General features: G+C 43.4%; 6 protein-coding genes and 1 long non-coding RNA gene across 31 annotated transcripts in view; 5 read left to right on the top strand and 2 right to left on the bottom strand.

The window, feature by feature from the left end:
• Positions 1-15,630, top strand: part of LANCL1 (LanC like glutathione S-transferase 1) — a 17,920-nt gene extending 2,290 nt beyond the window's left edge. The window contains exons 3-9 of the mRNA XM_035536728.2: positions 6,291-6,498; positions 10,221-10,356; positions 10,724-10,870; positions 12,778-12,960; positions 13,441-13,617; positions 13,906-13,978; positions 14,852-15,630. Coding sequence (XP_035392621.1) covers positions 6,291-6,498; positions 10,221-10,356; positions 10,724-10,870; positions 12,778-12,960; positions 13,441-13,617; positions 13,906-13,978; positions 14,852-14,928 — 1,001 coding nt within the window. The 3' untranslated portion in view covers positions 14,929-15,630. The remainder of the gene's footprint in view (positions 1-6,290; positions 6,499-10,220; positions 10,357-10,723; positions 10,871-12,777; positions 12,961-13,440; positions 13,618-13,905; positions 13,979-14,851) is intronic.
• Positions 15,631-35,790: 20,160 nt separating this feature from the next.
• MYL1 (myosin light chain 1) lies at positions 35,791-53,160 on the top strand. The gene is made up of 6 exons (XM_035571411.1): positions 35,791-35,922; positions 46,990-47,017; positions 50,163-50,306; positions 51,868-52,041; positions 52,536-52,613; positions 53,132-53,160. The coding sequence occupies exons 1-6, from the start codon at positions 35,791-35,793 to the stop codon at positions 53,158-53,160; spliced, it is 585 nt and encodes a 194-aa protein (XP_035427304.1).
• A 14,039-nt stretch (positions 53,161-67,199) lies between these two features.
• ACADL (acyl-CoA dehydrogenase long chain) lies at positions 67,200-83,616 on the top strand. The gene is made up of 11 exons (XM_035566056.1): positions 67,200-67,514; positions 69,445-69,606; positions 71,911-72,048; positions 72,470-72,634; positions 73,586-73,652; positions 74,728-74,892; positions 75,460-75,561; positions 76,820-76,933; positions 78,977-79,104; positions 81,344-81,430; positions 83,142-83,616. Exons 1-11 carry the CDS (start codon positions 67,441-67,443, stop codon positions 83,233-83,235), a joined length of 1,296 nt encoding a protein of 431 aa, XP_035421949.1. The 5' UTR covers positions 67,200-67,440; the 3' UTR covers positions 83,236-83,616.
• A 124-nt stretch (positions 83,617-83,740) lies between these two features.
• Positions 83,741-147,135, top strand: KANSL1L (KAT8 regulatory NSL complex subunit 1 like). 23 transcript variants are annotated; one of them, XR_007708450.1, is made up of 16 exons: positions 83,741-83,852; positions 88,819-89,936; positions 104,153-104,294; positions 108,016-108,213; positions 110,915-111,036; positions 115,770-115,971; positions 127,578-127,740; positions 131,816-131,926; positions 132,404-132,463; positions 134,883-135,007; positions 136,360-136,484; positions 137,384-137,438; positions 142,962-143,074; positions 144,533-144,713; positions 145,340-145,642; positions 145,738-147,135. XR_007708450.1 is itself a non-coding variant. In XM_050711431.1 (15 exons), the coding sequence occupies exons 2-15, from the start codon at positions 88,849-88,851 to the stop codon at positions 145,586-145,588; spliced, it is 2,931 nt and encodes a 976-aa protein (XP_050567388.1). In that variant the 5' UTR covers positions 83,741-83,852; positions 88,819-88,848; the 3' UTR covers positions 145,589-147,135. The 23 variants fall into 23 exon arrangements, 11 of the variants coding, with proteins under 11 accessions (XP_050567388.1, XP_050567387.1, XP_050567385.1 ...); XR_007708448.1 differs by having other exon boundaries at positions 132,326-132,463; XR_007708453.1 differs by having other exon boundaries at positions 83,747-83,852; positions 88,920-89,936.
• A 4,163-nt stretch (positions 147,136-151,298) lies between these two features.
• Positions 151,299-153,682, bottom strand: RPE (ribulose-5-phosphate-3-epimerase). 2 transcript variants are annotated; one of them, XM_035566044.2, is made up of 6 exons: positions 153,240-153,394; positions 153,092-153,171; positions 152,855-152,994; positions 152,528-152,662; positions 152,295-152,381; positions 151,299-151,861 (listed from the first exon to the last, which is right to left on the bottom strand). In XM_035566044.2, the coding sequence occupies exons 1-6, from the start codon at positions 153,377-153,379 to the stop codon at positions 151,739-151,741; spliced, it is 705 nt and encodes a 234-aa protein (XP_035421937.2). In that variant the 5' UTR covers positions 153,380-153,394; the 3' UTR covers positions 151,299-151,738. The 2 variants fall into 2 exon arrangements, with proteins under 2 accessions (XP_035421937.2, XP_050567397.1); XM_050711440.1 differs by lacking the exon at positions 153,240-153,394 and adding an exon at positions 153,650-153,682 and having other exon boundaries at positions 151,303-151,861.
• Positions 153,683-155,959: 2,277 nt separating this feature from the next.
• Positions 155,960-286,443, bottom strand: UNC80 (unc-80 homolog, NALCN channel complex subunit). Of its 2 annotated transcripts, XM_035565879.2 has the most exons (65): positions 286,352-286,443; positions 285,024-285,072; positions 277,312-277,468; positions 276,369-276,667; positions 273,882-274,005; positions 272,008-272,081; positions 271,432-271,571; positions 267,632-267,893; positions 262,401-262,535; positions 261,519-261,741; positions 260,492-260,632; positions 257,225-257,493; positions 256,227-256,595; positions 255,319-255,465; positions 253,209-253,356; positions 251,698-251,846; positions 250,731-250,897; positions 249,919-250,020; positions 248,800-249,008; positions 248,163-248,269; positions 246,760-246,859; positions 242,051-242,223; positions 234,589-234,801; positions 231,621-231,756; positions 228,772-228,905; positions 225,794-225,959; positions 222,069-222,272; positions 220,479-220,579; positions 217,279-217,476; positions 215,103-215,210; positions 214,173-214,311; positions 209,161-209,342; positions 208,656-208,787; positions 207,438-207,624; positions 206,206-206,337; positions 205,561-205,704; positions 203,771-203,871; positions 202,816-202,902; positions 201,833-202,016; positions 201,059-201,153; positions 200,065-200,154; positions 199,586-199,687; positions 198,427-198,607; positions 196,602-196,870; positions 194,813-194,947; positions 193,949-194,087; positions 192,425-192,521; positions 191,593-191,763; positions 191,287-191,379; positions 189,505-189,540; positions 187,476-187,694; positions 183,747-183,947; positions 181,258-181,381; positions 178,814-178,939; positions 176,815-176,938; positions 175,864-176,070; positions 174,144-174,328; positions 173,076-173,241; positions 172,002-172,181; positions 167,983-168,121; positions 165,894-165,950; positions 159,813-159,894; positions 159,217-159,328; positions 157,735-157,946; positions 155,960-156,921 (listed from the first exon to the last, which is right to left on the bottom strand). In XM_035565879.2, the coding sequence occupies exons 1-65, from the start codon at positions 286,441-286,443 to the stop codon at positions 156,652-156,654; spliced, it is 9,996 nt and encodes a 3,331-aa protein (XP_035421772.1). In that variant the 3' UTR covers positions 155,960-156,651. The 2 variants fall into 2 exon arrangements, with proteins under 2 accessions (XP_035421772.1, XP_035421781.1); XM_035565888.2 differs by lacking the exon at positions 222,069-222,272 and having other exon boundaries at positions 248,794-249,008.
• On the top strand, positions 217,146-218,847 carry LOC126913339 (uncharacterized). The gene is made up of 3 exons (XR_007708460.1): positions 217,146-217,195; positions 217,305-217,431; positions 218,733-218,847. It is a non-coding gene; the product is annotated as an uncharacterized LOC126913339 (long non-coding RNA).
• Positions 286,444-288,358: the final 1,915 nt, after the last annotated feature.

Genomic DNA, 288,358 nt, shown 5'->3' with positions numbered 1-288,358 from the left:
CAGGCACTAAGAGCACTCCAACACAGTTCATAAGAAATGCTACCATGCCACTGTTGAATTCCAGCGTGGGAGAAGACTATTGTGTGTTGTTTTTTTTTTTTTTTTCTTTTCAATTGCTGCCTGGCAGCACTTTGATGCTGCTGCGTGTGAATTTCTGTTCAGTACTGGCTGAGTTCATCCTGGGAGAGAGGGGTTCAGCCTTCCCTCAGCTCCCTTCATGTGAAAAGTGCTCTGGATGTGGTGATGGCCTTCAGGTGTGATGACACTGCTTGGCTTGGCAGTAGAGTCTACCTCTGGCCAGAGGAATTCAGGAGGTAAAGCAGGAGGACAGCTAGCTGATGTTAGGTGTACTCTGAAAGTCTGCAGGGAGAAGGTAAACACTTTCCTTTCCGTAGGGTGGCCTTAAGGAGTTTCATGTTGGAAAGTGACAGTGGCTGTGAGCTCCGGTAGGATTTCTGCTTTCTTTTTTTTTTATTAATTTTTATTATTTTAGAAAGCGATTTCTTGAGAGGCATTTCTCTTTTCTTTTCCTCCCTGGGATCATTCCTCTTCGGGCATACAACCTTCTTGCCTTGGCTAATAGGATTAGAAAAAGCCTGTGGACAGATTTCCTGCAGGTCACAGCCGGAGAAGTGAAGTTTGCAGATATTACACTGTATGCGAGTCATCCTCCTTTCTTTTCTAATCCTAGCTATATTAATTTATTCAGTGCTGGTTTCCAGAGAGCAAATTAATTGGGCCAAGACAGCAGCTTTTTCCCTTAATTGCTTAAGTAGAAGAGGCTTGTTGAGTATCTTCTCATGTAAATCATTGCCCAGCAGCCTGAAATCAACTCGCACTCTTGTGACCGCTAATAAGAGAGATTTGAAATGTGCCTCTCTTAGCATAAACTCTGCGTGAAATGTAACATACTTGAGCGTACTACATTACACCCTGTAATATGCAGCATATGCTGGCATTTTACTTTGGTGCCTGTTTCTTTCCCAACACACTTGAGAGCCCTGCTCCCCCACACAGCCACAGCTTCTTGGCACGTGAAGTTGGAGCAGAGGGAAGGTAGGACTTGCATTTTCAGCTCAGAGGCAGTGACAGTGCACTTCGGATCCAGATTATCCAGTGTACAGCTGAATGCCCTCAAAACACGTTTGAATCTGCTAGTTACGGTTTCATTCAGTTCCCCATAGGGATCAGGGCCCTGTAGGCAAAGCCTGGTACGTGCCTGGCTGTAGATCAGGCTCAGCTGTTGTGTTCCATTTTGTCTTATAATCAGTTTAGCTAGACTGCTGCAAAAGCTTTTGCAGTCTTCATCTGTTTCACTAGTATCAAAGTATTGACTGAGGAAAGGTAAACTGCCCTAAGTTAATTTTGAGTCAGAAGCAGTTCAAATCCTTGCAGAAGTACGACGCTCTTGCCTGTTTTCAAACATGAGGATGCCTAAGAGTTACCAGTATGTGTTGGTCTTTCTTGTAGCGCAGGAAGCTGTGCTTGAAAGACTACCTAGACTGGAAGGACAGATGGTGGAAAAGAAATAGAACAAGTCAGACTTCACTGTTGTCACCTCTTTGCTGACAATCAAAGCTAGGAAGCTCCTGAGTCTGCTCCCTGTTGGCTGTTGATGTCCCAAGATGATGGGGTGGTCTGCCCTCTGAAATGTTGTAAAAGGGGGAGATTCTCCTGCCTGCATATTTTGGCAGTGCTTTTGGGATTTGTTTCCCATGCAAGCATTCCCTTCCCTAGCAGCATACTAGTCATGGCTTTTAGTGCTTGAGGGCTTCTGAACCAAACCAGTGAGTCCAGGTGGCTTGCCCCTGCTGCAGCTTTTGGCTGGCCTCTAGGCAAGTGGAGAAGAGAAGGGCTGAGCTGCCTTTTGAAAGGACTCTTCAAAGGACACGCTAGATGAAAGAAAAGTGACTTAAGAACGAGTAGAAATTCTGACAGTACCAGTTCAAGAAAGGTTCTGGAAAAATGCCTTTCGTTCACTTCAATGTAATATCCCAGTTTTAACCTCATAACCCAGAGAACTTGCATCCCCTTACAGCTCTGTTCAGAAAAACAGAAACGCTCAGATAATCCCTACAGAGTAAGATGCAGTGGGGCTGCGTTTGAAGAGAGAGAAGAGAATGGTTTGTGTCACCCACATCCTGCCAGGTGCCTGGTGGGTAGTTTGTGTGAAATCTCCATTCTTGGAGATGCTCAGTATTAGACTGGACAAGGCTCTGAGCAATGAGGTGTAATTTTGAAGTTGGCTGTAATTCCAGGTGTTAGATCAGATGACCTCTGTATGTCCCTTCTAACCCATCCTCTTCTAGGATTCGGTGATGAGGTAAAGGGTTGTTGGTTTTTGTTTTTTTTTCCTGGAAGGAGAAAAGTAAGTTTTACAAAAGTGTTATTACCAGGTTTTCTTGTCGGAGATGCTGAGGGATCCTGAGAGACACCCCATATCCCACAACACACTAGGAAGGCAAGCTGCAGTAAAATGCACCTGGGAGCCCCCAGGCAGTTTCAAACACAGGACTATAGACCCTCTATAGAAGACAGCTCATTTTCCCATTCAGCACGCCTTTGGCATGCATTTGTGAGTGTGAGATAACATCCCACACCTCTGCACCAGAAAAGTTGCTCATTATCCTTTGAGCTGGGCAGTAGAGCTTTTCCACCCCCTCTGTAACTTTTACCCCATGCCTAACTCATTAAAATGTCATCAGGTTTCACACTAAAAACCATCAGGCTTTCTTGCTATGTGCAGAGATCAGTTTCTGCTGCTTCCCTCTAAATTTGACATCCTGCTTTAAGGGTGCTGGCTGGCTGAGTGACCCAGAAAATCTCCTCCTGTGGCAACCTGGGGAAATCTGTGAAAGGACCACGCTAGGTCAGCTGCTGGTGTTGTCCAGCACCTGAACTGGAGTCAGCTGTCAGGCACCAGCAGCTGAACCAGCGTGGTCCTTTCACAAAGGAAAGCAGGCGCATTCAGAGCAGTCTCGTGGGTGTCCCTGCTGTGTTGTCAACAAGGGGGCTGCAGCAGAGCTGACACCAAGCAGTGCTTCCTCTCGTCTTCATCCAGCACGAGGAGGAAGCTTTGTCTCACTGCTGTCTCCCGCCAGCAAAACTGTTGGCAGTGGTAGTGCAACCCAACAGAAGGAACCTGGGGGGAAGTCCATACACAGCTTTACTTCTGTTTGACCAACAGAATGGTCATATGATTGAGGTTTTTTTTCAGCCTGTTGCAGTGCTTTAGCTCTTCAGCAAGAACTTGTCTTCTGTCTACAGCAATGTCTGCTCTGTTGGAGGTAATGGCTTCTAAAATCAGGACCATCAGCGTTAGCCGATTGATGCAAACACATCTGTTCCCAGTGCATGCATTTAAGTGTCCTCCTGTGCCTCCCCAAAAGAAGTCTTTAACACAAAGCAACCCTCTACATCTGCTCATATAGGATGGCAAGAGGAGAGAGATGCTGCTCACCATCCTAATGAAGATGTTAAATAAACAGGCTTTGATGTGAGATACACAGACCTGATTTTTGCCTCGTGATTCTCTGCAGCTAGCAGGTGTCTCGGTCATTCTCTCTCCAGTGCATTGGCTCCCTGCACCCTAGGGACGGCAGTTTTGGTTATCAGAGCCCTACTAAAAGGATGTGCTGTCAATAGCTCACATGTTCACCACTGTCCCGCACCACCAAGTGATGTCTGATGCATTCTCTGCCACATGTGGGTGTGCAGCAAGGTCTTACACTGCAAGGAGAAAAAAAAATGAAGTCTGGAGAAAGTATAGAGAGGAAAGACCAATAATAACTGATAAACAGAACAAAGCCCCTAAAATTCTGGCAGTAGCAGATGACAGCTGCAGTGTGGCAGTTCTGCTGGGAACAATCAGGAGTCTCAGAGGTCACCAAAGCAGGTCACAGACATTTCCAGCTGTGACACTGAACACAGACCTCCAGGGTGCATGGCAGTGGAGCCGATCCACTGTCTACAGGGTCCCATTTGATCAAGGATGCGATGTTTGTATGGCATGGAAAGCATACCAAAAACCCACCATGTCAGCCTGCAAACCCTACAAACCTCACAGCTGGGGTGAGGAAGGTATTGGAGAGGGATTGAGGCAGAGTTGTGGGTTAACTTCTGCAGAGTAGCACAGCTTACTTGAGCCAAGGCCATTGGGGGAACTCTTGTCTGCAAACTGCATTGCCTCTGAAATGACCATCTGCATCTTGGCAGGCAGGTCAGTATGCAACATTTCCCACGCAGGTGACTGCGTTTTATATCCTTCTACATACATCTGTAAACACCGCGGTTTTGTGCATGCTTCTGCTCTCCTCTGCTGATTTTCCCTACTTCTGGGTTCACAGGCAGCAACAGAGCAAGCTGCAGGCAGCACTGCCCCATGCCCTGCTGATCGACCTGGGAGCTTGAGTTCCTTGAGGCATGAGTTGAGAAAATTGTCTTTAGATGCAGTTTGACAGCTTTTCTTTTTCAAAGAAGAAGGAAAGACAAATGATTTGGGCAAGCAAAGGTTTTACTCCTATCCCTTAATACAGGTTAACGTTTTTTGGAGTCTTCTCCAAAAGAGCGATTGTTGGAGAATGCTTGGGCTGGGAGGGAAGGATGGTGAGAAATGTTTAAAAGAGGAGAGGCAACAAAGTCAGAGGAAAACAATGGTGAGACATTTACTTTCTTGGAATTCGGTCCTAGCAGCTTTCTTGGTGTGGTAGTTATGTACATAATTAGGGTGGTATGATGGCAGTGGGAATAGAAGCTACTTAGAAAGCAAAAAGTTGTATATTAAAGCAGATAACTCAAGAGTGCAAGTTGTGCGCAGACAGCTATCAGGCTTATTAAGAGCCTAGAGGCTGTGCTAGGTGCTAAATAAATCAAGGAGAGTCGCTTTGCATTTGCTGGCTGGAAGAGGAGGGTTCTCTTTAAAGAAGGGCTTCATGTCCATGTCCTTATAAACCTGAGTGATGGTACCATGCAGCTGGGCTTCTCTCCCTGGAAATACTGACACTAAACTGCTTTGAGAGAGGACAAGGTTATTAACTTCAGTGGGAAATGGAAATTTGCCCTTAATATACATGTGAAATTGAATTGTCTGTAGCACGAAGCTTTGGAGATTACCCATGCAAAATGAGAAAGTGATCTAAATTTAAAATTGTCCTCGGTACCTTATAAAGTAATTTTGCAGCATGTTTCTTCCTACCCTACCCGCCTTGCAACACCAAAATCTGCGGAGGTTGGCTCAATTAATTTAGGCTTAAACACAGAACCCATGGCTTCACAGAAATGGTTGCTGGTGAGGAGAGAAAGGAGCCTTTCTCAGGGGGATACAGACCAGTAGCTTTCTCCAATGCATGTTCGAGGATGCTTTCCAGATCAGAAGGATGTTTGAACGTGGCAGACCTTTCAAATACAGTTACATACTAAAAGCTTCAAGAGCTGGATGGAGGCAGGGCAGACAGAGTCCAGGGATAGCAATTGATGCGACTTCTTAGTAGCAGAGCTGTTTCTGTAACTGCCCACCCCACTGAAAACATCCAGGGAAGACCATGCAGCTGTTTCCAGCATTCCAGGTAGCTTATCTTTTTCCAGCCAGGGCTACTCTCAACAACAATGTGCAGCTTCTTTCCTTTAGTAGGATGCACTAGCCCCTCTAGGAGGGCTCGGGACCTGCTCATCAGCAGCTGGTGTCCACAGAGTTGTAGCAGTCCTGCTGATACTTCCCAGTGGGAAGGGTAAAAATAAAAAAAAATAGAGCCAGGTAGGATGCTTCTCAGTGCTGATGATCTGTCACTTTAATCAAATCCAAGCTAAGGGACCCAGCCCTTCACCTCCTGGCATGGGAAAGAGCAGTTGAGACAGGGAAACACCTCAGCACCACTCTGCCACAAGTTCTGTCTTGCCTGATGTTTTCTGCTGTTTTGGTGGTTTGTTTTTTTTTAATTCCACTGTTTTGCAACACAGTCCCAGGTGCAGTTCGTAGGTTTAGATGGGTTTGTCTAGGTCTCCTCTTTTGCTCCCAACTACCAAAATAGCGTGTAACCTGTGTATCAGGGGCTCTGCTGTCCTCCAGGCCTTCCTGGGTCAGACACTGCTGTTTGTCTCCACTTGCAGCCCACTCAGGAGCAGCATGAGGCACAAAGAGGTCACAAAGCAGGAAAAGCAGCTGTGGATGCTGCAGCAGGGGGTTACACCTGAGATGAGGCTGAGGGCCAGACTTTTAGGGTTGTTAAAGTAGCCAAGGTGCAACCAAGATGCAAACTTTTCTGGGGGTTACAATCTTAGTGTTCCTTTTGCAGGCATTGCCTTGCTGTACTTGCACCTCTATGATGTGTACGGAGACCCAGCCTACCTCCACGTGGCCCAGGAGTACGTGAAGAAGAGCTTGAGCTGTCTGACGAGACGATCCATCACTTTCTTGTGCGGAGACGCTGGGCCTCTGGCAGTGGCTGCTGTCGTCTACCACAAACTGCAGAACCAGAAGCAGTCAGAAGACTGCATCACTCGGTAAAACGCGTGGTTATGTCTTCGACCTGACGTTCATCCTGCACTTGCTTGTAGAACTGGTCTGGGCTTGTTCCAGGCCCTCTCCTCCAAGCCTGAGTAGATTTTGGCACAGTCTTAGAGGCAGGGAATCCATTAACATAGCAAGGCAACGCAAACTTCTGCCCTGAAGTAGCTTGCCTGGCTGGGGCTGCAGGTAGGGGAGCAAGGATATTGCTTAGCTGTCATTGCCACTTTAGAAATAATTCAGGTAACACAGGGAAGAAATTGCCCAAATTAAAGAATAAATAAATAAAAATAATGGGAGGTTTGGGATTTTTTCGGAACCCTTAAATTTAGCTTCACAGCCATTTTGATAAAAAGGAGAAGCGTGTCACTTGCTTCCACTTGGTATTTGTTAGTTGGCTTTGACTTAGACCTATGATTGACAGCATCCTTTTCAATTGCTGAATGCAGCTGGTTATGATTCATTTATTTCTATTTCCTGCCTTTCTTCAACTGTTTTCAAATGTATTTTTGTTGGATACTTCAGAAAAAACAGGACATACAAGCAGTCCTACAATCAGATCAGCAAATAGCAAAGGAAGGAAAAAAAAAAGAGAGGAGTAGATTGCAGTTGCAAGCTTTTCTTGCTTAAGGGAGATAAGTTTAAGAGGGTGAGAAACAGCCCTGCGTAGAGATGCTGTTTATGAGCGGTCAGCACACAAACAAGACAAAACCCAGGCACTTCAGAATGACGCTGAATGTCCTTAAAACAGCCATGAGCACGTCATGCATGATATGGATTAAAAACACCATGGATGGCTATCTGAGGGTCTGGTATAACTTGGACACCCAGTTCCCACTCCTTCAACTAAGAATAGCTCCTCATTACATAGATATGGTCAGTGTGAAGACAGATCTCCCTTTTTTATTCTTAAAATACTCTGTGGTTTGGGTTTTGCTTAAGATGGTGTCAAAGTGGTGAATCTCACTATGATTAATATATTTGCTAACAAGGCAACCGATCTGTCAAGCATTACCAGCCAGTTGTGGTCAGTACATAAGCCCCAAGTTATGGAAAATCCATGATTTTTCTTGCTGTAGATCTTCCCCTCACGTATCCCTGTTCTGCTTACAATGTTGTGGCAGAATGGAAACTCGTGATTAATCCTGCACTGCCATCTAATGGCATAATGAGGGAAGAGCCTTGGAAATGGGTTTCTTCATACATCTGAGAGGAAGAAAGAGAAAATTGTGTCATTTTTGAAGGAACATTTACACTGTCCTTGCTCTACCACCAATTCCCAGAGCAGTTAGCCTGACCATGCTACCTTTAAAAAGAGAGTATTTCTCTTTGAGAAATAGTTCCCTTGGTCAAAGCTCTTAAGTGGGTTTTGAATATGCTGTTTAGTTCCAGAAGGGTTGCTAAGTTATGCAGTGTCTGGAAGGTGCACTTCTGTTACAGCTGTGGAGAAGGAGAGCCTCTCTCCATTTTGTTCTGCCTTTTAAAGCACCTCATCTTCAGGTACTGAGGAGAGAATTCATCAGCCAGGTTCTCCCTGCAGTGGGAAAGACAGGAGCTTACTTCTCTTCTCCCCTTGCTCTCGCCTAAATGAGTTCATGACCAAGAAATGTGCTTTTATGCTCTGGAGAGTAACATTTCAGGGCAGCCCATTTTCCGAGACCATGTGAAAATCTGAGCTTTGTTCCAGGAGCTCTTTTCCCTGCTGTGTCGCACCATTTCAGCAGGTCAGAGGTGTGCTTTTAGAGCCAGTGGTGTACAACCCCCCCCCCCTTGCTTTGCAGCGGCCTCACTTTCCCTCTGACCAGAAACTAGTGATTTTTGGCAGTTCAGATAACAGGCTGATTTGCGAGCAGTGGCTCTTTCTTTCAGGGCCCTTGATTTACCCCCTCACACCTGAGAAACACATTCGGATTGTAGTCTGTACAGCAGCACCCTGGGTGTCTCTCACTGCACACATGCTGTGCAGCCCTGCCCCATGTATCTAAAGGACAGAAACTGCTGGTAAGCTTCTCCCCTGATGGCCCTGGCTGGGAAGGCAGCTAGAAGCAGAAGCAGTAATGTGAAGGGAGCAAGAATAGTAGCTGCTCCAGATTCCTCAGTAAGAGAAGATTTGACATGCACACTGCTGAAAATCCCTAGCATGGGTGTTACTGTTTATGCAGCCACCCATTCCTGCTATTGCACCTGACATTTTCCTGACATCCTCAGAGCTGAGCATCGTCACCAGACAGCATCTGTTCCTACCAGCCTGCCGCTGGGCACAGCCCGTCTGCTGAAGCGCTGCGTTCCTCCTTGGAAGCCCTCCTTGTCATCTGCTTTCCTTGGACATGGGGACAGGGGACATAGGGAAGCAGAGGGGCTTTCCCTTCAGCCCATGCAGCTAGGAGCAGGATCCCTGCCAGATAGGCTTGCCAGGACCCTGATTATTCCTAGTCCTGTGTGCAAAAGCTGTCTCTTGGGTTTAGTCTGTGAGAAACCTCCCCAGGGAGCGATGCAAGAGGAGACGGGGCCAATCCACCTCGAGATGTTGTTCTCTCCTTTCTCCTCTGATATCTCTGCTCGCTTTGAGTCCAGTGCCAAGGGAGACTCTCCTGCCAAAAGGAGTCAGAGCCCAGCATCTTCTCTGTGCTCTGGGGGACATTTGCTTGCCTCTTTCCCTTGCAGCACCTAGTTCTGCCTGGCAGCAAGGGCTGCCAAAGCACCTCTTCTGTTCCTCACACTGCTGTGATGGGGAAGCCCTGCACACAGTGCTCTCGTGTTTTAGCCCTTTCCCTCTTGTAGCCACAGCAGGAATCAGCTGAAGAAACAGCCTTGAAGCTGCTTATGGTGGTGTTTCAAAAGTGATGGCATTTTTCAGAGTGCCATCATTTCTTGGAGATGAACAGGAAAATAAAGCTAGAACCAGGCACAGCCCTGCCTGCTGCTCTGACATGGAAGGACATCCAGCCGTGAGGGTGGTGTGGAGAGGGGCAAAAAGGAAGAGTTGCACTGAGAGTGAATTGGACTATGGAGTACCATCCTGGAGAGCTCTGTCACCATTAGCACAACAGAAATATCACCAACTTTGCAACATGATAATAGACAGAAAAATGGCTCAGAAAGTTTCCGACTCCAGCAGACCTCCCACTCTGCAGCTGTGGGCTAAAGTCTGGTGCCAGCCCAGCAGTTGTCATTGTGGGGCTGCCCCACAGGCAGCCCACAGCACTCATATTCTCCTGAGCGGTCCACTGTTGTTTAACTCTTCCTAGAGAAGGTTTCTTCTATGTCCTACAGAAGCTTGATGTTAAACAACGTATCCAGGTGCTTCTCCCCACCTCTTACCTAGATTTCTAGCTCACGCAAGCACCTCTCCCTCCACTGACAGCATAGCTCTGGACACCTGCAGGCATAGCAGTAAAGGGGCTTTGCTATCAAGACTTTGGAGAATAAGGGGTGAGCTTTTTTCACATATGTGCAGCACTAGCTTGACTTTCTAGCATGCAGCATTGCAGGGAGCTAAACAGACTAAAGCAATAAGCCAAACAAAAAGCAGAGAAGGAGAGATTTTGCACCGTGCGTAACTGGGACGCTGAGACACAGGGACTTGTCTGACAGATCTCAGGGCGTGGGCAGGACTGGGGGACAAACTGTTTTGTGTTTTTTTTTTAGCTCTGGTCTCACTGCCTGTGTACACGGCTTTGACTGTCCTCTGATCTCCCTCATGAATTTTTCTTTATAGTTTGCTCCACCTACACAAGGTTGACCCTCGAGTGCCAGACGAACTGCTGTATGGCCGCATGGGCTACCTCTATGCACTGCTCTTTGTGAACAAGCACTTTGGAGAGGAAAAGATCCCTCAAAGTCACATTCAGCAGGTACTATGGCTTCTCAACAGTGGAGGCTGAAGTAGCCACCTGCTGATTTGTTAGCTGTCTCTTCCCATCCCGCTCGCCTTTGAGCAGGTAAAAAATCAGTGCCAGATGCAGACAATTCTGGCAACAAGTGAGAAACCACACTGAGGCTTCCCTGCTGCTGTTCTTTTTAAGAGAAGCAGCAGTACATCCCCTCCTCCCCCCCTTACTCTATATAAATGCCCAGACTGAATTGACATCACTTTCACTCCACCCACGCTCCCCACTGCACGAGGGGAGTTAACAGCAGCTTTGTTCTTTATCAGGATACCCACTGTGCTGGCTCCAAGACAGCAGCATTTCCCTCATCCACATCTCCTCCCACCCACAGGTCTGTGAAGCAGTTGTGGCCTCTGGAGAGAGCTTGGCCAAAAGGAGGAATTTTACAACCAAGAGCCCACTGATGTACGAGTGGTACCAGGAGTACTACGTCGGGGCGGCCCATGGCTTGGCTGGGATTTATTACTATCTCATGCAGGTAAGAGGCACCTGGAGGGAAGAGGCTGGTAGCACTTGTTTCACTTTCCTACAAGGAGGGGCATCTGAATAGGCTCATGGTGGTGTCAGGCTAGGCAAGACCCCTTGCCTGAGAGGCTTACTCCTGTGTTTGATCTTGTATCACCAGTTTTGATGGTTTTCTCCAAGTATGTGAGATTGTTTTTTCCACCTCCATGGAAATCTGTAGGATCTGTGTTATACCAGCACTTTCACATAGTGAAGGCCTGTGAGTCAGCAGGGTCTGAGCATCCCTACCTTGTATTAATTACTTATAATGTATTTCCCTTTGTTGGTATCTGGAGGCTTTCTGCATTATTTGGTTGAGTTGGTTACTTGGAGCAATCTCAGATCATTACAGAACAATAATCTGTAAGAAAAACATGGTGAAAGAGATTATATGCATAGGAGAAAAGTGGGAAATGCCTTCCAAAATCAGGCCTTCTATCTAAACGTTAAAGTGGTGGGACTTTTTACTTCCATAAAGCAGCTGGGAGCTGCAGTGCCTTTTTGCTTTGATGCTGTCTTTCTTACAGTTTTGTGCGACTCAGTGGAGTTCTAGGAATCTTCCCTTCCCTAGCTCTGAAATCAGCGTGATAATTCCCCTGTGTGGGTCACCTTGTGCATAAATTTACAGTGCTTAAGCTCTGTAATAACAGCAATAAACAACATTGCATCTTCAAAGCATTAAGCGTGCCCACTGAGCGATGCAAATTATTTTAACATAGCAAGGTTCATAGATATAGGTGTGGGTTTTTGGGGTATTTTTTTTTTTTTAGACCTAACTCACAGCAGGTGGAAAAAATTCACCAGGTTTCAAGGGCTTGAGCTTTTTTTCAGGTCTGAAGTAGGAGCCTCAAAGTTAATGCCTATATACAGGAGCGGAGTTCCTGTGAATTTAACTCCCTTATATGACTCAGAGAGTAAGGGGTGGTTGGTGCTTTTGAAGCAGAAGGAGATTTGCAGAAGAGGATGGCAGGTGATTATTGCCCAGGAGTAAAGAACAGTTGACTGGGGGCAAGGAAGACAGCAGTGTGCTGTGAGCTCAAATTTGCACTGAGTTTTAGGCTGTTTAATTTTTTTTTTTTAAGTCTGAGTCTCCCATAAAATGCCATGCTGTGTGAAGCACAAAGAGCATAGATGAGCTGAACATAACGTACAAAAACCCTTGGGGGAAGCAGACAAGGGGAACACAGAGAGGAGGATGTTGGACTCCTATCTCCAGTGCTTTTACAGCACAAGTACTGACTTTTTAATTTCCAAGTTATCAGCCTGGGAACTGCGTGATACCTAGATTGGAGTCCTCCTTGCAGCCTGCCACAGGAGGTCAGAGCTGTGCAGTTTTCATTTGGAGAGGACACTGAAGCCTCTCCCTTGCTCTCATCTGAGGTCAGTGGTGAAGTCACTGCCTTGCAATTACCTAGAAACATCTGTGAAAACGCAACATCACAGCCTGCCAGAGGGGCTGGCCCAGCAGCTCCGAGCTGAGGCGCTCTAGGTGCTAGGAATCATTCCTGGTATTCACCCTTAATGCTGTTTTTATACAATTTAGCTCTTTACTCCAAAGCCGGGTACCTGAGACTATTCTTACTTTTCTTCAGGAAAAGACTTTTTTCTTCTCTTGCTTTGAGGGCTGCATCACACTCTTGGGGAAGTCTTTGTTTTTGGGGATACATTAGGTATCTGGGAACGAGTCCCTGCTGAAGGGCAGCCTGGGGCCAAGCAGGTACTTGGGACACGTGAAAGCCTGGACTAAAGAAAACACTTCATTTACAAGGAGCAAGAAGGGACATAGCCATAGGTGGCTTTGTTTCTACCTTTCAGGTGGATTTTGGACCTTTTAGGGAGGGACAGAACGGTCTCCCGGATTTAACACTTTCTCTCTTTTAGCCTGGCCTGGGAGTGAGCCAAGTAAAGCTGCACAACGCAGTCAAACCCAGCGTGGATTACGTCTGCCAGCTCAAGTTCCCATCGGGCAATTACCCTCCCTGCATCGATGATACCAGAGACCTACTCGTCCATTGGTGCCATGGGGCACCAGGTGTTATCTACATGCTTCTCCAGGCATACAAGGTACCGGAGATCTTGTAAAGATCCTTTGGGGGCCCCTAAATGTGGAATTTCATCATGCAGAAAACATATGAGACCCCCCCCGACTGAAGGCAGGATGGCTTCTTACAAAGAAGTAACATCATCACCCTGCAGGGCCCACTGACTGAAGCAGATCATGTTTTAAAGACTTCATTTTCTTAATGATTTTTATAATTATATTGTTTTCTAAATTATTAAATTATGTTTTTTAATTTATTCCTGAAAATAACCCATCAGCCTTGCAGGGTGTCCCATTGCAGGTGGCTGATGGTGATAGCTAGTAGTATGGTAAGTAACGGTCACACAGCCCCATTCATCACATCAAAACATCCTCCAAAACAGGCAGCAAAGTCGTACCGTTAAGCAGGAGAGGAGCTAATTAACCCAGGCCTCCTGACAGGGATGCTCTCTCTGTGTGGAGGAAATTGGCTCAGTGTGGAGGAATATTTCTTGTCTCTACAGGTGTTTGGGGAACAGCAGTACCTAAATGATGCCCTGCAGTGCGCAGAAGTGATCTGGCAGTACGGGTTACTGAAGAAAGGCTACGGGCTCTGTCATGGGACGGCTGGCAATGCCTACGGTTTCCTAGCACTGTACAACCTCACTCAGAACATGAAATACTTGTACAGGGCCTGCAAGGTGAGAGCCTGCGTGAGGAAGGGAGAGAGGATTATTCACTTTTGCATATTTTACATCACGGCCCTTTCCTTTGAAGCCTCATTTCTAGCATGGCAGAAGTGCAGCTAGCTCTGACCAGCTCCACCAGCATAGTCCTTGAGCAGCGCAGTCATTGCCTGACAGCCTGCACAGAAGGAATATCCTGCAGAAGCCTTGTTCTGCAAAGGGATAATGTGAAGATGAGGGTGGTATTTGTTTTAAGACACATCTCCAAGAAAATTTAGATGCTTTTTGTTCCTCTTTTCCCAGTTTGCCGAGTGGTGTTTAAGCTATGGTCAACACGGGTGTCGGACTCCAGATACGCCGTTCTCGCTCTTTGAAGGTAACCTCCATTTCTAAGCTTGTGTTTTGCTCCTGGGCCTGAGCCAGTCCAGCACTGAAAAAAAATGAATACATGTTCCACTGAGGTCTTTGCAAAACTCAGCATAAAGAATGGGAGGGAAATTGTGTTCACTGATTTTACCCTTTCACAGAAGCAGATTCTTGTAAGACAGGCTGGTAGCTCCAGCTGGAGGGAGCAGCTTGTCCTCTTGGGCCTCCTGCACAGATTCCGCAGGGGAATTCGTTAATGGGTGTGGGCCAAAGTCTGCCATATGGTAACTCATAGCCTGGTTTCTCAGGCAGTCTCTCCTCTGTGCCTTTTTAAGGATTAAAATCCTCCATGGGCTTTCCAGTTCTATTTCAAACATGAGTGAAGAACAAGTGGGGCCGCTTTTGTAGGCCGTTTTGGCTCCCGTAGAACTTTGTCACTCTTGCTAAAGGCTCCCCAAAAGTCTGCCATCAGCAGGTGTTGCTGAAAGAACTGGCTCCTCAGGTAACCTGAGTCTCCCTAGTTCTGCTGCAGGCCAACAAACAAGGGCAGATGCATCAGTGAGGATCTGAGGCAACAGTATCACGGGGTCCAAAGTTTTGCAGACGTTCAGATTCTTAAGCCAGGTAAAGCCGGACGAGGGGAGACCCATCGTGTTTTCCCAGGTGTTTTTCAACATTTAATTAACTTCAAAATGCTCTCCCTGCAGAAGTACCTAAGCTGCTTGGGAAACCTAGGCTCAGACTTTGGAAATTATCTTAGGTCCTTCTGAAAACGTTTTCCTGTCTTCTGTCTTCCTGACTCATTCGCACCCTAGATAACCAATAGCATTGGTGCTCATACAGAATCTCCTGAAGCACATTGCCTGTTTTTTCTTGTTCTCAGGAATGGCTGGAACCATTTACTTTCTTGCTGACCTGCTGGTGCCAACCAAGGCCAAGTTCCCGGCATTTGAACTCTAAACCTGAGCTTGGCAGCTCCTTGCCTGAATCCTTCTGCACTAGGAAGAGCAGTACAAAGCTGCTTTCTCCTCCTTCCAAACTCATCGTTGTTTACCTAACTGAACATACATCCATCCCTTGGAGGGCACGCTAAGTTCTCTAATATTTCTAGTCATCTCATTGCGTTGTTTCAGTTTAAAACACAGAATGCAGGGTTTGCTGGTGTCTCTTGAAAATGTGGGGCTGCAGTTGGGAGCTGGGGAAAAATGTACAGTATTTTGTTGGCTAGAAAGTTTTGCTATTTTCTGTATCCCATTTTCTGGGAGAAAGACTTATATTGAATGTAACTTTGCCTATTTAATTTAATTTTTTTTTCTTTTGTGCTGACAAATAGTTCCAGGAAGTTGCCTTTGGAAAACAAAAGATGAAATACTGAGACCGTTGCCCTGCAATGCGCTTTTAAGTGTTTTCTTTCTGACCATCCATGGAGTAGGTAGTTTAGGAGCTGGGCTGCTCCATAAGAAGTGAATATGAGGGGCTGTGGAGTCTTTATATATGCTTTTTTAATGTCAGATTGCAAGTGGTGCAGCTGGAACTGACAAGCCAAAACTTCGTTCAGAATTTACACCTGTCTGCTTTATAGGCAAAGGCTCTTATGTATAGCTCTTTTGTGCATTTTTTCCAGTGACAGACGAATAAATAATCCACTAGTTTTTGTGCTTACTTGCTGCCGTGCAAGTCCATTGATCATTTAATGGAAAACTCCAATTTAAGTAAGCTAAGACTGCTTGCTGGTGTGGTTGCTGCTGTTTAGCTTTGAAAACTTACTTTGCAATCTTTCTTTAAAACTGTATATGTATATTACAGGTGGCTGCCAGCAGCAGCATAGGAAAAGAAATGTATTCCACTGAGTTCTGTCAGTGTTTAGCCTGTTACCTGTGTAGCTGTTGTTTAAAGGCTTTGTTTTAATAAGCTTTCCTGAACCTGGTTAATTTGAGTCACTTGTTACTGCTTCCTGGAGTTTGGTATGCAAAATGTACCCATCCAGCTGGAAAATCTGTCCTAGGTTAAATAGGTTTGGCCTGTCAGCACACTAGCAAGGGATAAATATGTTTTGTTGTCCTTTGCTGATGCTACGCTAATTTGCGGCAGTTGGGGACCTGACCCCTTCAACCACTTTCTTAGCACCAAGCATGACCCAAGTGCTGAGTACAGCGGACCTTACTGACTCCACTTTACTCCCTTGTGCTGTTTGATGGCAGCTCCATGGCCCGCACAGGGGTGGACGTGGGTTTGGTCTTTAAAGGGCGCAGCTGATGATTGCCCGAGGCCACCTACAAGCAGGTGAGCAGCTACAGGGCGGCATGGGCAGCCTCCAAGCCAGCAGCGTGAAGCAGCAGCAGCAGCCCGAGCCCTCTCCAGCCAGCGTAGCGCTTGTCCTGAGGACCAAAGCTGGCATGCTCACAGCTAGCTCGTGTGTGTCTGAAGACAGGGCAGTCTCTTCTTTAACAGTGGAGTAGGCAGACCTGAAAGAATCTCCGAAAAGGGTAGAAAGCATTCCCTGCAGGCTGCCACACCTTCTTCAAATCCCAGCCTTTTGCAGAGGAGGTGGTTCATGCAGCCTGATGTTGTGGCAGCATTGCATCCCAGGGTTCATACATGGGTCAGGTAAATCACCAGGGCTGATATACAACTGACAAATGGAGCGCTGTTCAGTAAAATACTAAAATGACCAAGCTTTGGGTTATTTTTTCCCTCCGCTTTGTGACAAGGATTTATTTCTGAAGAGATCAGGATACGCAACAACCACCACGCTGGTGAAGTTGCTGAAATGTTCCCAGGTGCATCCATGAGCTGGACAGTGCCTGTGGATTACAGGAACGCTGTTAGCAGCTAAATGCTGCTGGGACACTAGACAGTTTTGACCCTGTCATTGCAGCAGTCCAAAGCAGCTTTATCACAGGTGCTTTCTCTTTTCAACAAGCTGAGACCGTAGTTGCATAGACTTCATAGTCAGAAGCTTACACATTTAACCACCGACTAAGAACTACACGTTATGTTACTCATGGTGCTGTTTTGGTTTAAAAACCTAGTGCTGCATACTCCCAAGAAATAAATGAAAACCACAGCTTGAAGGCACTGCCACACAGCTCCATTTGTGCTACCAATAAGATGAAAAACGTCCCAGATGCTGCTAGCCAAACAGCATCTGCAGGTGTGCATTCCCCCCACAAAACCTTCCTGTGGTTTCAGCTCTCAAGAAATGACAGTAGGCTCAGTGATGTATGATGTATGAGGTGACAAAGGCAGAGACAGTGTGAGCAAACAGATCTGTTACTGTTCCTTCTGCCCAACTTTCTTTATCTCCCGTTCCCACACTCAGTTTGGGTACAGGGCAGGCTTGGGGCCCCAAAAAGCTGCTGCTGAAGAAGCAGCCACACAGGGCAGAAAATTACTGGCACAGGGCTTCTTTTACATGAGTTACCCAGCCAGACTCCGCTTTTCTCCAGCATCCCCACCATAATCTCACCTTTCCCCTTCCCCTCTTAATTTAGTTACTTTTTTCATCCAAAGGACAACAACTTGGCCAAATTTGAGTGGGGTTTTCTTACCGTAGCAACCAAGGGAACATGGTTAGTCCCAGTGAGACCACAAATCCTGCTCCAAGCCCAACGTACAGCAACATAGGTTGCTTGGATCTTCCTGCCCACAGCAGCCAAGCCCTTTAGCCGAAGTGTTGCCCCGGTCCCCGCAGCCGCACCCAGGAAGGAAGCCCTGACCTGAAGGCCAGCAACCAGACTGAACCCCCAGGAGTTACAGCTCACAACACTATCAAGTGCCCGAAGATAAAATCCAGCTGAGCACAAGGCAGCAGATTGCAAATGCAGGAGGGGGAGAGCAGATCTGACTGAACTGCATGCCGCAGGGAATGAGCTGGAGCCCAGCTAGGCTTGCTCCTGGCATGGGAGTGGGCTTCGAAGCTGCCCTCATCTAAGCTTGGGTGGAGGTGGCCTCGGAATGGGTCTGTCCCCACCAGCAGGTGGCAATGCAGCCAGACCGCTGCTGCACTCCTGCTGTCACATACCCACAGCCAGGGTGGCCCTGAGCTGGGGTGCAGCTGTGGTGCGTGCTTCCTCAGCATCTTCTGCATTTATACACACCAGTTCCTTCTGTCCTCCTCCCAGGATGCCAGGAGCTGGCAAGTCTGTGCCAACGCCCTACCTGGGTCCAGTTGCCTGTGGCTTGCACAGAAGCTTTGCACACACTTAGCTTAAGGCAGCCAAGCCCAGCAGCTAGGCAGCCGCATCCCTAGGGCTGCTACGAGCAGGGCAGAACCCCGCAACGTTCCTGCAGCACCCCAAGGGCTCTGCCTCTCCCTTGCAGCCACCTCTTTATGCTTTCCAGGCAAGCACAAGCTTGCTGGAGCCACCCTGAGCCCCAGGAGCTCTCAGTATGCAGGGGGCAGAGTGGGATTTTCACAGCTATACCCTGCAAGGGCCTGCCTGCTCATCCCAGGGCTTCTCATTTGACCTGTAGCTGTGATAATGCAACAAGCAGGAGCAGATTAAGTCTTTTCATGAGGCAGCTCTTAAAACAGCTTAAACACACAGAAATGTCTGATCTGGAACCAATAGGGGCCATGAAAAGGGTAAGTTACTCCAAGCTAGCCCCTCCCGATTTGGCCAAGGAAGGCTGTGACCAAGATTGTGCTCACAAGGAAGACACCACCACCCCAAAACATCCAGACAGAGCCTCCAGTAAAGAGTTACTCTGAGGTAACTGATTTTAAAAGCAACAGGAATTCTTTTTAACAGGATACAGGCAGTGCGTCCCACCTCCAGTGGAGCAGTGTGTCAGGGCATGGAGAATCTGAGGTGACAGTAGGGCTGAGGGGGGCACAGCCCCTTCTCTCCTCCTTTGCTACCAGGAACGAACACTTCTCAAAGACTGCAGCCTTAGAAAGAAAGAAAAAGAAGAAAAGCCCATCCAAAGCAGAATTCCCAAATAAAATCTTTTTACCCTGATCTAAACTTAAACCTCCGATGACACGACCTTATCCAAGCACACAGCAAGCTTCACAGAGACATGTAGCTTAGTGCAAATATCTGGCCATTTACTGATAGGTGCAACGTACTCTCCAGGTATAAGAGGAAATGTCATGCTGGATAGAATGGGCTAATTCAGCAGGCTGCTAAAACACCAGGAATATTGCAGGAAACCTAGCAAGAAAGGAGAGGCTTGTAGTTCAGTTGCTACATCATGCCTGAAAGAGCTGGGATTCAGTTCGTGTAGAGCCCTGGGAAAGTCACAGAAACCAAAAAGCCCATGTGGATGAGGTTGTATTCGTACAGTGTGAGGAGTGAGAGGGAGCTGAGAAATGTGGATGCCCCTCAGAAGTGCACAGCCTCAAAATGAGGCTTGAAAAAAACACATCTTAAAAAAAAAAAAGGCAAAACAAATGCATCTTTCCCAATCCTACCTGCAGCTGCCCATACTCCTCCACAAGCTCCAGCAGGGGAGGACAACTCATTTCCTTTCGCCATGCAGACAGGATTTCAAGAAAATGCTTCACATCACGTGGAAGTGCTCTGTGCCTCCCCAGTTTTCCAGATGTTACACAAATATTTCCCCCATCCCTACAGGCTGCCCCGGGCTCTGAGAGGTCCTCCTGCACCAAACCTGCCTCCCCAGGACCCTCATGTGGCTTGGAGGCATCCCACAATGGCAAGAGCTTCAAGAAAACCCAACTCATCATGTGGAAGGACGTCAAGGCTCACCATGGAAATATTTGCAGTGAGCTTCCAAATACGTTAGCTTCCAAACTCATTGTCAAGCCAGGAGGAAGCATACCTAGCGTCTTCAGAGCTGGGCTTTTTAACGTACGAAGCTCGTTAACCTTGGCAACAGGGCTAAGCATGGATTTTCAGATTACAGCTGAATCTGAGAAGGTTGCTTCATTGACTGTTTTCTTCCTGAATCAATCAAAATAACACATTTACTACCTTCTCCTTTTTTTTTTTTTTGGTAATATTTTTATTTTTCTCCTTACTACCTTTGTTTTTCTCAGTAGCAGTGATGCTGTGGAAAAATCATCTCTGTGGGTCAGATCTGGAGCCAGTGCCTGAGCTGAGTAAAGCCCATGGAATTAAGCTGGTTTAGAGCAGTTTAGGACCCAGCCCGTCTGCAACAGCTGAGTGTAGGAGTCAGGGGGAGTTTAGTATACTTTGAATGGTTGATCACATTTCAGGCCTACCTAATAAACATGTTTGTGCCTGACCTTAAAAGCAAGTCTTGTTATATTAACTAAAGGACCCCAGTGACAAAGACATGACAGGCATGGTTTGGTTTTGTGTTTGTTTTTCTTTTTCCCTTTTGGAAAGAACAGGTGAACTCTCCCATCATTGACACAGCAGCAGAATGGCCCCCAAATACCCCTTTTCAATAAGCTGGAAAAAAGACAACACTCTCCCTTTAACACAAACACGTTTATATCCCATGTGTACACTCTGAAGCCCTTTGGCAAAGGCAGGGAGCTTCTTTGTGGCTCTGGAGTGAGAATTATGGATGCTGCCACTGCAGAAGTAACATTGCTTGGCTTGGGTGATGCTTTGCAAGCCCACAGGGGAAATGAAGAGTAAGGGGCTTGCTGCATGGGTGGTCATGCTGGCACCACTGTGAATATGTTGTTTGGTGTCTGGAGACAAGCATCATCCACCATCCTGGTACCAACCCAAGGGTGTAACTGACCTGTGAAAGCAGAGGGTGAGCACCAAGACCTGGGCAGCTGCTCTGAGACCTGGAGAGGACCATCACGTCATCGCATCCTCAGGGGTTTCTGCTGCTTCAGAATCAAAACCGCTCCGTTGGAAGCTGTTGGAGAGAAAACAGGACAAAGTGGCTGTCAATACAGCTTCTGCTTTAAGGCAGAGCCTGCTTTTGCATCACCCACAAAGCTCAGTATTCCCAACTGCTGCTCAAGCCACCCTTCACTCCCAGTGTAGCGGTCCTTGCCATTTTCTTCTGTAGCAGAGCTGTCTGAAGACAATTCTGTTTCACCTCTCTCCCCACTTCACCCTCGCCCACTTATTCCTGCCTCCATGCAGCCCTTTTGGGGGAAGAAGTTGGTAGTTTTTACTCTGGACCATTTCAGAACTCCAGTTCACAGCACTGCAGCAAGGGAAAGGCAAGATGCAGTGTGGGATAAAGGCTTAACCCAAGGAAACCTGTGTGCTCCCTGCTGCTCATGGGGAACAGCACCCCCAGGAGCACCCAAAAGAGACTTCATACTCAATATTTGGGTAATCTAGATGCTAAGAGGTTCCAGCAGAAGGGGAGAAGATGAATAAACTCTCTCTCATGTAGCCCTCAAATCCGGGGGGGGCATTTCTTTTTAACACCCCGTGCCAGACACGACACCTTGCAGCCAGCCCTGCACCCTCAGATGCTATGCATCCCCTCTGCTCTTTCCAGAGGGGAAAATTCAGCAAATTTGCCCCAAAAGTCGAACAGACACTGTAGTGAATGGCCACCTTTCATTCATACACAGTCACTTGTGTGGATGATAGGGCACAACTTGGCTTCCTCGTGGTGAGGAAGACAATCAGCGATAGAGAAGGCCCTGAGGTGCTCCAAATGGTGCTCTGAAAGCCTTAAGGAGAGAAAGCCACACCTGGGGGGAGCCATTTCACTCCATCTCCTCATGGCCGGGGAATTTCTCACCAGCAGGACCCGCGTCAGCCAGCCCACACTTTGCGGCCGTTGCAGTTTGCTGCAGCATTTGCAGAGATCTCAGCCGGTAATCGAATCTGCTGGTAGGGCTTCATCCTCCATAAATCCCATTGGAGCCTGGCCCATAAATAGTTACACTACGGCATGCAGCTGCGTACGGGGCAGCAAATGTTCCACATAATGGCTGTTGGCTCTAATCGGATTAATTGAGGGGTCGATCATATTTCCACCACTTGGCCGAGTTTTATTATAGCTGCTCCCTCCTTAAAGCATGCTCCTGCCAGCGAGGGGGAGACCACGGCACCAGCAAGCAGCTTCGTTGCAGGAGACCCCCAGAGCACCTCTTAGCTGCAGGGGTTTCCCCATTCCCCGGGTTTATTTGGGGCCGTTTTTTTAGCACTTTCTCTGCCACTGAGATGTTGCCACCTCTGTGGCCTCAGTGATGCTCCTCCTGGTGGCAGAGAGGAAGGAATTGGTAAGATTTTACAGGTGGCTGAAAAAAATGAGTGAGACTGCAGAAGACAAAGCCTAAAAGACCATAAGAAAATCACAGACTTTGTCTGAGAGCACATCCCACATCCAGGATATCCTCATTAGGGATTCGTAGCTCCTTTCTCCCTCTGGGAAAGAGGACAAAGCCCATCTCCCAGAGCAGGGCTCACCTCCCCACCAGACCACAGCCCAGAGCATTTACAAGCCTGACAAATTCATCTGCAAGAAGCTGGTCTCTGCATAGAGAGCAGGGAGTTGCCAGTGGAGGCGTTTGGGAACCCCTGGTGTTCAACAGCACAGAGGGTGAACTCCAGGGGGTTCACACCCCCCAGAGCTGGGGAATATCCCTTTCCAGCAAGGCTGACTCTGTGTTTTAGGAACATACAGGAAAGACCGAGCCTGATGTAGGGATCCCAAATGAGTACTAACAACTGTGGGTTTCGGAAGCACACAGATCTGATATCTGGGATCCTGTTTAAAATAAGACAAGCATCTTTCCCCCTCTCATTATTTTCACAATAGCAATAGTTCCAGTTCCCTGGTTTTCATCAGCAATAATCTAATTCATTCATACCAACAGCCACCCAGCCTTCCTCTGAGAAGTTTATGAATCCAGGTATTGAGTTACTGCCTTGTAAAATGGAGGAGCAAAGTTGTTAGCACTCACTGTCCTGATTTGTGACAGGAGGTAGCAGTGAGGGGGAAACAAATAGACATTCCGCATAGCGAGAAAAGAAGTGGCCCAGTATCCTCTCCTTGCTTTTCTCACTTTAAGATTTAATGAGGTGCTTTATAATAAGATATATTATTTGATCACAGGTTGGCTCACTTCTAAAGCCAGGACACATGAATTTCCATGCTTTTGTGCCTTCCTTCCCTAATTCTGCCTTATTCTGAGTAATCTCAGATCCTCTGCATCTCTAACAGGAGCCGCTGCAGGACACAGGCAGTAGAAATAGGGGCTGTACCGAAGCTATGCACTGACTGGGACACACTTTTTACTGTAAAAGGTTCATGCTGTGTCCATGCAGACAAAGCTGAAGCCTTGAATAGTTGCAAATAGCCAAAGTTTCACATGCCATCCTGCTATGGCTCCTGAGCTGCTAGGAGAGGCAGCAGGAATCCCACACCACTTCTGAAGTGGTTTGGGGAGCTCCGTTAGGAACTGGGAGAAAACCTCTGTCTTCTTGGGTCCACCTAGGAAGGTCAGGCCAAAGGGTTGGACTCAAGCCTACGAAGCCTCTATGTGATGCCCTGACAATTCTATAATCTTCATTTCAACCAAAAGGAGGAAACTTAAAGAGCAGGGGCTGGAGGAGATGTCTGAGAGCTGCTCCTGAGAGCACGTTCCCATAAACATGCCTCACCTTGGACTGGGGCTCAGCAGACAAATCTCTGTCCTCTGTCTGCAAATGCCAAGCTGGGGCTCCTCCAGCAAGTCATTTGGCCACTCTCTGCTTCAGTTTTCTCGTATTTCCTTTAGTTTAATTTACAGCATCTCTGAGGAAGGGATTCTCACTATTTCTTGGTGTGGTATGTAACATAAGGACCCCAATCAGAGCTTAGAATCTGGCAATACTTCCTTTGCATTTGTCCTAGGAAAAGTAGTAACTTTTGTATAGCATTTTCCAAGTGCTTAAAAGCTGCTGAGGAAGAAGTAACAACCTTGTAAGCCAAACGTACAAATAAAACTGAAAGTCATGCAAAATTAATAGCACGTCTCCAACATTACACCTTCCAAACTTTGTGAGATAATATCTGGGGGAAAAAAAGTTTATAGAAGTGCTTCATTTCCCCATTGAAGGAACATCTGAATCATTTCTCCTCTGGTTGATCTGTTCTCACCACACACTGCCACCGATTTCTCCCTGTACTTTGTAGCTGAGGCACAGCCGTGGCAATGGGGTGTTTGACAGATTTGCAGTAGCCATGCAGAGAAAAAGAGAGCAGCATCCCACGTCTCACAGCCCCCCACTACTGCAGAACTCCCCTCTCCCTCTCTGACCATGCCTACCAGTGCAGCTAGATGGGGAAAGCTGAGCAGGCAACCCTGCATGGCCCAGCCCTGGAGGCCTGCAGGAGATGTGCACTGTGAAGGCAGGTCCCAGGGACTTGGGATTTGTTATGATGTGGATCACACAACCCCGTCCTCTGCCCACGTGCAAGCCCGTGCCCTGGATGAACCCCAGGGAGTGCACAGCCCTGCAGCAAGGAAGCTGCCACCAGCTCTTTAAAAGGACTGTGAAAGTTGACGGTGAGAGGTGCTTTGCTTAACCGCTGCAAAGGTCACCTGCCTGCATGAAAACCAAGTTATAATGAAATGTGCCACATTTGCTGGCCAAGACTGTCAGAGAGCTATTAAAAACAGTGGGGATGTCTTGGCCATCTATTCCACAGCAGGCCAGGCACCCCAGCTAGCTGCTGGGCATGCTTGCTTCAGCTCCAGTTAAATCACTGGACGTAACCTTTAGAGATGACACAGGGCTGGGAGTCTTGCATGGGCATGAAATTAGGGATGGGAGAAAAGACAACACAGAGAAATCCAACTGGCAGTTTGTAGTGGCCCTGGGAAGGTGAAAAGCTTCATCTGTCAGGAACATATAGAAGGTGGAAACACATGAATGAATGCCAAAAAAAAAAAAAAAAATAGAAGTCGTACCAGGAGTCTCCTCTGACCCTGAAGCAGAACCACACTGAATCGTGTTCTTCCCAAACTGCACTGGAAATAAAATAAAAAAAAATCCCCATCTTTGCTTTCCAAAGGGGTTGAGCACTTGTTTGTCTCATGACAGCACTGGGATGGGAATTCAGGCCCCACGACATGGTCACCCTGTTCCCCAGAGCTCAGAGGGGAAAGGTGTGCCAGAGCCCAGTTAAACCGTTCCCATCAGTGCAACATCCAAGTCTTTGCAAGTGACACCACTTCAGTGAGCTGGGTACCACAACCCTGTTCAAACATTTTTCGAGCTCTCCCCTGTTCCTTGAACCCACCTGCCAGACTGCTCAACCCTTTGCTTTCATCCTCCCTGCATGGAGGTTTCCCATTAGGTTGTCTCCTTAATTTGAACCCTTATCATGCAGCATACATGTACAGCACACTACACGATCTTGTGGCCCCAGAGACCTTGTTAGGAGCAGAGTTGGCTGCTGCTTGCTCTTCAGAAACCCATCCACAGTAACACAGTTTCAAAGTGAAGTGATTTGAGACACCTTGATTTGGAAGATGCTCAACTTAAAAATCCATGAAAGGAGGCTGCTTTTTTAAATTTTTTTTTTAATGGGGGAAAATATTCATCACTTTCTGAAAAAGACAAAATTGGTCTCAGAAAATCACTTGTGACTGCTGAAATCCTTGGCCAATAAATAACAATTACCATCCTCATTACTTAGCAAAGGGTGACAGGGAAAGCAGGTCTGCACCAGAGTGCACAGAGAAGAGCAGCCCTCAGCTGCCAACAACACATTCCTCCTGGCAGATGTCTTCTTGTCCCAAGAGCTACCATTATCACTTCTTGCTGGACTCTTTTCTTCAGCTGTCTAACCCCCAGCTGCAGCAGCTCTCCTCCCAGTGAACAGGGTGCGGGAACAGGCGCTCACAGCCATGCTGCAGCTTTGGGTTTCTCCTTCGCTTTGAAGGGACAGGACCGTGGGACAAAATGCACTTGTTAAGTTAATTAGGAACTGCGGAAACGTCAGATATTAGCTCTAGTATGCAGGCAGAAGATCTGCTAAGCCAGATACGCTTTTCAGTGTTCAGCACCCTCAGGTAGAGGAGCAAACGTGCAGTCAAGAACAAGCAGCACGCTTGCAGTAAACTTTAAAGCCCACAGCAGGCTGAGAGTTATCATTGTAACAATATTTAAAGAATAACAACACTACACAAAACTCCTTGTGGAAATTGAACCTTTCAGAAAGGGAGATAAAAAACTCACATCCATAATGACAACAAAAGGGGAACCGGAAGAGGTTGACAAAATAAAATGAAAGGTGATGCCAAGTAAAGCCAGCAGGGACTGCATCCCTGCTGGAAGCTTTCTTGGGGACATCTCCACAGTGATGCTCCACAAGAGCATAAGCCCCAGCTAACGTTTTAAGATGGCTTAGAGTCTCAATTGATTTAAGATCACAAAAAGCACAAAGGGAAGAGAGATACTCCCCAACTCTAACTCCTATCAAACACAGCAGGCACAAACATGACACTCCAGCCTCGCACCTCTCAGGATAGTAACTATGGCGGTATTAAAAATACAGGTGTCCCCCCCGATATTAAGCTATCTTGTAAAAGCTGTGTGAAAATGGCATTCAACATGGGAAGAGAGAGAAGGGAGGAACAGGCAGGAGGTTGCTAACATTACAGCGCTTCCCATCCCTTGGGAGATGCATCTGACAACACGAAGGTTGGATCCAAGTTCCAGCCCTAGCAATAGACAGATTTCCAGATGTCTTGATTTTCAGAACCCTTAATTATTTCAACAGAATTTTATCATAATAAGAAATCCTGTACACTCATTGCAGGGAACAAAGCAGAAGTTAGGAGAACACATCTTTTTACATGGCCATTATACAAATACTAAGTTTTCCAAAGCTTGTGATTTGTGGCTTGTGAAAGCCATCTCCTTTGCCCCTGCCAATTTACGTAAACACAATAAGAGAAGAATTAATCAAGTGCCTCTAATCATCATCTGTACGTAATGTTCACAATGGCAAATCAAACAAAATGATTTCATAATATTTTCTGAAAGAGAAGCACTGGCTTGAGTTCACTGCAGCACATATGGCTTCATGTTATTACTAGTTAAAAGTATTCAAACATTATCTAAATTGTTTATTTTAGACATCTACCAGGAAACAGACCCAACTCCACTTGCCACAGGGAATCGGCAACAAAACATGTCACAGATAAAGGGGAGCCAATACCCACCAGCCAGAAACACTGCATGCAACGCCTGGAGACAAAAAGGTTACACGATCCCACGTCCCAGAGCACAAAGCCAGCACAGGATCATCCTATCTTCCTCCTGGGGAGGCTAAAGCCACAAGGCATCTGAGATTGCAACGGTAGAGGAAGCTCCTTTATGTTGAAACTAACTTTATTTCATTTCATCACGTTAGTTGCAAAACATTCCTGCTCCTTTGAGACGGTACAGGTACCCTAGATTATTGCTGGAAAAGCAGATAAATACCAGAAACCAGCATTTCATCTCTACACAATAGATGGAAGCTTGTTTGAATTTTGCAAAACCCACTAAATTCCTTCCTTAATGGACAATGTTGTTGTATGAATATGAAAAAAAGTACTACAAAATAGTCACTTGAATTTCTAAATTGCTTCAGTTTAGTTGAAATGTCTTATATTCTTTGGCAAAAGTCTTTACCAAGTCTATTCACCTTACACAATTTTTTTCACAATATTTGCTGAAAACTAATGATGAATCTGCAGGAAATGAATTACTACGTAGTCTACTGGTTAATCAAAATGGCCCAGAGTTTACATTGAGAATAGTTACCATTACCCATCCTTGACAAATCCCAAAACTAAAACTCATTTGCCAAAATGAGCAGATAAATAATTTCAATGTGACCACTGCTAAACAAAAAGGGTGGCACAACCCATTTTAAGAAGTTGTGGGGCTGGAGTTTGTGTCAGGGAACTCTCGTGTGGCAGCATCACCTTCCATGATCTGATCTCTCACATTTACTTTGGAGGCCCCAAAACTAGAAAAGCAATAACTTCTATGCTGCACTTACCACTGTCATTTCAAACTGTTCTTTCTGCAACATTCATCCAAATCAGTGTTAGCACTCATTGCACTTGTTGTTTCCACTTCTTTGGTCTGAAATTTCTCTAGGAAAAAAGAAGATATAAGCTCATAAGAGAAAGGGTTAAAAATAGAAGTTGCACCTGCACACATGCAAACAGCACCCGGCAGCAAACTGTTGCAACCCTATTGAGTTAATGGAGCTGCTTGAGAGAGATGAGTTTGGGACAAAAGTATGTAATAAAAATAACAGGCATTCCTGAACTACCTTTGGGGGTAACAGTCTTCATAAAGTATGTCATCAGCCGCTCGCTGGCAGCTCTGAAGCCATCTCATGTTGCAAAGCGACTGACTTTGACAGAAGTTTAACAAGCAGGAAAAACCACCTCGGGGCCAGCTATTCAAGCACAAGGGGCTCAGGTTGAAACTTTGCTCGTATCACACCCTGCAGGTGGACTGCCAGAGCCCTGAATACCTGTATCGGAGAGGAGACAGCAGCTTTCACTGTAATGCTTGAGGGCTCTAGGTGGAGGCAGAGGCAGCTTGCACTGGCTGCCAAGCCCTGTCACACGAAGATTTCGTCGTCATTGAGGTGCTCCCCACGGCCAGAGGGTCCCCCTGGTCCTTCAGCACCCGTGCGCTGACACCTTGCCTCACCCCGCTGGGTTTCTAGGTCCCGCATCCAGCTGCACTTTCGGGGAGGGTCACCGTACATCTCCCACTAACAACCTCTGATCTCATCGGTCACACCAGAAGCAAAATGACATTCTTGAGCATCACCATGTCACTCGTCTCCCTACAGCTAAATAAGGGGTGCAGAACCAACAGGCTATTTAAAGAAAGCCAGCATAGCGACTTGACATCCTGAAGAAGAGGCATTGCACGCATATGCATTCTCGCTCCCCAAAAAGCTCGCAGCTCCAATGTGATGATTTCAGAGCCTTACTGAGGTCAGTTTTCACACGCAGAAGGAATGCGGAGGTGCTACATGCACAATACAAAAGGCCAAGCTCCATCACAGACAGTTTTAAGTGACCTGGACGGGTTTGCCCAGGGAATCAGTGGCAGTGCTGAGACAAAGACCTCCCTGCTGCCCATCAGAAGCACCCAGCAGCTCGCTGCATGCTCTGTCCCCCCACGTGGCAGCACGAGGGGTTGCTGAGTCTCCCCTCTCGCACTGAGAGCGCTAAGGGACCCACACCGTCCTCCCATGACGTTTCTGAAGGGAGGCTACTTTACCTGCTGGCTGGAGGATGCCTCTCCAGTTATGGCCAGACAGTGGGAATGAAAATCCCAGCAGGGTAAGAGGTGCCATGAGACAGCACCTGCTGATGCTATGGGAGAAAGCAAGTCCATAGACACCAGACTGACAATGATGGTGGCCAGAAGACTGGACCAAAAGGCATAGTGTCAACTGTACGGGGCTGCTACAGCCGGGGTGCCAGCAGGCAATGGCCTGCCACCAGACACAAAATAATAGCCTCGAATCTCAAAAGCTCCCAAGCAAAATGTCAGCTCCATGTCTCCATGCTGATTCTCTGCCACAGCTACTTTACAGGCAGCAACAGACACGTTAAGAAGGCACACAGGATGCTCAGAAATGCTACGAGTGATTTGTGAGAAAGGAGCTGCTCCCCAGGTGCTGCACTTGTGTCCAGTCTGACAACCATGGCACAGATTATGTCCACAATACTTCCATGGATCTCTGTCAAGGCTTATTAAGCCATGACAATGCAGTTAGACCCTTAAAAGGACTTTCTGAGATACGTACAATACAATCCATCACCTGGTAGCATAGTTCTATAACCTTCTCTCCCAGAAGAGCATCATCTTCAGGGATATGATCCAAAATGCGTAAGTATTATCTGAAACCCATATAGATCCCATAAATCTGAAGTCTTTACTGCAAGACATGGAAATAACTGAAAACTTTGAGTTCCTACAGCTTCGTTCTTGCTGGGCCATCTCAACTCTAAAACTCACGCATACAGTTAGAAAATGGGGCGTTCTGGTGTACCCAGCACATTTTGGAGAGCCTGAACATTTGGCAATATTTAAGCAAATGCAGACTGCATGCTTGGCAGAGACAGGATGTCAATGATGAGGACAGCATGTGTATGATCAAAGAGTGATGCTCGCATCTCTAAGCTGCAGACCTTGAAGGCTGTCCATACCTCCAGTCATTGAGAAGCTTATTAATAGCCAAAGAAAGATCAAGATTCCAACACTAGATTTCCCCAAAATCAAATTATGTCCAAAAGGAGAGGGAGAAAAAAGGGAAAGAAAAGAGGTTGTTGCCCCATAAGTCACTTTGAGACTTTCCAGGCAATGCAGGTACACAGGGACTCTGTGCCCTATATCAGCTATCTTTCAGTGCCCTTTCCAAGGCTGAAGCCATTCCATCTCCTAGTAGATTATTGAAAGGGGATCTGAGAAAGGCACGGTTCATTTAAATGAGCAGTAATGTGACTCCTCTGCTGCACGTCCTGAGGAAGAGGGAATAAGGGAAAGGCAGTGAGATCTGCACCTCGGACACAGGTTTCAGGACCAGGAATCCTGATTGCCCAAAGCAGCACCAGCATGTTTTTATCGTATGTTGTGTGAGAGAGTGTGCCAGGATTAGTGTCTCACGCAGTGCTTAATCTCCACATCTAAAACCACACAGCACTCCTCAGGGCCTGCGGTAAGGAGTCCTGCCTGGCAGAATTTGATATACACGTCCTGCCTCTGCCCAGCAGGAGCCAGGCACAGTGCTGCTCACACAGTGTGGCTGAGTTTAGCCAAGGTGCTTGCACTTCAGAGCTGCTGTATGATCTACAAACAGATCCTTGTACAGCCACGGAGGCCAAAAATAACAGAGTTTTATGGGACAGTGAAAAGCAAACTGCAAAGAGCTCTTGGGCAACTCAAATTCTTCCCCCGAGAACAGCAGTGTCGGGAAGGTTTCTACAAGGCTGAACGTGAGCCAGAGGTGGCCCCAAGTAGCCCAGCACCTCCTTCAGGGAACTGCTTCTCCCCAGTCAGCCCTCCTTGTGGGCACAGAGATGCTCTCGAGCTCTGTGAGGAATGCCTTGTATGTCTCGCTGCCGCTTGCTGGGGGACGCTGACATCGTCTGGGACAGAATTAGAAAACCTTGAGCGGGAGGGAGGGCGACTGGGCACAAGTGCTAAGTCAGCCGCAGGCTATATGTGGTACACCAGCTGGTGCCTCCCCTCCCTCCTGACCCGGGGCACATGCACGCTTCCCCCAACCCTTCTCAAGCATCCCCCGTGCAGGTAAAGGGCAAATGCACTCTCTCAGGCTGCCCATAACCAAATCCACCACAGCAGGCTTGTATTTTCAGATATCCATTCCCTTGCCTACTCCTTTGAAGCTGTTTGACTTCAGCCTGCACCACTGATAGCCTAGGCACAGCCTAGGGTATCAGTGCCTTACACAGCACTTGGAGGAGCCAAAAGGCAAATCCTCCTTCCTTCGGCACGCCCATTGCCTCCCTTGAGCCAGCAGAGCCCTTCACTTGTGCCCGTAACCCAATCTTCGTGCCATTCACACATCACTGCCTTATTTCCCACCACCTGCAAGTCCTGTGATGCCGGCACTGTTCACTGGTCACGTTCCTGCGGTCACCTCCCTGTCCGAGGACAGGAAAATGTGCTGTCCCAAAGGGTTTTGGGGAAGACTCACCCGTTATGGTGCCTTAGACAAAATCCAGCAGAATGCACAGCCACGTGCCCATAAACACACGTGCATAGAAGACCTCATTTGACCAAGACAGCTCCGAACACGCTGACCCAACCATTTATTGAGCAAGACTCTTCCCCTAAAGTTTCCCCAGCTGGCCAGGGTGCCATGTAGCTGCAAGTGCCTCAGGTAGGAATAGGCTTCACTTTTATGTGTTGAAAGGACCTTGCACTGACAAAGCCAAATCACTGGTAGAATAATTTGGTGCCTTGTTGCATGCTGTCAGCATTGTAGCCTGAAGCTGCGATCGAGAGAATTTGCTGGCAGCAGATCCCCAGCTTGTTACTTTAAACCTGTGGTGAAACATGGGAGAATCAAAGCAGACAAGCAGTCTGGCCAAGGCAGGAATCTCTCTTACAACCCCAAATCCCACGTTTAAGAGAGCCCAAGAACCTCTGCAGCATCTTGACATGGAAAGATGCAACTAGCCTCTATCACCTCATGAACAGCTTATTGTGGTGAAATGGATTATATATTCCTTTCAAACTTGTTACAAATTAGAGTAACTCCGATAACTGCCTAAATGTTTGGTTCCTTTCTGCATCTTGTTATGTTCTTGGCCTTAAGTAGTCCCCCGGCAACAAGTTTCACAGCCTCACTAGTGCAGGAAAAACCACCATACTCACATATTGATTCTGTAGCTCACTGAACCTCCTTTGTTTGGTTTCAACAAGCTTCTCCATGGAATTCCCTGTGCATCTTGTGACTTTGGATAATAGGATCACTTCCCACTTATCAGCTAAACAAAGTAGGTGGCTGTACCAGGGCACAGCTCCAAGCCATTGCAATCTTTCTCAAAGCTCAGCGCTTGCCAAATGGCGCACACACGCTTACAGCTTTTCCTGCTGACACTGCAGCCACCCAACCTTCAGCAGAGAAACACTGCAAATGCTCAACAGCAACAGGTGTCAGACAGGAGTTTATCACAGGAAACGAAGGACATGTCAGACAGCTGAAATGATGAAGATGAGTAGGTATGGGACAGCAGAAATGCTCCAGGAAGAGACCAAAATAGGTAATTGTAAATACTGCTTGTATGCTGAGTGCTGCACACCTTGCCTGAAAGCAAGCTCCCCCCGGGCCCTCCCAATGACTGCTATCTCAAGCAGCCTAAGGCACCCAGAGGGAAACCACTGGCCTGAGCCCTTCTGAGCAAACCTGCACTGGAAGAAGCAGGCTTTACCTTCTGATCCCTGTGCAACATGCTGCAGGTACACTGGGAGCAGCAAAAGTGTTTCTTGGGCACTCGTTATAGTGTGTGGGGCTTGGTGGACATACCAGAAGCATAAGAGGAAAATGAAGGTCCTTCCTAGACAATCAAAAACCCAAGTAGATATATTTTTTAATTACTAGGAAAACGGGAAACAAGGTAATTGCATCTTTAGTCATTTTAGACAGCAAAAGGCAAAAGTCTCAAAGGGAGCACACTGTGAGACAGAGCAGAAGCAGTGGTGCTCACCCTTGCATCCGACAGCTCCATAGCTTGCTCATTCCCTTAGCATATGGGAGATCATCTCCTTCAGTGCCTGGATTTAAACCAGCATCTCCCTCCTCCAAAAGGAGCACCTGGCTCCCTGGGCTATAGTAAACCCTCAGGCATAGGCATCTTGGTAAAGACTAGACCAGAAAGGCAGAGACTTAAAAGCAACTGCAGAGGGATGGCAGCAATCAGCACCATCTCTGTGACCCTAGCTTGAAAAAGCCACATACTTCATTTCGGAAGTGTCAGAATTAATCGTATCAGTGCTTCAGAAGGAAGAACACACCTCCCTTTATTAAACCAACCAAATTTGGCCCAAATGCATAAAGTTTTGCATTGGCCAATACTGCATCTTCATCAAACTTTGGGAAAAAAATTAAAAAAATAGAAATAAAAAAGCAGACCCAAACCTGTTTCTGCAAGTGACAGGACTAACAGAGCACGGCGCCAAACAAACAACATCCCCCCTGTTGCATTTTCCGGGGCCTGGTGAAACCCGAAGCCCCTTCCCCACTGACGCTGCCTCCCCCTGCTGCGGGATTCTCCTGCGGGATGGAGGTGCCAACGCACCCCCCGGGAGCCGCACAACCAGCAGGACAGATGCCAGCGATACCTTGCATCCTCAGCTGCTGCCGCTTTCCCTTAGAAGTGGATCTGGGCAAATCCCAGCGAGCGTGAGGCTGGGGGTTTGCTCGAGTGCTGGCGGGAAGCAGCTGCTAACAGCACAGGAGGAGCCCTCCTGCTGTGGCACCTGGCCCCAGAGCACAGGGACACATCTCCTCCACGTCGCCTGGGGCTTCGCTCCCTGGGGACAGGCAGGGGCACACCACACGCGCTCCCAGGGATGCCTTGGGACACATCCAAGCTCACCCACGGCACCCTGTCCCAAGAAACATGACAGGATCCAAATCCTTAACCTGGCTGATAAAATAAGGACCTGCCACCCACTGCCTTCTTTGCGCTTGTTCATCTTCCCACCTGATCAATATACAATTATTTTGTGGCAGCTCCTCACACAGTCTCCTTTTCTGGTGGCCATCTCCCATCTTAGGCCACAGCGTGCAGAGCCAGCAGTAAGTTCATGCTTCATTTCTGGGAGCCTATCTTCCTTAGTTTAACAAATATTTGATGGTGGCTTTCAGGATTATTTCATTGCAAACCTCAGGTGACCGCAGAAATTACTGGACTGTCACTGTTTTTTGCAATTAAGGTTCTAATAGGTGTAGAGATGCATTAAAAAAAAATAATCAGATTTCCAACTAAGTTACATCTCCAGGATCCATTTCTGCTGGTGGATTTTGCAAAAGTTTGGTTTGTGCAGTGTAGGACCACAGCATCACACAAAGGCCTTTGAGCTCTGAATTTCTAAACACTTGCAGAGCACAGTTCACAAAACTAATAATGGCCTCACCAAAAGCCTCGCACTCAGGAGGCTGAAGAGACACTGCTGGACAAGGGAAGAGTAAAGAGCAGCCCTGCATTTCTCTGCAGAAGGTCTCAACCATACAGACCAGAGAAACCAGGTTTGAAAGTCAGAAGCTGCTTTGTTGTGCTGAGAAGAGCCTGGTGAAAACAAAGCCACCTCCTGCTGAAAGCTGCATCTTCCAACGAGACCTGGAGAGCACGGGGAGCAGGGAGGCCCATCAGGAGACTGTGGAGTAGGAGAAACAGACATAGGATGGGCAACCAAACAAGGTGACAACAGAAATGCCTCCTGTGCCTGACGGCTAGTTTCTGATTATAACTACTTTATGAAAAGGAAACCTTTTGTGGGGGAAAACACAGCATCCAGCTGATCTCCAGTCTATTGTGGGCTCAGCTTATCCAAAGGAACGGGAAAAAAAGATCAAAGGAAAAAATTAAAGGAAGCAATTCTCAATTTTAAACAGGGTCTTAATGTGATAGAAAGGAAGTCAGAGCAGCTGAGAAATGCCCAGGGTTTGGAGAGACGCCTTGGTTGAAGGCACTGCGGTGTTTTCCATATTTGTCTGCTATATTTTTAAACACCCAGAGCCTTTGCTTGATCAACACTTCCTTGTAAAAGAAGGAAGCAGAGGAGGAGTGCAGGGCTTTGGGGAGAGAGGCAAACGAAGCTGGAAATTGATGATCTTCCCAGCCATGAAAGTCAAAATTCCTGCTTGAAAACAAACCCTCCTGGAGCACTACGCAGGCATGGGGGAGAAGGGGAGGGGAGGGAAGGAGAGAATATTTATTACTTCAGCAGAACTGAAGTTCTGATGAGAAAAAAGGATCGCTCAACCCATGTCCAAATGTCAACAGCAGATCTGAAGCTGGGTTTGTCATGTATCCCCTCCAATTTCCACACATTCAAAAAAAAAATGCAGGGAAGGTGGCTGGGGTTTTTTAAGAGGGGTGGGGGGAAGCCACTGAGGTCCCTTGATCTTATGAAGCCCTGAACTCTTATATTCCATTTATAGCCCGAGCTGGAATGACATCCCCCTCGATTAGCAAGCTGTCCAATCCAGCTGCATGTGTCAGGACTGTACAAGGCACTAAGTGAAATATATATATGCCCTTTTAGATTTTAGCACATTGGGTCCACCCCCAGGGCACAGGCTGTAGCTCATTCTGACCACTGCTTCTCTCCCAGGAATCACTTTTAAGGGGTTTTTAAACTTTTTTGGGGGGTTACCTTTACTCTCAAGTTTAAGCAACACAAAATGGCACCAAAGAAGGACGTAAAGAAACCAGCAGCAGCCGCAGCACCAGCACCAGCACCCGCACCCGCGCCAGCACCGGCACCGGCGCCCGCTAAACCCAAAGAGCCAGCAATTGATCTCAAGAGCATCAAGGTAAATGGATGAACGTGTGCTGATCGCTGACCCCGAGCGCTCCCAAAGGGGAAAGTTAGCAGAGTCCTTGCTGAAACCAGCAGGGAAACGTTGCGTGTGTTTGTTTCCTGCTTGGGGACTGTGGTGAAATGAATGAGTAACCCCCCCGGTGATGGATTTCTTGATCTGCCTGAGCTTTCAGTTTTTTTAATAGCTGGAGGGATGTGAGGCATGGCGCATGATTTAACACAAGAATGAAGCCTGGTGATTTCAAACATATTGTAGGTGGCCCTTAGAACTTTTTACCAAAACAATATCAGTCTGACCTGTTTTGTAAAGCTGAATTTTAAAGTTCCACCAAAAAAATCCTCAACTCCAAAACCCTGACCTAAGTGCATGAGAGCTGGAAAGGGTTACTGAAACGTGAAATGAAATTTTTTCCCATAGCATGGTACTAATACCAGATGTTATTTTGCAGTTTCCCCTCAAATCTATTTCCAAATTTTTGCAAATACCTGATAACCCTTTGGCCATGTGTTCTGAGATCAGCACTCCGTATCTTTAAAAGCAAAGATGAAAAGGATTTGCCAATTTCATCTATTTTCATTCTCTTTGCACAAAAAACATTGAGAGAGACCCATGAGCTAGAAAGCCACGAAGGGAAGCATTTCAAGTGATTTCCCCTCATCTTTTCATGTTTACTTAAAATTTGAAATTTGCTTCATATTGAAAGTAACCAAGAAAAGATTTGCAGAGGTTTCCCTTGACCGCACGTCCATTGGAACTTGCACTGAATCGAGACTTTGCATGCCATCCGACATCACCAATCGCTGCCTTGACCCTTGAAAGAGAATTCCTCAAATTTCCTTCAAAGGAAAATTCTCTATTTAGAAAGAGCAGAGGGAGGTTAAGCAGTTAAAGAGATGAAGGGACAGACCCACTTCTCTGGGCATGACTATACATAGTTATTCTCCACCTACCTGACAAGCTCATTGGTCCCAGGACCAGTTTGCTGAATGCTGCATAAGGAATCATGCCTACTAGGAAGAAAAGAAGGAGTACAAGGTCTCCTAATAGGACCTACTCATTTTAATTTCATGATGAACTCTGCTTCAGGTACCTTAGTACATACAGTCTGTCACCCATACAGTCCCAGGATTGTGACCCATTTTGTACAATTTCTTGAAGTTTTATCTTTCACCACAAGTAGCCAGTCCCTTGCTGAAAGAGCACATAGTTTCTCATAAGACTGAAGCTGAACTCACTGGCAAAGCAAAACCAAGAGCAAGAGGGGGTGGAAAAAGACACTGAAATATTTAAGAGTGATCTTAGTCAAGGCTACAAAGAAAGCCAACTGTTTTTGAGAATACCGTCTGAAAATTAGATTAGACCTCACATTTCACCCATCTCCAGAGATGAAGGGGAACACAAGCTAGATTACCTACTAAATAATTTAATATGATTTGATAGCTCTCTGTGTCCAGTTCATTAGGAGAAAATAGAATTTTCAACTCCAGTGACCCCAGCTAATCTATCTTTACATAAATAGACTTAACAGTATATTACCCACTGAAAAATGGCCGGCTGCAGTCTGAGGCATCTCCGTGGTTCAGTACAACCCACTCCTTTACCCAGACAGCTCTCTGTCACAGCAGGATATATATACAGGTAGCCAAGAGAACGCTCTGGGTTTTTCATGTTGGGACTGAGAAAAGATAGCCTTCCTAAATTCTTCCTTTTGAAAGATAACATCAGACACTATTCTTCCTCTGTGAAGTGCAGAAAAACCTGGGCTGAGTAAGACAAAACTATTCTCTTACCATTAGCAGAAGCATATAAGCATTACCATTTTTATTTGCATATGAGTAAAGCTATGAGCAGCACGATGGATGGTGCAGGGCTGCCCTGCAATGTGCTGGGTGGCACAGCCCCTGCCCCACATGCTTGTCAGCGTTGTACATCCCTCTATGAGCATCCCCTCTGCTCTTCATCCTAACCTCACAAAGCAAGGGCCAGGAAGCCTCGAGGCACTGCAAGGAGGGACGGAGTCCCCTGGCAGTGAGGGGTCCACCCAACCACACAGCAGTCACCACAGGATGATGTAGGAGCCCATGGTGCCTGTGAGGGTGACATGTCCCCTCTGTCCCCACCCTTCCCCTCTTACCTAAGCCTCCACAGCAGGCCAGGGCTGCCCAGGTAGACCGTGGCACCTCCAGGGCTGGCTCTTTGGGAAGACACCAGGAACAACCACAGCATCTTTGACACAGCCTTGGAACAGGAGCAGGGGCTGGAAAACCTCCTGAGGTCCCAACCAGCCACCCTGGGCTACCCACCTGCATTCTTTGAGACCTCAGGCAGTGATGGGAAATAGCATCCTCCTCTAAACAATTTGCTTGGGAGATGTACGTGGCAGAGTCAGGAATCAAAATTCACATTTTCTGAGTTTTAGCTCAATCCCTTCTTTAGCATTAATTAATCCTGAATCCTTCCATTTGGCCAGGAAAGCATCAGCACAAGAAAAAGCAGAGCACCATTTCCAGCAAAAATCTGAAGCCAAAGAGTACTTAAAGCTAAGCTTCTGACCAGGACTCTCAGTAAACAATCCAAGTCCTGGGGCTCTTTGCACTGATCTACCAGTCAAAGCCTCCAGCCCTCCCAACAAGTCCCTTTCCAAACAGACTCCCCTGTGCTCACCAGGGGAATTAGCAGCCATACTGCAGCTTGCTGCTAACAAAGGATTCCTGGGAACACCAAGCTGTGGGGCCGGTGATAATCTGGGGAGTCACAGCACAGGCAGATGCACAGAAAAGCTTCCGTAATTTTTACAAAAGTTCCCCCAAGCTCCTTCCGTCTCTTACAGCTGGAGCAGGTAAGAGTAGAGCTGCCTAATCAGGGTACAGCAGCTAACTAAGCCAAATTTGGCAGTGCACTTCATTTCAATTGGCATCCGAGATAATATTCTCCAGAACAAACAAGAATGAGGTTTAGCAATATGACGGGGGATTCTTTTGGGGGCACCCCTCCCCTTGGATGCCCTGCTTGGTCTGCCTTCAAGGAATATGGTTTTGGGCCTCTTAGGGCGTATGCTTTGAAAGCCAGCCCTATTTACGAAGTTTCAAGCTGGGTTCTTGCAAAAGCAGGCACCCCAAAATCATCTGGCATCCTCAGAAGTGATAGGCCTTTCACACTCTCTCATCAATATTGTCTGTTCTTTCTCCCCCCTCCACTCTAAATTAACCAAATTAAAGCAAATCTTTGGTGATTTCCTAGCAGCTAGTACAAGATTTTCTATTTTTGAGCACCACCTATTGACTCCAGTGCTGAGTAACAGGAATACCAGAGTGCTAAAGACTCAAATCTAAACTCAGCCCTTTATCACCTCACCTCACCGTAACCAGGACAGGAAGGGAATCAAGGCAAAGACTGGGAGGAGGAGGAATTTGTTTTGGTGTGGAAAATTAAGAGACTCTTTTTCCTCCTACTCAAGAAAACAAAACTCAGAAGTTACCTTGTACAAACCTTTCCAGTCTTAATTTATATTTCCAATTTTCCTTATCACTTTTGCATCCTGGGACTTGAATGTCAGGTACACAGGTCAATAGTTAAATCATAACTGACAGGAGAAGAACAGGGTGATGGACACAATGGAGTGTTACCAACTGGACTTTAACAGGAACCAACAACAATTAAGAGAGAAATGAACAAAATGACCCAAATGGTAAGAGACCTCTGGATTTTTTTATTTTTTTACTTAAAACTGTAGGAAGGGCATTTTCACAAAAGGTAGCTCATTTGTTTTGTCAGCTTTTTTCTCCCATGCACACCTAAGCAAGAAACTCTGAGCTGATGAACAGCACTACTATGGGACACTTATGATGAGGATTTCTCATGCGTTGGGTTTTGCAGCAGAGGCAGGGAGAAATGCCTAAACTTCATACTGTCCAAATCAGAAGCAGGTAGAGAGGGTTTGTTGTGTTCAACTTTGTCCATATCACCAACACAAAGAGTGTGCTTTTGTTGTTTTTTTACTGGAAATCTAAGGGCCCTGCCCAGCACATGCAACACGTCATTGGACCAAGCCCAGCCTCACAGCATTGGCCATAAGGCTTTGGGATCCGGAGATGCTGAGCTCAGTGCTTTGTAGGCTCCTGCTCTGCAGAAAGTGACCTGAACACACAGTGTTACACCAGGCCCTTTGCTTAAAAGGGTACACCTGAGGGTCCTTGCAAATACCCGTGGTATAAGTGACGCTTGTTTGGTACATGAGGCTTCCCACACTGCTGCTTTCAAGATGAAATTCCATGGACAGGGACCAATTATGCTAAGGCCTGTTGCAGATAAGCTACCTATATCTGCAGGGGAAAGTAATTCAGAGCTATCCACTAGTAAAGACTTGCTAAGGCCTTGTGCAACTGCGTGATGCATGATGGAGCCTGCTGCACAGAAAACAAACCTGTGTGATTGTTTTGCTTTTAAATATGGAGCTCTTAAGGCTGTAAAAAGTTTCTTAAAATGTCCTAACTCTTATTACGTTTACTACTCAAGGAGGTCACCTCTGAACAGGCATTGCGTTGGATATAACCAGAGAGAGGTAATGTCCCTAAATGCACTGACAGAAAGCTGCTGGGCTGGAGGGCAAGCAGGACTGCAAATGTCAGCTGAAGTGCCCAGAGCGACTACACTGCAGACAAACTCCTTGTGAACCAGCACAGTGAGAACAGGAAGGTTAGCAGGAGCTGTGCTCATAGCACTAAAGGCTTTCTTGGGAACTGGCAGGTTCTTGGCTGAAGTTTTTGGCGCAGGCCTCTAGGTTATGCCTGATCCAACCCCAGTGATGACTCCAGAAAGATTCTTTAGGACGGACATACCTGCTGGACAAGGTCACCAGTCCCAAGCGCCCTTCAGGCAGGACAGAGACGAACACAAATATGACTTTGCCTGGAGAGATGTGCAAGTGCCTACCTGACCATCCAGGCCAGCTTCCTCCTATCACTTTGACTGCTGAGACACAGCAGCATTCGGGATCCACTCCAGAGCAGCCCCAGCCACCACTCAGGAAGTTTTCTTTACAAATTCTTCAGAACTTTGCCTCCTTTTTTTTTTCCTCCTTTTCCTCCTAAAGCGCTAAGCAAGGAGTCCCTCAGAAGTAGAAGTTTCCCCATATATTTTAGCAGACACTTTCTTACATCTGCTAAAGTGAAAAATGGTTTGAAAAGCAATGATTTTTGACAGGACCAATTCTTAGTAATTCACAGCTTTGACAGTATTTAAAAGATACCTATAGCCTTTGAAGGGTCTGGAGAGTGACAAAATTTGGTAGAAACAATGGAATTCAGAGAAAATTACAGAGAGAGTAGCATCTCAAAAGCTCACTTAGAGTACTTTCTAGTGCTAACATGGTACAGACTTTCTCCCATCACCAGATAAACTGAAAGAACCTAACAGTATTTCTAAAACAGTTTTAAACCCCTCAGTGCACAGAGAGATCATTACAGATAGCAACAAGATATTTGAGTTTATCTTACATAAGGTAAGAAGAAGGTGACTAATTTAGCCAGTGACAAGTAAAGAAAGAAGTTGCCTGTAAGGAGATATGAAACAGACAAAATAGAAATTTGCCCCTGGTTCCTTGAGGCTTTATTACATCTTACACCCACTGCCAAAAAGTGCTTTCAGCTGGCTGCTTTACTGCATAGCATTTAAATGTCAAGTAGCAAGAGTTTAAAATAACGTTAATACTCTACCACTGCCACTGGGAGGCATGTTAAAACAAGGGATCCCTCGAAGAGCAGAGCTCCAGAGCCTCACATTTCCTTGCACATCCCCTCACTGAGGCACATTCATGCAAAACTAAATGCAATTAGAAAAGGGACACGCTAACAAATGAGCACATCTGAGTGTCCTTTCCCCTATAAAGCCAATACAATCTGTGCAAAATTGTATTATCAGCAGCTGCAGCACATTTCACTCCCAGGCATTTCAGAAGGGCACATTTAATTGACTGCCAAGGTTCATCTAAAAGTTTTTGCTTAACTGTAAAGTTGCAAACTAAAGTCAGCAAACCAGGAAGTTACCCAGAGTACTTGGAAAGGGAAAAAATAATCCAATTCATGTGTGTTAAGTCCATTAAACTAAGAGATTTTGAACTATTCTTCCAAACCTCATAGTATCTTGTTTCTTTCCCATATATTAGCAGTGTTCATCTTTATTCTTTCTTCTATTATATTTTCAGGCAGTTTCATTCTCGAAACCTGCATTTAGCGTTTCTTTGCCTTCTAAAAGACATGAGGCTAAATCCATCAGGCTGCTGATTCTTACTTAAACGAGAAGCAGCCTCTATGAAATCTGCAGCATTGATTGCACCAGTTACTGAACCAGGGTGAGGGTCAGCACAACAACTGCCTGCTTTCCAGCGGGGTTTGAGAGCTCTGCAATCCTGCCCTCGGTCATGTCTGCTAGAAAATACATGCATCTGTATTAATCAAGGAGCAGGCAGTAGTGGTGAGCAGACACTACATGAACTACAGTAGGCACAATCCTAGCTATATCCACCCAGAATTAAAGGAAATCCTTTAAGACCTGTATAAACTGCTAAACATATAACAGGCATCCTCAGGGACTCTCTGATATTCCCCCCTCTGATTTTCCAAGACATCCAATGAATTCTCAGTCTCTTCTATGGAGACAGCACCTTGAACTATCTGGGGGCTCTCTAATCAAATCCCAGCTAAAATGATTCTCTTCTCTGTAACTCACCCAAAGGGTACCAAGCAGATGGAGCATCTTTAGCTTCCAGCAGCATCCTTTCCTGGGACTTTTCACCCTGCCCAGACACATAAAATGAGCACAAAGTGACTGTGGCTCAGCACAGCTGTGCTTACTTGTGCCCACCAGCCCAAACTGGTGAGAACAGCACCACACAACGAAGACCTGGACCAGAGGTCTAGGAACCAGTGATTTTTTGAGAGAAAAGTTAGGAACTACTAAGAATTTGGAAGTGAAGGTTTGGATGGATTGGGTCTTCTGCTTATCTGGTGATAAGGAGTTGCATATAACCCTGTCCACCCTACCCTACATAACTAGGTTCTGGTCAAAACACTTCTAATTTGCAATGAGAGGAATAGAAGGCAGTCACAAGCTATACCTGGAAAAGCATTAACTGAAAAATAAACAGCACTTTTCCTTGGTATAGATATCCTCCTGGATAATAACTTAGTCCATAAGTAAGAGCTGAATCGAGTTAGAGAAATCCAGTTCCTCCTGGTTTTTCCCCTATCTTACAACACGTTCCAACAGAACAAAGGTTACATCATTGGAAGATCTTCCTTTCTACCTTGGGAAATTTTTGAAAGCTTCTTACAGAATCGCAAGTCTTACCTTTGACAATTTTTTTTAAAGGAATGATTGTTGCATTTGCTTTACTGAGGGCATTGACAGATGCACTTACTCAAAGCGAGTAGCATTTTAAGCCCCCAACAGACCCTTAAACAGGCTTAAAACCCCCAACAGGCTTAAAACAGGGTGATTCTTAATTCAATTGTATGTGATGTTCCCATGCTAGAAAATTTCTCCCCAGCAAAATTCTGTCTAGGACACTTATTTGACAAGTAATGAAATGAAGGGCTGATGTGGTGCACAAGTATTTCCCCATCTAAAACCTGAGCCAAAGTCTCATACAGTCAAGAGTTCAGTTGGCTTGTATGGAGACCCCTCTCCATTTATACACACTTGATAAACCATTCAAGCCAGATACTTAATCCAGGTATCAGTTTTCTATATTCAAGACAAATGTGCCCCAATTATTTTCTGGTTGTCATCTAACATGTTTTGGGATAGGTTTTTTTGTAGCCAACCATAGAGCTGACCAGGAAGTGAAGGTATCAAGGAATGTTTTCTTTGAACCAAAATTCAATCATGTTCCAGGGGAACATTTTCTAGTTGCCAGCACTGGACAGCAAGAGGCTGAGGGCAGGAGGAAAATTCCACAAAAGGCAACACACCGCTTTGACCCAGGCAACATTTCAGCTCTGCCAAAGTCTTTAGAAAGCTTCTCTATTAATGCATGAGGACTGATGGCCAAGATCCATATTAGCTTTCTCACTGCCTGTGCTCCAGCCCCAGGCAGTATTTAATTAGGAGGTCTGAACTGTGCTAAGTCTACGTTGGATAAGTCAGACAAAAAACATCAAACCTCTTTCCTACACAGCCCCATAGCCATGCTCTGTTCCGAATATGGTTCTGCTCCCACATGATAATAGTAGCAGATACAAATAGCAGAGGAATCAAAAGTGAAGAACTGGCAGCAGAGCATTTTTCATGCTCAGTATGTGTTCCACATATTCCCCAAAAATGCAAACAATAATCTGTTTGGACACAGTGTTTTCCAACTAAAATGACTAGCTTGAAAACTTCTTTGCGGTTGTATCTTTAGTTTTTAAGAGGGGAAGTAGGAGGTTAAAGTCTCAAATCTAACTAAATATTTTGATTTATTTTGATTGTTTGTTTTTTTAAAAATGTTAACAGTCTGCTTGGATTGGATTATTTTTTTCAGACCACTCAACATACTGAAAAACGCCAAATATTCAAAAAGATTATGCTTATCTTCAGGGTAACTACGTGAACTACAGCAGAAAGTTTCTTACTAATCACATTTTATCATTAGAAAAAGAGCGGCGAGTGCACAGCAAAGGAAAAAAAAATTATAGAGGGGATGTGTTTGTAACATGGAGTCTGTTGCTGTCAAAACCATTTCCACCCCAGCTTCATGACCCTTCTTACCCATTTGAGGTGACAGGGAGCAAGGTTTGAAGCAGTTTTTCTCCCTCTTTTACCACTCGTAGCACCTGTTTGGAGATTGTGATGTAGGCTTAGGAGATGGTACATAATAGGAATTGGTCTTTGCTACTGAAGAAACTGCAGCACCTCCTTCCTCAAACCTATCCTGAAACTCTCCACTTGTAGTCCCAACAGGACACCGTCTGCAACCCAAAAAGCAAGTGCTGCCTTTCCCCACCATGAATAGTCACCCTTCCAATACCCAAAGCTTTCTGGAGGCCCTTGCTTCCATCACGGCTTCTTCCACATGCCTGTATAACAAAAACCTCTCCAATTCTGACCCCAGCAGCTGCTCTCCTTGCCACACCAGTGAGCTCTGAAGCTGGCACGCTAGTATCCTAACCCAAACACTAGAAGGAGGGTATCCTAAGTGTCCCACTGCCCTGCAAGGTACTTGCACATCAGCTGCAAACCTAGTAATAATATAGCTGGGTCCAAGACACTTGCATAATTTTTCCCTTAGAATCATCCAAAATTTGGAAAACACAACCATCAGAGGAAGACCTTCAGGGGGGCACTTCAGCAGGTGAATCTTCCGCTCAGTGCCAACACCTGGATTGCACCAAACAGACAAGCAGCAATGCCACTCATCTAATGCAGAGCACCACATTATCCAAAAAAGGGATCGAGAACAGCCCAGCGAAGGTACAAGGAATATGAGTGGTTTCATGGGCTTTGAAACAAGCCCAAAGCACGCCATCCACCTACACCTAACATGCAACGTGCAGGCTACATGGAAAAACAGCCAGCTGGGCAAAAATGTTGCACCTCTTGCCCCAAGTGCTCCTCAGTTGCTAACTGTATAGCTTATTGGAAAAATAGGAGCCTTCCCTAAAGGGAACTCTTGGTAGGCTTGGACAGGGAATATCCCCACTTGACGGTCCGGACCCAGAAATTGCTGACATGATTCAAACTTACTGCTTGCTACTCCCCTGTCCCTCTCCAGTCTCCTAAAAATAGCCGTTGTAAGATGCCCATTGAGGCACGGAGCCTCCTGTCACTTTGCCCTAAGAAAGCTAAAGAACTCACCGAGGGGAGGGGCAGCTTCCTTCTGACACCTAATCCAGGCAATGCCGTCAGCGCCACCAGATAAATAAGAGGAAGAAAGGCCAAGAAAGCAGGACCACTCTCAGAGACATCTCAGCTAATCCCTCCTGCCCGTCCGCCGCTCTACTTTTCCAACTTTCAATCATGGTGGGTCCACTGGAAAGCTAAAATAGTTAGCAGCAAGCCAGTGTATTTTACATGATTAAATCCAGCTTCTCGCTCAATTTAGTTCTAAGTGGGGAAGACAGACCAAAAGACGACAGCTTAGGTTTGCTTGATTTTCCTCCTCAAGCCTAAAGGACTGTGGGGGGCTTTCCAGTCAGCCTCAAGTTCTGCTCCAGGCAGTGGTAGACGTGTGGCTCCTGCAGCTTCAGACAGAAGGGTTACAGTTTGCTGGTGCTATAAGCATTTTTCTTAATCTAATGCAAAAGTGGCAAAGGAGAATAGTAATATTTTTGATATAAGAAAGTATCATAGTTTAATACTTTATGAAACAATGTACTGTCAAAAGCTAATTGGAAACAAACTTTAAGGGCACGGTTTATTTTCTTTGTTAACATATAAAAAGCTGCTTGTTAAGCGATATTACTTCAAATGGTCATAATAAAGCAGGTCTACACTAAAACTGTAAGTGACCTGATGGTACATTAACAACTTATATGTTAGTTAAGAGACTTTAGATTGTTATTGCTTCTAGCCACAACCTTGGCTTTCCCCGGGATGCAGATTTTAACAAAACCTTTAAAAATAGACCTGGTGATTCATTTTTATAAGGCAGGTTGCTAGTTTAGGTTGCCAGTTTAGGTTGCCAAGGCCTAATTAGGCAAGACAGAAGTGAGACCACTCAGCTACCTTGTGCTATTTGCTTTCTCTCAGTGCATTTTCAGCAGTACTAGCTGTCTCTTTTTTTTCTCTCTCTCTTCCCAACTGCAGTCCTTCACTCCTGACCAAATTAATGGTAAGTGAAACAAAAATTAAACTTTACCAGGGAGCAGGAGGGGGAACATAATGGCTACTGAATGCTAAGTATTCACCAGTCTTAACAGCACTTTTGCTATCTGCATTACTTCTGCGCATCTGACAGGCCATATTTTTGCTGTTTTGGAAGATACTCATGGATTGAGCTGGATGCTTTAGAAAACAAGCAGGTTCTCCCCCAGCCCCCCCTTCCTAAGCTATTTTTTGTGATTGATTTCCTTCCAACAGATCGAGTTCTCCAAGGAGCAACAGGATGGTAAGTTACAAGACAGCCAATGTGTTTTACATGTATGTGAGTTCAGAGAGGAGCTACAGGTTTGAACGTTTAACCTTTACCAAAAGATGAGCTAGGACTTTGGCCAGCACAAGTCACCACACACTTGACTTCAGAAAAACTGTGCTGACTTAAACTGAACAGGAACATGGCGTCAGATTTACATGCAATTTATCCACGTGCTTACTGTGCAACCCCAACCCAAGCTGAGAAGTTTATGAGCTTGTTTGAGTGGAAATACTGTGGTGTTACCAGCTCTACCTGCTGGACATTTTTCAGCTGTGCTGGCTGTTCAAAAGGATGCTGAAAAGTGGTCTTTATTTATAAGCCATGAGTGAAAGAGGCAGATGAAATACAACAGGAGAAAGTGAGTTGAAAATTTACTTTAGCTGTGACTTTATATGAACAGAAGTAGGGGATTCTGCCAACGGCCCACTTGTCACTTTTGCTGAGAGATGCTATGGAAGGGGAAGCAAAGAGGCTGTTTTATTGTAAATATATTTATGAAGCATGGGAATGTTTGGCAAATAAGTGACTTGTGTAAATTGTTGCATATAATGTAATAGGCTGGATATTATGCTGCAATTCTCAAGGACCTTGCTGTATTTCCTGCTGGGGATTTGTTGAGCACCAAGTTGCAAATGTTTTTTTCAATCTATTAGACATGCTGATAAAAAAAATCCTGACATGAGCAGTCCCCCCTGAAGCCCTGGAAATTTAAGCTGAAGCGTTTTAAATACCTTAAAAGATGCAGTTGGGTTATATTAAATGATGTACTTTGTAAAGACAACGTCAAAAATTCCATATCAAATATAGCAGACCTCACTGTGAACAATGTATTTAGAACAGAAGATACAGGGATTTACTAGAAATCTAGAGGAAGAGGAACAGCTTGAAGTAGCTCTTAAGAGAGCTCTAAACTTCCTGAACATGTCTTCTCTGGGTTACACCATCAAAATCAACAGGGAGAGGTACCGTTCAGCAAGTAGGCACAGAAACCTTCTTCTGGCAGTCCAAACAGTCCTGGTCACAAAGGAAATTAACTCTTCCTTACTTTGTAATTCTGAAAATTTTACAGAAGGGTAGGGAGGGTTTAATAGAGAAATGTCATCAATTCAAAACTATTGGCACATACAACAAAGATTTTTTTTTCCAGCTTCGCTTCATATGCTATATCTAATGCTATTACACTTTATTAAAGCAAGCAGAGTAGCAATTAATAACCACTTGAGAGAAGGAGGATTTCCCTGGAATAGAGATGTCCCACCCTCAGTAGCTATTTCCATCCACACCAGCTGCTGGGCATTGCCCCCCTTAGAGAGGAATTTTAGATTTGCTTATTCCAGAGGTATAAACTCAGACTGGCTATTAAAAAAAATAAAAAATAGATACTGCAGTGAAGTGCATGCTTGAGACAAAAGTAAATTTTTTTTTTCTGAGCTGAGGAGCTGTGTTCAGAGCCCAATGAACATAAACCTCCATGGGATTTACAAAGAAAGAGAAACTCTCTCGCTGACTTTGCTAATAACACACTGGAACTGTTTTATATCTTGCTCTGGCTAAATGTCATGCATGCACCAGATGGAAGATCTGATTGTATGGTATAAATCAGCACAGCTCCATCGACCTCGTCTGCTAGAGCAGGGGCTGATATGAAGCTGGAATATTGTAAGGGGAAGCTCTACACAGATCCAGAAGGCCTTGATTTTATCGTGTGCAATAAAAGCTGTAAGGGGAGAGGGTTAGCAGTGAAGGGTTATAGGTCTCACACATCAAACAGTAAGAAGATTAGTTTCAGATGTATTAGATTACAGCCTAGCAGGCTGACATCCTGTATCAGCAGTTTTACTGGGTGCCAGCAACTCCTCCACTAACGCAGTGTATGGATGGCTAGAGCAAGAACCTAAGTACCTCTGTATCACACGTCCCCAGCATAAGATGAATGAGGACATGACTTGATGTGGTTTATTGCTTCTAAATCTGCCCTGAGGCACAATGGACATTCCACCTACATGCACTGCAGGACACAAAGGCTCTCCCTAGCTGCTGGGAGAGCATCACAGCCGAGAGAAGGGCAATCGGCTGCTTTACTCGAAGTTAAAACACAGCACTATTAGACACTGCAGTGCAGGAAAAGATCAATACAACAGCACAGACCAAAATGCCCTGGACATATGAGGTTTGAAGATGGCCTTTTAGATAAAAAAAGAACAAGTCATAGGCTTAAGATATCTTTACTCATTGCAATAAACAGCTTAAAAGGCTTGAAGAATACAGTAAGATGATTAACATGGAGTTTTGTAGCAGAAAATGAAGACAGGCGATGTGTTGATGGCAACTGCTTGCACTGATTTGTATAGGACAAGTGTCAATACCCCAAAGTCCTTTGTCAGAAGCAAGGGGGAGATAATTGAACTGAAAGCAGCACTGAAAGAAGCAAAAGTCTCAAAGTTGTATGCACTGGGAACGTGCCAGAATAAAGCAACACAAAAGTGTTGCCACTGGAAAAAGCTGGACATTCACCCATCTGTAAGAAGCGGGGACAGACAGGAGAAGGAATAAAGTAGAAGGGTCACTGTAAGGCAGCTCTAAGGAAAAGCAAGAGTAGCAGCATTTGAAATCTACCTTCAAGTTTCCCATTAGTACTGTGTGGTTGAGATGCTGGAATTGCAGGCAGGACCAATAGAAGCAGGCAGATGTTTTCCACTCCTATGTGCTTTGGCAGAAGAGTCCCAGTCCTTGGGCACGATAAAATGGAGTGGATTATTCAATAACATTTTTACCTTCTACTACCATGTCCTGTAAAGAAACCTGTTCTTGAATGGCAAAGTCTGTAGAAAGCTTATCTCCCTCTGTGCTTGAAATAACTACAGGGTCAATCACAAAGCTACTGATGGTTATTAAAGCCAGGAAAGCTACAAAAGGTAGATATAAAAGTTTAAAAATAGTGAAACCAAAATGTCAGAGGGGAAGAGTTTTTCTTGGGACCATGGGTCAAAGATTTCCCTGCTAACTCCCTGGGAGTCGGTGGAACGGTGCCAGGAGACAACAGGCCCACATCTTTGTCCATACAACTTGTCAACGCAGAGCTGTCTGGCTTGACTTAACCACTGTTCTTCCCTTGCAGACTTCAAGGAGGCCTTCCTCCTCTTTGACAGGACTGGTGATGCCAAGATCACCCTGAGCCAGGTCGGTGACATCATCCGGGCACTGGGGCAGAACCCCACAAATGCTGAGATCAATAAGATCCTGGGCAACCCCAGCAAAGAGGGTGAGTGCCCTGCAGTCTCTTACAGGCCCTTTTTCAAACTGAGGAACTGTAATTAGGCACAGTAGGAGGGAGAAGATTTTTTGCTCCAATAGGGAAGTCAGGTGGGATCTCAAGCAGGAACACATGGAATTTCACCAGTTCCTTTTGAAGGGGACAGTGGTAGCAGGGACTACAGTGCTCAGAAGAAGGAAAGCCATCTCCTTAGGCTACAGGGAAGTCTCTTTTAAGATCACTTTGTTGTCAGCTTGGTGTACATCTAGCATCCACTCATAACTGCTCACAGTCTATCTGTGTCCCAGACCCCTGCTCCTCAGCTGGGGCTATTTCTAGCAGCAGTCCCTTGCATTAGCCAAGACATGCCCCAAGACTGGCAGCCCATGTGTATATTTCAGCTGAATGGGGTGGTCTGCTTAAAACTGGTACAAGCCTAGATATATTAGGTGTAGGCTGGATGTCTGTTAGTGGCCTTTTACTAGCTGCCACTTTCTATTTCCTTTCCTCCCCCTTTTAGAAATAAAAGTAGTAAGTACTATGGTAATCTTTTAACAAGAGCTTAGGTACGGGACATCCCTGAGTTCACCGAAGCAGTCGCATATTAACATGGGCTAAATCATATCCAAACCCTCACATTTGGCAAAAGAGGCTCTAAGGAACGACTCAGAAGTCCTGAGTTCAGTATTAGCACCAGTGGGAGCACTAAGCAGAGGACTGACACTGAGGTGAGACCATCAAGGTGCTTTAAGTGACTAGAGCCATAACTGTCAGGGGTTTTTATGTAGTTGGGTAGCAAAATACTTTCAGTAACAACTCTACATTCAAAAATCTCTTATGTTTCCATCTATTATATTTCATTCCTGCCCAAATGAAAACTGCTCTTTGCAAAGATACAGGTAAGAAAAAAAAAGTGATCCTTCTGGCAGCATTGCTCTAATAAAAACCACATGGCGAAGGCCTCACTGGAAACCACAGCTTCTGGCTCACAGAAAGAAAGGGGCTAGATGCACTAAGCTTGTGAGACCTTCAGTGTCCATACTGAATATGTGGAATATTCATATTCCTCTGGACATTCTTATTCTTAATTAGCTTATTCTTTTGCTAATAGCCTCTGCTTCCACATCCAAGAGAACCCAAAGAGGTCAGTAACATGATGTTGGCAACCCCAGGGGCTTGCCTAAGTCTCAACATCCCACTCTTGTCTTTCCCCACTGCTTGGGGTTCAAGATCCATTTTACCATATTCTGTAGCTCCCACCCATCAAAATCTTTTCAAAGATCAACTCACGCAGCAAGTTTCATTTCTGAAAAAAACACGTGTAAACTTATAAAACCGTGTGAAAAGAAGGCAGGAGCAAGTATGTGAAAAAACATATGGATGTGAAAATTAACTCCCATGGTAAGAGGGAAGCCAGATTCCATGGCAAATCCCATGGGAAAGGCTGGAGTAAGCTGGAGAAAGAGACGTGCAAGTGAGGTGGGAGGCTTCCCTGCATGCGGTGGTGAATATCCCAAGTGAACACACATTGAAGTGTGTAGTAGCATAGCAACTGGTGCTGTCTTTCCAGAGCTGAATGCCAAGAAAATTACTTTTGAAGAGTTCCTGCCCATGCTGCAAGCAGCTGCTAACAACAAGGACCAGGGTACCTATGAAGACTTCGTTGAAGGTCTGCGTGTTTTCGACAAGGAAGGCAATGGCACAGTCATGGGGGCTGAACTCCGTCACGTACTGGCTACGCTGGGTAAGGGATTGTCACCTCTGAACATTAAATTGTTGCTGTTTGAAGGCATGAGAGAAAGGAAAGATGTTCTAACTAGCTTGGAGAGACAAGAAGCTACAAGGCCAGACAAGACTGGGTTTCTGACCTGGGAATCCAAAGGGAAAGGTGATATAAAACACATTAGAAAGCTTAAAAGAAAGGCTTTATTACTTCTAAACTCAAACCAGGTACTAGGAGTCCCTCTTGAGTGATAGAGAGAACAGGCTGTAAACTTCAGTGAAGTAAAGCGCACAAAGAGGATTTGCTGTGTAGTTTCTTCACTCTGTAGACACAGCAATCGTAGTTATTTCTATGTGCATGTACAGAACTTCTAAAGAAAGTTAAAATGAATAAATCTCAGTTCAGCTGTAGGCCTTTGTTAATAACCCAGAAAACAAAGGAAACATTTGGAAGAGCTGTAGGATCCAGCATCATGTGTCTGTGTAAGAATTAACCAGGATGTATCTGTTCTCCAGGCGAGAAGATGACAGAAGAGGAAGTAGATGAACTGATGAAAGGTCAGGAAGACTCCAATGGCTGCATCAACTACGAGGGTAGGTGTGGGGGTTCACCACCCTCTTGTCCTACATTTCAGTGCTGAGTCTCATTGCACTTGGCTTTTAACTTCTCCAGCAAATCAGTTCGACAGAGCTACAGCTGAGTTATGTTGAAAGGTTTATGCATGAAAACAAGCATTGCAACACACTTAGCCTGCAGTCACACTGCTGAAAAGGCTAGCTTTGGTCACAGCAGAGGCTACTGCTGTCAGCCCTGGGTCTCTAGACTCTGACTTTCTGTAGAAGAGCTGTAGTGGGGGGAAGTAAACTAACCCGCTGCAAATGGCTTTGGCAAAGCGCTCAGTTTGTCATTTGTCTCATCACACCCAGGCAGAAAGAGAATATGGTTTGTACAATATTAAATTCTTCAAGCTTTCTATCACATTACCAAATCAAATCCGATCAGAAGTGTCTTTTCGACACCATCAGCTCCTGAACAGCTCTTGCTTTTAAGAGTATTTCCCAAATTAGTATTTACTGCTCCTTCTAACCACCACATTCGTATTTTTCCACAGCATTTGTAAAGCACATCTTGTCTGTCTAAGTGGACATCCCCAGATATCAAATGGTAGGTTTTTCTCATTTGCCGTCTTAACCTTGTCTCTTTGCTATGCTTAAAGGCTCCTACAAGTCCATGGTAATAGGCACAGGTTATGAAATCAACATGACACCATCTCCCCAGTGATACAATAAAATTAAACGGTTTTCCAAGAGCAAAGAAAACAGGAGAGCAGATTCCTGGGCCTTAATCCCAGCTCCACAACTGGCTGGAAACTGAGGCAGTGTTCAGTGCGTTTTTTCAAATATCTGTACCATGAAAAAACATTCAGTTTACCCATGATCAAAAACACAAGCTTAAATATCATCTTAGATTTCTGTTGTCATACAAAATTAGAGTTTACGCTGTGCAAATTGACAGCTTAAGACATTTATCCTATAATCACAGAGAACTTTTGTTTAAAGAAAAAACAAGTCTAAGCAACACCTTATAATATATAGATTACTGTAGAGAGTAGCCTTAATACAGTTGTGAACTACAACAGCTCTTCAAATAAAATGAAGTAATCACCTGAAAAAAGTATTTTAAGTCACGATCAATAGCCAAAAGAAGGCTTCAGAAGTATTCGAGCATTTAGCAGTATTTTTACAAACAGAGGGAAAAACCCCATAACCTTGACATGATTCTCTTTTGTCAACAGAAAAGGCCAGCAGCTCTCTTTAAAGTGCAAAAACAAATACTGTGGGTCTATGGGCTCCTTTGGACTGTTATTCTATCCTGGGAAAGACAGTCTCAACTTTCATATGAAACAGACACCTCAAGATAGAAATCAAGGGCTCAGTTTGTTATTTTGCAAGTGTTTTTTCAGCCAAAGGTGACTTCAAGTTCAACTCTCTCATTCCTTCCTAGAACAAGTCAAATTTGGAAAGACCAGATGGCACCTAAGATCTGCCTGAGTGAAATTCGTGCTCTGGCAGGCACCATCAACATGGAAACTGCAGAGGACTGGACAATGTGCCTCTAAGCCCGCTAATTTCTACCAGTGCATCCATAGGTATTGCCTCTGGGTCACTACACTTCCAAAAACTGAACTTTCATCAAGGCAAGCTACATGGAAAAACTGCTACCATCCAGCATTCATCTATCCCAAGCATCTCTTTCCATGTTGCTTCCCATGAAACAATGTAATCCATTGGAAAAATAAAGCATCAATAAAACCCTGTGGTCACTTTGAGGCTATAAAGTCTTTTTTTCCCCACCTAAAGTAGTTCAAACCTACTCAAAGCAGAACTCAGCACTTAATTTATTTCTGTATATTGTATTCCACAAAATAAAGTTTTATGAAAAAACATATTTAAACTTTTTCCAGAGGTCACTCTACTTAGTTTGGATGAAAAGGGTTTTCTTGGGGAACTGGCAGAAGGAACAATTAGGGAGCCACCACCTACATCAGCACTTGAATGTTTTGGGGAGAAGGACACCTGCTAGCTGGCATCAGAACAGCTCCTGGGGTAGCACCTGCCCTGAGACCCCAGGCAAGACCAACCATGGTGACCCTAAATCGGGGAGCCATGCAGAGCCACCCTTCCTGGCAAAATCTCCTCCTTAATACTACGACAGCGGGTCCACATCACAATTTGGAAGGGATCCTAGCTACCTGCGGTATTTGTAGTCTTACGGACAAGTGGAACAGCAGCCGCCCATACAGGTTGTGTACTGGGGGGAACCAACCCCATGGCTGTAACCCCCCAGGCCTGGGGAGCCCAATAACCATGGGAGTAACCAGCTCTCAGGGCTGTATTGTTACCCACACCTCCCCGCCCTAAGCATAGCTCCTTGCTCCTTTCCTTGAGTGTTCCCAAAACTGCCTTACCCTCCTTTCTGAGGGTCAGCTTGTTCTATAAAAATCCGGCTTAGCCTTATTAAGTTACCCAAGAACCATAATTCAAGAGCCAACAGGTGCTGCAAGGGCAGCTGGCATGAGAATAAGCCACAGCACAACCAGTGAAGCAGCAGCTGCATCTTTTCCAAGGCTTCCCAAAAAAAGTCTCCCACTTAAACCCTCAACATGCTGGCGGATGGGGCCAAGAGAGACCCAGAGATAAGCCCTGCCCAGAGACCTATGCCAACAGGTAGTTTACAGGTGGTTGCTACGTGCACAGTGGGAAAAACCCTTGATAGAAAGGAAAAAAAAAAAAGGAGGTGGTTGCTTAGCCTGTCCTAAAAAGGTAAGGAAAAAGGCATGAGATGCATTAACCAAACTATTTATAGGGCCTCAGCCTGAAGGATGTTTCTCAAGGGACTGCTGGACACCCTTCTGTTTTTGAACATATTGCATACACACATGTCCTGTATGCTTCCTCCTTCCAAGAAAACCGTAGATCTCAATTGCTGGGAAAGCAAATAAAAAACAAAACAACATTTCACCATTTACACTGTCAGTCTCCTTCTGATGCTTCCCTGCTACACTACCCCAACATGCAGTCACATAGCCAGCCCAGTCCAGGGTTGGACACAGCCTGAAGAACCAGAATTCCCATCATTCATTCCTCTCTGAATTGCAAGTTCATTTAACTTTTCGGATACTTGGGGCCCAACCCCAGACTAGTAGCAGAATGGGATGACTTTTCATTTGTGGAGAAATAGGCTGGATTAAGCCACCCATTTAAAAAAAACGTTTCATATTTTTAAAACAGTCCCATGTTATGAGACATAACCAGCTTGACAGTATTTCTCTGAACTCTAATTGCAAGCAATCAAGACAATGTCACCTACATTACTCCACTACAGTAAGATCAGAGCAGAAATAATTTTCAGATAAAACAGATGAAAATAAAGAGAATACTCCTTTCCCACTAAACAGTCTGAGTGTTAAGGTATTTCATTGAGCTACACAAGGAATGGATTTTTATGATAGAGTTTTGGCAGTTAAAAGTTCCCCATCCCAAACATAAACAATTATTTGTAAAAAAAAAAAAAAAAAGTTCATATTCTGATAAGACAACATTTGGGGGTTATCTTCATTCAGCCATTTATAAAGAAAGACCCACTCCTTAAATAGTAGCCTCTTCCAGCTAATGACAGCTTCAACCAGCCACTCTCATTCAACCATAATGACAACAACAAGAAAATTGTTACTACAACTTCAAATGAAAACAAGATGTTTTGACAATTTAAGGAAAAAAAATTTTTGAGAGAAAGAACAAACCCAGACCACTCAGTTTTAATTCCATTGATAAACCCCATCCCAAAAGGTACCCAACCTGAAAGCACAACTTGGAAATGCATAAAAAGCTCTGGTGTGTTTTTTTATGAGCTGCTGAACCTTCTGCTTTGCCTCAAAACCATTTATAAAGTTAAACTTCTTGATTCGACCTACTGCCCACGTGCTAGTAACCCCTGCATTGCTCAGAGCTCTAATCCTGGGGGATGCTCCTGAAAAAAGGCCTCCTCTCCTTATTTTTTGCTCCCTGAGGAAAGATGTGCCCAGCACAAACAGCACCATGCTGCACTCCCATATAGCACATGCTTGCACAGTGCCGAGCTCCTCAGCTCCTCCTTGCCCCACAGAGAGAGACCGGAGACCCCAGCAGCTGGGGAAGACTGCCCTGCATCTGCTCAGGCTCCAAATGGAAAGAATAATTCTCAGTCCTGGTCATCTGACACCTCTTGCTATCATTGCATTTGCTTTGTATTTTAAATAGAACATTGTTAATGAACATACTTTCCATTACTCAAAGCAATCGAGTTTAACTCCTCAGGAGCAGGGCTAGATCCCAAGGGAAAGGTCAAGCTGCAAAATGCTGGTCCTTGATACGCAGCACTACACAGGGTGACCGACACTGCAGAGCTGGCACCATACAAAACCAAGGCAGAAAGGGCAGAACAACTGAGGAAAGGTAGCTCCAACACATGCCACCATGGAAAACCCAGTGAGGAAGCTTGGCAAAGGCATCCTCCTTCTGGCAGAAAAATTTGGCTGTCCACATCACTGAGCCCACCCAGCTTTCACACCCACCCTCTCTACATTACTGTTAAGAAGCCACAGCATGTACAAGGCTCCTGACTGAACAAAGTCCTCTAACGTAACCCACCCAGTGATGTAAACCTGCTCCCCCACAGCAATATTTTCCTTTTTCCACACAGCTCCCCTTTTACAGTATTTCATACCATTATTACAAGGTCATTCCACTTCAGCGGGTTTTCAAACTAATCTCAGTTTTTAAACTGAACAGGTTCAGTCTTTTTCCAAGCAGTATCTTGTTGTCCATGTAGCCCTGATGTATCTTAAACCTGCATCCTTCTTACAGCAGGGAGACTGACTTTTATAGGGGTACAAGGAAGGGCTTAAGTGTGTCATGAAAAAAGAACAGTTCCTTAGTAACCTATTATTTCTCATTTATTTTATCATGAAGAATGCCACGCTTCCTCATCTACCCAGGTACTTACACTTACTTCAGAATGAAGACTGAAACACTGCTGAAGATACAGGATTTCACTCTCACATCTACCTTCTAGATTAATTGGCACAGCATATATCAGACCACAGTTTATTAGAGCATTAAACTGAACTTTCCATTACCAAACTCTATGGTTTGGGAGGATGGTATAGATTAGCCCATAAACAATTCATTTCTTCACCAATGTAGTGATGATAGGCAGTAGCACTCCTAAATCAAACTGTTTGTTGTAAAAGAAAGGCTATTGCCAATCCTCTGGAAAGGATTTGCACTAAGAAATGTACAAGGGAGATTGATAGAAAGCAATAAAAACATGTGCACGTATTTCCTTAGCAGCATGAAAAGTATTACAAGATGGATAGTTCATGCTGATTAAAAGAAACAGCCATGATAATTGGTATTCATAATTATACTCTAAAGTATACACAAAAATGCAAAGTGGTTTAGAGACTCACTTCCCAAAGCAAGCAAGGTTTCCAGACTGTTTTCCAGACTTCCTGGTGCTCCATAATAATAAAATGTCTCTTTTCTTTGAGGAGAAGATCCTCTTCCCAAGCTCTCAGCCCCCATTAAACTCTTCCCCCCCCCCACCCAGGGCTTGGGCAGACACAAGCCCTGTTGAATCTCAAAAACCCTAACAAAAGTAACAGAAAATTCTCTCTCTTTCCAGGTAAAAGGAATTTATTGCTTCCTACACTGTAGTAACAGAGGACATGCATACCCTAAACCGCACATCACTCCATAAACAGCATATATGTTAACACGCACCATACACCTGGTACCCCACGGGAGACCAGGGATGTGTGTTTTAGGCTCTGTCCTTTAGTTGTTACGCTTCTTAGGTCTACCAAACTGAAGTCAGAAAAACAAAATAAGTTTTATCTTGTCTTCCCAAGTATCAGCCCTCCAGATTGCTTGCTCAAGAAAGAGTTTTCTTTAGGTCTTTGAGAAACAAAAAAGGACTCATTTTTTACTCCATGCTATACCAGACACTATCATTTTTCAAGCTGTTCTCTACACAAATGACAGCGCTTATTTACCACCTCATTAATTTAAAAAGTGGTTTCAGTTCAAAATTTGTCATCTGTAATGCTCCTGCATATACGAAAAGTTAAGTCTGGTTTTAATCAACAACAAACATTTCTGCCTTTGTTTAACTTACAAGGCTTCTTCTGCTCTATTCCTTCATAATTCAGGACCATCACTGATCTTCTGAGTGAGGGCTGATGCTATTATTGTATCTTTTGCACCTCCCTGATAAAATAAAAACCAGCAATTAGATGAACCATATAGTCACATCACATATATCAAGAACAATTTAAAAAGAGCAGGAGTTATCTACCTTTTGACAAGTTCGCTAAGGTTCTGTAACAAGCCAAACAAATAACAGAGATCAATACTTACACAAGCTCAGATTACAGCCCTACAATCATAAAAATAACCCTACTAACCACTCCAGGGCAATGCAACCATCCCATTATACCTTTCTGCAATCTCTAAACCCAACACCTATACCTGTGTGAGACTGGTGCTCAGCTGATTGAGGTTCTTGAAAGCTGTGAAACATCTTTTAAAGAAATCCTTTGTTCCCCAGTGTATGTTAAAGTGACAACATTAATTTGCCCAGGTCTGTAGGAGCTTCCATCACCCCAGTTCTGACAGGTTCTGCACTACTCCATTAAACACAGACCGACCCTCTCCCAGCCCCTTGCTACACTGGGGATAAGAAAACTTACTTTTCTATTTGCCTGCACTAATAGGTACAGCCTCAGCTGATCAATGGCTCCTAGCCTCTGTGTCTAACACAATTAGCACAAAGCAGGGGAATGAATTCATAGCACAAGCTGAAACTGAGACCTCTCAAGCTCATTTTACACCACTAACACTGAATTGGTGAGAACATTTTTGGTTAATGCTTCAGTTAGGCTGGATTTCAGCTGAAGACCCTGAAGGAGATGGAGGAAACACTGAGTATCTTGTTAGCGCTACAGCATCCAAAACCTCAGAGATGGTTAATTGAAAAAAAAGAAATGTTGCAATGTATTATGCGAATAAAATATCTACGTTAAAAAAGCAGAAAAGCTACATAATTTGGAATCAGGAGACCTTAGCATCATAGTTACTTGGCACTTATAAAGAAACAGTTAATGGGACTGATCTCAGCATTAACTTTATCATTTGAGCACTATTAAAGCAGTCGAATGGAACGGCTTTCCCTCAAATACCAAACAAATAATGAATGTGAAGTCTGAGGCTGTAAGCATTGATATTGCTTGAGGAAAGACAGATTAAAATGCTATTGGAAGTGCTTGTTGCCAGCACACAGGATGCCACTCATCTTGATTCTGATATAATAGAAAGCAAAGAAGTACATTTTCATCCTTATATAAATACACCATTGATTACATACGCAGGCAGTAAACCAGTTCTGGGAGATGAGGCCATATGTGCACAGCCCTGTTTCAGACAACAACAATACTTTCAACCTCCAGCAACATAGATTTCACATATTAACATCCATTGTGTTCAGTAAATGCCATTGTGTGCCTTTTATATTCAGAAACTGCAGCTCTGATCTGTGTCACTTGAAAAATAAGTAAATTTTAAATGGTCTGTGACTGATGTACATAGGCTGACAGATCTGAGTAAGAGACAAACTTTGTTGAATTTTTGAATTCTTCACAGCCATCTTTGAGAACTTTTATCCCATGCCATGTGCTAAAGCGAACATAGACTGATGAACATCTCATTAGCTGAAGTTTCCTTCTATGGTGACAGACATAATAAATTCTCCCTACAGTTGAAACCCCTCCAACTTCTTCACTGGGAGTGCTGCTGTTCTTGAGCTCTGATGGAAATGATTTTGAAAAAAATTTCTGAGTAACTCACATAATCCTGCTCCAAATCAGTACCGGCACATGTTGAAAACTGCTGACAGCTGCCCAGCTACTAGAAGAAGACGTGCTGGCACATGTATGCATAAGAAGCCTTCACAGACTCAAGACCAGCGCCCTAGATTGGCAACTCCATTTTAAACATGATGGTTTGAAGTTTCTCATAAAAAGACATGAGGAAAAAAATCTTGTCCCTTGGATGGACATCATCTCCATCATCTTCAGGCCAAGCCATGTTCTCTGCTCATGAGACTCACACACTTGATTCCCACATCCCTCTTCATGCTGATACCCAGCTGACTGAATTCCCATAAAGGTCTTGGAGGGCTGTGGTGTCTCTCCAGTGAGAAGGCGCTGTATCTCCTGGTAGCGGTGTGTCTATATGCTACATGTGGTCAGAGAGTGAGAGCCTGACCGTGGTGCTCTGTCAGGATGGAGGAAGGTTACCAGCGCCCCAAAGGAGGCCCACCACTCATCAGCCACAGCCTGTCTCTCTGTCACATCACCTCGCACATGCATATTAATACCGTGTAACCCCAGGCAAAGGCTCACTAAGGACAGTCACATATCAGAGAAGTAAGTTGAGAGCCTGCATCTTGTTCAAGCTTGCCCTGCACTATAATGCCAACATAGAAAAGTTGGACGAAGATCATGCAGGTCCCCTGATGGCCAGACGTGCTAAACTGGCACCTGGGCTCTTCTTGAAAGAAGACAGCACATAAGCTTTAAATAACCTACTCAGAAACCAAAGCTCTAGGGTATTCATATCAGACATGAATAGTTGGGCACTCTCTTTGCAAGAGACTGAAAGTCTAAAAAGGGAATAAAGAGCTTTGTGAGAGGGCTCGGTGCTGTCCCTTACTGTATTTTCAAAGCTTCTGTTTTTTCCTGCAGCTTGACTTTACAAACAGCAGCACCACCACATGTAGCAAGACAGAGGAATACACAGAACCATAGGTCTTTTAAAAGGAGTCTCTATTACCCAAATATGCAGACAGCCGAGGCCCTCTGGCAGAAGTCACCTTCAGGGCTTGTATCCACTGTTTACCTGCTGTCTGAGGGCCTCTGCTCTATGACTGATCAGCTGTGAAAAACGTGCCTGCAGGTGGGTCCTGCACTTCAAACTGGATATCAAAAATGATTGGAAAGCCACATACATGCCAATCGCACAGGAAAAGCTCTAAGAAAAACTAGGACATTTGCATTCAAGGCCTGCAGTTACTTGTAGTTTCCCGCATAAAATCATCCGTTGTCAAAACTAAATCCAACACACCTATTCCTGGAGGAGAATTGCACAGCAATAGCTGCTGCTGCAGATGTCATAGGACTAATGATGTCCTAGTCCAGGAACACAAGTGGAAGCTTGTAGATGGCTTGTTTGACAGAAAAAAAATGCATGTAATGGGATTTGTTTGCTCAATTCCTTTATAATTATTTACCTGCAGTGGAAATAAAAGGCAGCAAAGAATAAGTCTTGGAAAAAAAAGAAGAGAAATCCTGACAAAGAACTGTTCAGACCTGGATAGACTTGCACAGTCTTTGTATCTGGAGAAGATATATTCCTCAGATGAAAAATAGGAACATTTTGACAAAAACGAGAACAAATTTCATTTAACCTGTCTTACCCACAGATCTCCACTTGAACACTTTTTCTCCAGGTAACTTACAACTTCCCTGTTTATAAGTTTTGCATTTTGCTAGGCCCCATGCACTTTTTCAGCATTATAATGCTTTAAATTACATTCCTTTTAGTAAACACATTTGACGTTGTTCCCAAAAAAGGAGGCACTGAAGAGACTATGGGTCCTTTCCAACTGTAGCAATGACCTATAAATGCAGAAAATCGTAAAAAAAGAACATAAACAGTGACCCAAAAGAGGGGTTCAGCCAAACCAAATTGCAACAAAGCCCAGATGTCACAGTGTCCTCAGATCAGGGTAGTAATGCACTGTGTTAGAGCCCACTGAATCGGTGCCTTTATGGCATGCTGGCAGCACTCATGGTATGAGAAAGGTGGTGATACTAATGCTGGGTATGACTGGGGACAGTAGTGCTTACTGGTATAACACAGATTGCTCTAGCAGTTTGGAGTCTTAAAGGAAAAAGTCTGGCACTAGCCACACAATATGAGAGCAGGAGAGCTAACTAGTTCAAGAGAATTTACGACTATGAATGTATGGCAATCTGTATCGCTCCCCTGAGACGTCTGTACTACAGGTCAGGACAGACAGACAGGCCACTTACTGGTATGGCAGATGACCATAAAAAAGAGAAAGATTCACCATGAAGAGGGGGAAAATCAAAATCATAGACTCACCCTGTGACCATGTCCACATGAGGAATGAAGATGAAAAGACCAGAAGGAAGGTGTACACCACTGTCACTTAACACAGTTCTGTGTCTCTGCAAACATGCAGAAGGCTGTGATAATGAAAGCACTATCCCAGACTGGAAACAGCACCTAGAAGAAGGCCGGCGATGTGTCTGCGCTTTCTGCTCTGCTGTGGTAACTATTTCTGTCCTGTTTTCTGCAAGCAGAAAATAAGTAAATAAATAAAAAGAAAATCATTGTTCTTAATGTCCATTTTTTCACAACCACCCTTATTGCCCCCCCCAAAATATGAAAAATATCAGTCTGCTTGCCACTCTCTGAGGCATTTCCTGACCTCAGGAACTGATATAGGAAGCCTAGGCAAAGCTTGTTTTTCTGTGGCTTAGGGCAGCATCTACCATCTCATAGCTCTTTTATAATTTTATCCTGTGTGTGGGCAGTGGGATTTGTCCTGCCAGATCTCCTCACTGCAACAAAGCCACCAACTCTGTGAGCAGGGTGACCAGGGCACCCCCAAGAACGTGAATCTCCTTCTCAGCCTCAACAGACCCAGGACCAAGGTGCTAGGCTCACCCTGGAGCCAGTCCATGGAGAGCACTCCATGCATGATGGGACCTCACAGGCAGGCTCAAATCTTACCTCTGGGCACCCAGATTCAGCAATTCCCACCAGTTTGTTTTATTCATTTCCTTTTGACACCCCTCTGCATTAACACTTTCCCGTGCATGCTTCTCTCCTGCCTAATCCGATATAATACAGGATCAGGCTCCTGAATGAAAAAATGGTGTGTATTTTCAGGCTACAGTTAGTTTTCCGGTAAGGGTGCTTCTGGTAGCACAAACTGCATTGCCAGAATATCAGACCAAAACCAGGAGAAGCAACACTCCCTTCCTGACGCAGCTGGTCAGTGAACCCACCAGGGGTGGTGCCCCGCTAGACCTTCTCTTCACAAACAGAGAAGGACTGGTGGGAGATGTGGTGGTTGGAAACTGTCTTGGACAGAGTGACCACGAAATGGTAGAGTTCTCTATTCTTGGCGAGGCCAGGAAGGGGACCAGTAAAACTGCTGTCTTGGACTTCCGGAGGGCTGACTTTGAGCTGCTCAGGACGCTGGTTGGCCGAGTCCCTTGGGAGGCGGTTCTGAAGGGCAGAGGAGTCCAGGAAGGCTGGGCGCTCCTCAAGAAGGAAATCTTAACGGCACAGGAGCGGTCCGTCCCCACATGCCCAAAGACGAGCCGGCGTGGAAGAAGACCGGCCTGGCTCAACAGAGAGTTGCGGCTTGTGCTTAGCAGAAAAAAGAGGGTTTATAATCTTTGGAAAAAAGGGCGGGCCGCTGAGGAGGACTACAAGGATGTAGCGAGGCTGTGCAGGGAGAAAATTAGAAAGGCCAAAGCTCATCTGGAGCTCAACCTGGCTACTGCCGTTAAAGACAACAAAAAATCCTTTTACAAATATATCAATGCGAAACGGAGTACTAAGGAGAATCTCCATCCTTTACTGGATGCGAGGGGAAACCTAGTTACTAAGGATGAAGAAAAGGCTGAGGTGCTTAATGCCGCCTTTGCCTCAGTCTTTAGCGGCAATACCGGTTGTTCTCTGGATATCCAGTGCCCTGAGCTGGCGGAAGGGGATGGGGAGCAGGATGTGGCCTTTGCTATTCATGAGGAAATGGTTGGCGACCTGCTAAGGAGCTTGGATGTGCGCAAGTCGATGGGGCCGGATGGGATGCACCCGAGGGTACTGAAAGAACTGGCGGAGGAGCTGGCCGAGCCGCTTTCCATCATTTATCGGCAGTCCTGGCTATCGGGGGAGGTCCCAGTTGACTGGCGGCTAGCCAATGTGACGCCCATCTATAAGAAGGGCCGGAGGGCAGACCCGGGGAACTATAGGCCTGTCAGTTTGACCTCAGTGCCAGGAAAGCTCATGGAGCAGATTATCTTGAGGGTCATCACGCGGCACTTGCAGGGCAAGCAGGCGATCAGGCCCAGTCAGCATGGGTTTATGAAAGGCAGGTCCTGCTTGACGAACCTGATCTCCTTCCATGACAAAGTGACGCGCTTGGTGGATGAGGGAAGGGCTGTGGATGTGGTTTACCTTGACCTCAGTAAGGCTTTTGACACCGTTCCCCACAACATTCTCCTCAAGAAACTGGCTGCTCGGGGCTTGGACTGGCGTACGCTTCGCTGGGTTAGAAACTGGCTGGATAGCCGGGCCCAGAGAGTTGTGGTGAATGGAGCCAAATCTGGCTGGAGGCTGGTCACAAGTGGTGTCCCCCAGGGCTCGGTACTGGGGCCGGTCCTCTTTAATATCTTTATCGATGATCTGGATGAGGGCGTCCAGTGCACCCTCAGTAAGTTTGCAGATGACACCAAGCTAAGTGCGTGTGTCGATCTGCTCGAGGGCAGGAAGGCTCTGCAGGAGGATCTGGATAGGCTGGACCGATGGGCTGAGGTCAACTGTATGAAGTTCAACAAGGCCAAGTGCCGGGTCCTGCACCTGGGGCGCAACAACCCCAAGCAGAGCTACAGGCTGGGAGATGAGTGGTTGGAAAGCTGCCTGGCCGAGAAGGACCTGGGAGTATTGGTTGATAGTCGGCTGAATATGAGCCAGCAGCGTGCTCAGGTGGCCAAGAAGGCCAACAGCATCCTGGCCTGTATAAGAAGCAGTGTGGCCAGCAGGTCTAGGGAGGTGATTGTCCCGCTGTACTCGGCTCTGGTGAGGCCACACCTCGAGTACTGTGTTCAGTTTTGGGCCCCTCACTACAGGAAGGACATGGAGGTGCTCGAGCGAGTCCAGAGAAGGGCGACCAAGCTGGTGAGGGGTCTGGAGAACAAGTCTTACGAGGAGCGGCTGAGGGAGCTGGGCTTGTTCAGCCTGGAGAAGAGGAGGCTCAGGGGCGACCTTATCGCTCTCTACAGTTACCTTAAAGGAAGCTGTAGTGAGGTGGGGATTGGTCTGTTCTCCCACGTGCCTGGTGACAGGACGAGGGGGAATGGGCGAAAGTTGCACCAGGGGAGTTTTAGGTTGGATGTTAGGAAGTACTTCTTTACCGAAAGGGTTATTAAGCATTGGAACGGGCTGCCCAGGGAGGTGGTGGAGTCACCATCCCTGGAGGTCTTTAAAAGACGTTTAGATGTAGAGCTTAGTGATATGGTTTAGTGGAGTGCTTAGTGTTAGGTCGGAGGTTGGACTCGATGATCTTGAGGTCTCTTCCAACCTAGAAATCTGTGTCTGTGTCTGTGTCTGTGTGTCCCTTCAGGAGGCCCATCAGTAGCAATAGCAATGCCTCTGGCGCCATCTTGTGGCTTAGGCACAACATTGCTGACCAAAAATGAGGAATTTTTGTCTGTTGAAAAGAATCACAACAGGTTTAGACTATGGCCTGATGTACAAAAACACCCAGATCATGGGAATTCTCTCAGAAGATTATGTTCTGTTCACCTCCTTGTAAATTACTAGCTTTAAAATGACGACTTTGAAAGCTATCTTCTGTGTTGCTCTGCTTTTGAGTTTTGAGCCATTACAATCTTGTTTTTGTTTTGTTTCTCAACAAATATGAGTGTTTGAAACCTACTTTTTGCTTACAAATTTGTGCCACCTCATGACTCCAGGAGATAATGCCTGAAGTTTCCCCTCCACCATGTGGGGAGTGAGGAAAGCATATAAAATCTCACTGCCTGGGGCTATATATTGTTTTAACCCAATCCTCATCACAACAACCGTTAATCGACAATATTTAATTTCTAGGCAGTTTGTATTTCAGGGCTTCTTTGTTATTGTTAAAGGAAGCAGGTAGGAGCTCCTTTCTGAGTGGAAAGATGCTCATTGATAGCTCAAAACTTTCCCAGATGGCTGACCCAGGAGAGAGGGGATGCCACCAACAAAGCCTTGGGAGAAAGGGCATAACAGGGATGTGGTCGTGAGGTAAAAATAAGAACGCCAAAAATTTTGGCACACTTGTTCTGTAAGTTAAAACCCACCTGGGGCCTGTGGAGCTGTCTGGCTGCTGAGAAGGACCGTGAAGGGTGCTGCTGGGTCTGGCTGTGGCTCCTCTTGGGCACAACCCTGAGGGACAGCCCCATCCCTGAGGGGACATTGCCTCAGAGGAGGCAGGACACAGCTGAGTTAAAGGCCTCCCAGAGGTTGGGAAGGGTTCATGCCCAGTGAAATCACTCAAATAACCCCCTAAATAACTCCCTGAGTACACAGCCCCCTTCACCCCAGTACCCACTCCCCTCCTCACCCTGCTGTGGGGTGCCTGAGCCATGATTGTTTCTGCTTCCTCGCTTCCTTCCATAACGTGATTTCCAAACTACACTTAAAAAACGCAGATATTTCATCGTAATCCTATTGTAAACACGGATGGATTAGAAGGAATTTATAAATCAAGGTAGGCAGAAGCGTGCTTGATCACACAGGCGTGTATTTCATGACAGACTTCAGGGAGCAGAAATCCTTCCCTTTACAACACAGGGCAAGGAGGGGAGCAACGCCTCCCTGACTGAAAGCTACCTCTGAACAAACTGAGGGATTATATATTATACATATAAATATAAAATCAACTCCCGGGGAGGCGCCCCAGCAGCCGGGATCGGCGGTCGGGGCCTGGCGCTGCCCCACCGCCACGCCCCGGCGCAAAATGGCGGCGCGGCTGCTCCGCTTGCGTGGGCTCTTGCGGGCTGCCGGTCCCCGGCCCTTCTCTACCCAGGCCAGGTAGGGGGCGTCGGGCCGCGGCGTGGGCACGGTGCCGGGGTCCCTGGGGGGCTTTGAGGAGTGGGGAGGCGGCGTGGACGGGTGTGGGGGGGTTATCCGGGCGGCTGTGTTTGGGGCTGGAAGGGGGAAGAAGGAGCTCATCAAGGGAGGCACTGAGGGGAGGGGGGTGTCCGTTCGTTGGGCGTTATGTGGGGGCACAGATGTCTAGGCAAATGTACAATGTGCATGTTTAGTCACAAATGTGTTGTGCTCCCCTGTCTATGTGGGAGTGGGTGTGTAAGTGCTCGTGGGGTTACTCACAGTGTATGTACCCATGTATGTACATGTATATGGTCGTACATGTGAGTGGTGTACATGCCTGTATGTATCTGGAGGGGTTATAGGCATGTGCTCATGTGGCAGGAAGCTTTTAGGCACAGATACAAATCTCTAGCTATATAAGTGTGTATACACATCTATAGGTGTCTATCTATATGCGTATGTCTGTGCCCTGCTTGCAGGAGGGCAGCCAGGATCCGGGCGAGCCCCCTGAGCATCCTGGGCCCAACAGCTTTGGGAGCGTCCTCGCAGGGACGAGGCTGACCTTTGCTCCACTTCTGGTCACGCTCAGGGACACGGAGTCCCAGTGGTGACAGCAGGTGACAGGGAGGACGTGTCCTTGCCCTTGTGAGACAGGCTATCCCACTGCAGGAGAGGTTATAGGGGGAGCAGCAGGGCCCTGGTGGCCTTGGGCAGCCTCTAAATTTTGAGCTGTGCCGCTGTGGGGTGGTGGAAGGTGGTGGAAGAGCCCTTGTCTGCGTGCCAAGTGGGCTGTGCGCCCCGAGACAACAAAAGAGACATCTTAAATGTAGCTCAGTGTTGTCATAAGTAGCTTTAAAAATAAGCTACAGCTTTTGGGAAAGTCGTTGTATACCTAGCGTGGGAAGCCTGCGTCTGAAAGCACAAAATATTAGCAAGCAAGTTGCAATACTGCATAGTTTGGGCAAGGATTGGAGAATGTCTTTTCCATTATAATATAGCTCAGCTCTGTGGATATGATTTCTGATGTTTTGTGGCAATAAAGTAAAAGCAAGTCAAAGAACCCAACGCACAAAGGTGAGAAATGAAATCTCAATTCAGCCATAAAGTGGTATGTCATCCTTTACACTGTAAGCTCCTGGAAAAGTTTTAAACCGTACTTACTGATTTTATTTACGCTTTCCTCATGCGATTTCCACTACTGAAATCTATTGCTGTTTCAGTTTTCCTTTTTTCTTTTTTTAAAAAAAAAAGCTTATTTTTGCAGATGTTAGTGTCGAGTTCTGGGATGATTGACCTTCCTGTGCTAACTTTTTAATGTATGCAAAAATAATAAAAGCTAGGAGATGTTAGTATTATTTTCAAGGTTAAAACTTTGCAGAAGTTTATGATAATGCAGGGTCTAATACAGCGGTAAGAGTGTGCAAATCCATGTTGTACTTTTATTTTGGAGAGTTTAAGTTTTTGCCATTATGGATTTCAAGTTTTGGGGCTTTGGGGACCGTGTATGGGATGAATTAAATATCACTGAAGGATCACAACCCACAAAAAAACTTTGCTCAATCAAAAAGTTTGTTATTTCAACTGAATTGCTTTTGGGGGTTGTGCCATGGGGGGATGAGGAGGTGGTGATTTTTAGCATCTCTAAGGATGAGAAATTTTATCCCCTTACTTATATATGTATTGTTATTGTTTTTAATGTATTTGAAGTGTTAAGGACAAAATGTTCTTGCTTTACTGTCTCTCAAAGCCCAACAAAGTACGGTATTTATTGTGAGTATCCTTTGGATGTAATAGCAGGCTAGACTTGTGATATGAACTAAGTTTAGCAGGCAGATGTTTCCTTTCTTATAAAAAGGTTACGTAAATAGGGGTGCCTGTGTTCAAACGGATGTTCGCTTTTCTTTTTTAGCCCTGCACATGCTGAACAGCATGGCACAAAGCGCCAAGAACCTTCTTCGGCTAAAAGTTTAACCGATATAGGAACTCGGAGGATCTTCACATCCGATCATGATATCTTCAGGGAGAGTGCCAGGAAATTCTTTCAGGAAGAAGTGCTGCCTTTTCATGCAGAGTAAGATACCTTTCAAACATTCTGGTTTGCCAAATAATTTGCTTTTATTCCAAATACGCTTTTTTGGGTGTTACTTAATATGACAAGGTAAACAGGATATTTGTTTTCTTTTACCTTTTATTTTCAAATTGACTTGATTAAAACAAATCTGCCTATAAAACTCACATGTGGATGAGGTGCACACAATCAAAATTCACTGAATGCTGAGTTGGCACCATCATTTTAGGCATTTAAGCAGGACAAATGCAGTTTGTAGAGTTTCAGCCGAAGTATCCCTATTAACTCTGACACTGGTGTCTTGATGGTAAAGTTAAGGAGACAGTTACCATGTTGTCATCCAAAAAGCATTAACATTGTGTCTAGATTAGTGCAATGGATATTGCAGATACAGTCCATGCAGGATGGTAAGCTGGAGTATGCATTACCCAGAAAATTGCACAAAACATTGTGGTTTAAATTCGCATGTTTTTTGCTTCTGTGGAAGTGTGCGTGCTCTCTTCTACACAGTAGAGGTGTCGTTCTTCCACTGAAGTGGAGCTGGAGTTTTTTTCCCCTTATTTTAGTTGTATAATATTATAGCTGGGGGGGGTGAGGTGGGAAGGAACCGAGAACATTTTTTTTGAAGGGAATGAACTGAGAACATGTTTTTTTGAAGCATTAAGCTGCAGTACTGTCTTGAGCAATTTCACTTTACTTGAAAAAACATGCCTGTAGAAGCAGTGGGGGGGATAACGAAGGGCTTATTCTTCAGTCATGCTGCAGGACAAATTTCCTGATGCAGTTCAGAGTGTATCTACAAACAATCGAGATGGCACAACTGAGTGGGTGAGGTGTTGTGGCTCTGGGGCAGAAATGAACAGCAGGAGGCAAAGGAAACTGCTTATATCAGGATTGTTGCCAGGTTTTTGTTTTTTTACCCTCTAACCAGGACCTCAAAGTCATGGAAAAGTGGATTTTCCACTATATAATCATATTCTGTGCACAAAAACAGATAGTTTCCTTCATCTTTTGTTAGCATGACTTCTGTTTACAAAGCTGCACCAGATACTGGATCTGCTTGAGGTTAATTATGATCTATTCACTAGCTTGCTGACACCACTATTTACTAGGTAGATTGGAACAAGTCAGACTTCTGTTCTTGCATCACTTCAGCGACCTCTGAAACATTTTATTCTCACACCTTTGAAGTAAACAAGCAGGCTTCAGGCACAGAATATCAATTGGCTGAGCCAACATGAAGAGACTGGCATGGCATCAATGAACGTGGATGGTTGTGAGAAGGAAAAGTTTTAGTGATGGGTGACATAGAGACAGGAATAGCCCTGAAAATGGGGGGACAAAAAAAGCAAGTATGGTCATTAGAGGGATTTAAGGTTTCCAGTGCAGGAGCAAAAGCTCTGGGAATAAGCTTAAGTGTATAGGATAAGATACATTATTAACTGTGGATGAAGTGCTGTGGTATAGCTCTAACACACGTGAGTGTGTTGGAGGAGTCTCTCTCATCCAATTTATCTACCATATTATTTCAAAAATGTGGTTTAAAAAAAAAAAAGCTGTTCTGTGCCATTAATAGCCATCCAGCTTCCTAACACGTTGGCAAACTCGGTTAAAAGGTAATATTTTTCTGAGAACAAGTGATTCCTGTAGTTTTAAATGTGCAGACTGTCAGCAGATGAGCCTTAACTGTCTATTTGTGGACTTGAAACCACCGTACAGCGTTAATTTACCAAAGTACAGTGCAAAGTACACAGACTTTTTTTTTTTTTTACGTATATATAAAGGTTGCTAATGTGTTGACAGTTCTTTCTTAAAAAGCAGTTCTCATTGATGCATTTGAAATCTTTCACAAACTGATGTGTTTATATGCGTTTTGTATGTGGGAAAAATAGTGTGTCTGGAAGACAAAGACCTGCTTGTAATTATCCAGATGGTTGTGGCTAAATCTCCTAAATCCTGGTCTAGTGCTCAGACCAATAGGCAGCACAGCCTTTCATAACAAGGCTTAAAGAGATGTCAGGTTATATATTGGAAACAGGAGTTCAAACGTGTTATATAGTTGGTGTCTGTGGAATGCCAGTGGTGTTTGTGGGCTTGGAGAATGGAAAACCTGTTATTAAGCCATCACTTCTTAGCTGGGAAATGTAGTTGTCTCTTCACCCCACTTGTGTGTTGCTGAGACTGAAAGTCTCTCTCCTGAGCAGTGAAACCTGCCTGAAGGTGCTCTAGTGTGAAGTGGCAGCCATGACAAATGGGAGAGAGTACGGGGGAATTTAATGGATGACTCTGTTGTTGTGCTGTTTGCAGATGGGAGAAGGATGGCCAGGTGAGCAGGGAGCTCTGGGAAAAAGCTGGACAGCAGGGCTTGCTGGGTGTTGCTATTGCTGAAAAGCATGGAGGCATTGGAGCGGATATTCTCTCTTCTGCCGTGGTCTGGGAGGAGCAGTAAGTACTAGACACTTCAGGAACAGTTTCAATCATATTACCAATAAACTGTTTTTGTCATAAGATTTCCTCTACGGTTACAGAAAATAGTGTTTCTCATGAGAAGGATACTTTAGACCTATATAAGTCTCTCCTGCTTCAAGTATTCCAGATAATTGTTTAAGTAATAAATGTCATTGTGCTCTACTGCTAGGACTTCGTGGCCGAGGGAAGCACTTTCATTAGTCTTCTAGGTTATACAACAATTTGGCTGTGAACATACATTCTGTAAATAACAGTACAAATGCCACATGTTCAGGTTATGCCTGAGACTTCTGTGGGGTCGAGCTTTTTTTCAGTGTTGGGGCCGTGTTGTAAAGTTGTCAAGTTCACTGGTTAAATTTCTGCCTGAACTGTTTTGTTTTTTTCCCCACTTTCCAAGGATGTATGTTAACTGTACTGGCCCAGGCTTCAGCCTTCATTCAGATATAGTCATGCCTTACATTGCAAACTATGGCTCTGAAGAACAGATTAAACGCTTTATCCCTGAAATGGCTGCAGGCAAGTGTATTGGTGCCATTGCCATGACAGAACCTGGGGCTGGCAGGTAAGCTAAAAACAAAGACAGATGGTCATAATGTTATGTGCAGTCTACTGATTTCTCAGTGGAAAAAAAGTCACGAGTATCCTGGTTATATGGTCATCTTAGTAACTACACAATAACCCAGTATAGGTAGGACTTCAGACTTACAGATTACAGCTTTGTCATTTCAATATTCTTGCTTAGAAGGCATTTCCTTATTGTATTGCCATTGGCAAATACGCTTCGCATTTGCTTTTATAATATGAATTTATAGTTAATAATCTGCTTGTCATGTGAATATAATTTTAATATGAAATGTAATAAGGAGAAAATTACATACATCAGCAAAGAAGGTTTGACTTCTTTGGTATTAGATTTGTTGTGAAACAGAGCGTTGTATTGTTTTTTTCCCCTCTGAATCCTTTCAAAACAGAAGTGTCCCTCCTTTACTGTCATTATTGAAGGACAGACAGCACATGTTTTGGGTAGACACAGCTGATCTGGCCAGTTTCCAAAACAGAGGAACAGGTGAAGAGCAAAAGCTTTTGGTGTCACACTTCTCCAGCTGGTAGACATTGCCAATGGCTTTTTGCAGAGCCTCCTCGCTAGGACTGAGCCTGCTTGGAAGATGTCCTTTTGTCTGGCATTTGTCTTCTGAAGCATATCAGCATAAGGGGAGGCTGACCCATTACTGATACATCGGTGTCAGTTCTTGATTATTACCACCTCCCAAAAGCCAGTACATTAAAATAGGACCTCATGCTCTTGTACAATGGCGTAGATTTACATCCCTTTCTGCAGTAGGCTTTTGGTTTGTTACACTCCAAACCATTTCACCATGTTCCGTTATCCTGTGCATTTTCACTGACTGTGTGTAGGGATGGTATGAAGTCTACTTTATATTGGATAGAATTTAAGATACAAATTGCAACTTCTGGAACAGTTTCTTGAAGGACGTTTTGAATTTCATTCTAGTGATTTGCAAGGAGTACGAACATATGCAAAAAAAGATGGAAGTGACTGGATTCTTAACGGGAGTAAGGTAAGTGAGCAGACATGTATGCCACTTGAAGCCTTTGGTAGCTGAATGCACACAGTGAGGGATGTACACTGGAATCAGTGTTTCCTCCTAGTCCTTCCACTTTTTTTTTCCAGTTGCCTTTTTTTTTGTAAGACTTATTATACTTTTGCTATTGGCAATTTATGGACCAATTTATGGAAGGGTTTGAGCAGGTAGCTTTGTAGCTTTTAAATAATCATATGTAAAGTTTTTCTTTTTCCTTGAACTGGAAGAAGTCCTGCATAGTATAAGCAGAACCAGGGTTATTTCTCAGTGCTGAGGTTGAACAACAAAATATATGTGCTACCAATGTGAAATCTTCTGTGGTCTGAGTGGCTTGTTAAAATGCAAGCTGTGGAATCTTTATTCAGGAACCTGCTGCTCATATTAGAAAGACAAAACCACTGCATTAGATTCCAAGTATATGCTGTCAAGCTGTTACAAAGCTGGCAGCATTAACCTCATCTTTTGTTCCCATAATAAGAAAGCGAGAGGGCAGAAGTAAAGTGTTGAAATAGAAGTGTGGGTTCAACAGATGTGTGGTAGGGTTGTTTTTGTTTTTTTAAAGCTTCATCCTTCTGTCCCCTTATTTTGTAACCCTGTTGGAATCATAGTACTGACAGAGACTTAAGGCCTTAGCAGAATTTCAGGTGGTGAGAATGCATGCAAGCAATTTTTTTACAGTAGGTGTTTAAAAGAATACTCATTTGTTCTGTGTAGCTGAAGTCAAGACTGCGTTTCTTTTGGTGGAGTTAGGATGAGTCATTATGGCAGGTGGATGGATAATTCTGCAGAACTGTAGCAAGCAGTTGTTAGTAGAAACCATCAATAGTTTTTGTATTTTATACCTTGCTAAATCATATTTTTTAAAAGAGAACCTCTCTTTTAATTTGATGTATACAGTTGATAGCACTTTCTGTCTTTATCATGGGACAGACAAACGAAACAGGTTTGTGTTCTTTAACTTAAATTCTGATCCAAACCATGCCTCTCAAACTAATTCCTCCCTTTGACAGACCTTGTTCTAAAGCAAGTTTGTTTTTTTTTCCTTATACAGGTATTCATCACCAATGGTTGGATGAGTGATGTAGTGATTGTGGTTGCAGTTACAAACCGAGAAGCCCGATCTCCTGCCCATGGAATCAGCCTTTTTCTGGTGGAAAATGGAACAAAAGGTTTCATCAAAGGACGCAAGCTGAACAAGATTGGCCTGAAAGCTCAAGTAAGTTCATACAACCTCTAACCCATAGTAGACTTGGAGGAATTCTAAAACTGGTTAATTCCTGGCACTAGCTAAATAAAGATAGAATGGAATTGTGGTGTTATCCTAACTCTTAGGCTTTAGAGCACAAAAAATATGCATCCAAAGTACGTATGCTGAGTTTGCATATGGACGTCTGAAGCACATGACGTGCAAGGAGAGGTTACAAAGCTGGATTTCTTCACTCTGAAGAAGCTTGGAAGGGATGGGATCATGTTGCTGTCTTTAGCTTTGCGTAAACGGTGTCTGTAGAGATGGAGGAGAACAGTGAAAGGGTAGCAAGGCACACGGGTTACGCTGAGGAAATTTCTACTTTGGCGCTTCAGGAAGTGTAACTGTACAAGGCCCTCAGCTGTCTGCGTTGCTGAAGCTGCTTCGAGTAGGATATGGGTGACCTCAGGAGGACCCTTCCAACCTAATTTTTTCTATGACTTAATGCAATAGCATGAAAAAATGGGACACAAAAAAAAGTGAAATGAAGAGATGAGAATGTCAGACTAAAAACCCTTGCACTTAAAATCCTCTTAGGACACAGCAGAGCTGTTTTTCGAAGATGTGCGGTTGCCAGCAAGTGCCTTGCTTGGAAAAGAAAACAAAGGCTTCTATTATTTGATGGCAGAGCTCCCTCAGGTAAGAGGAATGAAAGTGTTTGTTGTCTTTAGGAAGAATACAGAGACCCAACATTTGTCATTGCAAGAATCTGCTTTAATCTTGGAGATGATCAATCTTGGAGAGCCACATCTGTCTCAGAATTGGGATGTCTGTAAGCAGTGTCCTGTTGATACTACTGTTTTCTACCTGAGTTATGCAGTTTCTAGTGCTAAAATGCTCAGTTCTTTGGGCATTAGTAACAGTGTTGACATCCCACCAGCTCAAAGCCAGAGCTCTGAATCCCAGTTATTGAAGAACCTGAACGTAGGGTATTATATTAAAGAACGTGTCAGTTTCCTTGTGCACTTCTAGTATGGAACCATTTTGCTCAGTAGACTACATACACCTTGGAGCTCTCATGCATTTGGCATTCTCTAACGAAAGACCAAGCGTTGCTGTTCTAACTTTTCTAATTGTAGAAGCATATTAAAGATATAAGATTTTTTTTTTCTTTATTCATATAGCAAAGTAAAGAAGTTGTTACCAAAATGTCTTGCTAGTGAAAATAACACAGTTTGACTTACTGAAGCTTTGGAATGATTTGGGAGGACAAAGAGGCAATGTGATTTTTTTTCAAAACACAACTGTGCTTTGTCAAAACTGACTGTTTGCCTCATCTGGTAAAGGTCATGTTTATTTAATTTTATACTGTGAGTAAATATGAAACCTGATTAAAGGAAATGTACTGCTTTAAAAAAATAGATGCACTCATAGACAGGTTCAATGGAATGCATAAGATGACTTCACCTGTGCAAGAAGCAATCGTTCTGTACTTTGTTTTTCAACAATTTATGAGAGGAAGGAAAAACAGGCAGTGTTCTTGTAGGTTTTGTTTTTTCAAGGGTTGTCCTATTGAAATAGGTAAATACTGTGTGTTGTTTGTTTTGTGTTTTTTTTTTTTTTAAATGAGCTGTGAAAACTAATAAGCAGAAATTGATGTGAAGCTTTCAGTCAGTAGGAATCCTATGATTGACATGTAGCTATTTTTCTGGGGTGATGTTCTATCAGAAAAATGACCAACAAGCCTTAAAAGCGAACTTCAAGCATCAAGACATTTGTCCCGCTCATTAATTTCAGTAACGTAGTGTCTGGTTTGATCCCTAGTGTGACTTCTGCCCCCCTTTCTCAATGAACATCACTGAACATCTGTTTCCCAGTTGTGCATTTACGTGTGTGTGTCTGATGCACAGAAATGTAGGACTAATTCCCCTGGATTCTGTAATTTGTGTTTCTAAAGGAGAGACTGTTAATTGCTGATATGGCTCTTGCTGGTTGTGAGTTCATGTTTGAAGAAACAAGGAATTACGTGAAGCAAAGAAAAGCCTTTGGGAAGACGATTGCACACTTGCAGGTGAGTTTAAATTGTAAGACTTGTAAAGCCAGATGCACAATGGAATTTGTATACATTTGTACCTGTAATGTTGAGCAAGTGAAAATCACCGGACTGTTACCAAAGGATTGCTTGCAGAGACTTCACTCTTGGGCTGTGGCTGTTCCTTTATGCCCAACGTTTTTAAAAACCACTAAAAGGCAACGCGTGTATTTTAAGTCAATAAGGTACACTACAGCAGTACCGCTTTTGGAAGTGAAATATGCTGTAGAAACTATACTGGCTTTTTGCTGGTGATGAAGTAAAAACATTTTATTGCTCTTAGGCTTGCATTTTACCATCAGAGGTCCTAATCACTGGGTGTATTACACCTGCTTGGATTCCTGTATGTGCCTGGAATCCTACAGACTGCAGAAGAGCTTGGTGCATGTGCAGGTACTGCAAAACTCTGCACATAATGCATTGCAGCAACATGATCTTTGTGAGAGTGATGCTCAGGGTCCCCAAGCAGTGACCTTGCTGCCTGAATGCCTGCAAAGGTGTTTGTATTCAGCTTTATGGGTGTAGTAACAAGATTCCTCAACTACCAGGTAGCTGGATATTCAAGTGATAGCATTGTAAAACTGTTGGATTTATTGCTGGAGTATAGCTCACTTTTGACAGTGCTAATTAAGTTATATTTTGAGGCATGCTTGTGCTATTTAGCTGCTGTCATAAAACCCAATAACATGGAAAGCAACGTTTGATGTTGTAATTTTCCTGAAAACTTCATCATCTTTTAGGGCTGAAACAGACCAAGTTCCTGTATGTTTCATCTGTAGGATAGGAGTGACTCCTATGCATTGGAGGATGTTAGCTTCTTTTGATATACTTAGAGATAATTGGAGCTGGAGTATTTTTATTTTTGTCTTGACTTCCTTTGTCAAAATCAAATATTTAATTGTGAATAGCAGCAGAACTGAGCTCTTCAGAAGCTGGAATACGAGGTATGTATCTTTCAGGAAATTATGATCTTCTTTTCTTTTTGAACTTAGTATTCAGAAATACTGGAATTTAGTATGTGCTAGGAGCAGTTTTAACACAAATGTATTTTAAAGTTTATGTAGGTGTAGAATGCTTTCTGATTGTAGTAGTTCACTGTGCAGAGACCTCCAAAATAACGTTTTCTACGGTAAACCGTTGCCAATCACCAGGAGGCCAAATTTGAGTCAAAAAAAAAATAATTAATTCTTGCATACTTTTTCAGTTTCCTTTTTGCACTTAAATGTGCATGGAATCAAAAATCCTTTCTAATTAGAGCTTTGACTTGCCTAATTCTTTGAGTTCTGCTATAGTACGGTATTAAAAACCGGTTATGTTAATTGTCTGGGGAAGCAAGAAGGCTTTTTCTATAAAAGTTTAAAACTGTGAGATTGGGCAAAACTTCTGTTCCTGTTTGGTGCTTTGATCCAATTCCTACCAGAATTGCTCCAAGACGGTGACATACTTGCCTTACTGGATTTTAGGTATCCTTAGCAATGGATTTTACCTTTTCCATCTAGAAAGTCTTTTCCAATGTGGCAGAACTCAGTGTCAGAAAGCTTTCTGATAGTTGGTCTAAAAATTCCTTTGTTTTTGCATATTTCTTGGCATCGCTTAAACTCCGAAAAACTGAATGCTCAGGAAGTGCATCCAATGTATGATGAAATAAATGTTACAGCTAGAGTGAAAGTACACTCTCCCACAAGAGGGAGCAGAGAGTAACAGAGCTCCCACTACCTCTTAACTCTGTGCTGTCTAGGAACTTGTTTTCAGGCTTTTGGGGGGTTTTCCCCATAATGCCACGTTTTGAGTTGGTCTAGAGGATTAAAGGGCAGTAATTGTCTCTAATAAGATTGGTAAAGATGTAATTGTATTGAAAACAAGCTACATGTAGATATAAAGAGCCCAAACTGTTTTGAAACAGTGATATCTAATAGAAATGCTTCTAGAAAATGCTTCCCTTTCTACTTCAAATGTAACTTAAAAACAGTACTACTGCTGCTCTTTCTTTCCTCTGCCTTGTCCATCCACTACCAAAATAAGACTGTACAGCACAAGTTGGCAGAAATGAAAACGCAGATTTGTGTGGGACGAGCCTTTTTGGACAACTGTTTGCAGCTGCATGCAGATAAACGCCTGGACTCCTCCACAGCTTCTATGGCTAAGTATTGGTATGTGGTTAAAGTAATTTGGAAATGTTATTTGTATAATCTTAACAGGCGTCTAATAATAAAAATGCTGAACTGCTCAGATTTGAACAAAAGATAAAATTACTGTCTGATTAATAACATTGTCAGTTTCTAGTAGAGGCCATTAGCTTTAACTTAAATTAAGTAGTCAAAAACAGTCAGTTATGTTGAAAACCAGGGCTGCTAAAACAAATCAATTTCAAAGTAATAGCATGCTTTTAAAACAGGCTTCCATTAATACTAAGACTAGGACTCAGCCTCAATTAAAAGTGAGCATTTCATTGGTATTCAAATTGTTACATTTTTCTATAACAAATCATTTATTTTTTCTTTTTTCTTAACCACAAGTTAATTTGAAGCTCATATGATATAGAATACTTTTCAGTTAGCATTACTTAGCAATAGTTGTTTGGCCCAGCTACTTTTCGAAGCTGTTTGGTTTTGGGAAGAAATAGTTGGCTACAGCCATTGCTGCAATTGAGACTAAACAGTTCTTTCTTTTATTAGCCAGAACTTCTCCTCCCTCTCCCTGTATTTGATGGTGTTATCTGTTAACTTAGGCTTAACCAGAGAAATCTGGATGAGTACAAGCATCTAAGATAAGGCACATGAATTTGTAATAGCTTTATCTTGACAAAAAAAGATAGGAGGAAAAAAGCATGCCAGGCATTAACAAATAAGGTTATAGAAAATAGAGATTTAAAGGTTCTAGACCTTCAAAAGTAAGTGTAGAGTTAATAAGCAGAAAATGCTGATGGAATCCAGTGAGAACACCTACTACGAAAGTAAGGATTTTGTTTGAATGCTATTCCTAGCACTGTTTACCTAGAAATAACGGGTATGTAAGCAGACGCGTTCAGTTCTGAGGAGGAGGAAACAGCTAGTGCCAGCTCAGATGCAGACTTACTTCCTCAACAGATTTTTCCAAAGCAAGGAATTTGAAACTCCTCTATCCACTCACGTGTTAGTGCCACAGTTTGTCATGGGTTTCCCCATTCCCTAATAGAGTTCCTGTGTCTCCTTTCCATAGCACTCTTAGATGGTCTAGAAACTGTTTGAAAGTAGAATTGCTTCATTCCCTAATATTTCAGGAGACTATCTCCCATTAATTTTGCGTATTAACTTTTGCCCAGTCAATGACTTGATTTAGAGGTTGGGTGAATTTTGAAGTGTAGCTTGTGTCTCTCTCCTGATACCTGGTGAAAGGTGTGTAGACTTTGTGGTGACCAGTTGTACTATATAGCTAAATTTGGAGATATACTTAAAGAAGGCAGTTGGCAGTAACTCACTGTTGCAGATTTAAAATTGGTATAACAAACTGTAAGAACCTAGCTGGAGGGTTGGTTTGGAGAAAGGACTCCTCTTACATTCTTCCATGAAAAGCAATTGACTCCAATGGTCATTGTCTTTACTTCTGTTATCACTCTGAAACTGTTTTGCTTTTTTTATTTGTTTGTTTTTTCCCAGGTCATTTAACTTTAGCTTGAACTTCTAGTGCAGTTAAAATCCTAGGGGTTCTTATGTCTGATTTTCATTGATTGTTTGAAATAACATGAAGTATGCAGCTTGCCAGAAGCTGAGAGATGCAGGACATCAACTTCAAAGGGCATGTTATCCCTCACATTCTAGAGGGAAGGTTTACAAAACTGAATGCTTTAAGAAAATTATTTTAGATCATAAAATTATTGAATATTTTGCAGTGAGCAATCCTGTTTAAGAATTAAAGTATTCGTAAGAATTTAAATCTATAGGTTTTTTTGGGGAAAATAAAGTATTCCCTAATAGTGGTTATATTTAAAGAGCATCATGGTGGGGGGGGGGGGGGGGGGAGGGGCAGAAAGCCTGCAGTGTTCTTGAATTTTATGATTCAACTGAAGGATTTGATAAGAACAGAGAATATACCAACCTGCTTTACAAAAGAAGTCTCTTGGCCTGTGAGAAAGGTAAACAGGTTTGTTTGTCTTGAAAGCTTTCCTTCTCTGAAAGCTCTTCTGTAAGGGGAGCAGATCTTAAATGCTTTTCAATTCAATGTATGCGTTCCTCATCACGCAGGAAGAAAATAGCCCTCACAATCTAAAGTATTTTAATGGCCAACGCTTTAGATCAGTTATATGAAATAAAAAGGTTGGCTATATTTTTGTCTTGGTAACTTATCTGTGTCTCTGGTAATGTGTCCCAGCATACATCCTTCTAACAACCAATTTCTTTTTCATTATTTAAGGTCGTCTGATCTCCAGAACAGCGTAGCTACTCAGTGTGTGCAACTGCACGGAGGCTGGGGGTACATGTGGGAGTATCCAATTGCAAAGTAAGCGTAAGATTTCAGACTTGAATGATGAAGGATTCCTAGCAAAGTAAAATGAGGCACTTTTACATCTACTTGTCAGTTGTTTTGTGTTAGTACTGATTTACTGTTCCTTTTCTCGTCATGTTTATTGAAAGGCAATCCTCTGTACAGGTGTCTACAGGAAAGCTTTGTTTTGATCCTCCAAATAATTCATAACCTGTTGAGCAATTGCCTGTTTTTCACAAAACAGAAGTTCTCCTTGTAGGAGTAATAGGGGGGAAAAAAGGTATTTAAAAAAAGAAAATGAGCTAGTGTACATAATTTATCTGGAATTAAATATATATGCATGAAGGAAAGAAAATGTTGGTCAGCCTAAAGCTTCCTAATACTGTAAAATAACAAGTTGCCTAATCAAGAGCATGAGTGGTTATGTTCAGCTTTTCGTACCTTTTTAAATGATAAAGCTGAGGGATTTACATGTAGAGGGAGATTTGTCATTCCCAATTTCTTGCTTGCTTTATGTATTTTGGAACAGTTACAGAGTTTTTACTATTTCCTTATATTATCTAGGAAGACTTTTGGTTTTATTTTTCTGTATATTCCATTGCCACAATAATGTATGTAGAGCTTCTGTTTAAAAAAAAAAAAAAAGTTAGAAGGGTTAAATTGAAGTTGAAAGAAAAGTAGAAAGGTTAACCCCAGTTGTTATAAGCAGATACCTAGAGTTCATTTTTTTTAAAGTGAGCAGGTTTAGATTCGTTATTCTAAATATACTTAGAGTATGAAAAGTTACTTTAAAACAACTGTTTAACGTGTGTTTTTAATGCTCAGACACTTTTTTTTTCTTTTGAGTGTCCTGCATGCTATCTCATTAAATAGGGAGGTCAGCAAGCCCCGCTCAGGGTGTCTTTGAAGTGTTGCTTATCTGTGTGTGCAGCGGCTGTCCGTATGGGGATGGTGATTCCTGTAGTTCAGCAGCTGAGCTACAGGGATCAGGGATCTACAGGGATTGAGTGGGCTGCACTCCCTGTATAATGACGCAGAATTAGGATGGAAAAGCACACTGTCACCCTGTGTGCTGTCACCAGCCATGCATGTCCTGGGGCCAGTTCCAGCACAGAGATGGAAATGCTCTGGCTGCATGCAGCTTTTCAGCTGCTGGCCCACATGGAGCTGGAGCTGGTACCAGCGGAAAGCTGTAGCCAGGCTGACGAGAAGAAAATTGGCACTTTTCCTCCCAAGGTGTTTAAGGCCCACGGGAAAGAAAGAACTGACAGCGCTGGTAGCAGTCCTGTTGACAGGATTAGACAGGCCAGGGCATTAGAGCAGATTACCATGATAACTATCAGGTTGGCTCTGCGGGAGTTGTTTTTTCACAACAAGGAGGCACCTGGCTCTCGGAGTTTATGCAGGCGTGCTGTTGTCGAACAGGATGTGGGCGGGGCCGAGTGGGGTTTTGGTGGCCGGAGCTGAGAGAGCTGAGTTAATGCACTGGGGATGTGAGGGAAAGAGGGAACAAGAAGTGAGGGGGGAAAAAAGCGGTAGGAGTCTGGTTTTGTAGAGCCTTTAAAACACCTTGATGTATGTGAATCTTTTTAAAAATGGGAAGAATAGCTTACTGTGAAAAGTGGGATCTTCAAAGATAAAAGTTGGTACTTTTCTATTTTTATTGTATATGCAGTTCAAGGAATCTTTATTTAAATAATCTTTTTTCTTTTTTTCCCACCCTCAGAGCTTTTGTGGACGCCCGTGTTCAACCGATCTACGGCGGCACCAATGAAATAATGAAAGAGCTGATTGCTAGAGACATTGTCAGTGACAAGTAGGGCGGATGCTTGCTCCTCTGAGAACCTCCCCCACCCCTTTTATAGTAATATATGGCATAAAATCAGACACCAGAATGTAAGTAAAAGAGATTTATGTAGCACACCGAGCTCCTTCAAGGAGGCGAAACCTAGTGAAGTGAGGTGGTAGCAGCAGGAAGGTGCAGGAGGTGAAGGAGTTGAGTTTAAAGGAGGCATGTTGGGGTAGGAGTGGTGGGGAGGAGGACTGGCCGCAGTCCTTGCTCAGGACAAGAAGCCCCCCGTTCAATGGAAGCCGTCTGCTGGCGCCGCCCTGGCTCTGCTGCACTGCCCCGTGTTTACAGCCGCCCCGTGCCTTACCCCCGTTCCCCTCGGGCTCATTGAAATAAAGCATTTCTATGCACACCCCGCCTCCCTCACTCCCAGCGCCGAGCGCGCCGCCGCGCCCACGGGAGCGCGCGGGAGGGGCGGAGCGGCGCAGGCCCCGCCCTCGAGCGGCCTGGCCCCGCCCCCTGCTGGCCCCGCCCCCGGGGCGCGGCGCGCTTTAGCTGGGCGCGGACTGTTCAACCGCGGCACTGCGGCCGCGCCGCGCGGGCCGGAGGCGGCGGCGCCGCTGCTGCTGGAGGAGCCGGCGGGCGGAGGCAAGCTCGGGGCGGCGGGGAGCGGCGCGGGAGGGGAGGGGAGGGGAGGGGGAGCAGGGCGAGGGGAGGGGGGACGGGGCGCGGGGGAGGGGGGGAGCGGGGAGAGGGGACGGGGGCAACCGCGGCCCGGCGGCGGTTGGGTCCCGCGGCGCTGGCGCGCATGCGCGAGGAGGGCTGGGTGGGGGCGGGGCGGGAGGGGGTAACGGTTCGGGAGGGGGCGGGGGTTGGCGCGAGGCTTGGGCGGGAGGGGCCCCGCCTCAGCCCTCTCAGGGCTGTGCCTCAGCCCCGTCGCGGTGTTAATCCGTTCCTCCCCGTCTGTGTTGGGGACCTTAGCTCCCCGTCAGTGACACCCTGTCTGCGTTGGGGACCTTAGTTCCCCGTCAGTGACACCCCCTCAGTGCTGGAGACCTTAACTCCCCGTCGATGACACCCCCTCTGTGTTGGGGGCCTTAACTCCCCGTCAGTGATACCCCCTCAGCGGTGGGGACCTTAACTCCCATCACCATACCTTGTGTCTAAGAGTGGCACCGGTCTCGTCTAAGCCCATTTTTTATGTCCCTCCCCAAAGCCACAACTTCACAGGACGGCTGGGCTGTCGGTATGGACCTTGCAGTGGATCTAAAAGTAATACGAATGTTATCTCTATTAGCAGTATACATTAAAAATGACTTCAGATGCTATGCTCCGAATATATGGTACTGCAGACTGAGCAGGAATTAGTTGATGGCGCGGTAATAAACTTGGAAATTATCCTCTGTGCAGCAGCACTGGTGAGCAGGGAGAAAAACAACCCTGTGAGGAGATTTTGAGTCATGGGTTTTATCATAAATGAATACTAATGAGTTCCACTTGAAGTATGTCCTTTTTGATGTTTTTTATGATTAGAACTGTTTGGGTGGTCTGTCCTAAATTGCATTCTTGCTGTTCAAAGAGAGATCCTTTGTAGGTGTGTGGCGGTGTTTCGTTTTTTTTTTTTCCACAGAGGAGAGATTTATGCTTGTATCTCCTGGGGAGTGCAAAACCCCAGGGTTTGTAGTTTTGTCTCTATGGTACGGACTGCACGGTGAGCGCTGCTGAAAGCTGAGACTCCCCGCATAATCCCGTTGGTTTGTTTTTTCAATCTATTAATAGAACAAAATACTAAAATGCTTAAATACTCGTCATGAGTAACGGGGCTGCTCTTGAACTGAAAACAAAGGCTGCCTATCGAGACGATTTCTTTTCTGAAAGAACAGCCCCAGGCATGCTAAATATGGACTTCTTCCCTTTTTCTTTCATACTCCTAACCAGGACATACCCGGTGGGACCTGTACCTCCTTTGTGGCCATTGCTGCCAACTGTTCTATCAGAAAGGGCAGACTATGCTGTGAGCTGTTCCCTCTATTCTTAGTAATCATTATGATCCCGTTCCTCTGGTGAAAATCAGGAGGGCGAGGTAACGTAGACCCGCGTGGATGGATGCCGTGGAGAAGCTGCCCGCGCTTCGCTCAGTGGCGGCTGGCGGTCCCAGCCAGCCAAGAAGCGCCGCAGTAGCGCCTGTCTGCCAGAGCAGCGCTTTATTTTTGTCTGGTGATAATCGGAGAGGCGGGCTGAGAGCAACTAGGGGTTATGGGACAAACAGCTCAACACTGTAGGAAACCAGGTATTGCCAGTTCTGTTGCAGGTGGTATCTAAGGGGCTGTAACGCAGCTCTTGTCAGTTGGAAATAGAATATTTTTGTACACTCTTACTGAACAATGTGGGGTATTTCAGCAGATGCTGTCATCTGCTGGTGGCTTTGCTTTGCTTTCGGAATGTTTTCTAAAGGAGTAAACATTGGAAGTTCCTCTATCTAAAATACAGTTAATCTGTAAATAAACCGGAGACAAGTTAGTTATATTTGTTTGAAATGTAATTTGTGGGCAGAGTAGACACCTAAATTTGAAAGCCAAAAAAATAATACAGAGGAGCCTTACAAACCCTCCCACAAGTGGAAGTTTTAAAAAAGATGACAAAAATCACGAAGAGACAAACCAACACCCCTCCCAAGCAAAAGTCCCCCAGCATATTGTCTGTAGTGTTGTGTAACGTAAGTGATATTGTTATGCAAGGGGGGAAAGAGTCAAAAAGCGAGAGGAGTATAAACAAGCTGCAGGCTGGGAAGGGAATGCCAGCTTGCATGCAGCCGGGCTTGCTCTTGTTGTTTTTTAATAGGGTGCTACTGCTGGCCTACATGAAGACATTAGATTCAGCAGTCGGACAAATTATAGTGAGGTAAGGTGGGTAGAGAAGGGTGTAAGAGCGAAACGTCCGGTAAGGAGTAAGAAGAGCTGGCACGGTGGAGGGCAGCAGCAGAAAAACAGGGGTAGCTGCGGGATTAGGGGTTGGTAGTTGTCATGCTCAGTGGTGAGAGAAGGCAGCAGGGTGTGGGTCAGGGCAAACTGCAATCCCAGGCTATATCCTGCTGGGTAATTAAGGCATTACGGAGGATAAGCATAAAGTCACTTGAAACATCAGTTGCTATCCTGTGCGTGTCTGGTACTGGTTTCTTCCCTTCCCCTTATTTTACATCAGCTTTCCTTTTTACAATACTTTTTAGTCTTTCAAGTGAAATATATATTACACAGTCAAAAAGCAAAACATTTGCCAGTTTAGTGTGGAGGTTTCAACATCAGCACAGCAGAAATGCAAGTAGAACACAATGGAAAAAATCCTTGAAATGGTTTACCTGTGACAAAAAAGCTTTTTCCAGAATGACAACACAGACTTTTCCTCAGTACTGTATTACACTACTTGCCCTCCCTCCCCTTGCTTTTTTTTTTTTTTTTTTCTCCCAGAAGGTAATAGGTTTGGCTCTGAAAACTCAGTTCCAATAAGGGTGGAGTGAGATTATTTTTTGCTGCTTTCTGCCAAAATGAAATAAAATGTGTCAACATGAAAATTGTACAATTTCTGTGCAGCCAAGTGCTTGTACTAAAGTTTGTTTTTAATTTTTTTTGCAGCTCGTAGTTAGTTTTGCTGGTGTGTCAATGACATTTTGTGTGTTTGTGTGTGAACTTCTTGGAGAAACGCCAGGGGCTGAAGTCTGGGATAGTACCAGCTTTTATAAAGTCTTTGATGTTGCTGAAATTAGAGGAACACACGTGAAGCGTCTCACACAGCTGTCTTCAGGGCAGAAACGTTGTGTGAAGTTTGTAAGTTCCTGGGTGAGGGGTTAGGTGGGAGATTTTTCTCTTTGAAAGCATTTACTTTTTAGTTGTGTTTTAGCTTAACCATCTTTTGTCAGAAACTGATAATTGGTGGCTTGTCTGGTGCTCTTTAGTTCAATGTTAGGGGTTTAATTTGAAGCTACTTCAATTTTCCTTTTCTTTCCATCTTTCCCCTAAAGGAGGAAAAAAAAAAAAGCCCCCCAAGCTAAAATAATTGTGCCTGTTAGTTCCTACAGGGGTAGAAGGACACAGAGCTGTCAGCCAGCCTGATCCAGAGAGCATCTCAGCATCACAGGAGTGTCCTTGTCAGGTCCCAGTCACGGGGCTCTTACTCTGAACAGCTCACTGCTAGGGAGAGTGAAAGTTAAAATCCTGTGGGTGGGTTTTTTTAGTACTGTTGTTTAGGGTTAGCGTGAGGGCTGCTGAACCTGGTCCCGGTGATGCTGAGTAGGAGCTGTACAGAGGTGAAAACGGCTGAGCTCCTAACTGCTTTTCAGGTTAATCAGAGAATTTACGGTGAAGTTACTGCGCTACACTCACTTTTGCCACCCTCCTCTTGTTTCTGGTTTTGCCTCTAGTTTCTTAACGAAGAACAGACAGTAGCTTGCTGTCCAGGCTTCTGCGGGCCAGGCTCAGTTCAACCTTCCTTTGTGTTTATTTAACCATCTCCTAAACAGAGTTGAAAGTAGGGTATAAGACAATGATTCCTGCACTGCAGGCTGTGGAATGATAAAATGGGGCATGTCGGAATAGCCGGTAACAAGAAGTGGTGAAGGTTTACCCTGGTCTTTCCATCCCAAAAGTTTGGGAACCCTTGATCTAAGCTATGACAAGCCACAGGCAAAAGAGTTGTTGTAGGAGAGCTGATTGTTTTTACTCCAGGGGATATCGAGGAGTGTTGGGTTTGTATTAAACAAACAGTGCCTGATGAGTAAAAAATGGGATACAAAGGCAGGGGAAGGATTTTAGGAAACATTCAGAACTCACACTTCCCTGTTTTTAGAGCACTAGCCTTGATGACTAGTTCCTTAAGTGTTCTGTGAGTGTATATAATTAAATAATCAAATACTTGCTATACGTAAATTGACTTTGAATACGTTTCTCCTAGTAGTGTCTCTGAGTTTATTTCAGAGTATTTCATCATGTGGTAGGTGTTCTGCTTAGCTGCACTTGTAATAGGTAGCTGCATATCTCCCATTCTCCTGTTTCTGTCATACTGTTGTTGACTCATTTAAAATATAAAAAAAACCCACCTTGAATGAAGACCAAATGCAACTTAAAGTACTTATCTCCAGAGCAGATTAAAACAAAATCCCACCAGAGTTCTGGGTTGGGAATATGTAGATGTGCATCTGTGTCTGCGTTTGTGCATCTACATACACACACGCGTGCTCATTTTAAAATGCATCCTTCTAGCCCTACGGCTTTTGGTCATGTTTTGAGTTTAACCAAGGTTAGATGACAGTCATGAACTCTGAGAGGCTTATTTCTAAGACTGATAGGATCAGAAATGCGATGAGGTGTGAACACTTACTCCCCTGCGAGGTGGAGGCTTTTATTGCACATGGGACAACCTCTGCGTGAAATAAATTAAAACTCGAGTGTGCTTGTTTGCCTCATGGGAGGGCGTAGTCTGTGCATGTTCTTTAGATAACGTCCTTTTTATGACATATTTAAATAATGTTTAAGTGTTGAAAGACTGAAGTGCCTGACCGAGTTGTTGTATTTGTATCGTGTCATGAAAATGAGAAAATTTACATGGCCCGTGTTGTTTTCAGGTTTGCTGTAAACTACCTACAGTAGCTATAATGACACCAGCCCTCAGAGAGGCAGCAACAAAAGGTCATGGTATCCACTTGTCACCTTCTTTGTCCTCTAGAGCTATGGAGTCTGATACAACTTTGTGCATGGAAAATTCCAGAGCAGTGGAAGAGAAGATAAGAGAGGACTCCATCGCACGGATTACTTGCTCAGTCCTGGGGTTCCCCACTGCTGAGCCCAGCCTCAGGAATGATATCTTCAGCATGCAGCATTTCGCTTCTCCGCCGTCCTCCAAGCGCTATCAGTCTGTCTTGTTAATGAGCACAAATTCTGCATTTAGCAACAAAACTGGTAAGCCAATGAAATCGGGAGAGCCTGACCGCTCCAGGATGAGAAGCGCATTACATAATGGTGCTGACACATCGCTCGGTCAGATCAGTCATTCAGGAGCTGAGGAGCAGGTCAAAGGGATCGCTTTTCCAGACACCGCATCTCCAAATCTGGCAGAAACGCCAAGACTTTTGGATTCAAATGTGACCGAATCCAGTAATGCAGAAGAAATGCAGCTCTTAAATGGTAAATGGTACAAGAAGAATGGGTTTTGGGGTAGGGCTTTGGGAGTCTGTGCTGAAACAATAAAAGGGGATTTATTACACCAAATTCTTCACGGGCCTTCAGAAGGGATTTTGAGCTGCACCCCGGAGGAGGTGTATGCTCGCTTACTCCAGTGTGTCACTAAGCAACAAAAGGAAATCAGCCGCGCCAAAAGGACTCAGAAACGTTTACAAATGCTCCTGGCAAAGCACGTTATCAAACACTGTGATCAGCAGCTGAAATGCTTCGTAAAACATCAGTTACAAAGAATGAAGGTTTTCCATGAGCCAACCAGGTTTTCGAGCAGTAGCTCCCTCAGGTGTGTGGAAGGTTGGCCAGAAAGCAGCGCAACTACTTTGGAAAGTAGTTCCAATGCGGATGTGCAGAACGGAGTTTGTGTTGCACCGGGGGAAATGCGGGGCTTTGCACTTTCTGCCGGAGGGCTGCTGTCTCGTGTGGAGAAGGACCTGGACTCGGATGCAACGTGTAGCAGCTCAGATGAAGACTGCGACGAACAGACTGTAAGAACAACTGTGGAAGCGTAAGTGTTAAATTCCTGCTAGACTCATGTGCTTGATGCTTATAAATCAAGCTGGAGGGGGCTAGACCTGCAAATTCCTTCTGGTGTGAGTAACCTCACTCAGTAGGTAGGCCTCCTGCAGGAGGACTGCCGACGTGAGCCAGGTTTGGCAGGGTCCAGCCAGAAGTAGGAGCATGGAACTGTGCAGCATCTACGGAGCAGTAACTTCAGCAGGCTGTAGAGCTAGACTTTGTACTGCATCCTGTCAGTTTGCATTGCATTAGCACTGCTAATTATTCAACACTCCGATGATGCTGTAAATCAAAACAAATAGCGATACCAGTGCAGTAAAGGATCCTTTAGGCCAGTAAAAAAAAAATCATTTTATTCGTGTTCTGAGTTATTAAGTATTAGTCAACATTAGGATCTTGAAGTCCACTATTACATGGTAAAGACTAAATATGATCATCAATGCAGATGTCGAGCCATCCAGAATTTGGGGGGTGCACATTGAAAAAGTTTGGTTCTTTGAATTATAATTAAAAATGTTAATTTACTTAATGAGGTTGTTCTGTTAATTTGAAGCTGGCAAGATTGTTTTTGTTGTTGCTGGTATCTTTTTCAAGAAGTACTAGAGTGAAATTAATGTAATTAACTAATTCTGCAGTTCTCTGGGTCTATTAAATTGACGAGTAACCTGTCAATACAAATTATTGTAGCTTTGGAAATCGGTGATGGGGAAGAGAAGTGGATGGTTAAATTGTTTTAGCCTGTTTTTTCTTTTTTTCTTACCTTACTACAATGTTAACTCACTATCTGCTGTTGAGAAATTGTAGAAAGCAGTGAGAAGACAGCTTCTTTCCCCTTCTGACAGGTGAAGAGAACAGAGCACGTCTTAAGATCTGGTAGGATGTGATGGTGAGAGTAGATAGGTAGGAACTTTCTGCTGCCTACATTTGTAGCACTTGAACTCAGGACCGTTTTTGTATTTGCTGATCTCCTATTACAGGAGACGACTTTTAGGGAGTTTCTGGAAAGCACTAAGAGTGACACTGGTGTTGAAGGAAAATCAGGTATTAAAAAAAAAAAATCTTAGTTTTTTCAAAAGCTTAATGTTCAGAAAAAATCAAGGAAACTTCATCTTCCTTTGGAAGAGAGCTGTGTCCTATTGTGTGGTTATAGCTTCAGCAATGAAAGCTTTGATACGGTGTAGTTGTATCAAATCCCTGCTGCATTTTGTTAAACTCTGTAGATCTCAAAAACAGTAGAAGAACTGCAACATAAACATGAGTTTTCATTTTCTTTTACATATTGTCAGTGGTAAATACAGTATTAAAAAGACCAAAGCGTAATGAGTTGCCAGCTGAGCTATGATCGCCTTAAATGTTTTGAGTCTGCACAGAATTATTCTTTTGAAATACTTCAGTGCAAACACAGCATCGTTGGCTCCTGGTGCTGGAGAATCAGCATTCTTCTCTTAGCTGATACGTTTGAACTTCTGAGTACCAGCTCTGCCTCTGGGGTTCTTATCTGGTGATTACATGAGCTGAATAGGGAGAACTGATGAGAAATGCTGATTCTCAGAGGGTTGTGAATAGTCTAAAACTTGGACTGAAGTTCTGTGCAAGGGCTTTCTTTTTTATTCTTGCCAGGGACAGTCCGATTTCTCATTCTGCCAGTCCTTTAACTTTATTTCTTTTAGCTTTCAAATTCCTTAAGTTATCTTTCCACTTAAGGCTTATTCAGTTTGTTTTGTTGCACTGACAAAAAAATGCAGAGGCTTATTAAATACACAGACACCACCTTTGGCTCAGGACATCCCCAACCTGCAGCTGCTGGAAGCTGAGGGAGTATTCTTGAGAAGTGCTGCTCTGCGCTGCCCCGTTTCAAGGCTGTTATCTGGCCACTGCTTAGAGGCAGGAGACTTGGTAGATCATCTATAGGCTGACTTAGTGCAACCTCTTTTTTTTTTTTTTTTTTTTTTTCTTTTTCGTCTTCTTTTTATGTTCCTCCGGTAAAGCAGCAGGGATGCTATGGTTAGCAGTGTGCGTTGGCAAAGGCTTTGCTGTGTTGTCAGCGCGAAAATCGCCGGTGTTTGAACTGTGCTGCTGGACCCGCAAGCTCAGAGTTAAAGCACTGGCTAATTTAAGTTGAAGACTTTTGTCTGTGTGCACAGGTTGAGCCAATGGTTGAATTAACATTGCAGCAAGGACAGGCTGTCTCTCATCTGAATTTATCACTATCTTAAGCTTGGAATGGTTTTCTTCCTTCTCCACCTTTCCCAAGATGTATCTGCCTGGCTAAAAGGCTGCACTTTTCCTCTGGGGTGCCAAAGGTACATCAGTTTTGCAGCAGTGCGGCTGCTGAGCCTTGCTTTTCTCCTGAGCTTTACCACTTGGAAGTTTCTTTGGGCTGTCTTTGAGCAGGACAAAAACCTAAAAGTTAGCATCCATTTTTACTTCCACTTAGTGGATTTATGTTGCTTTGGAATGCCTTTCTCTCCTAGGGAATTGGTTCTTAGAGCTTTCCAGAAATATTGTGATTATGTGGGTGAGGGAATGCTCGCTGCCTCGCTTTTTGACTTTTATTTCTCACCTGGAAAGACTCCTCCTCTCTGTTACATTCTAGATGTTATGAGGTTCTACTAATGTAGTGACAAATGGGGAAAATGTTTGTGGTTTGCCTGTATCACCTTATACTGATTGCATTTAACTTTCACAAATAATCATGCTAGTCGGAGGCTATTTGCAATAGGTCATTGCTACATTCTTGTTTTGTGTGGGGGGGAGGGGATATCAATTCAAAGCGTAAGGGGAGAGAGAGGACCTTCTCCTTCCGTGTTTACCTGAGACCAGGCTGTTTCCCATCAGCACGGAGAAGTTCCGATTCCAGCCCAAATTTTTCATGGCAGGAAAAAAAATGGATCTATTTTTAACTTTTTGAACCTGTTCATTCTCGTTACCCTGAAAAGGGTTTTGCCCAGTGAGTGTTGACATAAGCTCTTCTGAGCTGTGTCTCGATGCTTGGTGTCTCAAGTAAGATTGTCTCTATCCATCTATTTCAATACCCATGTTGGTCAGTTGCAAATAGCCCCTACAAGGCACTTAGACTGTCGCTCATCCCATGGGCCTTGCATTGGTGCTGTCCTCACACAAGAGGTTCTCGGTCTGCTGGTGAGCGCAGTTCTTTTAGTTGACAGTTTACAGTGCTTCTCTGGTTTCTAGAGGGACTGGAAAATCTTGTCCCATTTCAGAAACTTTATCAAAACATATTTGGGCTTTTGAGTATTTGTCAATGTGAAGAAACAGTTGGCTCATCTCAGGAATATTTGCGTTTTGCTGCTGGTGTCAGCTCTTTAACTTGTCACATCTTTCATGGAAGGTTTCTTAGGCACTGCACCAAACTTTAATCAGTAGCTTGTCATTTCCTAGTACTGTTCTGGCCTTGGGGCAAGAAATTCCCTGCGACACTGCGTAGGGGATATGGTAGTGCTTCTCTGTGCTTTCTTAAAGACAGATGTTAGGTGCTAGCTCCATGTTCAGTGCGTTAACCAAAGCGGATGGAGTGCCCAGGAAGGCCATCAGAAAGCTGAGCATAGGCAGTTCCCTCAGGAAGTCACAGCTCACAGCAGCCAGCTAAAATGCAGCATAGACAACGCTGCGCCAGCCGAGTTTACTTGGAACTTTTTGATCTTTGTTTATGGTTCATGAACATGGAAGATTTACCGTAGAAAATGATCCCAGATTGCAAACAAGGTGACCGGGGGGAGGATGTGAGTTTGCAGTGTTTTCAAGAGCATCTCTCTGCTCAGGGAGCTGCCTATCGTACCTTCCTGGGCTAACTCTGTATCAGTCAGGTGTTTTGTGTGATCCTGATGTGACTGGAGGTTCTGGTTGTTTGCAGTGTACTTCCAAATGCCCTGAGTGATCTTCCAGAATCAAAAGATCCATCCCTGGGGTTCTTTGAAGGCACAGCTGCTCACCCCATCAAACAGTAATGTCTGTACCTAATTGATTAGAGGGAAAAGCTTCTTACAATAGGTTTTTCTGTGAAACAAGTAGCTGTCTGTCTACTTGGGAAAAGTCCCGTGTCCTCTTCCCCCATCTGAATACAATCCCTTTGCATCATGTGGTGGGATTTTTTCCTTCTGAAATATTTTCATGCTTTTCCTCTGATTTTGAAAGACATGTTTTACTGATTATCTTCCAGCAACCTCAAGCCTGACGAAGTAGCACTGTTGTACTTTTCCATGCCCACAGGGTTCATTGCGCCTGGAAACTTTTCTAATGAATGTGCAGAGATAGTAAATCTTCCCCCACCCCCTGCTTTTTCTTTGTTTCCTTTAATTTCTAGTTGGAAAGAGAAAAGATTGGAAATCTACTTTTAGTACAAATACTTGGCGGGGAGGGGAGCGGTAAGGCAGAGAGAATACAGGAAGGAAGAAAATATTATGACTGCTATCTCCAGATCTCATCTGTTTGTTCTAGATTATTTTCCATTTTTGCTAGCATTTTTCTCATGGCTAATTGAGGAACATCAGTGCACTTCTGCAGGCCTCACGACAGAATGCACTGCTTAAGGGCTGGGGCTCATTGCCCATCTTTGAGCCATGTTACAAGGGGAAGCTATTTGTTTTTGCAAGATCAGGTCCTAATTTTCCACTCTGAGCTGTAATTTCACTTCAAACCTGATAAGAGAACTGGATTCTGGTTTTTGGAAGGGGAGGAAGACAGTCTGCCAGCACTAAATGCTGTTCTCCGTTTCTCTTAAGCACAAAACCCCAATTGTTTCCAGTTTTTAAGACCTTTTTAGTTTACAAGTCAGGGAAATGTCTTATTTGCATAAAAGATTAATGTGAGGGCTTTTGAATACATATAAATTCATAGGTGCTAATAATAAGCTGATTTCAAAATGTTTTACACATTGCTTTTTCACGAATTCCATTCTCTTAATTCTTGGCTCCTGTCACTAGGATGTGGGAGGAGAGTTGTTACCAGGGAATGAAAGAAAAACTAGCTTTCTATTACCTTCTGTTTTCTTTCTAGGGGCACAGGTATTATTTCAGAATATATTTTAACCTCACTTGGTTGGATTTCCATACGAGGGATTTACAACTTTAGGGTCGCCCGTGCATTTACTGTTTTTCTTTAGAAATCTGATGTACGGCAATAGCAACTTGGTTTTGTGCAAGACTTCCTTCTTGCAATACCAGAGTAATGCTCTTGTGAATGAGGATCCTGATTTCGAACCTGTAATTACCTTAATATTTCTGCAGCTGCTGAAAGCAGGCTGAATGGTTGTAATGAAAGGCAGCAAGTTTGACAAGCTGTAACGTGCAAGGGAATCTCAGGGCTGGGAATGTCAAAGCTTTTTAGCTAAATAAGTGCTGAATGCATATTAAATAAAAACTTGGCAGTGCTCTTCTGAATGACAACTTAATACACAGTCAACACAGCATAGTAGAGCAGAGACTCTAATAAGCAGACACATGTATGTACATGATATCCTCACGCACTTAATTAAATGGTAGATCAAGAAGAGTTTGGTGCTCTATGTGAACTGCTGATTAATCAGGGTTTTACAGTGAGCATTTCTTCTGTTGCTAAACTGTGAAGTGTGCTTGTTTTAATGGCAAGATTTGTTTACGATCAACGGTGAACTGTCTCTGTTACATCTTATGGAGCGAGGGCATTGTGATTTCAGTTTGCAGATAACGTTGATTTCAGAAGAATCGACTTCAAAGGGATACATCCAGCGCCTTTGAAAATCAGTGTTTGTGGGCCCCGATACAGGAAATCTTTTAAATGCTTTCCGTTTCACATGAAATAAAAAGTGTGCATAAAGGCTTCCCAAAATAGGAATGCTCTCCTGTAACAGGGTTTCATTCATACTGCTAAATATGGGTTAGGAATGTAACTTTAGGTCTCAGATTTAAATGTATTGACCTATGCTCTTTTTTATTGAAACTGAAATCGCTGTAAATTATTTTATTTTCATCCCAACATTCTACCTAGCTGCTGTGGGCCTTGTGTTGGGGAATTTAAATTAATGACTTCCCAATTAACAAACTTCTAATTATCAACTCTGGCATTAAAAGAAATGCGAACTGAAGCACGTGCATCGTAACCTGCGCTTCCTCCCAGCCAGCAGGGGCACACAGTGTAACCATGAAATTCAGTAGGCCTCCACCCCAGGATCCTACCAAACCCACAGACCAAGAAGGTTGCAACTGTCCAAACACAGATTCGTCCTTCTGTCCGTCCCTTGCCCCTGCAGCCCCTGGCGCTCCGTACAGCCAGAGTGAGGCCAGTTGGAAGCTGGAGTGAGATGTCACGGCACTGCCACACCTGCCTCCAGAAGAATATAAGTGCAGATTTGGGGACAAACTTCTGAGGTTGCAAAGGAGCATTGATACTCTGCCTGCATGCTGCAATAATGTGCCAATGTACTTGTCTTTAAAGGATTATATTGTAAGCTCTATCTTATTTTATGTTGATCGTGGGATGCAAACGTAGCACTGCTTCCTTGATGTCTTTTTTCAAGGGCAGTTGTGTAATACTTACAGGGAATTTCTAGGCTTGTGTTCCTGGTGTGTTGTTGTTAGCCTATTGATGTTGTGCCATTTCAAAGATGAGAAAAAAAGCCTGATTCCAGGCAGCCCTGGTGTTCCTGAGTTGTTTTTTTTTTTAATTTTATTTTTTCCTATGCATGTTAGCACTACCTGCTTCTATGCTCTGTTGATCTGATCTGCACCATGCAAAAGTTAAGTGGAAGAAGCTGGCGTGCTGGAGCAGCCCATGGAAACTTAAAAACTCATTCCGAAATATTTTGAGCAAATGACATTCATGGCTAAGCATTTTGCAGGTGTTTTTATTTTATTTTATTTTATTAAAAGGTGAAATGGTGCTGGCTGTTTACCTTTTGCAGGTTTTTACTTCTCGGGTGGTTAATATTCTAACTGACCCTACCTCCACCAGCCAGTTTGGCCTTTTATCATTAACATCTGTGAAGAATTACGTAAAGAGAACTGAAGGTGAAAAGCACCTACCAGTTCATGAAGTCAGCTGTCGGAGTTCAGCACTGTAACAGATAACTGTTTTAAGAAGCTGAATGTATTTCTTTCGTTCAGCCCTAAACTAACAGTTCAGTGCAAGTGTGACGATTCAGTCTCTGTATAAGAGCTATAGTAATCGTATGATTCGGTGCAGGAGCCCTGTAGCTGGAAAATACTGGCTGTAGCATCTCCTTGGATTAGAAGATGTAATTTCTCCTATTCTAGGATATCCGTGCACAGAAACTCCTTTTTTCTCTTTATATTTTCAGTTATCCTACAGTTGTTTTTTTCCCCAAATACTGATTTCTCCCTTTGCTTTTCCCCTTCTCACTTTCCCTTCTAAACTTATTTGTGGAAAACGTAAAAATCTTACTGTGTTGCCGCTTATTTTTTTCCCCACTCTAACTCTGTATCATGAATTTTCTTTTCTAGGGAAACCCACAGCTATGGTTGATAATTTGAGGTATTAATGCCTAAATTCCTCAGGCCTGCTGGCTAAGCACAAATATTCAGCTGGATAAAGTTTGCCAGTTTGGGAAGACAAGAGATGGTGGGCGCCAGGAATTGTTGCGATAAGCAGTTGCTGATGTCTGTAGACGATAGGGAGAGCTGTAACCCATCTGCTGGGAGGCCGGGTAGTGTTTCGGAGGGAAATCTCTGCCAGGTAAAAACTCCTGGTGAATGCCAAAGAAGACAGCAAGCCCGACTGCAGACCTTTGCTGAGGTCTCAGCATAACTCTGTGTACCAGAGAGCCTCTCTCAACCCATGAGGGGTTTTTAAGTGTGTAGTTTGGTTTGGTGCCCGTTAGCGCAAAACGGTGGCATATTGCTCTCCGTGTTTGGTCTGTGGTGACTGTCAGAGTAAATAAGCAGTGTTCTGTTGTGTGGTGCGATGCCAGAGGATGATACTAGCTGCAGTTTGTTTTAATCTTGTTTTCACTCTGGGATGCATGGAAGAGGTTGAGCTCATGAGGCAGCGCTCTGATTTTTCTTTCATGTCCTTATTATGGATTTAACAGTTAACCAGTCCAGGGGAATTAATACTTCAACAGCAACTGAAGTTAGTTAATTCTGAAAACAAACACTGAGTAGGCGTGCTGGAAGAATTAGTCCTTGAGAAAGCATTTACGGGTCATTTCATAGTTGGACATGTTTGTTTAGCCATTACGAGGATTGGAAGTTTTTGGTGGGAGTGGGCATTTTTATCTCATGAGTAAAATCTAGATAAGATTGTCTAGAGTACATTCACTACATGTCTGAATTCACCTAATTTAAGCATTTTTTTTATATGATACCATCTCCTGGTTTTCACAGGTTAACTCTTGTTGACTGGCAGTGTCTGGAGAGAGAAGAAAAGTAGCCCTGATGAATTTCACTGCTGTGCTGTCAGAAGCCCCGTGCTCACCTTAATGCCTTGCAAAAATGCTCGTATCCAAGCCAGCTGCTTTCTGAGCATTGCCACGTGTAGTCCCAGGCAAGCTGCCTGTAATGCTGGTGTAAAATTAGGGCCAGTTCAGGACGTTCACAGGCTCGTGGCTCCGCTCCTGTGGGACCACACAGAGCTAGCGTGCTGTTAAGCTGGGGTGAGACAGTGCCACGGGGTGGATGTGAACTCTTTGGTGTTTTCATACGATTGAGTGAGCTTCCTGAGACAACCGGGGGATGTGTGATTTTTATTTATTTTTTTTTTCCAGCGTGTGTTAAGTCTCATGAATTTCAGTATGAGTCATACCATGTCTGGATAGGATTTAAAGATCGGGAGAGTTTTCTGATTATACACTTTTCAATTTCCAGACTCGAGTCCTTCATCAGAATAGTAAAGTTCTGCTGTTGTTTACAGTGACTCCTCACAAGACAGGTGATGAGCTTTTTATCCTGAGAGTAATTAGTCTGTAGTTTATGAGCTGATCCTTGCTCCCAAATACTTCATTGTCACACAGTTGGCAATAGGCCTCTGGTAGCACAGGAGATCCCAGCAAGAGGAGGAGATGAACCAGCAGAGCTGGCCGCGGTCAGGATCACTGCATCGCTTTGGGACTAAATCATCTGAAAACTGGATACCAGAAATATGTGGGATTAAATGGAAGGGGACCCAGCACGGCAGAGAGAGCAAAAACCACAGGGTTAGGAAACTGAGGTGGGCATGTAAGTGTGAGAGGATGTCAGGAGCAGCTGCCGTTCTTACATTTCCTGTGGAATTTTGGAGTTTTTCCCATCCACCCAACGTGAATGCCTTCCTTCCCTGCTCGTCCTCGTTGAAGAATGTCGTAACTTGACAATTTTGACGTTCTTTGAAACAAAGCTTTTGGGAGGAGCCTGTGTTTTGAGTTGGCAAACCTGTGTTCTGGAGTCTTGCTGTGGGTCTGCTGCAAGCATCCTCCTTTCCTGTGCGGTAGGAAGCATCCTGTCATTGTCCCTGCAGGCATGTCATGGTAGGGGCATGCTAAGTGTTCCCTCTTGAAATTAGGAGGCTGGAAGGCTTTGCTTTCCTTTTAATTTTCACAGCTTAAGATAAGTGTGGAGAACCTTGCTTTGCATTCAGCTGTATGCTCTGAAGTATTGGCTTTCCAGAGCACCTGTGCAAGACCCAAACAGCAATGTGTGCCTAGCACAGCAGTTGTTATTTTGGCTAGCAGTTCCTCTTTGCACTTGGTTAAGTAGCCTGGGGTTGTTCTTTGGGACAGGCTGATCTTAACTATTGGAAAACATAAATCTCACTCTCAACTTAAGGGAGGCCCTGGGAGGAGAAGACGCTTCCCAAAGTCCTCTTGCTTTCTTCAGTGTTGGTCTGATTACATAAATGCATGGTCTGTTCTTGTTTCTCTGTTTTGGGAGAAAGGTAGGAGTGCTGTGGGGTTGTAGGGAGCTGGGAGGACAGATTTGTAGCCTGGAGTATTCCTCCTTACATTCTGTCCACAGATCATGGCTAAAAACTTCCAGATCAAGTAATAGTACCAGCTGTAACATCAGTGCATTATCAGTGCTCATCAGTTGCCTGTTCAGCCTCAGCAGAAGAGAGTAGCTTTGAAATACTCATACTGCCTGTGCTGGTGTCAATCCCAGTTTGAATCCTTTCCCATACTTCAGGGCCATGCAGTACAGCTCCCTAGTTACATTTTCATCGCACTTAGTCTGCATTCTGTGCTCTTTGTGGCTTGTTTGTTCTTTTGCATTTCTTTTTTCTCTTTCCTCTTGCAAGTCATGCAGGACTGACCTCCTGCAGTTCAGCCAAAACAGTAGAAATGCCAGCCAGCATCTCAGCGGAAAACAGATTTTGCCTCTGCTGCAATTCCAACATGTTTTTCTAGGGAGATTCAAATGGTTTGTTTGTGCAAAATGAATATTCTTCCCATTCTTGTGGCCCTGAAGTAGTGCAGGAGATCACCTGCAGATCTAGAGTCAGCTCAAGAGCAATCAGTTTATCTGCTGATAAATGTTTCACTGTACTGTAGCACCGACCATTAGTAACTGTTGGAAATACAACATGGTTTGTATGGATGTGCCAGCAGAATTTGAAATTCCTGTGGAGGAGGTAGGAGGGGGAAAGCACGGAAACCAAGTAGAGATGCTCTGCAAAAGGAGCCCAGAGGAGGCAGGACAGACAGCTGCTTCTTTTCTTGTCTCCTTCCCAGCAGAGAACCAGAGCTGGGAGCTTTTGCTGTAGCACCTGATCTGACTTCTTCCGTCAGTCCTGGTTCTTTTTGTAACCTTGGTGGGTGCTTTTTTGTGTTTTTATTTTTATTTTTTTCCCCTCTCTGGATCTGTAGAAGTAATGAGTTTCACATTGAAACAGCTTTCTTTATCCACCTAAACCAACAAAGCGAAAGAAAGAGGGACACCAGAGTTACTAATTATCCTAGTGTTAAAAGTGTTCAGTCATCTACTCCTGTTCATCAAAAACTGCCCCGCAAATTCTTGTTGTCTCATTTCTTTGCTGAGTGAATGTTAGACTGTACACTCCAACATACCAGGAATATGATATACATCAATTACATTTTATTGTTTTATTGGGATAGCGGCTTGTTATTCTTCATTGCTTGGGTTACTGTAATATTTGCTTACTGTAATATTTGCTTGCATGCAGCTCACTGTAAGAGCATAAAGGTAGCTTATAAAGATTTTATCATTTGCTGAGGTGTTACAGGATTTACTAAATAGGTTGTAGAGAAACACATTTGGAGGCAAAGATGGTAAATAAATAATGTGAGCTCAAACAAAGGGCGAGGGACCGAGATAGGAACAGAATTTTGCAGCTTGGTACTTGGCTTGCACCTCCAGCACCTTCCCTTGTGCACCAGTCTGTCTGTCTGCAGGGCATCAGAACTAGGGAAGGGATCGAGCCTTTAACTTGCTTCATTCACCTTCCTCCTGAGGTTAAAATTAACCATGAGCAATTCTGCGCCCGTGTCACCGTGTGGCTGCCCAGCTGCTTGTGCTAACACCAACACGGGACAGCCAGGGCTGGCAGGGAAGAAAAGCTGAAGTTGCTTCCTTTGGCGTGAGCCTGGTCTTGGAACTGGAGGAAACTTCCTCACAGGGGAGCCTCAGGACATTGTTATTACAGTGTAATTAAACTAACAGGATTTAATTGCATACCACTCTTACTTTAAGGCTTTAAGAAATACCTACATAGTATTTTAGAAGTGAACATCTACATAATAGATTTAACACCAAATGCAGTGAATTCAAGACTGAATTCTGTGTTTAAGGAAAAAAAAAAACTGTGCAAACACGTTTTTGAAAAATAACTGGTGATGCAACTTTGGAGCGGATTTGTTTGAGATGAAAGGCAGTAATATACAGATAGGATTTGTTTATCTTAAGGTTACAAAATTTAATTGCTCTTCTGTTATCTGTTGCGGTTAGCTATCTGAGCATGGATTCCCTTACTGACACACTGGTTTCATACGTAAGACCAGCTGTGGCCCTTGCCATTCCTCTTTTTTTGTTTTCCAGCTGTATAGGCTTTTTTTTTTTTTTTTCTCTCCCCTCTTCTGCTCTGCTCCTCCCTCGGTGGTCTGCTTTAGAGCAGCAGTGTTCTCCCAGAACTGCAGCATCTGGCTTGGGCTGTATTTCTGGCAGTGTGCTCCACCTTCTTTCACCTGGCCTTTCTTGGGGTATTGTCCTGCTTCTGTGGAGTTTTTTTGCACCTATCATCTCTATTCCTATTTAACTTCCTGTGTTAAAATTAACTAAGGGAAATGTTACAGCCTCAGTAAGCAGCTTTTTCCTTAGGGCTAGCATTTTGCTATCCTTAGGACCCAAGACAAGTGCTCTCTTCCAGCCACCACACTTGCTCAAACAGCCGATTTCATTGAACTCCACCTTGGGCCAACTGGGAATTCAGATCCTTCCCCCCAAGTTATTTTATGCCTTCCAGAAGCACAAACATGCAAAATCTGTCAATCCCAGAGAAAAGTTCTCCCTGTCTAAAGCAGAATTCACCAGGGTTATTTACTGAGGGCTAGTAGTAATGGGAGAGCAAAGAGAAAGAAGAAGGGATCATCAGAAAAAGGGGTATTCATTCACAAGATGGTTTCCTTCTTCCCTACTTCCTACTTTTTTCCTAGGATAAAATCAGTAACAATTTACATTTATTACCATACATATTTATGAAGTTTTTGAATTTTCTGTTTGATGGTAATCTTTATGTGGTTGCACCCACAATCTGGACTTCAACAGGATGTTTCAATCTCCTGTCTAATTTCCCATGTTCATTTTGTCTGTGCAGCAGAGAGTTTAAGTTGGTTGTAAAATATGTTGGCAGAAACGGGGAGATAATTCCTGGTAAAAATGGGAGATGGTGTATTTTAGAGGTAACCTACCAGAGACTGTGTCTAGTTTTCCTTTTATGATAGTTAAAGTAGACAGAACGTTCTGAGATTTTGAGTTATGTTTTATAATCTTTTCCTTAAAAAATAACAGGATTCTCAAATTTGGTGATTGTTCATGCCAGGAAATGTCTAGCATCTTCTACAGAGTGCTGTGTTACCTTTTCTTTCCTTGTTGAGATTGTTGAGGTAGTTGGCACACAGTTCTGCATGAAACAGCAGTTTGTGTGCAGTGTTCCTATGCCGGTTTGCTTCCAAGTGCTGGTGTCTGTCTTTTCTTTTTTCTCTTGTGATACTTTGGTATTCTTCATTGCCAGGGGAACGAGGGATCACAAATTCTGCCCGTGTAAAACTGACGGTGCAGTGTTATCCAGGGTTGTTCCGATCCAGTAGTTTCTCCCAATAACTTGTTGGAACAAAAGCACTTCTTTTCCAGAAGTTTGGTTTTATTTTATTTATTTATTTTTATTTTTACTATTATTTTAAATTAGTTGTGGCAAACTATTTGACAACCTCGGTAGGGAAAAAAAAGTCAGTCATTTTCTTAAAATAAATGAGCTTGGTTAATGGTAGGGTAGTGGTGGAAGATGCATGTAGAAATACTGTTGTATTATCTCTGTTCCTTAAATTTATCCGACCGTTAAAATGATTTGTTGAGTGGTACCATATGCCATTCATTTGCTTAATATGTAGGTTGAGTAAAGCTTGCTGATTGCAGTAACAAATTTAGCATAATGAAGTTAAGCTAATCATAATGTCAAGTACCTGGAGACATATCCTTTGTTAAAAATACGCCTATTTGTAAACTGCAGCAAGAGCCTTTATTTTGACCTATCTATACTATACTTACCCAGCTATGTTTATAAAACAACTTGAATGAAAGAAAGCTAAACTACTTGGTAGCATTCTTGGCCAGTGACTTGATAGCTCACTGGTCATTGCTGGATGATGTCTTAGTAGATTGCAGTTGTTAGCAACTGATATTCATGGAAGTTTGTGGGAGGAAGTGTGCTGGAAGAATTTGGATGCTGGCTGGTGGAGTGGCTGGAATTCTTCACAAATCTGTAATCTGCATTAACTAACATAGTTGGGTAGTTTCTCCAGCTCTGGGTTTGTAATATCGAACAGAAAAGTAGCCTAGCCTGGGAATAGTTAGCGAATGTTGATGGTACTGGTTTGGGCAAGTTCTGTAGTTACAGAAATAAGCTGATGTGAAACTGGATGGGTATAATCAGATATTTTCTGAAAGCAACTGAGATGCTTGCAACATGAGGCACAGCAGCTGTCAAAAATGTTCTTGTGCAAATGTGGTTATCTTTATTTTTGGACTAACCAGCATTTTGTCTTCACAGCAGCTATACTTCTGAATGGAAGTGGCTTGCAGACAGAGCTAGAATTGGCAGCCGTTGGACATGGCTTCAAGCCCAGATTTCAGAACTAGAATACAAAATCCAACAACTAACTGACCTTCACAGGCAAATACGTGCCACCAAGGTATTGTCTGTAAGCTCATAACTGGGCTTTTCCAATCTTTTTTTTTTTGACAGTGTTTCTTGTAATATTTCTTTGGTTCCTCGTTGTTGTTGTTGTTTGTTTTGCCCTGGAGTTCTTGTATCTGAGTGGACTGTTGCACACAAAGGTTAATGACAAAGACATCAGGAGTTGAAAAGTGTTGTACCCTAGAGGCATCAGTACAGGTCTGGGAGTCAGGAACCTTCCTATCTGTGATAGTCAGAGACTTTGTTAGTGACTTTGAGGATCCTGGCACAAGGTACTTCATTTATCACACTATTTTCCACTCAGTAGAGAGGCAAGATTTAGCTTTTAGGAGGGGTGGTTGGCTATTCATTTTCATGTTGTGAGGTTTGGGGGGCTTTTTTTGTTATTTACAGTGCGTGTTTATTCTGAGGATTAGTTAGTTAATGTTTGTACAGCACTTTGAACAGGTCAAGGATTAATTATTACTAAAATTCCAAAGTGTATAACTCATGTACTGGCCTTTGTAAATCGAACTGGCTAGACAGTGGTAAAGTCACATTCCTAAAACATTATTAATCTATCTATCTATCAATTTAATGGCTTGTCCAGGTCAGTCTCCTGAGCAAGAAGCCTAAGCCTGTGATCATTCTGTTGGTGTGATCGTAGCAGGTTTTGGAGAAGGGCTCGTTGACAAACCTCATGTAAGTTGTGTGATGTGTCCTGGGGTCAGATAAGCACAGGTGGAGAGGAGCCAGGAGATGCTTTACGTTTTACGTGGCTGAACATGGGACTTGGAGGGAGGAAAAAGGAGAGGGAAATCATGCTAGAGAGTGTTTCCTTCTGATCACATAAAGAAGAATTATTCCCTCTGCCATAGCCCTCAAAGGCCTTCTTTTCATATCCAGCTTTGTCTCTCCCGGTCACAACTTTTCCCCAGTTAGGTTTTTCTTTAAAATAGAAGTGAAAAGGAGATTTTGTATTTTGCTGAATGCTGAGAATGTCCCTATTTTAATGTTGTCCTAAATACCAGATATGTGCTAGATATGCTAAATACCAGATACGTGACAGATACATGCAGCCTGATATGCCCCAAACCTATCACACTTTCAGGTGGCATAGATCTCATGAGCTGCAGAACAGGGAGAAAGAAATAGCAGAGAAATGAGGGAAAGAGCATTCTTTTAGTCATGCATTTTCTTCGCATTAGGTGGCATGTTGGCTCGCAGCCTAGTCATCTTCCTTGTGGAGATCTTTAGTGACGTTCCTTTTTGCAAACTTCATGCCCCTTTCACCAGCTGTGGTGTTCAGCGTTTGGCTTTGTGTCCCACGGTGAAGGTGGATGTGTATTTTCTTTGGCTCTGGTCGTTCTGTATGCGCGTTTGTAGCATACCAGTGCAGCGGCTATGGAAGGACGTGCGGGCTGATAGAAGAGCTCTTTGTTTTCATTTAGTGGCTGCAGAGTAGTTACACAATATTGTTCGAGCTTGTATGCTTTTTAGTGGTTTCAAAGTGCTTTCTGTATGTTTTGAGTGGAAAAAAAATGTGATTCATAGCCAGTGAACAATGACTTCAGGCACAACAGGAAGGGAGATGGTTAACTTGTGGGCAGTTTTTTGGCCTGATGCATTGTGTCTTCTGCATCCCCGTGCACACAGCAGTAGAAGCTTTTGGATCTTTGAGAGTTGGTCCATTTAAAAACTGCTTATCTGCCAAACAAAAGAATTTGATTTAATTTTGGGGGAAGGGGGCAGGGGAAGTTGATTGCCAAAACATACTGGTTGTAACCAGTTTGACTTGTAATTCCTCTATAATCAAGGTTAGTCTTCTAATCCTTTTGTCTTCCTCTTTTATGCCTATTCTGTCTATTCCTTTTCATATTTTTCAATTTACTCCTCCTTCCTTTTCCACTTCCCTCTTTCCATGCTTGTCAGCAGGATTCCACAACTTCAAAAAATAAAATTTCAATGGAAAGAGGTGGGTGTGGGGGGTTCCCTCTTTTGAGTGCTTTTCCTGTGAGCTTCTGATTTCAGAATTTGTTTTAGACATTTATGGATTGTTTTTAGCCTCTTCCCATGATCAAGACCTGGGATCTTTTTGCTGCCTTACTTTCTAAAGCTGTTGAGCTGGCTTGTCCTCCTGTTGTGGCACATAAAAATTAGAACTATACTTGAACTTCCTTGAACGTACTGCCCACTTTGTAACTGCTGTGGCCTACGGATTAGAGTATGATACTGTCTGGCTTCATTTCCATCTGCCAGAAATTGAAAAGCACCAATGGTGAGCTACTGCCTAATAGCAAATGTGGAAAATCTTGTGTTGACCTGGTGGAAATCCAGAATCTCTGTGGGCCTTTTGGACACGGAAGCAAGTTTTGAAGCACCTGAGTTTGTTTTTGAAGTATTTTGTTGTCAAGTTGAAGTTACAGCTTGAAGTTACAGCTTAAACAGAGGAATAAGTTAGAGGCACGAGGAGGACTGGACAATTTATTGTTTTCTCCTGGTCTCATCTTTGAAGCCTCTTTGAGAATTGCTTTCGTGTTTTAGGGCAAGCTGCTGCTGAGGCAGAAGGCAAGGCACAAGTAAAACTACAGGACCCTTGATTTTCCACAACCTAGGTGAAGTCTGTCCCACCATCTTACAGGGGTTCCTTGTGTTCACATAGTGACAGTTTTCCCTTGCTTTTAGTAGAATATTCCCACTAGAAAGAAAAATTTGAGGCAGAGCAATTGAATGATCCCATTCTTTCAATATCTGGTTGATATCTGAGTAACAGTGAGTAAGTCCTTTCTCTTTGGAATATGTCTGTAGAGGCTTGGTAGCCTTTTCTGAGTATTACCTGTATTTGCTTAAGATAATGACAAATTTAAGAGGACATTTGAGGAACTGTTTCCAAGTTTTTTTTTAATGTATTTTGTTTAATGTTTTAAGTTTGCTAAATCAACTGAGATGTTACCTGGAAATGTATTTTACACTTCCGTTTTCCTTATCTGTGAAGTGGAAAGCAAAATGGGGTGTTCTTTTCCTACTTTCATTTCTGAAACTGTTATTTCCCTACCATGTAAAGCTGTATTTATCTTATTAGGTGACGTACTTTAGATGATAGATCATGTCTCATACCGTGTTTGTGCAGAATGTCTTGAAAAGTAATGAGATTGCTAGAATATGTAGGGTAGTTGCCTCTGTAATTATGAAACTCTAAAAATGCTCACCTTAAAAATCAATTATTAAATTGTAAAAGGCTTTTGTTTTGACTTGTAGCAGTCTGTACTACATAAAACAACAACCTTGATGCGTTTCGTTTAGAACATGGATAAGAATAAGAAAAATAGAGTGCTTTAAAATGCCTCAGAGAAATCCATTGGCTGCAGACTGTAACCAACTTCAAATCAAAGGGTGGCTGTTTCTTACAGAAAAACCTCTTCTTAAACCAGCAGGCAAATGATCGTGTAGTTGCTCTAATAAGTATGAATTTCTGATTTGAATTTTGGCACAGATGTTTAAGCAGTGGTTTAACACTGTAGTGATTGCTATTACAGGGAGTAGCATGAGCGATGCAGCTTTTCATTAATAAAAATACCTGCTATTTCTATATTTTGTGTATTTAAAATCTGGGCTAAGTGCTCCAGAGAGTTGCTGGGAGGATTTAAGGGGGATGTGCCAGGTTCAGCTGCCCCTTAAACATGATTTAGGAGGGTTAATTCATTGTCAACCAACTGTGTTCAATTGCTGTTGTCTAGGGGATGGTGATCTTAGAAGAATTCCCATTTCCAAAAGACATTTTGAAGAAGCAAATACAATTGACAGACCAAGAAGCTTTATTAAACGCCACAGGGAATTCGCAAGCTGCCATTGAGAGACAGGATTCTTTGCCGGAGCATGACTTTGAAATGTCACCCAGCAGTCCTACCCTGCTTTTACGAAACATAGAAAAACAGGTAAAGTAAAATAAGAACTGAATGGTCAATGGAGCCAAATGATTTACTTCAGAAGCAGGGCAGGTTCCATGGTGATGCCATCCGAAAAGGAAGGTATTTTGCACTCCTGAGAGTGGGTGCTGTTGGATTCAAGGGCTTAAATAATACATTGTACACAGGTTTACAAATTAACCTTTTATTTCTGACGCGTCTGTGTTACTGCATTGTCTCCATCAAAGTGGCCACATAACCGCTTCTAAAAGCTATCCCCAAACCTGCCTCTCCCCTGTAGTTAGGTTTCGTGTAGAGTTGCCACAGGTTATTTCAGGAAATACTTGTGTGAGATGAAAGAGTGCAGCTGAGGATGGAGGTATGCTGCATTTTATGAAAGCCCCAGCTGGATATAATTGTTGGGCTGGCTTTTCAAGTGTTGCAGGAGCAATCCGGTTAGGAGCTGAGGAATTCAAGGTACTTCCCAGGCAGAGCCATGAGCAGAGTTTTGGTTCATGGTGTTCAAAACAGTCATTTCCAAGATTAATTCCAGGAAATACGATAGAGACTCCAGCAGGGTTTTCTTTTGCTAGAAAGTACGTAAGGAATATGGTAGGATCACATTGCTGGAGGAGATACAGGAAATTTGTTTTCTGAATGAGTTTATGGGGTTAGCGTAAAGCAAACCTAACAAAAGCAGTATGGTGCATTAATTACCTTGCTGCTGTCCCTAAATTCTTGGTCATATGCACGTTGTTTAAATGGGGTAAAAGCAGCTTTAGATACCATGTCTGTTCCTGAATCTCTGTGCCAATTTTTCTTATTTGATAGTCATACTTTCCTGTTCTTAAAATGCTTCCCCTGTTTGATGGATCTTAACCACAACAGACAGGAGCGTGGAAGTGATGAAACAGGAAACTTATATGCACAGTGCTGGCAATTGCACAAGTTAAACGAAAGAGCATTTTTAGAACGTAGTGAATGTCCCCTCTTAAGTGATTATTTGGAGAATTAAGTACAATTTTCTTTTAGTTAGACACTTAACAATGAGGTACTAGGACTGTGTTTGCTGGTACCAAAGCATTTACAAACAGAGGTCCAAAAACTGCGATGACTTGAAAGTAAAGGTGTTCTTTTAATGCATCTCTCAGATTACACCAGATTTCTTCCTTTTTGACCACACAAAGATTTGGGGTTCGATTTTGATTTTTTTTTTTTTTTTTTTGACTATTGGTTCTATAAATCAGCCTGGACCCTGAGTTTCTTCTTGTTCACCGTCAAGAGTAGCGATGCTGTAGGCTGAAGTATATCCGCACATGTTCCCACATAATTCTTCAGTCCTATGTTAGAGCATTGCTTTGTTAAAAATAAGTAATTTTACGTGTGAACAAAAAAAATGAAACAAAATACAAAATGACTCAGCCTCTCTTTTTTAATACTGTTTTCAAGTTCCTTTCAAAGCTATGCAACGTTTTAAAAACATGTAATTTTTTCCTTGCAGTTGGACGTCTGCCATTGTTGCGGTGTTTTGACATTGAGTAGTCTTTGCTCCTTACGGATTGAATGCTGTTGAGATTTTGAAATCAATCTGCTAAATATTTTACTGACAGCATGTTTGCTTTGTCCAGACCCTTTATAATTGACTTGCTATTTCTGTGCTTTAATATCCATCCCTGAATATTTTATTCTGACGTGAAATTTCTACCTGATTACCCAACTGCATCACTTAAACATTAACAGAAAAGACGTGACTTGTAATAAAACGGAAAATAATTTTTTCAGCCTCTTTCTACATAAATGGTAGCGCCTGAAAACGTAAGCCAAACGTATGGAGTAACCTTTAGTAATTCTTGTTTTAAGCAATCATAGTCCTGAATGATAAACCCACAAAAATTTTAGAAGTTTAAGAAAACGTACTCCATTTCAGATACATTTCATTTATGTTTAGTATGCAGCAGACAGTTTCCTCTAAGTAAACTTGTGGCTACGTTTACTGTTGGGAATAACCATTAAGGTTTGACATTTAAAACAAAAACATTGTGAAATGTTATCTGGAGTCAGTCCACAGCTGCATTGCTTTACAGGGAGTAATTCTTAATTTTAACAAACAACCTGCATTTGTTTTGGGACAACATTAAAAGTCTGGGATTCTGAGGGGTGGGCACTTGTTGCTAGTTTTGAGGACATCAGAAGATTTTAGCCGTTCTGTCTGTAGTTACTCTTGTAGATTTCTTTTTAACTACAGTGAGCAATGAGGAGTATTCTTTTAACAAGAAGAAATACTCTGGGTGAACAAAATGTACAATGAATAGCAGACTCTTTTTTTTCCTGTTGAAATGCTTTCTGGACAGCCACTTAGCTCTGAGCTGCAGCTGTTGTAATGTCAGCTGTAAAGTGTTCTGGTTTCTTCTACCTTTCAAAAAATGTTGGGCTAAAATACTGAAATCACTAATGTATTTTGTATATTATGTATTCAATGTCCGTGGCTGGGAGTTCAGAATTGGTTTTCTTGTTTGTTTGTTTGTTTTTGTTCTGTTTTGTATAGCTGAATATGATAATTGTGAAAGAAAAAAAAAAAACCCTCTTGATTATTCAACATGAAGAAACTAAATATGTTTGTTCCATGATGTATGAGACTGGGACCCTAAGCAGGAAAACAACAAAAGCCCAGGACCTTTGTGCTGTTGAGTATGGATAAGGGTCTGACTGCCTTCCATTTTCTATTTTCCAGAGTGCGCAACTGAGTGAAATCATCAGTAGCCTAATTGCTCCACTCAACCTGTCTCCAGCCTCTTCTTCTCTCTCATCCAAAGCTTGTAGGCACAGGCAGCTGGTCAACGGCATCTCCTTCAGGTAGGTGACAGCGTGGTAGTGTTTTGGTTGAGACCAACTGGTAAAGTGAGGTAAATGGAACGTATAATCCTTATGGTAACAAATTAGGAAAAGAGAACTGCTTTATGTAAATTTCAGGAGAGACAAAGTCTTGCTTGTAAAGTTGAGTGTAGTAAGTTTCTGTTTGGTTCTTAAAGGCATCATAAAATAATGCCGTCACTGTAATTGCACTTACATACTGGGTTGGAGAATGTGTCTGTGTAGTAGTGAAAGGATACAGTAAATATCATGCTACTTTTGATTATTTTAGTCTTAATATATTCAGTCAGCATGAATTCAACTTGAATTACTTGAAAACTGACAAACTAGACTTCACTAGGTTAGTAGAAATCACAAGCAATGCCAGCTGTGGCACTGCGGGTCAGGGTCTGTTTATTTGTGACAGTTTCATTAGTTTGCTCTTCTTCATTTTGAGGCCAAATTTATCTTTGCCAGCTGCTTTTTCAGGAATTTGAGAGAATATTTTTTTAGTTTGTGGTCTTTTGTTCTGGATGGATTTACTTTCCATGTATGTAGCAGCTTGAAATTAATACTGTAGACAAATGTTTCTCAGTACTATCCGTACATTGTAATAATACCATTCATTATTCATGAATTTTCTAATAAGCTAGAGGTACTAATCGGTATTATTCTCAAAACGATACTAAGATAATTATCTACAGTCCTGTCTTACAAAAGACCTAGGTATGTAGGGTATTTCTCTTGAGATACTGGTAATGTGATTTGGGGGGATGGAGGAGCTGCTGAGTTATTCACAGGTCTTGATTAAAATGAAGTGGGTGAAGAAGGTGTTCCCTATCAGAGCTGGGGCCTTCCTGGCAGTGTCTGCAGCAAAACCTAAGTCCCTGGCTCCCAGCTCTGCGTGGGGCTGGCTACACCGTCTGTTTCTGCAGCTTTGCTGCAGAAGCTTGAGCTTCCCCCGAGGAGATTATAATGAGCAGCTTGGATGGGCAGCTTCTTTAACCACCGTCTGTTACCAAAGCGGTCGAGGACTGTGCCCTAAATTTAAGGATGAAGGGGTCCCATCACATAGCATTCGTATTCCTGACGTGTCAGTTGTTTGCAAATAACGCAGGGAAAAATCAGAAGGTTCTGCTGAGCTTTGGAGTAGAAGTAGCCCTGAAACAGAGTTGCTATTAGAGTTGGGGATATGGAAGAAGAGAGGAATTTATGCTCTTGGAAACCCATGTCTTGAATCAGTGATTTCCTCGTGGAACAGATGAGGAAGGGTTCCTGCTTTTAAAAGTGTTTTTAGATGTGTATGAAGTTGACTTCATGACGAGGGGGACTAATGGTGTAACTTCAAGTCACTTTTCTGCATTTTACTTGCCATCAGACGTTTATAAGGAACTCTCCAAAATCAGTCCTCTTTTGGCTTTATGAGCATCACACTGGTTTGAGCAGCTCAGGGAGTGCTCGCTCTAAGGCTATTTTTTTTTTTGTTTTAATGATGATCTCTAACAGCCCAAAGAAGAATGGGAAGACTTAGAAGATTTTCTCAGTGCTGTAGCTCTGAACTGAGAGGCGTGTGACCTTTCTATTTATCATCTTGGAAAATCAGTTAAATTAGTTTAATTTTTCACTTCTTGTGAAGTGTTTTGAAATCTGTAAAAAAAAAAAAAAAAAAAAAAAAAAATGCAGTTCATTAAAGATGGTAATTAAGCACAGGGTAGTGGTTACCATAAGAATCCTGCAGGGAAATTTCACTGACTCCTACTTGTGGTTTTGAGTATATTTCAGGTTTTCATTGTATTTTGTTGTTGTTGTTTAGTGTGCAATTAATTCAGGGAGTTACCTACTGGAGTTAATTTATTGGCGGCTTCTCCCCTCACTCTTCCCAGAGCATTGTGACTGAGTTATGTACTTGAGAAAGTAAAAGTCAAAGTCAATTGAAAAGTAGGGTGATTCGAAAGACAAAATAGAAGGGATGATACCTATTTTTACTTAGGTAAATTGTTGAAATTAGTTGTAGGCTCCTGATTTGGAAGATATGGTTGGCCATGTTTAACGTAGGTCAGCATGTGAGGTGCTTTGAGGTTGGTAATCATGGGTTTGCAGTATGGTTGGTTACTTGGGCTGTTCCCCCTGGAATTGGTGATGCATGCGTGCACCTTCTGGTTGATTAAATGCGGGTAACCTTGAACTGCCATTTGTCAAGGTCTAATTCCATTAGTGGCTTCCTTTTTCCATGTAGCTTTTCTTCCGTCAGTTGAATCTGGATCCCAGTATCAGCCAGGAGCATTGTATGAAGTTAAATGTTTGTAGCAGCAGTTCCTTAAGCTAGTGAAAACCACTTTCTTAGCAGGAGAGAGGAGAGAAAAAATTCCTTAGTTGAGAACAGATAGTCTGTTCTGTGGCTTCTGGTGCGTATGTGTGTCTGTAAGGTCTTGCTCTTCACCTACGCTAGTGCCAGAAAAGCCAACCTGCAAGCTTTGAAAGGAGTGCTTCAGCAAACTCGTGAATTTTACATGTGGGGATAGTTTGCCTCTGTTCTTCTGTAGAATCTTGTTTTGAAAACCATCCTCAATTAAGATCTAAATAAACAGATAACTTCAGCCTTGACTGGGAAGCCTATTTGCACCAGGGGCAGGAAAACCATACTGCTGTGTATTGGAGCTGCAAGCTACAGAACTGACAATTCTGCTTGCTCTGAAAATGGAGCTGAACATTCCTGGAAGGCACAGGAGGGTAAATAGAGCAGCTGGAAGTATTGCAGAGAGATTATCAAAGACCTAGGCAGACCACCAGAACAAAGGCAGGGATTGCAGAAATTGAGGAGTGAGATTTTGGAGCTTTTTGTGCTAATATTCTTGTCCAAGTTGTCTTGTACATAACAGGGAGGTAGTGTAAGTCCAGAAATTGGTCTTGACACTGTCTGACATGAAGGGAGGTAATGAGAGAGAAATCGGGTTTTGAGAATTCTGAGAAAGTATTTTAAGGAAACTTTTGCGTGGACTTTAAATATTTAATTTCTTTCTCAAGCCTTAGAAGTTCAGCATTAGCATTGAGAATGTCATGCTTCAGTATTTTGGGCTGTTTCTTGGCACTTAACATGTCCCTCTAAATAAATTACACCCTTCTTCTTTTGATTAGCACATTTTTTCATTGAGTGTGTGTTGCTTGCTGGGATGGTTTTGATATATTAAAAGGCTGGTTCAAATTCAAGCCAATCAAGCATTATTACCACACCAGTACAACGTGGGACAGTGTTTAATCAAGCTTTCATAGCAAGTGCTTCTGTTTAATAAAATGTTCTATTAGCAGATAGTTACTTGTCAAAAAAGATTGATAAATGGCCTCATAATAAATTCATTTTCAGATTGTATTAAGTTTTTTAATGAATCTGTATCTTGCCAGATGAAGTTCCTGAGAGAAAATAATCATTGGTTCAGAGAAAATAATGCTTGGTGCAGATAGATGACATGTTAGGAACCAAGGCTGAAATATCCTGTGTACTTGCACTTCTCGGGTAGTTCAGAGTTGTAGTCCAGGTCTTCAGTATCATAAAAAACAAATGCACGCTTGAGTGTTTTTCGCAGTAAGTCGTTTTCTTTGCAGGCAGGTGTTGCTACAGCAACAAAATAAAATTGGGACACGTATAAAAGAGAAGCGCATTCTTCCCATTGAATCATTCCTACCCAAATGGAGGGTATTTTGAATTCTCACCTTGTAGCCTACCTTGTTCGGATGAGCAGGCAGGCTGCAGTTAGGTGAGAGTGATCCAGGTGTGTTAAACGAAGGCAGTTGTTACTGTTCTTGGCCCTGTGCTGGCACATGGCTTTTTTGCTCATGTTCTGTATAATAAATATTATTATATACATTCTGTATATAATAAAAGTGAAAATAAAAAAAATACCATATGGTTGTAATAGCCCTCGCTCAGTCCCGCATGCTACTCCAGCAGTTATTACTCTTTTCTCCAGCCAGATTTGCTGCTGTCATCTTATCTCTTTGAGGTTATGTATGAGGTAGGTACTGTTTGGTGATAATGAGTGAATAGATAAACAGGCTGATGCAATTTGATTGTTCTTAGTGGCTTCACTGTAATAATTCTTAAAGGAAGTGTCAAATACCTTTCCCAAGCAAGGCAGTTCCCATCATTTCCCTGAAAGTGAGGTTTAATGGCCTTGTGTTGGACAAAGTAAACGTGCAGAATTCCTGATTCTGATACAAAAGTTTCACAGTGAGTTGCAGCCCCTACAGGAATGGACTCTGGTTTGTAAGACATTAGTAAAGCTTCAGTCCTTGAGCAAAACTACACAAGCTGAAAGTATTCTGGCAGGACTCTAGGTCTTCTTTATGTTAGCATGACTGTTGCTTTGAGTGGAATGTAAGTTTATAGGGAATTATTAATTGTAATTTAACGTTCATAGGTATTAGAAGTGTCGGAGAGAATTCTTGATTTGGAAAACCCAAGAACTGTTACATGCTCAAAATTTTAACTTTATTTCAACATTGGCTTCTGCGACCAGAAAAGTGAGCAAGAATGATAAACTTCCTTTTGTAACGTAACACAGAATTAATCAAAGAGCAAACAAAGCACGTACATGGTTTCCTGAAACAGTAAACTAAAACACTTCAGTATGTCTTAAAATTAGATGGCTAATGCTAATCAGAGCTTGAAATCTTGACCTGTGTACATGGAGCGTATTTAACTTTATGGTTTTCCTCCCTTATTAATTATGAAATTGCAGAGCTTCAGACAACAGAGAAGTATCCTCTTCGAGCAGCTGGTTGCTTGATCATCAGCACATCAAGAAAAGAAGAAGAGACAGGACAAGACTAAGATCTCTCTCTGTAACCAATGTCAGCACATCTGCCCGAACGAGGCCACTACACAGTTTCCAGAAGAGAAAACTCTACAGAATGCGTGGTGCCTGTTACTGGAATCAGCAGGTAGGCCCTTGCCTCTCTCTCCAGGAGACAAAACCAAAGAATCCGGCTGCTAGAGTCAGTGTGTGTCTGTCTGGTATGTCAGAAGCATAGTGCATGCTGTGTTGGTTATTTGTTACGTTCGGGGAGCATATAGTGTGTGTGGTGGGAGTACTGGCTGTGTCAGCAGGAGCTCAGAGTTAATGAGTCAAACATAAAAATTAAAGATCTTGCAGAATCCTGCTTTTTAAACCAATTTGTTGCATGGCTATCTGTAAAGTCTTTGTACAGTCTAAGGACAGCTCAAGAGCTTCTTTGGTAGGCTTGACTGCTGAGGAAACATGCTATGGTGTAAATCAGCTGCCTGCTTGTTTTCAGAGTATTTGGTTTAACTACAAGAAAGTTTACACAGCTGGTGGCACATTATTTTCTAGGAAATTAAATTGCAATATCTTAATCTCGTTTCCGTTTTTACTGTTCTTGATTAGCTACATTGCCTCTTTCATGACTTTTTATGAGTGCTTTAAAACTCCTAAAATTTTCTGCATTACAAAGATATTAATACTTTAAAATGGGAAAAAAAACTGTAGTGCAAGACAAGGCGTATCTGTTCATAGCTGATATTAATAGCATATTGCTGTTAGGAATGTATAATGAATGTAGCTGTGGCACTTAAAGCAATAGTAGCTAATTTGGGAGCAGAGACAGTATGAACTCATTCTTTAGAGCAGTGTTAGTCCCAAGTGATTTTAATTTCTTGATTACTTTGCCTTTTAGAAACAGCATTACAGTGACAGAAATCTTCATGTCTCCTGTTAACTATCTAGAAAATACAAAGTGTACCAATGGTCTGGGGGGAGAAATTTTCCCCGCAAGGATGTTCTGTGTGAGTGTGCTGATTCAGCACGCTCTACAAAATTGCAGTAAGTGTCCTAGTTTTAGCTAAAGACGAGCAGAAAGCAAGAATTTTTTTCGAAAAGCTGTCTGGTTTCTTATTAGCTTGACTTCCCAGCTTCCTGGCCGTGGGGCATAAAGACTTGGCAGTCTGCCTGGAGGGTTGACAGTGGGGGTTACAGTTTGGGAGCTATAGCTCCTAGTCACTTAGGCATCTCCTCTTGCATTAGCCAAGGAGACTGTTGCTGACCTGGGCTTGTTTCCCATTCAGTCCAGTCCATGTCCTGATAAAGAGCTTAGAGGCCTCGATCCCAGGCCGAGGCCTGACCAGTGCTTCTTGTTGCTCCTCAGCAGGAGACTCCAGGACCTTCCCTTCTCCTTAAACATGCTGGGTTTCCGTTCCAGATGCAGCTTCTAAATAGCAAGCTCTTTTGGAAGCCTGCATCCTGCAGGTTCAAAAATCTCAAATACACACCTAGGCATGCAGGCAGAAGTTTCTACAATTGCCACTTATGTGTCTCTGTCTTTTAAAAGCTGGTCTAGAGCAACTACAGTCCAGAAAATAGCAGTAGAAGCTTGTGAATAGAAACTTCATTTCTGCAGACCAGCAGTGGGAGCACAAAGCAGAGTTTGTCTTTATCTTCAACCAGCTGGAGAGCTGAGCTGCTTTGGGTGCTCAGTAGTTTACCACGACTGCAATCAGCAGGCGTGTTTTATGTTATCAGTTAAGGCTTCAAATATTGGAGCTGGGTAACTGTGCGTCTGCTCCATGCTTTTTACATTTCTAGTGCTGGGTTTCTGTGGTCTAAGCCACCTCATGTCTCTGTACTGAAAGCACAGAGATGGCCAAAGATGGTGTGGTAAAGACCTGTGCAGGGAATGCTGTGTCAGAGAGGCCTCCCAGAGCTCGATGAACATAATCTCTTGCTGCCTTCCTTTTAAAAATGACCACTCCCACTCTCCCTCTAAAAAAAAAATAAGCATTCCCATTCTTCCCACAGAGGAGCCTTTAGCATTAGTGAAATGGAAGCAAAAATGTCCTCCATGTTAAAGGAATTCCAGTCTAAATTCCTGGAATTTTAAGGCATATGAAGTGTTTTTATATTTCTTCTGCAGTGATGTGATCCCAAATCAAATTGGTTTGGAATCTCTAGGCTGCTTTCCAAATACCTAAAACACAGTCTTATCATTGTTGAGTTTTAGTAATGGATCTCACGGGTGAAGGGGAGAGATCTGTTCATTTGCATCTCTTGCCTAGTGATCTCTTTATTGACGCTGAATCTCAGCATCTTCAGGGTGTTTGAAGGCCACATATCTTGGATGCCATTGATAGCTGCTGGAAACGTGTGCACCAAGACTGCAGGTCAAATGTATCTTCTATTTTACAATCAGGTACTTGCTTGGAAGGGTTTGTAAAATCGTTGCTAGCCTTAGCAATAGATGGTTGACTGTATGTGTTGTGATGATGAGTTAATGCTTACCGCAGCACTCAGCTCAGAAATCTGTGGTTATGCTGTGGTTTCTACCTGGGGAGTTAACCAAGGGGCTGCATGGAGAGCTGTGTTGTGTGCTACAGAGGGATTCTGCTCATGTTCCTGGAGAAAATAAGAGGTGGTGGCAGCAATCAAGCTGTCAGCTTCAGGCTTGATGCAAGTGCCAAACTCAATTAAAGTTTTCAAAATTGAGGTAAAGATTTAACAGAGGCGCATACAGTGTTGGTTAAAAACAGAGATCCTGCTGGGGAAGTAAGTGATAAAATTGAAGTAGACAATTTCAGCATGTTCTGACAATCAAACCTGAATGCTTATCAAGTCTTAAGAGTTAAGAGCCATCAACAGTGTACAGTTTCATTCAAGAAGTTTGATTCTAACAGGCACTGGCACTGTCTGACTCGTGCACTCGCTACGCTTGGTCACCCAGCTGTTGATGAGATTGCTCAGCTTGAAATGGAAGAACACTGGATATCAGCCCAGGCTGAGCTGTAGATTAGGCAGATGTCTAAGGGTAAGGATGCAAAATGTGGAGTGGCCTCTGGGACTGATACCTATTTTTCTTAGAAAATGCATTTATTTTCCAATTAGTAATCCAGCAAATTTCCTCTGGCCTTTCATAGAAAAATTAGTTATTCCTTAGCAACATGGAAAACAGTTGGATTTTTAATGTAATGTTACTGTGCTGCCTCTGGCAGGTGGTTCCCCCTCATTTCTTTGAGTTTTAAATATTTTTATAGCCCATGGTACCATGGTTTGTGAGGATCCCCCTTTCTTTAAGGACATTGGCCTGAAAGCACGCTGCAGCTAGAGTAGACTTGCTGCTACCTCCCTGCAGCAGTGATGGAGTTAACAGAGAGCAGCTTGCCAAAGTCTGAAGGAAAAGATGGGATCTTCTGAACGCTGCAGCTCCTCTGCCAGCTTCTGGTTCACACAGCCAGCGAGTGCCTGGCGGTGCTGATGGACGATGCAATCTGAGCAAATGAGGACTACTAGAGGAATCACAGCAAATGCAGACTTCCCGTGCGTAGGATGTAAGAAATGCTGGCATAGCTTTGAGGAATTTGTTTTTTCAGGAGGGCAGATGACCGACTATATGCCCTTTTGTTTATTGAATGGCATTCAGAGCGTTGTCCTTCGCATCTTTTCAAATTCTTTTGGGAAGCTTGTTTTCCCTGTGCAACCCCCAACATCCATGTTAGGAAAAGGAAAGTATGAAACTGTGAGCTGCTATCCCATCTGCCAGTTCATAAGGTCACTTGGAAGAGAGCCACATTTTTTCTCTATCTGCTGCCATGCTGCATACATTTGCAATGCTGTCAAAAGTTTGAGTCTTCAGTGACCTAGTAGCCTCCCAGTGCTTGCTGAGAGATGCCCTGCATTGTCCTCTGCTTTGATGTATTTCTCTTCTGAAGAAGAGTATACCTTGCCCTACTCCAGTATTTTAGGTAATGGTTATACTGTCTACAAGAAAGCAAAGAACTCATGCAAGAAGCAGTGCAAAACTAGATGAATCCTTGAAATTGCCCTGGAAGTGCAGAAGACCTGCCAGATGAACAAGATAGCTAGGCTGCAGTGGGATAAATAAAACAGGATGCGGGGTGTTTGCCTTATCCGTCACCATCCAGTATCCTCAGGAACTTAAAACATCCTTTGGGTCCAGATTCGCTTGTCCACTAATTCAGAATGAGTAAGTACCCCAGACAATCTGTTTGTCATTTTTTGGCCGTGGAATCTGTTTTGCATCTCTCTTCTTTCATTATCTAAATATCTCAGTAAGAACTTAGGCCATCTCTGGGTTGCGAGTCAGTGCACAAGCCACTCAGAACAATCCCCTTGCACAGTGAACCCTGGAACTACGGTTTGTTTTGGAGTAGAGGACGTGATTGTAGTGATGATTTCTTCAGCCTGAGTTTTCAATGAGTGTTAAGAACTTGCATGCGAGGTAAAACTATGGAGCAGCTGCAGGCATGCTCTAGTAGGAGGGACACGTGCTCCTGAACGGGGGCTGGAGTCCTGAGATGTCTTCATTTGAAGCACTGAGCTGCAATTGAATCTTTTCCTGGTGTTTGTGGCATTTATAACTTTATATTTATAACATTTCCACCCGCACCCACTGTGGATTCTCCAATGTCTGGGTGCTCCCACAAATACTTTTCCTGCAGCAGGGACCTGGAGTATCTCTGGCTATTTTTTGCCTAAACTTGGAGGAACTGAATTTATCTTTGAGATTTCAAAAGCTCTATAAAATTTATTTAACAGCGGCCAACAAGTGTTACTACTACTCTGGTAGTCTCAGCGAGGTCTTTGCTTAGCTCACATGTCCTAGTGTTTACTAGAATGTATTTCATCTGTGTGCCTTGTTGCAGGGTTTGTGTTTTGCTGTTGTTTTTTTGTTGTAACAAGGAATTTGTTTTGCCCAGGTCATTTTGTTAGTTTTTCGTGTCATTAGCTAGGATGTTACGTTAGTTTCACCTCTTTTGGTTAAGTGTTGCTTCACCAAGAGGTGTCACTGGGGCTAGGTAGTTAAAACATTATACAGAGATGCCTAAAGGTAATAGGCCAAAGAGGAGTGAGATCTGCCTACTATCAAATTTGGTCCTCTCAAGTTTTTGCGGGGTTCTGGAGCATGTTTTTTTTTTTTTTTTTTAAATCAGAAAATTCTCATTGTATTCTGTATCTCCACCTGCTGGAGGAAGGCATGGTTGTGTGGACTGAGGCACATGTGGGGAAAACTGCAATTTAAATTTGCAGAGGTGCCAACACCTTGAAAGTCAGGAGCTGAGGTGCAAAAGCTTGCATTTTAGATACCATGAGCAAACAATTGGTATAATGTTGCCATCTCTTGCGGTTGAGTATTGCTATGTTTTTCTCTTCAGTCTCAATCCGGAGTTCAGTGAGAGCATAAGAATATCTGCTTTCATTTAGTGGCTTAAAAAAATATTCCTGCTAGTCTCAAAAAATAAAAATAAAAAAGTGAGTGCTTATTCAGAAGGCTCAAAATCGGGGGGGGGGGGGGGGAAGTATTTGGGTTTCATCTTTTAATCTGCTTCTCACACCAGTTCTATGATTTTTGCATCCCATTGCTTTCCCAGTGCATACTTAGTGCTAGTGATACTTTTTGTAGATGTCACTTGATAAATGCATAAGGATCTGTGACCAAGTCTTGTTAGTATATGTATTTTATATATATGTATAATCTGTATGATAACTAGCATGCAGAGCCTTTTCCTTAATTGCTGAGCATGTGCTATCTACAAGTGGTCTGTAGCAAGCACCAAAAATCACAGGAAGGGAGAATATGGGACAGGGCATGTGTGCAGGCGGGCAGCTTCCCAGGGTACTAAACATACTGTGGAAGCTGGACCCTCTTTTCTGCCAGGCGTACGCCTGTCTGGGGATGAGAGTTTTATCAACCTGCTTCCTAGAATACCATCCCATTTCCCCTGCCAGATTGTCCCATGTTGTGGTTTATTTGCTTTTAAGGAGATTGAGGAGATACAGGTGAGTTCTTTGTGGCTGTTATCAGTTGATGGTTTCTCTAGCTCACTCAGTCTGCAAATCAGGAAAAAAAAAAAAAAAGGCACTGATAGTAACTATCTAACGTACCATTCAGTAGCCAGCCAGCAATTCTGCCCTCAGGCAGAGAAGCAGCCATTTCCCCATAGTTGCACTGAAAGAAGCCTACTGGTTGTCATTCCCCTCGATGTGTCGCTAGGTTTTGTCTCCACCACCCGCTTCTGCATAGCACACTGGCACTGCTGGATTCTCAAGCTGTGAGTACAAGGAGTGGTGCTGTCTTGCCAAGTCTCCTGCAAACTGTTTTCAAGAAGAGGATGCACCCGGCATTAGTGAAAGTGGTGGAGTGCCTCTGTGGATGTGTCAGTCTTCTGGTCTCGGGGTAGAATCCATTGGTTCTGGTTTACCAAGTTTGTAAGTGAAAGTAATAGTTGATAAAGTTACTGTTCTAACTCTGGAAGCTTTAAAAAGAAACTCACCTATATGTAAAATCAGGAGAAAAAACAACTCATCTGGAAAAAAAAGGTATTTCTATGCATTCAACTATTCTGAATGTATGATAAGACTTATCTATTGAGGAGGAAGGAGGGGAGAACACCTTTTGCTTTGTAATGCTGTGATATGAGTAGAACTAAATCCCTCTTGGTAAGGTTTATGTTAAGCCAGTCAATCTGTAAATTCGCTTTTCTAGAACAAAAAACTCGAAGTGTTCTTTTCACAGTGTTGCAACTTTAGCTTATTAAAATGTTTGAGTGTTCTACTGATTACATCTACTCTTAATGTCTATATGGCATTTTTACAAAACATATCTACATGGGTTAAAATATCTTTCCTTCTTTGGATTTATGTGATTGGTCAAAGATTAATCACTAACTTTGAATTTTTTCAATTGATTTGCTTCTTCAACAAAAGGGTTTTGTTTCAGAATGTTGAAGACAGCATACATGTCCACAGAGCAGATGGAAATCCATCTCCCATTGGCTTAAAACTGGATTAAGGAAACCAAACTACATTTGTACTTGTGAGGGGTGGGTGGTCTGTGAGAAAGGTACAAGCTACCAGTTCTTTTATGACACTGACCAAAGATCTGAATTTGAGACGGGCTGGATGCTGAGTAAGTTGTCACTAGGCTTTATGAAAGTCAGTTTCTTTCAGTTCTCTCCCTGGAAAAACTAACCTCTGCCACAGGCTCTGCCTTACTGACAGCTTCAGCGGGGCCAGAGGCAGACTGACTGTTGTACATCCTAGGGCAGCTCGCTCTGCTGCACCTGCTGCACCTATGTATAGATGGCAGGCAAGTGCATGGGAAAGGTCATCTATAGAAACCGGAGCTGGCAGGGAGGCTCTGCAACGCATCGTGCATCTCTGGCACCATCTGTTAGGCACCTTCCCGTGTAGGGCTGTCTGAGATGCTTCGCCCATCTTCCCCCCGCACCACAAGTTGGTAAGGGAGGAAGTCTTTGGGGCTTTCAGAGTTACCTTTCACTATCCCCATGTTGTGTGTTTCCTAAAGGTATTCTTTTGTTAAGCTCTCTCTAGGGAGCCCCAGAGGGTTAGCATATGAAATAAGAAATGTCACTTAAGTGCATGTTCTGCCAGTGGGACATACCTCTGCTCAGAGCAGTTCGTTGTGTATGGAAGAGGGAGGCCATGGAGAAGTGGACTGGCCTCTAAGGTGGGTGCTAAAGCACAGAAGCAAGTGGGTAACACGGTGCTCTGTTGGTTTGAGTTACACGTAGCACTGCTAGAGGATTAAAAGTGAGTAGTGTGTTTGTTCAGAGAGGGGTCATCAGCCGTCCATATGGTGGTTCTCTCCTGTCCGACAGGTAAGCCTCTGCAATGCAGTTGGCTGCTCTTTTACTGAAGAACAGCCTTTAATATTTATGGAGGTAGCTCCTCTTTGATATTGCTGTAAAGTTGTGTGTGTGTGTGTGGGGAGAATAAATACATTTTCAGGCTTATAAGAGTAATCAAAAGCAGACGTGACAGGTATTCAGCAGAGTGTATTCGAGCTGACTTAATTAACTTAGTGGATTCATACACATTGGTGTAATTGAACTGGGGCTCTCTTGTACTGTTACACTTATACCGTTTTTGGAAACGTGCCTGAGTTTCAGTAATCAGTAGCTGAAACCATGAGGTGAGTATTCAGAAGTCTCAACTGGGAGCACAAAACATTTTTCTTTTCAGTTGTGGCACACTTCACAAACTCTTTTCTCACTGCAGGATGATGGTTGGCTGGCGCTGCTAGGCTTTCTGATCTTTCTAGAATAATGGCGTGACCCCATCGTGCTTTGGCTAATGCATCAATTTATCACAAGCAAGTGCAAAAATTGTTTTGAATATCAAAATTAATTGCTCACTGCATTGTCTGTGACCCAGTAAGACAGTACTAAGAAAAAAAAAGTCCAAGAAGATTAAAATTCATAATATTCTGGAAAATTAGATTCTGTTGGTGATACCACTCCTTAGGAAGTTTAAAACAGAGCTACTATTTTAGCTTAGGATTTAAAGGTCACACACTTCTAATTTCCTCATAAGTACAGCATATTTTCTTCTCCATAATAGAATTAACCAAATGTAATGCTATTCTTCATATCTACTTACACTTAGGAAGCATGAGGTTTTGTATTGCAGTGCTGAAGAAAAATGTTTCAGTAGATGCGTAAGGTATTGTATATCAGGAGAAAAATGATACGCGTTGAGTAATATCTTTCTTGCCTTCTGAAGGGAAGGTTGGCATTGTAGCCAGGCTTGTAGACACCTGTCTTCTGAGAGCTCAGTGCCTCGGTTTTCATGAAACCACTTGTCTTTTCTGTGGCTGAGTGTCTGTGTTAGTGGGGTTGTTTTGTTCAGTTGTTTTTGGTGGTTGGTGGGGTATGTTTTTGGTTGGTTGGTTTGGGGTTTCTTTTTTTGATGTATTGCAAAATCAGTAACTAACGGCTGTAAAAGTCAAGCTGTAGACTCTGATGCTGAATTGGAAGGGGGGAGAGTTTTGTTCTCCAATAACGAGTTCTTCAGTTTTATTTCATTAAGGTTGAAGTGCTTTCTTTGAGCAGCATGCTTCCATTCCAGAATGAAGGGCTTCACAAATTGTTTCATCAAGAGTTGATTAAATCAACATTCCTGACGAACATCGTGATTTCACTAATTCAGCGTTTTCCAGTGGAAAACTACTGCATTAGAAATTTAAACCAGATCTAGTAACTGGGAACACAGACACTGCCAGGCCTTTTTTTTTTTTTAAGCTTTTTTCTAGTAACTTCAGAGGGTTTAACTAAAATTGCTCGTTACTATATAAGTCCTTATTTTCTTTTGAATTATGGACTGACTTAATGAAAGATGGAATTATTTAGGTGTTGATGCCAGAGCATTGAAGGAAATAATGCACAAACTCAGGCATAAGCATTGGAAACTCCAACCACAGAGAAGATGAGGAAAAGAATTGGGCACTTGCCAATGTTGGCAATTTGATTTCATTACTATTTCAAAATAGACTGTGGAGGTTATTTGACCATTTTATGCATGTTTTTCAGCAGGCTTAGCTTTAAGCTGTATTGTAAACGTGTTCGCAAATGAAGTGCATTAAAGCAAGTCAGGACTAAGGGACTGGCTGTCAGCATGTGTTGGTCTTATCTATGTCTTTTCTAGGTAATTTTACTGATTACCATTTGGGGATTTATTTTTTTTAAATTATTTACTGTACTGTGGATTCATTTTTGAAAAAAACGAGGCAGAGGGAGTGCAGTAGCAATTTAGTGGACATTCAGGAAACTGGTTCATTTCTAAAAAATATCTCTGGAAACAGCTTTTTGTGCAATTTTGAAAAGCAAAATTTTGAAATTGCATTGAAGGCAAAAGCTCTTCAGGCTTTAGCTTAATGGTCCATATAATGGGAGACATTAAGTTTGCTTTAGCACTTACTGCTTGCTATATATTGGCTTCTATGCCAGCACTTCGTGGGTATTTAAAGTTTAACAGAAGAAGCATGCCATATGTCTGCCACGGGAAATGACAGACAGTGTTTTGAAGGAGTCCTGGGCTGGAGAAGAATTGTTTCCAAAGTACGCCAAAAGTGCTTCTGTGTAAACGTGTGTATGGAGATCACGGTGGCTCAGGGACTGTTAAAGTTTTCGTTTGTGAAAACTGGGAAATAAAACAAACAGCCCTCACTACCAAGGGGTCTCCTCTGCTCCAACATCCTAACAGGCAGCTTCCGTGATTTTAAGAGATCCTGCAGTTTGTTGATGGGGAAAGGAAGAAATAGAAAGGGGAATTTTTCATGGGATATTTTCAGGCTTAGCGTGGGTTGCAAAACCTGATGCCACCTGACAGAAGTACTGATTTCAGCAAGGGGAGGGATTGTTTCTGTGGTGGATACAAGCACTGCATCGCTAACAGATGAGTGATGCTTCTAGAATACAGCCTGGAGTACCCCAGGCAGAAGGAGGCAGCTAAAGAGATTTCTTTAAGCAGAAGTACTTAGAAATACAAGTGATGTTTGTTTGATTGTCTTTCCTCTGATGCAGCTGCTAGATGTTTTCCTCTTATTCCATAAAAAGTCATAAGAAAATCAAGACAACCACTGTTAAATCCATTCTTACAGTTTATTAAGTTGAAATCCTTTTCCAGGAGATGATAGATGTGGCTGTTTGCATGGTGTTAGGCTGAGAACCTCGAAGTACCTCAGTTGTCCCCATTTTAGGATTCTGCAGCATTTGGCAAAGTAACAAAAACCTCATTTTCTGCATAGCAATGGAAGCCCTTAATGTCAGTACCTTTGGGGTTACTACCGCTAGTATCCAGAAAGACTGAAAGTGGCATCAGCAGCACTATTTCCCTGTAGTAGTTTTGTAGCATATTCTGAAGCATGGACTTGAGTTGCTTATTGCTTAGTAGTACCTTGTTCAACTCTTTCCTTCTGTCTTTGAGAGCTTAGCATATTGCGTGCACCTCCTACTTATTTCTGCCCATTTTCACCCTGCGTTTTGCCTTACTGTCTTGCTACTTTGCACCCACCAGTTCTGTGCAACCCATCATTTAACTCACTGTGCTCTAACAAGCCTCGCAAAGAAGCAGCTAAATTGATCTTTCTCAGCTCTCCTCCTAGTAGTAACTCCTCTTACTACCTATTAATGAATTGTTAGTGCGTCCCTCTCCTGCGTTTATTGTTCTATATCTTTTGTTTCTGTTGCTTATCTGACATTTAAGTTATAACAAGACAAGGGCTTTGCCCTCTTGCTTTGTGTAAATATGCTGCATGCACAAAATATTTAATGTTGTATCTTGCATTAAAATGTACAAGCTGTCTAGAGATGTAGTTACTAAGAATCATACTAAAGGGATAAATTGAGGAGACCCCTATGCGTAGTTCAGTGTTAGTATTGTTTGTGCATCCATGTTGTGCCTATTGTGCTGGAATGGCATTGTAAGCGGTGGTGGTTGGTCACAGGACATATCAGAATAATGATTGGAAACAGCTACGTTTTGCTCTGGAAACCCTGACAACTGTTTCCTGGTCCTAATTAAAGGGTATTTTTATATTCTTTGTATTGTGCACCGTAGTTCATAAGAAGTGGGGTTAGTCATGTTTAGACTAAGTTTGTAGGAATATTTTTTTCCATTCACACATCAAGGAGTCACTCTAAGTTTTTTCTTTTCTTCTGGTCCAGTTTGAGAGAAGTGAGTAAAGGAGAAGTTAACCTTTCTTTCTGTGCATCCATGCAGACTTCGCCATCTAGAGATGCCTCCTGTCCGTACAAAACTCAATTACCATGCATGGTGCCAGCCTCAGCGTTGATCAGCAGTGAGTACAGAACAGAATCTAGAATACTGGATTATGTGCAAGAGCTGGACTCTTCCTTCCATCCCGTCTTATCATTCCCTTCAGGTAAGTAACTCAAACCCCGTGCCTCTAACAGGGTTGGGCTTGTGAAAGCTGTAGAGCTTGTGGACTACTTTTCCTTACGAGTTATTTTTTTTTTAGAATTTAGTTTTCTTACAGAAAACTTCACGCCGGCAGAACATGAGTTTAGACTAAATGAAAGCCTTAGCTTCCTCCTGACATATGAAAAACACACTGTCTAGGTGTCCCATGCCAGTAAGACAGTTGCAATTCAGAAAGACTGACCCAGGAAAAATATGGGGATAATCTGTGGCTTGTTTCACAGTGTGGCTGATAAGTCAGTGCTAGTCACTTCAGTGATGCTTTTGCCCACGCACTGCTCCATCTTGGTTCTCTCGTTTTCATGAGCCACTTTCAGTTCAGGCCCTTTGCACTAGGCAAGAAAGCTTTTTTTTTTTTTCTTTTCAGTTTTTGTAATCGTTCTTGTAATAGCCTTTTTGGTGATCTTGTTTAAACCATGTTTATGGTTTCTGTCATCTGATTCTTTAAATTTTTGAACAATAATGCAGATGTTTCTGACTCTTCTTGGCCCTGAAACTAGTGCAGGTGCAACTTGGCAGCACTTAGGGCTTCAAAATTGCACGTTTGGTGTTGCTGTCTGCAGGAAGGATTTGTACTGTTAGATTTTTTGATGTTTTTGAGGTATTTGTTGACCAGTACAGCAATACTGCTGTTCTGGGTGTTGTCTTTGCCACAAAATAATACTGAACATGAAGCTTGGACTTCCATGGAACTGTGTGAGCCTTTAATCACACCCCCTGGCTTCCCAGAATGACAGAGTTTATGCTTCATCCTGCCACTGGGAAGTCAGGGATTCAAGGAAGTGTTGGGTTTGGTGAACGCATCGCTGGCCAGTGGAGAAGAGCCAGGTGTGGATGTGGAACCCTGAGGAGGTCTCAGCTCCTGCAAGTTTACATCCCACTTGTGGGATACAGAGGAGATTACCTCGAGGAGCAGACGGGGAAGAAAACACTCCAGGAGTGCAACAGCAAAAATCCCAATCAGCAGTATTCCTCTGGGGAGAGGAGAGAGAAGCAAAGCAGCTCTTAAATCTTTGTTCTTTCCAGACCCTTTCCCTCACTTACCCCGTGTCTCTGGCTGCCCAGCTGGACAGGAGCCAGGGGGATAGGCAGTTCCCAAATCCCTACAGAGGAGAGCTGTCCCCACACGCTGCTGCTTGGGTGGCTGCCAGTTTGTCTAACTCATCAGATTGTTTCCTTGCTTCCGCTTCTGTGCGAGCTTCACTGTACTACAGTGTATATGTTTTGGGTGGCTTTTTTCAGTGTTTCTTAAGACATCTGTTCAAGGATAGTCATGTAAGGCTATGCCCCTTGCTTTCATTTTTGCCTTAATCTCAAGGGAGACTAGGAAGTTCAACAAGAATGTTGGAAATCTCTTTTCTTAGAAAAGACGGCTCTAATCATCATGAAAATGAAAGAGTCTGAAAGGCTTTTGATTGCCTTGTGGCTGCTGTTGGTCGCTTTGCCAGGAGGGAGGAAGAAAAATATTATTTTAGCTTCATTCTGATACCAAGGACATCTTTCTTTTGAGGAATATTTATTCTCTTTTCCAGGAACCTTAGCCTTGCTACTAATAGATGAGACAGGAAGAGCGCTACGCTACTATCTCCTGCTCAGATGCAGTCCTTGCTTTTGAGGACTGTGCTGTGTATTCCACCGTTTCTTCCTCCTCACGAGGACTGCTAGTCTTTTTGTCATTTTATTTTATATGAACAAATTATGAAGAAGTGCATGCTAGAAATTTTCCAGTTTGGTCAGGTGGTCTGATTCACTTTCAACTTTTATTTGCAGCTTCCTTTGTTATCCTTTTCCAGAGGGACAACTTCTCTTAAAATGCCGCTTGTGGCGTGCCCACATCTTTTATCATTTTCTTTTGAATAAGGAAAGTTTGTCAACACAGTAGAAGAAAAGTTTTTTTTTGTTGTTTTTTTTTTTAAATTTCCTCTGTGTGGTAGAAAATATTATTGGTATTTGTCTTATTTCAAAACTCTGTGAATTCGATTCTTCAGTGTGTGAGGAGGGATTCAGATTGAAGATTCAGATGTTGTTCTCTGTATTTTTTTATTTTTATTTTTACTTCCAAAGAAGAATCATAATTTGCAGACAATTTAATTGTATAGTGCAATTGGACTGGCTCACAGCGTACTTGTATCTGGAAGTATAATGCTCGTTACAGATCTAAGTCCTGCCCTTAAATATTTCCATATTACCAAGGGTCTTTACCAAAAATATGTGAGTGGTTGCATTATACCTTGAGCATAGAAGTGCCTTTTCAAACTTGCACCTTGACAGCTGGAAAATTGTAGTTTGCTTCTGATGTTTGGGTCTGGTATTTGTGCATCTAGCTTGTGGATAATCTGGGACAAATACTCCTGCCCTTTTAATTAAGGCACAGGAGTGCATAATAAACAACCTCTGAAACATCAAGGTGGTTCCCCAGGAAAAAAAAAAAAAAGGCAGGAGAAGCATTTGTTGTTGTTGTTTGCATAAATGTCATGACCAATAAACCTTTCAGACCTTATCTATGCTTTACTCAGAGGTAGAATAAAAAACATGCTAAAAAGCTTTTGCAGGTCGCCTTTAGTCTTGTGACAAAATACCTGCTTAGATCAGTATCAAATTGAAATAATTTGTCGTTTTTAGTTAGCAAAATACGTTGAAAGCTTCTGTCCTGGCAAGTCCTCAAGGCTAAGATTGTATGTAAATAAAAATACTTCAGTGCCCACCCGGTGGCCCTGTGCTCAGCCCTCTTCTCATTGTGAATGTAATAGTTGTCAAGCGTGCTGCTTACGATGACATATTTCTTTCTACTTAATTTCTTTCATTTAATTTTGTTTCCGGAAAGGCTTTTCAAACAGAGACCAATTTTTCTTAAGCCTTCCTGTCCTAACAACAGTGGCTGAATTCCTTACCACTTGAGATGTTTTGCAGACTAATTCTTGGTTAGAGCTCCCTCGGGAAATGAATTGCATGTCCCTGCTGTAGCCTTTGCCAGGGAGAGAAAGAAGGAATGTACCTTGAAATTACCTCTAGGCTCCCAGCAGTAGTAATTTTCAAAAGCGTTAATTACTTGTACCCAGAAGGATGAACCGAAGGCTTTACAGAATACAGGGGAAGTGCACTGTGTGCTCTCCACCGTGCTGGGTTTTGTGCAGGAGTTAGTCAAGAGGGGAAGACCCCGGTCCTGCTCCCACCATACCCTCCAGAGCTTGTTTTCAGTCATGGGGTCGCTACAGGTACAGACATCGTTTATTCCAGAATAAGACAATCCTGCGCTTTCTTACTTTGGCTTTGAAGACTAAAAAAATGCTGTTAATCTACGAAGTGCCTACACTGAGATTTGTTGAGGAGCATCACTTAGGTTTGAGTCTTACTTTGATCTTAGTTGTCTTGTCAGCCCTTAGAGCTCATAGTGGTAGAGAGTTTGGAACCGCTTCAGCATACTGCCTTGGTCAGGACGTGTGGCTGCGTAGCTTCACAGCTAAAAATGGATTTGTTTTTACCCTGGCATAGCTCTCACTTTCCAGTAGCAGAAAGAAAGGTACCTTCAGTTCTTACCTCCCTGCAATTACAGGACATTATCTTGTGTAGTACTTGTCTTGGAGAACAGATAGAAAAGGCTACGGATCTTCGCCTGCGGTGCAGGATGCCACACGTGCAATAATTGTCTTGCTGAGAATTACCTTGCCTCAAGTTTTTTACTTATGTATGCAAAACTCACACCTCTGAAGTGTCTGGTTGGGCTTTTTTTGATCGTTGTCATCAGATTTTCCTTTTGCCAGTCTCAGGTGCTTCCCGATATTGTGTCCAGCTTGACTGTGTCAAGATACTGCACCCATGTAGCAGTTAGTCCTCATGGCATTGATGTTCTGTATGAACTGAAGGACTCAAAGCAGTATTGCTCATAGATTATATTACGTAGCATTGTGTAAATCCACTCCTAGACCTTCAGTGATGATGCAAAATTCATTATGTCATAGGTTGCCATCTTCCCAATACAGACTCCATTCACTTTGTGTTTTTTTTTTTTTCTCCTTCAGATATTCCTCTTCACATATACTTTGAAACATTATTAAGGAAGGATGACATCAAAGGAGAACCTGTTGATGCCTCATCTCTGGGAGTGGAGTTTAAAATATCTCCAGACAATGGTATGTAAGGCAAGACATTTTAATATTTCCAAGACTGTTTTTCATTAGTTCGCCCTGAAAATGTTCCATGTGTAAATTTACCACAAAGCAGGTTATCAGAGAAGGTAACGGGCTAGGGATGTAGGTGGAAGAGGAATCTCTTCGCCAAACACAATGTCAGGTACTCTGCTGTTACACTGAAGCAATCCCTTCAGAGCTGCAGGGTGGCACCAGTACAAGTGCAGGGAGTTTGGACCATGAGGTCTCTGCAAACGCAGGTGCCTGACTGCAGTATTCCCTACTACCTGGATTCCTATCAGAAGTCTTTTTTTTTTTCTATATTAAGTAGTTCACCGAGACTGCCTGTAAATCGCAGCAATGGAAAATAAGTTTACAACGTGATACATGTTTCTGTTGTAGACTACAATCAACATAATGTTTCTCTCAAACAATGGAGCAGTGACTTTTTATCTAATTCCAAATCTCAATCAATGTCAGGGACGTCTGACCAGCTGTCGGAGGGAAGAAAGAAAAGACATCTAAGTGAGACAGCAGTAGGTAAGAGACAAATTGTGTTAAGACAGTACTATTTTTTAAAACATATGTACTGTAGAAATGAGTTTATCACTGGGCTTTTGAGAATGAATTTTAAGGTATCTCCAATAAGGATACTACTATGAAACGTTACAGGAGCAAAGAAATGGATTTAGGATTCCATGAAAATAACGTGCTATTTTAAAGCATCTCTTTCTTCATCGGTGTGTATTACAAAAGGAGACAAGCTTCTGTATTTTATTTTTGGAATACTCTAAGGAAGCTGCTCAGCAAGTCCCACTGTGTTTTGCTGTGTCATTATTTTCACTATGAATTTTTTATAGTAGTGTAGTGAAACAGATGAAATGCAAATTTATCTGTCAAATCATGCACGCAACCAAACGTTTACTATTCCTAGCAGCTTTGGTCAGCTATGTTTCATTTGTGTACTGTCATTTGTGGTTCTGGCTTCCTTCCAGACAGTTAAGAGGACTTGTGGGCTACCAGTGCTTATAATTAGTGTTTTCACTCTTCTTATCTTTATATTTTAAGCCCTTGAATCTGTACTTCAGCAGTAGGTAAATTAATAGAAACTGCCCTGCAAGTTCTGTAGAGCTACATAGAATAATGTGGTAATTTAGGGACAAAAATTCAGCATGCCCTTGTAGAGATATATAGCATCTTACTTCTGCAGGCCAGTAGGATGTAAAACTTAACAGATTCTGTTAGAGATTGATTTATGTGAACCTTTAGAAAACGCTTAGCAAAGTTCCCCCCAAGGTATTTGAGGAAAATGACTAATTATATTATTCTAAAATTTCCCCTAAGAACGAACGAAAACATATAAATCATCAGTTAATGTTATGGAAAAACACACTTCCAGTGCATATCCAGGTAAAATTGCTGGTGTAACCTTGCAAGAGAGGTGGGAGAATGGGAATTGCTGCAGATGATTTAACCAAAACTTATGACCTGTTTAAAAGCAGAACAGCAACAACAACGAAAAGCAACGTATTGGTTAGGAAGTTGCAGGAGGGGCTGAAAGATGTGTTTAGGCAGACTAAAAACTCTCTGATTTAGATGAGTTTGTGGGTTTGGGTTGGCTTTTTTTGTTTGTTTTCTTTGTTTTGCTCGTGTGGTTTTTTTTGTTTTGTTTTTTGTCCTTCCCTTCCCTTTGCCATGCACTCTTCCCATGTGCTTTGTGCCTCTCTCCTCCTGGAGGGTGCTTTCCCCTGTCCCCTCTCGCCAGCAGCAATCTTCTTTGTCCATGCCACCTGCTGCCCTAACCAGTCACCGGCCCCCAAAAGGAAGGTGCTGGCCCAGTGCTCCTGGAACCACACTGTTTCCCTAAGTGAACAACTGGAATTACTTGGGAGCACTAGTAAGAGAGAAAACTTCGTGGTATAAACCTTTTGAACTTACAGTTAGGCTTCTGCCAATAGTATTTGGCTATTTGAGGTAACAGAAGGAAAAAAACAAAAACAACATCTTTTATCATAAGGATCATTTCCCAATGCCAGAAAACTGCAATGTGGTATAGTTGTGAGTAGTAGCAGCAGTTCTAGCTTATTAGTGCTGGGGGTGTAGTACTACATATTTATTCCTAATTTGGGCTCTGTCTAGGAGAAATTATCCATGGGGAAGGTCAGCCTGATGAACAAGGCCAAAAATAAAAGCTGTGTGCCAGGGAGCTGCAGAGCTGCTGGGGAGATGAGAGTTCACGTACTTGACCCAGCTTGTGCAATTCAGGATTTAGGATCTGTCTTATCTCTTCTTTTCATGTTGGAATCCACCGACCCTTTTTATTAGTCGCTATTTTAAGTTTGAGTTCTCGTTGTCTACTGGAAATTTAGGTAGAAGAAAAGCAGAATACTGGTGGTTAACTTCTGAATCCCCCTCAGCTTTGCTTACACTGGGACCGAGTAAGAGTAAACAAGAATTATGATTTGTCTGGGGCAGTGGACCACTGCTAAAAGAAACCACACATGGAGATCGAGAAACTAATTTTGTTTGTTACCCTTACTGCCACTTTTATTTTATCATTTTATCATTTATCCAGGAGGAATCTGTCAGTTAGGGATCAGTACGTCAGTGGGATGAAGCGCTGTGCGGGGACACTTGGAGCATTCCTCTAGGCCCAATTGTATTTGCTGTGTGTGTAGTCTAGGGCAGCTTCTGTAAAAAGAAGCAGGATTTGCCCATATGAAGCTGGTTCCAGCAGAAGAAATCCTTTGTAGAAAGAGAGGGATGAGTTGTGTGGAACAGCAATGACAGGATGAGTAACAAGTGTTTATTTAGACAGCTTTTTTTAGTATTTGTTAAATCTCAAGTGGTTAGCTGTGGGCTTCTAGAAATGACTGTACTCTTACTGTATGGAAAAATATCCTTAGTCTAACAGACAACAGTCAGTGTTCAATATTGTTTATTACTGTTTTTGTGACAGGCGAACGTAACACTAGGTTTGAGACGTTCTCCTTTCAACATGCAGAACCAGAATCCCCAAGCAGTTTTGCTGCCGTGACCAATGTCAATGCGATGTCTAGGCCCGCTCACAGCACTTCATCACAGGTAAACTAAAAGTGTGTCCCTGTCTTAACTGAAATGTTAACAGTTATGCAAACTAATAATCCGCAAATTAATAATCCACAAATATGGGTTCTTTATATAGAAGCTAATGTTAAGTTACAGTAAAGAACATTTTAGAGTGAATTAAGTGAATTACATAAAGAAATTTATTCCAGATTTAGTATGTGGTGCCCCTAAACCAGATAATTGGTTGTTAAGAGTTTTACAGATAACAGAACTGAAATGGATGCTTCATTTAGTGGCATTGGGCCTTTCATTTTACTTTTTTTCCCCCTTAAATTTCATTAAATATACTGTGATATATGCTCCCAGTTTTACACAAGAGCTCTTGCTCTTGGTGCAGCTATGTCAAATGGCATCACTGTGCAAATATAGTCACAGCACTTGTTAAGTCTCAGCTTTGCTATTTAAAACCTCTTGTGCAGCACTACTGGCAAAGTCTCTGGTATATAAATTTGCTGAGGAGCAGCAGAGTTCTGATTCAGCGAAGTCCTTGCAGAAACACACTTTGTTTTAATTCTATTGGAATTAATTGAGAAATTCATAATAATACTCAAATTTCCGGGCCCACAGTTCTGTTAAGCCTGGTGGTATGCTGGTGCTCAGTAAGTCGTCGTTTTAATCTGGCGATGATGACTGGAGAACTGAATTAAGATCTGCATCCTCCAAGCAGTTTTGATAATGCTCACTTACATTCTTGAGGCCAGCTTTAAAGAATGCCTAAATGAGCATTTTAGAACAGACTGCTTCCATTAACTATCAGCTAAAAACTGGGATCTTGCAATATGGAGTATATGATTTAAACTAAACTTTCTCCTGTAATCTAGAAAATTCAGTTTTTGACACTTGTAAGTTCCATGAACTATTGAGCAGAGAACACCGGGAATCTAGTATGATCGTTCAGTTTCTGTCTTTTGTGTGTCTTTTAGAAAAATATTTCCACGTAGGTTGTTCTTCACTGCTAAATGTAGATTCGTTCTCTTGGAATTAATTGTGTCACGCTGAAAAAACCACTCGGGTTACGTGTCAGTAGATAGGTTACAGAAGGTCTTACTTATAGGCTGAATGTTAGGAAGAACACAGCATTAAAGTTCTCTTAAGTATTCAAAATTAACTGTACGTGAAGTTAGAGAAGCATCCTTTGATATCAGTAAGAGCTATGCAAGCAAGGAGTAAGTCTTAGAGGCAAGATAGTTTTAAGATTTGTTGAAATTCCTTTTTTAAAAAAATAATAATTTGGCCTCTAGAAAATCCGTTACAGAATATCTCAACTGACATGGATTTCCTGTCCTATAAGCTGATAAATCTCCTCTTTTATTGGTTCTGTTACACAGCATAACTCAAGGAGGAGGTTGAGAAGTGAGAGCTCATATGACATAGACAACATTGTTATTCCAATGTCGCTGGTGGCACCATCCAAGCTGGAGAAACTACAGTACAAAGAAATCCTTACACCGAGGTTTGTTCTTGACCTCCTTAGTTGCAAAATGAACACGAGAATGCTATTAAAGATATCGTTAACATCTAGTTAGATGTCGTAATACTAATACGATCTTTTCATGTGCTTGTGGGGTTTTGTTTGTTTTTGGTTTTGTTTTTTACTGTGCACATCAGTTTGTGTATAGGAGTGGATGGAAGATCAGTGGTGGGAAGACTGGACAGCTGATAGCACAAGGGAAATAACGTGATAGGTGCAGAGTGGTGGCAGATGCACAGACTGGCTAAAAATAGAAGTGGTTTTATATCATCCTAATTGTAGTGATACTCATGGGCTTAAAAGTGCTATTGGGCTGACATGCTCTCAGTTATTTGGAGATTGCCATCTTTTGTGTTACGGTTCACTAAAAAAGTAGCTAACGGCAAATGAAACAGAATTGTTTTTAGCATATATTTTTTAAAATTTCCATTTTGATACTATGGATTAAGCTGAACTTTTTCCATATAGTGTAAACACATTATTTGTAATCCACAATTCTAGAGATGTAATAAACAAATACATCGATAAAAGAACATCTTTAGGTTGCTAGAGCAGAGTAATTGATCTCCTGTGCTGTAATTCAGTGTCTTTTAAGTACTGCAAGTTGCCTGAAATACTGTAGCTGTTGCATATTTCAATCTCTAATTTGTATTTGTTTTTATATTGTCTCTAAAGATAAAGCACTCTGAGTAACTTAAAGAGTTTGTTGGGGAAAGGAAAGGTTAAATGTTGGGTTAAGAAAGGAGAATTACATTGTGAGCATCTGCTATTGGCACCTGAAATTTGAAATTATTTTATCTGTAGAAAAAGAAGTCTTTACAGCTGAACCAATGAAGCAGCATGTAGGTAAACTAATTTGACTTGTCTTGTTTCATTTCTAGTTGGAGAGTTGTTGAATTTCAACCTTTGGAAAGATCTCATACAGATGATGAAGAGGTAAGCTGTATTTTAATTAAACCAACAGTTTAGTTAAATTAGATACATAATTGGGATAATCAGTATCTGTTTTTCAAAGTCATTGACTTCATGCAAATCCTGGTAAGTTTCAGATTTCAAAAATAAACTATTAGGTATCAGGCTGTGGCAATGTGTCCTACCCCAACCTACTTGACCCTGGAGATAATTCACATTTCTGTCATCCACTACATTAATTAAGACTTGCTGTTCGCTTGTTCTGCCCCTTGCTGTCAGCACAGTCAGAGCTCCTGGAGGATCCCTTTGAGGCCTCAGCTCCCCCATGCTCCTGGCCACTCTGATGCTGGGTTCCCCTAGTGTGACTCTCTCTTTGGGGCTCTCTCTGCTATAATGCCTGTCCTCCTCTCTCATCCTTTTCTTTCATGGCCAGTTCCCGTGGCCTCTTGTTCTTGAGGAGGTAATTTGGCATTTTGCTTGCAGGTTTCCTCAGTTTTCTTCTCAGTGTTCCTGCAACCCTCCTGTTGGAAGCAAGCTTTTCTGTTTTCTGCTTTGTCAGGGACAACGTAACCATCAGCATTTCCCACTCACCTTTTTCGTTAGGTGTGCACACTGTGTGCTACTCTTGCTTCCTCCAGATGTAAGAATCCACCTTTTTCTTTCAGAGTATGCCCATAGACTTTGGGGCTGGGAGATTTCTTTATCCCCCCAATGGTGGGTTTGAGGTGTTTCCTAACCCCAGTGTGAACATAGCAGTGTGTCTGGTCTCTGGGCTGGCTTTCTACTCTTCCTGTCTTATTGTGGCTCCTTTTCCAGAGTCAGAAGAGGAACCTGCCAGTTTTGCTGTCCTTTGGACATCTGTAGCCTCCCTCTAGTCCCTGCTGTAGGCCCCTACCAGCTGTTGTAGCTGTAGGACTTGCGTTTTACCTTCATCCACAATATCCATTTTAGAGCTCGTTTTACAGAGAACCCCTACATCCAGGATTAGAGACCTTAGTAGGAGACAAAGACTGCATTTATGTAGCAGTACAGCAGGGTATGCTGAGCATCCTAGACAAGTGAAATTACTGTGCCACTCCCTTGGGGTAGAAAATACACCCTCTACAAAGGCCAAGCTTCCTCAGGAGAGATTTACAAGGCCTGTAGCTTCTTCCTATCTGGAAATTGATGCTTGCAGAGGGCATCACAGCCTCACCTGCCTACCTGGCATAGTTGCAGTCATTTAACATGGTACTCCTGGCTCTGAAGCAAGGGAACAACTTCCTCTGACCCTGCCTTTTTCGTGCACTTGTGAAATTCTTGGTGGTGGTCAGATTTTGTCACGTCCATCACTGCCTGTTAGCTTGGTACTCTCTCTGCTAGCAGGAAACCTGCCTGATCTTCTTTAGGAGTGAGAAGGTCAAACTATAATACACAAGAGAACTCTCCTGCGAGGATATTTAATTAAACTATGTGGAGAATTACTAATGAGGCAGCAAGGGCGTAGTGTCCCTTGAGCCTGCTATTCATTATGCTCTCCTCATCCTGGTATTGGGGGGGGGGGGGGGAGGTTGTAGAAAAAGAATTTCGACAGTGATTTGCCTTTCTTCAGGGCGTCAAGGGACTTGCTTGGAGCACTCGGTGGATTTCTCTTCTAGACCCCAGATCCTATACAGACTACTTATCTTGCATACTTTTAGCTCATTTTTGCTGAATGGACTTCAAGGAGCCTGTGAAGTTTGTGCACTTACTGCTTGTTTAATAGCCCTCCCAGTCCATTTGTATCTGGCATTACTAGTTCGTGTATGATTCATCATTTGGCCAGGAAATACTTGAGTACAATAAAGCAGCCTAGCCTCCTGCTGTGGTCCACTGCTTCAATATTGTCTGTCAGCTGCTGGGTATAACAAGAGAGGAGAGATGTCAGATGAGAAAAATGCTAAAGATCTTACTCATCTAAATCATCCTTTGCCAATTTTCTCCCTTTCTGTTGGGATCATATTAATTGGTTTGGATGTTCTTCTGAGGACTGAGAAAAGGTGGCTGTTTGATCTTAATTCTTTCGCTGCCTTGCTTCAGGTTTTAGGCTGAGTTAATTTGTTACTGTGTAAGCTTGAGGAAAAAAACCATCAGAAAACAGGAGCGTTACATTTTCTTTTCTTTGCTCACATTCTGCCACACGAAATTGTTCCATATGCTGAAATCAAGACAAGCTTCATCTAGCAGATCATTTGGGAAGGAGAAGAGAGAAGGCAAAATGTACTGTCTGCTTTTATACAAAAGCTTTTTCTTTGCTTTCCACTGCATAGCAGTCTGTGGTGGTACTGTGTAATACTTTCTGCCTGCCTGCCTTATGTGTGGCCAAATTTAAAACTCCTGGAGTTGTCCTTGCATTGTCCAGCACTTAAGGATTTCTCTCACTTCATGCAGTGGGCTCACACCAGAGTTTCCACAAGTTACAAACAAATCTGGTGTTCCAAATTTGTCAGGTTCTACAGGAGCTGCACTTCCAAGGATGGGAGCTCAGCACTTTCTGAAAATCAGGCCCATTCACGGTACTTTATTAGAGTCCAAAAAGCTTTTTATGGGGTGTCACAGTTTCGTTTCTGGAAATTTTGCCTTACAAGGACAAACACATAAAAGTTGGACAATCTAAAAGTTAATCTACTATCTATGTCTGCTCCACTGCTCACTCTAAAAATACTTAGTTTTGGGACATTACAGCGTTTGCATTTCCTGGTTTGCATGTTTGAATTTGCAGTCTGTTGTTGCTTTAGTGCAGGGGAGGGTGCGGAATGGGCTTTCCTGTTTTGTTTGCAATTTGTTTTGTCCAGGTTAAAGTTTCTGGCAAGGCATGGATATAAAGTAGTGTTAAAGTTTATTTTGTAGTTGTTTTAGCAATTGCAAATACTTCAGAATAATTCTTTGTGTAATTAGTTTTGCATAAGTGTTTTTATGGCGTATGACTCAGCGTTTCCCATGGAGCTGATGACTGAAGCACTGACTTTGTTGTTTTGAGAACATTTCAGAAATATTCCTGCCTGTTTTTTCCTGGTATTATTCCTGACTATTCAACATTAATGCATAGCGTCTCGTAGCTTAACTAGATGAGATAGGAGGGATTCAAATCTTAGTTTGCTTTAAGTCTTTCTTTGAATGAAACCATTAGACATGCCTCACAAACACACCTTCTGAATAGTCTTTTCTCTCCACGTCATTGCTAGATCCTTCTGGCAAGCAATGACAGCTCTTTGGCCTTTTTCAAACTACCCTTGGTGGAAAAAAATTCAGTTTTCTCTAGTTATAGTAACTATAAATTAATGTAAAGTTGTTTGAGGATATATAAAATCTTAGAAAGATGAGGAAGGGCAGAGGTCTTTTACCCTGAGGTAATGTGATTTTTATCTGTAGAACAAAGAATAATTTTGAAGTAAGAAACTGTATTAATGGTTGGTCTTCAGTGGAATAGGGTAAAACTCAAGTAGTTAAATCTCTGCTATCAGCTGTGGAAAAGGTACAGTAAGGCTTACTTTTAATATTTTTCAAAACTTGTAGAGAAATGTGGGGTTGGGTTTTGAAAGGAAGCTTGTTAAAAATAAAGTTTCTTCCCAGCATGAAAAGTTTTGGCAATTTGCTAAGAAAAGTAATTTCAAAGTCTAAGTTTTTCTTTGAAAATTATCTTTTGTTTGCACTTCAAAGGAAATTGAGCACACAGAAAAATCCTGCATTTTCCCTGAGGGAATAACACTTTTGTAGTCCATAAAATTCTCGCTTTCACACTGTACATCATTGACCTTGGAAAGGCAGAATGCGAACTGAGATTTAGCCCCAGACCCATGCCATCCAGGTGACAAGAGCTGGTGAATTCCAGAGAGGAAGAGACCCATTTGGTTGAGTTACGTGAAGGGAAGCAAGCAGCTAACAAAGTAGTTTGTGTTCAACATAAATAAAAGCAAGGAGGAGTCTTTAAAAAGAAATCTTGAGCTGAGCAAACAAAGCAGGTCTGTTTGTGTGAGGGTTCCTCTTGAGTACTGGGCTGAGGAGAAACCAGGCAGCACCAGTTCTGGCAAATGGGTCCCGTGGCTGGTTCAGATCACACAGAAATCTTTGAGATCCTTTTCAATGACCCAGCTAAATTTGGTTGTGGGGCTGTAGCTTGTGGCCAGCAGCCTAGGTTGGAGGTGTGTGCTCTGGCAGGCTGAGGAATGCCGCTGTCAGGTATGTTTGCAGCGGCATCGGTGCGTTGTATTTTGCATTCGTACCCATAATGGTCATGCACTGCTTTGGTGCTGCAAGTCCTCGTACAGAGAACGGCTCCTGCAGCAACCTCAGGGCGGATAGCTGTCTGCTGCAGAGTGAATCCTGCTGACAAGATAAGTCTCTCTGGTGGTGCAGCTAGGACTCTGCATTTAGTTCTCTATTTTATCAAACTAAATCAGATGAACCGTGTTGCTTGTGTAGCAGCCGTGAGAACTTTGTTTCATGGAAAATCAATTTAATTTTCTATAACCTCCCAATTCTTCATATAGTTCTTGTCCAGGACTGATCTAGCAGTGCAGCTTCACAGCTCCTACAAGCAGGAATTTTCTTTCCTAGAATTTCTCTGCTTTGAAGGTGAGAGTGGCTGGCATAAAAATCCATGGCTGCAGCACTCCTGTGTTCTTGCCAACCACAGCTTTTTAGATGAACTTTGAGGCTGAATGGTTTGGAGCACTTTGAAGTAATGCTGAGCTGTGCTGGAGTGGTACACCCTGCAGTCTGGGGAGAGGGAAGGGCAGCGCTGTGCTCCTCATCCAGCTGCGTACACACAGCAGACTTAGACACAGGAAAAACGACGATGGCTCTTCCTAAGTGAAGGTCAGATGTAAGAGCTGCATCTGAGGGGCTTTGCATAAAAAGCTGGCTCGTTTGACTCTGCGAGCGGTTAAAGTATATTCACATTAGGTTAGGTTAGGTTGTGCTGGGCTCATGCAGCTAAGAAATGCTCTCTTCACAGCAGAAACCATTTTCTGCTTGGTTTCATAGCAGGAATGCGGCACCTCAGGTTTGCTGCATGCCTCTCCATGTGGAGCTATCGCAAGCCCCAGTGATGTCAGACCTGCTTCTCTGTGCTTAAAGAGCACCTGGCAAATCTTGCTGCCTCCCAGCCTCCTCCTAAATCAGTCTCTAAAAACTCCTCGGATTTTTGCTTGTCTTCACTTTGTGCTTTTAATGCTGCCTTGATTTTACAAATGAATACTTGTCTTTTTAATTTTCTGTAGGGAAAACACATTTCACCGTAGGGAGAAATGTGCTAGTTGCATAGGGGTGTAACTTCTGTATCCCTTCAGATCAACCACAGACACACAAAGAAATGAACAGAAGGTGACAGCGTCCCATAAACTGTGGCTCTAAGTGAGAGTGCCAGCTGACTGCATTATTTTGATGTACCCTTGTACAGCTAGCACACACTGCCTTGTTTGTTTGTGCTTGGTTAAAAAACCTTCACAGAACTACATATATTAGCACCTGTCTTTGTTTCTAGTGATGTTCATAATTACAGCAGCTATCCCTCATTTTTCATTACAGATAGAAGATCTCTCAGATGAAGTCTTTTCCTTACGTCATGCAAAGTATGAAGAAAGAGAGCGAGCAAGGTGGTCACTGTGGGAGCAGAGCCGCTGGCCCAGAAGGAATAGCAGGCAGGTGTATTGACTTTGATAAGAGCGTTCCCGTGGGACCGGGGTGGGTTGGTTGGTGCAGCAGTTTCAGAAATGCTGCCACAGAGAACTGCTTATTTATCAGCTCGTTAGAGACACTACCAGGCATAAATCGTTTTTGCAGTTGAAAAGGGAAGGCCAGGCAGTTCTGAAGCATGTAGAACTTACAGAAAGTTGGCACGTTAGTGATCTGGCACCACTAAGATTGTAGTGCTATACACAACACACAGCTCTGTTGGTTTGTGCCACTCCCCGTTATCATGACTTTAGCCACCCCGCGTAACACGAGCCTTTCTTCACTGACCTGGCTCAGCTGAACGCCTGCTGCATTCAGAGATGTGTTACTGAATGTTCCTTACGCTTAAAAAGTCATTGCTGATATGAAAAGGTTAATTCTCACAAACTTGCTGTCTGGTGCAAAACTCATCTGAATCAAGTATAATCCCTGTAAGTCTTGGAAAAAATAGTGTATATATGGCCAAACATCATACTGCGGCTGTATCTACAATTTTGGTCTGGGAAAATGATTCCCATAAATTGCTTCAGAATCTGCCACAACAAAAAGCATCCTATAAATGTTAGGATAATTGTTCCTGCTATTTACCATATATATGCCTGTGTCTGCTCCTGGCTGAAATTGAATCGTGACACTATGAATAAATATGCAAAGGTAGCTTTTATACTGCAGAATAAAATTAGAGGTAAAATATATTCAGGAATTAATTCGGAGCACTTTTGAACATAAAGTGACTTTAGAAGCTATACTGAAAAAAGACTAAATCTTATGAAAAATACGGTCTTTATACGTACCTTTAATTTTGAAAATCTGTGAGCTCTTTGGTGAAATCTTAGTGTAATTTGAAGTCTGAAGTAAAACTGCCATTTTAGGAAGGTCAAACTTCTACATGACATTTGAAATGTGTGGCAGTATTTTAGATATTTTAGTTCAAATTTACAATAAAGGTGAGGTCAAAATTTCTAATCTTATTACACAAACTATTTTGCCTGCTTTGGAGATTGTGGGTACCTTACCCTATGGGCTAGAGGAGCCCAGAGGAGAGGTGGGAAAGGGCAGTGAGGACCTGCTGTTCCTTCTCGAGTTCCGTTGGCACAGCCGGGTGGCAGTGCAGTTTGGACACCTGTGCGTGACGCTGCGCTCCTGAGTGGGCCCAGCCACCCGCTGTTTTGCAGCCAGGGTGTGCCCGTTCCAGCCCCATTGCAGCTGGTTAGCTCCTCCACACAGCACTCTTTGCTTTGGCTTGCAGCAGCAGGGTTGTTAAGAACCACGTGTGTTTTTGTTCCTTTAGTTTAAGTAAGCAGAACACAGGTAGCACTTGCAGAGACACTGAACACTTTGAAAAGAAAACCTAAACGACTCCTGGTGATGTGAAAAGGCAGGGAGTAGGTCTTACGACTCTCGTCTCTTTTATTCTGCACTAGATCTTACAGCAAAAATGCGGACGGACGACACAGCCAAGAGGCGGTGCACAAAGACCACCACAGCAGCTCCTGTGCCTCGCTGCATTGCGCTGCTGAACCTGTCCCCGACCTGACTTCGGAAGCCCACGGCTCTGTTTGTTCAGGGATTGCACAGCTCTGCAGGGAGAGCCAGGAAGCCAAGGTGGGTGCTCCTGATGGCCTCCGGGGTCTGCTCAGGGCCTCAGTGACCATTGGCCCTTAACAGAACAGGGAACTCAAACGTAGCCGCATCCTTCCCTGCTCAGAATGTTGCCCTAGTTTATGTGGACTGAATGTAGCCCTCCTGTTTAGAAGTAGACACAGGTTTTTTATGAATGAAACCTAACATTTGTCAACAGGCTCACTGCTCAGTGAACACGGTGCATGTTTTAGAGGCAAGTGTGGCAGGCTTGGGTTCAGGGACTGCGGAATCTTTCCTCGGGGATGCTGGCCAGGGTTCCACAGGCCTGATATGATCGTTTTGGGGCCAGGTAACCTGCTTGCCTGGCAGTGTGGAAAAGAGCCCTCCCCCTTCCTGTGCTGTGCCTGCACAGTTGCAGCTCTGTTACGGGTTCAAACCCACATGAAGCCGGCGTACACTGACAGCTGGTGCCTAGCAGTGTCATATTCTTTATCTGAAGAGCCCTGCAAACATTGTGAAGAATGACACTCATTTGTTACTTGATAGCAGAGCATTCTGCACACAGCTAATCAGACTCAGCTGAAACCTCTTTTTTCCCCTCTTTTCTCTTTTTCCACCCTCACTCCTACCCTTCTGATTCCTTTCAGTCGGGGCTGTGGGAACTTCGAGTTTTTCCACTAAAAGATGAAGAGGTAGAAGCTTTACTGTGCCAAGATCAAGTAACGAATCAGACTGAAATGTCAAGTGCAGCTTTCCCCAGCGACTCGCTCTGTACTTCATGTACGCCCATTGGTTTGCCAGACAATGGCTATCCACCAAGAAAACAATCTACAGAAGAGTCAGAAGACTGTGAAAATGTTTGCCTGGGAATCAACAATATGAGAAAACAAAGGTGACAGGGAATAATGTGGTTCATTAAGAAAGCCAATTAAGGTGGAGAAAAGTGTAAGGTAAAATCTCTCTTGTTCACACAGCATATGACAGCACAATTCAAAACCTGTATGTTAGCTGCATATAATATATTTTCTTTCTTGCTTTGTAACAGGCAGGATAAATCCCAAAGACAACACTTTCTTCTTCCTGAACCCCAAGAGAAAGTAATTATTTCAAGCTGGAAGTCTAATATTCCCAGTGTCGGGAGTGGGCGCACATAAATTGCTGGCACCATTCACTGCTTTCTGTTGTCATATTGCCACATTCGTTAATAATCATCCTTTTTTGTTTTGTTTGTTTTCAAATGCGTTTCTGGTTCTAGTGGATTCTGGTGCAGCAGGATATGCTGTCTACCTTAAACCAACAACTTCAACTGAACACAGAAAAACTACTTGAAAAAACAGTGGTGAGAAGCGATAACCACAGATTATTTTCCTGTGTGGCATGAATGTGTGGCAGAAAATCCACCTCTCTTTAAATGCATGTGTGCAACCCACACGTGAGAGAAGGGCAGGTGAGAACCAGCAGTCTGAAAGCAGGCGTTGTTGAAGCCTTGCATCTAGCTTAAAATCTGTACTCAGCTCTCAGTAGTGCCAGAGCATGTTTCATATAGATGTCCTCGAGCAGTAAGATAGACATAGACCACTGCATTTCAATAGTCCGTGTATCTGCTACTCAGAGTAGGGTTCCTGTTTGTTGTGTGGGTGTAGAGAAAGGGAAGAGAAGAGGAGGCGCATCAAGTCTCTGATGCAGCTCTCTGGATGTTGCGTTTTGGGTCATCTTACTTCCTTAGTCCTTCAGTAGCAAATGAGGCTCGTAATATTTTGCTTTAATATGTTAAAGATGAAGTCTAGTTCAAATTTCTGTACAGTGCCTTGCAAGAGTCTCGTAAGTATGCCAACATTTGGTGACTAGCTGAAAAGGAAAAGATGACTGATGTCTAGAAGACCAATAAAGAAAAAAGCCCCAGAGCTCTCCATTGTGATTCCAGATAGATTTTTAATTGCCCAGCAAGTTCACGGTGAGGAAACAAAAGCAAGTTGCTGAAACTTGCATTTAATAGCATAGTTTGGAATGTATCTGCAATCTCAAGAGGTATTAACAAAGATTAAACATTGAATGTAGGTATAATTCACCAACGGGAAGTTTTTCTGTGTAGGACAGTTGAAGGCAACTTTATAGGAGTCTCTGTTTTTGTGCAAAATTTCCTTCCATGTGTAATATCTGGAACTGAATGGCACTGGACAGATGACCCAGTTTTAATGTCAATTCTTTTTCTTTTGTCAAAATAACAGGAAATACACACTGGACATCTGAAAACAGTTCAGTAAAGTTTCAACACTACAACCTATTGCTACATTGTAGTTTATTGCACATTCTGATTATTTTTTTAAACACTTTTTTAACACTGGTTTGTCTTAAACTTGAATCTTGCCTCAATGTCTGATACAATAATCTTTGATGCAAGGTTGGTTTTTTTAATTAAAAGTTATTTCTATATATATAGATACATATGTGTGTTGTATATAGTCTGAATTGGATGGCCTTTTAGAAGTGGAGAACTAGCTTTAATGCTTTCTCTTGGCACAGAGACCTGCTCGGCCCAAGCGTGGCTTTGCACACACAGCGGCCTGGCAGTGGCACTAAGCTTTGCTGTCGTACTCATGTTGCACTGGTGCTGGGAGACTTACAGTTCCCTCCAGCACCTGAAGTCAGAGGTGAGCTGTTCCACCTCTCATCCTGCATGTGCAGCTACTGCTGGGTGAAGCTTTCTGAATTCAAATGCCTCAGATGCCTCCAGACGTGTCACCCTTCATGAAGAGGGCTGACCCGACCAGCTCTCACCCGGCTTGTTGTAAGGTCAGGGCTTCCTGCCGGCTGATCCCTGGGGCAGCGCGAGATGTTTCTGCGATGTAGGGTGGGGCAGGCGCAGTACGGCAGCCAGCTAGCTGCCTGACGTGTCTGAAGACGCTGTCAGGAAGCGGAAACGCATTCCAGTGTTGTATGGGAAGAAGGCAAAAGGGGGGGGTGGTGTCTAAATTCATTTGGGGGGTGGGGGCGGGGTGAAGAGAACATTAAAATGCGAGCAAGGAGACATGAACCAAATTTGGTCAGTCTCAGAAACTGTAAAGCTGCTCCTGCACAGCTGTTGAGTTCCCAGCTGTGGGCTCCTGTTGAACCATCGTGTAGTTTTTGGGTCGGTCCCCAGTGTGCTGCTCCAAAGCAGCTGTTGGTTACCTTGCCAGCTGCAGGGGCTGCACAGGCAGTTGCTGATGAGAGCAAGGGTAAGCACACTTTGCCCTCTGTTTAGATGCTTTTGCTCAGCCCTTGTGGGAAACAGCTAGTGCATGGCAATGCAGCAATAAAAAGGCTAGGCAAAGAAAGCTAGAATACTATGGGAAAAAAGAAGCTTGTTGAAACTATAACAATGTCTATTGGGCCATACCCCCCCACCCACCCACCCAGCCCTGTCAGCTTCTCTTAAAATCTGCCTCTCAGCTGGCTGGACCTGCAACAGCAGCCTGCAACTGTCTCTGCACAGAGCTGCCTGAGTGACCGCGAGGCTGGAGAACCGCGCCAGGGCACTGCTTCCTCCTCATGCCTCCGCCCTGGGGCTGCTCCCAAAGCCTTGCTGGTGTGCAGCTTGTGCGATCAGGTGAGAAGCACACATGAGCACGGTGGGCAAAGGCTGGTGGCTGCAGTTACTGCTTTTCTGCCTGCCTCTGGCAGGGGCAGCTTGGAGCAGGCAGGGTGTGCACGTGCGCTGCCTCACCTACAGCACCCATACTTGCTGCCTTCTTGCAGGAAGTAGACCACGCACTGCGCCCTGCTCTCTCTCCACTGATATGTCATTAGCCTCATTGCGCTGCTGCGACAAGGTTAGAGAACTTGGTCACAAGACCACCACCCCCTTCCCTTCCTCTTCTCTCCCTGCGCTGCATGCATCTGCAGTTGGCACTAGTGCTCTATTTCACTGCCTGCAGCCCTTTTCCCCTGCAGAGCTGGACCCCCCCACCTTGGGTCAGGTTTTGCGTGAATCCTGGTGTCTTGAGGATGGCACCAGTGGTGGGAGTGGGCTGAGAGCTCAGAGCCAGGATCATGCTTGAGGCCATGAAATGGGCAAGAATCCCCCCCGCTTGTTTTCTTTTTGAAAAGTTAAACAACAGGGAAAAAAAAAATGCTGTTTGTCTTTGGGCTGTTAAGCTGTAAGAACAGCTGTCAGCACTGCTTCCAGTGACGGTACTACAAAGGCTGACTGTTAAATACCAGCTCAAACATGCGGTAAGGCCCCCCCCCCCCCGAAACTGGGGTGTTGCAGCATCACAAAGAAAGAAAGCCATTTCCCTTGCACTTCATTTACCATTCTCAATAGAGAACTTTCTAAGGCCACTTTCATTCTGCTCCCTGCTGCTGCAAAGGTTTAAATGCTTCATCTCTGCATCCAGGACCCTGATGGACTGTAAGCACAAATACACCCTTCTGAGTCCCGTTACAGTTAAGCCATGCACGCCTCCTGCATTTTTCCTCCTGCTCAGGGATGGGCGCTGTTCTGCCCTGCGCAGCGCACACCCAGCCTCACTCGGGACGTACCCAAGTGCCTTTTATCCTGCTTTCCAGTGTGGACAGTGCCCGTGCTCTGTCAGCGCACCCTGGACTGGTATAGCCCATGTGACTCAGCGTCACCATTGCCTCCCTGCTGCTTCGTTGCTGAAACTTTATCAGAGCATTGCAACATGTAACGGCTCTGGGGTTTGTTGGCCCTGTCGATATGCAAACACCTCTTCTGGTTTCAAGTCCTGCAGCTGGGGTGCTTCCACTGTGGCGCTGCATTACTGCGCATAGAAGGACAAGCCTAAACACAGCCTAACAGATTACTCCAGTTTATGTATCGAGGCACAAAACTGGACAAGTCCTAAGCAGTAAAGGAACACCTATTGTTGCTGTTATTTTCCTGGATTCTTCAGCTGTGTGGTCACAAATAGTTTTAACCTTAGGTGTGTAAAGGGCCACTGCCATAGCAACCACCTGCACAGATCCACCTGGGTGGGATTTACACAGAAAGAAGCAACTGAGCCATTTTCCTGTGTGTCTAATTCTCTTCTCCCACAACAGTGCTAAGGTAAGGCTCAATGGAAGTAGAACTACGACATTTAAACAAGGACAAAGTAACTAAAACCTCTGAAAGAAAACATACTGCATGATTCTGTGCTCAGAACACAATGTAAAGCTCTCAATCAAGTGGCATGACTTTGGGCCTTTTTTTTTTCCAAATTAATGAGAAAAAGTAATGGAAATGGTTTGAATACCCTTCAAACCAGCTTGAGATCAACTGTAGGAGGCAAATACTGCTTACAACAGCACGAAAAGTCATACTTCCAAATCCTGAACTAAACTTCTGATAGCTGTTTTTTACTGCTTAGCCCTGCATTTTAACTACCAAAGCCTTGATTTTTTTTTTTCTATGTGCACAGTGTTTTATACTCTACACAGCTGCTTTCCAGCTTTAATGTGTCTAATGGGCACATGGACCGTTACCTTTTTCCTAGCCAAGCTTTTTTTGGCTTCTTCTGAGATGCTTTCAGAGCAGTAGCTCCAGAAGACTCCATTTTTCTCTTGCTAGCTCTCATCTGGGGTTGCAAATGGAAACAGGAAGCGAAGACATTTGTTCACCTAAACCACAACAAACCACACAGGAAAAGGAAGCAGCTTAGCCATTTCAGAGACCTGCCTGGATTGTCTGAACACCCCCTCCTCCTGAGTGGTGGCAGCAACCCGCACTATCACAGCACCCCGTGTCTCCCTGCCCAGCACCGAGCATTTCACCCTCCTGCACTGTTCCGCTGCTGTGGGATCGAGTGCTGCTTCCACAGCAGGTAGGTGACACATGCCCAGCTTTGCTGTGAGAACAAATTTGACTGCGGTCTTCTTGAACTGACCTGGATGCAATTGTTGAGCCTTCGGGCCTGGTCCCTTGAACCAGCAGACTACTTGCAGCCCTTCTGTAACTTACAGGAAAAAATGCCACACAGAATACAATAAAATATTAAAGGAGTGAGCACTACTGATTAGAGCCATGGGAGGCAGGTCTATCTAAAATGACCTGCTCACGTCTTCCTCTAGTGGGTTTTAACTCCCCTATTCCACATGTCCAAACAGGACAGGCTAAGAAGTTAGAGCAAATAAAGAGAAGGTATGAGAACTATTTGGCTTTCCAACTATGAGAACTGAGCTATTTAACAGTTGAAGAACCACATCCACCTACTGTATATATCTCAAGCTACATACAGTGAAATCACTTCAGTACACAACGTGCCTGTATGTCACTATCCTAACCGTTCACTTGGACATACGCACAAATTAAGGAGGTTGGGGTCAAGATACTGCATTTTAACATTCCCCCATGGAGTCCTGTCACTTCCAGGACTTTCAGAGCTGTCTTACCTGGCTATTTGAAAGGTGAACAAGAAAATATTTCCCAGTTTGTAACCTGGTAAAGTTGTTTAACAGACTTGTGTGGTGTTTAAACAACTTAGGTGGGTCAAGTATTTCTAAACAATAAAAGCAAAACAAAAATATTTCTATCATCCACAGGTTTACCCAGCCCTAATAAACTGCATTTTCCCCAAACTTACTATTCCAACTACTCATTTTGACAGTCAATTTAAAGGAGACTTACCACACCAGAAGAAGTGTGTTTAATGCAGACATTGGAAAAGTTTTGTAGGAATGCACAGATCAAGTGACAAAATACAGACAGCAGAAGGCAGGTTCATTAGAGTCTTCCACAAGAGAGATTGCATGTGGTGATGCTACACTCTTCTAGCAAGCAAAAACTGACCGAATTTTAGTTCAATCCACTCAGCATTAAAGGTTGGTGCATAAAATTAGCCTCCACAGAATCAAGAAATAGGTTCAAACCATTGCATTTCCAACCCTGAAAGACAGCCAGAATGTTTTTCACTGCTGCTTGCTTCATTGCAGTGAAGGAATGATTCCGCTGTTCAGCAGCAACAAATTTCCGTAATTAATGTTCATCCAGCCCTCCCTTACGCATGAAAAACAAAGGTTCTCCTGCACGCACAGAGCCTTCTTGAACACTGTTCGAGTAGGTCTCATCGATCCAGACACCGCTTTTGAGCAGCTTCTGAACACACATTCCTTAGAAGATTGATCACAGATCTTGGATCTGCGCTCCTCATAATAGCACTGCCAGATACAATCATATTCGCACCTGCCTGGAAGACATTAAACACCCACTCAGTAACACAGAACAGACCCATTTCTTAAGACTTTTCTCACTGTAAAACACACAAGGAGATAGCAATTTGTAGGCTGAGGAACAAACGAGCACTACCTGCAAGACACAAGTAACATGCCTCTAACTACACCTGTAAATCAACTTTGGAAAAGACGGCACCTCCCCACACAGCTAACTGCTTCATTGCTGCTCCTGCTTAGCTGAGTGTACAACAAACAACTTAGGAAGGGCTTCGCTAGCCTAGCCACTATTAAAAAAAGGCACAAATGATTTTGATACTATGTCAGCTTTACTCTTCCTTCTGAAAATGACTGCTCAAAAAGGCTCATCCTCCTACGCTTTATTTTCCGAGGGATGACTAAGTCTCTTAACACACTGACCAAGAGTGCTGTGCTATTTCAGCCTCTTACCTCTGCACACTTGTGGATGGTGTCAGGCCCAACTCCTCCATCCACTTCAATATCCAGTGATGGAAACTGCGTCCTCAGCCACTGAACCTGAGAGACAGCGTTAAAAGGTTGTCATTGAAAGCCATGCTCAGCTGCACGCAGCCTCTCACACACCCAGGAAAGGTTTATTCAGTTCCCCACTACTCTCTATACAGTTAACTTTACGCTCAATAGATAGGAGATGTTTGGTTCACCTTTGGCATCATGTCTTCCATAAATTTCTGCCCTCCAAATCCCGGTTCCACTGTCATCACCAGCGCCATGTCTATCTGGTTGGCCCAGGGTGCCAAGTGTTCGACCGTCGTGCCGGGTTTGATAGCCAAGCCCACCTGCGGGAGAGGACAGACAGACCCAGCTGCACACAGACACAGCAGGACAGCCCTGGGGCGGGCAGAGTCACAGAAGGACGGTGTGCGCGGTACGGGCAGGCTGCGTTACATGGAGTGCCGCTTGTTCGCGCCGAGGGCTACGCACGGAGCGCGAGGGCACAGCCGCCCCCTGCCCCCGGCCCGGCCCCTCACCTTCATGCCGTTCTCCCGGATGTCCTTGATGAGCGCCCCGGGGTTGTCCGCGGCCTCCAGGTGGAAGGTGTACTGGTTGGCGCCGGCGACGGCCATCGGCTTCACCCACTGCTCCGGCCTGGCCACCATCATGTGCATATCTGCGGGACGGGACGGGACGGGGACGGGCACGGGCGGCGGCGCCGTCAGGGCTGCGGAGAGCCGGGCCCGGCCCCGCGGCGCCCCCCGGCCGCTTACCGAAGAAGGGCTCCTGGCCCAGCCGGCGGCGCAGGCTCTCCACCACGGGGTGCCCGAAGGTGATGTTGGGCACGAAGTGCCTTGGGGCCGAACACACAGGTTACTCCGCGCCGCGCGGCCCCGCCGCCCCGCCCCCCCCGGCCGTTACCCGTCCATCACGTCGAGGTGCAGGTAGTCGGCGCCGCACTCCAGCAGCCGCCCGCACTCGGCGCCCAGCGCCGCCAGGTCGCCGTTGAGGACGGACGGCCCGACCCGGCACCCCGACGCCATCGCCGCCGCCCCGCGCATGCGCCAGCGCCGCGCGGGCACACGGGATGGCCGCCCCGACACGGCCGCGAGCGCCCCGCCGCGACCGGCGCCATCTTGGCGGCTCCGCGCGCTTCGGTTTTGGGTGCCCGGCGGCCTCCCCGTAGCCGGCCGCCCCTCAGACACCTCCCTGGAACCGGCCCCCCCTCAGCCGGCCTCCCTTTAACCGTGCTCCCCTCAGCCGGCCTCCCTTCGGCCGCCCTCCCCTCAGCCCCTCTTCCTCACGGCCCCCCGCGGCGGCCCCGTACACACACAGCTCCGGCCCTTTGCCGCCAGGCTCCTCTGTATTTAGTCGGCGAAATAACAACGTCTGCGTAAAATGCTGAGGCAACGGGACTGGCTGAAACACTGACACGACTCGTACAGCCCGGACGCTGGTTGAACACGACATGCACTTAAGGCCTCTAACACTAATTAAGCAGCATCTTTTGTCTTCACAGAGATACACCAGTTCTGTTACAGACAAGAAAGCACAAAACCAGCTCAGTACAGGTGTGTGCACCTCATGGCACAGCGCTGAGTGCAACCGATATGACAGTACGACACGAGGAAACAGACCGGCCGTCTGCCCGCCTGCTCCATCTCTCCACAACCACCTAACGAAACCAAAGCCATCCGCCAGGCCACCTGAATAATAAAACTGAATTACAGATTACATCATTCATAGGCTGCACTGTTTTCTAACAGGGTAGAACATTAAAAAGAGGCATTTCAGTCCTTGCTATGGCTTACTACTGTGAATTCACCGGTGACAGTGGGAGACCTTAATGGCAACATTTATCACATACGCTGAATTAAATGAAGTAAATCACAGTTATTTTCTCAGCGTTAGAGCGGAGTACCACGGTGAGGTTATCCACTTTTCATTACCGTAGATCCTCCCTTCTCCTTTTCAGCAGAAAAGGTCACTCTATAAAATGCACCATGAATTCTGCATGTGTAGCGTCCCAGCTGTTTACTCAGCTTGCATCTAAGCTCTCCTCCTCCCTGCCCGCCTGCAACCCAGCCTACCTTGGGATTTGAAAGCGAAGCTGTGTTTTTTTCTCATTTGTGTGTCACTGTTAATAATAAAACTTAGCATCTGGAATTTAGCAATTCTTTGAGCGACCTCCAAGCTAGGAGATAATCCAGAGCAGTCTGCCATAGGTAGCTGGCGCTGGCTCCAGCATGCTGAGGAGATAAGAAGCAGTACAGCACATTTTGGTCAGCAAAGCAAGCAGTTTGTCACTCAGGACACCCATTGAGCAGGAGAGCTGAGATGCTGCCACCCAGTCAGCTCTCTTACAAAGCCACGTACACTTTAAAGTTGCATTAGTGCACCACCTATGGATTGATGGATGGATGGATGGATGGATGGATGGATGGGTAGATAGACAGATACAGACAGAGACACAGAATTTGCCTCCAATGCAGAGGACTCAGCACATGCTCAACACCCCTGAGCCTGGGAGAAGGATGGCTTTTGCTATCATCTGCAGATGTTTGATGTGCATGAGTTCCCTCCTCAGACTGGTATGCACAGCTCCCATCAAATGTGAGCGTTTGACAAATACCGGGCCATGCAGCCCAAGGGCTCCATGGGTTTGAACAGGCTGAAACCTGCTGCCAGGTATACAGTTAGTTTTCCACACAACAGCAAAACCTGCATGCTGCACCACAGCAGTGAGACTATCATTTGTACGGCAGTACTTTAAACAGCTATTTTGGAGTTGTTGATGAGGGATGCAAGTCCTTTCTTTGGAGATGGATAGGATATTGTTCTATCTCCGCAGTAAGGCTGGTTTATGACGCATACGTTCAAATTACAAGCCCCAGGGGCCAAACTGGTAATTAGCACATTTTGCAAACTCTCAGGGTGATCTAAGACATTTTCCTCTGCACAATAATGCCACGATTACAAACCGCAGTATCTAGCTCTTCTAATGTAAGCTGAAAAAGGCTTTATGTGAATCCCAAAGCACAGGGTAACTTTGGGTGTTGCTTATGATTTCATGGTTTGATTCACAGCTGTTTTGCAGTTTGTCTGTAAGCAGCTAATGGATAAATTCACATTTCAGTGTAATTCCATGATGCTGCAGCGTAGCCCATAACTCAGCTGTGACTTCAGCTGATCCCCCACAGGGATCGCCTCCTAGGTATAAATGTAACATGTATATATCTAATACTTGCAGCCATCAGCATTACGTACATAAAATGGAACCTTTGTAAATACAATCTCAGCATGCCAAAAATAGATTCTTTCATCAAGTTTCTGCCCTGCAATATGCATCTTTTGTTTACAATGTACATATATATTTATATTTTTATATATAGGAACATGAAAATACCATATATAAATATTTACTTTAAATCCCTATATATCTAAGGACGTAAGACAGCATCAGTGGAGCAGTTGCTAGGTACTGGAAGGTCCACGCATTCCAGATGCGGTTTCTTGCTTTTTTTTTAACCTATGGGGATGAATTACTCAGTACATTAAAGCAGGACGGAGTGGATTATTTATACCATCTGCAGACCACTCACCCCCTGCCCATCTATATCTGTGCACAGCACGTGCATTCCTTCTTATGGTATGTACTGTATTTAGCTTTACAGAGCAAATATTTTTGTAGCACAAGGGCAGTATCTTACAAAGTGGAATGAAACCAACAGACAAACGTAAACTCAACTAAAGGCTGCAGTGCCAGAAAAAAAAAAAAAAAAGGGTGGGGTATCTAATTGCTCCATGGCGCTTATCATTGCTCGGCAAGTTAGAAACAGTAGTCCCAGGCTTGTGAAAATCGAGCTTTAGATTGGTACTTTTTGTCAGCATTTTCACTGTCAGTACCAAACTGTAAGAGCCTTGGACACAGCTGCTATATAGCCCTCCTCTCAAAAAAGCTACAAAAATAAATCTTGGGCACAGTCTCAAAAGAGGTTTCTCCTTCCTGTCTTGTACAGTACAACAGCCTGCTTACCCAAAGAGGCTGCTGATCAAAGTACATGGCTGCCAGATCAAGGCTTTGTGAACCACACATACTTGCCCACACCTCCTACCCTGAGAATTTTTTAAAAATTCTCTGCTCCTACAGTCTTGCCCTGAACAGAAATAGATTTCGCAAACAGAAATTAGCTGGTCTACAGCAATAGGCTGTTAGCTATATTCTGCTTTTGGATAATAAAGTGCTCATTTGAATTAGTTACTAGTTACCAGGGAACTCAAAGGAGAAGGTACAGTTTCTCTTCCTCCTCCCACTACTGCACTTTCCCAAGAGTTAAACGTGAGATTCATCTAGATCGACGTCGGTCTCCCCAAGCTCCACGTGCGTGAAGCTGAAATGAGTGGCCAGCAAGGGGTTCTCCATCCCATTGTCCTCACTGATGTGAAGGACCGTGTCCCCGTGCTGCAGTAAGCTGGTGGTCTCAAGGCCAGCGTAGTCCTCGGTGTCAGAGAGCTGGGTGGGTGGGGTGCTTTGTGCTGTGGCTGGCCGGGACTCCAAACCCTCCTCTTTCTCTTTCTCCTTCTCAGTAGAAAGTGCCTCACTCTGCAATTGAGGAGAGCCAGTGGTCATGTTGAGAGAAAAAGGGTGAGGGGGGGGGAAGAGCTAGGGAACGCCTATAAAGTATTTTCTCATTCAGAACTACTTTTTACCATTAAAGGACCATTTGCAGATTATAAATCCCTAAAAATCTGCCCTAACAATTCAATTTTTTTGCTGGTGAATGAAATCGGTAACAATAACCAGAAAAGTTGTCTGCTTTCAGTTGTTAACACTTCCTCATTTCATTTTATATTTTCCAGAAAGATGTCCTATACTTGTTCATGGCAAAGTCCATACACCCAAAAGACACGAGATAGCTGGGGTATAAAAGTGACCACAATGTCACTAATGTGTTGAAGTGGCGATTGTGATTGTCTCTCACTGTGCTCAGTGGTGTCCAACAAAGAAAAATGTTGGACAAGCAGCTTCTTTTGAAATGTGATGCTTTTGCTAAAACAACCCTGAGTGAGTTTTCAAAGTAATCCTTCCTGAAGGACTCATTTCTCAGAGAACAAGCTGTAATTGCCAGCTGATGAAAATTTGCACAGGTCCAGAAAGACTTGTAGGTATGATGGAAAGATGCAGGAAATATATTTACAAATTAAGAATTACTGCAAAGACCGAGAAGCGGGTAGTTCATAAAAGTAGAGGGTAGGACAGCAAATTCAGCCATAAGAAAAGATGCTGCCTTTACTCATCAGCCAGCTTTTGTTATACTGCTGTAATGCAGCGATAAATATTTGCCCTGCAACTTAAATCAGCAAAGCTGAGATGAAGCAGTGGGCAGACATGTGATAAAACTGTCAGTCGTGTTACCTGGCCAATGGCCTGGCTGTGGAGATCAGCTACAACGATGGCAGGAGAGGAAGTCAGCACAGGTTTACTTGGTGCTTCCTGCTTGCTGCTCCCCTGGGGGCTGCTGTGGCTGCAGCCCTGCGGCTGAGCTGCTGGAGTCGGGGGGTTGGCTGGGGACGGTGGTGTTGCCTCAGGCTGAGCTTCAGTGAAAGTCACCGACCGCTTCTGCTCTGCTGAAGGGTACAAAGCCCAGAAAGCTGAGTATTAAAATGCTATGATTTGGGAAGGAAAGCACAGTAAGAGAGCAGAGAGCATCCCTAGTGTTTTTACAGCTAAGACGGGATTCGTGATTCACTCCATCTTTATAAGCTGTCTAAATGGCGTCTCATCTCAAAGCCTTTTACTCCTAGGCTTCCTCTAAAGCCACAGCAAGAGTCAGGGATCTCCTGAAGACTATTGACCCTACCTGTCTTTGTCATGGCTTGGTGAGATAAATATCACCCATAACATCTTTCCACCCCAGAATGTAATGAATTGGATTCCCACGTGACTTAGGCATTTTTGCCCTTAACTAAAAAAGAAAACTAAGATCAAATACATAAGGGAGTTGCCCCAGGTTTTGCAGGAAAATTGGAAAAGAAAGAGGGCAGCTGATTACCCCTCATTCCTGCCACTGACTGAGTTCACTACCCAGCAATAACAAAGAATATCATGGGTTGACAACAGCTAGACTAAAGCTTAACAGTAGAATGAATATCCCTGCTCCCACTCTTAATCATTCTGGCCAAGTTTTATGTTCCATGTATCTCCAGCAGCGCTGTTGCCCCAGCACCGTCCTGTCTGGAAACCCAGGAAGTTCTGAAGCAACCTTTGCTCTTCCAGGTGTTTCCTCCAAAGTTAATTGCTCACTTTAGATATACAGAATAGAGCTACCCACTCTGCTCGACAATGCTGACTCCTGGAAATACATTGCACGGACAGCCCCATATTCATTTCCATATACAGCCCTTAAAACTCAGAACTGTTAAGCTTGCAAATGGTGGGAATTTTCCTTCGTTCTCCCACTCTTACTAGCAGCTTCAAGATTTGCACATCCAGAGCTTTTAGACAAGGCATCCTGAATGGAGGACACATACCCTATATCCTCCACACTTTTAAGAGACACGATCATTGACTGCCCATGTCCAGTTTCACCTTGCTGGCCTTGACACCATTAAAGTGTTTTGAGGGGGCGATTTTCTGATCCATTTACTAGGGAAAAGGATAAGCATGCTGGGGCTTCCCTTTAGTACAGGCTACTGAAGAGCAAGTTGATGATAACAATTTCCAGTCATTACCAACCTCAACATAAACTAGTTAAACATGGCACCTCTTATTTCTACGATGAAAACAGCTTACATATTCTTCAAATGTGCTAACTTTTCCTTTAATCTAAAACAACAACATTGTATTTTCCACTTTAAAATATGAAGTGCTGGCTCTGGAAATGCAGCACTGCCTTACCGCTAGGTTTTGGTTTTGGCTGGATGCTCCGCCGGGTGGTTGAAAGTCGAGCTCCGTGACGGCTACGAGGTTCAGTTTGAGTTTTTTGACGTGACAGCAGTGGTCGTCGAAGCTAGATATTGGAAGAAAGAGTCACGTTAGGCTGAGGTATGTTCATGTACTGCACAACTTGTCCTCTGTAGGGAGGATACAGATACACATTTTAAGGTTTCAATGGCTCAGACATCTCCTTCATATGAAAACAGCTACTGAACTTCTGTGTTTTGGATCTTTTCAGTATTAATACTGAATGTAATTGATGTGCTTTGTGTAACCATCATTTGAATTTAAAAAACAAACAAAACCCACAAAACCAACAAAAGTGCACAGAGGAAAGAACTGGGGAACTCAAAGTGCACCTTCTTTCTTACCAGTTTGCCAGGTCTCACAGCTACAACTTGCACTACGGTCCTGCTAACTTAACCAGAGTATCACAGAATCCGTAAAAGGGAAACCTTACATGCAGAAATCATTTCAAAACATACAAAATTAGAAAAAAAAAAACAACAAAACAACTCAAAGAGAAGGAAAGGTTTGTTCACGCCCCGTGGTCTCACCTGCCGTAGGCCTCTCTTCCGCCCCAGGGGTTGCTGCAGAAGAAGGTTCTGCTGTCCGGGCTCACTCTGCACGCTTGCCACCCTGTTAGATGTCGACAGCATTAGGCCAAGCACAGAAGCACCCTGTGTAACTAGCAGGTGTCCTGGCAATTGTGACTGACATAAATAAATAAATAGATAGGTTGATAAACCACTAATGGCACAGTCACTTCAAAGAGCAAATACTGTCTTTGAAGGATGGGGGGGACGTGTCTGTTGGGTTGTGGCTTCCAAGGCTTAGGAGAGGGTGGGAGGTGGAGTCATGGCATTCAGGACTTGGCCACGCACAGGTAGCATCCAACTATAAATAACTGCAAATTTCAGTTTTCAGTCATTGATTGATGCATCCCACTGAGCCAACACTCACTTCTCTGCATCCTTTGCCACATAGGCTTTGTCAACAAAGGCAAGAATATCAGCTCCTAGCTCAAAAGCCTTCTTGTTTGCATTTCCGTTTTTAAGGACAATGTTGTAAAAGCTATTTTTTCCCTCCCAAATAGACTCCACGGCCTCATCACAATTTTGTCATCTGGTTTTAATTTCAATTTAAGTCAACAAACAAAAAACAAACACAAAGTGACAAAGGATCTATTCACATAATGGGTGCATGAGTTATGTGAACAAGGCCTCACACTCAACACTTGCAGCCTTGAGTCTCTTTGTAGCGAATGAACAAAAAAAAATACAAATAAACATAAATTATATATATACATTTATAAAAGCACACATTTTTAGTTTTTAATATCTTGGTACAAAACAGCTGAAAATCTGAAGTAAAACAATCTTTAGCAATAAAACAGACTCAGCTACACACCATCTCATTCTACTATTCAACTGATCATTAAATCTACTTCATACAAAAATACCACCCTCCCCTCATTTTCATCAAAGTAGTATATTCCTCCAAACAGTTAAAAATTGTTCATTTAGCAGACAGCGGTCACAAAACATTTTAACTGAATGAACTATGTCTGGGAGACATATGGCTACAATAGCAACTAACATTTAGATGGACTTCCTTTAAAGAAGGCAGCTGCTTATTTGGGACAGACTGGAATCCACTGAGCCACACGTCCTATTTAAGCAACTCCCAGCTATATCTGGAATGCACTGTTGAGGATTTGGTATTACAATCCATTTTGCCTTTGGCATGCATTAATCTAAAGAAAAACAACATTCTTTTCTCTAGATGTTTTCCTTGGATCTCCCCAGAGGAGGTCAGTACCACCAACAGAGTGAAGGTTTAATATCTGCCCTTACAGGAGCGGAGGAAGAAGGCAAACCTAAGGTTTGACACGGTCAGACAAGACATGAAGGATGTCTGTGGAGAGGCTTAAAAAGTCCTCTCTCCTGAACAGCTCATTCTTCCCTTTGGCAGAAGTTACTGCTCGTCATAGGTTTGGTAGAAGAGAACATGAGAGCTTCCTGGTCTGCTTCAGGTCAAAGTCTGGTTAACTGAGCTCAAAGTCCTACTCCTTCCTCTCTTATCAGTTTAAACCGAAGCCTGACTTTGCATTTAAACCATATGTATGTGCTTCCACCAGCTCTGCTGGAGATACAACTGGCAACTTCAGGGGAGAGACACTACCTTCAACCCCCGAAGCTGTTTCTCTTCTCATTGTCTGACCACAGCCTCCTAAGCCTAGCCATGCCTTTGGCAATCTCACCACAGCTGCACTGGTTTGGAAAAAAGGAAAAGCTTATGCAAGCTCAAAGCCAGAACAAACAAGATATATTTGAGTCCTTTTCTCCCCCAGACAGCCCTTCCAAATGAGATCACCAGCCTCTGGAACGTATTTTCCAGCTTTTACGTAGGGTATTGACATGATTTACATACAAAGCATCCTAAACATCATGCAAACACCCACCCATGAATAAGCAGAGTCCTCAGAGTTACTTCCTGTGAGCAAGACTGTGTTCTTAACCCAGGCAGTAACTGCAGCACATATGACTGGTAGGTCCAGAAGCAGCACACTGTTCCTTATTAGAGCAGAGAGACCGCGCTCAAATTAGTCTTTTGATTTGTGATCCAGACTACCTGAAATTGCAACTTGTAGAACTTTCCTCATCTCCTGTTTCTACGTTTACATAAAAACCGATTCCTGCCAGTATGTGAATTAAGTAGGAATTGGCTGAAGAAAGTCTTGAAAAAATAATTTGCTGTTGGACTAGCTTTTGCCAATACTGTTACAAGGTTTGATGAAGGAACAGCAGCTCTTGGCTCTACAGGTGATGTGACATACCTGTCTGTAGCAGGCAGACTACAGATGTATTCAGTGCAAAACACTGTTTAGAGTGATAAAACGAATTCACTTCACATGCATCATGAAAATACTTTGGAAAAGTCATTAGATAAAGAGAGCAGATGGACCACATGAGGGCACAGAGGCTATACATGAGGAGAAAAATGATTCCCATGGAGTAACCTGTGCACTGAAGACAAACAATAGAAAGGTGAACAACAGAAAGGCTGGATTTCGTGTCTTCCTGCTGGAGTCTGTGATTTTCAGCCTGGCTTATATCATAAGTGAAATGAGTTTAGTGAGCTGGTGGATGCTTATTTCCAGCACTGAATCATTACGCAAATTGGTATAATTCAGGATGATCTTATGAACTGAAATTGCAGATAACTATTGCAGACAAATGGTGGATCAGAGAGCAGCACAGCACAGTTTGGCAGAGCTGCCAGCACACAGCACAGTCCTGCTGTGGCTGTCTTTTTGCCTTTTATCCCCAAATTTCGAAGAAGGGATGGGGGGGAGGGAAGAAGGGGAGAGAGTCATGAAGACTGCAAATTTCAGATGAGTGGCTGAAATTTCAGATACAACCTTTCACTTTGTGAGGGTTTGTTTTCACATCAAAGAACGGCACTGCTGATTGTATTTCCATGAAAATTAGTGGGCAGACAGATTGTTGACTCCGTGTAAACCCTCCCTCCTTTTCTGTCTCTCCTTGTTTACCAGACCTGACCAGAAACATACTGCTTTTCCGGCAGCCTGTGGAACCCAATCAAGGAACACTGAATCAAATGGCATTTCAGCTGGCAGTACCTTTCCCTCCTGAGGCACTGTGATCGATAAGGGGTTTGCTACACTACATAAATTTATTTGGGATATAAATTTAATTTGGGAAGAACAAAATAGAAAAATTTCCTGCCCATCACAAAGATGCTCTATCACTCCCTAAGTATCTCTGTCAGAGGTTTTATCTTCACAGTAATGTTACTCCTGCTTCATAGTTAGGGCAGACAGGTGAGTAAAAGATCAAACAAACCCAGCTTCATGGGAGCATGTTGCCATCCCTACATGAAATGACAGCCAGTCACGCAGTGGGGGCTAAAAGAAACTTTGTCAGGTTGGAATTATAAGTGATAAACCATGCAGCCGAAAAAAAAAAGACAAAACTAAAACACAAACAAAGGAAACAAGGAGTTTAAAGGTCCATTAAAGGTGTACATGCTTGCCAAGCCACTGTGGTAGAATGTACACACTATCTATGTCCCAAGGCATCTGAGTGATGGGGTTAGTGGACAAAGGCCAGTGGAAAATGGGTTAAAATGTCGATGAACTCCAGCTCTCGTATTCCCAGACACATCCTAGTCATGTTGGTGTTAGATCTGCTACGCTTGCAATACGAATTTGCTCTGATGTTCCCTAATAGGCACCATGAAGCTAGGATAGGCGTAACTACAAACATTAAGGACAATGTCTTTGTACAACAGATTTCCATTACAGTGAGTTCTCATTTTTCCTTTCCTGATTTATGGAAATGTCCTTTCCTCTCAAATTATTACTACAACTCATGATGCTCGATACATATGCTCCAAGTACCTCATGCTATCTGTTTACTTCTGAGCACCTAAACGCTGTCCCCTTCCTGTCTTCCCTGCTTTTCTACACAGCTGTCTCTAATTGTTCTAGAACAAAGGGAAACAGGCTTTATTCTTTCTTGTGTTTATCACTATTTATTTATTTAAAGCTCCTACCTTCCATAGAGGTCTAGTCTCCATATGATTTATTTCTTTGTGTCAGTTGACTAAACATCAGCTTTTGAATTCAGAAGGCAATCATAAACTGTTGCTACTTTGCTCCAGCCAAAATCAAAGTTATGTAAGAAAAACCGAAGCCTGCTTTATTCAAAGTTGATGTTCCTGAATGTAGAAACACATTTATTCTGTCCTATGATCCCCATAGCACAATAAACTCCTGCAGTGTCTGCTTCATTACTTCTGTGCTTTAGAGGAGGAATCCAATTTGCAAATTTAACAATGTAGTTGAAATGACTTTTCTCGCTCACGGAACTGTAATCTAGCTTTTTCATATGAATTTGCAGTATTTCCCTGTCTTCATTTCTTTCTAAGGTTTTGCAGCTCTCATGCCCGCTACTTGAAAAAAAATAATAAACCTTAACAGAATTGACTCCCAAGTACATCTGTTAAGCTCTTTATCTAAGAAAAGCTCTGTACCAAAGAGCAGGGGGGAGGATACAGTGTCCTGGTCCCTAGCAAAAATTGGTCTGACAGAAATTAGTAGGAACCCACTGTACAGTTGATTGCATTTCAGGGTTCAAAATAAATTATTGCTTTTGAACTCATCTGTTGACTTGGCTGTCTCATATTCCTCAGCCTCATCACCGTTATTAGGAGTGACTCTCACTTAACAAGATCAAAACATTTCAAACTCAACAGTGATGTAACCTGATATCAGGTCACGATGGCTTTAACTCAGACCCAGACCTTCTCCTCTACTCATCCTCCTCAACTGGGGTGAGCTTTTAGCTCCACATAAGGGATGGCCCTTGGCTTCTTTGGTTGAATGGCTACTGTTCTCTTTATGCATGCTCAGATGACCATGCAATCAATTTTCCTGCATCACAAAAGCAGATAACCATATTCCTGCCTCTGCCAACAAGCTGATGTCTTTTCCTAATGCCACTCCTACAGCAGCACCATTTAGAGACCAATCTGCCAAAGCAGGAGTCATGCACACAAAGGCCACTATAAATCATGAGACGATCTCAGTGACACAACCAACGATAAACTCTCCATTTGTCAGCTGAGAGAAATTAACAAATGAACAAAGCAGCCTGTCCCCACCCCAAACGCCTCTCAGCGTATCCACATCTTCAGCTGGGGTGGTCAAGTAATGAAGCAGTGTGTTATCCTAGTGCTGCCAATGGAATGGGCCATGTTCCCCTGGAAGGAGAGAGATGCTCTTGGGACTCACGAGAGCTCTCCGACCTCGTGAGGATGGGTTGCAAGGTGTGAGCAGAGCAGCGGAATCAAAAGGATGACAGGCATGACTGAGGTGGCTGTTAAAGGTGCAGACCTCCCTTCCAAGCTCACTTCTGACCCATTTGACAGGGACGGCCCTAACAGTACTTGCACACAAACTCCCCTGTCCACAGGTAATGGTCAACAGCTTGACCTGAACTCCAGTTCTGATGGGGCAATTTTAAGTATGGATTCATGGTGTTCACCTGCAAGCTTTCTAAAGCTGCCATTTGAGAATTGGGAACACTTTGCAAAAACAATGAGAATTACTGCAAAGCATCCACAGAGAACTTTGTTCTGCAGGAGTTATCGTAATTAGTTTTATTAGTGAACGTTAAAGAAAACAGCTTGATATTGTTATTAAGTCTTTTGTGGTGACAGCATCGTGAGATGAATGGAAAAACAGATGTCTGTTTTGTGTAAGCCTCCAGACTAATGCTTATAACAGGCTACAGCTAATGCCTCATGGATAATCTTTCTCATGCCTTTCAAGCAATTGCTAAACAAGGGGAAAAACCCAGGCTAGCCAGACAGACCACTACTTCACTTGCTATTTCCCCTTCCCCTTAGCTTCCTCCAAGTTATTGGCAATCAAAGCTGAAAACTGAAGGTGGGTTGCTACACCTTTGACTTGCAGGCCTGAATATCAATGAGCCACAAGAGACAGAGATGGAGAGAGCAACAAAAGGTGAGGGGAAGAGACAGAGGAGATTGGAAACGGCTCGTTTCCCAGCACACACACTGACAGACAGGTAGTGTTAACACTGTACCTAGAGAGGCTGCCCTCAGTGGCCAGGCTCGGGGAGTCATCGAGGACATTAGGTTCACTGCAGGAGGGGCAGGGAGATTAAGAATTTAGGGAAAGAAAATGCAAAAAAGCATGCGATTGTCTCTGTTTTAAAGGGAAAAAATATCAACGGAATAAAAAGTAAAAAAGGACGGTAACATTAATTGGTCTCGCACGCTCAACAGCACATATATGAGTCAGAGGAGCTGAAAGAACATCTGATAACAGGAGCAGTTGTTAGAGGGAGTTTACACTACATGGAGATGTCTACATCTCTGCTCTGAACTGGGGAGCTAAGGACTTCAGTAGGATGTATTTCCACAGGAAATAAGGTCAGGGAACTGTTTTCAAAGCCATTTTCCTGTGGCAGTTTCATTTATTTTGGTTCTATTTACTTCCAGCTTCATAGAAAGCTTTTTTCTTCCCTCTTCCCCACGAGCCAGTTCTTCCTGAGGGAGGACTAATCTGCCTCCCAAGAGCTACAGACCACTTTCATTCTGGTACAGCTCTAAGGACAAACATCTGGAAAACAAGGTCATGTAGTGCAATGAAACTGTAAGTAAACAGCTGGTGTGGATCCTGGCAAACAAGTACACAATCACTTTGCTTTTCTACACTTCAGCCACTGAGGCAGGAGCAGCTCTCTCAACCACAGGAAAATCATGAAAGAAAGAAGGCAGTCTGCTGGGTTACCAGCAGGAAAGCAATAATAATATTACTTAGCATTAATTAGTTTACATTTGTGAGGCAGCCTGAAAGCCCAGAGACCATCCATAACTAGAAAGGGCATGATATTGTAGACTCTGATTGTGCTTGCTGAGCTTGTACTTTCCCTGCACAGATGAAAAGCGATTCTCCTGGTATATGGTGTACATCAAAAGTAGAGAGTAAAGCTCTGTTGTAATTAAACTCTTTTTTTCTCAGAAGAACCATGACTTGGGATTGCACAAAGCAAACATTGCTATCAGTCAGCTGTGACTCCTATGAAGTTTATGCATTCAAGATTGTAGTGAAAGATTGGGGAAAATGCAGTCTTGCATATTAATTTCTTAAGAAACAAAGGGACTGAATCAATTGGGTTCAAAAGTCAAATGAGTTCCTGTAAGCCCTTTTGTGAAAACTCCCAGATAAAATCTGTGTAACTCCTCTCTTGTAAATCACTTCTCCTATCTCTGCTGGTATGTACCACAGCTGTTACTTTTCCTTCATGTATCAAGGTTATTTCTTTACTTCCAAGCAAGACTGGGAGGGAACAATGTTGTTTGATTTTCCAAGGTTGGTCAAGAGATAATGCAGAATTTACAGTTTAAAGGTTCAAAGGAGTTAACAAAAATTAATCTATCCATTGTCAGATATGTTTGGATAACTATGCCACAGAAAAACAAAACAATAAACACTGTTTACTTAGAAAAAAAGTCACGTTTAACTGCAAAACTTCTCTCTACGCTCTAAAGGCGCACATTTTCCAAATTCCTATCTCTTTCTCACCACTCCATGTCGACCAGGAATAAGGCATTCAAGGGTATCTATCAACATTAATATTTCTGGGTTTAAACTGTTAAATCCCGTCTTTCAGCTGGACATTCGGTGTCCAAGATGAGCTAGTTACTGTTCTAAGAAGGATAAAGTCTGCATGGAAAAAAAAAAAAAGTAAATCAAACAAACTACCTCTGCCCTCTGTCCAGCATCTGGGGATTACTCCCTGCTCCCAACGCAGATTGTGTACAGTCCCCTGGTTCATTACAGAACCTAGAAATCACATCTGCTCTTTGTGGTATCCACTGTAGTAGCAGAGGAAAAAAACTGCTGGAGATGTCTGAAACTGTTTCAGAGGAAGATTTCTAGAAATGACAGCTCCTTCTTTTGGACCTTATGCAACACAAGTCATCCTGGAAAATCATTATTTCCAAAGCTGCACCCTTGGTCCAATGCTATTTTTAAGATGAATAAATTTATTATCACTATGCTGGTGCTGATCCTCCTATCCCACATTTCTGATTTACACATAATATACCTGCACCATTTCTGCTCTCATGAATATAATGGAAAAGGTGAAAAGCCCATGTTGTTACCTTTGGCTGGGTAACATGCCCACCTCAGCCTGAGGTGCAGACACGCTGGAGAGATGGCTGGAGAACCGCCTCCTCCCAATGGCTCCCATAAGGTATGCTTCTTGTTCACTTACCACACTGGGCATGCTCAAGGAGTCATCTAGAAAGAAAGAAAGAAAGAAAGAAAAAAAAAAGAAAACAAGAAAGGAGAGGGAACAACCATCCCAAACCCCACCTCCACATTTAAATAATAAATTTAAATTTAAATAATACATTTAAATTTAATCAAACAATAATGGGATGCCAAAGGTGTACCCAGCATTTACTTACCAAGTTCCCAAGTCTGCAAATTTGAATGCTTCCACTAGATTTTACAATCACTGTTCAGAAAGACATACGCATAAAACCCTGCAGAACGAGGAGCACCGCACACAGGAGGCAGGGATTTATGTCTGCTTTCAGCTTATATAGCTCCCAGGAAAATGTGTTTGGGGAATTTGGTTTCTACTAAGGCTTAATTTCTGTGATTAATAAATTGTTGGGTGATATATAGTGATTGCTGGCATAAAAGTTGTAGCTGGACACAGAATCACAGAATCACAGAATCGTCTAGGTTGGAAGAGACCTCCAAGATCATCTAGTCCAACCTCTGACCTAACACTAACAAGACCTCCACTAAACCATATCACTAAGGGCTACATCTAAACGTCTTTTAAAGACCTCCAGGGATGGCGACTCAACCACTTCCCTGGGCAGCCCATTCCAATGCTTAACAACGCTTTCGGTAAAGAAGTTCTTCCTAATATCCAACCTAAACCTCCCCTGGTGCAACTTTAGCCCATTCCCCCTCGTCCTGTCACCAGGCACGTGGGAGAACAGACCAACCCCCACCTTGCTACAGCCTCCTTTAAGGTAACTGTAGAGTGCGATAAGGTCACCCCTGAGCCTCCTCTTCTCCAGGCTGAACAAGCCCAGCTCCCTCAGCCGCTCCTCGTAAGACTTGTTCTCCAGACCCCTCACCAGCTTCGTTGCCCTTCTCTGGACTCGCTCGAGCACCTCCATGTCCTTCTTGTAGCGAGGGGCCCAAAACTGAACACAGTACTCGAGGTGCGGCCTCACCAGAGCCGAGTACAGGGGCACAATCACTTCCCTAGACCTGCTGGCCACACTGCTGCTTATGCAAGCCAGGATGCTGTTGGCCTTCTTGGCCACCTGAGCACACTGCTGGCTCATATTCAGCCGACTATCAACCAATACTCCCAGGTCCTTCTCGGCCAGGCAGCTTTCTAACCGCTCATCTCCCAGCCTGTAGCTCTGCTTGGGGTTGTTGCGCCCCAGGTGCAGGACCCGGCACTTGGCCTTGTTGAACTTCATACAGTTGGCCTCAGCCCATCGCTCCAGCCTATCCAGATCCTCCTGCAGAGCCTTCCTTCCCTCGAGCAGATCGACACACGCACTTAGCTTGGTGTCATCTGCAAACTTACTGAGGGTGCACTCGATCCCCTCGTCCAGGTCATCGATAAAGATATTAAAGAGGACTGGCCCCAGCACTGAGCCCTGGGGGACTCCACTAGTAACCGGCCTCCAACCGGATTTGGCTCCATTCACCACAATTCTTTGGGCCCGGCCATCCAGCCAGTTTTTAACCCAACGAAGCATACGCCAGTCCAAGCCACGAGCAGCCAGTTTCTTGAGGAGAATGTTGTGGGAAACGGTGTCAAAAGCCTTACTGAAGTCAAGGTAGATCACATCCACAGCCTTCCCCTCATCCACCAAGCGCGTCACTTGGTCATAGAAGGAGATCAGGCTCGTCAAGCAGGACCTGCCTTTCATAAACCCATGCTGACTGGGCCTGATCGCCTGGTTGTCCTGCAAGTGCCGCGTGATGACATTCAAGATAATCTGCTCCATGAGCTTCCCTGGCACTGAGGTCAAACTAACAGGCCTATAGTTCCCCGGGTCTGCCCTCCGGCCCTTCTTGTAGATGGGCGTCACATTTGCTAGCCGCCAGTCAACTGGGACCTCTCCCTGATAGCCAGGACTGCCAATAAATGATGGCAAGCGGCTTGGCCAGCTCCTCCACCAGTTCGCTCAGTACCCTCGGGTGGATCCCATCCGGCCCCATCGACTTGCGTACATCCAAGTGCTGTAGCAGGTCGCCAACCATTTCCTCGTGGATAGTGAGGGCCACATCCTGCTCCCCATCCCCTTCCACCAGCTCAGGGTACCGGGTATCCAGAGAAAAACTGGTCTTGTCGCTAAAGACTGAGGCAAAGAAGGCATTGAGCACCTCAGCCTTTTCCTCATCTTTTGTAACTAAGTTTCCCCCCGCATCCAGTAAAGGATGGAGATTCTCCTTAGTCCTCCTTTTTGTGTTGATGTATTTGTAAAAACGTTTTTTGTAAAACGTTTTTTGACACATTATGGTATGAATAAATGGCTGCTCCAGTATAGCACAGCACTGTTACAAAAGATAAAATCCATAACAAAGCAAAAGGCAAGATTGACAGCTTTTAACACCCTTTGGGACATGTGTTTTAAAACGTCACCAAAAAAATTGGATAAATTGACTCAAGCACATCATACTGCAGCTGAGCTTTGCAGACAGTTGGATTGTGATCAGGACTGCTTGAAATTTTCAGTGCTGTTTCAAATTACATGAAGTATCTGGAAAGAAATGACTCTGTTGTGGTTTTTACCACAACAACTTCTAATTATAAATAAACAAATGAAACAAAGGGGAAGTTTTGTGTAATTTTCTCTTCTCTTTTTGACCTTTTACAATTTTGATATACTGAAATACTTTACGGCAGCATTAAGCCAAGGCAGGGCTGAGGTAATACTGCCATAAGCAAATAGGAAGACAGCACTCATCATTCCACACAGTGGCTCGTAATTAATCTGAGGCTGAAAACAGCCTTGGCCACGATGTGTAACAGAGAAACATATCAGCAGCACAATGCTGGGTGGACCGTGCAATGTTTAGCAATGAACCCAGCTGAAATAATGTTGGGCTGAACCTGAAAAGTTTCAGGCTAACTGTTCTTTCCCAAAAGGCAGCTCTGCCTCAACTGCACAGGCCCTTCTTTTGAGCCACCCATTTTCACCCCTTTTACTTAATGTCTTTTGGGAATAGTCAGCAGTCCTAAAATACAAAAGCAAAATGCTTGAATTTCAAGGCGCTGAGGCAACCAACCCTTGCAGCACCAGAAGACAATACCCTGCTAAAGTAGGGGGAAACCCTGATGACATATAAGCAGTTTTCTACCCTGGCTTTCAGTGATGGACAACTCAGAAGCAGATGGACAGCTCACAAGCAGAGAGAAGGCAAAATTCCAAGAATAATATGAAACTCAGCTGAAATGACAAAGCAACATTGAGGTCATTGCAAATTAGTCCCCAAAATATTCACCATCCCATTCCTTTTAAACCGGCACCAGAAAGCCTGGCAACCCTGGAACCTGCCAGCTACCCACAAGAGATCAAGCTTTTGCTGTCAGAAGGTTTAAGGCTTAATTTCCTCTCTGTGAATCAAGTGACACAAGTGCACAGACATTCTACCCTGCAGAGCCACAGCTGGATCCCATGCAGCACAAGGTCAACATATTCCATGTCAGAGCATCTAGACAGAAGTGATGAGCAGGAAATACTCAGACCCTGCAGCAACTGGACCCTAACTACAGAGCCAGCCACCACCCCTGCCTTCTGCCAGGGTGAAGGTCAAAGAGAGGACTGATCACTAATGCCTTGTCAGCACTGTGGGGATTGCATGTCAGCCCAGGTCTCACACACTAGATGTCTGCTTAGGCCCTTCCTTTTCTCTACCCAGAGATCAGGAAGGGATGAGGAGATATGGAATGACCCAAGCTTTAAGACCATGGACTGTGTAGCTGCAACACCAGATTCATAGCCTTCTGCCCCCATGGGCTTTTTGTTCACACTGGGACAGTGACAACTGTCTTCCCCTCCTATCTGTCCTCGGGGGCATCCAGAAAACACCTTCAGTGTTGGGAGCTTTGCTTAAATCAGTAACCACGTACTTTCTTCATCTTCCTCATCTGTGCGGCTCAGCGTGTCCTGCGAGGCCTGCTGGGATGGCTCGCTGTCCTGCTCCCAGACCGTGCCAGTGCCCGTGTTGGAGCGGGACATGGTGGCCAGACTCAGGCGGTACGCGGAGGTGGAGGTGCCCACGGTGCTCACAGACGTCTTCCCTTGGTAAGCTGCGCAAGAGTGGGAAAATCAAACCCAAGTCAGTGACGGCACTGGAAATCAGCAACCAACTACACATTCCTGTCACACTGGGCACCTGACTGCTAGGAGCAGTGGGGCAGTGGCTGGGCAGAGGTGATAAAGCAGACAGATACCCCGGCTCAACCCATCCCAAATCTCTGTTGTGTCTGTTTGTTTTTTTTTTGTTTGTTTGCAGTTTGGTTTTCTCCCTCAACCTTACTGCTTCAACATTTAGGAACAAGGCAAATTATTACTGAGGAAAAAAAAGGTTGAGGCATTTTCTTTTTTTCTTTCATTTCTTAAGAACAAAGCACATAAAATCTCTTGCTGTGCATAAGCAGCGGCTGCCCTCTTGTGGCAACGAGGGTGACTGTTACAGCAGACGTCCCCTCATGGAAGGAAAGTGGTGAAAAAGCTTCAGTACACTGTGAGCCCATTGGTAACAGTACAGAAAATCAAAATAAGACCAAGAGGAGAAAGGAGGAGACAGATCTGCTGCTGAACTACAAACAGACATCCGTTTCTACACGAGCAGCTGAAGATTTACAGAGATGTAGGTAAGGGCTTGCTGTGTTGTGGGTTCTGGGTTGGGGCTGCACAGGCCAGCTGTGGCAGTGAGAGGCTGCTGCTGGGACATGGTCTTAGCAGAAAAAAATGGGCACAACAAGGTGTATTTCACAACCACTCTGCACTTCTGGTGGCTGTCCAGCAGCAAAGCTGGGCTGGACATGGAGCCAGAGGCAGGGACAAGCTGTCAGGGTGTGAGGGAATTATCCCAAGCCCCTCCTTGAGAGCGGGCAGGTTTGTCTCACAAGTTAATTCCCAGGTGAACCTGCTGGCCAAACTGGGCTGATGGCCCTCTGGCTCTCCCCTCTCCTCCTTACCAGACCCACTGTGCACTGCCTCCTTCAGGATCTTCAGCTCGTTATTGAATTCTGCGATGAGGGAGCTCTTGCAGAGAGGGCGTGGTATGAACCGTCTCTCCAGCTGGTCAGCGATGTGCTGTCGGGCAGTCAGCTCCTCATGGTTCTCAGCCGGCTGGGCCAGCAGCTGAGAAAGGCATTAACAACATTGGGACACGTTAGCATGGCGAGTAAGTGATGCCCAGGGAGCTGGGACTGGTCTTCAGATCAGCACGAGCCTGTAGCCAGCAGACTGTCCTCTTTGTAGGCATGGTTTTGACTGCAGCTATGAGAAGTTTCTGCCTGTCTTTCAGGGACAGCCTTATATTTGACTGAGCAGACACAGAATCTCACTGGTACATGAAGATCAGGGCTTCCTTATGCTAAACTCTACTGTCAGACATGAGACAGCTCCTGCCTCCAAGATGATTTAGTCTGTCCAAACGGTGAGAAGGCTAAATAAGGTGGAGTACCATGTCTCAATCTACCTGGCAAGGAGGGAAGAGCTGTGATTAGCTTAAGCCCTGGCTGCCCCAGCCCAGCAGCTGTCTGTCCATCCGCAAGAGCCCCATCAGAACCATCACCCAAGACATGTAAGGTGAAGTACTGCTCCCTGCCTATTAGTTGCATTGCCCAACTCTCTTTGGAGGAGCTTTTGGGGAAAACTTCTGCTAACCATGCCAACACCCTCCTAGGTTCAGTGCAGCCATGACAGTCTCAAGTGCTTTCAGTGTCTTTGTTGTGAAACTAAGTCCACATGCAAACCCTCTTGGTCAAGCCTAGTAGGTACCTTCCTACCCAGGGGAACTAAGTCTAGCTATACTCAGGGGCTTCTTACATCAGAGCTCCTGCATGATGGGCATACTCTTTGCTGTTGTTTGGGAAAAGCCTTCTGATTCAGTTTCAAAGGGTTCACAGGCCTACTAACAAATCACTCCCTACATAAACACCTGGTTCTTCCAGGAGCGCTGTTGCCTCTGTTTTCAGCAAGGGAATAAAGGATATCTTGCCTTCAGGGAGTGATCTAGCAGGAGCCAAAGCAACTGTTACCTTGCACTGGATGAAGGGCCGAAGGAGCACAAAGATAGGGATCCGTGTTCGCACGATAAAGTCGAGGAAATCCCACAGGGCCAGTCCTCCCACCTTCCGCAGTGCCATCTCTTTGACTTGCAGGCTCAGCCAGTACCACTGGCTGTCCAGTTGGCGTTCAAAGCAAACAAGGATCACCTTCAGGGCTACATGGGAACACACACCAGCAAAGGACAGTCAGAGATGTTATTAGTGTCCCTTACAAGCACTGAGGGAGGAATGGGGGGGGCACAGGGGGCACAAACCTAGGTATGCATGCATGCACGTGCACATGCACACCCACACACCTCAGAGTCACAAGTGTCTTTTCTATCAGTCTGCAAACAGCGCAGGGAAGGAGGGGAACCTTGTCCTAATAAAGGGCCTTAGGATCAGGACTGAGAGTCCCTCCTCCAGTTTTACCTATGAGAAATGTTCCTAGTTCACACCCAAGTTCCTCTGTATTTTTTTGCTCTTCCCCTCTCCCTCCCTGCAGAGTTCTAACATAATTTGATTGTCTACCTGGAATTCAGGTATTGGTATCAATTTTGGTATTTCAAAAGTAGCTCAGGATGGGAATGCAGCCCTGTCTGATCAGACAACCTCAAAAACCTCTATTAAGCACAGCCACAGAAAGGGCCGCCCTGTGAGCACAATCACCTCCAGGTTACTTTCAGGGTAAGGAAAAGGACCTTTCTAGCGGTGCAGCTGCTTGAGCCCCAGTCAAACTGTAATCTGAACAACAACAAAAACAGTCCAAAGGCCTTAATTCACAAGAGCACTGCATTACAAATGGGGACGAACAGAGATGAGGTTCAAAACAATGCTCTACATTAAAGTGGGCTGTGACCAACAGCTCACAGGAGAGACAAGGAATCTACCCTGTGGAACAAAGGAAGCCTGGAAATTGCTGGGGGAATGGTTGACTACTCCACTCCATCTTTCTTGATGGGATGGCCAGGACATCTCAGCCATCACACATCTGTATACAGGTTTGTTGGAGCAGGGAGCTAAATCAGTGGTGAATTGCCAGTTTTTCATCAGTAGTACCCCATACCTCAGATAGGGGTTAACAAATACCTGAATGTAAGTCTTTGGGTAAGTGCCCTCACAAAATCAGACACAGAGAAGCTGTGTGGAGGGCCCCCCAATATAGCTCTGATAACCTGTACTGCTGCTGGATCTCTGATTTCACTGTTTTCTCTTTCCTTTCACCTGCGGGTCACATGTGAGAAAATACAGTACTACCTTGCAGCAGCATACAGTGAGCAGGGGGAATAATAGTCAGGAAAGACCACGTGTGCATAGGGCCAGCAGGCAGGCAGACTGCCTCACATTTCACCTGCATTACAGAGCTAACCATGGGCCAGTGAAACTGTGACATTAGGGGCTGGTAGGCAGAGGACCAGCCTTTTTTTGGCTTCACTGCTATATACTGGCAGTATGAAAACTGACGGACTTCTACCTGTGCTGCAACCTCCTCCAGGTGCAGTGCAGACACCGCTCACAGTGCAATACTTCCCAGAACTACTCCTGGCTTCATGCTCTGGCCTGTCCCCCTGGTTCAGGACAAGACCTAAAGCAGCTCTAAAGAGCTCAATTAGCTCCTGCCTGAGATGGTTTTCTTTGGTGCTATCTACAGTCTTGAACGCTCCATTTTATCTCTGTCTCTTCCCAGAGGTGAGCAGAAGCCATCACTCACCCAGGTAGGCAGCCTGGCTGGTGGACTCTGCGAGCCCTTCCCGCCGCAGGTCCTTCCCCGCATCCCCCGGCGTGGAGCAATGGGCAGGGGAACTCTCCAGCATAAAATTCTTGCTGCGGGAAGTGCTGATGATGCGAGGTGGCAGGAGGATATTGATAACAGTCTGGAGCAGCAGCAGGACCTCAGGCTGCTCCAGCCAGGGGCTGTCTGAGATGCATTGGGAGGGGAGAGAGAGAGAGAGATCAGGCTACATCCCATCAAAGACAACCAAAAGATCCAGACCCTGTTCCATTCCAAAATGTGGGGCAATCTCAAATGTCCCCCAAGCCAAAACTCCGTCCCCCACACCTTGTTATGCTGCTTCTCCTCCTGCAAGCAAAGGCAAAGTTTATTTTAACACCAACACAGACAGACACAAACACAGAGCTACACAGCACAGCAGAATGTCCCGTTCAGTGGTCTCATGATCTCATTTCCTTTTTTTTTTACCTCCCCCTCTCCCTTCTTCTTTGCTTTTGTTTAGGAATTTACCAATGATCACACTCTATAGAAGACAGCAAGGAGCAGGACTTGTGCCAGACAAGTGGCATGGATTGGGCAGACAGCAAACCACAAGGGCACACAATTTTTGTGACCTCTGCTCCCCTCTGTAGCTTCTGCTACAACACATTTGTCTTGCCCTGCACTCCAGTTTCAAAAGAAGAAGCATGTCTATGAAAGACCTAACTCAAGAACCATGGCCCAGCTGAAACAAAGAGGAGAAACAACAACTTCTCCCAGTGGGATTCTTTTCAGTCTCAGACCCAAAGGGCACTTAGCTGACACACTGTAAGTGACAGGAAACCAAATTAAAAAAAAATAACAAAAAAAGATCAACAGAGAGCAGGGAAAGTGCAAACATCAGTTGTCAGAAAAGGGGGAGAAAATTTCTTTTTGTTAAATTAGTCAGACCTTTGCTTCCAGATCCTACTGTGAGCACAAATGGAATCAGTAGGTTTAAAAGCATTCCTTCCCTTCTTTCCTGATTGGTGAATGGGGAGACGACATGGCTTAGGGGGAAATCTTCTTTCAAAGCCTGTGCAGTAATAATAAGAAAGGATTAAACAATTTCGTCAGCAGATCACGCACACAAGTTACTGCAGGGAATGACGATCCCCCACGCACCCTGTTTACACAGTACAACACAGGCATTGACGACCTGATTGAATTAGAAGCCCTGAGACCACTTAGGAGTAAAAGGATTTCACAGAGTAACATAGGTATGACCTGCTTTTGTCATAACCAAGAGGTAAGAAGCCCAGATTCCTTACTCATAGGCATCATTAACAATATCAGATGCATCCCACAGGAGTTGGCTGAGTGTTAGTCCCAAACTCTGTACTGCTGTGAATGGGAACAGGATTTGACCCAGACTACAGGGAATAAAAAAAAATGAACAGAGACAATAGAACAAATGACATAACCTATAAATTCTGCTTGCTGAACATGAAGGTTATTCTTGAACACATTTTTTGTTCTGCCTCACTTTGTGCTGCTCTGTCATCTTCCCTAACATAAACACTGAACCCCTGAAAAACAAACAAAATGCACATTTACTTCTTGACTCACTGAAGCCTAAATTGAAAGGTCTTTCGTCTTCTTTAGAGGAGGTAACACAAATGACTATCAGTAAAACCTCTGCTCATCTGCAATTTCCCAGTTGCTACAGACTTAGCTGTGAAATGCAACGGAACCTTGTAACCCCTTGAGCTTGTACACCTGGGCTGAGAAATTCCAGAAAATGATTTCTTGTGGGGTGTGAAGTACTTCTATTTTATATCCTGCTGGAAGTGTTAGGAATATGGCTTCTCATGTGTTTTTCTGACATGTTTGTTTTTTGTTCCATTTAAAACCCATGAAAAGAAGGAGTGAACACAGAGGAGAGGATACTATAAGTGAAAACTCCCAATATGGTTTAAAAATGATTATTTTGGTACCTAGTTTAAAAAAAAAAAAAAAAAAAAGAAAAGATTTCAGAGAAGGTGAGGGTGGCCCTTTTTAGCTTGTGATTAAAGAAATATTACCTCAGAGCTGGAAGAAATCTGTGCCCTTTATGTGCGAGTCAGTATCAAAAAGTCCTTTTGTGCCTCATGCTCTGAAGAAAAACAGTGTGTCTCGGTCCCTCTAACCCTTACTTCCCAAGCAGCCCCACCGCTCAAAACTACCTGCTGAAGTATCTAACTGGATGTGCCAATACATACTTAAAAATGCAAGTTGGAGCTAAATTAGGAAATTTGTCTCTTCATTCTGTTGCTGCCAATGTCTCCATTTTGTCTGATTTCATGCCAATGGGGAGGGAAAGGAATATGGAGGCAGAAAGACTCTGTAATAGTTGTGGCACTGCTATGAGAAATGAAAAGTGATGAATTTCCAAAAGTACGGGATGGGTTTGTTATTCTGGACAAAGATGCTCTTGAGTAAGCAGCTGAAAAGCCAAGTTGCCCTGCCTCTTTGAGCTAGCACACTGTACAACCAGCTCAGGTAAGAGCAGAAAAGCACAAACTCCACTCTCAGTTACGCACATGCACCCAATGAGGAAGAAGGTCGAGCTGCATGGACGTGACCCAGGCCAGGGCACATCTCCCCATGGCAGGAAACTTCTGCTAGCTCCTTAGGTACTGCAGAGAATCCTAATATGCTTGTCAGAGCCTTAAACAGCATCAATCAGCCGAACTCCCTGGACATGAATTGGCAGTGTTAAGCTGATGGATGCTTGTTGTAGACAGGTGAATTCTGAGCTCAGTTCAAGCTGTCAAAAAGATGGCAGAATTTACATGTTGCTTCTCTTTGATTTTTGGTGTATGTTCCACAGTTTTTGCCCAGCTTTTGCAGAAAGAAAACAGAGCACCGATGAGTTGGTGTCTCAACCAGAAGCTAAAACTTGCCTGGCCACAGGCCAGGGCAGACACACCTGTATCTGCAATGCTACAAGCCGGACAACAGCTGTGCTGAAGGGCAGAGGTGGCGAGAGATAAGGGCTGAGATGAAGAAGGGGTAATCCGTCAGCCACACTGGAGGGTCCTACCACTCCCATCACCTGCAATACAAACAGAGCACATCACCACAACTGACTGCTTACAGTTTCATCCATGCCATATCCTCCAACATCAATGAAATGGAGGGGCCTTTCATTCGAGCACTGGGTTGGGGTGGCTCTAGGAGAACCAGCCCCCGCCCAGTGGTCTTTGTGGGAGCTGGGGCCAGTGAGGAGGAGTTCTAGCAGGGAAGGTGAGGGGAGAAGAGGGAACCAGCAAGGGTGGGAGGAGTGCACAGGTAATCTGGTACATTTAGAAATGTACCCTGTACCAGCCCTAAATGACCAGCACTGGACCGGTGGAACAGTTAGAGTTGGAGGATACGTCATGTAACGACTGTAACAAATAAAATATGTCATCAAAGCAAAAAGTCTGCATTGAAACTGGACATCTTTTCCCTTCTCTTGCTTATCTACTGGAAGAATAATGTCCTAAGTCTGACCCTAGCCGGGTTTTGTACAATGTTCAGATTCCTCTCAAACACACTCTGTTCTTACAGATTCTAAGCATGGTTCATCTTGCCTGTCCCAAGATGTCTAAAATAGAGTTACCTGCCAGTGACCTGGTTGTCTGGAACCCCATGAACTATCAGCACAAGAAAACAGCACTTCTAGGGGAGGGTTATTTGAACTGTTTTGGATGTGTCCTTCAGGAGAAAATTAAATCACAGGCCTACTTCTGTGTGCTTCTCTCCATGACTACACACATCTAGATGATGGGAATAGGCAGAAGCTAACTCACAGACTGCTGAGCTTAGGGGAGATGAATGCACACTGTATTCCCAAATTCAGCTTGGGGAGAAAGACAGCAACCAGTTTTCTCCCAGAACACCAAAGGACAATTTAGAAGGGGAGAAGGTGAAGCCCTTTCTCCATTTGAGTATGGATTATCATTTAGACATTTCCCCACCTTCCTGCCTGATGTCTTTTTGGCTTCATGATGCGACTGGTCTACACATAAATATTAGCATGCAGTCAGGGGTGATCCTACAGCAGCTATAGTTCTTGGCAGCTAAAGGTGAAATTCTCTTAATGTTAAAAGTACATTTTTTCCTGGTACCTCTTCCTGGTGTTCCCAGCCAGCTGAATGCAAGCACTGTGACTGACTGCACTTCAGCACTGCAGAGCTTTCTGCCTTTTTTAGAGCACTGGCTAATTCTTAATGCAGGCCCTTTGGAGAACTTGCTGGTGTGATTCACTCCAGCTTGTCTGCCTGCCAAACTACAAGTCTATTCTCAACCTGTATTTGAGCTAACTCTGTAGCAACTTCCCTGCGTAACAACCCCAAGTACTTTTGAGGGTCCAGATTTGCAATGCCTCCAAGCAGCTATCTCTGCATGAATAAAAAAGAAGTCTCGTGGACTCTGACAGCTTGGAGCTTCCCTACCCTTGCAGCTATGAGTGATGTATGGGCTCAAAGGACAGGAGCCTGGCAAACACTGATACTGCATTAAAATTGGTGATCATTGTTTTTAAAATTCCTCAAAGCACTGGTGAACCCTAAGAGGTTTTCTGTTACTGCTAGAGAAAGTTCCACCATCTGCATTCTAAGAAGAAAATGTTATTAAACCCAATATTACTAACAATGCTAGGGCAGCCTTTCCCCCCTTTATTTGTATTTTTTCCACACAGAATGTGAGTGTGTGTGTTTGTACAAGTACCTGGAGTTACACTAATACCAAACTGAGGGTTTGTCCCCAGTGTTACAGCTGCAGAAACTGCAATCTATAACTGAATGACCAGACAGGCTCTGTCCGTATAACCTCTGTTGTGACACACTTATGAACAAAAGTTCTACTAAGAGTGGGATCTGAACATTGTACTGTGCAAACCTGTACTAGATCAAGCCAGGGACATTGCAAACAGAGGAGTGAATCCACCCATGTAAACCCTTCTAACTAGCCAACATCTGATGGCCTCTGACAGAGCCACCAGGGCCCTCCCCACTGGAGACGGTAGGTATCTCCAGTGCCACCCTCTCCCCGCCTCTACCAGGTGTGTGCAGTCTCCACCACCCCACTCTCCAACTTGCAGCCCTCAACTCTCAGCTCAGCACGGCAAAGGTGGATCTTCAAAGTGGTGCGTGGGAAGCAACGGAAATAAATCACTCGAGCACCGCTACCGGTCACTGTATCTTCCCATGCACCACTTCAAAAATGAACCTTGCTATCTCTAGTGTCACTTGCGAAGTCCCCTTGTGAGGGGTAAGGGGACAGGTAAAATGACAGGAATGAGAATGAACTGTCATCTTCAATCCAGAGAAGTCAACAAGCAGACTGAGGTTTAGCTAAGGTTCACGGGGTTGCCGCTCAGCTACTCACCAGATTGACACACACATTGATCAGAGACCTAAGGTGAGGCAGGAAGGATATGATTGGCTGCCTCTGAAGTGTCAAACAAACCCCTTCAATCAAATTGCTGGCAGGCTCCCACTCAACCTGGCGCCTGCAATACAACAGTAGGTGCCGTTAGCCGCTGGCCTCCTGCCCCCCACCAGACGCTCGCAAACACGGCGACCGACACACAGTGACACCCACAGAGGAAATGTTTCAGACAGCGATGACGTCCAAGATGAGCACGAAGTGCGCAACAGAGAAAAGGTTTGACCCACGCAGCTCAGGAAAGCACAGAGCACACTGGGTGTTGGGAGACCAAAAATGTAGCAGAGGTGTCTGCAGTAGTGACACAAAACCCCTCACAACAGGAATGGTGGATGGGCTGTGCTTCACGCCCTGACTCTTCCTTCTGACAGATGGTGGATGAAAGGGAGCCACCAGACAGCTCTCTAGGTGTGCCTGTGTGTGGGAAGCCATCTACTGGGCCATGCTCCCATCTGAGAGCGACTCCTCCATCTCTTGTGGCTTGTGGATGTTCAACAAACCTTGCCAGCTGTGTGCATCCTCCATAAACTACTGTGCAATCCTGTCTGCTCTGCCAGAGTGACTCCCTGAACTTAAGCTGGCCCAACAGTGTAAACCTCACCTTCCTCACCCCGTGTAGGAGGTTTGATTCATTCCTTACCAGCACTAAAGTCCTTCGTTCCAGGACCCCTTCCTTCTTCCCTGACACTTTGCCTTTTTCACCAAAACAGCTTTTAGGGCCTCTGACAGATGCTGAATGGAGTCCTTCCTAACCATAAGCTGACACATCACAGATAACAACAAAGTGGCTCCTGCCCTTCATCTCAGGGCCTGACTCTTCAGAGGTTGCGTATTTCCCAAGCCAACATTTAACTGTGTGCTGACTGGGACAGGAGGACAAGGCTTGAATAACTGGTTAGCTGAAGAATAAACAATACCCTAATCAAGCTCCTCAGTAGACTTCTTAGACATTCACGGAGGATCAAGGGTTCCCTACATTTATACCTCATTTTTCATCATCCACTGTTCCTAAACCTACTCCAAAATAGTAGTTTGCATTTTACTTGTTCTTATTCCCTGGTTTGGAGCAGGGTGCCCGCAGGGGGCAGCATGTAAGATTCTGATGAGAATACCCTAGGGGATACTGTGGTATCCACAGTAGTAGTGAGACTACTTCTGTGGTCTGTCACCCAGCAATGTGTGATCTCTGTCCCATCTCTAAGAAGCTTCTTGCTTAAATGATACTTAATGATGCTTAAATGTAGTTGCTGTATCTGGTCCAGTGGCTCTGCTGTCTCTGTCCCTGTGAGTACAGAAGAGTAGTTTCATCCAGGCACAGATGGAGGGAATATGAAGGGAATTTTAATTTATGAGCATTCATTCAGCTTAGACAAAAGGAAAGCTCTTTGGGAATAAGAAGAACCTTAAGCTGCCTTTTGAGGCAACAGGAAGTATGAGCAAGAAAAGAAAGAAATGGCAAGAAGCAGGCAAGACCTGGCAAAGAGTCAAACCATCAGGAAGGGGAAGCACCAACATTTCTGCCTCTAAATTCCCTGCAAGGGCAGGAGTTTCTAAAAGGAGATTGTTAACCAAGGGGAAGTGATAGGTGGGGTGCCAGAGAGAAGAGATCACCTCTGTATTATTTGCTCCATCTCAGTTGCGTACATGATTAGTTTTGTGTCTGAGTCCCAAATTCTGATATTCTCTAACATCAGTTGGCTTCTCAGCTCATATTGCCAACAAGCTGACTGATTCAAGCAGCTGAGGACATTTGTCCATGAAGTGACTGAGACCAATGACTCTTTTCACTCAAATCACTGGAAAATCTGCAGGGTTGGCAGATTTCACACTACCCAGACTGGATTTATATCACTGTCTTCAAGGTGGAAATGCTCCATATTGAATATTTCTTGAAGGCCTGAATGCTACTTTGTGATGCAGCAGGCTTTCACTAGCCACGGACTAGATGCCATTACTGCAGTTCTGTTCCCTTTATGCAGGAACATTCAGAAGCTACTGGGTAGCTCCAGATTACTTTTATCTTTACAGAGAACATTACAGTATTTTTGTGAGAAGGTACTCTAGAGATACTGTTACTACAGTTAACTTTCCATTAAAAAGAAATAAAATTAATGTTCTTCACTCACAGCTAAAGAAAACCAGAGGGCAGACAGATGGTACGAATCTGAAGACTTATTTTGGAGAAAGAGAAAAGATTTCTGTACATTCTCTCTGTAGTTCTTTATAACCATGCATTTCTTCTCTACCAGAAGCCACAACAAACATGTCAACATAAATGCACACTTACAGAGAAAAAAAAAAAACTTCATTTTCTGATACGTTGTAAAGGTTCACTGCGACACAACAGTTTTAGGTAGATGACATACCCACACTTCAAGGCTTGCAACATCAGAAACGGACCCCAGAGGGTTGCTGTTATACCTGCTTACCTCAGAGTAGGCATCTTGTGAATTTTATTGAACATACGATCCAATCTCTTTAAGATGAGGATAAGGGCAGGTCTCACCGCCTCAGCTGTCCAGTCAGTGATGGGTAGCATCTCCATGATGTAGCGCCGGAGACCTCGGCTTTCCATTGTCTGCGTGTCATAAGGTGCCAATTTCAGCAGGGAATGCGCGATTTCTGCCAACCTAAAACCAGGCTTTGTTAAGAGGGAAATCCAATACTCTACAATTTGCATTTCTCCACACATGCTAATGATCTAGCAGATAAATGATCACTAGACCAGTAAAAAGAAAAAGATGCACAAGTCAAATGTGCTGCTATTTAAATCCTGAGGCCCAGTAGCAACAGTTTCTGGTCTATTAAGATTCTTTTGCAAGTATCACTGTTTACATTTATAAACAAAATGAATAGTCTAAAGAATGTCCAAGCCTGTGTCCTTTTATGTTGACATTAAACACACTGAAGGAACATCAGGAATCACTTGTGTTGCTAAAAACAAAGTAACTGAGCTGTTAGTAAGATTACAGCATTGCCAATGCCTGTGAAACACAGACATTGTATGTCAACTGATGAGTGACTGATTTTAGTTTTGTGCTTGTTTTTCAGTGACACTACTTTAAGAGATCTCACTATGCAATTTACAGGTGTTAAACTTTAAAAATAATGTGCTGTCCCTCAGGCTTACACATGTACTGTGTATGACTACTCCCTGCAGCTTTGATCTGTTTCTCTTAACACCTCTACAGATTGTGTTGCTGTCATTCCTTCTAACCCTCCCAGGTGGCCTTGCCAATGGCTTTTTCTGTATTGACTGTGAAATGCCATGGCAACATTTAACTTAGACTTGTAGTTGGACAAATAGCTGCTAAAATACTTGAAGATTTGTGGTAGACAAAGACAAGTAATAAAGCCACATCTACTAATAAAAGGAACAGAAACTTGTACATTCCCTGAACTGCCACTAGACTTTGTAGTGGACAATTATAGGATAATCCTACTCATATTGTGGGGCTTCTTCTGAAATGCCTTCAACTAATGGAGCATATTTCCATTCTCTTTAAAATCTACCTAGCAATATCAAAGGCAATGAGTTCCTCAGATTAACCCAAAGTGCTATAAACATGTTTCTTTATCCAATATCTCTTTATTCTTACTTTTTACAACTACTTTGTCATGCTATGGAGTAGGTCTATTTTCTTAAACACTCTGAAATTTAAATCATCTTGCAATTATGCTTCTTTCTGATAACGCAAGATCAATGGTACATAATGGTATATCAAATTTGCTTATGCATTATGAAGTGTGAGATCCATCTCATCCAACATGAGATGCCTATCTCAATTAGTCTTCTAGCTCTGTTCCTATAGAAATAAGTAACCTGGGAAATTCTAATCTTCCTGAAATACTGTGATAAAGAGCCCATTGGATTGCATCTCCCTTTGCATTGTGTCCAGAAAGAACTTTATGACTTGATCGGACTAAACATTTCACTTTTAAATGTCTAAATTTGGGTTAGATGAACCCTGTCTGAAGTGAATAGCCATATTATCTTGTTTTCTGAAGTCTCTGAAATGGAATCTGTTAGCCTCTGAAGACCATACCTGTCACATCACATTCTGGTAAATCTGCTGTCTACTTAGAAAAGATTTTTTCCTGCAGCTAAATCCTGTTAGTCATTTAACTGATACTTATGAAATTAATTCATGTAAAAATCAGGAGGATGTTCCTTTTATTTAGGGCTAACTGCGATAAAGCAGTTCTGGCTCCAACCATAATAAAGGAGTCATTTCTAGCACTTTCCAGGAGACATAAGAGAATCAGAGCACAACTCGTTATCTTCTGTAAATCAAACTCTTGGCGTTATTGCTGTAACCTTTGACCATGAAAGACCTTGTCTCTTGAAAAGAATGCAGTAGTTAGCAGCTAGTACTGCGTTCTGTGACTGTTTCACTGAAATCTTCTATCAAGAAAGTATCTTTTCAAAAACATATACCAATAGCACCTTCTGTACACACAGATTTAGGAGCAATTAAGCTTAATTTCTCTGGAATATGAAAAAATGCAGAAATGAAGTTCCCACATTACTGTTAAACAGCAAATAATTCCAGGTAGTACACTCAGAGTGCTCTGATGTTACATGCAACTGTAAGGCCAGGATTGTAATTTAATGTGGAAAAAAAATAGCAAGCCCTATACTTTACTGCACTGAAGTTCATTCATCAGACATGTATTTCTTGCTCCCACTGAAATCCTCAAAAAAACCCCAAACATGTGTAGCCAAGGATGTAATTGGTCTGAGAATTTCACCTTTGTTTTCTAACATAAAGTTCTTATCTCAGACTCTTACTGATAATGTCTCAGACTCTTATTGCAGTTAAACAGCTGTATTAATTTCTGATGCTTGTGTTCCTTGGAAAAAATATAAAGGTGGTACTGCAGAAGCATCCAAGTCCATCAGAACTTCAGTTTGTTTGCAGCCAAGCATTACATAAATGACATGCATCTGTGGTAAGAGACATCTCTTGTTTAAAATTACCTTCTAAATTATTAAATATTTACCAGAGGGGGGAAGAGAAACATTCAATTCATGTGCAAACACACAAACCAATCAAAAAACACTTCCCAACGCCCCAGTGAATTTGGGGTATTTGTTAAACAAGATCTAAATTAATCTGAAACACAATTTTGTGTTCTATAGAGACAGCCTGAATCCAAAGATCTCTAATTGTGACAGAATCTGCCAGCTAAGGGGCTTTGCCATCTGTTTTCAGAGCATGCATGTAAAGGTAGAGGAGTTTTGTGAGGGTTTTCCTTGGTCCAGGGGGCAGGAACAGACTTGGTTTGGTGCACTACTATCATCAATCTCCCTTCAGCTTGCTTCACAAGGCTTTCCAGGCAAAAAAAGGCATAAAGCTCAGACAAAAGTTTCCTCTGAAGATGACTGAAAAACTGACAACAGAATCAGGTCCATTCCCTCGTGTTCCACTGCTCTACTGCTTTTTTGTCTTTAACATCTGGGCAAGCTTCTCAGTAGCAACTTATCCCTATTTTCTGGTTACCATGAACAGCATAGCAGAGAATGAGGTCCAAAGTGCTGATTAAAAGCCTATACACAATTCCTTCTAGGCCTGAACCCCACAAAACAGTTGGATGCTACAATGAGTATGCAACCAGCCAGCTGGGCTCAGTACTGCACCTTAATAAAAAACTTGTGTGCCTGCTGTATCACACACCGAGGTTGTGGTCCTGTAAATGCCTCCAGACCCATTCTCCCCTTTCAGGCATGTACATCGTATGGTGCAGTGTTTTTTCTCCCTTTCTCCTTTGTTGGCAGCTAGTTCTGGTGCACAGTGTCACAAGAGAAGATTCAGCCAGCCGTGCAGCTTCCCCATGCCTTGGGGGGAAGAGGTAGCCTTATCTACTCTACTCTTCACCATAACTTATTCTGATGTGTCAGGTGGGCCTCCACATGTGTTTCATCCACAGGAGATGGGGGTCTGAATGAGACCAGAGGAGAGCCTATGAAACCCTTTTATACACAAGCAGCATCAGGTACAATCTAAGGAACATTAAAATACGCATGTTTCAGACAGCCAAAGTAGTCTACACTACCAAAAAGTCATTCACTCTGTCTGCTATTATGATAAAATAAGAGCTAAAATAAAGGAATCCCCCTGACATGAACAAGTAGAAGCAGAATGCCTGTGGAATACCTCATGTGGGACTTCACATCCAGCAGTTCCAGAGAAGTCACTCTGGGCTCTCCAGCAAGGTTCTGTAAAATCTTCAGCCTTGGACCACAGTGCTTGTAAAACTCGGTGCAGATATTCAGCAGTGACTCCCGGGGTCTCCTGAACTCCTCCCTGGCAATTCGTTCATCCAGTTCCTCTCGGGGAAGACCCTGGCCCTCCTCCAGTAAGTGAAGGTTCTCCCTGGAAGATAGAAAATGAGAAAAAAGTAAGTGCTGTAGGCAGTGGAAGAGCAGGGATAGACTGTAACTATCTACTAAATTATTTCACTCAGAGGGTGGTGAGGCCCTGGCACAGGCTGCCCAGGGAAGCTGTGGATGCCCCATCCCTGGAGGTGTTCAAGGCCAGGTTGTACGAGGCCCTGAGCAACCTGACCTAGTAGGAGATGTCCCTGCCTGTGGCAGGGGGGTTGGAACCAGACGGGCTTTAAGGTCCCTTCCAACCCAAGTCGTTCTGTGATTTTATGATTATAACAACTTCTCCAGCTTGTTTTGCAACAGATGCTTTCCTCTGCAATTGAAAAGAAAAATAGTTGCATCTGCAATTGAAAAAGGGAAACTATCACCTGCAAAGTCTTGTTGAGAATGAGAAAAATTTCTATACGAACTATCCTTTGTTACCTTACCCTGCAAAAAGGCTGCAGCAACAACAACAGTGGGTGGGACCCAGTAAATCTGGAAACTGCTGCAAAGCAGTTCACAGAATCACAGAATCGTCTAGGTTGGAAGAGACCTCCAAGATCATCTAGTCCAACCTCTGTCCTAACACTAACAAGACCTCCACTAAACCATATCACTAAGCTCTACATCTAAATGTCTTTTAAAGACCTCCAGGGATAGCGACTCAACCACTTCCCTGGGCAGCCCATTCCAATGCTTAACAATGCTTTCGGTAAAGAAGTTCTTCCTAATATCCAACCTAAACCTCCCCTGGTGCAACTTTAGCCCATTCCCTCTCGTCCCGTCACCAGGCACGTGGGAGAACAGACCAACCCCCACCTCGCTACAGCCTCCTTTAAGGTAACTGTAGAGTGCGATAAGGTCGCCCCTGAGCCTCCTCTTCTCCAGGCTGAACAAGCCCAGCTCCCTCAGCCGCTCCTCGTAAGACTTGTTCTCCAGACCCCTCACCAGCTTCGTTGCCCTTCTCTGGACTCTCTCGAGCACCTCCATGTCCTTCTTGTAGCGAGGGGCCCAAAACTGAACACAGTACTCGAGGTGCGGCCTCACCAGAGCCGAGTACAGGGGGACAATCACTTCCCTAGCCCTGCTGGCCACACTGCTTCTTATACAGGCCAGGATGCTGTTGGCCTTCTTGGCCACCTGAGCACACTGCTGGCTCATATTCAGCCGACTATCAACCAATACTCCCAGGTCCTTCTCGGCCAGGCAGCTTTCCAGCCACTCATCTCCCAGCCTGTAGCTCTGCTTGGGGTTGTTGCGCCCCAGGTGCAGGACCCGGCACTTGGCCTTGTTGAACTTCATACAGTTGGCCTCAGCCCATCGCTCCAGCCTATCCAGATCCTCCTGCAGAGCCTTCCTGCCCTCGAGCAGATCAACACGCACCTAACTTGGTGTCGTCTGCAAACTTACTGAGGGTGCACTCGATCCCCTCATCCAGGTCATCGATAAAGATATTAAAGAGGACTGGCCCCAGCACTGAGCCCTGGGGGACTCCACTAGTAACCGGCCTCCAACCGGATTTGGCTCCATTCACCACAACTCTTGGGGCCCGGCCATCCAGCCAGTTTTTAACCCAACGAAGCGTACGCCAGTCCAAGCCACGAGCAGCCAGTTTCTTGAGGAGAATGTTGTGGGGAACGGTGTCAAAAGCCTTACTGAAGTCAAGGTAGATCACATCCACAGCCTTCCCCTCATCCACCAAGCGTATCACTTGGTCATAGAAGGAGATCAGGCTCGTTAGCGTACGCCAGTCCAAGCCATGAGCAGACAGCTCATCACATGTCAGAGAAGACTGGGTGAAGATTTTACTGTACCTGATAAAGTGTAGTTTGGCTCCCTGTTCTGGGTACCTGAGAAAAGAGAAACAGTGGAGTTTTAAAACAGCAACTTAAGAATGCCGTAACTGTCCCTTGCTGAGAGAGAGTGACAATGTTCTAGCCCAGAGGTACACTCTTCACAGACAGGATGGTACCTTTTATCACTGGAACAATGGCTACATGTAGTTAGTGACCACAATGAATAGCCTTAATCTCCCAACTAGCAGCAAAACCCAGATTGTCATAGTTACTGCCCGTGTTATGAAAGAAAAAATCCAGGCTTTCAAACAATTTCTCTTACTGATTTTCACCCCAGTGCTTGGCCTCTCTCACGAAGCCACAGCTCACCTCCTAGAAATCAGAGTTTTGTTTTGTTTTCATTTTCTCTTGCTACTTTTTGTTGAGAAAGCATTAACAAACCCTGCACCACATGTCCAAGGCTAGAACAGTGACCATTCCACCATCATGAGGCTCCTGCTGTTGTCAACATATGCCTGTTGGAATAACAGAACAAATAAGGGCAGGAAACCTGGAGCAGTGCAAAAATATTTTGGATCAGAAACTGACTGCTTGATCATCAGAAAGATCTGGAAATGAAAGCCAAGATATTCAAGTTACACAGCATCAGGAATCTCTATGTTGCCTCTCAGCAGATACATATTAACTGCTTTCTAAAATCAGCAGACAAACTACTATCTATTACATCTTATTTTTTCTTAGATGGGGCATTTTTGCAATGGAAGTAAACAGCATATATCCATTTCAGGCTTGGGCATGAAGGGGTTTCTCTGCTTCTCAGATCCTGGATTGAAGCACAAAGCTGTGCTGAATGCGCTGCTGAGACTCCCAGCCTGGATGAAACAGTCTGTTAAAGAGTAACAGACTAATCCCAGGAGTTACCAACCAAGATGTGTGCATTCCACATTTATAAAGTAATACAACAGCCCTTTGATGATTAATGCAGAAAGGGATTTCTATCTCCCTTCAATACAAAAGAAGACACAGAACAACTTGGAAGGCATGTCTTGCCAGAAAGGTATTACTGATTTACAGTCCATTATAGCCCATGGTACTTTACTGTACCATGCTATGCACAGACTTAGTATCAGCTGTTACTGACAAAAGAATTCAAGAAGGAATATTCTGCCCTGGAAGAACTGCTACTCCAGGAAAATACTCTGCTCTGGAAGAACAGCTAGGTGAAAATTCCTCCTCCAGGTCAGCACAAACACAGAGATTTTAAGCACAGTAAGGCATAATCTTTCAAAAAAGCAAAGGAAAATGATAAAAAGAAAACTAGAGGAGGTGCTAATTTCTGTGAGTCTTAAGTGACATGCAGTTTGAGCTCTTGCTGCTGCTCAGTGTCTCAGAACGAGGCTAGAAGGATCCAACCCTTCTGCTATACACTGATAATAACTATTCTGCTAACCACTGGCCTCTGCCCAGTGGTCTCTTTGATGGTGGACTTGGAAAGAAGCAAAGCAGAAAACTCAAGGGCATAGCTGCTTTGTCAGTATACTTCAGGATTAATATCCTGGTCTTCTATTTATGGTTTCATAACCAAAATTTATACTATTGGGAACTTTGGTTACTGTCAGAGATTCAGTCCTGGCTATGTGCTCTTTTTATCTGACTGTTTTTTGCCCCACAGTACCTAGAGCACTTCCTCAGGCAACTGAGGAAGCACTCTGCACTCTGAGGAGTGAGATATTACCTTACCCCCCCCCAAAAAAAAGCTGTTCAGAAAAACAAGAAAGAAAGAAAAACCCACTGACTTACCTGGTGTTCACACCTGCTGACATGGTGTGGTTAGCTGTTGTGGTCCCTTTATGGCCTTGGTCACATCGACTCATCTGCGGGGCTGTCATAGGCCTGGTAAAGGGAAGGTGAGTAACACACTGAAGACTGAATATAACAAGTGCACCGAAATTCTCCTTGTGGGCTGGTGAAACCTAGCACTCATTTTAACATGTCTAAAACTCAACCATTATCCAAAATAACTTGCATATTGTGAGCTCCCGTGAGCTCCTTTTCCCCACACTGATGACCAAATACATGCTCAGACCTTTGAAAGATGTGAGTTACCTGGTGAGAACTTCGACACTGTACAAGAGGGCCTGCAAAGAGGTGGCAAGTGCAGCCATAGCAGCAATCTCCTCACGAGCTGCTGTCACAGTCTCCGCTTGACAGGTTTGCCGCTTCAGTTTCTGCAAGTAACAGGGAACCAGCGCTTCCAAGACCATCAGCATTTGAAGGCTGGAAAAATAACCAAAACTTGGTCTGTTATATCCTGTCAATCCTCAAACTCACATCAGATGGAGGCTTAAGTTTCTATCTGAAAACCCCTGGATCTCCCACTGGCCTGTGGTTTCATTGCTTCTCACTTGTTAAGCAGCCATGGGCCAAAGAAACTCTTGTATGAGGGACTTCAGGGAAAAAAATTGACTGATGCATGAAACAATAACAGAAACAGCCTGAACTTTCAGATATCTTCTGAATAAGTCATCCACTTGCAGGCATTCATTTTCTCTTTCAGAGACTTCTTTCTTCTCTGGTTCCCTCTTGGAGAATAACCTTTTTGTACTCCTAGTTTACCTTCTCTCTCTCTGTATCTTTATTTTCTTTTCAGCTGCCTGTTTCTGCCCTCCAGTGCCCTATCCACTGCCTCTCTGACAACAGAAACCTTAATAACACAACGTGATCCCCACCTGGAAGTGCAGCCTACATTACTGCTGCTCAGGCTGCCATCCAGCTCAGTGTTGCAGCCCGAGACATGGCCTCACAGGGAATCCTAGTACTTACAATGCATTTCTATGTCCTCTGCCTTGATTTGTCTGCCTTGCTTTCTGATGCCATATGCCACTTTTAGGCCTCATTTGAGTCTCTACAAACCAAGAAAACAAAATCCGACCAGCACCTTCTGAATGATTCAGGAGCATAGGCCACCACTGTCACACACAGCTTGATGGCTTCACTGATCGAAAAGGTCAAGTCTTCATTCCCATAGCAGAAGTCTGAGGGAGTAAAACAATGTGAAGAAAGTAGTACACAAACATATTGAATATGAAAAAAAGATAGCACACTCCTTTCTTTCCCCCATTTTCAACTACTTGTTTCTCATGTTAACGATCCCCAATAGGCTCCTGATTTTTGACAAAAATGAATCTACAAAACAGAAACATGTGCTGCACTCCCACTTGCACCCTGACATCCAAGAACCCAGCAGGTGAGAAACAATTCTTAGCTGGTCAAATCACTGCGGAGCATAAGGCCTACAGCTGCTACTGGAGTCTTGTTTCAAACATCACCCACCACAAGCAAAATCTTAAGCTCACACATGACAAGGACACGTGAGCTTAAGCACAATTTTTATGCTTCCTCTTTTTTTTCCTAGGTGTTCCTAACAAACTGAAAATGACACTGATGCACCACTGATGGAAGAAGATAGTTACATTTCTAAAAATCAAGCCCCTTCTGTACTGGCAGCCAGATGACCTCCAGCACAAAAGTGACTCTGGTTTGCTCGTGATTTGAGAAAAAGGTTTCAAAAGCCTTTCAGTCTCAGACTACAAATTTTACATACCAAAAAACCAATGTATCCAAAGAGTAATATTTGCAATAACGTTACAGTCCCATTTTTAGAAGTGACTTTGGTGTACAGGAGCTCAAGTTAAAGCTAAGGTCCCAAAGTGCGTAAGTCACTTTGAAAAATGGAACTTGGAAGTCAGATTTTTAGATAATTCTGATTTTATATGGAAAATACCAGGCACAAACATACTCATCTATGGTCTCACTGTCAATATACACTTGGAAAGTGCAAATTTGAAAAATAACTCAAAGGTACTTATAAAAATCAGCCAAAATTACTTCCCTGCAAATCACAAAACAGCCAAGTTTTTAAATGCTGCATTGCATGGATAACTACCAAGAGACACAGTGTCCTGGGCACATCACACAGCCGTATATATTCTGCTTTGTGATAAATCAGCTCCCCTCCTAGAACTCAGCATGGTCAAATGTCTGAATGGCATCCATCACTTACTAGTCATAGTCTGCCCACAGGAGAGGATGCTTTCGTTTCCTGCCCACATGGAACAGTGCAGAGGATGACACTGATCTTGTCAGCATGATAACATTTATTAGGCATCTTCATTCTTCACCCACACATGACAAAATTCAAAATGCCAGGGGCTAGTTTCAGACTAGCACGCTCAATGCAGAAAAAGGAGCTTTGGAATAAAATAAATTAATAATTCCCTTCCTGCAGAAAATATCCAGTGGATGGTGGTAATAAAGTCAACCTTAAAGGATTCATAAGAAACAGATATTACTACGTTGTGGGAGAAGAAAAAGACCCTGAACAAATCTTACTGCATGAAATACATGTTTAATCAATAAATAACAAACCAGAATTACTGAGTAAAGGATGACTTGCTGTTACCTAATGACTTGAGAGGCTTTTCTGCTTTCACCAGCTCTAAGATGTCCAAAATGTCTGGCGTATCTCCCTCTAAAGACTGCAGCAGGTCAAACAGGCACTGAGCTGATACTCCTTTGCTGGTTCCATTGTTCGTAGCATCCTGTTTCAATGACACACATTTGTGGCTGATTTTCTGAGGACCTGTGTGCATCCTGGGAACCTCAAGGAGTTGGCAACCCTTCCTCACTCCCCCCACCCCCCCTTTTTTTTTTTTTAAATCTTGGTTCAATAGACTGATGCTATAATGGAAGCATAATCTGAAAACGGCACACAGCTTTACTCCCCCCAAAAATCAGATCTGTGAAGAAGGATGTGTGTGCTTGCAGTGTAAGTGCAGTTAGGTTTGGCACTCCCACTTTAAATTAAAATTCCATTAATTAATTTTAACTCACTAAAATGTTAAAAAGTGATTGGTGAAGATTTCAAAACATGGCTAACCCAGTTTTATAGTTCACACGTACTAAAACTTGGCAGTAAGTTTTCTGTTCTTATTGCTGGATTCTAAGAAATGATTTGTGTATGAAGAGTTACAAATCATTATTGTCCTTTTATAACCTATTTATACACAGAAACTTAAAGAGAAACTACATTTACTAGCCTGGATACCAGTGGCTCATCAACTCAGTGCCCCGCTCAATCAACTGATGAACAGAAGTGTGAAGAAATAAGTTCAGGAAATGGTTCTGTGTAGCACCAAGTGCAGCAAGCATGTGTTCAGTCTGAACTGTGCTGATGCTCCAGCTGTTTTCTTTTTGTGATCTCTGAGGGGGGCTGTCTGCATACACAGGCTTCCCCACACCAAGCCTAGGGAATGCTTTTACTCACAGGGAACTCCAGGAGAGGGGCCACACTTGCGAACAGTTGCAGAATGAAAGGCTTGCGATGCAGAACGTAGAACTGGCGGCAAGCAAACTCTATCGCTTGGCGTAACTGTGGGTTGCTTTCATAGTCAGCATAAACCTGAGCAGATATAAAATGACATGGAAGTACTACTCCAGTGGAAGGGCTTGTCATCTCCTGATCCCAGACTGAATCAACTACAGCCTGACTCCAAGTCAGGAATGCTGCTGATTGCAGTAGCAGAATTATTCCATGCGTCTTTCACAAGATACAATTCTGTACAGTCACCCCAGAATGCTATGTGACATTTTCTTTTTCTTTTTTTGTCCTTCAACAGAAAATATTTAGTTTCAGAGCTGTAACAACTCCAATATTCTGTCCTGCAGAAGTGTTACTGAATCAGCAATTTTCCATTACATGTTTATGTGGCTGATTATTCTTAATCAAGAACCTACATTTGCCCAACTCATCAACATCGTGTTTTTTTTCATTTTTTTTCCAGACTGCATCTCCAGTTTGTCAAGACAATGTGAACTTCTAGCCCATTCTCCAACACACTGACATTTCCACCCACTTTAAAGATATTTTAAGTTTTTTAGAGTGGCATTTCCTTCAGAGCTGGCCACTGAACCATGCAGCAAACATGTTGCCAAAGATGAGGGATTTGTTTCTCAGTGTTATATAAACAGTATAACATTGCTAGGAAAAACTTCACTGTGCTTCCTTCTTTTGTCCGTATCAATTGCCTGTCTGCACATCTCTGCTGGTACAAGTCTTTGGGAGCTTTGGGGCGGGGGTGGTTAGCATTTTCTTGCTATTTGCTGGCAACAGGTAATGCTGAGATTTTATGGTGGTGCAAAACTCACAATATAGCACAAGGCTCTTTGAAGGTTTCTAAAAAATTTTTCCTGTGTGAGACCTTTGCAGAGATGTACTCATATTTCAGTGGTTTAGTAGCCTGAAGTGTGTCTTGTAGTATGTCTTTAGTACAATCACAAGCCTTTAGCTTGCTTTTGAGGCCACTCAATGGCCTGTTACACTCACAAGAATTTATTTATTTACTAAATCTCTATTTAGATACACTCTTTGAGCCCTGCAGAAAGTGTTACTGTCTATAGAAGAACTATATTGATGTTTCTTTATTTTCAGTATCTAATTTTTCCCAAATATTAACAGAAAAAGGGTGTATATATATATATATACCTCAAAGTAAAAAGAAACTCCAACTCTAATGCTTGCAATGTTTTCCATCACTCACATGGAAAAGATGCATACAGTTTTTTAAAAACACTTAGTGTAATTTTCTGTTGCTATTTAAATTGCAGATAATATATTTATTGTACTTAAAGAAGTTAATATAATCCAGTTTAAGTCAGCGAGTAGCTTGTCTAGATATTTCAACTATTCCCCAAATTTCAGCCATCCCTGGAGGAAAAAAACACCAAGGGAAACCCAGAGTCTACAAATTTTCAAGAACTTCATATTTCTGTGTGAAAGTAAAGAGTGAGGGAGACAGACATCCATTTACTTAAAGAAGAGAAGAAAACATAGTCATTTACTCAAGCAGATATGCGAATGTAGTCCCAGGAATGCTGATTTGTGCCTTCCCGCCCTGATCTAATGTTTGTCTTCTCAGAGCCCCCAGAGCCTGTAACCTCACCAGGACTCATCAGATGGCTACAGTCAGGCATAAAGTTTATCCGTTCACTCCCAGTTCTATAACAAAATGCCCGCTCTGCAGTCTTCCCTTGCATTGTTCATGGAAATGGCTCACCTGCAGCATGCTGGGGAGGACCCACTGGTACCCACTGAGAGAGAAGAGGTGGTTAAAGTGCACGGCTGTGTTAATTACTGTGGCAGCGTACTGCCTCAACAAGGCACTGTCTTCAGGGTGCAGGATCAGGGCACCGTTGAAGACGTTCAAGAACAGCATGATCTCATCCCCCCAGGGGAACTCGCTAGGCATGCCAAGGAACATCTCCTCCAGCAGCTTAATCCACAAGCTTTTTTGAAGAGTGTCAAGACCAAAGAGCTCTTTTCCAGCTGTGGGGGAGAAGAGGCAACAACAGTCATCTCTGTCTACAACGGCCAGCCTCACAACACTCCCATAGGCTAAAGGCTTCTCCAGAGAACCCTTCCACAAACACTGACCTTAGTTCTGCCTTTTCAAAGTGACCGCACCCATCCTGCACTTCTGCAAGTGCCTACAGGGCTTGAGCCAACCATGATTAAAAACAAAACACATGAAGACTAAGACTGATGAATATCACATGGCAAATCTGCTCCCCTAGTTGGAAATTCTTTTCTTAAAAAGTGAAAGCAAATCTGAGCTTGTACATATAAGCAGGCATTCATCATCTGTCTCACACAACCTGGATGGATGCATGGATTTATGCTGAATTTTTATCCTTCAGGTGTCCCACACACTACAGGACATCGATGCATAGCTCCAATAATGCTTCTGAAAGCAAGTGTCTTTAGGGCCTGTTACAGAACTGGCCGATGTTTACCACTCTGCAACAGTGGCCTGTTTAATTCTCAAGTCAGCCTGGAAACTCTACTTGACTTTCAGAGCAAAGTTCCTAAAAAGAGAGCTGTTTCTATATCCCTGCTACAGAGTATGCCCAATCTTCATTTAGAGGCTGATGCTTCCACAAAGTGCATTTTGTGCTCTTCTTTTAATGTGCAGTTATGCATAGTGGGGTCTTTGAACTTTCTCTGAACTGTTTCGTATGTCCAGATTTGAAAACATTGACCCGATGGCAGGATGCTCGTGTGGAACAAGCTGGCAACTGGAGTTCTTGAGTTCAGAGAAATCAGTGCAAATACTCCCATGACAGTTACAGAAAAATTTAAGCTAGATGAGACAACCAAAGGTCCCTGACTCAGGCAAGGTGAACTTTAAAGCTGATTAGGTGGCTTGAGCCCTTGATTGACTGACTTTTACAAATCTCTGTGGATGAAGACTGCACTGCCTCTCTGTTTCTGACTGTAACGTAAAGATATTTTTTTTTTTGTCCAACTGTGATTTCCTTGGCTGCAATTTGTGTTTGCTGCCTCTTGTCCTTTTACTGCGCATTTCTGAGAAGAGCCTGGCTGTTCTCACCACAATGCTGCTTTACTGGAAGTCTTCCATGAGGTGCCCTACCTCATGTCCAAGCCTTCTCTTCTTCAAACTGAAGAAGTCCAGGTCCTCGTATGACCTCTCCTCATATGATAAGTGCCCTGGCTCACTAACCACCACAGCGGCCCTTCCCTAAACCTACTCTGGTTTGTCAAAAACTCCTGTGCTCCTGTGTTCTGGTGAGTCCAGAACTGGACACAGTATTCCAGCCGTAGCCTCATGCATAATTTTAATACATAATTATATTCTCATCTGGGTCCAAAGAAAGTAACTTTGTCTAGAGATGCCTAACATAGCAAAACGTTTTCTGCTGTTATGCTTACAAACCATCAGCTATGTATCATTTTCCCTAGGAAGAGATTTATCAGCCTTCAGTGATGCCACAGGCCTGTGTGTTTCTAAGGCAAATGAAGTTCCTCACATAAACCTTCTGGGCCCTATACAACCACCAGAGAAAGTCATTAAAAGGCCGTACCTTGGGGATCACTGAAGAGTGAGAACTCAGCATCAATGGCACTTCGGGGAAATGAAGGCAAACGGAGCAGGTCTTCCTGAAGCATTGATACGTGTGACTGCTTGTGGGCAGTGGGGATTTTCTGGGTCAGCGATATGAGGAACAACACCCGCCCCACCTCTTCTAGTTTGCGGGTGAACACCTGGAAGAGAAAAAGAGACAAGGATCAGTATCAGTCTGGTCAAAAAGCTCTTTACAAAGTATGTACTCTTTTCTAGGTTAGCTTCCACAGCTTTCTCTGATGGTAAAGCGATTGCACTCAAGCCCCAGAGGAACCTGCTGAAACTCAGAAAGCAAGTGCTGTGCCCTTCTTCTAGAATTTGCAATGACTGGTGGGTTTTAGCCCCACTCAGCAAAGATGGATTGTGTTCATAAAGAAGTTTTAACACCACTTTCTATTTCAGTCTTGTAGAGGACCCTGAATGGCTGTCAAATGTTTTGCAACTGTGCTGTGTGGTCTTTTGTAGACCAGTGGAAACTGCCTGTGTAAACCCCAAGGTGATCAGAGGCAAACCAACTCCAAACTGAAAGCCATACAGTTGCAGCTGCTCTCTGCAAAGTCTTAGACAATGGTCAACATCATGTCTGGTTTTTTGCTAGCATAATAAAACTATTAATACCAAATGTTAAAAGTTTAACCACATTCCCCTTCCTTTTTATTTCCTGGTTAGTATTGTCCTTTGCAGATATAGCTAGAGCAACTTTTTTCCCTACTTTTCCCTGTGCTACTGCGACAAGTTTAGCTTTTGTGGAAACCAAAGTATGCAGCTTCCTACAGATGGAGTGAATTCAATATTGTTGTCTTACTGTCTAAGGAAATGACACCCTCAGGGGTCTGAAGCACATTAAAAGCACTGCCCTGACATTTTAGGTAGGGTTTAGTTCCTATGAGAGAGCTCCTGGAAGCTGCAGAACATTAGCAGGATCAGACAGATTATCAGGTCATGAGGCTGGAAGATGGGGAGGACAGTGTCTTTCTGAGACAGATTTTGTGCCAAATGCTCCTTCTCCAGTAGAGCTCTCTATCCGTATGCAACGTGAGTGGAGGTCTTTAAAGGGAAAGGAAGGTTTATTTACATGATTTGTTTCTGGGCAGAGGTGTTCGGTGACAGTAAGATACCTGCTTCTGAATGAGCTCTTGACCCTTTTCAGGATGCATCTGTACCAGGTTGAGCTGGGGAGAAACTGACCTCCGGAAAGGATAAATGTCACGGACGTAGGTCTGCCAGGAAAGGAAACAATAAAGCGAATTTTAAACAAATGCAAATTGTAACAACATCACTAGTTAGAACTAAGTAAGAGGCTCTTTAGTCTTTTCAGAAACTTTTGGGCAGGGCCTTCCAGACACTGTGAAACATTATGTGAAGCTTTTCTAAGAAAGCTAGACATTAATAATTTAAGAGCCAAGGGACTCCACTTCTGCCTCTCCCCTGTTCTGACAAACTCCCATCTTTCACCACACAACTAAATACCAGACATGTGGTGCCCGCAGGACTGAATTCTGCTTATGGGATGCCTGTTCTCCTTTAGATAACCCTGATGTTTAAAAAGGGATGAGATGGAAAGGACAAAGTAATCAGTACCTGACCTTTGCCTTACCTTGTTGTAATGAATAAGATTCCATCGCTTATCCATTAAAAAGTAATGAGAAGACTGTGTTTCAGGTATATTAAAAAACTCCAAACACTCCTGAAGGGGAAGGAAGAGAAACATCCTATTACTTATTAGTTATCTTGTAGAAAGACCTCAATATCCAAAAGGTGAATATCCAGCTAATAATGGATAAAGGCATAAACCTGCTAGGATCTCACTCTTTTGGCATTAATTCTTAATTTCTTTTTAATCATGAAGTACATTAATATGTTTGTGACAATCAAGGCATGCTGGTTTCACAGTCCTGAAGACCAATGTTACTTATTTTGATGTCTTCATATTGCATGTATTTGCCTGGCCATATGACCCATACGGGTATTGCAGCTTCCATTTCTATACTACATATTTATCAAGTTTTAGAGGTTGGGGACGTACAGAGACATTACAGTTCAGACCTTTCAAAGCACTGAGGTGCATGTTTCCCATCAAAACTTAATGTTGGACAAACCTGTGTCTTTTATAAGTCTGTTTCTTATGTAATTCACATAAAGTCATCCAGGAATGTTTGGCCAAAAGGCAAATGACCTCACAACTCCTAAATCCCAACATATAATTCATCGTGGCTAATGAGTCATCATTTCTGCTCTTTCTAATCCTGATCATTCTGTTTAGTGTTGATAAAACCAAACATTTCAGTGATTTACGTATTTATCCAAGGCATCCAAGCAAATACCCAACAAGCTGCAGTGTATTCAAATGTACTTGCATTTGTGGGGCTTTGGCTGGCTATGAGGTCAGGGCATTTCTATTACCCTTTAATATGGGATTCTGTTTTCTTGCAACCAAGATCTCTTAATATGAAGACAGAATTGCCTGTCACAACAAGGCGTCTCCCCTGACATTGAACCAGGAAGATCATGCAGAATGTATTGCTGGCATACAGGTATGTCAGGTAAATGTACTACGGAGCAGTTTGTTCAGTTCAAAAACTCAATCCAACCTTCAGAAGGGCCTCAAACTGTGTGTCCTCATGGACTGGTAACTGAGTTGGGATGTCGCACTCATTCTGTCCATGTACGACAAGGGTCTTTGTGCCTAAAAGAAGAAAAGCAGATGTATTCTTCCTGGGCTTTTACTTACTTCAATTTCAAAAGACTGCCCATATAGGATAAGCGATAGTTAAAATTAATTCCTGGGCAGACAGACATCAGTCCTGCCTGGAATACATTATGCAATGTTAGCACAGTCTCATACTTCTACAGTCAATGAGACATTGATCTGTTCCTAAAACATAGAGCTGGCGACTTTAGCAGCAAGCCAACTCTGGGGAAGGAACAGGCATAAAAGGTCAAATCTGTTTTTCAGCAAGAAATCTCTTGATTACTCATGAAGTCCTAGGCTCACAGCACACCCTTCTTGGGCTTTCTTGAGACTTAAATGATAGGTTGCATCAAATCAAACTGAGTCTGAATGGTACAGTCCTAAAAGGATCATCCTGCCAGTCTTTCACAGACCAACTGGCACAAAGCCCTGAGTTGAAATAACTGTTCTCATTCACCTTCTGTTTGCTTCTTTCAGAGCTCTTAAAGCCATTTTCCGAACCTCAAGGAATTAGAGGTGGAATTTACTGACTGAACCCTCAACTCAAGGAAAACTGACTTAGAAAATGCAGCCATTTGTAGCAGGTCTGCTCCAGTCCTGACAGATCTCCCTTTTGGTAGAGGGCGGTTGTGAACTTGGAAGTGTAGTAGATGTAAAGACTCTTTTCTTATACCTGGCATTGAGGCAGTCACCAGCAGTTTCACTTCACACTGTTCCTTCTTCATAGTCTGTTTGAGATCCTTGAAAAAAAGGCCTTCAACATAACCCACCACTTCCCAAAGGAAAGTCAGTGTTGCAGAAATGGCATCCATGCCCCATTCACATGGAGTGCGTACAAAATACATGATCAGTCCCACCTGCAGTTAATAAGAGGAATACCGGGTTATAGGCATTCTAGCTGTGCAGGGCATTGTATAAATACAGAACAAGAACATGATTCTTCTGTCTTTCTTCACTCGGGATAAATTCATTAAACTTAACATCCTGAAAGTTTACACATACTGCAGAACAATCTGCCTCTACTATTCTTCCTTTTTTTATAGAAGATGAGGAGTGGGGGCAAAAATGGCAATTACAGCCCAGCCTTAAAAGACATTGTAGATGAGGAAAAGGGAAAACATCTGCAGTAAGAGACTTCTTTGCCTTATGCTCTGATGTGCTGCCACATAGACACCTGACAAACACTGGAAGGCTCCTGGAGTAGCATACATCTTGTCCGGTTTTTCATCTCTTAACTGAAAGAACTGCAGCAAATGCATTTTCCACAATCATAAAAGAAGCTCCTAGTTTTATTCCAATGGGACTGTCCAAAAGTAAAGCACTTTCTGAATGAAAATTAAGTAAAATAATTAAAGGTTTCTGGCATTTTGACCCTCCTATTGGTTTACAACTCATCATCTACGATTCAACTCAGAAATTCACGACAGGAAGTCTAGCGGTTTAATAAAAAGTAAAAGGTTCCTCTTCCTCTTCCTATAAGGAATAAAAAGCTGATGTAAGCCTGGTATTTTGCATCTACAGCCAGAAGCAGATATGAACCATAAATGAAAAGACACAGAGTATTTATTTCTTTGCAGATTGTGACATTAACTTCTTATGACACATGCAGATAGTGGTGAGATTATGAGCTGCACAGTTGACTCACAAGCTACTCACCAAATAGTTAAAGAGGATATGAGATGTCTGTGCAGGAAAATCCCCAATGTTCAACAAAAGCTTCCTTAACATATACATCAGCTCATCCTAAAAGAAGAGCAAATGTTTTCTTTCCATCACAAAATGGAAAACGGATTTCTCCACTTGTCTTCCCCAGCTTTGTTATCTCCCATTTTTCTGCATCCCTTTGTTCAGCTCTGTCTGTTGGTGCGTGAAGTGGTACTCTATGCTTGTGACTGTTCCTACATTTCCCAAAATAAGACCCAGGGCACAGCACTCAGGTCAACATCCTTATTTTTCATTGGAGAGAGGCCAATACCTCCTACTGCCGTTTGTCCTGACTGCAGCATCCTGATTCTGCACTTCCATCCCTGTAATAATGTTAATCCTTGCTTACCACAACAAATGGCTGCCTAGATAATCTTGCTGAGACACTGCGAAATCTAGCACAGCTCAACTCAGTAACTGTGGTTGCTGGGTAGGAGATCGGGGCAGAATCTAACATTCCTTCTTCTAGAAGCTGCTTTCTGTAATGCAGACTAATTAATTTCTTAAGGTGGGGAGGAAGGCGGGTAGAAGGAGAAGAGTTTCACTGTCAGCCAAGGACAGACAGAGAGACAAGGCCACGAGACCTTTGAGAAAAAACTGAACAGGATTGCATGGGTGGAGGTAATATGGCCTGTTTTTGATAGAAAGGGTTGTGCTTCACTAAGCATCTGTTCAAGGCTAGGCTTAGAGCAAGTCACATCCTTAGCAGGGGTAAATGACCTGTGTGTCCCATTTACATCAGTGGACAGTGCCTGAAGCCAACTGATGATATGGCCTAAAAGACTTTGAGGCACATTACAATTGCAGATGTTCTTCTCCAGACACTACCCACAGAGGGATTTTGCTTGCAGCTGTTCTCCCCCGCTCTAAGCAATACACAAGCCCAATGGAGAGAAGAGGAGTTTACCTGTCGGTTGCTTATTGTGAGCTTCTCAAGGAAATGGCGCAGGACTGTAGAGGGGTCTTCAATTAAGCAGTTCCACAGGACCTGCTGAGCAACAGCACTTACTGTAAAACAGAAAGAAAACATGGTCAGAACTCTCTCCCTTAGAAAAGCCTTGAAATAGTGCACTTAGATGCAAATGTTCCTGACCTTCTACTACAATTAGCATTTTTGTACTGAAACACACAGGAGCTACTTTGAGGCACTAGGATTCCTGTTCACCACTGCAGTCATTTGAAGCAAAAGTCAATAACAGAATCGTAGGGGTTGGAAGGGACCTCTGGAGATCATCAAGTCCAACCCCCTGCTAGAAGCAGATTCCCTACAGTAGGTTGAGCAGGAAAGCATCCAGGCAGGTCCTGAATTTCTCCAGAGAAGGAGAAATTCTTTTACACTGTAAAGAAGTTCTTATGCATGTTTGTGTGGAACTTCCTGCGTTCCAGTTTCTGGGCGTTGCCTCTTGTCCTATCGCTGCCTTCCCTAAATTCTGGTGATAGGATAGGAATCACTTCAGCACTGTAGTCAGAAAAATAATAAAGAAATAACTGCTTGGATTTACAACTCCATATGGGCAAATATGTCAATTAAAAAAAAATGATCATATACTTTTCTTCATTCATGGAAACGCCACCTCATGGTGATTCACTGAGTGACTTTATCTGGTATTAACGGACAGTATTAGATAGTCGGCAGGGGATTATGTTGATGATCAACTCCCCAAAGTGTAATTAATCGTAGCCCTGTGAAGATTAACAACAGCAGAGAATTATTCATTGTTTTGTTTTCAGTGCTCAGTTCTTTGTCACAAAATGACATATTATTTAGGTGACTGGCTACACCCACCCAAAACTGAATAAAGAATGTGACAGAAAGTTAAGTGTGCAATCAGCCATCATGACAAGTGATGAGAAAGGAAGAGCAACAGTCCACCATCTATAACCATTTAAGAGAAACAAATACAGAAGAACCTCTTATTACTTTACAAATACATCACAGACCATAAACAAAATGTTAGAACTGTTTATAGCTGGATTTCCACTTGTCATAGGATCAAAGAAATACTGGTGGGAATAGGCTTCGGGACGTCTCTAGTCCAAGCCCTGCTTGGAGCAAGACTGTCACTGACACCAGATTATGTCAACCACAGCTTTGTCTAGCCAAGGCTTGATAGCTGCTGTGGAAGGAGAGGGATGGAGATTCCATGGAGACTGCACTATGCTCCTGGTAGACAAGTTCTTTCCTAATTTGCATCTTGAACCTCCCAAGCTGCAACCTGTGTGGTAGAGTTCCTCTGTTTGTTTCCTTTTTATCACACAAAACAAGCCCAGCTTCCACAATCACTCCTCACAGAACACCTGTTTTAGGCCTCTTACTGTCCTGGTATCCCCTTGCTAGATCTTTTCCAGCTTCCCAACATCCTTCTTGAACTGGGAGCTTTTTTAGGGTCCCAAAAGACAGCAAATATCATTTGAAACCCAGAGCAAAGAAGAAAGAGCCTACAAGATCACATTTCTGTTGTCCACCCATTTGCAACTAGTTTGTGAGGATTGAAAAGGTTATTCATAAGCTTTGTAACAAATATATATACTCATAACATACTACTACTAGGAAACATGAACTATGAGCAAATACAAGGTTGTATTATACCTGTTCCCACTTTAGTTATGGCACCTAACAAATGAAAATATTTTAAGTGCTGGCAGGTTCTGCCACTCCTAAGCAAGAATCACTTGAAGTGTAATCTAGGTCAGTACCAGCTACCCCATCCTCCCGGACTTCTCCGTCTTCCATCAGATGGACAATGGGGAGCACTGCTGCACAGATGCATGCTGGAAACACAGCCTGAGGTGGTTGTGGCACGTGATGGTTCGGAGTATGCTCTGTAGTGTGTTCTTCATCTGGAGTAGTAAGAAGAGTAGAAGGTAAGTGTCCATGAATAAGCTGTGACACTGCACAGGCAGGTCAGATAAAAATCTATGTTAGGTGGTGAACAAACAGAACAAAATGATAGGCTGCCTGGTCACTCTGCAAGCACAGAAGCTTTACTGTTATTTCCAAGAAGAAAAAGCGTCTCCAGTCAACTTCTTGATCAAGAATTTTCATTGTCAATATTATCTTTTCTAATTTATATTTCTTTTCTTCTAGACATTACCTTTTCTTTTTTATGAAATCTCATTTCATTACCATTTTTTGGCCACAGTGGTCTCCGAGGCATGACTCAGTGTAAACATTATGACAGGAAGAATGAATAAAATAATGCATGGCAGTAATTTATTATAAAGAGTTCAAGCCTGAGAATACATTCAGCAAAAGAAAATGCCATCAGCTTTAAAGGTTAGCAGGAAAGGCTTCCAATAAGTGAAATCCTAGGAAAGTATACTCCAAAGTGGTCAACCCACCTTCTGCACTGACTGCTGAGCGCACTGACCAGACAGAGCCACGGCGGAAGGAATAGTTCCTATGAGATGTACTGGAGGTGCAGGAAGGACTCACAGAGAGACGGCGGGAGGCCAGGTTGGCAACTTCTTCTACTGACAAAGAGAATGGGAAATGTCAATCCAGGTCTAACTGACAGACTTTAGGGAGCTTTCTGAAGGAGAGCACTTGCAACCAAACTGGAACATTGACAATTGAACTCAGGTAACACTCGGAACAATTTCAGATCTATAAAGAGCGGGTAGGCAATTTGCTCATGCTTTGAGAAACAGCTGAATATTGCTCCATAGGAGTGTTCAGTGCTTTGGTGAGTCACATTTTAACTGAGGTGGCTCTATGCTTCTCTTTGTCTACACCCTATTATCCACCATGGTTGGTGGTGCTTAGTTTTTCCTAAGAATTGGGAATTCTGCTCACATACTTTCCAATGCATGTTTAGATCCAGACACCAGCGTAATTACCTAATTGCATATGCCTTGTAATGACTTCAATAAAATCTTTGTGCTCTGTTAGCTTGAACCAATGAAAATCCTCACCCATAGACTAAGTTTTCAGGGCACAACTCAAGCCATGTAACTTTAACCATCTGAAATTTTAGTCATGAGTTTGAGCTGGTCATCTAGACCCTCCCCTCTAGATACCATAAAGAGAGAAAATTCTGGAGGCAATTCAGTCTGTCCTAAGCTATGTGTCTTAAGACGAATACTGCCAAATACTCCCATCCTTTAATTATCAAAGGGTTAAAGTTAAGAAAGAAAATTTTCATTCTTTTTGTCCCATATTCTCATTGCACTAAAATCAGACCTCCCAAAATGCTGGAAGCTTTGATATATTAAGAGCTCTGAAGTTACACTGATGCTGGCTGAGGGGGAAAGGGGTAAGCGGGGCTTGGGACACAGTGAGTGTTCAATATATCTCAGGTTTTGTGGGTTTTTTTTTGCACTTATTTTTAGTTATGATTTTTTCTCAGTCACTTAGACTCTTCAACAAATGAGTGTGGCTGCTCACCACCTTTACAGAGGTATTAAACTGTGGTAGTACTTGCTCATGCTCTGAGGTGGTGAGCACACCAAAGCAGGGACTTTCCTAGCACCACTGACTGCTTTTCCTGGATGTTACATCCCTAAGCAGTGCTGTATGTTGGTGGCAGATGCTCCCTGGTTCCTGGAAGGCTTTTCCTGGCCCTGGAGCACACCTTCTTCTTCCTGCTCTGAGCTCGGTGTGCAGGTTGGCTCATAGCAGGCCTCCTGAGTGATTGGGATGGCAGTGATGAGACTGGCTTCCCGACCCAGACGTTTCTTCTCTTCCTCCTGCTGCAGGTTTTTTAAGATGTGCTCTGCTCGCTGATGGGAACGTGACACTGCTCTGGCTGAAAAGGACTTCTGTCAGGAAGAAAAGAGAAGCAGCACAGCCTGAAGCTGTTGGTTAAGATGCACACATCCTAGGTTTTTCACTAAGGTCCTCAGTGACATTCAGCAACTCAGTTTGCAAATACAAATCAAAATAGTTCTAGTTGCACCAGGAGCTATGTCTATAACAAGCCTTGGTGCTGACTTCTCCCACGAGGAACTGCACAAATTGGCACATAGGAAACTGTCAGACATTTCAAGTGAACTAATTCTTTGGGGACATAACAGCTGTCTGCTCCTAAGATCTGACTTACTGTCTCTCACAGGCACGTGTTATACAGTAGAGTGCCCCATTGAACAAACAGACAGAAAAGCCTTATGCTCATACAGGATGTCCCATGCCCTATATGGACAGTGTACTGACTAGATTTTCCCCAGCAGAGGATGACAAGAAAACTCAGAGTTTAGGCCACATCTTTTGGTTTTAGTTCCCTCCATGCCCTTACTGAGAAACAGCAATACTCACCCTCATGATATAGAATCATAGAAGGGTTTGGGTTGGAAGGGACCTTAAAGATCATCCAGTTCCAGCCTGCTGCAAGGGGCAGCGACACCTCCCACTAGAACAGGCTCCTCAAAGCCCCATCCAGCCTGGCCTTGAGCACTGCCAGGGATGGGGCATCCACAGCTTCTCTGGGCAACCTGGGCCAGTGCCTCACCACCTTCATAGCAAAGAATTTCTTGATGTGTAACCTTTATCTCCCCTCTTTTAACTAAAAGCCATTACTCCCTGTCCTGTCACTACACTCCCTGACAAATAGTCCCTCTCCTGCTTTCCTGTAGGCCCCCTGTAGATACTGGAAGACTGCTATAAGGTCTCACTGGAGCATTCTTTTCTCCAAGCTGAACAACCCCAACTCTCCCAGCCTGTCTTCCTAGGAGAGGTGCTCCAGCCATCTGAGCATCCTTGTGGCCTCCTCTGGACCTGCTCCAGTAAGTTCCTGTCCTTATATTGGGGGACACAGATCTGCTTATGTCTGGGGGTCCCAGATATCTCTGCTTACCGACTGGTCTTCGTTTATAGGGTCTTGCACACTCCCGCTGCACTGAGGAACCCAGGGGGGATCAAACATTGGCACAGATGGCATCCCCAGGACGGGGGAAGGCAAAGTGAAGTTTATACTTGGAGGAGGAATCTAAACAAATCCATAAAAGACATTTTGTATGACAGCATTCTAATATTAATGTCTGTAGTGCTAATTAAATACGAGCACAAGTACCCAAGACATTAATTACCAACGCAATTTATTCCCAACTCTGCATTTCACTACAACGTAAGACTACGACAGACAGATTTCTTTCTTTCTCTGGTGTTTATCTTGACCCCATTATGCTTCTCCCATTTTTAAACAGGAGTTCTACACATCATCTCCCCCTCTGGTGTGACTTACATGATGATTTCTTTCTCTAAACTGATTTTGAGGCAATTTCATGGCAGCATGTCACAACACGTCTACCCCAGAAGACAAGCCACACATGGCAACATTGTGTTTCATGTGTCCTATCTACCTTAAAGATCTGTTGTGCTCCTTCTTCCATCCTTGGCCAGACTTGATATCTAAACCTCCAGAGTGTGTGAAATTTCAGAATGGCATTCAGTCTTTGCACTGTCTCTGGGTGATGAAATTCGGACATCAGCATGTCAGAAACAGCCTCTGGCACTTTCACAGCACACAGCAGGAACATGGCAGCTGCAGGGAGAGAACATCTGATCATCTGTTTTGCTTATTACTGTGTTTATCTGGCAGGAAAAATTGCAGCTGTATAAACTCCCAACAGAAAGAAACTTTGGCTCCAAAAATAAGATCAGCAGTCTACCAGGCTTAGCAAAAATTGTACTGCTTCATGAAACCAAGCATGTGTGATTCTACCTTTTGGAGCCATGCAGCATTATATGTGCAATGCTTTAAAAAGGTTCTGTCAAATCTGCTTTTAAAATAAAATACAGCGTTGCTCTTCTCACTAACATCTCAGCCATGAGTGGTTTAAAGTAAGAAGCATCTCTTGAATAGCAGGACTAATTCAGTTTGGCTGTCTAAAATTTTATTTCCGAGTGCCTTCTGTGATGATTAGCAAAGGCTGGTTTAACAGTTCAGCCTTTCCCTCAGCGCAGGAGGCAGTGGCCCAACAGAAGACTCACTTGTCTATTTTCATGGGATAAAAACAAAAAGAACGGTTCTTATCTACCTAGGCACCATGCAATGACTGCAATCTGCTCAAAGACAAAATTGAGTTGCTATATATTGGGAAGCAAAGGACAAGATCACAATGGAAGACAGCACAACAGAAGTTGAACTGGCCCATAGTTGCTTCATTGGAGCATATTTGAATATAAACAGACATAGTCCAACTCCAGCCCTGTGGAGGCCAATTAATTTAGATGTGTACCTCAGGGGCACTGAACAGGAATCAAAGGAACAGTGCTGCTGTGGGAGTTTTGTGGGTGTCAGCGCCCACGGCTTCTTTGACCACTAGCTTACCACAGAAAGACTGGAGGCAATTTGTCTAGATTTGGTGACAGCTCCTCTCCATAGCAGAAAGAGGACATCTGCCATCTTGTTTGCCTCACCACTTATTCAGAAGGTGCAAGGCATGAGAGCTGTGCTAATGGGAGGCAGTCAGAACACGTGCAGAACACAGCTGCTCTTTGACTGCTTAGGTCCTGCCTTGCACTGCTGAGGCTCCCGGTTCTGCTCCAGCATCATTCTCCAAATCTGCAGGGCCCCTCCCGTTTCACCACCTCAGAGAACGTTCCGCTCTTCACTGTTTTAACTGCATCTATGTCGGGTCTTAGTAGGGCTGATGTGAAAGTGTGAGCTCATGCTGAAAGCTTTCCACACCCCCAGAAAAGAAATACATCCTGGAATGGGGTCAGTAGATGGTGCTGTTGTCCAGTAACACGGGAGTTTCTTTTACCCAGCTTGGGGATAGCAATGTTGTGAGTGTTCAGGTCCGCCCTTGATGACTGATTTATGCTGGGGCTGAAATCACTCTTGCTAACAGTATAGCTACCTACAGACTCTCAAATGGATTTTAATCCTCCCTTCAGGAAGGGGAAAAGGAGCAAGATGTATCTAACAGGCTGTATTGGAGGAGCAACCAGCTAGCACTCCTCAGAAAGAGCAGCAAAGCTTTATTACCTTCTCTGTGAGCCCGAGTAAGGTTTTGATACAGGAAAAAGAATAGTCAAAATTATTCCTCCAGAAAGGAGCCGAAGGGGGGGGGGGGGGGGGGAAGGAGTGCAGCCTCAGGCAGCTTGTTTCTCTTTATTTTGCTCCTCTCTATTCCTGTTTGCACATTTGGCCCCGTGTATTGGGCCATGGTGAGGCATTGGTAGCGGGGCGGCTGCAGAGTGGTCTCTTTGAGAAGAGACCAGGGGCTGCTCCTATGTTGGACAGAGACAGTTCCAGCCGGCTCCCAGATGGAGCTGCTGCTGGCCAAAGCTGAGCTCATGAGCCGGTTGAGCCCCTGTGAAAATGTATTTAAGAGGGCAAAAAACGCTGTGCAGCAGCTGCAAAAGAGAGGATTGAGAAAAAAACAGGAGAAAAACAACCCTGCAGACCCCAAGATCAAGTGAAGGAGTGCTCCAGGCATCAGAGCAAAAGTTCCCCCTGCAACCCAAGGAGAAAACCATAGTGATGCAGGCTGCCCCCCTGCAGCCTGCGGAGAGGAGCCCATGCTGGAGCAGTCCGTTCCTGAAGGACCGCACCTTGTGGTACACACCCGTCCTGGGGCAGTTCTTGAAGAACTGCAGCCCGTGGGAAGGACCCATGCTGGGGCAGCTCATGAAGGACTGTAGCCCATGGGAGGGACCCCATGCTGGAGCAGGGGAAGAGCGTGAGGAGGAAGGAGCGGCAAAGTTATGAACTGACATCAACCCAATTCCCCATCCCCCTGCACTGTTCAGGGAGGAGGAGGATGTAGAAGAATCAGGAGTGAAGATGAGCCTGGAAAGAAGGGGGACATGGGGAGAAGGTGTTTTCAGTTCTCGGTATCCTAACCTGTTACTAAATGGCAGTAAAATAAATTAATATTCCGTAATGCAAGTTTGTTCTGCCTGTGACAGTAACTGCTAAGCAAACTCCATCCTTATCTTGACCCTCATTTTTTTTTCACTGTTATTTTCTCCCCTTGCCTTGCTGAAGAGGGGGAGTGAGAGCATAGCTTGGTGGGCGTCTGAGGCACTAAAGAGGACTGTAGTGGGTTAGCTTTGTCTGGTCTCTCACTGAGATAAAAGCCCCTTAATGAGAGAAAAATAAAGGCTGCATGTGGTAGCAAAAAGAAAAAAAAAGATTTATTCTCTACTCCCTGTAAGCAGGTGATGTCCAGCCACTTTCTGGGAAGCAGGGCCTCAGTATGCATAGCTGTTGCTTCAGAAAACAAATGCCTTCATAATGAATGTCCCCTGCCTCCTACTCCCTTCTTCTAGCTTTTACTGCTGAGCACAACATCAAATGGTATGGAATAACAGACCTTTTGGTCAGTTTATGTCAGCTGTCCTGGGTATGTCCCCTCCCAGCCTTTTGACCGCCCCCAGCTTGGTTGGTGACTTTGTTGGAGGCAGAGGGTTGGAGAGACAGCCTTGGTACTGTGAGAGCACTGCTCAACAGTAGGCAAAATTTGTCTGTCATCAGCACTGTTCTAGCCACAAATGCAAGGCACAGCACTATACGGGCTGTAATGAGGAAAGCTAACTCCATCCCAGCCAGACCCAATACACCTGGAAAACACAAAGGGAAAGGGAAGAGCACAGAGAAGGCCCATGGGCTGAAGAAGTGCACTGTGTACTGGAGGAGCAGATAGAAAGTGAAGAAACCAGAACTGATGAAGAGCATTGAATGCAGATTCAAACAATGGACTTCAGGGCAGAATTTACTGCTGCCTGTGGAAAATGAAGGACTGGTAAGCTAGATGGAAGTGTGAGGGAGAAAGCAGAGAAGTCTGAGAACACTTTAAAGGTCTTGCATGGCCAGCAGCTTTTGATAAAAATACCCATAATTTAATCTCCACTGTAAAAACATCTGTGATGGCTCCCTTAGGTGTACAAATGTGGGGAAGATGGCAGTATTTAAGCTATTCGCTTGGGTGGGTGCTGGGGGAAGAGAAAGGTAAAATTTGAAATTTGTGGGAGGTTGGCTTAGATATGAATTTGATTGCTTTAATTTGTGGTTTGTTTAAGAAATATGTTTCTTGCATCTGAGCCACGTTCACTGTTTCTAGGGTTGTGGCCCATGATCTCTGAACATCCGACATTAGCATACATTGGCTAAGAGTATTTGGACAGGACAATAAAACTAGAAGGGACCTCATGAGTCACATCATCTACTTTCTTTCACAAACTATTAAACCTGAGTGTATTTGCTCTCTTTCCCGGTGGTTAGAAATCTTGTCTTCCAGCTGGAAGAAGTCATACTCATCTTTATGCTACCATGGCTTAAACATTTTTTCCTCCTTGCCAGGTCTACTGTATTTATGGAAAGCAAGAGTATTGCCTCTCAGTCTTCACCTCAATCAATTAAATAAATATCCTTATCATACAGATTCTTCATTCTTCCTCCTGTCCTCACAGTCTTTCATTGTACCTGTCCATGCAAATGTCTTTTTCTTCAGCGACTGGAATTGTGCCCAAATGTGCTGTGCTCTAGGTAATTGTAGGATATGCTTTACAACAGCATCAATACTTTTTATCTCCAACACAATACCTCTTCTAACACATCCTGACTGCATTTATTGCTTCCACATCTGAATTCTGCTTGGTAACTCACAGTCATCCTGTGGCCAACTGATACACACTCTGAACTCCTCTGCATGTCTATCAGTTCCACGGGAAAAGATCCAAACTCATAACAGAAAATTCACTGCTAGTTTGTATGGACAGTCTTACATTTTGTAGTAAGAGATTTCATCCCCTTTTTGGGGTTCCTTTTCCAAGGTAACACACTCCCAGGTATGTGATATTCTGATATTCTTCAGTCTTAAAGATGCCTCTCAATTATGTGCCATCAGCAAATATCTGCACAATCTAATACCAAGTGGGAATGTAAAATTTAAATACCATACCATACAACTATTAAGAAACACTGCTGTTTCCATGCAACAGGAGAATTTTTCTTTCAGCACAACAGAAGTAGCTATGACAGTTCCACTTCCATTCCATTTCCCGGTTTTTGCATCAGCTCTCAAATGGTACTAACAATTTCCACGAGGCAACATACCAAATACTTCAGTAAATTCTGGTCAGATTATATCACTGTGTTTCCTCTGCCTAGAAACCCTAGAAACACAAATCACCAATTTTATTTCTCTTATCATCGACCACAACCAGGGCTGTGCAGATGGTCTTCCTTCTGACCACCTCTTTTATACAGATCACAAAAGCACATGGTCTATGAAAACCAAACAGCCATCAGGAAACCCTTGGTGTCATTAAGACCTCCTCCACTAGAAAGCTGTCTTGCAAGGCCCTGTGACCTGCTGTGAGTTGATCTTTCTGACTAGCCACACTGATTTGGTTCCCTTACCTGCTGCTCCAGCCATGTGCTCATCCACACTGAGAAGGAGCTCCCATGCTGCAGGCTGGATGTCCCCATACATCTCTTCTGTGAGGATAGGAGCTGCTTTGATTAGCAGTGACAAAGGTGCAGGGGAGAGGCTCATTACCTTGGGGGGGAGAAAAAAAAAAAAAAAAGCTGTGCCTTACAGCTGAGCTGTATAATCTATCCCCAGTGAACAATACACTCAGTAAAATTAAAAAAAAAAAAAAAAACACAAACAAACAAACAAAAAAAACACCCTAGTTTTGGACTGCACATTACTCATTGATCGCTTCTAGTTTCAGTCATTTCAGATAATGTTCCACAGAAAAATGTTGCTTTTAGCCTACACTAAAACAGCAGTGTTTGCAAGCTAGTTTCATGTCTGTTGCTAGTTACGTATGTCACCAAAGCATGGATAAAGAGGACATAAAGAAAGCAAAACTCTTCCAAGGTGATGCACAAACAGTGATATATACCCATGAAAATCCCACAGACAACCAAGAAAAGGCCTGTGAACAGCCCGTTGCTTCTTCAGGAACATGGAACAAGAAAGAACATAGGAAACTACTGCTATACACTGGCAGGTTGTTTCTAAACATATTTGCGGATTCATTTTTATTTTTTGTATCCCCAATCTTGATGCACTTATCTCCATGGGAAGCCAGAGATGCTGATTACCATTTAATGGAGCTACAAGTTTAAAGGACTTTTTTTTGACAGGAGTTACCTCAAGAGGCTTAAATTTAGCATTACTCAGCTGGGGAAAACATGCAGGGCTGAATTAATCAATATTCAGCAACGACAGTTCTTTCCTTCACACAGGCTTTAAGATCCATACATATTTTCCTTCCTGTTGCAGTTTGACCTGACATTTATGTAGCAATCTCCCCAACCAGCATATGGCCCAGTCAGTACCTGGTGCCTGATATATTTTAACATTCCAGAGTCCTTCTTCCCTTCCAAGTTGATATCAATCACTCTCTTTTTTAGAGAGGGAGTTCTGAGGCATGACTTGTCTGAGCACTGAAAGGAAAAAACAAAAAAGAAAGTCGAGTTCACATTTTGATTTCCCAAAATTTAGAAAGGGAAATCACAGATAAAAGAAATTTCCACATGCTAGAAGCTGCCCAGTACCAGAGGTGCAGTACAAAGCCTTCTCTAGTGCTAGCAACATGCCTGGTATCAGTGAATGAGATAGTATATCTCGTCCCATTTTCTTCTCTTTTTAACAGCACTTTTCCCAATAAAAGCTTAAAGCAGTAGCCTGTGAACCAAATCATGAATGTGAATATGCTTTGTGTAATCTTCACAGGTGGCACAACCAAGTATTTTAGGTGAACAGCACTTTTAGCTCTAAGAGGTACAAAGTCCACAGCTTCCCCCAAAAAATCCAACTCAGCCGTTTGCTGTATACAACTTCAAAATTCCTCTTAGCTACGCTTATCTTTTCTTGCTCCTCAGAAAGCATGTGACAACTCGCTTCGAGACTTGAGCTCATGCCAGCCTGAGAGACGTCCCTAGCAGATTGCCAATGACAGTGACAAGGACAGATCCTGTTAGTGTTCATGATTCACAATACCAGGGACCTTTCCCAGAATGGCAGGTTTCCATAGACTTTTCTCCTCAAGCTGGTGGTCTGTTGATTAAAACAGGGTCTCCCATTTATCAAGGGGCTCACAAGCCCCATGGAACACACAGCCAGATCTGCATAGTGCAGCTACCTCCAACCTTTCATACTGCAAACTGAGAGAGGTTCCTCTGGAACCCAGATAACTGGAAACAGGACCTAGGCAGTCAGAAAATAACAGCACTTCAGGTATACCAGAGCACGAGGAACAGAGGAGGCCTACAGTTATGTAAGATACTAATGTGATCGATCGCTCTTCTGCAGCGAGGTCTGTACAAACACAGGACATGTATTTGGAGGAAACCTTATTGCCTCCCAAACTCTTTTTTCCTTGCTGTTGCTTAATGGCCATGACGGTTTGAAGGATGATGAAACATATAAAACACTGCTTTGCAATTCAAAGCTGGAGATGAAACAATACACAGTAGTAACACAGTGTTCTTTTGCTACCTTTCATGAATGCTGCCAGCTGCTCATCGCAAGCCTGCTTTCTTTGGAGAAAGCAACTGTCTCTCCTCCTTAATACCTAATTGATACACTGCTTTTTCTGTGCCAGAGGGAATATATGGGGTAACTCTTTCCAGGAAAGCAGAACTATTATCTCTTGTTTCATCTGCTCTGTGCTTTGCTCCATAAAGATACCCTTCAGATTCTAACTTGGCAGGAAACAAACAATCTGCTGGTTGATAAAGAAATATTTTAAACTTGCCTCATAACTCCTACATCCACTTATATGGATGATAGCCTCTTTACCCAACTGAAATCTTGATGAGAGTTTCCTGAACACTTTTGCTTTCAATGTTACTGCTAAGCAGTTGGATGACTCTACCATTACAGGTTCTCAGAATAATTGTCATCTGTCTTCTGCAGTCAAGACTATGAAAGTATTTACCAGACATTAACATTATTCATTTGGTACCTCTGTGGGCATTTTACTGAAAGCACAAATCTATTTCCACTGAAGACACAGTGGAACACTGTGGACACAGGCATCACTCCTATGGCAAAAAGGGCATGATCTTGTTTATCTTGCAGAACTGATCATTAAAAGTGTGTCACTAACAACAGCATAACATTAAAGACTAATGAATGCAACTCTTGGAACCGATCTGAGAGTTCAGACCTAAAAGAAAAGTTATGCAAGATTTTACAAGAATTTCAAGAATGATTCTTATTAACAGACAAGAAGGAACAAGAAAAAAAGGGACTAGACTCCAGAGGGTGATCAGCAACCAACATTCTTCCTAAACAACACAGATTACATTCTTTCCATAGGGCTAAATGACTCAACAGTTTTTTAAGCAGGACTGGGTTTAGGAAAGTGCTGTGTTCATTTTGTCATGAAAGTACTCTGTCTGAATGCATTATGCAGTCCTTGAAGGTAATTATGCCCTGTCCAGAAAAATTAATAAATAAATAAATAAATAAAACCACAAAAACAGTCTGCTTTTTCCAACTACTCACTTCCTTTTGCTTTTTGCCTCTTGCAGCACTGTTCAACGTGCTGTTTTCTCGGAGAGAGTCCACTGTGTCTCCATACAGGAGTTTGATGGCGCGGACAAGGCGAGCACAGGACCGGCTGTGATGGAGGTAGCAGTGTGGGTGACAGTAGTCAATGTGGGTACATATGAAACTTTGCTGATTGCATAATAGTATCATAACCTTGAAAGGAATAAAAGAGGACAGTTACCTATAGAAAGGAGAGTTACACAGAGAACTGCACAGCTAGTGATGGGGATAGTCAAACTGACTTCCACAACCTAGCGAGGGAGGCAAAAAGCTCAACACAGCCTTTTGAAAAGTTAAGCCTGTCTGTGCTGAGCTCCATACTTGCAAGTAGTTCACAAACTGACTGGGCACAGCTAACTAAATATCAGCGTTAACAAAGCAGACAAAGAGACAGAGCTCGTGTAGATATGTATATTTGGCTAGTAGCAAGATTAAGGTTGAGGAAAACAATGTTCTCTTCAATTCTCTTCAGAAAAGCTGTTGTATCACCACTCTAAGATGAGGGCTTAGACTAGAAATTGTCAACTACTCAATCATCGTCAAATCTGCAAACCCAGCAAGTTCACCAGTTAGTTTCCTTCAATGAAAAGGAAATGAAATGTCTCAGTATGCTCTCAATCAGGAATAAGTTGCACCAGTGGTTACTGTATGCTTCCCTTGCTGTGCTCAGGTAGGCCCATCCAGCCTAGCTTTATGTTAGCTGTCTCAGTTACTATTTCTTGTGGTGGTGCCATATGGCAGGAGGGAGCTGCAAAACCCATCTAAGAATAAATATTTGGGCATTTAGCTATACTGAACCCTGCTTTGCTGCAGCAACACAACTATTAGTCCCTAAGCTAATTAATTAAAAGCAACCTTGGGTAAGTCTACACTTGAGTGAGCGCACTCAGCTGTTAAAGACCTGTACACAGGTCTTCATGTCACACATAAAACCAGCCACTTTGAAGCACTCTGAGGAAAACCCCCTGGGTTTTCTTTTTTTTCCCCCCTGGCATCTGTAAGCTGTTCACATTGTAGGTCATAACTGGCCTTTATGAACCTTCCTCTTCATCCCATAATCTAGTGTGGAAATACCCAGAACTAACAGAAAGAGGCTACCCCACATTTTCCATGCATTTATTGTTTGTGCCGCTGCAGTCTCCCTGCTCTCTCAAGTAAGACAGCCGCATCACTCTCCACTCTCAAATATTTAGGCTTTTGGAAAGTCAGGAGCTTAATTTAGGATAAATCTGAGTGGCATATGTATGATTCTTGTCTTTGCCAGCCTGTTCTGGCATCACATTATTTTGGGGTCAATCAGGAATAACTCAAGCGACTAGTGTTGTATCAATCCGTGAACGGTAAATCTGATCAGCACTGTATAGCCTTCTATCTAGCCTCTGGTACGCTGCTATAACTTGTATTTTCAGCACACTGACACAGCGCGAGGACTTCATACTTGGGGCTGCCATAGAAGAAATACTGGTGCATGCACAGAAGCAACAAGATCCAGTGATCCTTTTGAGTGGTTTCCTCATGATTGTAAAGTAAAGCTTTTTGTTTTGCTGCAATTTTAGTTACCATCTACCCACAACTTTCCATTAAAAATAAAAAAATAAAGTTCTCATGCAATATTGGTACTTGCATGGCATTAACTTGAAGAGGTGATTTTTCAAATCTTCCTTTCTCATATGCAGGCTAACCACACAAAGTGAGAAAAACAGCTCAAGTTCCATTCAGTTTATGCCTCATATTTCTGAGTCCATACATCCCCCCACTTTGAGAGGCACCATGTCGTATCCTAAGCTGCTAGGCAGGGAGATGACTTTATCCTCTAGTAATTCATCTTGGAGTGTACACGTTCATGTCTACATACTCAGATTAGTTCACTGGAATTTCCAGTAGAAATGTAATTATTACCAATAGCATTAGCGTAGTGACAGAGAAGCAGGGAAACAGTCCAGGGATTCAAGTACTGGCTTGGAAAACAGGACATTCAAGTTCCCTGCCCTGCCACCCTCTTCTAAAAATTACAGCTATCAAGAACTGCTTCTGACAACACAGTACTGGATTAAGCCTGTTCTTGTCCACATCCTGGAGTAATAGGGCAGCTGAGAGCAGGCTGTGTGAAATACCCGGGGGAAAGAGGAGGATATTGACTCATTCTTGGCAGCTGTCTTTCCCTCAGGAAAGGCAATTCAGAAGTCAAAAGGAAATTCTGGGAGGAATCAGTCCTCGCACACACATGCAAGACACAATTAGCGTGTGCACAGGGAGTCAATCCAGCTTCTCTGTGAAGACTGTACTGCACCATCACAGTGGGTCCGTTGTGAGGCAACAGATTTGTATAGTTGGCTTGGCTGTGGACTGAACGTTTAGATTTGCCCACGCTACCTGCATGACAGATAGTCAAAATTACTCAAGGCCCTGCTGGGTTAGATGTGGCGGTAGAAGGCATCAATGGAATCAAATAAAAAATTCCTGAAGTAGGCATTTTTCCCCATAAGACGTATAACTAAAATCATTGCCATTAGATTTAATGGACACAAAAATATGTAAACTGATTGGAAAAAGGGGTGAGACAAGCTCCCCAATGAAAAGTCTTCTGTAGCTAGTAAACACAGTGGTCACAACAGAATCTCCAGCTCAAGTAGCTTCTAAAATACCTTCTTTCCAGAAGCTGGGAGCCCAGGTCATGCTATAGACCTTTCTGTTACTGCCCAGTCCCAGCCAGGATGCAGATAAGATACTGAGCTGATGGATTTTTTCAGCTGAAGTGGCATGGCTATTTCTCACTTGCCACACCATATACTTATACATATAAAGCACCTATCACCATATTGATAAGCTCTCTTTGGAACCACTCTGATGGCAAGGTAAGAACACGAGTTGGCCTGTTAGTACCTCACCTAGTGAGAAATAGCCCCTTTTCCATTACAAACTGAATATATGAAATGGACAGAGGTAGCAAGAAAGAAACTTATTGCTTTTAGTCTTTTAGAAATGGCAAACAGCCAATTCTGCAAAGGTCACAGCTTACTTACACTTGAGATCCTTGATGCTACATAGAGAAAGCACAGATTGTGATCTGTTGTTTGGTTGCTGGTTATTGCCGGCACAAAGGTTTCCTACCGAAAACGCCAGCCTTGAGAGCACAGCCAGCAACACATACTTACATGCAGCCACGACATGTTCCGATGATAGTTCTCCTCCGTGCCTGTGCTGCTCAGCACCTCTGGCTCAATGCTAGGTTCGCTTGCGCTCCAGGGGCTCCCTTCTTCAAAAGAAAAATACCCAAAGGTGGTTGTTTTTATTGCTCCCTGTGTGCTTAAAGCCTAGGGGACAGCACTTGTAAGCCAGGCCAGCCTTGTGGAAACAGACCACAGTACACAGAATATGCCACAATGGAAAAACTGTGTTTGGACACCCCTCCCCAGTCCTGGTATCATGCTGGCTTGACAATTACAAGAACCATTCAGACTGACAGGCCATCTTGTCAGCAGCAAACACTGCTACCTCCCCACTTTTTTCTTTAATGGAAGGGGAGAAGGCAAACAAATATCAGGAAGAAATTCTTTGCACCATTCAGATGCTGCAAATGGTTGGTGTAGTGATCTGCATTGACTGGGCTCTGTGTTTAAAAATACCAACAAAAATCCAACCAGAAGTGGCATCCAACTGGAAGTGCCGGTGGGCCACATAACTGCTAAGTGCCCATGGAAACTGCTAACGTTACGGGGATGAAAGGGGAAAAAAATCCTGATTCTAGCACACTAGTTCTAAAGAACTCAGGCAAGGGAGAGATTCATGTGGGAACTGCACCAATCCCTCTGTTTCCTGCAGCTATTTCATTACCTATGGACCTCCTATAATACTAACAATACTGGGGATGAACTCTGGTTAATCCTTTCTATCTTCTTGTTAAGTGAACTTTCACTTGCCCATGACTACAGAACAGGCAATCCCATTCCCCACGTTTACCTAACAAACATCTTTTGGTCAACATAAAAATGACTATAAAGCTTGGGAAGTTACTTCTCCTCCAAATGTACCCAAACCTTAGTTTCTGATTAACACCCCTAGCAGAGGGAGCCCCCTTAGTTCAACTGGGACAGAGATTTCTTCTGATAGGATGCACATTTGGTTTCCATAACATAAATATATTGGGATCCATCTTTTGAAGACTAAGAAGGCATCTGTAAACTGTAAAAATATATGTATATGCCAATATGTAGAAATACAATATGTAGCACGCACATGTTCTACATATAGTAACATATATATTACATGTCGTACGACATGCCTATGATACCATGTGCTACACAGAACGCGAAGCCCATGTGCGTACATATATATATCCTATCCGTTAATACAGACAATATCATATATGCATATGACCGCAGGTATTCATTATATCGTCTGATTTAGGGGTGTGTGTATGTGCATATACACACATGCATGTGCTCCCCTAAAGCCAGCATGCATCCAGCTGGCAGACACCAGCATTCCAAGAGTTCATGCTCTAACACACCGCTCTAAATGGACAACCTGTGCACGGAGCTGATGCTGCACCCAGGGCACCAGAGGCAGGATTTGAACCATGTTCTTCCCAGGCCCTACTTCAGGCAGACCATGAAGAGGACTCTAGTTTTTTTTCTAGCCTGTTGGGGTGGGGGTCTCGTCATTTCTAGCTCTGCTGCAATAACATCAAGAGTTTAGGTCCTGACTATTCGTCCCCTCCCTTTCCACCCACTCGTCTAAGTTACCTATATCAGTGACAGTGTCCCTGCTGTGGGACAGCTGCAGCTCCTCATTCTCAGACTCTGAGTCCTGCCGTGATAACTTGGTGCTCTTTAGGCTGCCGGCCCGGCGAATGCTGGAAAGGGAACCCCCCTTCTTCACCCGGAAACTGCGGGTTCCTTTAATCTGGAGCAAGCGGGAGCCTCCTATCCTGATCCTCCTGCTGGGAACTGTATTAAAAGAATAAAAGAGGACTTTTTTCCCCTTAATTTTTCCCCATTTAAAAAAAGAAATATATCCTGGCCCGCCCCTCCCACCCAACCCTCTGCTGCCAGCCTGTATTGCAGCATCTTTTCTTCTCCCAAGGAATGTGGGGCCAGAGGCTCCCTCCAAAGCCACCGCCAATGCAGCTCTGTCAATCAGGCAGTAAAGATGCTTTACGGAAATGTGTTCTGCACCTCTTTCCCTGGAGACCTGGTACCTCACCTCAGGCCTTGTCTGTATTTGGAATTAGCCCTTCTTCAACCACCAGCAAGTAGAGTCAGCTGCTCTAACAGAAACCCAAAAAGTGGACAAGGAAAAACTACGATTCACACCACTTTGAATCAACTCCTGCCAGGAAACAGAAACCACCCAATGGATGTAAATTGCAGTTTCCTTTGTCAGCTTCTGGGGTTTTCATTAGTGCAGAATCACCTCTTGCTAGGGATAGATGGCTGAATCCCAATCATGAACAAGGCACCATGGACAAACCTATTTTCTTGTAGGCCTGGGTTCTGTAAACCCCACTGAGCTCTGCAGTAGGATCAACTATTTATTCATACAGCACGTGTTACTGCAGAAGGGTAGTCTGCTTCATGAGGCTGGCACACATGACTTCTTTGAAGTAAGATTTGCATAAATCCATTTCTCTGCATGTTACTCTTCATCATTAGAATGCTTTAGAGGAAACGGGAGCACGTAGATCCTCTCCTTCAGACAAATCAGCAGCTTTCAGGCATTAACAACATCCATTGACACTCTGCATTTTTGATGAGCACAGACATGAAATGGTTCAATGTTCAAAGCACCAACCGTTTGCACTTTCATTCTCCTCTTAGTTCAAAGGCAGTACATGGCAGCATGTCAGTCCAAATGTTGCAACACCCAGTCATTTCACTGCAGATCTAATCAGGCAAGGCCATGCGTGATTGATCACCTTTTGGCATCTTGTTGAGAATGAACAGGCTTTTTGGATATCATGGGTAAGATAGTATTTCAATAGAATTGCATTTAGGCTTCTGGATAAGTCAAACGCACCTTTACTCCTGGGAATGCCCCTAATTCCTCCTGAACCCAATTCCCACTCCACTTCCAGTGACTAACACCCTGGCTGAAGAAAGCTGGATAGGTTTTTGAGATACTCCTCAGTCCTCATGAACCAGCTGGGCAAATCACTGCCAAGTGATCTGAGAAACTCCCTCCAAGTTGCCATGCTGAGTTCTTTAGCAATCACTACTGGTAGGATTCTGCTCAGATCAACCTCTATACAGCTGCTCAGTTCACCCGAAAGCCAAACTATTTTAGGTCTTGTAATTGTTATTTCACGAAGTTTGTAGAATCCCATGTTAGCACCCAAATAGTATGTATGATCCTCTGAGAGCCTGCATCTACCTAGCTTTAGTGTCTATATTTCAGACCTACCTGGAGCAGATTCTAGACAGTAAACCCGAAGCTTTTGGATAGCTGTTAAGCCACGCCTGGGGTGAACAATGACAGCAAAGTTTTTAACACTCAGAAAGAAATGAAAGGAAACAGATTAGTACTCATCAAATAGGTTGAGATAAAGAGACCTGCCACTGCAGGCAAGAAAAATTTAGTTACAGTCACACAACAACATTTTCTTGTCTAGGAAAGAGTAAATTACGGAAGATGCCTCTGCATCTGTTGTGTTTGGCCCAGGTAGATCCCCTGATGAATATGCTGTGGCCAGAGAAAATAATGTAATTATTGTAATTTTTACCTAAAACATTATCTTGCATTTACTTAGATTCCAAAACACTTCAAACTCATTTTTTTGCTACTATATATTTAGGAGTCAGCCTTCTTACTACAGTCACTTTGCCCATCTCTAAAATGTAGTAAACAAGCAGCTTTAGTAAAGGAATACTAAGTGACAGACTATGAAGAAGGGAGAATGGGATAAAAACAAACAAACAACTAAAACTGCAGGGAAAATGAGTTAAACAGAGTCAAGGATGCAGAAAGTTAATACTGTCTTTGCAAAAATAACTCAAGTCTGCATTATGCCTGCAGCACATTAACACGTGGAGGTACACCTCAGTCAGCACTGTCTCTAAGAACAGGACAGTTAAAATTTTCCAGCACCACACGCTTGTAGGCTTTCTTCCACTCAGGTGATGCCCCAGTGGATGGGATTGCTGCCTGAGAGGCTGAAAAGTGGTAGTTAATAGCTATCTTCAAAGAAAGAAAGAATGAACGAAGGAACTTTTCCTCATCTAAATAGCTGGAGACATCTCACTGATCTTAGACCATGAGACAGATCATAGGGCTGTTTGCTACTCTGAGCTGCAAATATGCCAAGAGTACAAAACATTAGGTTGAGTGTGAATTTAATCCACTTGACCTTTCTTAAGTGGACACCTAGCTGTCTTCACAGAAGTAACCGTCCCATCTGACACACAAATTTGGAAGCAGTTTTACGCCACATGAATTTTGGAAATGTTTCTAATACTTTCTCCAGTAATTGGGGCAGGGTCAAAGCTGAAGACAACACAGACTTTATCCAAAGCACTCTGAAGTCAATAAAAACTCCTCTGAATCATCAATACACATTACAGTTCCTGGAGGATAACCAGCCACAGAATTCATTCTTTTCAAACAATCATAAAACATTTATCCTTTTTAAGCAATCATTAAAATTATCATTCAAACATCTGTACCTTCATACGGCTATTACAACACAAGATTTAAACAGTTCTAGAAAACATGTTAGAGGGAGAATCATGTACAGGTAACTAACTATCTGGCAGTTTAGCCTCTAATTGCAAATATGAACAATGACTGTATATTGTATTGCAACACTTGTACCATCAGATAGTATGTGAGTTTTGCATGAGATGGCTTAAAAATGGAAACAATCTGCTGTTCTCAGCAAACACAGTGAGCTTGAGGTTTGCTTGTACAGTATACAGTATGTTGGTAACATTAACCTGCTAGCCATCAAAAGCCACATAAGTGTGTGTTTGTCATGTGGTAGCAAAGAATTTAAGAGACCAAGCGATCACCCACTAATTCTGTGAGATGCCATGACTTCCAAACCAGTACAGATTTTCACAGAAAGATCCCAATCTTCTCTCCTATCTGTGGTTTTCCCAAAATAAATAATAAGAAAATGTAATCAGAATAAGAAACAAAAACACCTTTGATCTTTATTTTTAAAGTGAATCAAATAATGATGCTTCTAACAGCATTCCACTGAATTATTTTCAAATAAGGGATCCTCCTTTTTAGAAAACTTGCAATGCTCTTACTTGGTTTCAGTCATAGCAGTGTTTTATAAAATTTCAGATCTTTGCTTCTCACATTTGTTATATTGAAACCTGAAGGCCAGAAGCGTCTCAGAAATGATTCAAAGCCACGTGACTCCATGGCCCCCTGCTTTTTAACACAGTCTATGCAAATGAAAACATAAAATCAAGCACCACTTCACAAGCCCCGAGAATACAAAAGCTTTGTTGTGCCAACAAACCTTTTTTCTCCTCGAAGCCAGCCTCAGATTTGAGGGTGTGGCTGCTGCTGTGCAGGGAATCCTTTGAATCTTCATTTTCATCCAGGACCCCAGCAAAGCTGATCTTTCTTTCATACCTGTGCCGGTCCATCTCAGGGTCCAGACGCAGTCTGCAGCTCTCCAGATCCTGTTGGCAGCATGTAGACCACACAGATGTGCAACCAGTATGAGCCACCATCTTTTTCACTACAACCACAGAAACTTCAGGAAGAATTGCTTCAGACAGGTATTTATTTCTGGATGGTCCAAAACAGCTACTCTGGTCAAAATTCTGTAGGCTTAAAAGGTTTCTTATTGGAATTTACAATATAAATTCCTACAGAATTTACCGGGAGCTACCTGGCTGGTGACAAAGTCTGTTACTCTAAGAGTTGATTTGAAAAAAAGAGAAGAGTTTTCTCAAACATATGTTCTAGGCTGTGATGAAATGGGTCAGCTGATATTAACCAACTAATGGCAACTGGAGGTCCCAAACAGTTTGCAGTCAACTTTGCATCTCCATGGAAAATGATCATAAATGACTGACAGAAAAGCTAGCAGTTATTTATAATATGGGAAATATTTTGACTTTGCTTAACAACAAAAGCTGGGATATAAAAAAGCGGGTGCCTAAAGTAGTGGTTTGTAATATCTCTGGCATTGAAAACATCTGTGTAAATAGTTTAAAATGTAGTGAACACAAACAACTTAGGATATGAAACAAAGGCTAAAGCAGATCACAGGCTTTTGTCCTGAACAAATCTGCCCGAATTACAGCAGCTTCAGAAATTACCATGCATAAACTAAGCTGTAATAGTACTACAGGTATATTCCTAGGGCATAGGTAGAATTCCCCTCCCAAAAGCATTTGAACACATTATTCCTCTCTGCAGTTTGTCAACATGCACACATTAGAAATTGCTGCCCCCACAACTTAACTGACAGAATAAAAGACATCCTCTCAGCACGGTTAGCCTGACAACTTTATCTATTTTCATCAGCTTCTTAAGCTAAAATGTATGACTTTGTGCCACAGCAAATGACACGTTCTAGTTATTTGGCTCTACTGTGGGAGCAATGGGCTCCAAAAAAAAATATTCACCACTACCAGCCATTTGCAAAGGGAGTTTGTATCTACTTCACCAGCTTTATTAAAAGGCTCTGGATGAAACTTCAGTCAGGACTGCCTGTCTCGCTCAAAGGTATGGGTGCTTAAGACCTCAGGCTGACAAGTCTGGATGGGCTGTGGGTAGTTAAACTGGTTCACCACAACTAGTTCAGTTAAGAATGCTTCAGTTCTCCACGGCAGGTAAGTGTATTTGTATTTAGAGAACAGGGAAGGGTTCAGGTTTGACCCAGGAACAGACTGCCTGCAAAAAGCAATGGAAGTGAGAGTTGCTCTACTTGAATTCCAGCTTTATTGACTGTAACATTATGTACCTGATTCTCTCTGAAATGAAGCATCAGGCCATAAATACAGGGCCACTTTTTACCCTGCAGTGCTGTTGGCTTTTTTTTTTTTTTTTGTATAAAGTTAGAAGAACCCATCTATGGCCATTTTCTCTAATAGGCTCTTGCATAACATGACCTTAAGTTTTCTTCGGCCTACACATCACAAAATTATTCCTCCTCCTTCTCTCCCACATATGAGTCTGAAAAGCTATTAATCAGTTGCATTTCTATCTAGTACGAAAGCACACATTTCTATTGACCCTCATTACCCAACATATTCTAAGTTTGAAGTCAGCTACTTTCCTGAGATGAATTCTAAATCCTGGTATTATCGTGCTTTTGGATGCTGTTATTTATTACGCGGTAAAAATATCAACAAAGTGTTTAGGAAGACTCATTCTGAATTTCTCCCCATTTTTTAGAATTACCCTTCTTGCATACCTGGAGGCTGAGTCACTTCATCATAGGCCAACTACTGCTTTAAAACCAATGTCAGACCCCGACTACAACAACGCCAAGCCATACCAACCTGTAAAGCATGCCTGTCATCAGAAAAAATTGATCTAAGTCATCCATTAACAGGAAACAGAACAGCATGGCTAAATCCTTTGTGCTCACTTAGAAAGTTAACTTCTCATTCTCTCTTTTAAAGAATTAGTCTGATTTCCTGAAGAAATTAAGCTTAAAATATCATACTGCTTGTCTGCCATTCGATTCTCATCTCATTCTGTGCTTACCACCTCTGAAGCTGCTGGCCACTTTCAACACAATTTGACAGAAAACAGCTGAATGTCTGTGTACTTTGTGAAAGAACAGGCTGAAGGCAATGTGGAACCACAGTATTAGACATAAGAAAATCCACACAAGAATGAACTGCTGGAAATCATGGGGTTCTGCTATCCATGAAATCAGTTGTCATCTCATCAGTCATTTAGCTTATTATTCATGCCAGTATTTGCCTGTGCCTCTCTTAGTCTCATGGAGGTTTCTTTCATTCCTTGCCTCTGCCTCTGCTTCTTTCCTTTCTTCCCCCAGTCCCCATCAATTCTCTTGGTAAGACAACAGGAAAACTGCAACCAGGACAAAAGAAGTGCAACCTCTAAGCTTCAGCAAATGCTCTGTAAACCATCCTCTTCCCCTTCTCCTAAGCGCCCAGCTCAGTTCCCGGCCAACTGACCCTCCTCATTAGCTATGTAGCACTTGAGCTGACATTTGCTGCAGTCCATCTTCCACACCTCTCAGGTCCCCTCCACAGTTTCTCAATCCATCTGCTGCCTTCTCTATTTTGAAGCTTTCATGGACTTCCAGTGCACACTCTGCTTCTCCAGTCTTATCTTAACCAACCCATGTTATGTGCCCTGCCCATCTTCTCACCAGACAAAGGCTCCTTTCTCCCTGCATCAGACATTTCCTTGAGTTATTACCCCATCAAACCTCTCCTCAGAAAGGCACAGAGCACAGTGACTTTGTCGGCATGTCTCCCTCTCCAATTTCCATTGCTCACTTACCACAAGAGGCTCAGTACGTGGCCTGGGCATGTACGGGAAGGTCTCTCGAAGGAAAGTGGTTATCTCCAGGAGAAGCTGGCAGGCTGCCATTTTCAGTGCAAAAGGGCAACAACATTTGGTAGGATTCACAGTGCCTAGGAAAAAAAATACTTCTACGGTGAGCAAGAAGATTATGCAAAATCTTGAACCAAGAGGTGATGGAAATTTTCATGTATGGTGCACAATACAAGCTGCACTAAAAAAAGAGTAAAATCCAGACGTCTATCTATGCTACTATTCCTACACGAAAAGGCTCGTAGTCATACAAATATCAGTCCATGTATTTACCAGCACATGCTACAGTATCAGCATGCTATAGTGTTTCATATTTATTACAGTAAATAGTGATGAATCTAGTAAACTAACATAATCTTACAGCATTTTATATAAACCTTCTCATTTAACGTTAGTACAGGTGAAGAAGTAGATACCCTTCCGTCCCTTTAGAGTTTTACGTTCAGACAAATCTGCAGTTCTGTAAATATATAAAAATTTCTCAAAATATATGTGGAATTATCACGAGCCAGTAAAAATGTACTATGCCTATTATTGGTTACTACCCTGAGAACTGGAAAAGACAGTCTTCTCTGAAATCAGGCTTCTTTATTTGTGCACAGAATCCAAGTGCCATTTAGAGATAACTAAGGAATAAACAATCAGAGAATGATTTGGGTTGGAAGCGACCTTAAAGATCAAACTACTTATTCAAGTTGTACATTTAAATGCTTAACCTAAAACAAAGGGAGAAGGGAACAGGCTGCCTAGGGGGGTTGTGGAGTCTCCTTCTCTGGGAACTTTCAAAACCCGCCTGGACACGTTCCTGTGTGACATGATTTAGGTATTCCTGCTCCGGCAGGGGGATTGGACTAGATGATCTTTCAAGGTTCCTTCCAATCCCTAATATTCTGTGATTCTGTGAAAGGGATTATCCAAATACTTGAAGTTTTGCTTCAACTGTGTCTAGACAATCAGCTTCAAAAGTCCTATACTTTGTAAGCAATCCAAGTTTGAAAAGTTATGAAGCATTCTTTGAGGCCTCATAAATTTGAGAAATACTATTTTGGATAATGAACAGTAAAAAAAAAAAAGTACATAAAAATTATTTGTGACAATAACTAACCACACCCATTTTTAGTATTGCCTAATATTACCATTTACAGGCATTTCAAAGAAATCCGCGGCTTTGCTCGCTTTCCCTGATGTATGATCTAATTATTTTTTGCAAAGAAACAGTCCAAACCAGACAAATGAGAGGACACTGAAGGCATCAGATAAAAACAGATTAATTCTGTGAAGCTTGTTTATTCCTCTGTATGCGCTACCTGTAATGGAGATGGACTTCGTAGGGACTAAAATAGCCTGAACTATTAAATACAGATGAGATGTACGAGGTAAAGGAATATCAAACCAAAAGTTTTACGCTCCTCAGTCCAATTTCTACAGTGCACAGCGCAGCTTTAGGAAAAATCTCTGCCTTCAGCGAGAAAGCTAACTGTATATCTTTTACCTATACGCTGGCTTTCAGAGAAATACTTGAGATTTTATACAGCTTTCTAGACCACAACCTGCTCTCTGTTTCCGTGTCTTAGGCCGCCCTGTTAAAGCAGCTCCATGTCCCCTTATGAGTGCCTGCTATCAGTGGCTGAACAGGGACAAGAAAGCCTGTTCCATCTCTTAATTATGGGAATACAGTTGTTCACCTTTCAAAAGCCATTCATTGTGCAGGAGAGGAAAAACCTTATGTGCAATCTCCTGTTTTGGATACATCTCCTAAAGAACCAATAAAATATCTGGAACCCAGGCTCATGTTGCGATAGGGTTGACACACTACATACATAGTGGCACATACCTAAGTCTAAGCTTAGTGCTAATACCTTGTCTTGACATTATCTCCCACAAACGCCATTTCACTGTTCCCTCTATCCCAAAGCTGACCTTGATTCAGTAAGAACAAACTTACAGCCACAGAAAATGAAACCACAAGATACACAAACAGTGCTAGCACACTATATCCAATGGCGAACAACAGTACATGTATACAGGCAGTGGTACATTACGGCACAGACATATATACAGTGGTGTCTGGAGAGGACATAATGTTTGTTACCACCTTCACCTATGACAGTATCTGTTTTGACTTAACTTATTTTGATTCACAGACTGTGTTATAATTTGTATGCCTATCTAGACTTTCAGAATCAGTGATTTATCACCCTCCTCCCACTCTCATGTACAGACACACACACACAAAAATGTGTGTACTTTAGTCATCTTGTTACACAGGTTTTAATGATACTTTTTATATTGTGCTAAGATTCTGCTTGAGAATCAGGCAAATATAGTGAAGTCAAGATTTAAAAGCCTTTGGCAGAGTTGTGCCAATTTATATCAGGTGAGGAGATGACTCTTCTTCAATGCTAAGAAACAGAAAAGCAGCTAATCCTACAAAAATACTTCGGCAGAAATAACTGGGAAGAATGGGAGTCTGAACCACTTTGGACATTTGAGTGACAGCAAGACTCAAGAAATAAATTATTACCCTGCTTATAATTGCTTTTGCTACTATATAAGAATTACAACTCACTACCTGTTTTTGCCCCTCTTTTCCTTCAAAGTTTCCCAGTACTCCTATCCATCTGTCATGTTGTACATCCAGGCACAGAAAGAACAGGGAAAGAAGCTGAGGTGGAGGTGAGGGACTGGGTAATACAGCTGAGTGGCAAGAAGATGAAAAGAGAAGAAAAATTAAGTGCTCCTAAAGCAGAGGTTCTTACAAGCGGGGGTTCTTGTAGTAAAGGGAGTCTCCTTACTGTCATCTAAAAAGTCTTCTTCCTCATCCTCCTTTCTCAGGCGCCTCTTGGTCTCCTCATCATAAATGAGGCCCAGTAGGTTGGCAGGGCTCTCACTCTCAGCGTGGCACAGCTCGTTGAGGCGGACACCAATTGCCTGCAGACAGGGAAAAAGAGAAAGTACAACGATGTGACAATTTCAGCCCAACTCAGCGGTGGTCCTTGCAGGCTGTGAAGATGTTCCAGCCAGAAGAGAATGTCCCAGCTCCATTTCTGTTGTCTGCAAATGCAGTAAAATAAACAAAGAGATGATAAGAGAGTAATTGCTACCAAAAACATTATTTATTTCTCTGTTTTTTTCAACCAAAATTTGAAAACTACCAGATTTCAGGAGATTTTTTGCAGATTGTGTCAAATAACAACAACAGAAATGACAAATATGTCAGTATTTTGTATGAATTTCTTCCACTTTTCTCTCTTCCCTCAATATATATGTGCCAGATTTTTGCCAAGCCTTTCCACCAAGAATGTACATCCTCTGTTTGAACAACCATCCTGTGGCTTAAGAATCCAGTAACAATCCACATTTCCTCCACAGAACAGTTGTATGCCCATGATAAAGCCTGCTTCCATTTACAAAGAGATTTCCTGATCCACTTTCCAACAACGAGCTGACCATATGCCCATAAAAGCTGGGAAGGTGCATGGGTAATGGTGTAGAGGGGATTGACATAAGGAAGACAGGCAGACTGAATTTCCACTGTTACATTCTCTAGAAGGGCATTGACTGTTTATTTGTGACTGTTTGTTAGCACCTTTATCAGCATGTAAACAGCCCTTGTGGTGCTGTCAGCAAAGCTACCGATAAGGGTGTGTTAGCAAGAAGTATGCTTTCCTGCTAAGACACTTCAGAGCTTTTGATTTTCTTTGCTGCACATAGGTAAAGAGAACACGGACAAGTATGTAAAACATTATCCTGTGATAATATCACTTTGTGAAGGAGGAAATGTGTTTAATTACAGAGTTTTAACCAACACTTGCCCTGTGGCCTTCTTGGCTTTGCATAGTTTCAGAGAAAAATATTAGAGATGATTTCTGAATCTTCTGGAAGTTGGAACTGATGGTCATGCTAGCACTATATAATTTTCCTGTCTCGGCTCAAGTGAAGCAGAAACAAACAGTCACAAAGAAGGCAGCATTACAGCTTTTATTCCTTGTTATTAAGTAGTTCCTGTGAAATCCAGCAACAATGAAGAGAGTAGACTGCTACACAAAGAGAAAAAGGTGGTATTATTGTGGTTTGCAAGCTGATGCCAATAGTTGTTATCTCAGTTATCTGTATATTGTTAAATAAACTCCACATCTCTCAAATTTTTTCCCTTTCATGTTTCAGTCATTTAAGTAAGAAATGGTCTGCTTGTGTCTCCACAAAGCAGTAATCAATCTATCACGTATTATTTACGCCGTGTTCTCCAACCTTACATTAACGCAATCATAGATCTTTAACTACTGTTGGATTTCCTAGCAAACGGAGAATGGAGAACCTGCCCGCCCCCCCTCCCCTTTTTTTTTGATCATGACACTCTGTAAAAATGACTGGTTTTGTGTAAAGAGGTGAGAAGCAGTAAGCTCAATTCCAGCTAGACATATGTACCAGGTACCATGGAAGTCAAAGGAACTCCTCCCAGTATTTTTAATTGTGTGAAACGACTTGCAGTAAGCATCAGACCTTCAGCAGGTATGGGCTTCCAAAGAAACTGCAAGTGCACTGACAGGACCAGGCAGGGCAATTGCCTTGATCACATATTGCAAAAGATTGTGATCAAATCACACACAGAATCACACAGAATCGTCTAGGTTGGAAGAGACCTCCAAGATCATCTAGTCCAACCTCCGACCTAACACTAACAAGTCCTCCACTAAACCATATCACTAAGGGCTACATCTAAACGTCTTTTAAAGACCTCCAGGGATGGCGACTCAACCACTTCCCTGGGCAGCCCATTCCAATGCCTAACAACCCTTTCGGTAAAGAAGTTCTTCCTAATATCCAACCTAAACCTCCCCTGGTGCAACTTTAGCCCATTCCCCCTCGTCCTGTCACCAGGCACGTGGGAGAACAGACCAACCCCCACCTCGCTACAGCCTCCTTTAAGGTACCTATAGAGAGCGATGAGGTCTCCCCTGAGCCTCCTCTTCTCCAGGCTGAACAAGCCCAGCTCCCTCAGCCGCTCCTCGTAAGACTTGTTCTCCAGACCCCTCACCAGCTTCGTTGCCCTTCTCTGGACCCTCTCGAGCACCTCCATGTCCTTCTTGTAGCGAGGGGCCCAAAACTGAACACAGTACTCAAGGTGCGGCCTCACCAGAGCCGAGTACAGGGGGACAATCACCTCCTTAGACCTGCTGGCCACACTGCTTCTTATGCAAGCCAGGAATAAAAACATGAAATAAACATGAAGAAGCCAAGCTCAGTTCTTTAGATGACATGCAGTAGTTATGCAGAATTCCTTGCCAAAGAATGATGAGTGCTAACAGTTTGTAAGGGTGCAAAGAGACTGGACAAGTACCTTGAAGAAATCCACTGAAGGTTACTAAATACACAGCACCACATCTAGCCCAAACAGCCCTGGTCTGTTTTTAAAGAGTTGGAAGCTAGAAAAAGAGCAAGTATTATCATACACACTGCTCTTACTCTTCCTTAAGCGTTCATATACAGTAAGTGCTGGAGACAGGAGAGTGGGCTGAAAGGATCCTCAGACTGAACACGGCAAGGACAAGGGAAGGGTCACTGCTACACGCAGTGACCAACAATGTTCATTCTGATTAGAAGAGCTGATCTTGGCAGGCTGTGAAGTGCAATTTGGAAAGGAGGCTCCTGAGTCCCCATTTTACTTAAACTGAAATCCTGCAGATGATCAAATTACCTTTACGTTTTGGTTTACATTTTGGTTTACATTTAAATGTAAATAGAAGAGAAACAAGCTCTTACATCTCCCCATTGGTAGAAGAGCTTAGCTGCATTCCACTGCAGCTTCTGGTTCCTTTTGTTGCCGACAATAGGAGAACGTCCACGGGACAAGCCCTTCTTGGTAATGTTCACGTGGTGGCCTTTCATCCACTCGGGCCAGTTGCCACGGTTGCAGCGATGAACAAAACGTGCGCACTCAAGGAACAGGGCTGCTCTTGCTACTACAGGAGCTTCCTGAAATATTTGTAAAAAACCACCTTAAATACAAATACATTTGGAAAAACAAATATTAGAGGATTTTGTGCTTTATTCAATTACTTTGCAGGCTTGCCATGCAGTCACACAGACTGAGTGATCTCTCCAAAATCTGAAAACAGGATCTCTGCCATAAATCTCACCTCAAGCTAATAAAATCAAGGCCCATAGTGACTGAGCAGTCATGCTTAGTTGGACCACCAAAGGGGCAAAAAGAGCCACATTATAAACAATCTTCCGTTTCACCACCCTTGCTATAACACTTTCTTTCAGAAATCACATAGCTGCCACAAAGCAGAAGTGTTTATCTGACACTTCTACTGGAGGAGTGAGTCAAGTTTTCTTTTCATCTTCTCTAGTAAACCTGCAAATACTGCAAGCACAATTAGCAGCATAGACACACAAATCCTAGCATTTGTCCTGTTAAGTTTTGCTTGTGCAGCTTGGGAGTGGAAGCATGAATGCAGCCTTGCTAAACTGGAAAAAGTGCTGTTTTGCCCTCATAACAAGCAGATACGGAGAGTGAAATCCTTTACTGGCATAAGTCAGTTGCGCAGAGAAGCTGTGGATGCCCCATCCCTGGAGGTGTTCAAGGCCAGGTTGGATGAGGCCCTGGGCACCCTGACCTAGTGGGAGGTGTCCCTGCCTGTGGCAGGCGGGTTGGAACTAGGTGATCTTTGATGACTCTTCCAACCCAAGCTGTTCTATGAATCTATGATAAGTCAGAAGAATTTCACTGGCCTAACTGCTTTAGCAGTACCATAGTAATAACAATAACTTATGCAAGTACCACACAATTTAGTATTGGAACTTCACATCAGGCAGCCGAGCTCTGAAGTGATGGCCTTGACAAATTTTCAGGGGGACCCCCTCCTCCCCCCCAACTTGGAAGAGTACTTTTATTTAATGGGAGATATGACAGTGAGTCTACCTTGGTTCGTACGAATTGGCCCAGCAGGATCCAAGTTAGACCAATAAAATGTACTTCTGAAACTCACAAGTATGTTCAAAAACGGACACTGCAATTTGTTTCCTAAAGGGTAGCTTAGCCTCAGGAAGGAGCTTTCTTCCCAGCAGTCTACAGCTGTGTTCAAAATAACATCTATACAAGCCATGGAAAGTGACTAAAATCAAATGGTCCTCCACATTTCCATTTAATCTTACCCCTCTTTTCCTGCAATTTTCACAAGCAAAAACCCCTGTGGCCCACAAGTTTTAAAACTAACGATAAAACAATGTCCACAATTCACAAGTTGGCTTTGAAGGTTCCCTAGCTGGGATTTTACAGAGCACAAACATGTGTTCTATGCACTTAGATACTGGCAGCTTTAATGAGATAATTTAAACAGATCAGCATCTATTTATAAGGGCAGGTTCTTCAACTATTGTCCATGAACAACTTTAGCTGGTCTGTATAACATTATTAAATAGTGCCTGCAATAGTGCTTTAATCAAAAGTTGAAAGCAAGAAATTTTCAAAGAATGCTCCAAAAATTTAGGAATTGATTTAAGAAATTCTGTACTGCATAAATTACACCTAACAGGATGGAAGAGAGTCATCCCTTTTAGGAGACAGTCAAAAAAAAAAAAAGAAGAAGAAAAAGGATTATGTGCTGTCTACACTAACAAGAAAAAATATGTTAATTGCTTCCTGATGCAACATCCTGTTGCAGCTAAAAACTGCAGATGGTTATTTTCTTCCATCATTTGAATAAAATACAAGCCTTTTGATTATATTTTATTCAAATGATGGAAGAAAATAGCAATCTTTCAGCAATTCTTTTGAACAGGATGAACATTAAAGCTGACCCAATGTTCTGACCAGGAAGGCAGAAATCTGAAGTCAGACACTCATCCGCAACCAGAAACAAAACTCATATCTAGCACCTTGAAAAACCATTACAGATTGCTTGTTGTCCATATGAAATATGGAACACAGAAATAGGTAAGGACTTTATTTTCTTATTCTCACATAGTAAAACCTTCACCAGACCTGGAGACGTATAAGCATTGAAAAGATGGAAACCCAGTCTTGGTCTCCTGTTTTAGTTCACCGCTCATAAAATCACAGTTTCTTAGCATACAGGAATCTTGTAAAGACATGTTGTAAGGGTTATGGGAGCACTCAACTACTATAACTAAAGGAACATATCTAGAATAGGGTGTGAGGGCAGGAGGAATGTGTCCTGGCACAGGAATTCCAACTTCAGAAGCACTGTGAACACCCCTTGCATGAGAGAGGACTTTCTGAACAACATGGGGCACAAGCTTCTTGTGATTGCTTACCTGAGGCTCAGTGAAACCTGAAGCAGCAGAAAGAGAAAGATGAAGATGTGACAGAATGGACAGGGATGGATTCACACCACAGAGAAACACACCACAAATGGAGAGAAATGAATCAGGCAGGAGATGCATAGCTGAAAAGAACACAAGTTACCACGGTCACTATCAAAACTTTACACAGTAGCAATACTCTCACATGCCTGTCCCTGCCTGTGAAACCATTCACAAGTCCACCTTTAATATCAGACGTACTTTATTGCTTTGCCTTTTGAAAATTATTTTTGTACTGCCTAAATTGACATGAATAAGAATCCACCACTTTCTTAACAAAATTTCAAGCACTCCCAAGAGCTTTTTAACAGATAACCTGATTTGTACTAAAGGAGCAAAAGCAATGACCTGGGTGGGAGGGAGCAAATACAGAATGGATTTGGAAATTTATAGCATCACATTACTGTTCAAGTACAGCTGATTGTGGAGAGGTTTATGACCACAGAGTGTTTAGGTCCAGTTTTGGCTTCAAGGAGAATTAATTTTATAAAAAAAATAAACCACTAGTAATTTTCTTTTGCCCTCTTTTATACTCTGCAAGGCACTTTGAGCAAAAATTTATTTCCACTGGTCTCTACGAGAAAAAAAAAAAAAGGCAAAATAGCAACAATCTACTTCTGAAGTACATAAAGTAAATGCACGTACTCTCAAAAGCCGCTGTCTGGATAGCTCTGTTTTGTCCATGAGGTTAAGTCTGGCATGAGAAGTAGCCAAGCACATGTACTGAAAACAGGTCATGAGTGAATTATTAAGCAAAGTCTAGGAGAATTGCCTCAAAAATATTAGTTCAAATCTCTCTGATTATGTGCAAAAACGGTCAAGTAAAATCCATGACACAACTCCTTGCTTCCGTTCCCAGTCATCTGTTGTGGGGACCTGTTCAGTGCAATCTCTGATTTCCTTCCGGGTGCTATGCCCTCCCGTGGACAAACATTTCTGCTATCCAAACAGGGACATGGGAACAATGGAGCCCGCCTGAGGCCTCTGGTTACATGCAGTTAAGATACTGGAACGCATTCCTGTTCTTGCAGCTTAGACTTTCCTTCTGCCCTCCCACTCCTTCGTAGGTCCTCTCAAACGCAATCCTGCGGTAAAACAGTGCCATTATGGCATTTCTATTAGGATAAGAGAGACACATTAGAACAGATCAGATCACACTTCTCAAGAATGTACTGGAGAAGCGGAATAGTGGTAAGCATCACTGCTAAACTCATCAAAGGAAAGCTCACGTTTTGCCACCTGAGTCATTCACGATAGTCTAATTAGGATAATTTAGGTAATCTTTATAAAGTGCTAGACAGTGGCCTTTTGGAACCCTTTACAGAAACTTGACCAGACTGAAACATCGTATCATTTGCCGTCCAACCTCCAAAGTTTCTTATAAAGGAAAGAAATTCAGTTTTATTATTGCCGAGTCTGGATTTCAGCTAGTGACACAGAGATGAAACTGTCTGCAACATATTATCAAGTGTCATTAAATGCTTGCAAAGCCATAAATTGCTTGCAGCTTTATAAAATTCAATCAAGGATGGGTGGTGTTTCTGGGAAAATATGTTAACTACATGGTTTCTAATTCTAAGTAAATCCTGAGTTTAATGTATAAATAAATCATTATCTCCATAAGGATGTAGCCTTTGTTTCACTGTTCTAATTTCCTTAAGTCACTGTGGCAAACCTGTATAAACATCCAGGCTAATCAAAGATCTTTAAGTCCGTATAAGAATGGAATTTCTTGTCAAAATATGCATGAAAGAGTATGCTGAAAAAGTTTATGAAAACTGAAACTGGAGTATTTTGCCTTTAATTTTTTAGAGGTTGCCATAGCAACTAGGCTGGATAAAATGAATTAAGCAGCTTTTAATTCACATCAAACCTGATTCCAACTATTACTTCAAAAGCCTGAAAACAGAAGTTAAAAAAAAATAGAATGTTTTCTGCTGGGTGTGCTCTACTGAAATAAAATACGTCAATTTTCCATAACAGCATACATTGCCATTAAGTGGTACAGTGAGATGACAAGCTGTCGTCTTTTGAAACCTGCAGTGCATGCGACTTCTTAACTTCCACATATCTCTAATACTTTGTAGAAAAAATGCCAGCCGAACAGGTACTTGAAAGTAGTTTCCAAAGTCTGTAATTTCAACAAGGTTTCCTTCATCTTTAGCTGCAGACTTTCTAGAAACTCTGATCCCAGAACCTTGGGCTCTCATTCAAATCCATAGCTACTCCATAATGATACCCCCGTGTACAGCACTTCATACAGCCCAAAGAAAATCTGCAGGCAAAGCAATGAGAAAATGTAGAGAAAAAGACCAAATCATGGCCACTGGAATGACAGACTGAGGTTTAAGTTGTCTCATTCTCAGATTGCTGATGTTACAAGGAACATACAACAGAAGACAACAAACGAAGGAGAAGGTGTGTATGCATTCCAATAGATGTCACAAATCTCTGCTTCATGGTATATAACCACTTTGTGCATACCTTCTGAAGGGGCAGTTTATTTGAGCCAGCTTATCTAGCTCCCTGCTACTAGGCTGCAGAATTACAAATTCACATAATGTAAAAATCTGTGCTTTGTATCAGGTCACACCCTCTCTGAAACCACACAGTAGAAGTCCAAGAAAGAAAAAAAAAAAAAAAAGTATTTCAGGCAACTATAGTATTACTCTTCTGCTCTGTATCACAATCCCAGTCACAAGTAGCAAGAAAAGGCCTTGGTCCAGAGTTTTCAATAATCTTGGGAAGTATTAGAAATTTTTCATAGCAGATACTGTGCTACAATTCTGCCTTCACTAGATGATTGCAGACTGATAGCAAATACAGAAATACAGAATCTAAGTGCCTGAAAATCTCCAAAGGCAACTTGTCAGAACTGAAATCCACCCAGAAATTAATTAAAATGTGCTGATGGTACTGACTTGACTTAAGAATACTACCAAATCCTCTAAAATTTTATAGTGCTTTATATGCATTTAAGTATTAATACTCTTATGTGCAGAGGCTGTAGTGAAATCAACACTTTATTCACTATAATAATTTTGATTCTACTGATTTTAAATGAGTCACTGTGGACCAACAAACACACTATTCAGACTAGCCTTCATAGCCAGACTTTAACAAGGCTGCTCTCTTACCACGTGCTCTGGCCAGAGAGCTACCTTACACTGCTGCCCCTCACTGAAGCCATCTGCATCATTACATGGGAAAGGAAACAAACGAAACTTTGTTTTGTAAAAGCCAGCCTGGGAAGTCAGAACAGACATCTTCAAATCGTTCACTTATATCAGTAGTTTCCAGTTGACTTCATTACATAGGCACATAATAAGCCGGTCTGTGGCTTAAGCATGTGTCAAATTTAAAAAATAAATAAGACATTTTCAGACAATAAGGTAATAATTGCCAAATCCATGTTTTACAGACTGATGCATAAGCACACAAAGTAACACATCCCCAGAAGGATTTTAGTGGCATACTGGACAGCAATGACTTCTCCCTGCCCACGCACAATGGGGTAGTAGTAGCCTGGCAGCCTTGAAGAATGATTTTGTCTTTGTGCAGCATGCAAAGCAGGAGTGACTATCTTCCCAAGCCATTTTCCAAGCTCACTGCAACCCTGACTGGTAGGAACCACTTCTGGCTGTGAGGCTGTACGACAGACTTCACAACCAGCAACTCCTTCCATAGCTTTCAGCCAGAGGGGCAACAAACCCTAACAGGAAGAGTGGGAACTAGTGAAGAAAGCATCTGTCCACTGGAAGAGAGACAGGAAGCAGTCCAAAGAGTAGAACTAGCTGTGATGTGATAGCAACAGTGACTTTTGGCCAATATTAAGGCAGACTTGCTGGGAGCTGCAACCTAAGGATGCAAGGTTAAGAATGATGTAAAGAGTTGGTGCACAGAGTATATCACCCCCAGAACTATGAAGTAGACAAGACAGCACAGCTCAGAGTGTGGCGCTAGCAGAATGGGAGTCCATAGGTCTGGCATCTCCAGCAGTGAGCAAAAAAACTGAATATGCGTACAAATGGCACGACAGTTTAAGAGGCAAGAAGTGGCAAGTAGGAAGACAATGGGATAGAGGATGTGGATGCATTGAGAGCAGTGGCTTTCAACCTTTCTCAGTTTGTGGACATCCGAACACTTACAGAAGTAGAAGAACACTGTGCAGACAAGTTACAAATAACTGGATGGCTTTTCTTGACTGTCTTTGTCACACCCTCTCACAAGTACCTCAGAGCCCCACTGGCCCATGAACCACAGGCTGAAAGCCACTGCTTTATAAACAGAAGGGACTGTTAAAAAAAGCAGCTGCAAGGAAAGGAAGGAATGAGGTACAGAAGAGGCACTCACTGTCAGGCAGGAGAGACTGAATTGTGTCACTTTTGTGTCTTAGATCTGCAAATCAGCAGTACCTGCATTTAAAAGCACGCACAGCAGCATTTGAAGGTTTTTCCACTGACTGGCTCTGGTGACTAATAGTTTAATGTTGCCTAGTGTATTTATAACTCTATCAGAACTCCTGAGTGGAATTACTGTGCCTCCCCAAGTAGTTACTTAGTCTTCAATCCTTATTCTGAAGGTTAGTATTGACAGTAGGAGCAGAAGCAGAACAGCTGTGAGCAAAATTTGAAGTCTGACAATAAAAAGCTTTGTGCTAGCAATAATCTATTTGTGCGGAGCCATGTAATAAAAAAAGATTCAATTTCTCTGCACGCTCATCCAGTCATGGGTGCTAAAACTCCAGCTGCTAACAGCACCACCCGTTGGCATTGCTATAAATGCTTTACCTGCTTTCTGCGTGGGCATGACCAACATCAATGAATGACAACGGACCACCACATATGCACATGCTCTTGCTCAGCAGGTAAAAACAAACCAAAGAATGACTTACAAGATCTAGGGCTGCTGCCAAAATGGAGGCATCGGGGATAGTGCCTGGTTCACAGCAATTCAGGAGAAACTGAAAGCGCTTCATTCCTTGGCGGATTGCTCCCAGGTTCACCACGTTCTTGGATTTTCCTCCTTCTTGGTTGGAGGTCAAATGATCATCAAAGCTATGGCAACCTAAAGACGTAAAGAGTACAGAGGGGATTGCAGGGAGGGGTAGGGAGAAAGGAACACAGTCTCTCACCAATTAAAATAGTGGTACAAAAATCTTGAGGAGCACAGTCTTGGTCTAAATCCCTTCCTCACCTTGATGTACTAACTTGAAGATAACAGGGCCATTTTTACACTGTTCATGACTTCCATGAAATAGGTGTACAGCAAGACAGATTCTGGTCTTGGTCACGCTGATGTCTGCCCAAAACAATGCCACCCTAACCGGCATGGAAAACCCAAACCTATTCCAACATAGGTGAACCAGAACATGAGCCTTCCTCCCTGCTTCTTTAATACAGAAAATCATGCTTACTCTATCTTTTTCCTGAATACCCTCCTACCTTACTTGCTTTTCTATCAGCCTCAAACTTTACTGTAAAGTGGAGCATACATAAACCTAATTGCCCATATATTAAGTAATACTATATCATCTAATAGGTTATAAAAATCAGTAGTATATATTATAAATGTTCCATGTGGAAATCACATATTGTCTAATTTTTATGCATACATCTTCTGCAATGACCAGAAAACCCAAAGTGAGACTGGACTCTGTTTCTAGGTGTCTTCCATCATTCCAGCCTCTCTCCCTTAAAGTGTATTGCATTGAGAATTAAGTTAGCGATTCCCTTTAGGGCTTCTTTCAAGCATGATTTCAAACTCCATGTACTGAGGTCACATGGTAGATCGACAAATCCCATTGCAGATTGGAATTAATGCTTCCTAATGCAGAAGATCATTGTGCAGTCTGTACCCAGAGTTGAGAGAGTGACAGAAAGACACAGATGAGAAATCACGAAATAAGTTTTAAGGCCAAGGTGGCTGGCCAAAACAAGAATAGTCAGCTTCTGGGGCTTTTTGTCTTTATCTACAATACTCTCTCTGTTTAGGTGTGAAAGTACAAAAGGTTACAGAATACTGAAGGGTAAAGCACTGAAGAAGACAACACTGAGTGAAGAATTCAAGATTTGCTTTAAACACGGGTTTGGAAGACAAGAGTCAAAATGTCAGCTCTACAGAACTTTGTGACTTTTCCTTCATCAGGAAAGAACAATGACTGAAAATTCAAAGTCCAATTGAGATTTCAGTTCCCAGCATTACTTAGAAAGCACTTATCCACTACAAATAGTCACAACAGAAAATGGCAATGTGTTATCTTCATTTTCCCCCTGATATCAAATATCAAGAGACTTCTTTACAACATCTGTGGTTTTTCTCTCTCAGTGAAGCTGTACATAGTTTTCCAGTAAACAAAATGTTCCTACGTTGGGAAATACTTCATCAAAATGGAACAAACAAACAAATAAAAAAAGTAGAAAGAACAGGAAGAACACTTACATAAATAAGCAGGCACAAATACCCTTTTCTTTCAGCTCCTCCTGTTTCCTTACAGCCTTTAGAATCCTCCCTGAGCTTTCCTGCTGTGCCTGTTGTACCACTAACTCATGTCTGAGGTACAAAAAATGTTTCATAGGCAGAGCCCTATTAGGGTTGTGCCTGTTATGAGATAAAGAACTGAAACTTGACTTTCTGATAAACAAAGGTTTGTCTAAGGCACCTCCCTAACACCCCACTATAAAGATCTTTATATAAAGATCACCTGGGTTCAGTGGTACTACCTAGAGTCAATCACTCCAGCCCTTTGCAGTCCCAGCCTTGCACTTCCATTGATGCTTTGCAAGGGAAACCTTCAGAGGCAGCTGATGGTTGTCCTCTGCTACACCTTGCTGTCAGCAGGGGAGCTCTCTCTGGCTTACAAAGCGTTAGAGTGACTCAACCCTGCAGGAATCTCACCCAGTGAGCCTCAAGATCATTTTCCAGCATAGGAGGACACTGGGTGTCCAAGCGCCTGCCCCCCCAGAGCTCCTTCCAGGGTAGATGCAAGATCGTCCCTTGGAGCAAGCATGTGCTGTGATTCGCCCATACTGTATGGCTTGAACATCCTGGGCAACCTCTATGGCCACTGAAAATGTCTTCAGTAAGTGTCTGAAGAAACAGCAAGGCTCTCGTGTAAACATACGGTAACTCACTTCCGTATATATGCTGTGTTCTTAGTATAAAGATCATTAAAGTAAACAATTTGTTATGCATGAATGTGCATATATTTATGTGTATATATATGTATACATATGCACACATACAGATATATACACAAACACATACACACGCACACAAATGCATACATACATATCTGACACAGACAGAATTTCCAGTCGTCTAGATGATGTATCACAATGAAGATTACAATTCATAAATGATGTGACAAATTATTCTATATGTTAAAATATCTGTATATTTACTTTCTGTGTTTTCTTTTTAAATTTGGCCTGCTGTGTTAAAAAACCCAAAAACACAAGAGGAAGCACCACATGGAAAATTATGAGCACAGTAATGGCATAGCATCATGAATGTCAGGAATGGGAAGGCAGAAATATGTTCCAAAACAACACTTCAGCGTCATACCTTGAGGGATCTAATAGTACACCCATTTGTCTCGACAGGCTTCTGCTTTCCTCTCCATAAACACATAAAACATGTTGATTTCTATGGAATACACAGAAGCACTGCAAATGTGAAAGCACCGTATATGATCCTGTTCTACTGTGTCATAAACCACCTGAAAAGGCCTCACATTGATTTCAAAATGCACGTACATGTACATACACACAGGTATGTACAACTAAACTAATATTTTTGCTAATGGTAAGTTGCACCGTTTTTATTATCCCATTTCTAATGCACTTGTATGTCAAAACTAAGCACGTGTCATGTACATCTCTTCTCTCACAGGTATATAAAAAGTCTCAAGTTCTTGCCACTGATTAGACAAAATCTGATGTTATTCACAGAAGGCTGAAATGTGGACAACACTTCCAAAGTTGACGAAGTCAGTAACCAATGTGTCATCTGAGTTTTATACAGATTTAAGATCTGCCACACACATGGAGCAAGGCTATTGCTGCTCACAGGGCCAAGACTAAGTTTGTGTGATTAAATCAAGACAAAAGCACTCTAGACAAAAGCAAACTCACAGCGGTGAAAAATCAGCACTGTCACGGTGAAAAAACAGTATTTCCTGCAAGAAAATATGAAGCAAATCACAATATGAGCGCCACAGAAACAGCTCTGGAAGTCTAAAGATCTTGCTGCCTGAGTCGTTTGTTCCCAGTAAGAGCTGGGACAAAAGATGGTGGAAGCATTTCACACCCGCTTCAGCGCAAAGTAGTGGATGAGGAAAACAATGCAATTCATTCTATTGTCAGGGTTTTCACCTTCAGCTAAAACAATACAAAAAGCTACTGGGCTGAGGCAACCTCCTTCTAGAGGAACATATTTTTAACTTGGGAGATGGGCTGAAAACCAGCACCAGTGTTTCTGCAGTGGTGGAATGATGACCAGTTTATGAGACATGCTCATCCTTTGCTAATACGACTTGCCTAAACAATGGCTTACACACATTGCATGGCAGGTCTGGGACAGATGATGGTAAAATACATGCAAAGCAGTGCCAAAGTGTAATGTCAGAAAATAAAAAACATAACGCCAGAGAATAGACCAGCTAATGTAAAGCTACAGAGGTCATGGTGAAAAAGAAAAGCTACACTTTTTCATGTGTTTTTGGGAGGCTTTTGTTTGTTTGTTTTGAAAAACAGGAATAGAACTTCAAGATACAAGGTTGTCTTCCTGACAACAAAGATGAACTCTGAGCCGAGGACATAAGCATGTGAATGGCTGCATGACATTTGAAAAGAGAATATATCATGACCTCATATTATTCATAAAGGCACTTTTTAAACATTGCTGATTTTGAAAATGCATTGCAATTAAATATACTTTTGTGGAAAGGAAAAGTAGTGTTATCATTACGTTGTGTGCTAAGAAAAAGGGACAGCATCCCTAACGAATGGTATGCAGACACTAGACATGCAACACAGAAGAAAAGAGATAATTATAACAAGGTTTGTGCAGGGTTTTCCATTTCATCAGTGCTGATCTTTGCTAAAACTGTCAAATGGCCACAAATTGGAAAATAAAAAACAAAAAACAAAAGGACTGATGGAATACCCATTGTTATATTAGGCAATGAAAGATTTACACACCTAATTTCAAACTGAATCAGTGCTTTGAAGCAAGCATTAATTTTTCAAGTGTGTTGATCAAATTCAATTTGATTTAAGAAGCCCAAATGTTGTATTTGCATAATTTATTTGGATCGTCTGGAAAAAAATGACTTTGCTAGAGGTTTTTCTAAATCAAAACAAAAGAAAGAAGGAAGGGAAAGAAAACAGTTACAGAGACTAAAAAGTTGGAGAAGGCAAGAATGGATACAAAAACTATGGAGAAAGCAGGAAAAAAGGGAAAGGGATGAAATACAGAAAGAAAGAGGTTAAAAAAAAACAAAAAGAAAGAAAAAAGGAGACGAGAACCCTGATTTCTAACCATCTTTTTCTTCTGTGTGATGAAGCTTGGATGGGTGTCTTCGGCAGGTGCGCCATTTACCAAGACGCTTGAAGAAATTCTCCTCTTCATCTCGCCCATTGTCCAGGCCACCTCCTGGCCCCCCTCCTTCTGACAGCTTCACTGCGCTGGTAAACTTCACCTGAGCAAAGACAGAGGGCCAGGTCAGGCTGTGCCACGCCACCATCTCATGTCTAAGCAAGAAGACCAAAGCATCTACAGCAGTGCAGGAGTACAGTGGATCACCATAGCAATACAAGTGGGTCTGCACAGACTTACGTAGGCTGAAGCACTTAATCTTTTAAGCTTTCTGCTTAAAGGATTGGTCTTTCACATGAGGCTGTAAAGGCACAAAGCATGGAGAAACGTGACCAACAGTTAAAACTTAAGTGTATTGACAGGGCCTGCATTTCTCTCTCAAAGAACAAAGACAGACAAGTACAGCGGAGGTTTAACCCAGTCTTCTTCGCATTCCAGAAGAGTCTACAAGGAACTACTCACATACCACAGCCATCATCACCATGCCCCTTGTGCAGAGGATCAGCTCCATCGTTCTTCCTGACAAGGTCTTAACACTTTGTGACCTTATCCTCTTTTACCAAGATTGCATTCCGAACTTCATTATCAGATAACTATACTCTTATCTCCCAAACACCCTGGGAACAACATCATACTCTTCAATGTTATACCAAATATTGGTAGTGCTTCATTAAAGCTTCTCCTCAGTATTTTTCCGGTATTATAAAGTACAGGACAGCTTACACATTAAAATAAAAAAAAGGTGCCCAAATATAGCTTGTCTCCAGTCAATACCATTTTTATTTAAAGATAAGAGGAAAAGCTGCTGTTTTCCGTAAGAATGTTCTCACTTGCATGAAGCTGGAGGAGATGACATGCTGCATCTGCTGCAGAAGGTAGTGCATCAGCATTTAGAGACAGACAGGATTTGGAAATCCTGCAACAAGGAATGGCAAAAGGTGGAGCTCTGCCACGCTTTTTCACAGACAGAAGTGAGTAATAGACTGGTAGAAGAATGAACACACATCCTATGATGTAGACGCTCTTTTTCTCTACTGTGCAAGGACTGGGGTGGAGAAGACGTTACGAGTATAGGGGGGAAATAAAAAAGACATTCTTGCTTTCAGAGAACAGCAGTGCTGTAATGTCCATTGCCAGGACAAATACTTTCCTCCTTGCCCTTACTCTGAGTACTCTTTATACTTGACACAAATACTTACGTATTGCTCTACGAAGTGGACAGACACCTAAATGTGAGACTCCCTTACAGTGCTGAAGTCCAGTACCAAATTCTGATGTTCTTTGTTCTGAAGACTTCTGTCAGATTGACTACAATGCCAACCCTGATTAGAGTGTTTCCTTGGACAGCTACAAACAGTCAGATCCTGTCCTTACAAGCTCTCTGCAACTGAGTCTAATGCATTTACCTTGGAACTCTGCCTGATGAAAGACAAACGGTCAACAGAGCTGATATCTAGGAGATCTTCTACCCCGTCAGCCAGGCCAGAGAGGGAGGAGCGCTTCAGCCAGTTCCCTGTTGCAGAATAAGCTACTCAGAACAGTTCTGAAAATGCTTCCAAACAGAATTGATTTATTAGCAATTGTGCACATATCCTCTGAAATAGCCATGTCAGGATATAGGAAAAGGGAAGGAAAGGGAAGGAAACCGTTTAATGTTACGTGCATTAACTACCATGCAAGGCTGGGCTCTGAGATCTGTAAATGATGCATGTTTTATCTATCAAATGCTATTTGGATTATTTCTCTGCACTGCCTGGAAGATTAAGCTACTAGCATACTACTTTGGAGAAATGGATTGCGTGTTCTCTTTTGCCGCAGATACTCTCTGCTACCTTTGGCAGATTGGGTATGTTTCCCTTTGGCTCAGTTCTCCATTTGCAAAGTGGAGAGAGTGTGCAGCATTCCCCACCTTGTCTTGGGAGAATATAGAGTATACTTGGACAATAAGGAACTGTGTTACAATATATCTTAAGACAGATATATCTATCTGTGTTTCTCTGCACATGCAGTATGTATATAGAACATGAAGAGACATACATTTACCTATGGGGAGTTTGAGTTTCTTTCGAAGGGAGATTCGTCGGGAACGGGAGCGGGAGCGCCTGTCCGTAGTGGTTCCAGAGTGAGCAGTGGTGCATTCGGATGTGTCCTGCTCAGACTGACTGCTGGTATCACTTGCTGCACTCTGTGACTTGAACATCTTTCGCCAGAAGTCCTTGCGTCCCAGAACAGCGCCTTGGATTTGCTCATCACTGGAAGAAAAGGGATGCAGATCACGAACTGAACTTCAGTGAAGTTTGGATGCTCAGGCGAATGAGGCCTCCTTCCCACAGCCCCCTCCTGACCTCTCTATTCTTTGAGGTTGTTACATTTTGAATTCCAAACATACTCTTCTCAGTGGGACATAATCAAGTTTGACAACTTGCTCAATATTGTTCAGGGCACATAATAACAATCTTTTCTACCCTGAAGAGCTTGCCCACTGAACAGGTCATTCCAATTTTCTGTTCCTACAAGTGAAAAGCAAATCATCTTCTTTAGGTCAAAACGACCCGTATTGACAAGACCACACTGGTGCTTTCTACAAGTGTGTGTACTGAAGAGCTTTAGAACATCATGATAGCCATTTGTGAATCTGTTGGAGTCACAGTTCTCATTAAGTTATTGGAATGGGGACAGCATATTTTGCTGTATTCTTGCAATCTCCTATGGCTGTGGCAGGGCTCAGAGAAGAACAGCTTGCCATAATTCTGCACAATAAAGGCCTTTCTGTTATCCTTGCAGTCTCAGCAAGGGAGAGACTTTGCAGGCTCAGATAATGCCAGAGAATACATAATAACAGAACTCAGGCAAGCAATGTCTTCTTACAGTGCATCTCAAAGCACTTTAACAAGACAGACTGGTATTCAGAGGCACGGAGAAGTTAAAAGACTTGTCCAAAGTAACTTAGGAGACCAGTAGCTATTCATAAAATTTTCTAAAATTCTTAGGTATACCAATTAAGTTTACTTCAATATTAAACGGCACGGTTGTTTGGACAGCAGAGACTTCAAATATGCAATGCCTTACAGCAGTTATCTATATGCCAGTTATCTAATATGCAATGCTGTAATCCCAGATGGAGGCTGCTGGCAATAATGCAGTGAAATAATATTTACTTACTGTTCTGGAGTTTGCATTGGGCGGCTTGAGATGTAACTGCGACATTCATCGGGTGCAGCTGATGCCTGACCTTTTTCAATGATGATGCTTCCCACCTCGGACCTATACCGACAATGTACATCATCAGCTAAAGTGAATGGATGGTCCATCTCGTGGTCATCACACAGCTACACGACACAGAAATCAGTACTGCTGAACACTGAAACAGCTTTAGAGATGCACCATCTCTTCAGCAACTTACTGCCAATCTGTATGTCATTCTTGAAAAAGGCACCAGCCCTTAGAGGCAAAGTTAAGGTTTTAAGGAGCTTTTCAGCTTTCTTAATCCTCCTTCACAGCATTTTAATAAGGCAAGCCTCAAAGCATATGAAAAAATTTCTTTTTGATAAAGAAACATGTCAGGTTTAGATTTCTTTTAGGACTTGTTTTGTACACCAGGGTTTACCTGTCAGATAAGCAACACTAACCTCCTCAGGATGTGACACACATTAAAAGCTATGTTCACGCAGTGCTGTGGGACTGACACTATGCTTTTTACTTCTTTTAGCCTTTTCTCTCCCCAGTGTGTCCACTGTGCTGTTCCCTTCAACATCTTCTATGCAAGGGTTAGCATCTTTTGTTGTAAATCTATGACTGTCTCAGTTCATTAAATTTTAAAGAAGGCTGCTGCCATAGGACAGTTCTGTGCATCAGGAACTAGCATAAGCTCTGAAGAGAAAACACACAAGCCCTTGGACTTTCTACATTTGTGTTCATTGCATATAGTCATACAGCCATATGCAAATTAAGCCTTCTCCCTCCCAGACACCAACCTTTTGCTCCCTGACGGTTTCTGCTCTTGCTCTGTTTCCTCTGTTTTTTTTCCTGGTATTAACTTTTCAGCACTGTCCAAGAGGGCACTGAGTGCTACTCTCCGAAAGACATTCCCATGAGCCTCCTTGATAAACTGGACGAGCTGACGGATATCACAGTACAAGCCCTGGGTAGCACGACATCATGAGAAGAAAAGAGAATTCAGTTTGCAGTTTGTGAAGAAGCAGTGAGAACTAATAGTTTTTAAGGTACTTCAGCAGGCCACTACTTCCTTTGGTTGTTGTCTGATGTCTCCGTGCACAGGGCTTGTGTTTTCGGGCTGAGATCAAAAGCTGGCAAAATTGCCATTTAGTGTACTCTGAAGAAGCAGTGAGGAGCATTATTGTTATGGAACATGCTCTGCAGTGGGCTGAAGCAAATGTAGGGGGATCAGAGGCTAGATGAGGAAGCTGCAAAGATGGCTTAAAGCCTGTTTTATCCCATTCATCTAGCCCATAACCTTAAAAAGCATGAAAAAGCCAAGTGAAGGGGTGGGAGGGAAAGCATAATGCAAAAAACTGCATGTTTTGTTTCAAAACCAGTTGGAATTTTTCTTAATTATTTTAGAGCTCTACATCATGGGAAGAGAGAGGAGTGACTCATTCCCCAGCCTACTCCTACACTCAAGGCTCTTTTTAGTTCTGAACATTCATACAGATCTGTGATGTGGCAAGTCATCTCTACCTCTGAGGTCAAGAAGGTGGAGTGAAGACTTACAGGACCTGGTTTTCAGTCTGTGAACTTTGCCAAAAGAGCCTGCATTATTCTGAAAGTTCCCAGCCTAGGAACTTCCTAACAAGCTTTCAACAAAAAAAACTTGCTATGCTCATGGTATTTGACTACAGTCAATTCTTTCTTCACTGCGAAGCCTCACTGGTCACACCCAAGTGAAAAAGTAACTTTGCAGATATGAAATCAGCTGCTTACCAGGTTTTCCGGGCTGTGCAGCTCATGTGTAGTAGAAGCACAGCGAGTGATCAACGACTTGAACATGGCGCTCACAATAATACCTTCCACGTTCTGTGCTGTAGACTTGTTGTCCACTGTGGTGAAGTTATTCCCAAATCCAGCCTTGTCTGTGAAATTCAAGTACAAGCAAACACCCTGGTTAAGAATGTTTTAAAAAAGATGGCTTAAATCTAATTGTTATGGTATTTAGATACACAAGAAAAGGGCAGGTCCCTGTCTAAAATCTTATGCTCAGTTCTGGCAATCTCACCTCACAAAAAATAAGGCAGAAGGGAAGTGCAAAATAAATGAAAATGATGAAATCTTCCCAGAAATAGTAGTATGAAACAGGATCAAGAAGATTAGAACAAGTCAGGCTTCCATTTATCCACATCTCTCACTTAGAGATGTATAAAATAAGACACAAAATTTGAAGAAAACCTCCAGCACTTCTATTTACTATTCTAAAGAATAAGAGATGTTTGATTAAATGGAAAAGTGACAATACCCATGAAAAGAAAATCTTCTGAACTAGAGGAATGCTGTTCTTGCAAGGTGAATAAGGAGACCAAGCTCTCAAAGATTCAAAAAAGCATTACACGTTCATATGACAAGAAACATCTCAGTTTTCAGGTGAAAGGAAAAACTTTCAAAAGCTGCATGAGCTGTCACTCTTCAAAGCATAAGCATGTCAATAATTAGTGAATATTGAGGAAGTTTTCCATGGGCATCTCCTTCACAAAAGCCTGCTACATTGATTTTTTGATGCTCTCTCTGAAATGCCTGTGATCAGAGAGAGGCTAACAGACAAGACAGACTCCTTGAATACCTGGGAACAGTTATTTTTATTCTGTAAACAATCACTGTTAATTAGTGTCATAAACAGTGACCAATCAGAAATGTCTGGTCATTTAAATAGCATCCTAAATAATTTTCCTAACTAAAAAAAGAAAATAAAAAACATATACATGCACACACACACAGCTGTATTGTAGGCATGCACATCTGTGTGTTCATATGCTTGCTTTTTCAATCTGTTCTTGCTTTTTCCTGCCTCACCTGAGGCACCATGAAGGGTTTTAATGCTAAAATATATCTCCATTCAGAATAAACCCTGGATTAAACAGGCCATTTCAGCTGGCGCCTGGTCATGTCATGAGATAGCAAAGTTCCTTCCTGAGGCATAGTTGAATGAAAATATTTTATTTCAAGAGCCATGAACAACAGGTAGGATGAATCAAAAGAGATGCCTTCAATTTCAGGTGCACTGGGTAATGCAAGTTCACGGTATGAGATCACCAGGTGGTCAAATCTGAGGAGTTCTAACTCCGCTGACCTGCGCTGGCTGAGGATATGGTCTGTATATTCTGAAGATTTAAATTCACCTTTATTTTTTATTTTTTTAAAGGCCAAGAAAAAGACATGGCTTCTTTCTGACCATAAAGTTTAGGAACATTCAAGTGAGTGTTGTTGATGCCAGTTGTACTTACTGTCTGTGACGGGCTCCATGCAGAATCCTAGTAAAGCATGCAGGAAATCCACCACATTATTGAGAGAATCCCTGTTCACATAATCCCTCATGGTCTGCCGGAACTGCATCCTATCCAGTTTATACAGCTTTGTGAGGCAGTTCTGAGCCTGCAACGACATCCATCAAATCAAATCACATCACATCAAAGTATGGGTCTAAGTTTCGCTAATAGCAGCTGGGTATTTTGGGGTCCCTTTCTGCTCTAGCTAAATAAGTGCTCTGCTGTGCTGTCTAAAGTAACCTAGGATCCAGAAGGTTTAGGTCCTGTAACAGAACACAAGGTTTGCCTCTGAAGCAAACAAGAAATTCAGCACAAGGCGAGAGTGGACCAGTATGGGTACCACTGTTTGGAGGTGGTGGTGAAGCCATTCCCAGCCAGGCCTCAAGGCCTCTCTTCTTCCCACCTCCTCCGCCAAGGTAAAATCCCACTGAACAGGAATGAAGGAGGAATGTACCACCTCGGTCAAGGCTTATTGCCTTGAAACAAGTTCTTAGCCTCAAGCATCCGACTTTCAGCCAAGGCTCAGACCCAAGCCATTTGATGCACCTGCACCCTGTGACCAATTTATATCATGCAAAACATTAGCTTCATATTTAAAAGCTATTAACTGTCAACTTCTTATCAGAAAAGTATCCATCCTACTGGGACCCCAAACAGGATGGAATTAGTGAGTCTGAAATATCAGCTCTACGGGGAGCATCAACTCTTCCGCTACCTATAAAAGGGTGCTTAGCTTTCTAGTAAACTCAGACGTGATTGTGCATGCAGTCAACACAAATGGTGCATGCAAAGCAGTCTGGCCAGACAAAGACACAGAAAAAGCAGAAGACTTTGACACATAGGAAAGTCTCTCCCCATAAAGACCTCAGTTCAATGAGCCTGATAAGAACCTTGGCTCCAAGAGACCTGTTCATTTATGCCTAATGTTATGCACAGGCCTGAATGTTCTGCTGGCTGAGCTTCAACACAATGTAAAAGCTTTAACTGACACCTTGACGAATATTGGTGTATATTCAACCAGCGCTCTGTACAGAACCTTTCTGCTGTTACCACCATGACTCTTACCCCATCGAGTCTCCCTGTGTCCACAATTAATATCACTGCTGCAGGCTCCTTAGTAACCAGGAGTTAAGCTAACAGAAGAAGGGTGCATGATATGGAACAAGTCAATCCAGCTCTGAGCCATCTAGCTCAGATCCCAGAACCAAATCACAGCTCTGTTGGCATGGCTCAGGCTAACCAAAGCCATGGAGAAGCACCTGGTTCCCACCCCCAGTGTGGACGGGGGTAAATTCTCATTACAGTCATCAAAAAAGTTCTCTGCAGCAAGCACAGAAGGCAAGGAGGAGGCATGTGCTGGAGAAAGCTTTTGGAAGGCTCCCATTTGACAGTGCATTGGGCTGATCTCAGGGAGTCAAACTCTTCCAGATGAGGTCAAAATGTCTGGGTTACATCCTGGGTGCTTTCCGCTGCCTCAACTTTGGCAGAATCAGAAGTGTAAGGAATCAATGGTAACCGTTCACCCTGGCATTCAACAAGCCACGAGCCTTCTGCTTCCTCGCAGTACATGAATATGCCTGCAAGCACAGTGCACTCCAACTATCGGGAGCTTATGGAGCAGCCCAGCGGCAACTAGTCATAATTGCCATTAGGGAAGATGGACGTAACGACGTCTTGGACTTCTCAATTCAGATATGCAACCCAAAATAGCGGCACCTCTTGTAAACAGCATACTGTGTTGGCGTACCACCAATGTAAAAAACGACTTAGAGCAGCACACATGGAGCTTTGCTCCAATGTTTGTGTGCCTCTTCAGACAACCTATCCACTGGGGTGCTGAGAAGCACCCTGGGTCGCAGGTGTGCTCTTAGCAAGCCCCATGGTCTGGAAGGTAACATGAGATATGAAAATCTGCTACAGCTGGGCTGCAACACAGTCTGTGAGCTCAGACAAAGAGCAACACATCTACTGCCAGTACAGAAAAAGCTACAGAGGGGGCAGACAGCAATCTCAGCAGCTGATGTCAAAAGTACAAGGGGGACATTTTAATGAGCTTTAATTTTCTTACATTCTCCCGGAATACCTGGTGTCTCAGGCGATCTCCGGAGAGCCCTCGGTGTCCTTCTCCACAACCATAGGCACAACCCAGGGACTTGACAATTTTTATCAGCATTGTGAGGGCCAGCCTATGGGTGCTGACAGATGGACCTTCATCCTGAGAATCACAGAAAGTCAGTGTGAAACCCCAGCACAACCACAGGCATTTTGTTACCATTTTACTTTTAAAAAATTGCTGTCCATTTCTCCTCCCAGACACTTCCTTACAAAGTTGTTATTCTTAAAATGCATACTGCATAGGGGACTAGCCCCCTCCCTTTCAACTCCTGTCAAAAAGCCACGTTATAAATGCAAAGGCCCCTCCATGTTGCTGTGAATACTATTCAGCACTTACTTCAAAAAAATATGCCTGAAAAGAGTGAGCTGGTTAGCTTGGGCAGAAAAACAACATTTTTAAAATGCCTTCAGTATTATACTACTATGAATCACAACTTTGGAGGTCAGCAAAAGCTCCTCTTGGCCAATTCTCACAGCAATACTGAAAAATTTATGATTTCTGGTCATCAAAGAAAAACTGTGCTCACATGCTGGATTCTGTTTTTTCTTATAAGCCATGCATAGTAACCAAAAATCATTGTGATTGAGGGTTTCAGGCACTTTGACGGGATACTGAAAATGCCCATGCAAGGCTCACAAGCTCTGCTTCTGGCAGTTGCTTCACTGGAGTAGTTACAGTGCTTAAATTCCCAATCATGTTGCTTCAGCAGAACCTTGGCGAGCACCAGAAGAAAACAAACTAAATTGTCATTGTTGTGCAAAGTAAAAGGAGGGAAAACAGAAGGGCAATTGCATACACACACATCCTCTATCTTAACAAACACCACATTCCAAAATGGTATAAAGGCAAGCAAGACAAACCTTTTCTTGTTTTTTGTTGTTTTTCTCATAGGGCCCTCCTCCTCCACCACCACCTCCATCGCTTCCACCTCCACCTCCTCCACCACTTCCACCACCTGCTTCTTCTCCTCCATCTCCAGCACCGCTGACTGGGGGAGGCCCAAATCCACAAGCTGAACCTCCGGAAGCAGCCCCTTTGAGTTGGAAGGATCCTTCACTTGGTCTCTTTTCAGGGGCCTCATTTTCCTTGTTCTCACTCTTCCTCCGTACCTTCTCTACACATGGCACCACACCAAGCTGAAGTAAACACTCCACAATGTTCAGTGCCACATCACAAATCCTGGAGCTAATGTCATGATTCAGGACTAAGTAAACAGCCTTCAGGACCACCTGGTAGATTCAAACATCATATTTACAGTTAGATTTGTTTGCTTTCCTAGTACTATTTGGTGCCTGGAGTTCTAGTCACAGACCAGAGACTCGTTACAGCAGGCACAGTACAAACTCAAAATGAAAAACACACAACCCTCAATCCCAAGAGCCTACAATCTAGGTGTAGACAAGAAACCACAGGTTGGGCACAGTCAGGCAGAAAGGTAAACCATGAGATGACATCTGTGAGCCTGAGAACACTGCTTCAGTGCACCAGGAGCTGTCAAGTCATCATGAGAAAATGCAGCAAAGGTGAGTTTTAAGGTGCCGTTAAGGTGCTATTCAGTTTTATACTGTTTTACAGGGAATTTGGTGCATGCTCCAGGAACACAGCAAGTAAATGATATCACTTAAGGTTTGATGTGTGCATTCCACATGCACATGCACTCCTTGCAAGGAGTAATAGGAGTTGCAGTATCTCAGAGGAGGCTTTTATGATATGCACAAATGTATCTGACTGACCTTTATGTACAGCTGAGAGAAGTCATATAAAGAGGTGGAGGAAAAGCCCGTCAAAACCCTGATCTCAATGGTACAGCTATATTGACAGAAGAGGGACCTGGCTTTCCTCATTCCTTGCCAATTACCGAGAGATCCAGCATGCCGTTCTTGTGGACAAAGTTGTTGGTTCCATCAATGTGGTCCGTATCCTCCAAGCAACTGTAATTGATGCAGGAGTCTGTCAGGCTCCGCGGGAGGTTGGCACACGCAAGCGGCTCGTGCGGCATCTCAGGGATGGGCACCTGGTTGCAAAGCTTCCTCATGTGCTCGCTGAAGAAATCGGCATAGCCCACATTGAACGAGGCCAGGGTAGTATTGAAGGTGGCCACCGTGATGGTGGAGATCTGGGACCGCACTGCAGGGAGGAAAATGGCTACCTGTGAGTTTCCATCTCTAGAGTTATAACACGGCAAATAGAGGCTGTGCTTATTTACAAGAAGGGTGCAGCTCTTAATGCAGTTTGTAATGCCGAAAGGCAAAACAGCCTCCTAATTCCTATCATGGGTACAGGGATGAAAGCAAAGATTCATTTCGTCCTTTAAGCCACTGCACAGTAGAACACCAGCAATGTTGCTCTAGCAGGATAGTTCCATGGCAGCTTACATTGATCTCAGTCTACTGGGCAGCTAAGCAGACCAGTGAGCTCAGACAGTTTAAATTTAATCCAAAAGGGGGATTAGATTTTTGGCTAGCTTTGCTCTCTCTACTGGTGAAGTGCCTGGTGTCAGAAGCAGCTGCACCACTGCAAGGGGAAGAAGAAGGACTTTGCAGCTGGATGCAGGAGTGCAGGTAGGGTAAGAACAGCACCAGTTCAAAACAGCTTTCTAAGTCACACCAGCTTGAAAGATCTCATCATACCAGTTAGAAAAAAAATAATGGAGCTGTATGCTCCTAACACTACCCGTGGCAGCCTAAACCATCTCCAAAATGTAAAAATGACTGATGAGAAAGACAGTGTGGCATCTAAGTTCACAGTGCCCAGAGGAAGGACATCATGACATAGCTAAGCTTAACTTTAAATTGGTCAGCTCAGGCAGTGACAGCCTTTTGGCAACACAGGCTAATTTTTATCAAGGATTCACTGTGGTGTTAACAACTCATGATGAACTCCAGGCCATGGTATGAGTAATTTCCTATGCTTAGTGCTTTGTAAGTAGGTCTACACACTCTGTAGTGTAGAAAGACCCCATGCGTCCCAACGTGTTGACTGGACTACCTTCTCTGAGGCAGTACAGTAACAGGGCTACAGAATAACAAAGAACTTCTGTCTAAGGCTAATTAATGTGTTCTAATTAATAAAATAGCATAAATCTGAAAGTAGTCTTCAAGGACTGACTCAACAGTGGACTAGCTACGTTTTGCAAATAACAACTTGCCAGAGCGGTGGTTACATTTCCTTTGCGTAACCTGTGCAACCCTGCCAGCACTGAACGAGCAGCTTTTTATTAAGAGAAATGTTCTAAGGTCAATGGCATTACCTTGAACTGGGCTACAAATTGGTCAATGATTAGGGCAGGAAGTAACTGCTGTACCTAATGTGACATCAGGATTACTTGCTGGCATGTGTGACTTTTTAATGGCAATCACTGACATTTATATGGTGAAGAGAACAATAGTGAAAATATGGAATTAGGAAACTTTGTTCCTGAGCTATAAAGTTTTATGACTACCTACGGTTAGCTATTTTTTTGTTTCATTGAGGTTTTGCTTAGTTTGTTTTGAAATGGGTAACAAAAATCCATTACTAAGACCTACATAAAATATCTTTTCCTGTACTGCACCTTTATTTCATTATCACTGGCAGAGCTGACTGCTGGATGGGATGCACAGAGGCAGAGAAGGAGGACTAAAGACTCTTAATTTACATCCATGGAGGCCTGCAGCATGTGTCCATGACTTCTCTTGAGCAGCTACATAGGACATAACTAATTTTTCATCTCTGACTGCATGCCAGCCAGAAAAATTAGTTTATTAGCAAATTTCTCCTGGCCATGGAAATTAGACAACACGTAGGAAATTATGGATGGCCAGCATGCATGAATATAATTGGGCACATAAAACAGAACCAAAAGGTAATATTTGTACTTATCCTTTAACTACAGAATGTTTCATTCAAAGTTGTATACTAGCCCTGAAAATAGTGTGATATGTCCTATTGTTCATGTAGTTGCAGGACAATTGTACCTGGGGTGCAACCAGGAAAAGATGCACTGCATATAACTACTTTTTAGAAAATATTTGGTCAGAAAGCTGTTGTCGTGTGTGGGATTACTCTCCTACAGAACAAATGCAGATCAGGTATACAGAGACTTCATAAAACTGATCCAAGAGAAGAGTTTTGCCCCAGAGTCACAGAGCAGAGATGAAGGAGATGTTCCCATGCTAGATTAGAGCTGACACAAATCCATCCTCTCTGACTCTTCATATTTACTGTGCTAAAAGAGCACAGTGAGGATCTTTGAGAGCTCATAAGGCTACAGCGTGTAACATGTGAGTATCCTCCTAGGTATGGTACCTGACAGCTTGTGCAGACACTGTGCCTTGCTTCATGGGGTTTGTGATTTTCTGTTCCCTCATCAAGGTTTAGGGTTGCACTTGCCTAAAATGAGGCTTGACCTCCATGGCCAGGTTTGCCAGTAGCACTGCTCATGAGGGAGAAAAATTCACTATGTTTAGGCAGCAGAAGCAGCACCAGCAAAGCCCTCTGGTGCAGACAGCTCTGCTGACAGAAAAGAACTTTCCTCTGCTTGGCTAATGTTTGACAAAGGTGGAGTTGTCCTGCCAACAGAAAGACTCCTCCTTCTGGAATAGACTTCATCCCACCAGGGTCTCTCCCATAGTGGTCACACTGGCACTGCTCTTTCTGTAGAAGGTTCCCAGACAGACAGGCCCAAGGAGACTGAGCAAATTTGAAAGCCTAGCTTCTATTTAGAACCAAAGAAAAATAAGAAAAAAGTGGTATTTTCAGCACATTCGAGCAACTGAGGACTGACAAAGGGCATTAAGTATCACAACATTCCCCATGAAACCACAGAAGTAAGCAACTCCAAGTTTCTGCCCAAAGGTCTGCACTGTGTTATGGTACGGCAAAAAAATCCAAACCCTTTCTCTTCTCCCTGCTGATGGCTGACTATTTATTTATTTATTTATTTATTTATGGATAAATTGCACAAGGTAAACATGAAAGGGTTGGAAGATGTTTCTGCATAGAACAAGACAGACCTCAAGAGATGCAGAAAAAAATAGGAAAAAACAATTAGTCACATATTCATACATGGAAACAGTAACACCTCCGCAGATTCTTAGAGTTCATATTCCAGTGAAATGTTTCTTTCTTGATGTGTTAGATTTACCTTCTTTGACTGTGTTCTCTCCATGGCTGTTTGAGTGGTCTGGCAGATCAGAGACAAGAGTGTGGTGAGAGTGTGAATGCCTAGCACTTAGGCTTTCCATCTCGGTTGCTGTGTCAGAGCTCCCCCGCCTGGTGAACTTTCCTAGGGTGAAGACAAGAATTTGATATTTAGTTTACTCATCTGAGAAGTGCTTGGAGGCAAGAGACAGTAGCTGAGGTTAGAAACCGAATGACTGGAGTCAGCAGAAGTCAAGGCCTTCCAGGATCCTGTGAAGCAGAACCAAACAGGTAATAGTGGGATATCTTGCAGGGGGCCATTGACATAAAAACTAAGAACACGAGAATGCTCTGGCATGGCCTTAGACAATCATTTTTTACTTTGTACCATCTCCAAGAAAGTATGCTAGGATGAAAATCTGTGACATTCTGAGTAAGTCTGTGGAACAGAAACCATGCCTAGACAATGCTGAGTGAACTTGGAAGATTGAACAAGCCCATATTTAAATTTAAACACTGCATCTTTGCAAAAATCAAGACAGTTACCTGGTACGCTTCACTATCTGAGGCAATACTCTATTTTGTATCCAACATTCACTTGAAGAAGACTGAACATTTTTTGTCATGCATCTAACAACCATATTGCTGCTTCTCCAGAGATTTCTTTTTAAAAGAAAAGAATGCAGCCATTCCTCAAATCTATTTTAAGCTGCAGTTGTATAATGCTTCCTACCACTCAGGAGAAAGTATAGTCATGACTGCACTGCTTAAATACAAGTTGCTACAATAGCTATTACTACATTATATGATGGTAGCTCTCAGAGAAAAAGTGAAGTAAAGAAAGTGTAAGTTATTCAAGGTCTGTTGTCAGTGCAGTTGCCACCTCTGCAAGCAGGTGTTTAATACTGTCAACAGAACTGGGTATATAAGGTTGCAATAGGATGGATGGAGAAACAAAGAGCCTCTGCCGTTCTCTGAATGTTGAGGACAGAAATGACACAGAACCTGGGGCAGAGATAAAAATGCTTCACCTAATATGGTGGTTTGCCATCCTCCTCTCTCAATGCCACGCCGGTCCTCTCCAATTCCAGAGAAACTGCCGAAAGAGAAAGTGCTGCGAGTGGGCGAGACATCCAAGTGGTCCTCGTGGAGGAGGAAGGGCACCCCCATCCTCCGTTGCCGCTTCTTCCCAGTATGGTGGAAAGGAATTGACCCTTTGCGCTCACGCTCCCTGTCCTCTTTGCGGCTTTTAAACTGCAGGAGGAAAATGAGCAGAGATGAGAGCAGGTAGAGGCTTTGAGGCATTCAACTACTATTTGAGGAAAAAAAAGTAAAAGAGGTATATGGCCCAGCTGTAACCGTACACGCTGAGCTTTTTGTCTTCGCCATTCACTATGATAGGAACTATCTACACTCTGGGACCATATAAATATTTTAAGGAACTCAGTCTTCCCATAGGATGGGATGAATGCCCTTTTAAAATTTTATGGCATGTTCATACCTGAAAGCTGGGTTTGCAGAATACACAAAACTCTGCTAAGTGTCTTGGATGGTTGCAAACCCAGGGCTTCATAGCATAAAAACATCAGAAAAACTTCACTGAACTATCTGGAATTACAGCAAGAACCAGCACTTAAAAATCTGGACATTAAACTGCATTGTTTGAGTACCCTCCTCCATGCAGTTTCAGCAGGATAACTATTTGAATAAAGGTTTTAGTATTGTGATTGGAAAGTGCACATAAAAATCTAGGTAATTACAAACAAAATCACTCCCAATGAAAAAAAAAAAGATGTCAATCTAACATACAGCATGTATGTATAGTCCAAGTAGACCTTCATTTGCTACTTAGCAGAACATTTAGGTGCTGAATCACTGGAAAATTTGATTAAGTATAATTTTCTTCCACTCACTTTTTTGAAGATGTTCATCCCCAGGTCAGTGGAGAGATCTGGAACTGCTGGCCTACGCAAGTTGGTCAGTGAAACCTTGGAAAATGCTTCCGTGCTTAGTGATTTTTCTTCTTCGTTACATTTCATTGTAAGATCCTGCAGCTCCCAAAACAAGACAATAAGCACAATGAGAACTAGACGATAAGCAGCTTAATAGAAGACCTGCATCCAAGAACTGTCATAGGAGAAGCACAACAGCAGAGAAGGACATTCAGTTCATCACAGAAAACACCATTCACACATTTAAAGAAAAATAAATAAAAACATTTAGAATTTCCTAGAATTACTGACCTAACATTTTTGTCATCATAAACAGGAAAAAAAAAAAAGGGGGGCAGCACACTGTGCTGCCACAGAAGAGATTCGGGCATTGCTGTCAGTGTGGTCTAGTGGGACAGAAGACTCATGGTCTGCTCTGCTCCAATTCTGATCCCAAGTATGGCCTTGGGTGGCAGATGATCTTCCTGATGCCTTGGTTTACATTTATATGCAGTTATAGCTGCCGCTTTTTGTGAAATGTTTTAAGTTATGAGAGAATATGACCTTAATGATGTATGCTCTTAATCACGTATTTTGGAACTGAGCTGTAACGAGCAGCACTGTCCCCTCGAGAGATTTGATTTGTAAAAGTACTTTTGATACAAAATTTTGTAACTACAAGACTTTCTATGAATGCTACAAGCCTGTTTTTGCTGTGGGCTGTTGTGGGAGAAGGAAGGAAGACAGGACTGAGGCAGCACTCATCTTTAATTTTATTTACCTACTAAAACAACCTAAGACTTCAAAACCAGTAAGCATCCCTCACTTGTAATAACAGTGCTGCAAGATCTGTCCGCATCATGGTTCTCTTCTCATATTTGTGAAAGCCCCTACAACTTAAAGCACAGAACGTTCTAAGACAAGGAAAACGGCCAGACTAATTTACTGACACCTCAGTAGAGGGCACTCTGCTCCCCTTCTGCACTGAGCAGAATACATTACAGCTGCCTGCTGTATTGGAAAGGCTTTGCTACAAAAGGTAGCTCAGCTCCTGACCATCTGTTCTCATTAAAGATTTGATGCCACTTTCCACGAGATGTTTGTGCAGCTGACCTGACCAAATTCCCTCAGGATAATTTTCATCTGCCTAAATATCAGCTTGTTTCCAATGGAGATGCTCTTCTGCCTTGCTTCCCCTTTAGACAGCTCATGCTGATCAACTGGTCACGTTAAAACACCTTTTCCCTTCCAATCCAGAGAGCCATATGCCATCTATAGCTGAAGACTCCTACAGAAAAAAAGGTAGAGATCCTGGCTCTGCAACACACAGGAGTGTGCAGTTTTATGCACATGAAGGTCCTGCAGAAGCCAGTGACACTTTGCAGCTGAAGCCTTAAGAACCAGTTACAGTGTTTGCATTACTGGGATTACTGGGGACCAGACATTCTCTGGAGACTTTTCATAGCAGTCAAGGACTACCCTCAAATCCTTCCTGTTTATTTTTATCAAAACTTGAATGAAGGAGACCCAACAATAGAAAGATTCCACTTCACAATTGTTTTCAGTCACATTCAGTCAAGGCATGCTTTTAAATCATTTTGCATATATGACTAAAGATTCACGGGAGAAGTCATACACAAAATCCATCAGACAGCAAATTAAGATTCAGCCCTAGATTCTCTCAACAGCAAGGCCAGCAACTACTCCGTAAGGTTTGGTTCTTGGTTTTCACAGCTCTTTGGCTCCTTCTGGCTGGAAAACATATGCATTTAATTCTGATTCATTACCCTCTGTCCATTAGTTACTAAATCGATGCTTTATTAGGTGGCTTATGGTCACCAAAAGGACAAAGTGAGGATCAGGACCTACACCATGACACAAGCATATAAACACACAGAAAGACAGTTCCAGTTCTAAAAAACTGCTTAGGATAGGTATCAAGCAACAAAAATGCAAGTTATAGAATTAGCTTTAACCTAAGTGTGGTATGTGACCTATTTTAATGAATCAAGCTAGTATTCCTGTTGAAGACTGATGAAAAATGTAGCTATGGCTTCTGTGCAGTACATTATCTTGTATTCATGATATGCATATGATGCACAAGAAAGTAAAATAGTTTTGGGGCTGCTACTCTAGATCTTGTTCTGTTTTCTATTGCCTTCCTTCTGCACGACCGTAAAGATAGCAGCTCATTAGTACTTCTCTCAGCTCTCAAGGTATTGCTCTTGAGACTCTTGGTTTTATATTAGCACTGCAGTGAGTCACTGCAGCTGCACTGGTCTAATGTTTAATTTAAGCTTTGGCTCTTCGCCCCTGCAACGTTACTGCAAGACTGTAGATGTTCGTGAGCCTCATGAGGTCTCATTTCTCAGACTTGTCCTTACACCAATTCACTGCATACAGGTACAGTGCAGGTTTCCCTCATCATGTGTTGCCAGCTCTGAAATCTGTTTGGATTAAAGTCGGTTTCCAGAGGAACCCAGTATTCTCTTCATTCACACCACAGCCAGTACCCTTTTGCTATGCAACAAGGAGCACTGGCATGCTGCACTGAATCTCTCCCTACTTTGCTCTTCATTTTACTAGGCAAGATATGGGGGATGTTTCCTGCATTCTCTCAACACATGATCCCAACTTCTTTAGCCCCGGATTATATTTAAAATGTCACTTCACACACAGAAACCAACAAGAAGTGCAAGAGTTTTGCTGAGGCTTATGAAAATGCAGGAAGTTACCCTGATAAACAACAGAATAACATAAGTAACATGGATTTGTCAGAAAAATCTGCTGGTCCCTGATCTGCCTTGCATGCAGCTATTTTTGTCTTTTATCAGTTTGTGCGTGACACTTTAAACCTATCCCACTGAAACACAGAGTGATGATATTTTTGAGAACGTATTCATCAACCTGTGAGCAGAAAACATGACATTTAGTTTGGAATTTAAGATCCTGATCAAAAAAGAAGTTTTTAAGCATATCCCTGTGTCTGACCGATGACCTGGTAAAGTCTCAGCATACAACCTCTTGTGCGGTTAGAAAGAAATGACAAATCTCAGTCCTTTGGAGGTGGATCTCTCTCCTCTGACTAGCACAGAGCCTTGAGTGATGAGACTGAATTTAAGAACCTCAGTTAAGTGCCTACAGTCAGCCAGGATGAATGGTAGGGAATGGTGTCTGTGTTGCACAGACTTCAGCCTTCAGAATTGTAAAGAAGGGGGGAGACGAGCTTCAGGAAGGCTGTTTCACCATCTCCATCACAGCTGTTCTGCTTAACAAATTGGAAACCTTTTTAAACAGGATTCCAGTTTGATGAAGCACAGTAAAAATACACAGGACTGACACAGAGGTTACAAAAAGCAATCAAATCTAGCCCTGGAGGGAAGAATGCCCTGGACAGAGTCCTCACATTAACAGCCAGAAAGTACCCAGTGGAATTGCCAAATGGATTTAACAGAAAAACGTTCGTGAAGAGCAATTGAGTAAAGAAATCTTCTGCAAGAGAAACATCCTGAAAAAGCAAGAAACAGCCAAGTGTGTGAAAGGAGGAAAGTGTCTTATTGCACAGAGAAGAACCAGCACAATGCTAACGCAAACAGCGCCTACAGAGGACAACCCCATGCACGCTGCCAGCGTGCTGAGAACCACTGACTGCAGTCCTGCTGCACGAGTAGCTACCATGTTCACGTGCAAAATAACTGGGCTGTTCTGAGCGAGGGCAAAGAAACAGTACGAGGGTGGAAAGAGTGAACCACCTCAACAGCAGTATCTTCCAATGTACTGTTCTACTTAGGCAGCATTCCCTCCAGGAGAGGATATTAAAATGAGGATTTTCTGTACTTGTACAGCAATCCTATAAAATCCCCATGCAAAGGTAGATTAAGATGGAATAGTAATTCGTATCACCTGGCCTTTATGGAGATATGTCAAGCCTTTACAGGGATAAAACAGGCAACATTTTATAGAAATGACACTAAAATTTAACAGTTTAAACAATACTGCCACCGCTGAGCCTTTAAAATCACAAGTAACCACCAGCCCTAATAAAAATCATGAGAATGCCTACAAAATCCTGAGACTTAAAAATAAAAATATTATTATTTACATTGTTTATGCTTGTCTTCTGTCTTATGAGTATCTTGGCTGTACAGGAGAAAAGACATTCTGCCCTTTATGCTTATAAAATGACAGATCAAAAACTGCCAGAACACTGAATACAAGGCTTCTAAGAAAAAACAAAAAATTCTAAGAGTTCTGACTCAAAAAAGACATTTGACAGCAACATTAGCAGAAGATAGAGCCTCTTACTTGAGCTGTGTCATAAAATTAGATTGCAAAAATAGAATCCTGTATTACTGTATTAAATTTTGTAAGGCAGTTCCACCAACTCAGAATTTGCTGTTAGAGGCCCACATGACAGAAAGAGTGCACAACCTAAAAGTATCACAAATCAACAAGGAGATTAACTGAAACTGCAGCTGCATCCCCTTTTTATCCCTTGATCAACCATGAGCTACCCAAAAGTTAAAAGCTACCCAAAAGTTAAAAAATAGTTACGCTCTAACACAGAGATCTTTACTGCACTGAGGTCAGGAGTCTGGGGTTTCTGTTCCAGCCAAATAGGGAATAAATTTTGACACCTATTAGGACAGTTTGTCCACTGAGGTTTTGCTGGCAAATACAAAGAGTACACACTAAGAGTTACACGCTAAGATTAACATCAGGAGAAGAAGTAACTGCACAGAGGTCTTTCGCTCACTGCCAGAGCTTTCAAAGTCTACTTTGCTATTATAACACGAGCGTTTGCCTGAAGTGTGCAGTGCTATACGAAGAGCAATTCCTTTTCTCTCTTTTGAGGGGTTATGCCAAAGAGAGCTCAGTAAAACAAGTCTGGTTTCTTCTGACAAACACATTAGTATATTACCACATTAAAAAATAATTTTATCACTGTTCACCCTAGAATAATCATCCTAAAACAGCCCTCAAGCTTTCAGCAGTCACCAGCTCAGAGTCAGATTCTGCCTCCAAACCCCTTATTGTTCCCAGGGTCTCCTTCTGAATCAATGCACACATCTGACCTCTGGGCACTTTAACCAATACCAAAGCTGTGCTTTTCACTAGTCATCCAGCCACCGCTTCCCAGCATCGCCACAACAGTTAGTTTTTTTTTAATTATTTTTTTTTTGATTTTTATTCAACTGATGGCAGCTGCTTACCTGAGTTTTGTGGGTATTCACCAGAGAGGGTGCGGCAGCCACCATGGAGCTGCTGCGAGGTCTCGGCAAAGGGGTGATCTCTGGCTCGGGTGGTTTCTCTGGCTTTTCCTGTAACATATGCCTCAGCCTCTGCAGGTAGTACATCAGTGACCACTGTGTGCCCTCCTCAGACCAATGGGGCTGCAGCAAGCAGCGCAGCACTGCCACATCAAAGTATGTGGCATAGCGAGATTTGTGGCATGGTGGGATCACCATGGACAGCCTGTTCCAAAAAGTAAGAGCAGAAACGTTAATCAGGCTCCTAAGACCCTTCTTAAGTACTCTGCTCCCTGCATAAAGAGGCACTCAAGGATGATCTGTTAAGTTTGTACGTTCAACTGTTCTTAAGAGGTCATTCAATGCCACAAAGTTTTCTTTGATAGCTGGAGACCAGTTCTGTCCTAGCACACATGCTGGTCCACCCCAAAAGACCCAACAGCTCCACTCAGAAGCCTAAACAGCCAAGAGCTGTAAGCCACTCACTTTCTCCTGCCATCTGCAGCAATCACCAGGACGTGCACACAGCTGTGCCTGCCTGAGCTTGCAGGGACATTTGATGCTGACCCTTTGGGACTAAGGCCCTGGCTGAGGAAAGCATTACTGATGATGTGTAAGTGGATATTTAGCTTTCAGCTCCCTAGGGGGCTCTGGCACAGGTTTTGTTAAGTGTTTTCTTGGATAGGGTTGCTTTCTTAAGCTGCAGTCTGAAGACAAGCCTAATGCACCTGTGCTAACTGAATAATTTCAGCTGGAAACAGGTAACTCATGAGCATCTGCTCTTCAGACACTCATAATTTATATTTAGGAACTGTTTACATTTGTACATATCAGGCCCTATTACAGAACAAGCAGGCAGGGCAGCTAAATTAAGTAACCATTTAATCTAATTAAATTGATCTCATACAAGTAAAAACTACTTTTATAGACCCTCCTTGACAAGGTGTGCTAGAGAAAAGGAAAACATTTTAGCCTTCTCTATGGCTTTCCTGCCTTTCAGGTGGTGTCATTTCCTGACAAGTTTTAGCACAGAATTTCCTAAGTATTGTAGATGAACTTCTGTGATTTTTGGATTCTATGAAAATTAAAACCACTTATGTGAAATGTATTCTTAATCACTTGGGAGACAACACAAGAACAAATATTTTTTTAAGCCATTTATATTATCAGCTCCACTAAACAACATGTGAACAGCAATGGCAGGACACCCCTATCTCCAGCTAGGTGTCACCACGTTCAGAGCAGAGGAGTCCAAGGCCACCCAAAACATTATGGAAGAAGCAGCAATGACTAGTGGAACTCCTCTAAGTGCTAAGAGCGAAGTGCATGCTTAAAGCGCTTTACTGGATCACTGCTCATTGTCACAGAGTTGCCCTGCACATCCCAGGCAGGTACACGACTGGCAGAGGAGAAAGAAGCGTGCAGCAAATGTTGACACCACTGGGAATCACAAGAACCCTCCTCCACACTGCATGGCTGGCAACAGGGGCAGGTGGCAAGGCTGGGCTTGGAGAAATGTGTGTGGATCTAGAACTCAAACCTGCAGGAGCTGGTTTGCTGCCAGTCCCACAGGCCAATGTTGAAGGCATGTGGTGATTGCAGACCAGCCCGTCTGTGTCAGCATACGTCACAGAACGCTATCTATAGACTCAAAGCTTTTCCCTAGTGCTGTATTCAAGGTACGATGTTACAAATTTGATGACTTTAAAATGATTCCATTATAAAAAATAAAAATTAAAAAAATAAGAAGGAGAAAGCAATGATAAATGGAAATATGCTATGAAGTTTTCCCCATATACTTGACTTCAAGGCTGCCTTTGTCCAAGTTAAGATTGTGTCGAATAGACACAGACTATACAAAAACACAAACAAAGCTGGGATATTCAAAAGTATACCAGCAAGGGAAATAACGCCCATCACCTCAGCAGCAAATGTAAAGGAAATGTAAAGGATGATGCACTGCTCCCTGGTCACTTTGCAGGACCCAGATCAGTGTTCGTGCTCCTCTGTATGCAGCACAGGCAAATGCTAGGCACAAGAAGCCTGGAGCAAGACATGTTCTCCTTATGAACCATTTGCCACTGAAGTCCTGCAAAGCTTATTTCCAAAGCAGAGCGTTCAAGGCAGCAGCTGGACGACGGGCTGTGGCTTTAATTGCTCCAGAGCCTTATACTGTGGTCATCTGTAAGTGGAGCACTTCACTGAAAGGAGCAGGGGTAATTAGCCAGGACCAGAGGAATAAGCCATTTTCTTAAGTGTCTGAAGAACTAGAAATTAAATTCTGTGCTTCATTTAGAAGGAAACCTGGTATTCATTTCCACAGCTCGTGGCTGCCTGTGATTGCAGGGAGAGCGGCAAGGAAGTCTTCCTCCAACCCCAGGCCCAAGGACAAAGGAATACTGCGGCTGTTGGTAAGCAGAGTAAACAATATTCGCTCCCCAGTTGTCTGTTGCGTGGCAACCAAAGCTCCCTGTACAGTTTTAACTGATCAATGAGTCCTGCGAACGAGGAGACATAATGATGCTCTCTTCAGTGCCTGTCTGCAGCTCCATCTCCATAGCAACCACCAGAGCCAGCCTGACAAATTGATCACCTGATTCTGTCTTCTCAGAAGAGACTGCTTTCCCCCCCCCTTTTTTTTTTCTGTACGGCTGTGCCTCTCTGAGCAGCAGTGTTTACACAGAAAGGCAGTTCTGTGCCCAACTTCAGTTTTACTGGCTCACATTAATACAAATTAAATAAACACCTAGAATTGACAGGAGGCTTGATAAAAAATCCCATGGGAAACCTCCTGATAGGATCAGAGCCATAGAGGACAGCTTTGCCCTTTCCACCAGGGAAAAAGGTGCATCAAATCCCTTTTTGAGAAATCTGAGCTGTTCCTAGATTCTATCCAGAAACCCACTCCATCCCACATTTCTTCTGTTTCTGTAATGAAGCAATTTCTTAAAACATTGCTGTTTTGGGTATGACATTTCCCCAAACAGATAAGCGCCAGAACCAAAATTGTCACGAGGAGTTGAAGTGAGACTCCTACATCCACCACAGAGACCTTGAAATATAGTTAGGTTTCAGTTCCTCATCATTACTACCCCCAGCCCACCCCCCCAAAAAATACTCATCAGCTTCATTTACTTCATAGCACTACTGAGTGTCCAGCAATACTGAAAATTTGGTTCTATCTTTACCTGCCCAATCCTAGATTAAAATAAATTAATGTAGCAGTGCCATGCTGGAAAACTGTGGCCTGAACTCTGCAGGGCAAGCTGGGAGGATGCTTGTGTGGCTGTGCTTTTTTGTCAGTCTGTTTCTTTTGGTCAGGAGTCCAAAGCAAGCTGACTAAGCAGCAGGATGAAGAGAAAGCATAATGACAGCAGTGGAGAGAAAATTACAAAAATCCTTGCTAAAGGGAAATAAAATTTGATCAGAAGGAAGACAGAAAAGATACTAGCTGCTGAATTCAGCTAAGAAGAGCTGAATTTGCAGGTTATTTGAAGGTTAATTATGAGAAACCAGAAACCAGTGTATTAGAAAAGACCAAATAAAGTGCCACAACAAGCCAGCCGGAGATTTCTCCAATGACTGCCACTGAATATCAAGTGTCACCACCTTGTTCAGCCCCCAAAACAGATCTGTTGAATTACAAGTCTGAGATAAACATCCAGCACCCTTGGCGTTTAGGAACAATAGCAGATTCATGAGGACCTCTGTGACCTCCCCCATTGCGTTACAACAGCTTAACTTTCTGCTGAAGGGGTTTGTACCTGGGATGTGGGGTGCCTCTCTCCTGAGAGGTTTGGGAGGACACGCTTCCATCCAGGGAATTTCCACGATGACATGCTGAAACAGTGGGCTTTGGAGGTACGGAATCTGGCTGGGTTGTCTCACAGACCACCTGCAGTCCCTTTGGATAGTTTCAATAAATGGAAATAGGTAGACAAACGTATTTATCCGTCCTGTATTAGTTTCCTTACTGCAGTTTATGCTTAGACACAAGTGTTACTTATACCATAATAACATGGGCAGTTAAGCCTTGGGCTTTCACAGTATGAGGAACTGTATAGCCAAAGGGTTAAGACAGGGCTCTAACCCAAGAAAATATGTAACGTCAGGCTTCCATCCTGTGCGACACAATAAGCCCGAGAAGACCCTGACAACTATCTCAATACCCTTTGGTTTCACTGCAGACAAGGTTGGGAGCTGTCAGGAGAACTGTGAGCAACTGTAATTTCTGAACATGGACTACTTTAGGGTAATGACTGCAGCTGCTGTTTTTGCATTCATTTCCCTCCTCCCTCAGCTCCTCACTCAAGCCATCTAGAGCTTCGCATGGAACTCACCTCTGTATGACTACTGTCCAGATTAGGGGATTCGCAAGTCACGCTCTGATTGTTGGTAGGAGAACTTCTTTTAGCTGGCAAAAGAAAATGAAACATCATTTCAGAAACCACCTCTAATATGTAAACTGCACCAACTGAAAGGATAAAGCAAAAAAAAAACAAAAAACAAAACAAAGCAGCATCTCTCTGCTGCAAACTTCCTAGGCATTAACCATTAAAAAAAAACATTTAACTTTTGCACATTTTTAAATTGTTCTGTCAACAGCATTGTCTACTGAAAATCACCGTTTCTTTAAAAACAAAAATTGAATTTACATTTTATCCTAAGTCCATATGACATTATACTGTTTTCCTGTGCATACTAGTGCATTTTATTTTGTGTCTCTTTCCCCCTCCTATTTCCATGTATATTCAGCTTCTTTTCTAGGTTACATCTCTCTGAATGTGTTGTGATTTCCAATTTGACAAATGCCTTCATCACAGAAAGCACACAAATGTCACAGAGAAAGTCTGATCAGCAGTACTGAAGAAGAACAAGGGCATCACAAAGACTAGGATGACAGTTCTTGAAATCCTGTCATATCACAAGCTATCCAGATGCAACTTAGTATCAGACTGACTCCAAGTAAAATACTGCAAAGCTTCTGCAGTAGATTTTTTTTTGGATTTCTCATTTGAAGGAGAATTTAAGTAAAATTAACTTTGTCACAATTTGAGACAAGAATGCTACAACATCAGAAGCTCCCTTGACATATAGAATGTCCTTCCAATTACTATTTCCATTCTCTTGAAACATTTTCAAAACATAACAGAATATTTTCCTATTAGACTTTACTCTTGAAGGGAGTAACTTTAGGGTTTTTCTGACCATACCCCAAAACATTAAAGAAAAAATCCTAAGGGTCAAAGAAAATTTAGGACTAGTTGCTTCTGTTATTTCCAGGGCTGAAATCCTATTTTCCAATTCCAAAGTTGAAGCCTGGTAAAGGGAGAGCTAGATGTCACAGACTATTTCAAATCAGTTGAAAGATTTCTACCTTTCCAATCCTGGACTGTCCCAGAGGCCTGTAAAACCTTCAGAATGAAATACAATATCCAAAGTAACTTGCTACATTTGAAAAATCAGATTTAGCTAACTACATTTTCACTTCTATGAAAATTACAGTTCTGTGCTTTTAAGAACGAGCAAGCAATGCCACACTGATATAACCAGCACACTTACAATTGACTAGTTTATAGGAATTATGCAAAACTATTATCTAAAAATGCAATAGTAAAAAAGGATTTTTAGAACTAAGTCTGACACAAAGGTTTAGAAGCCTAAGGACCCCACTCCAGTCTCATTATGGCTGAGGAACAAATGAGGAGTAACCCCTTAACAGTATATAAAAGTGAATTGGCAATCAGTCTGCCTTGGAGCAAGCCTCTTGAAACTACTTCATTTAATTACACAGCATGGTGAAATTTGTATTTTAGATAGGAAGAGAACCTACACTGATGCCTGTGTGCTCTTCACTGTTAATATGTCCAGTACCAGTCTGGAAAAATCTTCCCCAGCATTGGACTGCTGCTAGATACTGCCTTTACCCTTCTTAGCAACTAAGGAAGATATTGTGAAACAGAGATATGAGGCTGACAGAAAACAGTAACTCCACTGAAGTTTCTCATTTCCTATTTGTGATTTCTCTCATCTCCTATTTAAATATTATGCAAATACTACTTGTTTCTGAAGAGAAACAGCCTGAAACTACTCTCAAAGGCTTAACTAGTTCCTGCAGTATTAACATACTGCTCAAGTATGATGGCTACAGAACATAAGGCAGCAGCAGCCAAGAAAAGGAAAGGTTTCCCACCTGCACAACAAAGTCACAGACCTGTAACGATGTTCCTGATTGGTTTAACAAGGGCGTTGAAGGCAGAAACTTCAGGCTGCCTGTGTTCCCACATAGGCTGCCAAATAACAAGGCCACTAGCCAACCGAAATGTCAGGTCAGACTCCTAGAAAGACAGAGATTGTATCACATGAAAGAGCACTGTTTCCAGACCAAAAGGACTGTCCATTCCCTGATGGACAGATCTTACAAGAAATAAGCGACACTACATGCCATTCTGCGGCCAGTATATGCTAACTCAGTGGCCACTGACACCACTCAGCAGACATCAATACATTCCAAGTACAGCTATGAAAAAACAACAGGGAAACCTCAATACAAAAATATACAAAAATTTGGCTTCTTCCAAAATGAAACTTCCACACTAATGAAATCTGTTTTTTCAGGACCTTAAGATATAAGAGGAAAGGCCATTCCTATGTCAAGAGCCTTGGTGACCCTTCTGACTATAAATAACAACTTCATATTTAGTATTCAATTTCATCTTAACCTTAGCATTTACACTTCTGAGACTTGATCTTATGCCCCAGAAGAATAATATTAAATATTAATATATTGGTTAGAAATTGAGACAACATGAAATGCATCAAATCAGTATGAAATATTAATATAAAATAATGTTCTTATTAATAGTAACACTGTTACTACTTGAGATATGTCTATGGAGAGACATCGGCACTGCTAGCACTTGCACCATCATTGATTTTTACATGTGCAAGTAGCTGAAATTGTGTAAATCAGCACACAAGTAAATCTTGGCAAGATCAAGGTGCAGGTATGCCTGTACCCAACCGAAGGTCAGACCTACATGAGGAGTCACTAGTGTTAGCATAGTCCCACTATCCCCCTCAAGCCCCAGAAACACTGGTAATAGCAATCTCAGTAGCATCCTTGCAGGTGTACCACTGTCTTCTGTTGACACAGCCTCATCTGCCTCACTGTCTGTAATCAGAAAGTGGGAGCAATAACGTGTTGCATTTTTACTTTGCACTGCCAGCTTTTGGAAATGTAAACACTTAAGTTGTTAAATTACAGGATTACATGCATACCACCCCATGCCCACAAAGTCTCGTTTAAGAATACATTGCAAAATATGTAAATCCTCCTGGAAGTCATTAAAATTCCATCACTTAGGCCTTCCTTTGTAAACAAGTATCATCTTCCTTGACACATCCACTATTTCAGTTAGTAGGTCGTATTCTTCCCCCGACACCCCTACCTCCATGAAACACAGGGGTGGCAATGCTGACTTAGAAAGCCAGTTATATGCCTCATTTACCTTATCCTTTTTGAGCTTTGCTTTGATGACAGAAATGCATGTTTTCATGGGCTTTTCAAGTGTTCATCACTACAATATCTCAGAGATTCATGGATATTTCCTACATTTTTTTCAAGGTGAACCTGAGATACTGTTATTAATCCCATCTCGTAAATGGGAAATAAATCTGAGAAAGATGATTACAGAAAATTTGGAAACACTGTCTCAAACAGCCAGTGTCTACCTCCAGCTTCATTTCATTTTTTCAAATGATAGTCCACAGTGGTGCATGTAGCACTGGGAAGAACTCAGTGTTTCTTTCTTCCATGTCTCCATAGCTCACAGAGAAAATGGAGAACTAGTAAATGACTAAGAAGAACTTGGGTTACATAAATTGTGCTGTACAGACACTTGGTAACAGAAGTAGGGAAGGAAGTTTGCTCTCCAGACCCACTTTCACCTGCCTTAACAGAATGATTATCCTTTCTCTCCTCTACTTCCTTATCTTCTTCAACTGCTGTAGCGCACAAGGCGGTGTTAGAACACACAACAGACTCCAGTCCTTCATGACTTTACAGACCTTTTCTGACCACCTGCTCTCCAGACCCAGTTTCTCATTTGAAGCCTACCTGGAAGTGTAAAGTCTAAATAGCAGCTCTCTACAGAGCATAAAGACAAGAGGGAGGAGTCAGAGCGTGCAGAAAATGACTCCTCATTACACAGCTCTGCAAAGCTGATGCACTCAGCATAAAACCAACCGAAGGACTCTGGCAGACTCTGGGAGCCTGCAGACCGCTTCCAAGTTCAGAACAAAGGAATGCTTAATTGCCTCTGCCACTTCATGCTTATACCACTATAAAGCAATCTTGGTAATCAGCATCAAGATGATTAGTAATGACAACAACAAGCCTCAGCAGCAGCCCCATGGTGGAATTCCTGAAAAGCTAGCACGGTCCTTATGAGCAATGAGTGAGAGACACTGGAGCAAGCTAAAGCTTGCAATCCTTTCAGCAGGTTCCAGGCTCCCAAATATTCCATATGGGCCACAGATCTTTGATATTCCTAGCGCCTGAAAATGCCTCACTTCAGATTTATGTTCCTTTGTACCTGCCTGATGTTACAGTGATTGTTCACGTCACTGGAAAGGCTGAATCACTGTTTCCCTGCTCAGAGGCATCTCTACACAAGTACCCCACTGATGTTCTACTTACTTTAATCCTGTGAACAAGAGGAGCAAAGAGGAACACAAAGAGCTCCACTGTGGCCATGGAGTTCTGGAAGAACTTCCTTCTGTTATTCTCCTCCTCATCATTCATGGCACTGGGCCGGGGATGTCCTGGTGATCCCTGGTTTTCAGCCTGGTGGATAAAGGCACTACCGCTCCCTCCCCAGCTAGAACCTCTGTCTCCTCCAAATCGGTCATTGCTGCAGTCCTGAGGGGCCTCCAGCAGCATCCAGTGAAGAGTGTGAAGCAGCTTTGTTTCAGCTACACCAAGTTTATCCTGATGTCCTGGATGAGAAAAACGCATCACAGTATCTCACAGGCTTTCCATTAATGGTACTGTCAAAAATTTCAGAGCCATACAGGAAACTGGGCGTCCAACCTCCCTCCTAATGGGAGCTTGAAAATTAAAGTTCTGCGTTAACAGTCTCAACATTCTGTTCTATTTGAGAACTCCCAATTTACGAGCCTCCACTTATTTCACAGCATTTGCAATTTGGTCCCTGAAAAGTCAGTGGCAGGGCCACTGAATGCATGGACACAGTGCGGTCCTAAAAGATGGCAGCTTGAAAGCCTCATCTGTTTGACTCCATCAAATAAGACAAAATGCAAGTAAGTACTGTGAGGCTTCTGCTAAAGCTAGTTTTAGTGGATCTGGAAATTAACTATCAAAATGTCATTGAACTATTTTGACTCTTCAGCTCATGATTTCTAAAGCCAGCACACCACTGACTTCACTGAGGAAACCCTCCCAGGTAACCCTGCCATAAATGAGAACAGAACATGAAATGTGTAACCCACAGAATATACTAGGATTCCTCGTTAGAATCCCAATTCTAGGGTTTAAAGCATGTTTTGTGGCATGCTGAGCATCAGTCTTATGTTCAGACTGATAACTTCAGTAATGGAAAAACAAATTCATGAGCACTAACCTAGCTTGTTTCGGTTGGAGAGCAATGTGGCAGTGCAGTGCAGCACATGTGGGAGCGCAGCCTGGACAAGTTCCCAGCGAGAAATGCTCTGGATGGCTTCAGAGAGAGCTGGAGAAAGGCCATGCAGCTTGTTCTCTACTAAAACTCGTTCAAAAGACTGTAAGAAAAGAGGAAAAAAAGACTGTACATCTATTTCTGAACAGACATTCTAGGACATAAAACATTCTGTTTTAAAAAACTGTAATCTGTAAGTTTTCAGTATACAACTAAATCATACCTTAGAATATTCTTCCTGTAAGATATGGACGGTAGCTAAAGCTCGGACACATGGACACACTCAATTAGGAAACGAATGGGCCACTCAATATAATACAATAATAAAATGTATGATACAAAACTCAATATAACATAACAATAAAAAAGAGTTAAAGTAAATATCACACATATATAAGTAAGTCCTGGCATCAAGCCAGATTTACAGTTGTGCTGGGTATTAACCTGGCATGCCAGTAATCCTGTTGGAAGCCCCAGGAGCTAACGAAGCCTGTATGTGTGAAGCTGAGAGCTGGGTATACTTCTCTTTCACACACACACATGCTCTTTCAGTTTAGTGCAACATAAAGGGCGACCCATTAAAGGTATACGTGCCTTAGGAAATGTTTTCACACCCTGCCACAAAAAATACTCAGTATACAATTTTTTTCAGCGAGCCATGATGCCGTGGTTTATGAACACTTAAAAGAGCTGATAGCTGCAGCAAGTTCATTATTTCCACCTCAAACAACACAAAATAAGACTATCTGCCCTCGAAATCCCCAAGGAAGTTCTTTATTGCTAGTTGCTCTAACTATTTCAATACGCTCTTACTCTGACCAGATAGGAAGATCTCATTATGGGTCACAAAAGCAGTTATACTCCTTCACTGAAGTTCCTAAAGCTAAGAAATACATGACTGGTAATGTACGTCCTTCCACAGACAAGCTTAGCCTCCTGGCTACCTATTTGTTCACAAGCTGTTTCCACCAATTTCATCAGGCTCCAGGCATTCAAGTAACTGTTGGCATTCATGACCTCACGGAAGCTTCAAATTCCCTCACTCCAGATTCGTAAAGCTTATCCTTCAACACTAGTCATAACAATTTTTCCCGTATAAACGTGGTATTGATAGGAACAGACTTAATTAGAGAAAAGGAAAGCTGAAAGGGCAGCAGTCTCAAACCAGCTCTCCTAAATGACCAGCCACCCCAGTGCACGCCATGATAACCAGTGGTAACGTGCACTCTTCTGCATGCCCCAGCGGCTGCACACACTCCCCTCTCAGGTTGTGGCCACATCCCGTGGTGGGGACGAACATGAGCCCCTCTGCTGAGAGGCAGGATGTGCCAGTGCACATAGTCACCATGGGGTGACAGCACCCCCCTAAGAGCTGGCTCTGCTCTGGACAGCGTGGAGGCAGAAAAATGTACATCTGTACTTACAACCAAAGACTAACACCCCATTAGCAGCGCAAAGAGTAAGAGAAGGGCAGACAGACAGTACAACGTAGCGGAGGTATTTGGTACTGAGTATGCTTGCAGAGGACTACACCTGTAGTCACACAAATCAAACCTGAGAAAATGCTGACATGAAATGTCAGAGCTGCCAGCAAACGTAGCTGTGGAAAGTTGCCCACTTACTAGAGACCCCCAGGTTCTGGTCAGAAAAGTCAATCAACTCTCATTATGGAGCAACAGCAGAAATCGGAAGGCATCAGTTATAGTATGTGGACAAAAGAGCTGGCTTCCTAGGGATTAGTAAAAAAAAAAAAAAAAAAAAAAAAAAAAGTGCCATGGATTAGGTTGTCAGTAACATGTATTCTTAGCACCAGGACTAGATAACACAGCTATCACAGAAAGGAAGACCCAAATCACTCCCCCTGTAAGAGATCTGTTGGGTGTCACTAGCCCTACAAAGGGAACCAGTCCCCTGCCATTCATCCTGCCTGTGCAGGGACACAAGCAGTACCAGCAGAGGAACCCCAGCCCCTTCAAGGCAGGGAGCCTGGTGCTCGTTTTATGGTCTGAGTATTCTGTCCAAATCTAGAACTACAAAGTCATTAAACCACAGAAGCACCCACGAAAGCATTAGGACAAAGGCAACAGAGGTCCAGAATGACTATCCCAGCCAGGGTTACCTAACAAAAGGGGGAATGAAGTAGCACAGTGTCCCTGGAAGCAAGATAAGAGGTGCAGGGTAAACAAGTGGTCACAAACAACACAGAGCCTGAAAGGGCCACTGCAAAACTTGTTTTGATTTTTGCCCAAAGGGATCAGGGTGCCACCCTTCATTCCCCATCTGTTGCTTCAGCCATGCACTCCCACCTCTGCTGTTGCATCAGCTGTGGGGCTCACAGCCAAGTCAAGCCTCTCCGCAGGCCAAAATGAAGCTCAGCACAGAAGTTCTTAGTTTCTACCAGGCTAGTGAGCTGAATTAGCTCCCTGGATGGCCTGCCAAGCACAAGAATCAGAACTGAGCCAGGCTTCACAGTTCAGCACTGTGACAAAGCTATTCGGTTTATACAGCAGGACGAGGAAAACAGAAGTCACTGGAAACAGCAACACTGTTCTGAAATGGGATAGAAGACACATTGCTGTGCTCTGACCTTCCATTCAAGGTCTTATTTGCACGCATGTCAATGGTGTCAGGGAGAAAGTCCTGCAACAACTGCCTTCTGGAAGCTCTGGCCTATATTCTGAATACTTCAGAGGCTCCAGGGGAGGCCACGGAGTCTGCTATTACATCTTTAAAATTAGGCTTACATTCTCTTCAACGTTTTAGTTTTCTGAGCCACATGAAGCTTTTCATATATGATTTGCCACAAGATTCTTCTGTTCTTTCCTGGCCTGAGCATAAAGCTAAATATCTGTCTGCAGCCCAATGCAATACTAACTTCTGGAACAGCATATGTTATCCCAAGCATCTGAGATAACATTTTTCTGGCAGCATACAGCATTCCTAGCACAAAGGCTCCTGTACAGAAACTACTGAGCATCCCTGTATGCTACAGGCACTGGCTGGTACAAAATTACCACTGTGTACGTACTATCAGTGTGAGACCTAGTTGGCATCACTCCCCACACTAATAACGCCAGCCACAAGCAGTCCAACAGCAATACGTGGCTCTCTGAACAAGTGCTCCCATGGGATTTGCCTCAAGTTCTTCATAAAAGTCCAGCTCACAGCAGCTTCTGCCTATACCACACATTCAAGATGCAAGGCTCCAGGTTAGCATTTGCTCCTGTAGAACCTCCTTGTTGCTCTGGAATGGCTCTATTCTAGTTTTCAGGACGTGCTAAAGAATACACAGACATTAAGACCTAACTTTCAACCCCCAAAAACTTAGCAGGTGCTGCTACAGCTGAGAAGAGTTACATGCTTTAACGAGAAGGTTAAATGAGAACGTCCGAAGCAAGCTCCCTCTAAGTCAGTCAGAAGAGGGATATTGTAATGCCGTGGATATGTCTGGGGCTGCAGTCTCAGGACTGCTAGTTGGCTAAGAAAACAAAGTTACCTACTTACAGAAGCTAGTCCCTGACGGCAACACCCCATATGTCAAAGGAGGATAAAGGACATCAGCCAAGGCCAAGGTGGCAGAGAGGAAAGTCAGTGCTATGTCTTGGCTGGAGAAAGGGCAGCCGCTTTCAGCAGGGCTGTGTGTGTGCATTTGGCTCCCTCTGGGCCACTTACACATGCATTCTTCCTTTTGGCCTGGTGATGCCATCTGTTTTCACAGGGAATAGCGGTCAGCCTTGTCTGGCTGCCTTCCCACTGCTACTGTTCTCCTTTTACCCTCCTCTCCAACCAAGAATCAAAGAGGCCGTCGAATACCATGTGATCAGGGTCAGCATGTGCCACCTTCCTGTTGGAGAAGGAACAGGTAGCTGCCTGAAGAAGCCTAGAGAAGCTGTACAGAACAGAACAGCTCCTGCTGGGCTTTGCCATGGGTTCCTATACAACTTTGCTCAAGTCCTATGAGCTTCCCCTGCTCTAAGCCCAGGGGAGCCGTACCTGCAGCACCCTATGTAAGGCAGCCCCCCAGATCCATCCTCTCAGGAGTGCCCCAAGAGCTGCAACACTCCTCCAGGGAAGTAGCCCTAGAGGATCTGACTCAAGGAGAGGAAGAAAAAAATTAAAAAAAAAAAAAAAAAAAAGCAGTAAGTTAGGACAGCAGGGTTACTGAACTATTGCCCCTTTTCCCATCCATTATCTTAGTCCAGACACCTTGAGATCTGACCTCCCGAAGCACACATTTTGCATGAAATAACCCTCTCACACTCTCACAGCTACTATCCTAGAACTTTTCTGCTTCGTATAGAGCTGTCTAGTGCAGAATTTCTCTTACTGCCCTCTTCTCCCAAAGCTCAGACTCCATCATGGTAGGAAGCAGAGAACCAGTGCTAATGTCACTTCAGACTGACTGGAGAGAACTTGAAATGCAGGCAGACAGAATTGTCAGTCTAGGGAAGGCCCTCCAAGTAAGAATTGTACCTACAAAGATCGAAAACATTAATCTAGGAGCACAGAGCACAGGAGAGGGTCAGGTTCTGTTTTTTATGAATACATGGCTATTGTAAAATTAACAAAAAAGATACTCATAGTACAACCATTGCCAATGAAGCACAGATGCCACACACTTTATTCAGAGAAAATTCCTGCGTCCACGGATTCATTCTTCTACAACCATTACCAATGGCTTTTTTTTTTTTTTTTACACGTTTTTCCATATCTACCCTTTAATTGTTTACAACAACAAAACCACATTTGCAAAACAAAAAACATTAACTTTGAATTTGCTGGATCCTCCAGAAAGCACCTGGGTTCTTCCATGGCCAATGTAAACCACTGAAAAAAATTCGCAATCGATCCCTTAGTCCCTTACCCTCACCCCGAAAAACACATTGTCTCTGCATAACACATACATTCCACTGAGGTCATTTACAGCTTTTATTCAGGCACATTAGAAATTTGACTGAGTCAGGGCAGAAGAGCTTCAGAAGAGGGAGAAGGAAGAACATTAAATCTATACTCAGACACGGGTTCATTTAGACAGTTTAAGACAATGGGGGGTATTTATCTTTATGCCCATATTCATAGACCAACTAAAGTCAGTGAGGTTGTTTGGGTAAGGAAACAATGAAAGGGCTATGAAAGGGCTACATTTTACTCAAGTATTAAAAATTATAAAGTGTACATCAAAGCTCAAATAACCAAAACGATCTGCTCGTACAAAATAGATGCTGTACTGACTGAATCTAGGCCTCCAGCATCTGCTTCCTCAATGCACAACATGCAGCAAATCCTAGTGCAGCAAGTTTAGAGCCAAGAATAATAATACACAGCACTGTGCAGTCGTGTCAGACAGTTAACGGCCTGTAGCATGCCTAGAACTATTCTGGCAAGAGAATTTAAAAAGGACGGATCGTATAACGCGTGCACGGTATTCTTAAGCAGGCTCGTCAATACAGCAGCGCTAGATAAACAGCCTGATGTTTCAGAAGATAAGCCAACTACCTGCCAAGCTCTGGAAACCTGTCTCACCCACTTACCCAGCACCCTGCTGACCTACTAGATAATGTGGAAGGTGCTGATATGGGCAGGCATTCCTGGGGATTGCTAGGGATAGGAAAGCAAAGGGCAAAAGAAGGTGGCAGATACAACAGCTCAGGTTGCATCCCATCATTTCCTCAAAATGAAACCTCACCTTTGGAAGCTTTTGCTCATTATTTCATGATTATGTTAAGAAGTGGAGAATAATCAAGCTCTCCTTTATCTAAACAGCTGAAGCAGGCTGCACCTTCATGGAAGCTAGTTAAAGTTGCATGAAAACCCCATATTTATATCTGCAAGAGCCATACGTAATTGTAAAATGCCTTTGGTAATCCCAGATCTCTTTTCCAGGCACTGATGCAGTCTCTGTGCATTCACGGTGAACACATTTCTTTATTCTCCCCATCTCCTGAGACACTGAGCTCCCCTACCCTTTGGGGTGTTGGGGTTTCTTATAAAGCATGGCACCACGGACCTTGGGTCACAGAGGTGCAATTGGTTTAAAAAAAATGCCAAGCTCATCCACGCCCAAGCTGTGACTCTTCAGCACCAAGGCATTTTGCCAGGACTACAGCATGTTCAGTATGTAACTGTACAGTTCTGTAGCACAATCCAGGCTGGGTACTCCAAGGCATCAGCTGAAGGAAGGAAGCAAGCCCCCTGGTCTTTAAGGCAGGCATGGCTTGATTGCCGTGGTACCATCTGCACCCCTGACCACTTGAGGACCATCCCCGAGCCCAAAGGCCCCTTCCTTCCTGAGCCTTTTTCCAGAGCTCCTCTTCCTTTGACTGAAACGTTTGATTTATGCTGTTCTGCAGCTTTTTACACTTAGTAAATTCTGGTACGTGCTCATGAAAGAAACAGGCTTTAGAATCAATCTGTGAGACAGAGAAGGGCTGCTCTCAATAGCATAGCATGAACCACCAGGAAGTCACATACACAGGTAGAAGGACACAGCTGCCATATGCCTAAGGCACACCAATGCAGAAGGAAGCTCTGTGCCTCTACCCAACAACAACAGATGACACAAGCTCACAGGTGGGTCCACAGCCTCAGATTAGAGGTGCATCAAGCCATGGCTCCTGCACACTCCTGAGACTCCTGCACGACGTGAGGCAACAAACTCCATGCTATATCCTCTGAGCTGTCAATGGTATAAACCGGAGATGATGCTTTGAGCTCCACGTACCAGAATTGCCATGCATTTCACCCACCAACACACTTAAGACAACAGTCCTCTGCCAGTATTTGGTATCTAGGAACAACCCTGAAAAATTTATGGATTTCTTAGAAGAAAATTAGTCAGCAGTAGCTAGGACTTCTCCAGCTTAATATCTTGTGAGAAGGAAGTCAGAAAATTGCTGCAGCGAGACCTAAGTACTTTAAACTATTAAGATACATGTCCAGACCACATTTTTCCAGTCTGTCAGGTTTGGCTGCAACTGCTTAATGTACTTTAAGTCATCCAAAGATCAGCAACAGTTCAAGGATTGTGCGGTTCCCTAGATAACCATCCTATCTGAACTTGCTGCTTGTCTTCCCTTTCTCCCTCTACACACTAGGTTGAGGTTTAATACTAAATACATTTACAAATAACAGTTACCAGCATCTGCATAATAGTCCCTTTAATTATGCTGCTAAAAGACGGTCCCCTCTTTTCCAATGGAGGAGGCATTTTTATTTTGCACAATGGTAGAAAGTATTGGTTAAAGCCTGTTGTTAACAATGTTTAGAGTTTCAATGTTGTCACCCTGAAAAAGATCCAATAATCACAAACCAAAATGACATCAATCTCATCTGAGCACATGCACGCGTGATGAACTGCAAGTTTAGACCCAGGTTGTCTCAGCTCAGTCTGTCTGCACCACTCTTTACTGTGTCAGTCCAACTACTAATACCAAAAGCAATAAATTTTTGTTGTGCCTAGAGATGTGCACAATATCTAAATTCTCTAGATGGGAAAAGGTTTCAAATCCTTCACGTGATAAAAGTACAAAATGAAGCTGAATGGACTAAATCCACTGCTGCTATGAGCTGAGAAGCTTGCCTGGCTGCACCAGGGTCAGATCAAATTGCATAAAATGTTAGTTACTAATAAGAGTTGAAAAAGAGAAATGGGTACATACCACACAGGAAGCTTCATATTGTTTCCCCAGTTTAGGTCTGAGAAATGCACTGAAGGAGGGGAAAAAAAAAAAAAAAGCATTAGAAAGACAATACTTCAAGTTTGAACTCTGCTTAGTTATTTTTAGGATTTTCTCATGTCAAAAGGTTGGCAAAAGGCTGAGAAACTCAGCATAAAGGAAGGCAGAAGAATGCCCAGATACCTGTTGATGACATCTGCCAAAGTGCCACTACCTTTTCTAGAAGACACTATCCACACTAAAATGCCAAATGGCAGTTTAGCTGTGGGGAACAGAACATGTCTTGAGGGCAGATTAAATCTTCCATTAAACAATTTTTCAGCCACTTTACCACACTGAAAGGTTTTCACAATGTTCTGTTTAACAAGTGTTAAATATTACCGAACTTTGCCCTGCCTGTATTTTAAGCTAGGGATCCATGTGCCAGTTTTGTATTAATTATTTCCCTCCATTACTGCTGATGCGGAAGGCTTCTGACGAAATGCAGGCCTGTTCTCTGTAGCTAGAAAACAACCACCCTCTGCTGTCATTCCCCTCCAGAGTGGAATCTGTTACACCAAGGGCAAAAAAGGGTGGGGGGAACACATTAATCGGGTCACCCTATTATATATTATTTCTTGGAGGATGTGGAAACTGTGTGATAAAGGGATTTTGTAACTGAGGCTTTTAATTAGAGCTACAACCTTCAAACCTTCCACCCTCCCCCCACATCCTCCTTGGTGTTTTCAGTTTAAAATTCTTGCAAGTCAGGAGACAGCCAGGATTCACAAGGAACATAAAGCCCCAACCATACACTCAGCCTGCCCCTCACACATCATTACTCTCCAATCCAATGAAATAGGGTGAGACTTTGACGTATGTTTGCATGCTGACCTCTCAAAGCATAGATTACACTTCCAGAACGGCTGCAAATAAAGATGCGGGCAGAGCGGCAAGTCCAATGCAGCACCAAGGGACTCTGCTCCTAGTACCTGAGCTCCACAAGTCCTCTTAAAGGAGGGAGATGGGGAGCAGCAAGGAGGGGTGAGGCGCACAGACACACACACGCGGATGTTTTAAAGTCAAATCAAGAAGCTGCCTGCGACTGCCACTGGATTAAACTGCCTCAAATCCTTCCCCTGTTCCCACACAGATTGCTCTACACAGAGTGCAAAAAGAACAGCTTGTTTCTCACCTTCGCGTTGTGGCTGTGATAACCGCTGCCTCCCCATCACTGGGCAGCAGCTGGCCTGCCCCCCCCCCCCCCCCCCCCCATTCTCCCCCACCCTGTTGCAGCTGTATCCTCAGCACCCAGGGCTTGCTGCTCTCACCTGGTTTGCCTCCATAGGAAGGTCTGGATGGGCAGAGGGATGCCACGGCCGCTCTCCTGCTCCTGGCCCTCGGAGCTTTTCCTTTTCACCATGATGCTGATGACAGCTGCTGCTGCGAGGCAGTCTCAGCAGACATACCGGTGGGGATCTCCCACGGCCGCCTCTTTGCTCTCCGCAACTCTTTACCCCCTTCCCTTCATCCTCCCCAGCCCCCCCACTCTCCTCCTACACCTCCTTCGGCTGTGCTGGTGCAAAATGGCTGCAGGAGGCAGGGAGGAAATTGGGGGAGCGAAGATGTCCGCGTCCCTCCGCTTCCTCCCTGCCTTCAGCACCTCCCTCTGCGGACAGCTCCGGCACCGCCAGCCGCCGGGCGGGGGCAGGGGCGGGGGGCAAGGGCCGGGACCGCCCCGGGACCCGGCTTCCCCCAGCTCCGGGCCGCGGCTGCCGCCTCCTGCCTCCTCCTCGGGCAAGTTTCCGAGCGGCGCCAACCTGCGGCCGGGGGCCGGCCGGCTCAGCACAGCGTCCCCCCCTACCGCAAAGGAAAAGGGATTTTCCTGCCGCTCGTCTGTTGCTGTAGGGTGAGCTGTGTCCTCGTGTCCCTCCCGTCCAGGAAGGCAGCAGCCCTCCAGGAGCAGAAGGCTGTTGGGAGGGGAGATACCTGTGTGCCTCCAGAGGGAGGGAAGGGAAGCAAGCCGTAAACCCTCAGAGCGGCGGGCAGTGCTAAAAGCACTTAGTCCACGCTTTTTTCCCCATGTGGATGTAGCTGAGAGAAGCACTGGCACTCACCACCTTGTCTGCCGAAGTAGATCTACTCGTGCTTCCAACCAGCAATCGGCCAGGTTTGAGTAACACTAATGTACAACCAACTCAGGTTTGCTGGAAGTGTTTCTGTTAGATTAGCTCTGCTTACATATCACGGGATATCAGCAGATAACACGCCACCACAGCTAGCTAACAGAACAAAATGGAACACCAACACAAGCCCACCCTTATTATTGTTTTCAAGGATTTTTGTGAAATTCCATTGTTTTTATTAAAAAAAAGATAGCAAGTTTAAGGAGAGATGCTCCTGGAAGTCAAGGCCACATCTCTGACGGTCTTTCAATTACCCCACTTAATATCAGGCACTTAAAGAAAAAGGCTCACTGAGGTCATTCCTTCCTGGAACAGGAGAGGAGCTGATCAACACCACCTATTTTGTTCCTCCAGGATTTGCTGCTCCACCTGGATCCATACAAGTCCATGGGTCCAGATGGGATTCATCCCAGGGTGCTCAGAGAGCTGGCTGACATCATCGCGGGACCTCTCAATTATTTTTCAATGGTATTGGGAATCTGGAGAGGTCCCAGTAGACTGGAAGCTGGGAAATGTGCCCATTTTCAAGGGCAAGAAAGAAGACCCTAGCAATTACAGGCCTGTCAGTCTCACGTCAGTGCCCGGTAAAATTATGGAGAGGATGATCCTTGAAGTTATTGAGGCGCACCTGGGGGACAATGCAGTCACTGGTCCCAGCCAACATGGGTTCATGAGGGGTAGGTCCTGTTTGACTAACTTGATTTCCTTTTATGATAAGATCACCCATCTAGTCGATCAAGGGAAACCAGCTGATGTGATCTTTTTGGACTTCAGCAAAGCTCTTGACACGGTTTCCCATAGGATCCTATTGGACAAAATGTCCAGCATACAGCTAAACAAAAACATCATACGATGGGTGAGCAATTGGCTGACGGGCAGGGCTCAAAGGGTTGTGGTAAATGGGGCCACATCTGGCTGGCGGATGGTCACTAGTGGAGTCCCTCAAGGCTCCATTTTAGGGCCAGTCCTCTTCAGTGTTTTTATAAATGATTTGGATGTAGGACTAGAAGGTGTTTTGAGCAAATCTGCCGATGACACCAAACTTGGAGGAGTTGTGGACTCGGATAAGGGTGGAAAGGCCTTGCAGAGAGATCTGGACAGATTGGAGAGCTGGGTGATCACCAACCGCATGAAGTTTAACGAGAGCAAGTG

The sequence above is a fragment of the Cygnus atratus genome, chromosome 6 (assembly GCF_013377495.2).
Source record: "Cygnus atratus isolate AKBS03 ecotype Queensland, Australia chromosome 6, CAtr_DNAZoo_HiC_assembly, whole genome shotgun sequence".
Lineage (NCBI taxonomy): Eukaryota > Metazoa > Chordata > Aves > Anseriformes > Anatidae > Cygnus > Cygnus atratus.
Note: the sequence above shows the minus strand (reverse complement) of the source record. Positions and strands in the feature narration are given on the sequence as shown.

Coding starts and splice junctions, on each gene's coding strand:
- MYL1 (XM_035571411.1), top strand. CDS start 35,791: ATGGCACCAAAGAAGGACGTAAAGAAACCAGCAGCAGCCGCAGCACCA. Junction 47,018..50,162: donor CTCCAAGGAGCAACAGGATG/GTAAGTTACAAG, acceptor CTTCCCTTGCAG/ACTTCAAGGAGGCCTTCCTC. Junction 52,042..52,535: donor TCACGTACTGGCTACGCTGG/GTAAGGGATTGT, acceptor TCTGTTCTCCAG/GCGAGAAGATGACAGAAGAG.
- ACADL (XM_035566056.1), top strand. CDS start 67,441: ATGGCGGCGCGGCTGCTCCGCTTGCGTGGGCTCTTGCGGGCTGCCGGT. Junction 72,049..72,469: donor GCCGTGGTCTGGGAGGAGCA/GTAAGTACTAGA, acceptor CCACTTTCCAAG/GATGTATGTTAACTGTACTG. Junction 73,653..74,727: donor GGATTCTTAACGGGAGTAAG/GTAAGTGAGCAG, acceptor TTCCTTATACAG/GTATTCATCACCAATGGTTG.
- KANSL1L (XM_050711428.1), top strand. CDS start 88,849: ATGACACCAGCCCTCAGAGAGGCAGCAACAAAAGGTCATGGTATCCAC. Junction 115,972..127,577: donor CCTGTTACTGGAATCAGCAG/GTAGGCCCTTGC, acceptor GCATCCATGCAG/ACTTCGCCATCTAGAGATGC. Junction 136,485..137,383: donor AAAGAAATCCTTACACCGAG/GTTTGTTCTTGA, acceptor TTTCATTTCTAG/TTGGAGAGTTGTTGAATTTC.
- RPE (XM_035566044.2), bottom strand. CDS start 153,379: ATGCGCGGGGCGGCGGCGATGGCGTCGGGGTGCCGGGTCGGGCCGTCC. Junction 153,172..153,239: donor CACCTCGACGTGATGGACGG/GTAACGGCCGGG, acceptor TTCGGCCCCAAG/GCACTTCGTGCCCAACATCA. Junction 152,995..153,091: donor GGGCCAGGAGCCCTTCTTCG/GTAAGCGGCCGG, acceptor CCCGTCCCGCAG/ATATGCACATGATGGTGGCC.
- UNC80 (XM_035565879.2), bottom strand. CDS start 286,443: ATGGTGAAAAGGAAAAGCTCCGAGGGCCAGGAGCAGGAGAGCGGCCGT. Junction 234,802..242,050: donor TGGCAGCAGCCCTAGATCTT/GTAAGTCATTCT, acceptor CAAATATTTCAG/GAAGCTCCTGTAGTAGCAAG. Junction 220,580..222,068: donor GGACACTGTCACTGATATAG/GTAACTTAGACG, acceptor TTTCTTTTGAAG/AAGGGAGCCCCTGGAGCGCA.